The sequence below is a fragment of the Syngnathus scovelli genome, chromosome 1, assembly GCF_024217435.2.
Source record: "Syngnathus scovelli strain Florida chromosome 1, RoL_Ssco_1.2, whole genome shotgun sequence".
NCBI classification, from domain to species: domain Eukaryota; kingdom Metazoa; phylum Chordata; class Actinopteri; order Syngnathiformes; family Syngnathidae; genus Syngnathus; species Syngnathus scovelli.
Genome location: NC_090847.1, coordinates 24,017,601 through 24,234,442, shown reverse-complemented (window position 1 = coordinate 24,234,442; position 216,842 = coordinate 24,017,601). Strand labels below are relative to the sequence as shown.

General features: G+C 46.3%; 27 protein-coding genes, 4 long non-coding RNA genes and 3 other non-coding genes across 66 annotated transcripts; 13 read left to right on the top strand and 21 right to left on the bottom strand.

Moving 5' to 3' along the window:
* The first annotated feature begins 998 nt into the window (after window positions 1–998).
* LOC137840831 (uncharacterized) lies at window positions 999–3,477 on the top strand. Its single transcript, XR_011087926.1, has 3 exons — window positions 999–1,173; window positions 1,489–2,331; window positions 2,426–3,477. It is a non-coding gene; the product is annotated as an uncharacterized lncRNA (long non-coding RNA).
* LOC125981522 (solute carrier family 12 member 6) lies at window positions 3,333–15,179 on the bottom strand. 2 transcript variants are annotated; one of them, XM_049741545.1, is made up of 27 exons: window positions 15,016–15,179; window positions 11,835–12,903; window positions 10,772–10,866; window positions 10,574–10,699; window positions 10,084–10,230; window positions 9,955–10,009; window positions 9,732–9,862; window positions 9,424–9,665; window positions 9,139–9,254; window positions 8,873–9,058; window positions 8,640–8,804; window positions 8,431–8,529; window positions 8,018–8,075; window positions 7,775–7,949; window positions 7,578–7,696; window positions 7,409–7,507; window positions 7,193–7,312; window positions 6,656–6,760; window positions 6,413–6,581; window positions 6,134–6,329; window positions 5,654–5,823; window positions 5,396–5,527; window positions 5,223–5,330; window positions 5,103–5,126; window positions 4,621–4,856; window positions 4,423–4,556; window positions 3,333–4,333 (listed from the first exon to the last, which is right to left on the bottom strand). In XM_049741545.1, the coding sequence occupies exons 2-27, from the start codon at window positions 12,055–12,057 to the stop codon at window positions 4,242–4,244; spliced, it is 3,522 nt and encodes a 1,173-aa protein (XP_049597502.1). In that variant the 5' UTR covers window positions 12,058–12,903; window positions 15,016–15,179; the 3' UTR covers window positions 3,333–4,241. The 2 variants fall into 2 exon arrangements, with proteins under 2 accessions (XP_049597502.1, XP_049597503.1); XM_049741546.2 differs by lacking the exon at window positions 5,103–5,126 and having other exon boundaries at window positions 15,016–15,178.
* A 64-nt stretch (window positions 15,180–15,243) lies between these two features.
* lpcat4 (lysophosphatidylcholine acyltransferase 4) lies at window positions 15,244–19,544 on the bottom strand. The gene is made up of 13 exons (XM_049741671.2): window positions 19,251–19,544; window positions 18,671–19,034; window positions 18,076–18,188; window positions 17,942–18,002; window positions 17,708–17,766; window positions 17,208–17,242; window positions 17,079–17,133; window positions 16,934–17,016; window positions 16,718–16,843; window positions 16,492–16,642; window positions 16,313–16,405; window positions 15,859–15,994; window positions 15,244–15,745 (listed from the first exon to the last, which is right to left on the bottom strand). The coding sequence occupies exons 1-13, from the start codon at window positions 19,332–19,334 to the stop codon at window positions 15,606–15,608; spliced, it is 1,500 nt and encodes a 499-aa protein (XP_049597628.1). The 5' UTR covers window positions 19,335–19,544; the 3' UTR covers window positions 15,244–15,605.
* Window positions 19,545–20,226: 682 nt separating this feature from the next.
* Window positions 20,227–22,466, bottom strand: emc4 (ER membrane protein complex subunit 4). Of its 3 annotated transcripts, none has more exons than XM_049741809.1 (6): window positions 22,308–22,466; window positions 21,768–21,898; window positions 21,260–21,374; window positions 21,026–21,179; window positions 20,792–20,952; window positions 20,227–20,646 (listed from the first exon to the last, which is right to left on the bottom strand). In XM_049741809.1, the coding sequence occupies exons 2-6, from the start codon at window positions 21,869–21,871 to the stop codon at window positions 20,611–20,613; spliced, it is 570 nt and encodes a 189-aa protein (XP_049597766.1). In that variant the 5' UTR covers window positions 21,872–21,898; window positions 22,308–22,466; the 3' UTR covers window positions 20,227–20,610. The 3 variants fall into 3 exon arrangements, with proteins under 3 accessions (XP_049597766.1, XP_049597785.1, XP_049597776.1); XM_049741828.1 differs by having other exon boundaries at window positions 21,768–21,876; window positions 22,308–22,440; XM_049741819.1 differs by lacking the exon at window positions 22,308–22,466 and adding an exon at window positions 21,988–22,211.
* Window positions 22,467–22,545: 79 nt separating this feature from the next.
* cyld3 (cylindromatosis (turban tumor syndrome) 3) lies at window positions 22,546–27,422 on the bottom strand. Its single transcript, XM_049741549.2, has 17 exons — window positions 27,302–27,422; window positions 26,888–27,079; window positions 26,667–26,781; window positions 26,441–26,598; window positions 25,932–26,360; window positions 25,750–25,855; window positions 25,163–25,608; window positions 24,919–25,084; window positions 24,704–24,845; window positions 24,509–24,634; window positions 24,294–24,385; window positions 24,148–24,211; window positions 23,800–23,986; window positions 23,628–23,736; window positions 23,233–23,351; window positions 22,949–23,156; window positions 22,546–22,871 (listed from the first exon to the last, which is right to left on the bottom strand). Exons 2-17 carry the CDS (start codon window positions 27,056–27,058, stop codon window positions 22,687–22,689), a joined length of 2,823 nt encoding a protein of 940 aa, XP_049597506.1. The 5' UTR covers window positions 27,059–27,079; window positions 27,302–27,422; the 3' UTR covers window positions 22,546–22,686.
* Window positions 27,423–27,508: 86 nt separating this feature from the next.
* LOC125981495 (adenylate cyclase type 2) lies at window positions 27,509–37,353 on the bottom strand. 2 transcript variants are annotated; one of them, XM_049741544.1, is made up of 28 exons: window positions 37,166–37,353; window positions 36,880–36,932; window positions 36,472–36,708; window positions 34,539–35,195; window positions 33,878–34,075; window positions 33,652–33,813; window positions 33,403–33,552; window positions 33,177–33,322; window positions 32,977–33,088; window positions 32,752–32,879; window positions 32,344–32,502; window positions 32,111–32,270; window positions 31,877–32,041; window positions 31,770–31,801; window positions 31,614–31,667; window positions 31,473–31,536; window positions 31,297–31,394; window positions 31,118–31,202; window positions 30,905–31,036; window positions 30,486–30,563; window positions 30,011–30,189; window positions 29,835–29,919; window positions 29,605–29,763; window positions 29,308–29,454; window positions 29,135–29,236; window positions 28,953–29,067; window positions 28,724–28,848; window positions 27,509–28,659 (listed from the first exon to the last, which is right to left on the bottom strand). In XM_049741544.1, the coding sequence occupies exons 4-28, from the start codon at window positions 35,136–35,138 to the stop codon at window positions 28,525–28,527; spliced, it is 3,570 nt and encodes a 1,189-aa protein (XP_049597501.1). In that variant the 5' UTR covers window positions 35,139–35,195; window positions 36,472–36,708; window positions 36,880–36,932; window positions 37,166–37,353; the 3' UTR covers window positions 27,509–28,524. The 2 variants fall into 2 exon arrangements, with proteins under 2 accessions (XP_049597501.1, XP_049597500.1); XM_049741543.1 differs by having other exon boundaries at window positions 36,579–36,708.
* LOC125981834 (uncharacterized) lies at window positions 31,456–32,640 on the top strand. Its single transcript, XR_007486176.2, has 2 exons — window positions 31,456–31,722; window positions 31,811–32,640. It is a non-coding gene; the product is annotated as an uncharacterized lncRNA (long non-coding RNA).
* A 147-nt stretch (window positions 37,354–37,500) lies between the features above and the next one.
* khnyn (KH and NYN domain containing) lies at window positions 37,501–42,681 on the bottom strand. Its single transcript, XM_049741552.2, has 9 exons — window positions 42,273–42,681; window positions 41,552–41,759; window positions 41,344–41,478; window positions 39,960–41,239; window positions 39,677–39,807; window positions 39,488–39,584; window positions 39,277–39,384; window positions 38,854–38,955; window positions 37,501–38,784 (listed from the first exon to the last, which is right to left on the bottom strand). Exons 2-9 carry the CDS (start codon window positions 41,747–41,749, stop codon window positions 38,448–38,450), a joined length of 2,388 nt encoding a protein of 795 aa, XP_049597509.1. The 5' UTR covers window positions 41,750–41,759; window positions 42,273–42,681; the 3' UTR covers window positions 37,501–38,447.
* A 1,010-nt stretch (window positions 42,682–43,691) lies between these two features.
* Window positions 43,692–49,308, bottom strand: si:dkeyp-74b6.2 (cerebellin-1). 2 transcript variants are annotated; one of them, XM_049741788.1, is made up of 5 exons: window positions 49,149–49,308; window positions 45,345–45,567; window positions 44,652–45,152; window positions 44,465–44,584; window positions 43,692–44,383 (listed from the first exon to the last, which is right to left on the bottom strand). In XM_049741788.1, the coding sequence occupies exons 3-5, from the start codon at window positions 44,937–44,939 to the stop codon at window positions 44,186–44,188; spliced, it is 606 nt and encodes a 201-aa protein (XP_049597745.1). In that variant the 5' UTR covers window positions 44,940–45,152; window positions 45,345–45,567; window positions 49,149–49,308; the 3' UTR covers window positions 43,692–44,185. The 2 variants fall into 2 exon arrangements, with proteins under 2 accessions (XP_049597745.1, XP_049597752.1); XM_049741795.1 differs by having other exon boundaries at window positions 44,652–45,114.
* LOC125981705 (E3 ubiquitin-protein ligase TRIM39) lies at window positions 46,200–48,949 on the top strand. 4 transcript variants are annotated; one of them, XM_049741607.2, is made up of 9 exons: window positions 46,224–46,375; window positions 46,542–46,599; window positions 46,676–47,259; window positions 47,449–47,544; window positions 47,621–47,860; window positions 47,933–48,080; window positions 48,141–48,167; window positions 48,239–48,414; window positions 48,496–48,949. In XM_049741607.2, exons 3-9 carry the CDS (start codon window positions 46,678–46,680, stop codon window positions 48,928–48,930), a joined length of 1,704 nt encoding a protein of 567 aa, XP_049597564.1. In that variant the 5' UTR covers window positions 46,224–46,375; window positions 46,542–46,599; window positions 46,676–46,677; the 3' UTR covers window positions 48,931–48,949. The 4 variants fall into 4 exon arrangements, with proteins under 4 accessions (XP_049597538.1, XP_049597547.1, XP_049597564.1 ...); XM_049741581.2 differs by lacking the exon at window positions 46,542–46,599 and having other exon boundaries at window positions 46,200–46,375; XM_049741590.2 differs by lacking the exon at window positions 46,542–46,599 and having other exon boundaries at window positions 46,205–46,375; window positions 47,621–47,854.
* A 133-nt stretch (window positions 49,309–49,441) lies between the features above and the next one.
* trnae-cuc (transfer RNA glutamic acid (anticodon CUC)) lies at window positions 49,442–49,513 on the bottom strand. The gene has a single exon. It is a non-coding gene; the product is annotated as a tRNA-Glu (tRNA).
* Window positions 49,514–49,865: 352 nt separating this feature from the next.
* Window positions 49,866–52,264, top strand: vbp1 (von Hippel-Lindau binding protein 1). Its single transcript, XM_049736952.1, has 6 exons — window positions 49,866–50,034; window positions 50,943–51,067; window positions 51,141–51,207; window positions 51,272–51,370; window positions 51,447–51,585; window positions 51,693–52,264. Exons 1-6 carry the CDS (start codon window positions 49,957–49,959, stop codon window positions 51,767–51,769), a joined length of 585 nt encoding a protein of 194 aa, XP_049592909.1. The 5' UTR covers window positions 49,866–49,956; the 3' UTR covers window positions 51,770–52,264.
* Window positions 52,265–52,312: 48 nt separating this feature from the next.
* LOC125978979 (ras-related protein Rab-39B) lies at window positions 52,313–62,732 on the bottom strand. 2 transcript variants are annotated; one of them, XM_049736921.2, is made up of 6 exons: window positions 61,722–62,732; window positions 61,535–61,629; window positions 57,165–57,261; window positions 55,279–55,548; window positions 54,558–54,738; window positions 52,313–53,845 (listed from the first exon to the last, which is right to left on the bottom strand). In XM_049736921.2, the coding sequence occupies exons 4-6, from the start codon at window positions 55,491–55,493 to the stop codon at window positions 53,600–53,602; spliced, it is 642 nt and encodes a 213-aa protein (XP_049592878.1). In that variant the 5' UTR covers window positions 55,494–55,548; window positions 57,165–57,261; window positions 61,535–61,629; window positions 61,722–62,732; the 3' UTR covers window positions 52,313–53,599. The 2 variants fall into 2 exon arrangements, with proteins under 2 accessions (XP_049592878.1, XP_049592887.1); XM_049736930.2 differs by lacking the exons at window positions 61,535–61,629; window positions 61,722–62,732 and adding an exon at window positions 57,534–57,551.
* Window positions 57,681–61,559, top strand: zgc:162171 (uncharacterized protein LOC565931 homolog). 2 transcript variants are annotated; one of them, XM_049736909.2, is made up of 5 exons: window positions 57,681–57,871; window positions 58,675–58,945; window positions 59,684–59,814; window positions 59,874–60,023; window positions 60,682–61,559. In XM_049736909.2, the coding sequence occupies exons 2-5, from the start codon at window positions 58,750–58,752 to the stop codon at window positions 60,877–60,879; spliced, it is 675 nt and encodes a 224-aa protein (XP_049592866.1). In that variant the 5' UTR covers window positions 57,681–57,871; window positions 58,675–58,749; the 3' UTR covers window positions 60,880–61,559. The 2 variants fall into 2 exon arrangements, with proteins under 2 accessions (XP_049592866.1, XP_049592856.1); XM_049736899.2 differs by having other exon boundaries at window positions 57,682–57,871; window positions 58,723–58,945.
* A 149-nt stretch (window positions 62,733–62,881) lies between the features above and the next one.
* On the bottom strand, window positions 62,882–66,106 carry rasl11a (RAS-like, family 11, member A). 2 transcript variants are annotated; one of them, XM_049736882.1, is made up of 8 exons: window positions 65,622–66,106; window positions 64,848–64,904; window positions 64,685–64,767; window positions 64,180–64,220; window positions 63,994–64,123; window positions 63,535–63,610; window positions 63,328–63,404; window positions 62,882–63,252 (listed from the first exon to the last, which is right to left on the bottom strand). In XM_049736882.1, the coding sequence occupies exons 1-8, from the start codon at window positions 65,743–65,745 to the stop codon at window positions 63,106–63,108; spliced, it is 735 nt and encodes a 244-aa protein (XP_049592839.1). In that variant the 5' UTR covers window positions 65,746–66,106; the 3' UTR covers window positions 62,882–63,105. The 2 variants fall into 2 exon arrangements, with proteins under 2 accessions (XP_049592839.1, XP_049592846.1); XM_049736889.1 differs by having other exon boundaries at window positions 64,180–64,272; window positions 65,622–65,771.
* A 915-nt stretch (window positions 66,107–67,021) lies between these two features.
* On the top strand, window positions 67,022–70,887 carry usp12b (ubiquitin specific peptidase 12b). The gene is made up of 10 exons (XM_049735818.1): window positions 67,022–67,190; window positions 67,948–68,028; window positions 68,102–68,185; window positions 68,253–68,382; window positions 68,453–68,727; window positions 68,808–68,884; window positions 69,326–69,409; window positions 69,480–69,677; window positions 69,756–69,834; window positions 69,986–70,887. The coding sequence occupies exons 1-10, from the start codon at window positions 67,143–67,145 to the stop codon at window positions 70,085–70,087; spliced, it is 1,158 nt and encodes a 385-aa protein (XP_049591775.1). The 5' UTR covers window positions 67,022–67,142; the 3' UTR covers window positions 70,088–70,887.
* A 488-nt stretch (window positions 70,888–71,375) lies between these two features.
* Window positions 71,376–80,797, bottom strand: arhgap36 (Rho GTPase activating protein 36). 2 transcript variants are annotated; one of them, XM_049735800.2, is made up of 14 exons: window positions 80,413–80,797; window positions 79,269–79,338; window positions 78,333–78,427; window positions 77,202–77,358; window positions 75,284–75,352; window positions 73,744–73,982; window positions 73,351–73,567; window positions 73,221–73,276; window positions 72,998–73,148; window positions 72,734–72,882; window positions 72,469–72,639; window positions 72,113–72,201; window positions 71,851–72,047; window positions 71,376–71,775 (listed from the first exon to the last, which is right to left on the bottom strand). In XM_049735800.2, exons 1-14 carry the CDS (start codon window positions 80,530–80,532, stop codon window positions 71,543–71,545), a joined length of 2,013 nt encoding a protein of 670 aa, XP_049591757.1. In that variant the 5' UTR covers window positions 80,533–80,797; the 3' UTR covers window positions 71,376–71,542. The 2 variants fall into 2 exon arrangements, with proteins under 2 accessions (XP_049591757.1, XP_049591766.1); XM_049735809.2 differs by lacking the exons at window positions 78,333–78,427; window positions 79,269–79,338.
* Window positions 80,798–81,287: 490 nt separating this feature from the next.
* Window positions 81,288–101,082, bottom strand: nhsl2 (NHS-like 2). 2 transcript variants are annotated; one of them, XM_049735781.2, is made up of 10 exons: window positions 100,192–101,082; window positions 91,270–91,518; window positions 88,130–88,269; window positions 87,220–87,418; window positions 86,512–86,697; window positions 85,472–86,447; window positions 84,259–85,396; window positions 83,911–84,193; window positions 83,720–83,822; window positions 81,288–83,312 (listed from the first exon to the last, which is right to left on the bottom strand). In XM_049735781.2, the coding sequence occupies exons 1-10, from the start codon at window positions 100,463–100,465 to the stop codon at window positions 83,036–83,038; spliced, it is 3,825 nt and encodes a 1,274-aa protein (XP_049591738.1). In that variant the 5' UTR covers window positions 100,466–101,082; the 3' UTR covers window positions 81,288–83,035. The 2 variants fall into 2 exon arrangements, with proteins under 2 accessions (XP_049591738.1, XP_049591746.1); XM_049735789.2 differs by lacking the exon at window positions 100,192–101,082 and adding an exon at window positions 95,706–96,128.
* Window positions 97,499–100,173, top strand: LOC125978458 (uncharacterized). The gene is made up of 2 exons (XR_007485039.2): window positions 97,499–97,636; window positions 98,207–100,173. It is a non-coding gene; the product is annotated as an uncharacterized lncRNA (long non-coding RNA).
* An 846-nt stretch (window positions 101,083–101,928) lies between the features above and the next one.
* rps4x (ribosomal protein S4 X-linked) lies at window positions 101,929–104,537 on the bottom strand. The gene is made up of 7 exons (XM_049730284.1): window positions 104,459–104,537; window positions 103,639–103,716; window positions 103,386–103,566; window positions 103,154–103,251; window positions 102,911–103,082; window positions 102,675–102,832; window positions 101,929–102,082 (listed from the first exon to the last, which is right to left on the bottom strand). The coding sequence occupies exons 1-7, from the start codon at window positions 104,459–104,461 to the stop codon at window positions 101,981–101,983; spliced, it is 792 nt and encodes a 263-aa protein (XP_049586241.1). The 5' UTR covers window positions 104,462–104,537; the 3' UTR covers window positions 101,929–101,980.
* Window positions 102,556–102,625, bottom strand: LOC125994077 (small nucleolar RNA SNORD61). The gene has a single exon (XR_007490487.1). It is a non-coding gene; the product is annotated as a small nucleolar RNA SNORD61 (small nucleolar RNA).
* Window positions 104,538–105,233: 696 nt separating the features above from the next.
* Window positions 105,234–113,607, bottom strand: cited1 (Cbp/p300-interacting transactivator, with Glu/Asp-rich carboxy-terminal domain, 1). 5 transcript variants are annotated; one of them, XR_011085950.1, is made up of 6 exons: window positions 113,467–113,607; window positions 112,382–113,361; window positions 109,813–109,940; window positions 109,032–109,295; window positions 108,078–108,162; window positions 106,852–107,218 (listed from the first exon to the last, which is right to left on the bottom strand). XR_011085950.1 is itself a non-coding variant. In XM_049732042.2 (5 exons), the coding sequence occupies exon 5, from the start codon at window positions 106,849–106,851 to the stop codon at window positions 106,363–106,365; it is 489 nt and encodes a 162-aa protein (XP_049587999.1). In that variant the 5' UTR covers window positions 106,852–107,218; window positions 108,078–108,162; window positions 109,032–109,295; window positions 109,813–109,940; window positions 112,382–112,531; the 3' UTR covers window positions 105,234–106,362. The 5 variants fall into 5 exon arrangements, 4 of the variants coding, with proteins under 4 accessions (XP_049587999.1, XP_068505238.1, XP_049587909.1 ...); XM_049732042.2 differs by lacking the exon at window positions 113,467–113,607 and having other exon boundaries at window positions 105,234–107,218; window positions 112,382–112,531; XM_068649137.1 differs by lacking the exon at window positions 113,467–113,607 and having other exon boundaries at window positions 105,234–106,877; window positions 112,382–112,531.
* On the top strand, window positions 111,972–114,380 carry znf16l (zinc finger protein 16 like). Of its 2 annotated transcripts, none has more exons than XM_049724643.2 (3): window positions 111,972–113,060; window positions 113,221–113,366; window positions 113,445–114,380. In XM_049724643.2, the coding sequence occupies exons 1-3, from the start codon at window positions 112,343–112,345 to the stop codon at window positions 114,186–114,188; spliced, it is 1,608 nt and encodes a 535-aa protein (XP_049580600.1). In that variant the 5' UTR covers window positions 111,972–112,342; the 3' UTR covers window positions 114,189–114,380. The 2 variants fall into 2 exon arrangements, with proteins under 2 accessions (XP_049580600.1, XP_049581184.1); XM_049725227.2 differs by having other exon boundaries at window positions 112,049–113,060; window positions 113,221–113,370.
* A 3,062-nt stretch (window positions 114,381–117,442) lies between these two features.
* LOC125972349 (uncharacterized) lies at window positions 117,443–120,452 on the top strand. The gene is made up of 7 exons (XM_068650163.1): window positions 117,443–117,488; window positions 117,893–118,140; window positions 118,255–118,552; window positions 118,858–119,103; window positions 119,188–119,499; window positions 119,568–119,705; window positions 119,773–120,452. The coding sequence occupies exons 1-6, from the start codon at window positions 117,443–117,445 to the stop codon at window positions 119,687–119,689; spliced, it is 1,272 nt and encodes a 423-aa protein (XP_068506264.1). The 3' UTR covers window positions 119,690–119,705; window positions 119,773–120,452.
* A 2,076-nt stretch (window positions 120,453–122,528) lies between these two features.
* Window positions 122,529–125,811, top strand: sstr1b (somatostatin receptor 1b). The gene is made up of 2 exons (XM_049727422.2): window positions 122,529–122,949; window positions 123,858–125,811. Exon 2 carries the CDS (start codon window positions 123,904–123,906, stop codon window positions 125,002–125,004), a length of 1,101 nt encoding a protein of 366 aa, XP_049583379.1. The 5' UTR covers window positions 122,529–122,949; window positions 123,858–123,903; the 3' UTR covers window positions 125,005–125,811.
* A 1,351-nt stretch (window positions 125,812–127,162) lies between these two features.
* cd248a (CD248 molecule, endosialin a) lies at window positions 127,163–134,784 on the bottom strand. The gene has a single exon (XM_049723452.1). The coding sequence runs from the start codon at window positions 130,093–130,095 to the stop codon at window positions 127,867–127,869; it is 2,229 nt and encodes a 742-aa protein (XP_049579409.1). The 5' UTR covers window positions 130,096–134,784; the 3' UTR covers window positions 127,163–127,866.
* A 154-nt stretch (window positions 134,785–134,938) lies between these two features.
* Window positions 134,939–138,155, bottom strand: rce1a (Ras converting CAAX endopeptidase 1a). The gene is made up of 8 exons (XM_049728642.2): window positions 137,735–138,155; window positions 137,338–137,440; window positions 137,185–137,268; window positions 136,967–137,045; window positions 136,737–136,904; window positions 136,594–136,665; window positions 136,458–136,520; window positions 134,939–136,113 (listed from the first exon to the last, which is right to left on the bottom strand). Exons 1-8 carry the CDS (start codon window positions 137,824–137,826, stop codon window positions 135,878–135,880), a joined length of 897 nt encoding a protein of 298 aa, XP_049584599.1. The 5' UTR covers window positions 137,827–138,155; the 3' UTR covers window positions 134,939–135,877.
* A 658-nt stretch (window positions 138,156–138,813) lies between these two features.
* Window positions 138,814–144,150, top strand: peli3 (pellino E3 ubiquitin protein ligase family member 3). Of its 4 annotated transcripts, none has more exons than XM_049762334.2 (7): window positions 138,814–139,084; window positions 141,078–141,275; window positions 141,602–141,731; window positions 141,836–141,937; window positions 142,016–142,228; window positions 142,863–143,051; window positions 143,251–144,150. In XM_049762334.2, the coding sequence occupies exons 2-7, from the start codon at window positions 141,103–141,105 to the stop codon at window positions 143,926–143,928; spliced, it is 1,485 nt and encodes a 494-aa protein (XP_049618291.1). In that variant the 5' UTR covers window positions 138,814–139,084; window positions 141,078–141,102; the 3' UTR covers window positions 143,929–144,150. The 4 variants fall into 4 exon arrangements, with proteins under 4 accessions (XP_049618291.1, XP_049618288.1, XP_049618309.1 ...); XM_049762331.2 differs by having other exon boundaries at window positions 138,817–139,080; XM_049762352.2 differs by having other exon boundaries at window positions 138,823–139,080; window positions 142,016–142,106; window positions 143,329–144,150.
* A 637-nt stretch (window positions 144,151–144,787) lies between these two features.
* Window positions 144,788–148,647, bottom strand: rab1ba (zRAB1B, member RAS oncogene family a). Its single transcript, XM_049762361.1, has 6 exons — window positions 148,311–148,647; window positions 147,324–147,396; window positions 147,157–147,252; window positions 146,978–147,073; window positions 146,767–146,898; window positions 144,788–146,455 (listed from the first exon to the last, which is right to left on the bottom strand). The coding sequence occupies exons 1-6, from the start codon at window positions 148,322–148,324 to the stop codon at window positions 146,261–146,263; spliced, it is 606 nt and encodes a 201-aa protein (XP_049618318.1). The 5' UTR covers window positions 148,325–148,647; the 3' UTR covers window positions 144,788–146,260.
* Window positions 148,648–149,858: 1,211 nt separating this feature from the next.
* On the bottom strand, window positions 149,859–164,846 carry ehbp1l1a (EH domain binding protein 1-like 1a). 11 transcript variants are annotated; one of them, XM_049762261.2, is made up of 31 exons: window positions 164,543–164,833; window positions 163,108–163,165; window positions 162,926–163,021; window positions 162,792–162,845; window positions 162,547–162,725; window positions 162,306–162,451; window positions 161,828–162,025; window positions 161,518–161,670; window positions 161,299–161,427; window positions 161,073–161,216; window positions 160,537–160,707; window positions 160,362–160,421; window positions 160,210–160,294; window positions 159,522–159,860; window positions 157,249–159,450; window positions 157,137–157,181; window positions 155,596–156,837; window positions 155,327–155,497; window positions 154,809–155,237; window positions 153,329–154,702; window positions 153,102–153,198; window positions 152,859–153,025; window positions 152,647–152,695; window positions 152,061–152,555; window positions 151,959–151,998; window positions 151,853–151,896; window positions 151,674–151,785; window positions 151,497–151,596; window positions 151,351–151,424; window positions 151,126–151,240; window positions 149,859–151,058 (listed from the first exon to the last, which is right to left on the bottom strand). In XM_049762261.2, the coding sequence occupies exons 1-31, from the start codon at window positions 164,644–164,646 to the stop codon at window positions 150,965–150,967; spliced, it is 8,766 nt and encodes a 2,921-aa protein (XP_049618218.1). In that variant the 5' UTR covers window positions 164,647–164,833; the 3' UTR covers window positions 149,859–150,964. The 11 variants fall into 11 exon arrangements, 10 of the variants coding, with proteins under 10 accessions (XP_049618218.1, XP_049618222.1, XP_049618228.1 ...); XM_049762265.2 differs by having other exon boundaries at window positions 159,522–159,827; XM_049762271.2 differs by lacking the exons at window positions 157,137–157,181; window positions 157,249–159,450; window positions 159,522–159,860 and having other exon boundaries at window positions 160,210–160,312; window positions 164,543–164,839.
* Window positions 164,847–173,297: 8,451 nt separating this feature from the next.
* Window positions 173,298–176,448, top strand: LOC125988824 (uncharacterized). The gene is made up of 2 exons (XR_007488502.1): window positions 173,298–174,557; window positions 175,238–176,448. It is a non-coding gene; the product is annotated as an uncharacterized lncRNA (long non-coding RNA).
* A 2,528-nt stretch (window positions 176,449–178,976) lies between these two features.
* slc25a48 (solute carrier family 25 member 48) lies at window positions 178,977–184,029 on the top strand. Of its 2 annotated transcripts, none has more exons than XM_049742096.2 (7): window positions 178,977–179,146; window positions 179,788–179,831; window positions 179,926–179,997; window positions 180,267–180,522; window positions 181,767–182,084; window positions 183,088–183,221; window positions 183,394–184,029. In XM_049742096.2, exons 1-7 carry the CDS (start codon window positions 179,095–179,097, stop codon window positions 183,496–183,498), a joined length of 981 nt encoding a protein of 326 aa, XP_049598053.1. In that variant the 5' UTR covers window positions 178,977–179,094; the 3' UTR covers window positions 183,499–184,029. The 2 variants fall into 2 exon arrangements, with proteins under 2 accessions (XP_049598053.1, XP_049598061.1); XM_049742104.1 differs by having other exon boundaries at window positions 178,979–179,146; window positions 179,926–180,008.
* Window positions 182,783–182,855, bottom strand: trnac-gca (transfer RNA cysteine (anticodon GCA)). Its single transcript has one exon. It is a non-coding gene; the product is annotated as a tRNA-Cys (tRNA).
* Window positions 184,030–186,851: 2,822 nt separating the features above from the next.
* Window positions 186,852–193,297, bottom strand: cplx2b (complexin 2b). Its single transcript, XM_049742115.2, has 4 exons — window positions 193,088–193,297; window positions 191,472–191,601; window positions 187,812–187,987; window positions 186,852–187,433 (listed from the first exon to the last, which is right to left on the bottom strand). The coding sequence occupies exons 2-4, from the start codon at window positions 191,500–191,502 to the stop codon at window positions 187,236–187,238; spliced, it is 405 nt and encodes a 134-aa protein (XP_049598072.1). The 5' UTR covers window positions 191,503–191,601; window positions 193,088–193,297; the 3' UTR covers window positions 186,852–187,235.
* Between the last annotated feature and the right edge of the window lie 23,545 nt (window positions 193,298–216,842).

The following is a 216,842-nucleotide window of genomic DNA, read 5'->3' as shown; positions in this document are numbered from 1 at the left end:
GATTTTGAAATTGCCCCCAGACATCTTTTTAGCGTTCAAAAGTAGGACATGTGCGGGAAAAAGAGGACGAAAATATACAATTTTGAAGCCTGGCACCTGGACCCATAACACAAATGAACAAATCGGGAAACCAGTTAAAATTCCTTGCACATTTGTTTTGAAAAGAGCCAAGGGCTGTGATTATTTTCTGTACAGGAAGTCAACCATATTGTTATCAAGCCATGTTGTGCCCACAAGTTATCTGCTGAGCACTGACACTTTTCAATGGGAAAACAATACCAGCCATCTGTTTTTGTGGGCTTTCGATTCGAGCCAAATTTAATCAAGTCGATATTGTCCCGATTGTGAAAGATAAGGCTGGCAAAATAAATAGCAAAGACAAATCATCTTTGCTCGCAAGTTAAACAAATCATCCTATGGATTTGTGTGTTTATTGATGTCTCTTTGATGAGGTTTTTGATCATATAATTCATGAGACATTTTTGTTCATGAAGAAACACTTATTGTAAAAAGGGCTGTAAGAAGTTATTATGTTAAATTATAATGAGTATTTATCATTTATAATTTCATTACAATGTACATCATTTTCAATGATTAATTATATTTAGATTAAAAAAACGAGAAATATCTTTATAATAGAGGCGCTAAGAACTATCAGTTGTATAAAGGGCTGTAAGAAATAATTATTCATAATATGTCTCAATAATATCAATAATGATAAGAAATAGTTTAGTTAGGAAGAGTGCAGTTTCGTAAAGTAGTGCTTTACAAGTTCATGTGAAGTTCAGCAAGTTCGGCAGGATTCACGGCCAACAAAGAAGTTACTTTGTACACGGTGGTTGTTGTTGCATGATACGTTGTTTTCGTGTTACTTTGTATCGTTATGTGGCGTGGAGAAATGGCGGACGTTTGAAACGTGTGGCTGGCTGCCTGCCGTCCGTCGCCCGTCATTCCTATTTCTCACATCCACCACTAGAGGTCTCCCCAGAGCACCGAGATGCGCTCGTCCGTTTGAGTGAGCGTGCCCTTTGAAGGAGCATAGTAGAGCGGCACAGTTTGTCAATTTCGACTCCCGCTATAGGCCCTATGTAATTACTTCAAAGTCAAGTTGCTCGTATATTCTGACAGAGCAGCAGCCAACATAAACAAATGGAAAGACCAAGACTGGCAAAGGTACGAAGAAAGCCATGGCGCTCACTCGAGCAAGAGTGACGTCATCAAAGTTGTACACAGCGACAGCATCCGAATAATTCAAAAGTTCACAAGAGCTAGTCTTTGTGCTCAGAATTGGATACATTGCAATAAAGTGTTTTGATCTCAGGCACCGTAACGTTTTGACAAGAGTAGAAGCAGATGCAGTCATGCGAACTCACAGTACAGTACATTTCATCACGTTGTCGACAGCGGTATTGTTTTAGCACTGAACTCCGTTGAACTGACTGTTTTGAATGGACTCAATTGCTTACCTGACACGCATGTCCAATATAGGACAAGTATGAGAATAGACCACTCGAGTGCCTCCCACATCTTGGAGAGAGAGGGCGAAAAAAATCGCCTCACTGAGGGTCGCAGCGATTGCAGTCAGGAGAAGAGAAACGATAAGTCGCCTTATTGACAAAGGCTTGTGGATTCCAGTCAGAAGAAACAAATGGATGGACGTTTGGCGTGCCTGCTCCAAGCCAGAGGCAAGCCAAGCCCACACGCCAACCACGTCACATAGCACAAAATGTGGGAGTGGCGAGCGCGTGTGACGGACGCACTGTAGCCTTTGATTGCTTTATTTTTTTTGTTACTTTGTAAATGTTCTGGTGTATGCGTGAACAACAGCAAGAAGCAGTCAATTCATTTAACAGTAAATCAAAATCATGAAATCCAAGCACGAGAGTGGGAATGAAATGAGGTGTAATTCAATGTATTCATTTAACAGTAAATCGAAATCATGAAATCCAAGCATGAAAGTGGGAATGAAATGAGGTGTCACTGCATTTGTGTTCAAAGTCAAAGTCTGCTTTATTGTCAATTTCTTCACATGCCAAGACACACAAAGAGAACGAAATTACGTTCCCACTATCCCACGGTGACAAGACATAGTACACAATATACATACAAGTAAACAACACAAAAAATATATAAAAACAAGAAGGCACAAACAATGAATAAATAGGAGTGATGAATAAATCATAAATAAACAAAACACAATAAATAAGAGGAGCAAAAATGGAGCAAGTGTGCAAACAGCAGACAGTCAGAATATGGCTCAAAAGCACAGGACGCTACGCAGAAGGGGGGAGAGAGTTCAGCATCGTAACAGCCTGGAGTACGAAGCTGTTGGTGAGTCTGGTGGTGCAGGAGCGCAGAGGGCAGAAGATCAAACTAAGAGTGAGCGGGGTGACTCACATCACTCACAATCGTTGTTGCCTTGCAGGTGAGATGGGAGGTGAAGCACCATCAAATCCTACCGGCTGTGTTCACTATGCGCTGCAGGGCCTTCAAGTTGTAGCCACCCCACACAGCGATACAACTGGAGAGGACGCTCTCAATGGTGCCACGGTAGAACGTAGTCATGACGGCTGGAGGAGCACTTGCTCGCCTGAGTTTCCGCAGGAAGTCTAGGCGTCGCTGAGCTTCCTTCGCCAGTGATGCAGTGTTGGTGGTCCAGGAGAGGTCTTCACTGGTGTGCACCCCCAGGAATCTGGTGCTGCTCACTCTCTCCACCACAGCACCGTCGATGGTCAGTGGCAGGTGTTGGGTGTAACCCTTCCGGAAGTCAACAACAATCTCCTTGGTCTTGCTGACGTTCAGCAGGAGGTTGTTGTCCCTGCACCATGTGGCCAGAAGGACAACCTCCGACCTGTATTGAGTCTTGTCGCCCTTGGTGATGAGACCCACCAGCAGCAGCAGCAGTAGTAGCCGTAGTAGTAGTAGTCGTAGTAGTAGTAATAGTAAGAGTAGCAGTAGCAGAAGTAGTAGTAGTAGAAGCAGTAGTAGAAGAAGAAGCAGTAGTAGTACTAATACGTATTATTATTTTGTGATTGAGTAAATATTGTTTGGGAGCAAATGGAGTAACATTAAAGTTCTCATCAATAAATGTTATGAAAACAATCAGAGACAAAGGGCAGCCTGGGCACAAAGAGAACAAAATCTGAGACAAAGGGCGCAAAAAAAACCCATTTAGATCTGAATTTCTACATAAATCTAGGAAATAGATTCTTTGAAGAATTACAATTAATTTTGACAGTTTCAGCCTTCACAGCTGTTACAGGCAGGTGGGGTGGAGACAGGCAAAATCATTGAAATTGTTACTGTAGGAGAACTTCACTGAAGGGGCAACATTTGTTTCTTCTGGATCACTTTATTCCCAAAATGTTCAACCAAACAAGTTTTATGCCAATTGTGTAATTAAAAAAAGATACATCTTGGAATCTCTGTCATTATGTACAGGAAATACAATAACGTTTGAAAAACAAAAGTAAATCCCTGCACCGTAACACAAAAATTTGGAGAACAAAAAACAGGTTACAGCTCACCCTTAGAAACAAGCGCTCATTCACACACATACAGACAGTAGGACATGAATCATTTATAAAATTCCACACATGCATACTGGTCATTTCTGCCTGGATGGTCCATGCCTCATTTTGTTTCATTCTCCCAGACATGACGTCCACGAGGGTCAACCTCTGAGACTTTTGCTCATGATATTGGAAGTATTGCAGTTACACAGGAATGTGTCATGGCGAGAAGAAACTGCATGTCAATGAGTGAGGAAAATGTCCATTTCATTAAAGCAGAACTACAAGGGATTTGTTCTGTCACCTGAGACAAACAAACAAACAAAAAAACAAAAAATGGGCCATCCATATATAGTAGTTTAAAATAAAAGAACATACGAAACTATTTAAGTTACTATGCTGGAAACAAAAGTGCAAAGCATGAACAAATTCCAACATTTAGAACAAACATACCGAGAAAAAGAGAAAAATTCAACCCTGAGTCTTATCAGAGCAACTGGAGCCTCTGACACTTGACATCGCACTACGACCGTCAGCGGGAAAACGCAATCCATAAAAACACGGGGCTTGTTTCTTTTTCTTGCAGCGTGACACCAGTGGCATGACAGAAGAGTGACGACAAGCAAGTGACAAGCAGCGGTTGGTTTGAGTGGTCCCAGGCGGCAGTTGCCCCCCCCCCCCCCTCTCACTTGCAGTAGATTGGCAACTGCCTTCAAAGTGGGCATCTCATCATGAGTAGATGGTGATGACTTCGCTTCCTCCACCTCGGACCAGCAGAACACGCTCCAAACCCTCGGTGAGAACCTCCAGGAACTCCATGTCTGCTCAGTGAGTCACGGACGCCCAAACATTCACGCAGACACTCAACCTCTCTGAGCACAAAACAAACCACCAAAAGGATTAAGGATACAGTTCTCATCTCCGTCCGGGTTCTTGGGTGGTCCCGGCATGTTGAGGAGGACTACTCTGGCATCGTGGGATTTGTTGACAATGACTTCGTTGAGCTTGACGGCCGTGTGCATCCTCCTCACGTTGGAATGGTCACTGAAGAAAAAGACATCCTGGATGATGCATGTGCGGAGGGGAGGAGCGACGTATGAACACTGACGGTCGGATGCTGAGCATGTCTCTGAAGCCCTCGGGCGTGGAGCATCCAGAGTGCGCTGCCCGGTACTGCGACGCCTTCTCTTTGGTCCAGGTCATTTGAACGCGACGGTGGCGCTCGGACAAGGAACCGTCGCCGGCCGCCGCTCGCTCCCGCTCGCCGCCGTCCGTTTCGTCGTCCTCGTCTGAGCCGATGCTGGTCAGTCGCAACATGGAGTTGCGGTCCTTGACCAGCTGAGCCTGGCCCGCGGGTCACAAGATAAAGTGGCAACGTCAGGTCATAGGTTTCTCTTGGACTTGTCTGCCTCAGCCCTGGCTCTCCCGCAAATTGGCGCGCGACACATACTGTCTCGCTAGCTCAACTACATCACATCTACAGTACTAATGCGTGGGCCTTCGAGTGGATATTAAAGCTAACTCCTCAAATCGCTCGCCATAATTCCGTAGAGGCAATCTACTTGGACTAGCTGATGGCTGGCTACTCACATCATCAAAACTCCAGCGCACCCGCTGAGGAAATCCAGCGGCGAGAAGGAAGCCAACATTTGAAAAATGTAAGGGTCAGGCGGGTGGAAATATTGCCCGCACTTAGCCGCGCGGCCTTACCTCTCGCTCACGGTCCGATTTGGAAAGCCGCATCTGGCGGAGCATCTGCGACCTCTGCTCCATCATCAGGGTCCTCTCGTAAGTGTAGGCGCTGATGTCGCTGTCGTGCTGGGACAGCAAAAAGATGCGTTTAGTTGATGCCCTCCAAATTAAGAAGAGCAGCGGTGGCTCACCATCTCAACGACTTCCACCTCGGCCTCGATTCGTAAGTGATAGAGGAACGTCGCTAGGTCCTTCTTCATTTGGATGGAATTGTCCTCCATCTGGGCCACGGTAAAGATGCGCATCCCGCACTTTCGCCATACCTACTCCAGGCCAGGGAGAGAAGAACACAGCAAGGTGAATAGAGTTTGCTGGACAACTGTTTTTTTTTTTTTTTTTTTTTTAATGGCAAATGTTAATCGGCGACTAATGTATTGTGCGGCCGGCACCTTGTGCTGGCGTAGCAGGAAGGGCAGCAGCATCAGCATCCCACCGTCGTGCACGATCCACCACACGTCCATGTAGCCGTCGGCGCACGGCTCGTTGTTGTTGGGAAAGAGGGAGATGTTTTTCGGCACCAGCAAGGCCAGGTGAGCGGCCGTGGTGACGCGCACTGTGTCTGGAGGGAGGACAGGGGGCGCCGTCAGACTCTCAATTGCAAGACAGTGGTGGGATGTACAAATCTTTTAGTAGCAAATCTTTTAGTAGCAGGCAGCTGTTCTTTCGGCGCATATTATTGAAGCCGCGCAACTTAGTCAGCAACAGTTCAGAATTGTAAATGCCATAAATGGGAGAAGAGATAGTATTTGTGTTGTAGGTAAGCAACAGTGAGAAAAGGACACACAAACACACAGACACACAGACACACACACACATACAGACTCGAGTAAGAGTATGTTCGAGTGAGAGGAGCGAGAAGCAGCACTCACGGATGAAGGTCTTCCAGGACTGCGGATCTTCGCTCTGCCTCCAGGCATGAGGCCATCCCATCACCACGGTGTTGGGCTTCATCCCCCCCAGACCGCTGGACTGGATCATATGACTGATGCCTTCACGTGCCTTCTGTGCGACGATGCACTGGCAGAAGCCTTTGACCCGCTCCTTGTCCATCAGAAGCTTTAGGGTCTGACAAGATGAATTTTATTTGTGTTAATCAAGAAGCAGGACCTTGTAGTCCAGAAATCAAACCCTGGCCGACGAGATCTCACCTGTTCCGCCGCCAATGCCTCTCCGTAGCTGTGAAGGAAGTTGCCGGAAACCACCGTGCCCACGATGGTCAGGCCTTTTCCTGCCTTCAGTTGGCTGGCAAAGGTCAGCAGGCGCGGAGACTTGACGTGCGCGTCTTCATCCAGTTTGAGTAAAACCAACAGCTGCGGCCTGCAGGAGACAGGTCTTGAATTGGAGCCCGAATCAATTCTTGCCGTCTTCACCTCACGGGGAGAATTGTGTACCTCCAGTTTTTAGTGTGAGGTGGGCCTTCTTCCAACCGCAAGAGGGCGTAGCGGGCGGCGCTGAGCGAGAGTCCGCGGATTCCATCTCCCCACTCCTTCTCTGCTCTAGATTGCAATACAGGACAGACAGTCATGTTACCCATTGCTCATAATTCAGTGAATTATGTGTTTAAATGTGTTTCTAATCGCTGTGTCACAAGACTTTAAATATGAAGTGGCATAAATGCTACAAAAACATGCGTAGGGAGAATTTCTCAAGGGTGCTGTATTTCTTTATTGCAAATTTCACTTACTCCGAGGGTGGCTAGAAACGTTAACCCCAGCGATGGAGGGGGGATTACTGTAGTGTAAAAGTGTCAAATTGAAAATATAAGCAATGTTTTGGTGTAACGTTGAGGAGGCTTGGCTAAATGTTGCCCATGACCACATTTTGTTCAACGTGAGCAACTGTTGTCAGCTCTCTTAGCCTTGAGTCTAGGTACCACTATAAAGTGAAGGTAACCCTGAACGGCACATGCCATCGCCATGGAAACATACCCGTGGTACTCGATGTACTTGTAGATCATGCCTGCAATCACTATGGCAACGATTGCATAGTACCAGGAGGAGATGAACATGAGCGCCAGGCAGATGGTCATCCCCAAAAATGACAAGGTCCTTGACACACACACACACACACACACACACACACAAGCACAGACACGGTGAGTGTGTGTGGATCCACAGCCAACGCAGCGGCTGCGGCGCACACACCAGTGGTAGTAGGAAAAGCGTGGTCGCCAGTTGGGCGTCCTCAGGAGGGTCTGCAGGGCGCAGGCCAGGTTGACAAACAGGTAGCACATCAAGAAGAACCTGGACAGAGAAGAAGATTGACAGCTCTGACGACCAATGACGTGACACGAGAGGGGTTGGGACGTCTCACATGGTCAGGATTGGCGCCACCAGGTCCAGAGAGGCAATGAGGATGCCCAGCTCAGCGATGAGGGCCGTCAGCAGCAGCGCCCAGGTGGGTTCGCCGTTGGCTTTACCGTGACCGAACATCTGACGCACACCAGCAAAAGCGGGTCAGCACATTGCCTAACACGCATGCTGAGAATGTCCGACAGTGTAAGTTCCAACCCGAAGAAAGGGAATAATGTTGTCTTTGGCGATAGCCTGCAGAAGCCTTGGAGCACCCGTCAACGACTGGAGACCCGCGCCACACGTGGAGAAGAAGGATCCCACCACAATGACCCAAGGAGTGGGCCAGGCTAACGTGGCCACTACCAAATTCCCTCGGACAGAGTCTCCAAACCTGCGGGAAATGACAAAGTTCAAAAACATCTCTCTTACACAGGGAGACACGTAACGAAAGGAACCAACTTGTCTCTGAGGACCACACCGTCAATGCAGGCGCCAAATAAAACAACGCTGCTGAGGTCTGGGTAAAGGAAACTCAGGAAAACGTCAAACCTTTAAAGGTCAGCTCAAACATAATTCTTTAGCGTAGCATCTACTAGCGACATGCTAATGCTAATTTAACACAAACGGAGCGGCAATACATGTAGAAAGACAATATTACAACAGTCAGTCACATATTCCTTATCCTCCGTGAGGAATGAGTCATATTAGTGCCGTACTGATAAGCGGAGTGGAGTTGTGATGTTGCCACGAACAGTACAGTATATCTGTCTGTTCCGAGGTGGACGCATCATGCACATCAAGAAGGGTAGCACAATAACAGCGCGTCGGAGTGAATGAAATTCACACTGCACTGTGCTCTAATGGAAGGATACAAATAAAGGAGGTGGTGAGGATAGCAAGGATGGTCCCGATGGGGATGGACCGCTGGGCGTCTTTTAGGTCCCCTGACCGATTCGAACCGGCCATGATTCCTGTGGAAGACAAGTAAACGCCTCAAAATGAGCAAGCTTCAGGAAAACCCTCCTCTACCTCTTAATGGGGATGGGTGAGTGCCAAGAGTGAAAATAAAGAAAATATTTACCTGTGACGGAGGGGAAGAAGATTCCCACCAGGAGGGTGAAGGAGGTGGTGATGTCAGCAAAGACGTAAGGCTGCTGTGTGGACGGCGAACGCGCTCCCTGGGAGGAGCTCAAAGAGCCTTTCTCCACCACGTCTCCTTTGCCAAGGTATGAGCTCCACAGGTTCTCTGCGCCGCAAAGGAGGAACGTCACGCGCCATCACGGCCAAAACGGCTACCAATGCGTGTGGCGTTACCGGAGATGATCCCGCTGGCCAAACCAGGGATACCGTCGATGCGGGAGAAGTTATTGGCTGCAAAGTAGTCGTCACAGGAGGAGTTGAGTTCGACACTCTGGCAGAAGCGGCTCCACAAGTATGTGGTATTCTCGCCGGGACTGGGGACCAGCTCCGTTGTCGCCAGAGTCGTGGTGTTTCCGTCCGCTGGAAAAAATGGTGAAATGTTTGTCACCTTTGCAGGCCTCCTTAGCGTGCAAACGACGGTGCACAACATCAAAACGCACCGCCGCCAAGCGTCTCATTGGTCACCTCCCTCTCGGCGGACAGCGGGACGGTTTTAGCGCACTGGTGGTCGACGAGGTCGTGGCCGTTGATGGTTCGGTTTCCGAGCGTACATACCCTGCAAAGATCAAGTTCGGGTAAATTTCAGTGGGAATTTTAAGAGTAGTTCAAATTGGAAACCTTCCATTTATGAATGAAATCATCGCGGTAATCTTACGTCGCGCTTAGCCACAAATGTCAAGCATTTTGATGAGACAACGCACCGGCGACGGGACGGCAGTACGTACGGGAAATTGGGCGGCCTGAAAGCGGAGACCAGCGCGCCCACGTAAATGGAGACGATGGAGACGATGACGCAGGCCAGGAAGACAGAGGCCAGTTTGTTGACGTACTTTACGCCCACAAAGACCAGCAGGGACATGAGGAGGAGGCAGACGGAGCCGTAGACACGCATGTTGTTCAACATGGCCGCACCCTCGCCCTCCAGCCCCTTGGCGGTGAAGATGGCCGCCTCAGGGGCGATGTACATCTGGAGGAGGAGACGAGGGAGTGTTGTGGTCTGTGAGCGAGGACTTGGCAAAAACGAGCAACCCACCAGCAGGATCTCGACGGCTCCGAGGATATACATGGCCCCTGCAAAGGTGGTACCCAGGTAGAAGCACAGACCCACCGCCCCCCCAAACTCCGGACCCAGAGAGCGGCTGATCATGAAGTAGGAACCGCCGGCTGCAGGGGAAAAAAGTAAGGTCAGTTATTAACATACAGTTGCAGTATCTAGACTAGACCTACGTAGTGAACAAAGAATGATCTGGGGTTACCTGGAACCACTCCATTGGTGGCAATGGCACTCATGGATATGGCGGTCAGCATTGTCTGGAGGCACAAAAAGAGGTCAAAGAGGGTGAGACTGCTCTTCACCCCCTTTGGCGAAAGTCTGCGGCACTCACGCAGCAGCAGCAGATGAAGACGATGCAGAGGCCCTGCAACACGCCGGCGGTCCCCACCACCCAGGTCAAACGTAGGAACAAGATGACGCCAAAGATGTTCTGCAGGCACGGCAGGTACACGCCCATGAAGGTTCCCATGCGTGGTGACTGTGGAGAGCCGCCAGAGCATACCAAATAAGCTCCCGGTGTCCAATTCTGCTCATTCTGATAATATTTACTTCCACAAAAGATTGAAAAATGCCAACCTGCTTTATGGGGCACATTTTAAGAAGTAGTAATGACGAGAAAATGAAGCTTCAGTTTCAAAATCGCTTCATGAACCAGTTTTTTTTTTTTTTTTTTTTAGACCACTCTCGATGGCACTCTTAGTTTAATCCAAGGAGCTTTAGAAAACGGCAGGTCAGCTCAATGCTGAACAGAGTGCCATCTAAGAGTTCCACAGGGTGAGGAAAGTTTCGCTATAATCCATTGGAGCGACACTTTGAAGTACCTTGGCCTTCTTCTTCTCATTGTTGCTCTCGGCCTCCTCGTGCTCCTTGGCGCCCTGCATCAGGTTGGTATAATTGGCCAGACGACTGAGCAGGGACGAAACTTTGGGCCGCGTGTCCATTTCCTCCTGCGAGCAGCGGGAAGACGATGACGTCCGAGACTCGAGGAATGAGACGAGCTACCGGAATGGGACCCAAACCTCAAACAAGGCCAAGTTCCTGTCATAGAAGTCGTCATCATCCGCGCCGTGGCTGTTGTTGATGTACACGCTAGACAGTTTGGAATTTCCATCCCCTGCAAGACAGAGCACAACAAACGTAAACACAACAAGCCTCCTTCCCCTTGGTGCCTCCCGTCAGCCAACTACCAAGGTGTGAATGTAAACACAACGCTAGTTAATTAATATTAGGCCGCCGCACGGCTCAACGCTTACACAAGAAGCAACACTCGTTCTTGGAAATCTGTTCCTCAACGCTATTTGGTTGTTTTTTTTCGAACAATATAGCGATTTTGTCAAGAATTTGACAGATTCACCTGTCTAAAAGAATCTTCTAAATGAGAGAGGATGGGAAGGCAAAAAAACCCCAGAACAGATCAAATGACAGGCTGAGGTCAGCCGACCTGCATGGGATTCATGTGGCATCACTGCGAGGGGGGGCGCCGCGCTGCCTCGCTACTCCAAAATTTTTGTTCCCGACTGAGCGCCGCACGTGGGGAAACTTGAAGCTCAGTGGGATTAAGCGGCTCAATTCCTACTTATGGAAGCTTATTATGTAGCGACGGTGTGGGGCGGCCTTGTTACTATAGACACGCACGAGTTGTTCTTTCAAGCGCGGAAGTGAAAGTGTCAGCTGACTGTCTCACGAGTAGACGACGGCGGATTTTGCAGACTCTTGTCTTAAACGCTGAGTCAGGGAAGCAAAAGGAGAGTTTCTTGGGCAAAACAAAAGGCCAGTTTCTCCATTCGATAGCTAATGCGGTTGAATTCTGTTCTTTTTCCGCGGGTAGTTGCAGCCGAGTGGTTACGAACGGCGCCTGCCACCGCCTCTGAGCGAGGTGGCGAAACTTCAAGAAAGTCATTTCTGGAAAAGGCACAATGGGCAAAACTCAGAACAGGGAGGAAGTTCAGTGCTTTGGGTTACACTCGTGTGACAACTAACAAATCCTGACCGAGCAACCGGCACATCTCCTAAAATCCAGATTACATTCCAGATTAGTAGGCCAGTTCACACTTGGGGATTATTCTATGTGCACGTCCTCACCTTGCTCCATGTTACTGCGGTCCGGCGTTTCCGTGCCGCCTCCTCCTGTCGGTGCCACCACTCCCATCGATGAGTCGCTGGGCGGCTCGCTTCGGCTGACGCTTTCCCGGGAGCCGAAGCGCACGTGGTTGCCGGAGCGGGAGCTGATTTCGGGCGACGTGTCCGACAGCCCGGGGTGGTCCTCCGCCTTGGTGGGCGTCACGGTGAACCTCACTGACGTCATGGCGAAGCCCGAGTGGGGTGTGGGGTCGGGAAGTTCGGTGCGAGCGAAGGGAGGGCGGCTGGTGGGCGCGCAGGCTAGCGAGCGTGGTTGAATCTAACTGAGTTTAGCTGATGCTTGTGGAAGAGGGAACGATTGCCGGTATAATTATTTCTTTGACAGTCGCCATTCTCCATCGAGGCGACGTAATTGGCCAGCACCAAGCTTAAGTGCCCAAGAGCGCTTTCCTTAAGGGCTGTCACTATCAAATATTTTAACAATCTATATTTTTGTTGATCAATAGAATAATCGGATTAAAAAGTAAAATTGTACATTTACATTTGTTTTTTCAAATTTTACAAACCGATTACTGTTTTTTGCAATTGTTTAATAATTAAACTTAGTCTAATAAACAAAAAGGAAAGAGCTACTAATTGATGCGAGTGAAGGCCTCTTCATTTGAAACACACTTCTGAGGCTGCTTCAGGTTCAGCGACACGTCATTCATACGACGGCTTCAAATTTCCATTACTTCCATCACATGAAACTGGAAAATTGATTACTGGTTTTGTCAAGTGAGAAAGTAGACTAAAACCTTATATTTTAAAATATATTATTTATATTTACATATGTTAACATATTATTAGAATATTGGGCTAATATGGCTGCTTTCATTAACGGACTACACAAATCAGAGAATATTTGTTGAACGAGCTAAAATTCGGAGGATTTGGAACGTTAAAATAAATCTGGCTCTAAATGATTAATTGATAAATAAAATAGTGATTGAGTAATTTCACAATTGTTTTTTGAGTAATTGACTAAAAGTGGCGCTTTGCTTTAAGCCAATTTGCTAAGCGTGTGCCTTTTCTACCGGGGCAGGGGCAAGGGTCAAGGATTGAAGGGGATGGAGCAGGAGAACAAGAGCAGAGGGAAAGACAGAAAGCAAGAAAGGAAAAGAATAACAGCATTATTGTCACAATATATACCATATCAAACATAATTTTGCCATGCTTTCATAGAGGACAACATCTAATGGAAATATTTACAGATGTGAGTCTGAAATTGACACACGATTAATCAATTATTAATATATCTACCGACTATCGAGCCCCCCCCCCCCCAAAAAAAAAAAAATCAAACACTGAAATATTTAAAGACTTTTCTCCAAGAGAGTACAATACCACATACTTCTTGTTTTGTACAGGTTGCCAATAATTTGCATTGGAACCAAAACTCAAAATTCACTTTAAAGGCTCTTTAATGGAGTGACTTTATTCATGACATCCTAACAGGTTCACACACATAGGCAAATGACTCACCAAGGTATCTACACAAAGCATCTCAAAAAATAACCAGGGTCAACCTGGCTCCAACCGGTCGGACCAGTTGCTGCTTGCTGCTTTGTTTCATAACTCGATGTTTCCGAAGAGGAAACAGCGGCTGGATGCCTTTTACCCTTTTTTTGGTCTTGTTTTGGGAATGAAAACAGTTGTGGAATGGGGGGGGGGGGGGGGGGGTGTTAGGGTTGGGGGGGGGGGTCTACTGACCAACACCTTGCTTGGCATTTTAACCCCAAGGAACATCAACCTCTGGCAGATGCATTCATTTGGATGGCTCCTAATGTAAACGGTGCTTAAAGTAAATAAAAATGGAGCATGGAACAACATGTGTGCACATTGTCAAATTAGATGGTCCACATTTATGATGTCGCCTTCATTCACTTGTCAGGTATAAGTGCATTAAATGATCAAGATGAACAATCATCAAATTTAATGTAAATACTAGAGCTGCTAAATATAATATTATATTCAATATATATATAATAAAAAATATCAATATTGCAAAATTGGCCCATGCCAAAGTCAAAGTCAAAGTCAGCTTTATTGTCAATTTCTCCACATGCCAAAGACACACAAAGAAACCGAAATTTCGTTCCCCCCTATCCCACGGTGACAAGACATGGCTCACAACAGACAAACAAGTAAACAAGTATAACAAAAGCGTGCTGAATAAATAATGAATAAATAACACTACACAACAAATAAATAAATAAATATGAGGAGCAAAAAAAAAAAATATTGAAAGATATGTAATAAGATTCTTATGAAATTGTATGCTTTTGCCTAAAATTGACCAGTCAGACACAAATAAATAAATTGCATTTCAATAGTTAAATATTAGCTGAGGCAATTACTAATAATTAGCTAAGAAAATATTGAGTTGTCTTATCATCCCACGTAAAAAAAAAAATTCATTCTTTAATAAATAATTTGGGAAAAAAAGGTATGTGTTAAATATTGCGATATCGATATAGCTCGATTCATAAACCATATCGCAGCCGTAGTACTGTACTGTACCGTATATATCATCAGTGCGGCAGCATTGGTGGTTATGTGAACGTTACATTTTGTACACCAAAACGTAAGATTCCAGTACTCATGTAATAAATGACACATTAACAAACCTATGAATGAATGAATGAATGAATGAATATGTCCGTAATGGCTTAATTAATGAGTAACACGAACGAACCCTAAGCAAGCTGCTTGCCATGCTCGGCATAATAATACTTTTTTGAAATATTTTGGAAAACATTTTCAAAATATGACAATAGAGCCCAGTGTTCAAAGGATGAGAAATCAAGAATGTCGCAACAGCTGCTCGCTTGTACGTCTTTGTGGCGACAGAATGGATTGCGGTGGGAGATGCGGACATTTAAGACCAGCTGCAACCAGTTTACAGCTTTGCGTCTTTCGTTGCCAAGCTTGTTTTTTCTTTTCTTTTCTTTTAATCGACAATGAGCGTCAAAAAATGAAGAGAGGAACACAGAAACGCCGGTCGCCTGGCTGGGTTGGCAGGTTCCAGCCCGGTGCCAACCAGCACTATGCTAACGTTAGCCACCGATTTACCCATGCCGCGCGAGACTGTCAACTGTCAACCGCCGTGACACACAACGCAAGCGGTGCGTAAGACTCATACCTGGATTTGGTGATGTGGACGCTCGACCGAGTTGTTCCACGCTCGGACGGCTGTGGAAGCGGGGGGCTCCTCTCGGCAGTTTATCGACTCCTTATTGTCCAGTCGAGAAGCAAAACTGTCTATTTTGTCCCTTGCAAATCACCGTCCCTTACTCCCCGACCGCAACCTCGCGCATGCGCAGTAGCAAAAAGGAAACTACATGACATTTTGCTAGACAGACACAAAAGCTGTTGTAAAAATGTTTATTTAAATTCAAAGTCCCTTTTATTCCTCCCAAAACTAGAAAAAAACAGATTGATTAAAAAAAAAAAAAACTAAAGAGAACGAACAGGTGAACATGTGGGCAAAGAAAATAAATGACATTTCTCTATAAATGAAGCTTTCCTTATAAAAATACATTTACAATAACATTTTTTGCACAAGTTGCCTGTATAAAAATATTCTCAGATAAAACATTAACATTTATGGTAAAGGCGAGTACACAAAAATGCAACAATGTTTAGTTAGAATGATTGTGTCTTAAAGTGTCTCTTTGCACTAGCATAAAACAAAGTCTGCAATTGAGTGATTTAAAAACCGAACATGAAGCTTTACATCACTTTTTTGTACCCATTGAGCATGTTTCCATTGTTATTGACCGGCAAATGGCATGCAGCCTGGTTCGGCTGTAGGTGCTCACTCATCACTTTCTGGTAGATCGGGTGGCTTGTCAACATTCGCACAAGGTCATCTGAGGAGCGAGTGGTAAAATACCAAAGTCAATAACAATCTTTGACCACAGAGAACAACGACAAAAATCACATTAGAAAAAAAATACTCTATTAAAAGTCATTAAGTTAGTACCTTGACTTAACCGGCCACCAGTGGTGAACTCCAAGTACAGCTCTGCAGTGTGATTCTGACGTAAGCCAAGCAGCGCCCCCATCAGGCCAGAAAGCTCCTCAGCACTCAGACTTCCCGTCCCCTCCTCATCAAATAACTGCAAGGTCAAAGGCCACTTATTTATCACACTCCCTTTCTATGGCATTTAATCTATGTCCATCAGTCACTATTAAGACGATGCACTTCTTATATCTTATATGTAATGTTTTTCCACTACTCTACGACATTTCTAAACACTAGTAGGACAACTTTGGCAAACTAGAACAACTAAATGTTACCAGTGCAGCAGAACTACACGTTGGTGGTGGGAAAAAAAAGTCTTGGTAATAAGGCACAGTCAGCCTACTAGTGCATTGAATTGTCTTACTAGTGTGAACCAAGAGCGTACTAGTACTAGTGTCGTGAAGATAATTACGTTGAAGGACGTGCACAGGAGAGACTTAATGTCAACGAGTCCAGATAGAGCGGCCATATTCAGATAGATCTGTCTCAGGTCCACTACTTTTTCCTGAAAGCCACAACATAAAGCAGAAGACGCTAAGCTAACACACATCGCGTCACAGAGACGACACGGCAACATCGACCCTTGAGAACCTCGGGGTAGAGGCCGCAGATGCTCGCCGCTGTCTGTCGGTCAGCAAGTCCCAGAAGGCCAGCGAGATCTTCGGTTCCGACCAGCGAGGATCCCGACCGACACCTGTCGATCATTCTCTCCAAAGCGGCTTCTATTTCACTTGTTCGAAGGCTGACACACACGAATTACGGTTGGTTGTTTACGAACATGACGAAATGCGCTAAAAAGAGATACGACTCCCCTTACCCGGCTTTGTGCAGCAGAGTCAGCGCTTCCCTGCCAGGTGATGGCACCGGGAGAGAGAGATGGCCCACTCTTTGGACCGGCACGCCACCTTCCATTATGTAGTCTGTAGCTGGGACACCCAGGGCTCTGAAAGCCGGCGCCAGAACACGTTAGAATTTTCTTTGTGCACATTTTAAACAATTGGTCTACAAATGCTACTTTCCGATAAATAATTACTTAGCCATGTGCTTCTGCACGTTGTCGGCATACAGATTAGGGTTGCTCCGCTCCTCCGGTGAGGGATTGTAGACAGGCAGGAACTGAAGCACAGCAATCTGTTACTCCAAACAGCAAAAAGTCCCCCCACCCCCAACACACACACCTCTATAGTTATGTTGGTATAGAGTTGAGAAGCAGTGTGCCAGAGCGCCTCGATCCTGCAAAACAGACAACAAACATTAGCATTTGCACAAAAAACCCAAGTAGCATCACGAACCCGGCAATAACCTACCATGTTGTGCCTTTGTACGTCCAGCGGACGGTATCCTGAAGCACAGACACGAATTTGAAGATGCCGTTCAAAACAACAACAAAAAACCCGTTCGCTCTGGCAGTATCTTTTTCGTCCAATCAGATTTGAACCTCTGCGTGTTGCTACGTCAATCTGATCCACCTTCACATTCAGTTGTGCTGGCCTATGGAACTTTAACTCTATGATGAAGAGGACTGTTTCTTCAACCAACTGAACTTCTAATTCGCCGGGCTCTTGATGACATCAGCATTTTTCCGTTGTCTGGTTGGTTGGTCAGAGCTAAATCGTTCACACAATCCACTACCCTCCAAATATTTGCGTGGTTAAACAAGCTCTGCAAAATAAACCGCATGCTGACGTCACTCCCCTACTAAAAAAATCCTGATAAAAACACTTTTCATTCCATCCAATTAAAAGCCAGAAATCGTTCAAATTTGCAGGCAGAATTCTGGGTGCGAGATACAGAGGAGCCGACTCACCAACTTGTTAGGGTAGCGCAACAGAACCGGTTGGACCGGGACTCCGCATAGAAAAGCACCTGCCGGTAAAAGAGGGCAAGGAAGGAGAAGCTTGTCAAAGGAGAAAAATGAAATGACTGAATGTAACATTAGGCAAACACTGCGCCCTTTTCCATCCTCATGCCAATCATTCCAGAGGAAGGCCTCAGGCGCTGCATCAGGACTGGATTAAATGACTCCATCAATTCTCCTCACCCGGCTTGAACTTGATCAGAGCGCTGCCGTTCGTAGTGGTCCCTTCGGGAAACATCAGCATCTGACCAGGGATGACACATGCCCAAGAGTCTTAATAGAGGTGGACATGGGTTTGAATGTTTGTGTCGACTCACCTGAGGCCAGAAGCCGTTGGAAGTGATTCTCTCTGTGAGTTGGGCAACAGCCTTTTTCCTGGAATCCGGATCGTTCCTGCTCACCAGCACCGACTGGTTGAACTCCAGGAGAGCTAAGGCAGGAGTAGTTCAACATGCAGGAACACCAGGATTTGTAAAAATAGAAAATTAAGCTTAATAATTACTTAACTTTTGTCACACACGGGGGATGTAACGTTGTTCTAAAAGATCCAGTGACATTCAAACTGGAGTGGACTCAGCACACACACATATCATCTTGTAAAATATTTTACATTTGCATAAGTGAGGTTTAATTTTTGGTACAATGAAGCTAAGATTTAACTTTTTGACGCTATCACTGCGGTGATAGAAACATTCTTTGGGGCTCATTTTATTCAACTGAAACTGACCGGGGTGTGCACACTTGTGCAACCGTATTTAAATTTTTTCACTTGTTCTCAGGGGAAGAAGCCCCCCCTCCCCCTTCAATTGGGTTATAAAGTTTATAGGTGACATGAGTTCTTGAATTTTGGGGGGCAAAGGTAAACAGGGGTGTGTAGACTTTTGTACACATCCTCCATCCAATCCAGCTCACCTCCGATGACGGGCAGGCTGGTGTTCTCTGAGCGAGACACCACGGTGGGTAGGTAGGTGGAGCACAAAACCAGCATGTCCAGAAAGGTGCTGTGGGGCGCTACTACTAGCACGGGGGCCTCCTTCAGGTCAGCCCGGCGACCTTTAACCCGGACCCAGACAAAGCCCAGGGAGAAGAAGACGGCCCGGCTCAGGAACCAGACGCCAGGGTGGAAAAGCCAGCGGCGCCAGCCCACCACGGGTCGGGCGCGATCTTCCGCCGACAAGCCGGCCACTCGTAGGCGGGCCAGAGGCCACATGAGGAGGAAGAACAAGCTCACCAGGACCACCCGAACCGGGAACAAGAAGCTTCCTAAGATCAGACCCTTGGGAAAGAAAAGCCCATTGAGTTTTTAGACATCTAATCCACATTCTATAACATACTGACAAAGGGAGGACGTGTCAATATTTGCAAATGAAATATGGCAGTAATGAAACAGCATTATTCCAACATGGCAGCCATGTTGCACAGGTGAAGTTGTCAAGCAAACACAAACACTCCACCTTGGTCACAGTGGGGCAAGTTGGTTTAAAGTTCTTACCTGGATCCTCTGGAAGCTGCTCATCGTCACCTCGTGAAAGAACGGATTCTTGGACCCATGGACGCGACGCTCCGACTTCTCCATGGTGACGACAGCAAACTCCCTCCTAATAATGCTGTGGCCAGAATTTGAAGATGACGAATCACCAAAGTAAGTGCAACAAAACTCAAGTCACCACCAGCTGAAACCAAAAAGAACTTGTTAAACGAGCGAAGGAAACAAACTGACAGCTGCACGTGAGGAGGTAGGTGTGTGTGTGTATGTGTGTGTGTGCGTGCACACTGCGAGCAAGGTGACGAGAATAAGCGGACGCAGCCTGACACGTCACGACACGCCCCTTTCCTGCTACTTTTATGGTCGAACCGGTCTGAAATACTTTTTTTTTTTTTCTCAGATGCTATTAAACAAATCGCTCATACAACGTCGGGATAGAACACGTCACAGTAAATTCAGAACGAACATTATAAAAATAAATGGCCCTGACAGCATTGTTTTTGGCAAGAACGTCTGGCTATTGGAGGTTACACACACTCGGTGTGAAAACTTGAAATATTTGGCCTGATAAAAACATTTTGCTTTCATGTCGTCTCTCGAGAAACTTATTTTTCTTCACACCAAGACAAGTTTTGATAATTGCTAACGTTTACCTGAAGCACGTATGCATAAGTGCAGCAGGAAGACGGAATCGTTCATTGGATGAGCTGAGCAATTAGTCAGAAGAGCCTGGAGCCTATTAACAAAAATGTTAAATGTATGAATTAAGTTTGTGTTTATTTTTTAATTTTTATTTTAATATACCTCCATGATCTAATATTTTTTCTTTTTTTTTTGGCCTTGTTTCAGTCCGTTCAGTTACATTTTATAACTAGTTGCTTGACATTTGATTTTATGCTTATGTGTACGGTTCATTTAGTTTTTATAAAGTAAAACAGTTTTAGTAAAACCAAAAACGTCTCTACAAACTTTTCAGGACAAATTTCATTTGAAATCAAGGATTTATTTCACAAGGGCAAATCAGTGTGGATTAAACAGGTTAGTTATACGTTGCTGGCTAGTGTGCTAAAAGGAAGCAGATGAACAAAGAATGGTTTTCAGAACACGAGCATACTTTAAAACAAAAACAAAAAAAAACTCAAATGTCAGGTGCTGGTAGTCATTCTGTGAAACATGCAAAGGACACAAAGCATCATGACTATCCAAAATTGAAACAAAAACAAGGCAAAAATAAGTAACACTTTGCCAAAAATGTTGGCCGCCGATACCACGTCGAAGGTCTCCCTCTGTCCCGCTCCAGAGGCGTCTCGACTGCCACGACAAAAAACCGGAACTATTTGGATGACCAGTGTGTGCGCCAACCGCTTCACAACACCATCCCGCCGCCCATCATCTCCATCCTCTGAGAGAACACACAGTTGATGCGATTCAATTTCCCCCTCAATCTTGAAATAGTGACATGTGAGTGGCTTTTCTGTTACATTTTCAAGCAGTCCAATTCAGTTCAACATTTATATGGAGGTCATAAGTGACATCTGCTACACTACCTGAGCAGGCTCAATGAAAGCCAGCCAATCGGACGAATGCGTAGGCAGCAGCCCCATCGATTGACACTTGTAGACGGCCAACGCCGAGCCCAACAGGTTACCCACTAGGTAGACCAGTCCCTGAAGCCACTGCTGACTGGAGCTCTCCAACAGCTTGAAAGCTGTTCAAGACACGAGAGGAAGACAAGTAGAAGATGACAAGGTAAGCCCTCTACCGCCATCTTCGGCACTCACTGGCTGACATAGACATCAGAGCCTGTATGGGCCTCCAGGCCATCATGCACACCATCATGATGGGAAAGATGGAGATGGTGTTCCCCGACATGTACATGATGAACAGGTTCATGGGGATCTGTTTGAGAGGGCCCAGTGCCACATCCCAGCATCGCTGTCAAGATAGGAGGAGCTCGGTCAACAACCCACTGATAGAAAAAAATCAAACGCTTAGGCCTCCTTATCCAGACTCACCTTCTCCACCAGGTTCTTGTCCGTCTCCTGGATGCTGGTGTCGGGAACGGGCTTCTCCGAATAGCCGATGGGATAAACAACATCTCCCTGGCCAGCTTGGCGGTCGCTACGACACCTAGAGCAAAGCGGTGTCGCCGTCATCTTAACTAAAAAGTCCACCTAAATCGTGTTCATAATCAGTGTAGCAATTAACTTTTCGACATTTGTGTAACCAACAGCTGTAAAATATCTGAGTACCTGTCCGGGGTGCAACAAGGGTCTATTTTAGAAACACTCGTTTTTCTCAACTATTTCGGTACTGGTTTCAAAATCAGTTTTTTTTTTTTCATCTGTATGGGAGCAAGTCAGAGGAACAAAACAACTTCTAATAGGACACTTTGCAAAGCATTTTTCTGTTTGAAGTAACTGTCATCTGGATTGATAAAAACCTGTTTGTCAAAAAACCTTGATTGGATCGTCAATTACTTACGGATTTTTCTCTACGCGTAATCATAGTTTTTAAATTTACCTCGTGTTGCCTAAACTCAGCTCCAGAGCCCACTTCATCCTCCGGGAGCCGGCACCTCCTCTCGTAGACAAATGTCCCCCACCTTGTCCCCCGAGAGATGTCATGGCAACTGAATGGACCGCAAGATAGGCCTGATAAATATAAAACAGACACCTTCATTTGCAAAATGAATAAAAATACAGCGTATTTTAAGTTCCATGTTTTGTCGTCGAATGCATACGTTTCCACGGCTTTTACAGATCCGGAAGTACAGGTGACGTCATAGCGAAAGGTCGTGCTACTTTATTTCATTCCATGGCGACATTTACATATCAGATGCCACATCAGATGATTTTTGATCATTTTGCAGAAGTCGCCAGATCCGACGGAGTTTTATTCGGTTTGCTTGTCGCAATGGCATAGCCTCAATTAGCAACAGATGCTAGCATGCCACCAGGAGACAACCAAAACGAGCATGACCTCGCGAGAAAAGCCACGGTGAACGACAACTCAACTTTCGTGACTAAATGAGCCGTTCAATGCTACTAAACTTTCGTTCACCTTTAGAAAGAGTCCAAGGCGAGGCTGATGTTTCTTTTGGACGATGACAGGAGTCCACTCTTCTTCGCCGCTTACGGCGTAGCAATGAGGAGTCTGTCGCGCAATGACTCACAGTGTCCCTTGTGGGCTTTCTGGAGAACTACCGCTATCTCCACATCAAATGAGTTAATCACTTGACTTTTATCACACTTTTAATTTTTTGTTATTGCCGCGAGTGAATAAGTCAACCCATGAAGAATTCAAGTTTGGACATCATGGCTATATTAGTGCAAACATTTGAGACAGTGAAACATGACATCACACATGATAAAATGGCAGGTAGTAAACAAGTAAACATTATATCATCATCAGGCTTATGGGACATAACCAGGTGTACTTGTCACTTATACAGGCTGAGCTCAGGGCTGTGGTACAAACACATGTAAGCGTCGCACAGCAGCCGGCGAGCACGCTCTGGAAGGGAAACGGGGTCCACCCTGCTCAGCTCTTCCTCCGACAGGCTGAGGTAGCAGCCCACCTCGGGGCACGGCCTCACCAGGGGGACATTGAAGCCGTTCTCACCTCCTGAAAGAACATGCGGCCAGTTGATTTGGCTGACATGTTTTTTTTTGGACGGAATGAGCAGCTACTTTGCGTCTCACCTTGGCGGTCAGCCATGCTGTCAAAGAAGAGCCAATCGGAGGGCAGAGGCCCGTATTTGACGAAGCTGACGTAATGGCTGGTCTCGATACACGTCACGGCAAACAGAGACATCTGCTGGCGAGCGAAGTTAAGGGGCCCACTCCACGTTCCCTCGGGGACGCTCATCTCCAATGGGCAGTGAGACGTCCGCTTCTTGTGACTGTGAACCTGATGGGAAAGACACGGTGCTTACTTGCGAGACATCTCGCGGTCGGAGGCCGGCTTTGGCGCTGAGCCCACCTACCTGAGCGTTGCAGGTGTTGCAGTACTGTTTGAGGTGTCCCGGTGTAATTTCTTGGTCTTCATAACACTCGGCGCATTCCCACCGGGCTAAAGCCTGACAGATGCTGCACTGCCTCAAAGCTGTGCAGACGACATGTGCATTACATGCTAGTAAACCGGAGAATAAAAATATGACAATGAATCAATCATTAGGGTTGCACAAAGAAACATGATTTGTGGTGGTGTTGATCCGCACGAGAATATGAAAGCAAAACTGGTAGAATTTGAACTGAAATGTCACATTGGGGACTTGCGGTATAGTTTGAAATTTGTAATGTGTCAAAAATTCCCAAGTTGATGGAAATTGACTGTCAACCTTTTCCACCCAACTGAACATTGAGATCAATTTTGAGTTACTGTCATCCAGCAGGTCTGTGATGTCCAGGCTGAGGGTGGGCAAGATCACGTCAAACATCTTAAAGTCCTTCCCAAAGCGAGGCATGAGCAGAAGGAGGCAGGACGGAGCCTGTGGCGAGGGTCAAATACAGGAAAAGGATTTTACCAGATGTGACGCCGTGCCTCTGCTTACCTCAGCTAACTTCAGTCCGGCGTGGAGGAAGGAGGACTCTAGCAAGGTCTGGACGCTGGCGACCTTCAAGGGCATAAACAACGGTGAGGGCAGCAAAAGGGACGCGTCTGCAGGAGAGGGCGAACGAGGAACGTGGGGCGGGAAGAGCTGGTACAGGTGACACTCCTGCGGCTTTTGAGACAACGATCTAGGTCGGTACAAAGAAGTCACAGAGGTCATTCATCCCATGAAGAAAATTAAACTGTCACTGCGGCAATAGAAAAGAAAAAAAAAATGATGCTTGATGCTAATAAATAATGGGGAGAAGAAAAATCATGAGGAAGAAAGGAGCGAGGAAGCGTGGCATACCTGATCTTGAGGAGCGGCTCGACGCAGAGAAGCTGGAAGAGCTTGTTGAGGAACTCCTCCGGATCTGGACAGACATGAAAGGAGGAGCGGTGTGGTGGCATTCCTGGCGCGCAAATAGGAAGTGTGCGGCCTTGCGACTCACATACCTTTCTCCTGGTTGGTGAAGCCTGCGTCTTGATTGGCCGCCTCCAACAATCGCCTCAAGGCCATGGTCTTGCTGGCGCACACGTAGCCGTACCTGCAAAACAGACAGACGGGAATTGTAGCAGTGATTGCCTTATGGCAAAGGTTGGTCGAGGAATAAGCGACTGCGGTCTAGCGGAAGGTGCATGTGTCAAGCTGATCAGGGTGACAGGCGAACCTGCGCAGGGGGTTGACGATCTCGCAGCGCAGCAGGTCCTGAGCTTGACCGGAGCTCGGATCCGCTCGCGTGTCGTCCGAGGGCCAGAACAGCAACCAGTCTGCCGAGCTACAGCAGGAGAAGAGGCTGCCGAGCGAGACGGAGTGAGGCGCAATAGAAGCTACTATGAACGGCAGAGCTTAGTCCGCATGGCACCTGAACAGCGTGGCGTCCAGGTAGCAGGAGTTGAGGTGACCCTGGATGCCTTTCTTCCAGCCCTGATAGAGTTCCTTGGCCTCGTCCCCTTCGGTGGGAAGAGTGTCATCTTCCACGCGCTCGCTACCCCACTCGGCAAAAGCTGCCCGGCCGGAGCCAAAAGACAGAAAAGCCTTTCACTCACTTGCTACGCAGAAAGTGCACAACCTATTCACCTATGGAGTTGCAGCGCTCCACTTGGTTGACACGAGCTTCGGGAGCGGGGAATCTGGAATCCCGCCGACAGTTAAAGAGCTTGACGAAGAGCCCCTTGTTTGGCGGGCAGCGGAAGTAGCGCTCGCCGAGGTAGGTGCCGTCGGACCCTGCCGACACTTCCTGCTCCTGCGTGGGCAAAAGCAAATATAGTCAACCTGTGGAAACACCAAAGTGTTTTTCCAATTTGAAACGAGGTCAATTTACCAACTCGATGCCCGCCACCACCTCGTAGACCCCCTCGATGCGTCCAATCCAGCGAATCACACCGTAAAGCGGCGGATCATTCACTTCCACCATGGAGCCCACCTCCAGGACTTCCCTATCATCCACGGCCTCTTCTCGGTCCACATCTGGCGAAATGGGCGGCGAGGGCGGCGCGTGCATGCCGTTTGCGCGCGGTGCCACCGCCAGGTCGAAGGGTTTGGGAGGCGGCTGCGGCGGCGGGAGCGGGGGCGGAGGCAGGGAATCATAGGCCGGCTTTGGTGGTGGGAGAGGAGGAATGGATTTAAAGGGTTTTACGGCGGGTGGCAACAGGGCCACTTTGGAGGCGGAGGTGGGTGCCAACGCAGGGGGCAGTTTGGGGGCAGGTGGCGAAGTCTTTATGATGGATTTGAGGACTTGGGCGGGAGGGATGGCACCATGCGGCGACTCTGACGACAACAGTGAGCCGTTATTTGTAAACAATTCAACAAAAAGCAGGGCACGAAGCCTTTGTTAATTCATTATGGTTGTAGTGTCAAATTCAAGGCCCAGAGGGGAGATCTGGAAGAAGAAAAAAAAAAAAAAACTACCTGGGGACACTTTAGAGGACAGCACCAGTTTTCCATACAGGGCAGAAGGAATTTGGCAGAGCTTCTCTCCTCTGTAGAGGCCATCCCAGTTGCCGGTGGGAGTGTCCTGAAACATAAAACGGCAAATGATTAACACTTTGGCCATGGATTAAAACATGTCAGCAATGTCTGAAGCAACTAACCAGCAAGATGCCCACGTAAATTGAATACGAGGGCTGACGGGGTAGCGGCCCACAGAAGCGCACCTCTCCACTCACGGCCAAACTATCCACGGTGACCCGCTGACCTACATCGAATGGCAGGGGAGTCGGATGATGAGTTCTGGTAGGCGCCTGCTCGTCCGATCCGCTGGAATTCTGAGAGTGAGTGGGAATTGAGGCTAGAGGCAGGTGGACGCCGCCGGGCGGCTGGACGTGTGTGAGGCGACTGTCGTTGTGAAGGTTGCGGACGGTGCTGCGGCGGGGGGGCTTCTTTCTTTCTAGGCCGTCCGCCTCGTTGCCGCTGGACCAGTGTCTGACTTTGATGTGGCTGACTGGCAAGAAGGCAGCGGAGCCGTCGGGGCAGTTGAAGTGCCCGCCGCCAGTGCCCTTGCCTTTGCCCACCGCGGAGCCCTGCGCCCGCAAAGAGCCGATTGAACCACCTGACTAATAAAAGATTAAACAGAAGCGACATTGTACGCTCACGACTTTACCTTGAGTTGCACCCCAAAATACTGAGGTCTGCTCCCTTCCGTCAGCGGCCCGACATATTTGAGTTCGGCCTCGGAGAGCTCGTCCGCTTGGTCCATTTGGACCCACAGGGGCGTGCCAACGGGCAAGTTGGCCAATTCGTACAGCTTCTCACGATTGCCTGGTCGGGGGATGGAGGACATGACAAAAGCTCCTGTTGAACATTTCTGCGGTCCGTTCATAACTTACGTAGTAGTTCCAGGCGAGCCTCTTGGACCACAGGCTCCAACAGGCCGACACAGTCAGTTGGAACTTCAAGCAGGATCCTTTTGTCCAGTTGTACCATTATGTCAAGTTCCAGCACCTGAAGTAAACCAAGAGGGGACACAACTATTAGACATAATTACACCCTAAGTACCTGTAGCTACAGAGGAAGTGTGAAAATATTTCAAAATGATGCTCACTGTTACCTTGACATACAGAAAATCAACACTACTCCGACTCGATTGCCTGTCCAAGCACATGACCCCCCGCGGAAGCACAATGGTACCTTCCGAATGCCCCTGGACTCGTTGTTCGGTCGACAGTAAGAATACTTTTGGGGGGCGTCCTTTCCTTCTTGGGTCATGGGGTCCTGACATATTTCGTCTGGTTACTCGCAGCTGGTCAAAAACGAAAGGAAAGTTTTTACTTATGCTTTTCGATGAATCGGTGAGCCCGAACTCCACGATCCGACTAATCGCAATACAGGTTCACATTCATCGTGCCAGACATTTTTCACCTTTCGTTAAGATTGCCTGTGACAAGGAATATCAAAGTGACACATTCTTAGTACAAAGATAGAGGTTTTCGCAGGTTAAAAAACGTATTTTCGAAGAACTTACCAACTCAAGTGTCAATCACTCAAAAGTCAGGAACTCTCACAACAAACCCAACGATAAAGCCGGAAGAATGGAGACTGCCAGCAGTGCCAACCAATGAAAAGACAGAAAAGTTCCACAGCCAATAAAGTTAAAGATGGGCGGTTCTAAAAAAAAACAAAAAAAAAAAAAAAACGAAAAGGCTTCTTCAGTCAAATAATTCAATAAAACCACCAATATTTTGTTTATTAAACGCACATAATAGATTATTTTACCTTGAAATGAATGGGCATTTTAAATCTGTTTCCACTCATCTATGAAATCAATTTTAGATACACCAACCAAATGCTATGGAACAAAAGTACATTTGCTTATATATGCACAGAATACATCATATGCCTTTATTTATAGTTTAACTTAATTAGTTCATAAATAGTAGTTTCACATTGTGTACAACATCAATATCTAAAAACATAAAATATACATAATCTAATAGATATTTGCATTGCATTTATAATCTAACAGCAACTTCCAACGCTTCATTGGTGTGGTGCCAACAGTATTTTGTAAAGTGTGTACCTGAAAGCAATGGTTGAGTGAAAGTGCAAGTATCTTTACAGAAAAGAACATTGGTAAAAGTTGGTCATTTTGTAGAAAATCACTTGAGTACAATTTATTTATATAAAATGTACTTACGATATTGGATGTATTAAAAAAAAAAGTAGTCGTATTTTTCATGACGTTTTTATCTATTTCAATATAATTTATTATTATTTAATAATATTAAATATTAGAATCGTTTTCTTCAGTGGTCTGCATATTGGGCCCACGTGAGTAAAGTTACCCAGGTCATCGCACGGCACTGGTGTTGTGTGTGAATCACTGAATTAAATGTGGTCTTACATTTAAAATAAAATCAAAATATTTGTTGAGGTGGCACTAATGGTGTAAAGACTTTCAGAACCACTGATGCAGACAATTTCACATTCAACACAAATTATCCTTCATGTAAATCAGTAAACTGTCATTGATCTGATGTTTGGGGGGAAAAAAGTATTCATATGCAAATACAGCCAAAGTAACATGATCATTCAACTGATCAGGATCATATTTAGTGTCTCATGCCAAGACGGCAGGCAGTCGGCAGCAGGGCGAGACGGTGGCACCGTCGCCATAGCCAGCACGAGACGGCAACAGGCTCCTCGCGAAGGTCTGTTTCAAACCGCACCGACTACAGACTGCGGTGGTCAGAAGTCCGGAGATGACTGCTCTGCATTGACGAAGAACGTGGTCAGTTCACCTTTGCCCTTGACGTTGATGACTCCTCGGCGCGTGACGCCGTAGCCCACACTCTGGACCACCTGGGCTGTTTCCTCTGTGACCTAGACACAAAGACGGGAGCGGTCAAGCTGGGCAAGGAGACGAGTTAGTGGCGAGTGGACTGACCTGGATCTTGTCCAACACTCCCGTACTGTCCATCCTGCTGGCCACGTTGACCGAGTTTCCCCAGATATCGTACTGCGGTTTATGAGCCCCGATGACTCCGGCAATGACCGGGCCCTGGTTTATTCCTGACGATAGATATTGAGCAGTCAATTCTTTCATTGCAGATTAAAAAAATGGATGTTCAAAACCTGTCAATTTGGAGATCATGACAGCGGGGAAATGGTCTCACCGATCCGCAGTTTGAAGTTGTTGAAGCAATCGGTGTTGATGTGCTCCAGACTGCTCATTAAAGCAAAGGCAAACTCCACCATGGAGCGCACGTGACTGTAGGACAAGTCGCATTCCTGCAAAGGGAGCCGGAAAGAGGTGGTTTCAGGTATCAGAGGATGTGATCCTTTGTGACCAATATACCTTTCTGTCATCTGAAGATTGCGTCAGCCCCGTAGCCGCCATGTACGTGGTGCCGATGGTCTTGATCTTCTCCACCGAAGAAAATTTCGGTTTGGATAGAAGCTGGGCAACCGAGTGACACAAAAGAAGGTGAAGCCGGGCGTACGTTTTGGATAAAAACCTTCCGACTTTACCTCGTCAAAGGTGATGATGATCTCGTTGAGTAAACGTAAACACTCCAGACCGTCTCTGTTGGCGCTGCTCTCGCTGTAGAACTCTTTAAACTGAGGCACGGAGGCGAACATGATGCACACGCACTCGTACGACTGACTGTACAGGTCCTGAAATCAAAGACAGGCCATCAAATTTCAGCGGCAAGTCAAATTGATTTTTATAGCGCCAATTCGGAATAGAAATAATAAGCACAGCGTTTGTCAAAAACAACCGTTACATTCTCAGGATAGTTTCAAAAAGAAAAATGAATGAATCACCTGATTACGGACAGTTTTTTCCATGAAGAAGGACGCCACATGAAACGGCATGACGTTATGGAGGAGAAGCTTGTTGACATTCTCCACGGTCTCCATTTCCTCTTGTTCCAACTTGAAACAGTGTTCCAACAGGAAATCCACGCGGCAGCCCAGCTCATCCTGATTAAATGATTGACTGAATGTTTTACTTTGAAAAAGGAAGTGACGCACGCACGGACGCATCCACGCACCTGTCTGGCCAGTATGAGGCAGACAATATAAAAAATGACCAACCAAACCCCAGACATGATCTGAGGGTCCTTCAGCACACCGGGCCTGGGAAGGGAGGCACAGATGGAAATGAATCAGAGAGCATCATTCCAAGGCGCACCTCGTGGGTGGCTGTCAGAGAAGACCGCTCGCTCACTTGATGGTGTTGTTGTACAGCAGGTCGACGAGGCAGAACGAGCGGTCGGCGTACACGTGGAGGAAGAGGGCCAAGTAAACCACCACGGCCAGCGTGAGGAGCAGAGCCTTCACCGACAGACATATCCTGACAAAGACGACGACTCCGAGCATGGCCAGCAAGCAGCAGTACAGGTAGTACTGGATGGATGGATGGATGGATGGATGGATGGATGGATGGATGGATGGATGGATGGATGGATGGATGGATGGATGGATGGATGGATGGATGGATGGATGGATGGATGGATGGACGGACGGACGGATAGAAAGACAGTTTAAGCATGTATTCTACATTTTGATTTATCCGTGTACTCTTAATTCTTTTACGAGTCAAGATTAAAAAGTGCCGAAGACTTATCGCGTTAGTCAGATCTACAACAAATGCTCAAATGTTTGCACACCATAAGGAGCCTACATGCTCATTGGTAACTCACAGGTGTAATGTGGAGTTTGAGACCCTCCAGCGCGCTCCTGTCGCTAATTTCCGTGCAGTTGCTTCCTGGGATGAAGACCTGAGGAAGTGCAATAAAAAAATTAAAAAAAAAAAGGAATAACTAAACGTGGGAATGCTGCCGCCAACGTTGCTAATGTGGCAAAATAATTTCCACAAGACGAAGATGATACTCAATGATTTGCTATCAAACAGAGTGTCATGATAAAATGCCCTCTCACTTATTTCTTTTTTTAACAAGAAGATAAGTAATAACTTTGCTCGGAGGCCGGTATGCATCAATTCTATTTCTCTTCATTTCAAAATCGATCCTTGCGCTGCTTCACAAACAGGCTGGAAATGAATCAAGTTTATGAAGAGAGGTTCCACTGTATAATTTGGAATGAAAGCAAAAAGGCTCACAAAGTTGAGGATGGCCATCAGCAGCGTGATGAGCAAACTCAAGCACACGATAAACAACCGCAGCGCCGCCCTGGTGGAGACCCCAGGAGAAAATCCTGATATACAATTATTGCACGTCTTGGAATGCCATTTCTGAAGACAAAACAGAAAGGAAAATAAATATTAAATACCCATTGTCATATTTCTTGTTTTGGTGAGTTTGACCAAGCATACCTGCATGTAGCCACAGAACGTGATGGACAAAAGAAGCACCATCACAGCAAATGTGGCGCTGTAGGACACGGCCAATTCAAAGTTCCTGGCAAGTACGCAAACACATATTTGTAAGACAAAAAAAAACCCCAAAACACACAAATCCACTCTTGCGAATAATATGGCGGGGCGTCACTCACCTGTCAGAAACAAGTATCTGGACAGCAAAAAGGGTGACAAAGACGAAAGCGAGGCAACTCATGGACTGGTGTAAGCCTTTCACTTCCGACAGGCGAAACTGTAACAAATACGAGACGTGAGATCAAGACGCCACAGAGGCCGGCTTCCTCACTTCCTGTTGGACGAGTGGCACGACCTGCTTCTCCAGGCGCACGTCATTGAACAACAGCGTCAGACAGTTGAGTCGCTTGGCCCTCCTCCTGCGGAACACACGCACATACAGATCAGAGAGAGACAGCGAGAGGCAACGAGAGATTTGGAAAAACCTCAAAACTACCCTGCGGTGTCCATCGTGTCCAGCGACCCCCTCACGCAGTGATCTACAAACAAACTGAGACAAAAAAAAAACGGCTACATTACAGAGGAAACATTCTGGGCATGTTTTGGTGAGTAGTTATTTTGCTTCTGCATTAAAAACCTCAAGCAAGCATACCTGGATGGGCTGTTCTGACAAAGTGGTCTTTCCTGAGGCAGACAGAAATTTTCCAATCACGACACATGATGGCAAAAAGTGGCGCTTGTAGCGTGTGCTCAACATACAGCGGACGACTGCTGCTGGTTCACGGTGACCTCGTTGATCTTCTTGGACAACTCAGCTTGATGGTTGTTGAGTTCTGCAAAGGGTCGGACGTTCTGCCACGACTGAAGGTACATGCGCATGGACGCCCGTTGCCTGTTCTCGACTGTGCCAAGAAGGTTGCCGGCCTAGGAAATAAAAAGCCACGCCGTCACACTCTCGCGTGTCCCGCCGCAGAATGCTGCACCGACGCCAACCGTTTGCGCTCTTTGGAGCGAGCGCTCCGAGTTGTTGGGGTCCAGCACCAGGTAGGTTTGTCTCCCTTGAAGAAGAGGATCCCGACTCCCCCCGTCGCCATCCTCCACTTGGAACGCTCCGTTCAAGTGTTGCAGAGTCTCTTGAGTGATGTGAACCCGCCTAGTAGATGGGAAAATCACACGTTTGTTGCCTTTCATTACAGAAAAGCCAAAAGGCGACTATCCCCACTCACCCGGGAACACCTCCAGACTCCATGTGATTGGCTAGCGTAACGTCATGTGACCAGACGTCGTACTGCCATTTTTGCAAGCCGATCACGCCCGAGAGCACGTTGCCCGTGTGCACGCCAACACGCATGCTGAGTTCTACTCCGGTGGCCTCTCGAAGTTTACTGAAATCCAAGAAAAGGTGAATAGTTGAAGCTTGACACTGAACGATGGACACCTTGCTGTCCGTGAATAATTGACGCCCAGTACAACAACAAAAAATGACAATGTGAAGTTCTTTTTTTTTTCTTTCTCTAAACAAATCAAAAATTTGCAAAAGAATTCAAATGGAGCAAACAACAAAGTGAGAAAGGTTGGAGCAAGTATAGGATGTAAAGAGGAAGTTGATGGTCTCGCCATGCAAATGAGCCAACCTGATAGCGGTGCACATATCCAAACCCATTTGAACACAGTTGCTGGCGTGCGTGGAGATCGGGTCGGGCAGACCCGACACGCAGTAGTAGCAGTCGCCCAAGATTTTAATGCGAAGGCAGCTGTTTTTCTGTACAGAGTAACAGCATATGTGGCAAATGTAATGGCGTGCCTTCAAACAAACACACACACACACACACACACTCTTGGACTGGACATGGCGATACCTGGGCGATGTCGTCAAACCTGCCGAAGAGCTTGTTGAGGACAGCGACAAGCTCCTCTGGTGAGCAGCTGCTGGCGAGCCTGGTGAAGCCCACAATATCTGCGTACAGAATGCTGGACACACACACACACACACACACACACACACACACATTACACAAGATGGAAAGCAGAACAGCTTTTGGACGGTTTCCCTCCTCACCTGACGTCTTTGTGCTGCCGTATGTAGAGGCTGTGGAAGTTGCGTTTATTTTCTTTCTCTTCGATGGGCTTGGTCAGCCTCTTGATCGCCTCCGTTTTCAGCTCTATGGCGATGTAACGCGGCAACACCGACAGCAGAAGACGCTCCTAGAAAGAACGAACAACCGTCTTTTTTTCAGCGTCTCGCTCACGAGTCGTTCAATCTGGCAAACCGGCTGCCATCAAACCTGTTGATATTTCCTGATTTCCTTCTGGGAGCGGACAGCGCTGAATTGCTCTCTCTTCCGATTGGATTTCCTCAGATCGTTTTCGGTGGTCCACAAATGGAAGACCCCGATGCAGTTCACGCACAAGAACAGTATGCCGTTTGCCACCAGCTGAGGTCCAAACGATGGATTAACACGAGTGCAAATGGTAAAAGTGGGTCAAGTTGATTGAAAATATCGTCCCGGTAACCCTTCTCAACTTGGACGCACCTGCACAGCCAAGTCCGGCGTCTCCGGCCTCGTGACCGAGACATAAACACTGATGATGATGATGTGTGAAACGCTGGTCCAAATCCCAACTATGAGAGCCCAGGCCAGTGAAAGCGGCAAAACAGTGTACACGCTCAGGGACAGGAAGAGGAAGAAGGCCACCTGAGGAGGACGGAGGGATGTGAGTTTCTTTCAAAATGGGCTGGGTCACTTAACTTCTCCCCACCTGCTCCCACGTTGTGACGGGTCCTCCGGTGAAGATGAAAACAATGGCTGTCATGTACAGCGTTCCCCAGACAAAGAGGGCCAGGGCACCAGCGCAGCGCCTCACGGTGGCCAGCCAAGGCAGGCACACCAGCAGGACGGCGCTCAGACACAGGACCACCCCTAACACCGACAGAGCCCCCACGTGGACTTCCACGTTCTGTGCACCAAAGTGAACAATTTTAATTTAATCGAGCGGCAAAACAGTTTGCAAGGTTGACATCTATTTTGTTTTCTGCACATGTTAAAGTAGCATTTGTTGGAAGGGTTAGAATAACAATAGCACCTATGCTAATTCACATTAGCTTGACTATGGATTTTTGTGTTATATGTTAGCATGAAGCTAGCGGATATTTGTTACCATATGTTTGGTTGAACACTTTGGTGTTTAAACCATTTTTAATTCTCTTTTGCATTATTTGCAAGTTGTACAGTAAAGGTCAAGTCAAACTAGACGGGACGGGGGATGACTGTATTGACACCCCCCTTGATGCCAGACAAACAGATGGACAGACGGATGGACGGACACACACACACACACACACACACACACGCACACACACACACACACACACACACACACACACACACACACACACACACACAAAACTGCAGTTTCTCACCCTTCCCATGGCTGGAATGAGGACGATGATGGCTATACAAAATGCCAAAGACAGCACCAGTCCAGACAACATGGCCGGTGTCTCCTCCCCACACTGCAAACAGCCCCTGTGAACGGACCTATAGCAGCAGCAGACTGCTTCCGCCACAGTGGGCCGCGACGGTGGGCTTCCATTCTCGTCTTCATGCTCCGCCGAGTCCTTAGGTGAGCTGCCGTTGTCCTTTTTCGTCCTCGATTTGATTTTTCTCCTTTTATTGAACTGATTCCCTTGTGGAGTATGTTCCGAGAGGATGTCAGAAAAGCCAGAGTTTCTACTGAGGTCGTCACTGAAAGCAGTGGTGGCGTAGCTGGGGCTGGAGCCGGCGCCGCCATAGCCCGAGTCGACGGCCCCGCTCTCGGCCGTCCTGCTCGACAAAGAATCCCCCAGCAGATGTTCGGGTAGCTGGACGGACGCTTGACTTTGTGAGAGTTCTGACTGGCTGCCCGACAGTCCTTCAACATCAGCGGTGTCTGCAATGTGGCCAAGTTCCAGCGTATTGATTCCAGTTTGGGCCACGCCATTAACCTGCAATGCTGCTGCCGCTTGTTGCTCAGGCCGCATCTTCTACTGGACTCTTCAGCGCTCGTCTGCCCTTGAGGAAGTCCGGCCGATGTGCTCCTGTGGAAACACAATCCAGTGACTTCCCCATGTCATCTTTTCACACTGCAGTGAGGGGTGGCTAAACTTTTTCTTTCAAGGGCCACAGACAGGAAAATCAAAGGACTGGAAGGTGGAATCTAACCCTATAAACTGTGAGGCGGACGTGATAACCAGTGGCCCATCGTGCCACCTTATAAAATATCAATTTATTAAAAAGAAAACTACTCCGTGATAAAGCAATAAAAGGCTTTCTAAAGATATTTAGGTGGCCGGTTGCCCTGTGTCAGACTACGATAGATCCGTCCCTGTAGTGAGCAGCAGCAGAATATGGGATTCTACTTTACATTCAGAACCAAAACGAGCAATCTGAACTAAAATGACTTTGACATAGAGCAGAAAGTAGAGAAAACGATCGCAATTCCGGGGTGCGTCTTCATGATGAATGAAAACAAGGAAGTAAGAGGAGGCTGAATTTCTCCTTCTGTTTCTTGCAAATGTCTTTGTTGTCCATCCAATGGTGCATGTGTGCGTGTGCGTGTGAGAGAGAGAGAGAGAGAGAAGAGAGAGAGAGAGAGAGAGAGAGAGAGAGAGAGAGAGAGAGAGAGAGAGAGAGAGAGAGAGAGAGAGAGAGAGAGAGAGAGAGAGAGAGAGACAGAGAGAGAGACCGAGAGAGAGAGAGAGCAGTGCTTAGTACAGCGTTCCTCGTTGGTGCTGTTGATCCCCCCACACTGAATACTCAACCATCGATGGACGACGTTGAAGTCTTGTCGCAAAAGAAGGTCAACAAAAGCGAGATCATAACAAACTCAAACCCTTAATTCTATGATAATGACGTCCTCCGCTTGCTTCTCTATTATGCTAAACTCGTTTGTCTGGCTTTTTTCTGTCACACACTCCATTCAGGTGTGTTCTGGAATGGCATGACAGTGACTCACCTTGACAATTTAGTCACAACCTAGCACGAATATCAGATACTTTCATCTTCCTTTGCTAGATTTCTAATCATAACGATGGCTATCATAAAATATTACCGTCAGCAACGACCATTTGAAACCGAGAACAGGCACAACAAAATAAAAAAAAAAGTTATTTCATATTGTTTGCGGTGTATGAGGTGTGTCAGAAAAGTTACAGGACTGGGGTCGTAAATTTGAAAATGTGGCAGTCAATCAACCGGCGTGACTACAAAGAGCGCCTGTGACATTTGGAAAGTTATGAATTTTGTCACCATGACAATGCACCTTTTTTTTTTTTTTTTTTTAATTAAGTAATGTGGGAATCAAAGTCACTGTACCTGCACACAACACAGCCATCCCCAAGGCATGAAGGTTGTCACCTTGACATTTCGCCGAGGATCAAACACTTCTTGGCTGTGCTGAAGCAACCTCATAACTAACTGACCTGGTTCTGTGTCATCAATGGGTACCGGATTAGAAGAGGCGGACGACATCAAGGTTGGCCCCAAAGACGGAGCTGGAGGGGGTTCCTGGAAGAATCCTTTCTGGAGTTTACGAAGGCATGGCAGGGAAGGCTGGAAAAAAAATTGGACTCAGAAGTTGTTCACAGTTAAGACTTTAAATGTGTCTCTGTTTTTGAAAGAGTCACATTCAAAATGACTACCACAGCACCTGTCATGCAGCGATACGTTTCAAGGATTAAACAGAAGCTTAATTGTACTGGATGTCTAATTATTGTCCATTACCTGTGGCGTCAAGCAGGTTTAGCCCACAAATGGAAAATGCACATCAGTAACATCTTCAGCCATGTTGGAAAGGAAAATATGACAAGGGATTACATCACCGATGAAAAGGGAACAAGTGCATCTTCGAAAAAAAATAATGTTGTGTACATAAAAGTACAACAACAACAACTTTCAAGCTAATAGCGTGACGGACCTGAATAAAACTTCACTTCCGTTGTACTTTTTTTTTCCAAAGACAATCAAGACATTCTTGACATTGAACGTGAGTGTTGTCCAGTTACCTTACCTCGTGACACACGTTCAATTTAGTCATATTCCTCTTGCAACAGCTTGATTTCTGGCCAAAAATCGACCAAACAAACCCATTGCTCTAATAATAAACTCGCTTTTAAAACGCCATGAGAACAACCGAGAGCGATCCGGCAGGTGAGCGAGAATTCCGACACGAATGTACACACACGCACACACAAGCTCTTTATTCCGTTGTTGAGCTGGGCGGGTGAGTGCGCGTGCACGACGCCAAATTTGCGAGCGCTTTCAGCTAGCAATCGATATACTGTGGTAGAGGCAATTTTTAGTGAAAAATTCAAGTGGGAGGTAAGAAGAAAAGCGACAATCACAGCGCGTTTTTGGACGTTTATTGAACGGGAAGAACACATCGATTCAAAATTAATCAAATCTCAAGGAGCATGGAAAAGGTATAAACACTGTTGTGACAAGATGTTGTTTCTTCTGTTGCATCGGGTGTGGTGTCTTTGAGCAAGGCATTGATACCACAAACGGCTCCTCAAATGCAGAGGATCGCGGTGGTCCGCGGCCCTCTAGTGGGCCGTGGCGGAATTGCGGTGGTCCGTTAAATTGGAAATAATTGTAACATTTTTTAAAAAGATAAAAAGGATTCATCATTTATACTTGATTTGTTTTCCAGCTAATTTTGTGAATCGTTTACCCATCCAAATTATGTCAAATGTAGCTGAAATTCCCAACATTGCCATGCAGGTGCTAATCAATCGCATGTATAGGTCTATCCTCCTTCAGTGCAAAATAAAATAATACAGTAATTCCTCGTTTATAGCGGATAATTGGTTCCAAAAACCACCCGCGATAAGTGAAATCCGCGAAGTGCGGTCACCAACAAGAAGTACTGGGCAGGCTAACGAGTTAGCGGCAAGATGCTAATTCGCGATGGTGCTAACACGCAAAAACGGACTTCTAAAGGAATGTAAACGACCATTTGGAGCAATACTACATTGTACTAAAGGTTAGACACATGTTTACTCAATTTAGAAGTTTTACTTTGACTTTAAAATGTTTTTTTTAATTTGGAAAAAAAAAATCCGCAATGTAGTGAAGCCGCGATAAACGAAACGCGAAGTAGCGAGGGATCACTGTTTCTGCCAAAGCAGAAGTTCCCGAGTTGCTTCTTGGTTACAATGGTGGTCCCTTGGACAAAAGCAGTCTAAAACCTCTGATATAGTACCTGACAGATAATTTTGCGGGCACCATGGGGAGCGGCAGATTAAAAAAAGACATTTCAGTTGTGTGAACTTGACTAAACTGCAAAAGTTCTATTGCTCCAAAAGAAGGGCTGAGAGCACATTGAGGTCATTCTCTGTCGGGTTACTCTGCAGAACCAGCATCACCATGTTGTCCTGACCAGGAAACACCTGACAAAGACGCTCTCTCAATTCCGCTGTGGCCTCCACCGTTCTGCTTACTAAAATGGCCTCGGGGCCATGCTGTTCTCCGGACTTGGGGTGATGACTTTCCTCTCCCTGCCTCCCTTCACCTGCTCCAGTCAGAGCGCCATCTGGTGTTTGCTCAGGAAAGTTGTGGACTGGAATTTGTGAGCGGGGAGGATTAAAAAAAGGGGAGTTCTTGGCTAGACCAGCAGGGTCGGGTGTCCTGGTAGGGAAATTGCTGTGAGAAAAACAGTGTCTAACTTATTTCAGAATGATTTCACTCGCGTCACACCTGCGGTCCGAACGGAGGAAGTCATCCAGATGAGGGCCCCCCCTTCCCAGTGGGTCATCTGGAACCATGAAATGATCACCAACAAACGTGTACTGAAGCAGTCTGCAGGGGAGATATGAACTGAATTTCATTTGCAATGCTTATTAAGGATCAGACATGAAGTAAAATCAAAGCAGGTACAAAAACAGATACAACAAATAGTACCGTGTAAAATAATAAATATTGTTGAGTCGAGAAAAGTGATAGTAGCAGGTAAACTGCCTTTAGGCATCACCACTAGAAGGAGCCCACGTCATGTATTGCGTTGCAAGGATACACCAGCGAGAAGAAACACAACTGTCGTGTCCTCATTGGTTTCCGTGGCCAGTAGTTCCACTACCATCTCATTTAATCCAAATTCTAATTTTGTTTGGAGTGTTTTACCTCTTTTTGATGATGTCTCTCCATGCGTCCGACTCCTCCAAAAGGTCCCTCAGATTGTCGTTGGTCACAATCACGCCGCCTGTCTTCTGCGCCAGCTTCAGCATTAGTCTGCAACAATCATCTGATATTATTGGAAAGCAATAACCGGTGCAAGTTTTCGCTACGGTTTGACCAAAAATCTCTAAAGACGACATCTTGCTGCTCGTCCAACCTGTCGTCGTACGAGCTAATCCTCGTGCCCAGGACCTCCCTTGAGGGTGTGTAGGACAGGAGGCCCAGCTTCTGCAGCTCTCCTAGATAGTGCTGCTCTGTGGACGGCAAAAACCAAAACCGTGTTTAGACGAGGCTGGAAGGAAAAAACGTGACGATGTGAGCCACTGGAAGGAACAGGCGTAGCCACCTCTGGCGCGGGGGTCGCTCTTCTGACGCCACTGAGGCAGCAGGGCGCTGATGTGCCGATGACCTCGCTCCCAAAAATGCTGAACGGCCAAAGCGATGCCTCGGCACGAGAAGAAGTGGCCGAGCCCGTGACTGCGGAAGGGGAGAAGCTTCAAATGAGAATGAAGGGAAAATAAACCCTGGATTGACGAAATGAACGCTTGTCATGAAAGGTCACAATTCGGGTTACTCGTATCCCAAGAGGCCACCCTGGTTGTAAAATTCCCTCCGCAACCTACACCTACCTCATGGCAACATTGCTCCCGTCAATGATAATGGTCCTCAGCTGGGGGTTCCCCGGTTGATCTGTTAGCTGGAGTTCAAAGGGCGTCTGCAGACCCTCCATGAAGCGCTGCTTGCCCGTCACCACCACAGAGGGAACGCTGGGCGCATCGCGGCATTCCCAACATCTGGTGGGAGAACGCTGAGCGGGGAGGGTTCCTTTCAAGCAGCTCGGTTTTTGAGACTTTGGTCGAGGGCTGCGAGTGGAAGATGAGGGAAACGTTGGTCCAGGTGGTTCTTTGGCCTGATTGGAACGTTGAAGGACTTGAAGGACTTGATTCTTGGGCGACAGGTCCAGGTTGGGCGACAGGTCCAGGTTTGCGACAGGTTCTGCTCGACTTGGTGTTTCTGGATCACTTTTCTCAGCAGCTTTGGTCATTCCAGTTTTCTGACTCTGCTTCTCCAAGCCTTCCATGCCAGCGCTTTTCTCCTTCTGCAGCTCCAGGAGCAGCAGGTGAGTGGAGCCATCTGGCAACATGCTGCAAGCCTTGGCCACCTTGTGCTCCATGTAGCCGCAGCTCACGGCAGCTTTCTTCAGCACTCCCAACACAAAGTCGTCATCTTCTTTAGTTTGTGCGCTCCCAATGCCGCCAGCCTGACGTCCACGGACTTCGCCTGGCACATCTGCTCCTCCCGCTGTTTCGTCATCCATCTCACAAGGCGGTTTCCTCTTGCTCTGTTCCCTGCAACTGTAGTCCTGCTCTTGCTGAACCAAATCCAGTATCCGAGAGGCTTCTTTGGGTCCCGTTCGGCCGAGGACCCGTTTAACCACCTCTTCTGTGTACCCCATGGTTGTGAAGAATTTCAACAAAAGCCCAAACTCTTTGTTCGGCGCCGACAGCTCCCGCACTTGGTCCTCATCCTGGCCGGCCGATGCCGCCACATGCTCTGGCTGCTTTTTTTCTCCCGCATCTTGTAGAACCTCTTTTTGCTCTTCCCCCAAAGTCATCCCAGGTAGGCTACGCTCATGGAAGCCTACTTCTCCTTGTCCTGACTCTTTCACCAAATCCAGCAGGGCTTCCTTCACAGATCTCGGAAGTACGAGGAGATCCAGGATGTGGCGGTCCTCCCGTTTTTCCACCAGCGCTTTGAAGGCCCGCAACTCACCCGAACCTCGTTCTTCAGCGTCCGAGGAGCCAGCCTGCCCCCCCTTATATCGATCCAAAAGGTCAGTAATGAGGGAATAGGCTCGCACCACTGGCTCAATGAGCCCAGAGATGAGCAGCGAGCCCGGAGAGCTCACCTGGTTTGATGTGATGCAAGAAAAATAAGAATCATTACTTTAAGAGCCTCCATTTTTCTGAAGATATGAAAAGCATTAATGAGTCAATGTTACTGAGGACTCACCACGATGTCTGCTGAAGTGCTCTTGATAATGCAGTCCATGAAGAATCCTTTGGCACCGCAGAAGATGCAGTTGAGAGCAGCGGGATAGGATATCTCCTGCCGCCCCTCCTGGTTCACAAGACCTTTCACAAACATCTAAAAGACACGCTTGCTGATCATCTGCACTGCCAAGCGCTCGCGAAGAGGCACGGGGGGGGGGGGGTCAAACCTTTGCCGCTTTCACGTCACAGTCTGACCCCCGCAGTCGCAGCCACATCTGCCCGTTAGTGCCAAGCGGGACGTCACCAGTTCCGATGGTGAACGACACCTGGAATATTCTCTCCACTGTGTCCTGCTGGGAGCGCAGAGGTCCCCGCAGTCCCTCAGGGCACACAAAGTCATCCCCCACCTTGCCTTGGTCGTCCATCCTTCGTTTCCTTTACAACAATGGTGCCAAAAGAAAGGTTAAAACAATTTTCAGGTGGTCAAATGTTCTGTTTTAGTTATGAGTAATATTTTTCAGGCAATTTCTGAATGAGCACATTTCTATTTTATGTCAATTTGAGTGACTTGAGTGGACATTTCCTACAATTCCCTGCTAGAAAAAAAATGCAAAAATGGATACTGTATTCAAAGATCAGTTTGTTTTAACAAATATTCGATATATAAATGACCAAGTATATAAGTACAGGTTGCGGATGGAAAAACAGTGGCATTCTTTTCAGGTAACGTTGAAGCGTGTGACTTGCCAAAAACACACGCGCGCACGCGTACACACACACACACACGCGCACACACACACACACACACACACACACACACACACACACACACACACACACACACACACACACACACACACACAAACAAACACACACACACACACACACAAACAGCACAAGGCAATGACAAAAACAACATCAATAAAAGTATTAGCGTAGTTTTCCTACCCTGAGTTGCTGCTCTTCGGTCTCGGTTTCCGAGTGGCTCCGACACGCAAGCTTCCGTGATCACATCACTAACTTCCTAACCTCTAACTCGAAAACACAACAACAACACAACACGACACGACACGACACAACACAACACGCGATCCGTTAAGACAGGACAAGTGGACCACTAAACCCAGAAACACCGAGGCAGCGAGAAAGCGAAACTAACCGCGAAGAGCAAGAAAACAAAAGAAGCAAACTGAGCATGACGCAGCTAAGATACACGTTAATAAATGAGCCAAAAATGTCTATTCTAATACCACCTACACGTCGCACACATATACAAAACAGAAATTTAAGCATTTAAGCAGGTTTAACAGTTTCTCAAGGCGTTGGGGAAGAGGGGGGGGGGGGGGGAATTCCGGTGACGTCACGACGTTGTTTTGTTTTTTTATTAAATTTTCAATTGTATGCAAAAGTTTTGAAACAGCCCTCATTTAATAACTTCACTGGTTGGTAAGAGAATGGCTATCGTTCATCTTTTCCAGTAAAGTCCATAAAGGAATGTTTTGAAATTGGAAGACCCCCTCCTTATCAGTTTCAATGAGAATATTTGCGATAATAGACAATACCTCAAGTCTGTTCAGAGGAGTTTTTTTTTTTTTAGTTTCTTTCCTTTTTCCTTCAAAACAGCAATCTTTCCAATTCCTAATTTGGATATCAAATAAATCTTTATGAGATGAAAATTAACTAAAAACAATTGTTCAAAAAACAAGGGAGGCTCTCTGTCGCATCTGAAATCATCTGAAAAGTTTTGGGAAACTTTCAATGTTCCTTTATCTTCAATACGTGCTACACTAACAGTAACTACCGGACAACTGTATATTTTTAACTGAAGTATTGAATGGATGCCAGAAAGATCCACACATGCTGAAAAAGCACAGATGCTTTTTCCATTATAGGTAAAGCCTAATAATAAAAACATCCAAAATATTTTAATGTATGGAATATGTATTTATATAAATTGTATTTATAACCTGTGAAGAGTTCTTGGACTTGATTTAGTGTTAGCCTGCATTTGGCAATGAAATTTCACATTGCTTAGCGGCACGTGCTAACGCTGGCCTCCACTGAGACTTACAGCTTATGGCGGTCCGGAGTGAACCCAGCAGGCTTCTGGCGATGGCGCCTTTGCTTTGCCGCTGATTCTCCATCTGCCACCGGATGCGAAGAGCCACGGCGTGGATAACAAACAAAGTCACACGCTTGCTTGCATGCTTCCGTGGTTGCGCATCAATGCTGTTTACGACAGTTACACATTATTAAAAGTTTTAATGAGAGGCTACCTTTGTTAGGGACGACTGGGTTAGAATGCATCTGTCTGGCTTGGTGGTGGCAATCACGTGTGTACGTAACTAAGCACAAAGGGAGGCAAGGTCATTTTGACCAGACAAACTTTATCTGCCAGGTGCATTCATGTTCACCAGCTAGTATGAGAACAAATAGTACAGTCACTGTGAGACAGAGTATATATTGAAAATTAATGAGATAGCAAGACATATATAATACAGCATAGCTAGCTATTTTGAATGCTCCAGCAAGCTAGCGCTATTGAAATTTTTGCTAGTAGCTTGTAGCTCGTAGCGCAAGATAGACTGATCAGAAAGCTAGCAAACAAAATCACAATACAAATTGATTCATGCTTTTGCGAAAATTCCGAGCAGCCTCACGGTGCGAACAAGCACGGACATTGGGTTACAAGCACGAGTTATTGACAAAAGTTTGAGGGAGATGAAAAATATGGTCAGGATGATTTTGGTGCATGTAAATAATAGCTAACTAGCTTAAAAGTCTTTCGCTGGTTAACATGATTGTTAGGAACGGTTAAAAGGCTTTGTCGTCTCTCCACAAGCATTCACCTGGCCGCTGTCCTACAAAGGGAAGACCAGAAATCCGGAGAAAGTGGAGTACTTCCACCCACCCATCAGGTTGCCCCTCTCCAGTTTGAGATATGCCTTGTCTCCCCTTTCCATCATCACCAGGCCAGCGTTAGTGGCAGCTTCCCTGGTCACATCCTGGTCCCCCGCAAAGGCTGAGATCACTGGCCATCCGTTGAGGACCAAACTCACCTTGAAGAAACAAAGTGAGGAGGTAAAAAAAAAAAAAAAAAGTCAAATTCGCAGAGGAAGTACCAAGGAGGGAGAACGCACCTGTATTGTCTGCCTGTTGTAAACTTTGACCACATGAAAGCTAAAACTGTAGACTCCCTTTCTTGGAGCCACAAAGAGACTCCTGGCGGGATCAAAATGGCTTCCGACGTTCACCAAGATCTGTGAATAAAGAAGAGGACCCTAATGCACTGTCCCCTGCTTTCCACCCCACCAAAGTCCAAACTACCTGGTCAAAGTAGATGGTCATGGTGTGGTTGCTCATCTCCGAGGGTTCGTGGTTGGTGTTGCGGATGGCCGAGAAGGCCACCCTGCCCGTTCCCGACCTCACCGACATCCCCAGGGCGTTTGTCGATGGCTCTGCGGAGGGGGTGGAGTCGCACACCACCAGACATTTGCCCTCCAACACGATTGGCTCCGTATCATTCTGGCAGCGGACCCCCGGGGGCACCCAGGGGGTGACCAGAAGCACTCCAGCAAAAAAGGCGAGGTGGGGCCAAGGAGGCTGAAACTGCATCTTTCTAAGGACGTGTTACTTGGTGGGATCTTCACAGGTGTGGATGGTGCTCTGCTTCAAGGCCACGAGACATGATGCAGATCCTCAAGGAAGAGCTTTGCCGAGACTGGGTGGAGCTCTCATAGCAGAGGGCACGACGCCCTTTTTTGGGCACACAAGTGAAGAGCGATCTTGCCTTGGGTGGGATCGTAGAATTTGAATTAAGCAGACTACCTACAAGTCCCGATCAGAAACATCAATCGGTAAACTTCAGAGGTATGGATAGACTATTACAACCCGGTCGGTTGGTAAAAGTCAACTTTCTGTTTTAAATTTTGTAGTGAAAAGAACACTTGTGGACACATCTTTGTCGTAACCAAAAACCACCGACCGTCACACGCGAGAAGAATAAAGAGGACAACTTACCGTTTGCATGTGCACGCAGACAACTTGTCCACTCCAGCTTTGCCTCTGCTATTTCTTGCCGCTCATTCCCGGCCAAATTTTCTCTTCTCCGCTGTCTCCCCCCACCGACTCCCACCTGCTTCCCTTCCTGCCTCCTCAGCTTTTATTGGCTAAGAGGACAACAGCGCTCTCCAAGCAAAATGATCCATTCTGGCGTATGATAGCGGATATTTTCTCCTCCAAGCTGTGCATGAAGTCATCAAAACAAACATATACTATTTTAGACCACCGCGCAATATGGCATCTTTTGTTGTCACCCGCACAGTGTGCAAGGTTTGCTTCGTTAAAGTTGCTTTCTTCATCCATGTTAATTAATCTGTCATTTTCTTTTTTTTTTTTTTTTACCTGATGAAATCATATTGAAATGCAGCTTCAAAACAAAACCAAACTGCTATAAATAAAAACTCTTTCAATGGCTCACAGTAAGGAAAATGGCAGCCTATCATATTTGTGCCACCACATTCCCTTAAAGAGATGCCAGGCTGGACTCTGAGTGCGCCTGGTCCAATCTCAGTCCATCTACATCCCAATCACAGGCTCTCTCGAGGTCTGTCCCATTTTAGACTAACTATCTATCTATCTATCTATCTATCTATCTATCTATCTATCTATCTATCTATCTATCTATCTATCTATCTATCTATCTATCTATCTATCTATCTATCTATCTATCTATCTATCTATCTATCTATCTATCATAGTCAAAAGAGATGATCATTTGGGTTTTGTAATAGCAAGATACAGAGAGTGTTGAGGGGGAAAAAAAAAAAGTCTGACTGTCAAGTTCCTGAATATGTCACATGATTGTAAAGTGGAACCATGTGACAAGCGGGAAACAATGCCGCTTTTGCAGAGCAACAGCATTCCTGTCTGATTTAGTGCTCAGGTGAGTCATAGGTCGAACATATGAACCATTGGACCCTGATCGGGCATGAGTCTTCCGAGCGTTACAACGCAGAGGAGAGAAGAGACGCGTGCACAAGATCATCGCGGTAAGTTTTGCGCTTTGATTACGATCCAATTTTTGTATCTTATGATGTTATCAGCGCTCCTATTCAATATCAGAATGGATTTTGTAAGAGTAGAAAAACACGTTTTGAATCACTGCAATAGACGTTTATTTAAATCACTCTTTTGTTTCCCATGTGAATCAAAAAGTTGTGCGGGCGTGTCAAGAGTTTACAGAACAAAAGAAGAGCACACCTAACCGTGCAAGGTGGAGTCTACATTTAGAGACGTGTACAAGCGACTTTGAAATACAAACGACGGGACTTGCTTTGCTTGCGTGGCAGAAATGGCCTCCCTGTGCGGCAGTCAGGCTCAGAGGCAGTTGGAGTGTCCCTTGTGCGAGCAGGTCCTGGACGACCCCGTCACCACTCCGTGCGGACACAACTTCTGCCAGGCTTGCCTCCAGCGCCGCTGGGGTGCCAGCGAGACTTGTAGTTGTCCCACCTGCGACAAGACCTTTGCCAGCCGGCCCGAAATAAGCGTCAATGCCGCATTTAAGGAGCTGGCCGACACCTTCAAGAGGATGTCGCTAAGTTCATCCTCCTCGCCCCCGCCCGGAGACGGCGAGGTGGCGTGCGACGTGTGCGCCGCCGCCTCCCTGCGGGTACGAGCCATCAATTCCTGCTTGGTGTGCCTCACCTCATACTGCCACACCCATCTGGAGGCCCACCGCAGCGTGGCCACCTTGAAGATGCACAGGTTGATGGCACCGGTCGCCGACCTGCGGGAGCGTCTCTGCGGGCAGCACAACCAGCTCCTGGAGATGTTCTGCCGGGACGAGCGGCGGTGTGTGTGCCGCTTCTGCACCGAGAGTCAGCACAAAGGCCACCGCGTTGTTCCAATCGACCAGGAGAGCGAGGAGATGAAGGTAACGCCGTGGCAATATTTCCAAACCAACATGTACAAGGGCATCCAACACCACTATCCCGCTCTGTTTTAAATCTCCAACACAGCTGATCCAAAAGATCAGGATTGTTATTTGGCTTCTGCCCAACAGTAGACCAAGGAGTCTTGCTAAAATTTCAGTTTCAATACATTTGTATCTTGTATGCTCCAGGTCCAAATGGCGACGACACAGGCCGACTTTGAGCAAAAGATCCAAGACAGACAGAAAAAGATGGAGGAAATCCAAAACGTCCTAAAACTCGCCAAGGTTCGTCGTACTCCTTGTTGAACATTTCCTAGACTTGGCGGTCATGAGGCGGCCTCACCCTCTTGTCCTTCACCAGATAAGTGCAGGAAATGAAAGGACGACCAACGAGACCCTCTTTGACCGCCTGATAGCTTTGGTCGAGGAGAGACGAGGGGCGGCCGACGCCGAGGTTGAGCAGCGTGAGAGGGCGTCTGAGCAGAGGGCTACCGGACTGGTGGACGAGCTGCGGCGGGAAATTGCTGAGCTCCGTTCGAGGAACATCGAGTTGGCGATGCTGATGGACACGGACGACCATCTGCACCTTCTACAGGTGGACGTGAGACGCAACGAGTTTGTTGCCAGTCACATGCGGTGTGACCTCTGACCTCTCTGTGTTCACGTGGGACAGAGGTTTCCCTCGTTGACATCGCCTCCCCCGACAAGAGAGTGGGCGGAGATTACCGTGCACCCTGAGCCCAGCGTGGGGACGCTGAGAAGGGCGCTGTCCCAAATGATTGGCTCCTTCCAGACTGAGCTGGAAGGCCTGAAGACGGACGGTGAGTTGCACATTCCGTGTATTCAAAACATCTCGAGACCTGATTTCTTCTCGCCCTCAGAAATGAAGAGCATGCAGAGTTACGCAGGTAACGCCGTTATCACTGTTCTCATCTTGGTCCATGACTATTCAAGATAACAAAGATTCTGGTTCCAACAGTGGACGTGGAGCTGGACCCGGCTACCGCCCATCCCAACATTTGCCTGTCGGAGAACGGCAAGCGGGCGGACCGCGCCGAGCTGCTGCAAGTTGTGGCCGACAACCCTCAGCGCTTCGATCCGGTCATCTGTGTTTTGGCCAAACGAGGCTTCTTATCCGGCAGGTTCTATTTCCAGGTGACTATCTCCACTGTTTTACATCAACACCAGCACGGCCATACTTTCCCATCGCTTGATAAGATCTTTCTCTCCCATCAGGTAGAAGTGGGGAAAAAGACTTTTTGGGATGTGGGTGTGGTCAAAGAGTCAGTAAATAGGAAGGGCCTGATCACCTCAAAGCCTGAGAACGGTTTCTGGACCATGCGACTGAGAGGCGGGGACGAGTACCGCGCTCTGGACTCACCGTCGGTGCTTCTGACCTTGGGCGGGAAGCCGCAAACGGTCGGCGTGTTCACCGATTACGAGGAGGGAATAGTGTCATTCTTCGATGTGGATGCCAGGTCTCATATCTACACTTTCACTGGCTGTGTGTTTACCGAAAGAGTTTTCCCTTTTTTCAGCCCTGGAGTTAGTGATAATGGGAGGAATTCTGCGCCACTGATCATCATGAATGTAAACCAGCAAACGCTGACGCCTTCACTCCGCAATAATGTGGCACTTGTTAACAATTCATTAGACTTGTCACAACAGTAAAAAAAAACCAAAAACTAAACATGTCAGAGCCATTGAGCGTCTTTTTTCCCCAACTTATTCTCTGTCTAAATTTAAATAATTCAACACTGCCAATGACGTCGATAAGCAACCACAGAGATCCCACCGCACATATACAGCACAATTCTTCACTTTTCAATGAAAGTGACTGAGATAGCTTGAAATTATTTTTACGCAAGCAATAAAAAAATGTTAGTTACCTGAATGTTGTCAGTCACTTGAATGTTGTACATAGGCTGAGATCAACCGGAGTCAAATTCCCTGTTTGGCATGCACAAACTTGGTCAATAAAGCTGATTCTGATTCAAGGAAAATAGTGAAGTCCAAAAAAGATTACGTAAAAGAGTATTTGTTCCTGTCGCTCGACAGGATGTTAGAAGGCGAGCCAATTTCCGGGGCAGCCATTTTGTTCTACATAATTTTTATGTCGTCATCGCTAAGCCGCGCCCCGAATGCAGCCAACCGACGATGTTGGACGCGCAAGAAAACAAAGTTCCCTGACCGGGAATCGAACCCGGGCCGCGGCGGTGAGAGCGCCGAATCCTAACCACTAGACCACCAGGGAGCTGTCCTGTAAAGCTAATATGTATTGCTTCATAAAACAAAGTAATAATTTAACTTGCGGAGTATTTAATTAAAAAACAAACATGCTACAAGACTCAAATCCCTCCCAGATCGTACTTTGGAAAACCCTCATATCCTTTCGTGTAGTGAAGTACATATTTTAATTGGGCGATAAAAAAAGTTCATTTCAATTAATTTGTTTACCTTTTAAGTCATTACAACTATATTTAACCTTTAATAACTGTTTGTTTCTTTCAAGTACAAATTCAATACGATGGTGTCGCTAAGTATTTTTGGGGTGGTAAACTAAAGTTCGAGAAGGCGAGTGCAGTTGCGGCTAGTCGCCTTCTAGAGGGAGCCATCGAATCTCTTGTAACATATCGAAGGAACGAAAGCAAGGAGGGAGGGAGGAAGGAAGGGAGAAAGCTAAAGCCTCACCCCACGATGGCGGCCACCATAGACAGCAATGCCGTCCAGGCACCCAAGAAAAAGCATCTCGGTATCCCCGAAGCAGTGTTCGTGGTACGTGAGCCCGGGGCCGTCTCGCGTGTTTCATGTGCGGAGCCTGAGCAGTTGGGCTGAGGATGGCCTTCTCGGTGCTCGTCGGAAACGTTTTGGAAGCGTCATGCTAACACAAAGCTAACTCGCTAACATACATCTCAAAAGTGTGCGCAAGACCACCACTTCCATTTACGGGCTTGAAACTTTAGTGTTGTTCAAGCGATGCTGTGCGAGCGGGCGTCCGCTTCTCTCATTGTCCTTTATGCAAATTAACATATTGCAGGCTACGTATGAATTCTGAATCGTGCAGGAGCACCGTCAAGAATCCATTAACAGTCATTATTATAAAAATTGGAATACCTCAAGGAGAAATGAAGCGGTATATTTGTGTTGCACGGCAGACAAGAGAAGCGGAGGTGGTAGCGAAAGGTGCCTTGCTTAAGGAAGTGCACACCCTCGCAAGCGGGCTCGTGTTAATTGTTGGGAAAAATTGAAGACCTGGCCCCTTGTCATGGGGCCAGAAAAAAAACATAGAGAGAGATTGCCAAAGAGATATGAATTGAATTATTGAGATATTTGTTAGCGATCAGGTATGGCAGATTGCTTAGTTTGTTAGCGATGTGATTAAGTCAAAGTCAAAGTCTCCTTTACTGTCAATTCCTCCGCATGTCAAGACACACAAAGAGATCGAAATTACGTTTCTCACTATCCCAGGGTGACAAGACAGAGTTCACAACGCACATACAAGTAAACAACACAGGAAAAATAACACAAATGACATAAAGAAAACCCTCTTTGAAAATCTTTTCAATAAAAAAAAAAATGGATGCTACAAAAATATTGCTTAATTGCTTGTTTTAACATGAAATATCCAAACTAAGAAAAAGAGTTACCCGCGAATAGGAATACGAACTTAATGTATTTGGCAGGAGGACGTCGACTCCTTCATGAAGCTGCCCGGCAACGAGAAGGCGGACTCGGCTCTGAGAAGACTGGATGAGCAGTACCAAAAGTACAAATACATGGAAGTCAACCTATCACAGAAGAAGCTCAGGTAGGCGGTGAACCAGGCGCCGAGGTCTTCCCTTCCTCCTCCCTGATGTAATCAGTCCTTCACTGGGTTTCAGGTTGAGAAACCAGATCCCACAGATCAGACAGACGCTAGAAATCCTCCGACACATGCAAAAGAAGAAGGTACGTTTGATTTTTTCCGCCCGCCGTGATGGCTTTGTAACTCACTTTTTGTTTTCATCACCAGGACACCACAGAGCCTTTGGAAACACACTTCATGTTAGCCGACAACGTTTACTGCAAGGCTTCGATACCACCCACTGACAAAGTGTGCTTATGGCTCGGCGTAAGTCAACTTGGAGGGAGGGTGGGGAATATGGGTCGTCCCCACCTCAGCTGATTGTGTGGACTACACCTCACAGGCAAACGTCATGTTGGAGTACGACATTGACGACGCTCAGGCCCTGCTGGAGAAGAACCTGTGCACTGCCTCCCGGAATTTGGAGACACTGGAGGAGGACCTAGATTTCCTGCGAGACCAGTTCACCACCACCGAAGTCAGTATCCTTCCATATGTATGTGTTGGCAACACTTCTGTGTGTACGTGCGCCCCTGTTGTTGGTTGTGTATGGTACCTTTTGGCCCTTGACCCCTCGCGCTAACCTCAGACATGGCACGAGTCTACAACTGGGATGTGAAGAGGAGGAGCAGAGAGAGCCTCATCAAATCATCAGAGAAATCTTAATCCAGATTAGATGAAACACGGCCGCCTCTCACCCCACCGCCAATGATTTTTCTCTTCAATCAGAATGTGAGATGGATCGAGGGCTACGTTTGTTTTCAGATCCAAATGAACAAATGACACTTTTTCAGTTGATTACGGGGGGGGGGAGGTCATCTTACGCTTGTGCTCCTTCTCCACCTATTTTTATGTTTTTTTTCTTTGGACTCTATTTATTTGTCTATCGTTAAAACACCAAGAGCAGCAGTGGGCCGTTAGTCAAAACCGAAGTTTGTCATTTGGCAATCTTTCAGTACATGACACATTAGTATCCAAAGTAAAAAAAAAAATTAAAAAAAATTGGGCTTGGCGGAGAAACCGGACACTGTCCTACTCGGCACATTTCTGCTATCCTAAGTCGAGGCAAGCAAACGTGTGTATGCGTTGAAGCGAGGCTGTGTCCTTTGATTGGGAAGAGTTGAAATCAATGTCAACAGGTCAAATAAAAGATTAGGAAAATGCCTGTGCTGCTCCTTGTGTCCTAATATAAAATCAGACTTCCATGCATCATGTCCAGTGATTTATTTCAGAGACTATCTGAGCTTTTCAGGACAGATGACTCATTTCAGCAGCGATGGCTACCTGCACCTTTCTGGTTAACTTCCAGGTGATCATGTCAGAGCCAGGTGGCTAATAGTTAAGCTAACCACATGACACGATTAGTTGGGATGCATCAAAAATGGCCCCAAAGTGCATTCTCAGTTTTCAGATAGTGCAAGTATATGGCTGAAACAGGATGTTATGATGATGTAGGCAAAAAGGTTGAAAGAAAACACTCTAAATGATGGGGAAATTAGACTTGGAATGGCAAACAACGAGGAGGGGTGATTCGATGTGGCTGCCAATGGGGCACCTTGGTCAGCCGCACGTAGATTGATTGACTGCTGAAGTGAGCGAAGGGAAAGTCAACCTGAAAATCTTCATTCTTGTAATGTTCTGTTTAGCCCGACTAGTCAAAACAGTGTTCTGATTAATGTTTTGTTTGCGGAATATAGATTAAAGAAGCAAAATCCACTTGTTTTCATCCATCTCAGGGAGTGGCCATTTTGCCACTTGCTGTCGACTGAAAATGACAATCACAACTCACCAGTTTTCTAAAGCTGAGCCGTGTTTGGTTGTTACCTGAAGCAAGTGTGATATCATTTTCAGTTGACAGTGGCAAAATGAGATGAATTAAAAAAAAAAAAAAAAAAACTGTTGACTTTTGCTGCTTAACTCATATTCTACAAATGTAATATTAACAACACATACAACATATAGGAAGAGAAACCTTTGGGGTTGACTTTCTCTTTAAGCTATTGTCTCTTTTGGTTTTCAGCCTTGGCTTTCTCTTTCGCTATTGGCCAGAAATGTTCATTTAGAATGAATGATCAGTGAAAGTACATGGTGATGGACACACAAAAATTGGGGATGGGGGATGAATAGTGACTGCATGCCAGCTGGACCAAGATTGCATTGTCGTACTCTTGAGTCCATCTTGATGTGTGGAAGTGTTTTAGTTGCTTCCAAGTCCCATGTAAGTTTCCACCGACTCTTGACGAGCTTTCCGGCTTGCAATAGGGCTTCGCTCAAGGAGTCCTTCCAAGTGGCTCCAATTTGTGTGTCATGATGGAATTGCATACTGAAGGAGGAGACCCACTTGAATTGTGAGAGCCCGTTCAAGGGTCTGCACTTCATTAATATCTGGGGTGTGTCTTTCTCCACTCGCGTCAAAAACGAGCACCGCCGCTCAGCTGTGCTTCCGCCGACTTGCCCCGGAAGAGCAAAAGCTGTCCTCCGCCTCGCAGCCGCACATCAGCAGAGGCAGCGGCGGTCGCTCTTGGTCACCTCCTCGGAGGAGTGAACTACGTTTGGGACGAAGCCGCTCTTGACGCCCTCCCAGCCTTCCTGGATGCTGATGTCTCCAGAGCGCACCAGGGCAAAGATGTCTTTGGTCAACTCGGTGAAGGCACGCTCCACGTTGATGGCGTCGCGCGCCGACGTTTCGATGTAGCGCATGCCGTACACCCCCGCCAGCCTCTCGGCCTCCTGCCGGCTCACCTGCAACGTTGGCCGAGGAGAAAAGTTGGCCTCTTTCACGCAAACTTTACATGCTTTTCATTTTGACTATAGACATGGGAGGAGAAGGGTGTCCATATTAACTTTTACTTCCTGTATTTCAAGACAGTCAAGTTTGCAGCTAAAATGTGCCCAATCCTTTTTTTTTTTTACTTCACAAGACATTCACTATGACTAAACATTGCTCCATTCCGCTAAATGATCAAAATATAAGTATTACCGTAAATTTCTGACTAAGCCGTGACTTTTTTTTCGCAAATTTCATCATCACAAGTTTTAGCTGGTGTGGCTTATAGTCCGAAAATTACGGTATATAGTATTATAAACAGATTATTTTGTTTCAGTTTGTCTTTTTTAGTGTAATCAGTACCTGCCACCGTTTCAAGTGTCTCTGATAAACCCCAAACACAATTCAGATGTTACAGTCGGCTGACATGGACAAATGTTCTCAATTCTAGCGTAAATCTGAAGGGACTTTGACAACTCTGATTTGTCTTTGGAACGGCTCGTAATTCCCTCAAACGACGTATGCTGTTCTTTCTGTGATGAGCAATTTCGTGTTTTCATATAAACTTTTAGAATTGCGGGTGTGTGGACTTTCGCACTGTAAGTAGAGGGTGCGAGTTGTTTTGACAATTATGTGCACTACTTCCCCATTTTTGCAACGGGCGAGTCGGTGTGAGCCGGCACGCACCTGTCGCTGAGCGTCCAGATCGCATTTGTGGCCCACCAGTAGGAAGACGATGCGGTGCGGCTGCACGTGACTGCGAGCCTCCTCCAGCCACTCGTGCACGTTCTGGAAGGAGCGGCGGTTGGTGATGTCAAACAGGAGCAGCCCTCCCACCGAGTTGCGGTAGTACGCTCGAGTGATGGACCTGCGGGCGACACATTTCGTAGGCCATTGGAACACGACTTGTGTTTTCTACATTCATGTTTGGCCACATGTGTTGCACAACCATTTGTGTTCAAAAATCCATATTTATACAGTGGCGTGTTTCTGGATTTAAAAAGTGTTTCTTGGCTCTATCGAATATTTTGGATTATACCATCATGTTACGCATTGTTTACATGTTGGAAATTGTTTTTGTCCTGAAAGGTGCCTCCAAAAAAGGAGATTAGCTCAAGCATTTATGTATATTTATTTATGTACAGTAGGTAACTCCGACTTCCATTTGTTGATTTTGTCCTTTTAAAAAGAGCTTGTTTGCTTGTAGGAAGGAGCAAACACTTAAGGTGGTAATTCTAGTTTTCACACCTCCAGGGTGTCTTTGCCTTCCTTGTGTTATGTACACCTTTCCTCACGTCATTGAACCCTGACTTATTTTCTTGCGTGGTTTAGTTAGCAGGCGTCGGCAACGTTTCTTTTTAGCGTCAGGCCGAGTAAACTCAATGATGACTATACAGATGTGGCCCACCTGAAACGTTCCTGGCCGGCGGTGTCCCAAATCTGCAACTTAATCCGCTTGCCCGGCTCGATCTCCACCAGCCGAGAGAAGAAGTCCACGCCCACCGTGGGATCCGACACCTGAGCGAAACGTCCCTCGGTGAAGCGGCGGATCAGACACGACTTGCCCACTGTTGAGTCGCCGATCACGATGAGCCTGAACTGATACAGCCAGATGGCCTCCATGACTCTGCTCGACTCGGCTGTTGCTCTGTCGCTCGACCGGTTTTGTCTTTTCCGTCTGCAGAGGCGGGAGCATTCCGCGAAGCGAGAGAGAGAGAGAGAGAGAGGGAGAGAGAGAGAGAGAGAGAACAAATGTAATCACCAGCTCATGTTGAAATATTCATTTGTCATTATTCATTGGTGCCTTGAGGTACAAGTCAATCGACCACACTCACTTCACTCTTATCTCAAATTATATTTTCCTTTTGAAATCAATTTAAATGCCATTCATCTAAAAAAAATTGTCCTGCGTAGTTTATTTTATATAAAAAAAATCGACAATGGCAAATAGAATACTAGGGTCAACCATTTTTTTGCTTTGGTTTAATGGCCATTATGCTGTTCCTTCTGATATGCATACCTTGGCCACTTGGGGGCAGTATATGACACACTCTTCTTTATGACATACTAATATGAGTCATTCTTTGCAGAGGATAAATATATCTGTGTATTGCTCTACTATCTGTCTGTGTTGCACCACCATTTGTGTTCAAATATTTCTTGTTTAAGAAATAACACTGCAACACTGAAGCAATTTGTTGGCCCTTGTATCTGCTTTTGCATTGTTTGCTAGCATTACGCCAAACAGACCTTCTACAGGAAGTGAAATGTATTCTGGTCCACACTGGAGAGTGTTTGTTCATTGAATTCCACAAGGGACTTCCCCAAAATGTTCCCACATGGTTGAGAAGCATCACACACTATCCAGAATGCCTTGCAAAAATGAAGAATTTAATTTACCAAACGTGTGCAATATTTCAATATGCTCGTAGTAGCAGTTGGTGGCGCATCGCAAACGGGTTATGCAATAAGTCTCAGTACTCGCATGCTATTGAGGCCCATAACATAAATCATTCACCTGACAAAACTACACTCTTGTGCTTTTCATTTCAAGGAGTTTTTGGACATTTCAATACTTTTTGGATGACCGGTGCCCCCACTGGCTCTGAATGTGTGACCTTCCTAAACATGGGATTCCACTCTCAAAAATTTGACTTGCGTTTGCGTGTTTAGTGTAGTATGGATGCTTTCAACTAAATTGAAGAATACCAAATAAATTGGCATATATGGCATGGCATTGTTAGTCATTCTACTCATGCACAGAAATATCAGTAGTTGAAGGCATAATAAAAAAAAAATAAGGTGTTTTCCTCATGAGTGAGACAATTACGACAGCCTATTACTGCCCCCCCACCACACACACACACACACACACACACACACACACACACACACACACACACACACACACACACACACACACACACACACACACACACACACACACACACACACACACACACACACACACACACACACACACACGCTACTGTCTTCTACTAATGCATAGAATTTCTGCATACTATGTCTTCCACAACTCTTTTCTGGGCACAAATAGAATAAATGGGATGCACTAGTGAAACAACTGCATCCAACTAGGTAAAAGTAAATGAGAACTTTTGTTAGTTCAATTTATTTTGCCCACGACTGACTTCCACATCTGTAAAACATCTGTGCAGTGTGCACACTAGTACACGTGCACATGGTTGATCTACTAGAGTGAAGTCAGCAATGACGAGAAAAAAAAAAAGACTTTCACCTCCTGACAGAACAGGTGCACGAAACGCAACGGACCTACTACAGCCAACTGCTGGAGGCGATGACAGGGGCGGCCGTGTAGGCCCCGAAGTTCCACGCTGGACTGGTGCCCTCGTTGCTGGTCCTGCCGCTGCTGCAAAAGATACAACAAGGGCACTTAAACGTTGAGGCTCACTTGGCACGGCAAACTCGCACAGTCATCCGCATGTCATGCGTCCACGGGCCGGGGAAATGGCAGCGATAGCAGCATCATAACGCCTGACTCATCCCGCATCAGTACCACTACCGTAAAGAACCGTCGTGAAGCGCAACGCGGAAGTCAAACTCGACAAAAATAATCGTAATATTTGAATAAATATAACAAAACAAGATAAAAATCGATTTTGCAGAATACGCCATAAATACCTTTGTCCTAATGGCATCACAACGTTAGTATGTGGATAAAAACGGGCAGATTTCAAATGCGAAACAAATAAAAAATAGCGCACGATTTCCGTGCGCACCCGGAAGTATACACACTGCTGGAATATGTAGTTCCCACCGCACTTGAACGTTTGGCTGACAGACAGTGGGCGTGGCCTTGACATAGGACTTGCACACAAACCGCAGGCTAAATAGATAATAAAATTACATCTCCATTTTGTCTCTTTCACTTGGTGCGAGGAGCAACTTCAGCTTCTTCTTTTCCTTCTACTGCATCTTTTTGGAACTCGCAGCGTTTTGCAAGTAAAATCATCATTAAAGTAAGTTTGCACTCGACAAGACTGTAACGACAGCGCTACTTTTGACTTGCGAGTTGAATTTACCAGCACGTAACTCAATTTATTTGTCCATAAATTTAAAGTTCGTCATCGAAATTAATCGAATTGCTATGAATTGTTCTATGCGATATGGGGGGCTCGGTTATTTTATAAAGAAAATAGCTTTTGTGGGGAAAAAAAGAAGAAGAGATTTTATAGGACAAGATGAAAATCACATCAACACCAAAAGAATGAATTCAAGTGGCCAAATATTTTCTGGCCTATATGGACACGTACTGGGTACTGCCACTGAATAGTTTCCACTGTACAGTGGCGTGCAAAAAGGGGCGAGGGGGGCGGGCAGTGGGGCGGCGGCCCTCTGCATCAACTGTAACAGTGCTATACATTTGTTCAGTGACTTAAGACATTGCTACCACTGTCACCAACAAGACTTGGGCATTAAACTGAAGCTCCAACTCAACTTTATTTTCTCATGTCGAAGCTTACTTGTATTGTAAAAATTTGGTTCACAAAAATACAAATAAATAAATCAACCAAGTGAAATAAATATTCATAACCTGCTACCAATTAGCTAGCGTGGTTGACGTTGGTTGCTTTCGGCACTAACGTTACTTCACGAAGCAAAAGTAGCGCGTTCAATGGAAAGATTTACCGAGATATTTCAAAGTCAAAACTTTGAGCTATAATTACAGTAGCGTAAAGTGCTAGTTTTGCTACAGTCTATCAGACCATCACAATGAGATACGATTGTATTTGCTCTTCAACTGGGATTCCCTTGTCATGAGGGGAATTATCGGAGGTGTTGTCGTTGCGAGTAACCCGTCACCTCGCAGAGGCGTCGCAACAACTGAGCCCCGGCCATGCAGCCGCAGCAGCGTCTCCTCAAAGTGCTGGTGATCGGCGACCTAGGGGTGGGCAAGACCTCCATCATCAAGCGCTACGTGCACCAGGTGTTCTCCCAGCATTACCGGGCCACCATTGGCGTGGACTTTGCTCTCAAAGTGCTTCAGTGGGACCATGGCACAGTGGTGCGTCTGCAGCTGTGGGATATTGCCGGTACGTTGCGCCACCATTTACAACTCTATAATGTGGTGCTGGTGAATAAAGATTAAGAACGTAATGAAAATAAAATGTGAAGAATTGCACCTGCGTTATAATTCATTCACTTCAACTCCTTTTGGTGTCATTGACTTGGCCACTGGAGGGCAGTATAAAATAGTCATCAAACAAACAAAGAAGACTTTCGCAACTACTTTAAGTGATTCGGTAAACTGCAGCAATTTAGTTGCTTTGAGTAGAGGATGAAGAAAACGTCTGTGAGTATTTTATTAAGTACTATTACTAATACCCTAAAGTGACAACAGCGTTATTTATTAGCCTGTTAGCATTAAGATGGTGGAGGGCAAAGATTTTGAAATATACAATGAATCAATTTTTGGTCAAAGCAAAAGAAGCTACTGATGTCCCACTCCCACGCTACTATTTATATTGTCTGGAGTTGTGGTAGGCCAGAAAACAGAAGTTTCCTGGCGCACGTCCGGCCATGACGGTGCATGTTGCACAGGGCACAGGCTTTTTTTTTTTTTTTTAAACAGGCTTGCTGCTCGCATCATGCGGAGCACGTTAACATCCACCATAGAGCCTCGTCTATACATTGGCCAACACTCAACAAAAGATGCATTTTTCCTAAATGAATAAATGTGGAAATCACATGTGACTGTTTCCATTATCTTTTGGGGTGCAGATCTACTTTGTATACAATGCAAACCTCATCCTCCCTTCTCCCACACAAAGGACAAGAGAGATACGGCAACATGACCCGTGTTTACTACAAAGAGGCCGTCGGCGCTCTAGTGGTCTTCGACATGACCCGCATCTCCACTTTTCAGGCTGTCCTCAAGTGGAAAGGAGACTTGGACTCCAAGGTGAAACAAATGAGGAGAAAAATTGGCAGGAACTTTGCTCATGTTCTTATTGTTATTAGGTTGCCTTGAGCAACGGGAGGCCGGTTCCGGCTGTCCTGTTGGCTAACAAGTGTGACCAGCGGCGTCTCGGTTTGTGTCCCAAACTCCCCAAACTGGAAAAGTTCTCCAGGGATTATGGCTTTGTGGATTGGTTTGAAACCTCCGCCAAGGTAAATTTAGAAGATCACTACTGCTAAAATAGTTTTTCATTTGACTAAAAAATTATTTGAGTTGATCATATAGAGTGGATATAAAAAGAAAAAAACATGTCGGGGAAAGCCTGCTAGAATATCTGAACTTTATCCCGTGATCATCAGAGGTATTTTAAAAAGTGGCAGATGTGTCATCACAGCTCACAATAATGGTGGCAAAAGTTTTGAAATATAGTCTCATTTCTTTCCATCCCTCAAACATGGCATTTGACTTTTTATATACAGTGATCCCTCGCTACTTCTCGTTTCGTTTATCGCGGCTTCACAACATCGCAGATGGGGACCCTAACAAATTGAAAAAAACATTTAAAAGTCAAAATAAAACTTCTAAATTGAGGAAACATGTGTCTAACCTTTAGGACAATGTAGTATTGCTCCGAATGTTCGTTGATATTCCTTTAGAATTCCGTTTTCGCGTGTTAGCACGATTGCAAATCAGCATCTTTCCGCCAACTCGTTAGCCTGCCCAGTACTTCTTGTTGGTAACCGTACTTTGCGGAATTCACTTATCACGGGTGGTTTTTGGAACCAATTATCCGCGATAAACGAGGGATTACTGCATACTGTTCACGCAGCCGTACGTCACGAGGGTTTGGAATATGTGCTCCGTTCCCAGGACGACACCAACATCGACGCGGCTATCTTGTGCTTGATAAAGAACATCATGGCGGCCGAGGAGGAGCGGGCGTCCAGGAGTGAGACCGACGGCGGTATCTTGGTGCTGCCGCGCATGGACTACGGCGCTGGCGATAAGCCGCTGTCTGGATGCTCCAAATGCTCCGGACTCAAGACTCGTGACAAACATGGCGACTAAGTCTCAAACTAGAGACTGACGGGACTTTTGAATGACTATTTGTCTCGTCGCTATGGACGCTTCTCATCCGGAGTGGCGCAAAGATTTCAACGCAGCGGTGCCTTGATAAACCAGCGCACTTCTGATCCGCGCCTCTAGATGGCGCAAGTAAATTTCACAACAGCAATTCACGTTTCCTTGCGGTGGAAGGAAAGACTACATCAGTAGGTAACGCTATTGCACCATTAAGTTGCTTTGTATTACAAAAGAAGAACGTTGTTTTTTGGGCTTACATTTTCTTCAGTTTATATGGACAGCAAATATTATTACTATGTGTAAAAATATCGTAGAAAACCTCCTGGATGTTTTTTGTTTTCTTTATGAGGGGGGCAATAACAGGTCAATTGCTTTTCCATTCATTTCAAATAACCCCGAACGAGTTATTGTGTTTCTTGTTAAGCACAGCATGCGCTGTTGAATATTAGTTTCGGAAGATCCACCAGCTGACGCAACGTCTTGCATCCGTGCAAAAACAATGACCGTTTTTCATTTCTGATGCCGATCGAGATCAGAGAGTAAGGAATGAATGAATGAATGATTGCTGACACTAATTTCCTACTTTGTGATTTTTAGTGGGAATGTAGCTGCTGAAAAAGAAATTTCAAATGCAACTTACCTTTCCAATAAAAAATAAAACTGCTCGCTGGCTGACTTCATTTCGGCTTTATGTCCCAGGCTGCATGGTGGGAAGGGGAAGAAATGCGTTGCCTCCTGGGAATAGCAAAAATAGACACGACATAAGCACGGGCCAAAGTCGAAATCTTTGAAAGTCACTGCTGATATATTTATTTACAGACTGATACCTTTGAACTCCATTTTCTTCTTATCATTTGGTTTTGTTTTTTCTCTCTCGAATTTTTTCAGTTGGAATCTCACACCTTGCAATCAGGCTCAGGAGGCTGCGCCTCTTCACTTCCTGGTTCCTCCAAAACAAACACGCGCGCGCACACAGCTGGCTTGTGTCAGCCACGCCGCTTCTCGATGAAGTGTTCCCACAACTCGGAAAGCAGATGCCTGCTTTTGCTTTTGACTTGAGCTCTCCTTGGTCTTCCTGGTAACAGTGAAAGAGATGCTGAGTGGAGAAGTGGCAGTAAAACAGGCCAAAATCCAGATGGCAGGGCGGGAGACAATTTGCGTACTAGGTGTTATTCAATAAAATGTGAGACTGCTGCCGCTAAACCTCTTTTCCCAAAAGTTCTGATAAACACACGTTTCTTCTTTTCATTGCTGGCGCTTAATGTCTTGGCCCAAAAAGGCAACATTTTAGGAGCGCTCCATTCCAAATGTGACCTCATAAAAGTCACATTAGCTGCCCTCTAATAAATGCAAACCGCACGTCCAGTTTTGCTTTTCCGTGTTCACCAGTCCGCCACTCCAGCCTTGAATGACTTTTATCTGAGCATTTTCTCTGCATTCTTTTAGTGGAACTCGGCTGCCCTTTTGGAGTCAAAGGGAGAAAGGTCACGATTTGGGGTCACGTGTATGAGCGTGTGCAGTGAAGGGTTAACGGAGGAAGCTCAGCAGGCCAGACACATTCCAGTTGAAAAAAAATAGCAATTTGGGGGGCCATTAAGGAGGTCATGAGAACAGCAGCTTGGGCGCACATGCATAGACACAGACACACACACACACACATGCCATTGAAAATGTTTGCCTGCGATCGGGGAGCGCCAGCAGCATGAGATGAACTGACAGCGAGTGACGTTGACTGTTTTCATTGGATGGGCCGGTCCAAACCAAAAAGTGGAAGACCAGTTTGATTTCAGACTTGTCACTCTAGAGTGTTTTGTTATGCTCAATTTTCCACTCTAGCCTCAGAGCACACGATATGATCAAGGTCACATCTATTTTTCATCAGATGCCATCATCTTTGGAGCTTTTTCCATTTGAGATAAAAAGAAAAAAAAAAATACAGCAGGTTTTTGATCGAAAGAAAAATGGAATTAAAACACACCCCAAGCTATTTTGATTGAGCTCCTTTTGTTTTAGAGAAGACAAAAAGTGAACAGTTGTCATCCTCGCAGGCCGGGAATGTGCCGGCTCACAGCTTCGTCCAGAACCTCAGCGAACGGAAAGTTCACGTGATTATTGATCCCGCTGGCTGATGCCGAAAGATTGTGCTTTTGAGAAAATACTGAGAGTAATGTCTCGGGACGCCTCTGTGACGACGTGGTTTCTTGCGACTCATCAGAGAGCGGATGCTGATTTGACTTTGGAGGAGAGGACCTGCCTGAATCTCCTCTTCAGCTCCTGCATGTTGGGAGATTTGGGCCGGGCTAGGTGGAGGCCTCCTCGACGTTTCTCGCCGTTGCCTCCCCCCAACGCCCGGGACACCTGTGCCACGGAGATCACGTGACCCACCAAAAATCAAAACAAACATCGGCGTAGCGTCGGGAGATGAGATCCCACCTCGTGGCACAGCTGCAGGAAGGCTGTGTGGACACCCTCGTGGTTTTCCCTGGCTGAGGCTTCGAAGTAAGCGCCCCCTGCGGGAAGGAGCAGGATTCAAGTCAATGTTTACACCCGCAAATTTTGATCACCGCATTTTCAATACATACTTTACTCATCCAGTGATAGGACAACATCTAGCAAAAATGAGCAGTAGGCGGGTCCCACCTAGAGAGGACGCTAATGTCTCGCCTTCATCCGCCGGCACTTGTCGGGCTCGAAGCAGGTCGCTTTTGTTGCCGATCTGCAGCAGATTACACAGATTAACAGGATTATCAACAGTTCACCTGCAGCAAGTGAAACAATTCCCCATCGGTCAGGGAGGCCAATGACCGCAATTGCCACAAAAATATTTTATTTTAAAGTCGGCTTTTGTAGCGCCTGGTGGCATGACGGCTTGCTAGATTTAGAGATTTCAGTTTATACAGATTTTTTTTTTTTTTATTAACTTAATGATCTGCTGTTACCCACCGCCTAATTTACCTGGCAACAGTGAAATAAGGAGACTTGCTTTTTTTTTTTTTTTTTTTGGTTTGAACTTATTTTTTGGTGTTTTACACATTAGGGTGTAAAAACAAAATGGATTTAAAACAACAGCACCGGGTGACATCCAAACTCGTCACTGACCAGGATGACAGGAATGTTTCCCGAGGGGTGGATGCGTCTGACGTGCTGGTACAGAGGTTGGATGGTGCGATAGCTGCTGTGGTCCGTGATGGAGAAGACCAGCACATAGCCGTCTGCCCAGTAGATGGACCTGCTGGTTGAAAGCTTGTAAGCAGAGTGCTCGCAAAGACAACACGCGTGCCTGACCTGTTGATCTGCTCCTGGCAGTAGAGGCCCTCGGCGTCGTCCTGCGCACAAACAATCATCAAGTGTTTGGGAGTGACAGCGCGGAGGACACGTCTGTGGAGGGTAGGGTAGCAAAATTACAGGAACTTTTCATGGGAATGAATTTATGGAAGGTGACAGAAAGGTAGCGAGTTGGATAAAATGAGCCTGAAGGTGACAGAAAAGCCCTTGTGGTGGCAACAAAGTTACGGACAGTTGTTCATGCCACCAGGAGGGGCTTCCTCAGACCCTCGTTATCTTGGCACCATAGGAAGCAAGCGTCTCCGAGGACCCGCTTTTCATAAACACGCTGCTCTTCTTAAAGTGACGGAGTGCCACAGCCTGCCTGCCCTAGCATCGCATCCTGTCGCTTCACACACACATTCCTGACCTCACTTGGAGATAAGGGAGCAAAAACGGAAACTGGCAAGAAGCTTATCTGCCAAGCGTTGCCAACAATGACCGACGAGAAGCAGGCAGTGTATACCTGCAGGGCCACGCAAGGCGTGTCCTGGATCTGAAGTGACACCTCCTCACCGTCCAGGGTGACCTTTCTGGAGTAGAGCGCTCCTGCAAGGCCAACAAGCAGAGGAGTGAGACAATACTCTCAGTGCAAGGATAAGAAGGAAGAGAAACATGGTGGAATTTACCTGTGTTGGCTTCATAGTCTCCAATAAAGCGTTTTGTCAGAAACCTGACAATGAGAGCTGAAAGAAAAAAAAAAAAAAAAGTGGGAGAGCCAGCTTTTAGAAAACAAGCTGCGTTGACCTACGTGCCACCATTTGTTGTTATCTAGGCCGGAATTTCCCTTTTTAGGACGAGTCTAAAATAAACAGGTTCAAAGTCCCAAGTGGAGGAATGAGGCAAAATGCAAAAAGAAAATACCAATGAAATGCTCATTAGTGGTTAGAATAAGACAGGGGTGTCCAAACCATAGCCAGGTAGTCTTTTGAAGGCTGCCAAATTGCATCAATTATGCTCAGGTCATGTAACTTATGTTTCAAAATAACTAATATGCAGTACTGTGTGGAAAAAACATTTTGACTTCTGCGGTGTGTTTTTATACAGTACAATGCATTTTTTTCTTGTGAATGAAACATGTTTAAAAAATGGATGGCTGGTCAGGATGATTTGCAAAAACAAGTCATTCAAGATAACTTGGGAGCAGAATGACAAACTCGTATGTCAATGCACAACTACATAACGGCTATGGTTTGGTTTAAGCATGCTTCATCAAATAAATTTGAAGACTGTCAATGTCTCGAGAACGAAAGGATGAATGGCACTTGCATCTTTTGCCTTTTCTAGAGGGGGGCTTTGGACACCCCTGTAATAAGATAACTGTAATCCTTGAGGAAGGAATTAATATTATCCTTCCTTTGCCGCACTCGAGCCCGGCTGGGAATTCAAACATGCTCGCTCACCAGTTTTGCCGACGTTGCTGGCCCCCAGCACCACGATCTTCACCGTCTTGTTGGGCACGCAGTCCGGTAGCGGGTACTCGGGGATGGGCACCAGCAGAAAGTTGGCGGAGCCGCTGTTGCTCATGGCTCCGGGTGCAGGGAAGGGGTCGCTCCAGCCAGCAGCATTGACCTCGGCTCCGTGTGGGAAAGAGACCACCCTCCTCCTCCTCCTCCTCCTCCTCTCTTTCCTCTTTTTCCTTCTCCTCCTCCTCCTCCTCACGGCGTCAGCCCAGTATTCCCAGCTGGCCCCTGCGCTCTTATCCCTGGATCTGCTTCTGCTCCAGAGCGACACTTGAGAGCTGCGCCAAACTCATGCGGTAATGCCCCAAAAGCTGGAGAAAAGCGTCAACAGATCTCCAGGCCACTGCGCCTGGAGGCGGGTTTGTTCGCACTGGGCACCGCACTGGGCAGGGAGAAAGACGAAGAAGAAGAGGAGGAGGCAAACTTCATTCACTGGACCGCCCTCCCTGAAAAGTTTTTTTCAAAGCCCATTTGAAGTTGATTCCAGAGGCGGTGCTAAGTGGTGGCCAGGGGTTGTCATACATATTGAAACAAATAAGAAAGACTTGTCACTTGACTACCGCAATAAAACTCTCGTATTTTTTTAATATGTTAAATGCTGCTTGAGCTGACATAGGAAAGAAACCCTGAGAAGTAATTACGATGTGAATAGTCAAGCACGTTTGATTATGAATGGAATGGCTATGACGTGAGTGACGGGAATTGAGGCGTGCCCTGTCCAACGTGACAGTAGTAGTAAAGAAGACAATTGAAATAATAAACATAGACGTAGAATTTTTACATAGACTAGCAGCAGCGGGTTTGCCGTATTGGATGTGGCAGCTCTGCCAAGTAAACCGATCCAATTAAATGGACTGAACTTCAGAATCTAAAAATAAGGTCTGTCAAAGTGTTGAAACATGGTGGTTGCATTCTGTTTTGGCTCAGTTTTTTTTTTATCACTCGAACTGGCTCCTTAGACAATGTGAAAAGAAATATAAACGGTCATTGTTCGCACAAAAGCTTCAAATGTCTACAAGAAAACAAACCCTTAGAAGTCAGAGAAAGCCCACGAGAGCATCTGAACTTGCGTTGGGGTTACTGGGAGGCACAGCAAAAGATGGCACCTATGCCCTGACTTGCAATTAATTTGAAGATTAGTGGTTAATTCTGAACCCGTAGTCATAACCCAGTTTTAGAGGGTGTGAAGAGTTGTGCAACCAGCTTATCCGAGTTTTTGCTCTTTAACTTTCCCTCTCAAATATATTATAAACACAGACACGGACACATTCAATATGGCGGCGACGGGGCCGTACAATGAAGCGCTGAGGGCGAAATCTTGTCTATGTGCATGGTGTGTACGGGGCAAAGTAGCTTTTAAAGCATTGAAGCCTCAAAGCTGTGCAGCCTCTCCCGGAACTGGGCAGCCGCATCGGCTGAACGTTTCACCGTCAGGGTTTGGTCCAACATGGCGGCGCACGGATGGAAATACTGATGACAGTCCGAAAGATCGCCTCGATTTGTACGATGGTGAGGTTTTGGCATTTTGGACTCCGTTATTAGCTGTCGGCGATAGGCAAGTCTCCGCGCTAGCCTACTTGCTAGTCATGCACTACATAATAAAGACACACTTTGAAGGCTTTTAGTTACAACTTTCGCTTTGTATCCATGCCAGAAGCGGCGAGGTCAGTGAATCCCGCAACGCGTTAGGTCCCTTATTTATTTCAGTGAGACGTCATTCTTGCGCTAAAGTTGATTCTTGCCCTTTCCTGACTGATCATATTTGACTGGACATTAGGACGATCATCATTTCCACCTCCTGTCATGTGAGGGAACTTGTAATATTTCCACGCGTTGAGAAGGTGTACGAATTGAGCTTTGGCAACTGCTGATCAACATGTGCTTCACGAGGAGGTCAAAGTTGAAAGTAGAAGAGGAACCAGGAGTGCTTGTGTACAATTAGTTTACATCTGCAGTGAGAAATCGCCCACACCTAATTTAATTTCATTAGTGGAAAAATGATGGCTTGTTTCGAAGAGTGTAGCTCATCTATCTATGCCAATGACGTGCAGTGAGATTCAGAAGAATGAAATTCTCAATGGCAGACTGTACGAACAACCTGTGTTGCGCTTCTTACAAGACAATGATAGCTAAACTCGGAGGGTGTTCTGGAGGAATTGAGCTTTGACTTTAAATAAAGAAGTGATATCGCCCATGGAAAATCCTCACACCGGAGTAAAACTTGATCCTTTATTATATCTTCTCCTGCAATTTTTCCCCTCCACAGGGCGCCAATGCCTCTGCCTTGGAGAAGGAGATTGGACCAGAACAGTTTCCTGTGAATGAGCACTACTTTGGCTTGGTCAACGTCAGTATCGACGGCTTTTGTCTCCATTTTCCAGTGCAATTTGCAGCAACAATCTTCTCTGTCTGTTCCCTAGTTTGGCAACACTTGCTACTGTAACTCGGTGCTGCAGGCTCTCTACTTCTGTCGCCCATTCAGGGAGAAAGTTTTGGCCTACAAGGTAAATCGGGGTACGGTGAGGCTAGCGGAGTTCCGCTCGGGCTCACTTCTCAGACACCTGTTTGCAGGTGCAGCCCCGTCGCAAGGAGTCTCTCCTCACTTGCCTGGCTGACTTGTTCAACAGCATTGCCACACAGAAGAAGAAAGTGGGAGTCATCCCTCCTAAGAAATTCATCTCGCGCCTGAGGAAGGAAAATGGTTGACACCTTTTTATCTCGTGGACTTTGGACTAAAACAGTCTTGACCGTGTGCCATCTTCTCCACGCAGAATTGTTTGACAACTACATGCAGCAAGATGCCCACGAGTTCCTCAACTACCTCCTCAACACCATCGCAGACCTGCTCCAGGAGGAGACGAGCCAGGAGGGGCAGCAGAACGGAAAGTTGGTCCAGAATGGAGGAGCAGGGGGTGGTGAGGTAGTAGTAGTAGGGGGAGGGGGAAGTGGAGAGGGTGAAGGTGAGAAGGAGACGCAGCAGACGTGGGTCCACGAGATCTTCCAAGGAACGCTAACCAACGAGACACGTTGCCTTAATTGCGAAGCGGTGAGCGACACGAAATCACCTTGACTGCACCACCGAGCGCACGTGTGGAAGATGTTGATGATGTCACACTGGTGTTGCAGGTAAGCAGCAAGGATGAAGACTTCCTGGATTTGTCGGTGGACGTGGAGCAGAACACATCCATCACTCACTGCCTCAGGTGACTGACGGGAACCTCTGGGCATTTAGTCCTCCTGCGGGATAAACAGTTGCACTCTCTATTGCACCCGTAGAACAACCCTGACGGAGGAGGGCTGTCAATCGAATATTTTCCAGAATCGATTATTCCAGCAATTAATAAAATAATGTAATAAAATGTCAGTTAATTTTAAGAGGGTGGCAGTAGGAGGATTTGGACAATTTTAAGTTCAAAATGGCTATGCACGATTAACCGATTATCAAAATAGTTATTAATTTTGACATCTTTAACGAGTGGTGGAAAAATAAGAAAAAATAAAAGAAGTAGTCTTAATATTATGCCCGGGTGGTTCTACTGGTACAATGAATTGGCTAATTTACGGACAAAGAGCAGACGAGTACTGAGATCTTAAGCTGGATCTAGAGCCCATGTGACCTTGGCTATGTGGCCGTCTCCTCGCAGGGGCTTCAGCAACACGGAGACTCTGTGCAGCGAGTACAAGTACTACTGCGAGCAGTGCCGCAGCAAACAGGAAGCCCAGAAAAGGTCGGTCGGCTTTTCTTCCTCGGTTGTGGCTTGTGGCGGATTGTTGCGTTAACAGATTTCGTCTACTCAGGATGAGGGTGAAGAAGTTGCCCATGATCCTGGCGCTGCACCTGAAGCGCTTCAAGTACATGGACCAGCTTCACCGCTACACCAAACTGTCCTACCGCGTGGTCTTCCCGTTGGAGCTGCGCCTCTTCAACACGTCGGGAGACGCTACTAACCCGGACCGCATGTACGACCTGGTGGCCGTGGTGGTGCACTGCGGCAGGTGGGGCCCCGATCTCGCCCCCCCCCCCCCCTCCCCCACCCTGCTCTGTTCCTCACTTGTGCCGTGTGTCCCTTGTAGCGGTCCCAATCGAGGACACTACATCACCATCGTCAAGAGCCACGGCTTCTGGCTCCTCTTTGACGACGACATCGTTGAGGTGCGTTGCGTTTAGCCATGATAACTACTTGTGGGAGCGGAAGTTGGTATCTGTGAGGACTCAAGATTGTATACTCCTTCTAGGAAAAAAAACCCTGCCTGTCTTCCAAACATTGGAAAACCATGGTTCTGCTTTTCTGTTGTTCCTGTAGAAAATTGACGCACACGCCATCGAGGAGTTTTACGGCCTGACGTCGGATATTTCCAAAAACTCAGAGTCAGGATACATCCTCTTCTACCAGTCCAGAGACTGAAGCGGTCCGTCGTTGGCATTAACGTAACGGATGATACGAGGGCTGAGCTGTCTTGCCTTTTTTTTTTTTTCTTTTTCTAAGCGGCAGGATTGGTCAAGACCTCCCGGCGGCCTTGAAGAAGACAAACTCGAGCTGCGCCCGAGCTCAACAACTGACATGACTTTTTTGCCGTGTGCATATTCAAATGTGTGAAATGAGCTGGGCGGGTTCGGTTTGGTGAACACGGGCCCCGCGGCCCCTCCCTCCCAGGCGACTCAAAAGAGCTGTGGAGAGAACTTCTAAAGTTTATGTGCGTAATGTCGTCAAAGGGCTTCTGGCACACCGGCAACACGCAGCCGCCAGGAACGTTGCCAAGCGGCAAACTCGGGTCCAAGGCGGCAGTCGCACTTCCTTGCACGACTGCTGCGCTGAACTCCATGGTAAACCCTCGTACATTTTGCTTGACTCTGCTGTTTGCAGCCAGGTCGAGATTGCCAATGAGATTCTCATTTTCCTCACCTGGATAAATAAAGGCTAAATCAATAAACACTCGGCGTATAAACAAACGCTACTCGCACGCTTTTGCGTCATTTGGGGGAAGACTGAAAAGCGCACTGTTTCAATCAAGTCAAACGAAATGATCATTATTTAAATATTAGTGTTGATTTTATTTTGACATCACTCTTCACTAATGACTCCGCGTTTGTTTGTTGTACATGTGAGATTTTATTTTACTTTCTTTTGGGGTCGAGAGTGTGCATGTGTACATACATACAGATATTATCAGAAGCAAAAAATAAATGCTCGCTTGAAATAATAAAGCTAAAGAGCTTAAATTTCCACCTTATGGATAATTATAATCCCGCATCGACTGTACTTTGCCGACTACACTCATGGCGCTTGATTTCTACAAGTGTCAAATGCTGCCCTCTAGTGGCTAAATGGTACTCAATTTGATGAGTGACAAAAAAAAGAAAGACATTTTTGGCTCCAAATGCACAAAGGAGAGAAGAGTTACAGCACTCATTAATCACTACTTATCAGAAAGCAATCTGTACAAACACTGCAGCTCTGCTTACCTTCTGGCTCTCACATGCAATCACGCTGTCGTTTGTAGCCCAAGTCACACAGATGGAGAAACCGGGGGTGGTATTATGTAAATTAGCACCACAGTGACGTCACAATCCACAAACCTGAAAAGTGCTCAGACATTTAGTGACACAACGTTGAATATTACACCTGATGAGACTTTTTGCATGAGACAATTATATTGCCTTGCAACAAAAACAAGCAGAAAAACGCATTGCGGTCATATTTACAGCGGGCATTTTATTGTATTTCACAGATGATAAATTCAACAAAATGGTTTTAGTTCATACAGCTTCTTTTAAAATTCTTTGTGTCACACCCACGCAGCACACAGAGCTGTTTATGAAAAGAACAAAGCCCCCAACCAGCACCAGCACCACCACCATATCACACCAAGGTCTCAGAGCTCGAACCTTTCCCTGTGAAGAAATCCCAGAAGCTGCTCTTGCCTTCCTCGGGGGGCGCCTGCTTCACCCAAACGTTGCCGGCGTCCGCCGGCGGGTGCTGTCGACTGGAGGGGGAGGACACGCGGCACAAGGTGGGCTGGGCCAGACTGAGCAGGTTGTGGTGGGAGTGGAACTGTCGCATGTGGCGGATGGATTTGCCGGGCCGGATTTCTCCTGTTGGTACGCATTAAAGATCTTGACCGCAATTAAAATAGCAATGTCGTCAGCAGAGGCGGAAGGGATGCATACCGTATCGGTTGTCGTGCTGCTTCCTGCTCTGGTTCATCTTGAGCACACTGAGGAAGACCTCGCTACTCAGGCCGCCCTCCAGAGACGAGCGGGGTTCCATCGGGGACAGACTCCCGCTTGAGGCGCCGACGGAGTCCAGAGAGGTTCCCGTGTCCCGGCGGCCGCCCGAGCCGACGTCGCTTTCCTCCGTCACGTTACTACGGGTCAGTCGGGGTTATGGGTGCGTTTACAAGGCGGGCATCAAAAGGATGACTGTCGTCACCTGAGTTTGCGACGGAGCAGATAGTCGATGATGTCGGGGTCAGTCTGGATCAGGCTCACCAGGACTTCTTGTTGGAGTTCGGCCGACACCTATGCACACACGCTGGAATATTTAGAAGGAACACAACCAAGTAGGGTTCGCAATGCTTCATTGAGACGCCTCGTTATCAGTGCGGCACTAATATTATTCCTTCTTTACAGAGGATAAAGATCATAAGCTTCAACAGTAGCATTGTAATTGTAAGCCTCTTTTATGATAAATAATTCACTATTTGATAGAGCTGTGAAAACATCCCAAGTTGAGTCACTTGTATCTCAAGGCAACCCTGATGTATATTCCGGCTAAAAGTGAATCACCATGAAAAGTTTCCTGTAGTTCTGCATAAGCACCAGCGTGACGTTGATGATGGCCGTGCTGTCCTCGATGCCAACGGCCTGCGGACCGGCGTCTCCTCCTCGTTCCCTTTGAAGCAGGTTCGGCCCAAAGATGACCGCCAAATTGGCGGCCGTCATCTTGTTACCGGGGATCTGGGCAGGGCAGAGAGGCACTCAGAAGGTCAAAGGTTGACTTGATATGGGTCCAATAACAAAGTCTGTGTACTCTGTAAGAACCCACACCGACCTCCTCATCGTTGGTGCCGACGCTGTCCTGGGCGAAGCTGTGCACAGTGTGCAGGAAAGTGAGGAGGCGCAGCAGCGTGTCACAGTTGCAGGGAGGCAGCAGGTAGAGCAGATGCTGCAGGTAGTGGAGTTGCTCCGCTCCTCTGAGGACTGGCCCGCAGCCACCGAAACAAAAATCAGGTGGAAACGATTGATGGACTTCCAAAAAAAATCTATCCTGGCAACAGCGGCAGACTTCCACTGCGCAGTTGTCATGCGTGCGTACGGTTAGCGTGCAGGAAGGCGGGGTACAGCTCTCTGGTGAGAAGAGGGTCCGGCATGTCCCTCAGAAACTCTTTGAGCAAGGCAGCCACGTCGTGCACGCTGTGCTCCTCGTCCAGCTGAATGTCCACGCCTGCGTCAAAGTCTTCTCTCAGCTGCGGGGCGGCAACGACGGAATGTAAACGTTGTATGCATTTATCACCGCGCTCATCACGAAGTGCGCTCACCTGGCGCACCCTCTTCTTGGAGCTCCCGACTCGGAAAATGCCCACGGTCTGAAGACCTAAAGGGACGGAAAAAGGAGAATCAGGCGTGCCCGTGGGACGCGGCACAAAGACGGGAGGACGGCTGCCTCACCGTGGGACTCGATGTGGCCGCAACAGCGCTCCAGTACTCGAGGCACTTGGGGGTAGACCGGGTTGAGGCTCAGCTTGCTTTGGCTCCTGCACTCGGATGAGCCGCCGCTGCCACTCTTCTTTGGCTCCAGCTCCGCCGGATGGGATAGCTGCAGCGCCTCCAGCAAGCGGGACTGACTCTCCACCAGGTCGGAGATGGAGTCCACGGAGAGGCCGCCCTGCGACGGGACCGTTTGGGTTATGTTCCATAAAATTGATCTGACGACGACCTAAAGTTAGTTCAGTTTTTTTTTTTTTTTTTGTCAATTATTTGATCACCAAGTTTGGATTCTTCCAATTTGCTTGCTTGCTGCCTCAATTCAGTTTTTGTAGATTACAATGACTGAAGTGTTACCCGTCTCTGTCCTCGCCCAACGGAGTCCAAAATGCAGTGCGGCGGCGCCGGCGCAACCGATTTTGCGGGCACGTTCCCCGAGAGCAGTTGGCGCTTCTCGGCCCTGAAGCGCAAGACGCTGGCCTCCAGCTCCAAGCAGTCACGTCGACTCTCCTTCATGGCATCCTGACGCCGCTTGAAGGCCCGGTCGTTGGCGATGACCTGCGACAGCGGGATGCCGAATGCCTTGGGGGCAGATTCTGAGAAATAACAAGTGCTGTTCTGTTAGGACAGACCAAACTGAACAATTGAGGATGGTGCACCCCGATGTGCCTAAAATGTGCCTAAAAACCAAATCCAATCTCATAGTCAGCCAGAAGAGGGCGCTAGCAGGCGTTCATGTGCTTTTCTAAGCCAGGTAACCCATGGAGGCCTGCTTTGGCAGAGCTTGGCTCTAAGCTCCTCGCTGACCCCGACGCACGCTGCCCGACTTTAGGCCACGTTTGCTGGCATCCGACAACAATGGCCGCTGATCCGCTTGTTTGGTAACATCCTTGACATCTTGTGGCCACTGACAGTTCTTTACTGGGTTTGGTGCAGATGGATGCAAATTTGGATCTAGGTTTGACTCAAGTTGTTCAATATTTTGGTGGCGGGGTATCTGTTTTTTAATTTCTTTTGTTTTCCACTAAAACTTAAAATAGCCTGATGCGATCAAGAATAGAAAAAGCTTCATAACGTCGAAGACACCAAATGCTCATTCCCAAATCCAAATGATAAGAACCAATTTTACTTTTTGTGATTTGGCCAAAATTTGAGAAAAAAAAAAAGAAAATCATTCCTTTTTTTTTGTTGTTTTTCCGCAAGATAATAAAAGGAGACAAATGTTGAGTCAGCCTTACAACTGATAGCTTGCCTATTTAAAATGGAAAAAAACAAAGGATACTTTGTATTATCATTGTACATCTTCATTCTATTTTGGCCACTTTAAAGCTGCGTCAAGGATTTGAAGGCAGGAAAACACCAGCTTCCGTGGTTATTAATTGCGCCACGGAGGATGCTTGACGGCTGCGAGAAGACGGGCGGAGCCAGCAGGAGCGGGGCCAGCTCCCGATGTTCCGGGTTCTCATTAACAGGGTTAGCCTTCAGCTAAGTCTAAGTGGGAGCAGGTGCTGCGTCTTTAAAGATCTGCACCACCGTTCGTTGACCTTCTTTAGAATTTATATATACTTTTTGGGTAAATAATGCAAAACACTATTTCATGGTATTTAAAATTGTATACTGGAGCAGGGGTGCTCACACTTTTGCAGCTTGGCAGCTAATTTTAAAATGACCAAGTCACAAAGATCTAACCAGTACATATTGAACATTTACACCATTATTATTATTATTTATAGTCTTATGTATATTATTATTATTATTACTTCAACAAGGTGAAAAAGCAAATATCCTCCTGTCCAAAATGAGTTCATTCATTTTTTGCTCACGAGCTACACATCCAACATTTTCAACCATTCATCCCCATCTTTTTTTTGTCATTGCGTATGTGCATTCAACTCACCACGCTCTTTTTTTTCCTTGGAAAACGAGTCAAACTTCCTGCGCAGTGATTTTCGGCGTTTGCGTATTTCTGCGAAGGAACAAATACGATTTATTCTCACATGTTCTCGACACACAGGTGCATGTTTGCTATTAAAACAACTTTGGATATAAATGATGTGTTAGCAGGTCATTAAATGTTGTGCAAATCGAATGACGCTGTTGTGTGGCCTCACAAATTGGGCCTGGGTGTTCTTTTCCTGAAGTGTGGAACAGGAAGCCCACAAAAAGGACACAGGAGCATGAGAACGAGCAAATACGAGAAAATGTCTCTCAAAGCGATGACAGAGAATTCCACGGAGCTCGCCAGCGACTAAATACGTCTGGCGACATTCAACAGAGCAACCCTCAAAATGTTAGCGAAGGACAACAGGAAGGGGTGGGGGTGGGGGGTGGGCGACAGATGTGACCCAACGTGCTCACCTCAGGGGAGAAACAGAGCGGGAAGATTCCCACACTTGCTTGAGGGGGTGGAGGAAAAAAAAAAAACAAAAAAAAAAACACCAACCCGTGTCCAAGAATAAAAAAAATAAATAAAAAATCAAAATACACTTCATGCCATTCTCAAAACAATTACGCAGAATGAAAAGTTAGTTTATGGTCCTGTACTGTATATAGATTTGATTGATGAATTGATTGACATGTGACAACCATGCAAATGTTGCTAGCCAGCCAGCAGCCCGTTTGAAAGCTGAACACTGCTCAGAAGTTAATTGCCCTGAGAAAGCTTGCGAGACGAGGCTAAGAAAAGCAGCTTACAGTCTCGCCGGACACATAAACACACGAGTGCAATGCCTGTGGTTTCCGCGTCTTACGTTTGAACGATCCAAAGTTGAAAGCACACGATGGTCCTCGCGCTTTTGACAACACCGGCGGATAGAAGAGAAAGCGTTTACGATGACTTAAGAACTTGCCGTGCCTCATTTGAAGCTGCCGGTGACATTTTGAACATCTGGAAGCAAGTTTGGATGAGGAACTGGGCCGCGGCCCAAAATCATGGCATGTTTGCAACTCAGAGAGCTCCAAATCACTGACGCTGAGAACCTTGATTAGCTCGACTCGACTTGATTTATAGAGGCCTTGATCAACATGCTTAACAAATTGCTGGCTTGTTTCCTTCAGTGATGTCATGGAGGATAAAGTCAACAAAGTCACTGATTGAGAAAATAAATTTGAAGATCTCAACTTTATTATTCTTGCAAATGACAGTTGAATGCTTCATGTGCATTAAGTTTTATAAATAGCAATGCTAATTTTGTTTTAGCCTGTCTATGGGGTTTTGAATCACATGTTAGCATTAAGCTAGCACCATTTTTTTATACAAGACTATTCTCTTTTGTGTTAGGGTTAGTTTTACAGTGTACCTTAACTGGGGTGATGAATCAGGTATTCTCTGTTCATTTTATAATTTCAACTAGTTATTCTGGAACACATTTACAATGTGTTCAAAACTTACGGGAGGGCTAAAACTTGTTTTTCGAGTCTTTACACTGGATATTTCAAGCTCTGGTCCTCGACGGCCGCTATCCGGCACATTTAGATTTTCCCATCCTCCAAGGAACCTGATTCAAATGTTCAGGACAAAACTTGGTAACCCTTGCCCTGGAATGCATCCCACGCCAAAGTTTGGTCTTCACGTCATTGACATAAGAAATGACAAGATTGTTCATTTTTACTCTCGAGATAAAGCGACAAAGGTCCCTTGCTTTCCCTGTCCAAAGTTTTCCCTTTTTGTTCCATCGTCTCCCTCCAAGTTCTCGCAAGCGTCTCCCCATCAATCAGCCCGCTTTGCCTTGTAGTTCTCGCGCTCTGCTCGTCATAAATCCGAGCGCCTTCCAAAGCCACACTTGGCCAATGACAACAAGAATGCCTCCATGTACCTCTGGGAATGCTGATCTTGAAGTGGAGCTCCCTCTGGTCCAGGTGGAACAGGGCCACTTGCTGCAGTCTGGCTCGCTCCACTTCCGACAGGTTCTGGATGGCCGCGGGCTGGAGACGCACGCTCTGACCCAACATGTTGGCCCACGTGAGGCCCCCCTGGCCAGACGCAAAAACACACGTGACATGTGGAGTGGAAACATGAAGCTCCCTCATCTGGCAAGATTTAGCGCAAAAAAGGTTGTCTGCCGCCGCCAAGTTCGGGCACACGGATGGGCCCGCTGGCTATTATATTGTCAGGAACAGGACATGGGATCAAAACAATGTGGAATTTTCCGCCACGTGATTGATGAACGGGCGTACGATAGAAATGTGGATCTTGCTTTTCTAATCACTTTGTAGTGAGAATACGGTTGTGTGCCAAGAGGCTAAACTGAAACGTTACCAGTCTTGGAAGGAGGTCAAAGTGTCAAATAATCCCTAATAAGGCAATTGTATTGTGGAAAAAACATGTCCTGAACATTTTCAAGTCTGAATGCGGAAGGAGGTAAAATTCTAACAATTTGTGCAAACTATTCATCAACGCAAATGTTCAAGTTGAAATGAATCCAAAATGATGGGGAAAAGGGATGTCAACATGTTAAATAGCTTATCATTTGCTAACTTGACTGTAAAATTTGAGGAATTTGAGGAGTGTGATGGTTAGGAATGTCAAATAGCATGAATGCTTTAAACATTTTTATCTTGAGGATGATTCAGTGCAAATTGCGATGAGGCGGCCAAAGGCTGATAGCGTCTGTCATGTCAGAAAAACAACAACAACGTGAGGCCCACTTGCTTATTCCTTGGATAAACAACTAGTGGAGAGCAAAAAAAGTCTACGATGCCCTGGAGGTTTTGCTGCTCCATTTGGGAATCACAATGTGACCAGCCGACGGAGCAACGACAGGCGCACGACGAGTTCATCCGCACATTGTGATGTCCCTTGCACACTTTTTTTTTTTTTTAAAGTAACAATGTGATTCTACCACCAGTTTCAGCGTCAATATATTCAAAGGTGAATTTAACTTTCACTCGGAGTAAAAAGACAATTTTGAAGACAATAAACAAGCAAACTGTCAAGGTACAAATACCTGGTTTGTCCGTCTGGTTGGAAAATTCTCAAAATGTGTCCCGAGGCCCCCCTTCGCGTTCGCTATCTGGACCCCATTGAGGCGAGTGGCACCGTCTGACTCCAAGCACAGCGTGAGTAAAGCGAGGGGGTTGGGGAGGGAGGTCCAGAGAAAGGAGTTAGATTACAACAAGAAGAGGAGGAGGAGGACAAGTTGCGACTTCCACGAGCTGCACAACATAAACATGGGGAGGGGTGTGGTGGCTCATGTTGGAGCTCTGAAGATCAATGTTGAGAGAGAGAGGAGGAAATTGGACGCAGTGTGTGGTGCATGTGTGTGTGTCTGTGTGTGTGTGGGAGGGGGGGTGTTCAGGTGAGTGCCAAGAGGAGGAGGATTAAAACGTTGGATTAAAAAGGACGCAGGCACAGACGCTGAAGATGAGTGCAGACGTGACAGAGCAAAGCATCATGGGTGGCTGCGCGTGCGTGCGTGCGTGCGTGCTAGCAAGCGTGCACACGCGCGCACGTGTGCTGACTCAGTCTTAAAAAAAAAAAAAAAGAAAAAACAGGATGGATGAGACCGACACGCGCGCGCGTGCGAGACACTTTCTTGGACAACACTGCCCTCTATTGGCCGAAGAGCGCTCATGAGATAGCGCGTGTGTTGAACATGCACAAGGGTGTGATGTCATTCAAAATAATAGAAACCGCTGCCTATCCGTCCCAGTGCGCTTTCAGAAGGATAATAAAAAGGAAACTGCAAAAACATTGAGAGGGTAATATTAGCATTGACCACTGGGGGGAGCTAAAGGGGGAAGGGCAGGGGCAGAGCAACACCAGCGGAACTAATTGTTTTCCTGACTTATTGACATGATTTCCCTACTTTTCAAATGAGCTTGGGCAGGAAATGCCGACGGTGAAAAGGAGATGGGGAACTAGGATACGGACGGTCACTCACTTCTCAACTGCCTCCGTTCTCTAAACAGGACGTTCACGCCCACGGCCAGGGCTGCACTGGCCGTCAGAACCTGGTGGGTCAACATATTTTGGGACTGTTTGAACTTTATTTAATCGTTTTCCTGAATCTATTTGTCTGCAAGAAATAATTCAGAGGGAGCAACCCGTTACAATATAGACACAAAACACAGCCAACATCAGTGCAGGGGCGGAGCTATGTGGTGGCCAGGGATGGTCAGGGTGTTTGATTTTTTAATTATTATTTTTTTAATTGAATATGCTACTGCTCGTTGGAGTAGAAGTTGTCTGAAGGTATTTACTAATGACCTGAATAATACGTGATTTTCATGAGGTGTTAGCACTAAACTAATCTAATATGCAATTCTACATTTGGTTAAATAATGTTTTTTTTTTTTGTTATGTGTGTCAGTTTGACAGTAAACTCCAAGGAGTGACAAATCAAGCACACTTGGCTTCTTTTTTGGAGGTGGAGAACTATGTCAATCCCAATTAGAACACAAACGTTTCTCTCGTCCACCCGAAACCTCAGTGAACCCGATACAAAGCGGCACCGGAGAACAGGCGGTGTTGACGTCTTATCTCTGACTGAATTGATCCATCGTTCCAAGACACGTCATTACTTTTAGGCTTACCGCAAACACGCCCAGCAAATCCACAAACACCACACAGTGAGAAATAAGTGGACCCTTGATTTGACTTTTTTTTCGAAGTCACAATTTCACTCGCAGAAAACACCAGGAATTAGCCAGCTCCATCTGGGCTTTGATTATGATAAGACTCATATACTTTTGGGGAAACATGCTAGAATCTTTCGTCCAATCAGAGTTCAGCTTTTGTATTGCCATGTCAATTCAATCTGCCTGTGGTCTTTCCAAATAGTATTCCTGACCTTCGAAACAAACGATATTAGCAACGGTGCAGTTTCCTTCGCCAATTACAGTTCCTATTTATCCTCACAGGGTCAGAGCACTGACCCACAACGACGTCTCCGATTGGTCGATCACAGCACAACTTGCTGCAACTTACTTTGATTACAAAACACATTTGTAGCAATCTGGATGCCCGTAATAAATCAGCATCCGCCGACCTGAGCATCTTGTGAGTGTGAAGTTGACGATGCTAACCTCATGGTAGAAGTGCATGTCGGATGGCGCTCGGCAGAATCCCGAAGGCCAGGATGCCAGCTGCTCGGGTCCATCCGGCGAGAGCGTCACTCGGGTGCCTCGTCCGATGCTTCCGCTCATCAATAGGAGAATGGAAGCTGCTTGTGCTGCTGCTGCCACATTTTCTTCTCATTCCATCTTTTTCTTCAGCTGCTTCCCCTCACATGACGAGCCCTTCCCCGGTCCAGCTACCAGGGTCACTTTCATCTGTGGCGAGATACGCCGCACGTCACTTCATGATTCTTCCCTTCTCCTCCTCTGGGGCTCTTTCCTGAAAGAAATCAAGCAGCACACACGCCAAGCCGCATGCCACCCAGCCTGTAGTTGTCAGTCCTTCCTGTGTGTGTGTGTGTGTTGTGTGTAGATAGCATGCCGTGCTTTGCGCTGTCAGAAACAGGAAGTGTGCAGCTTGCTTGTTTGGCCCTGATGAGCCATCTCCTGTGTGTATGCACACGGGTGAGAAAGGACACGTCAGTAACTCAAAGCTTGGGCAGGTTCTTTGAGCATTTTTTTTTCAATATTTCTATTTGATAGAATCGTTGAAACTACTAGAACAACAAGAAGCTGTTACATGTTACTACTAGTGAGGCAAAACTGCAAACTTGGTGATAACTGCATGTTACTAGTGACCCTGACGCTTGGTAATGTAAATTTGAATTTCTCTTTTTGCCAAAGGTGACACATGGCATGAATCTTGTGACTGAAATGAACTGCAATATTTTAGCATGTTTGGCAGACACAACCCAGCTTGCACCCCATGAGTGGAATTAGCTTCCGCATCTTTGCATTGGGCCAGTTTGTGGACATTAGAATTTGAAGTAACCAAAGACTAAAGGTTTTTACGCAAGAAAAATAATTTATTTATGATAGAATCACTTCATGGCACTGGCATGTTGGAATGTGGCGCTTACACCAAACCACTGGATGGGCCACAAGGGGTTTTAATACATATATGTAATATTCCTTTAAATAAGTTTTTCTTCCCTTAAGGAATAACAAAAATAGAACTCCAATAGGTGGACTGACTCTATTGATGTATGTTTCTCTAAGCTGCCCTTAAGTGGCGGTCGGGCGCCTCGTCTAGGGTTGGGATTGTGACCTGGGCATTTTACAACAAGGCGTCATCAGCTGGGGTTGTGTGCAGCATGCTCACGTCAAACAGCCTACGACTCAAAGTACACGAATTGACGGACGACACAACCTTGCTGCAAGATTATCTGAGGCATCGCGCACACACACAAAGTAAAGAGAGGCTTTTTTTCTTTTTTTACACGGCCCACTTAGTGGATATCAAGCAAATGAATCAATGGCAATCTTTCCTGACGTTTGAAAGTTTGTCAACATTGCTGCAACCCCTGCACACCCCCAAAATAATCCAGATCTCAAATAGATGGCATGGTGCTGCAGTAAGGCAGCCAAACGTTGTGATGCAAGGCAAACAAACTTGTTAAGTACTCTTTTTCATAATTTTCAAAAAGAAAGCATCACTTGATGAGTGGTCAGAAACAGCGATGCGTTTTGACGTGACGGTGACCAAGAGTGCGCGTCGCAACCTCCCGCCACCAGAGGGCAAGCTGACACAGTGGGGAGAACGCCAAAAAAAAAAAAAAAAAAAAAGTCTACCCCGTGAGCCGACCTTCGCGTGTCCCCGTTCGTCATCCTGATCCTTCCTGAGGTCCAGCGTGGAAAGGCAGTTAAAAACGAATAAAAGTCTTTTTGTGGCCCCTCGCTTGTTGACATTCAGCTGGTGTAGACGAAGGGAAAGTCAATGGGAACGGCGGGGTCAGGACGTGACGTCATGCATCAGGGCGGCCAATGGCGGCGCGCTGACACACAAACACTCTCGCGGGCGCATACACACACGTTCGCTCCCGTCACCGGAAACCAAAACGAGAGGGAAACCTCCCGAGACCTGCTTCATGCTCTCCATGCAGAAATTCCGCAGGCATGATGAGGATAATGACGATGATGAGGGAGAAGATTTGTGCGCACACATACTCATGCCAACACACACAAGCTTGTGCAGACATTTCTGTTATTTGTGTCTCTTCTCCATCACACGGGCAGTGTCTTGTTTGTTGTTCTTTGGATACACAACACATACATAATAGTGAATGTGTACGTCCTACTGGCACAAAAGACACCAAACAAGTTGGGGTGGCGGCAATGGGGGGGGGGGAGGGCAATTGCCACTTGACGTTGAATCCATTTGTGGAGCATCTGAACCAGAATTTGACATGTGGACAGGTCAGATGGATTATTATTACACGAGTTCCTGAAATCACATGACTCTTCATCATCAAGATCTTCATCAGGGCTCGTTGCTGTCATCCAGGAGAAAAGAATAAATGTTTACCCTTCTGGTGTTTTTACATACTTTTTACGTCTAACATTCCCACCAACCAAGTCGCGGGATTCCCGTCTCTGCTCTTGCAAACCCTCCCAGAGCTTCAATGAGGAACACTCCGACTCCAACCAAGCCAGGGACCATTTGGTTCAAAATGACGCGATTGGACGACGCAAATGGTCAGCCAGTGGTTGGAGCAAAGCCGTTAGCCGCTAGCTTATCAAGACTGGAGTGTCCTCACTGATCACCGACTTTGCCTTGAATTTCGCCACCGTCGCTGGAAAGCTCCGTGACACGTCGCGCCAGAGGGTTTGTGCTTTTGAGAAGCTCAGCAGCGGACACCCTGGCCCCTGCGCTGGAAGACTTGCTGCCCTTCTTCTGAAGCAGGGCCATGAAGTTCTCGTTGCGGGAGCTGGACCGCTGGAGGTTCATCTGCTTGACGGGGGACGTCAGACTCTGGCGGCTTCCGAAGGAGTCGGAAGGCTCCTTACGACCCAGAACTTTTCGCTTGGATCTGGCAGAGAAGAGATGGATACTGTTGGGTGGTACCTTCACTCACGACTTTCATTTCTTGCGGGACCAGGCTGCCACAATACATCGTCACTGTGTTAGAAATATGATTTAAAAACTCAAGACAAGGCTGCTTGATGGACCTGCTCCTATTTTTCTATTTCATCCTCAACCTTCCTTCACGTTATTCCGAGCTATTTTCAGCATCACGCCGAAAAATGACGAGCTTCTGTTGCTAAGAGACCAGAGTTGCGTGCGCGCGCATGTGAATCGATATCTCCGCGAGGAAAGAAACGTGGACATGGCAAAGAAAAGTGAGAAACGGCCGCTGGAGCCGTTGCCAGGTAACCTCGTTCTCCGGCTGCCTCGTCGCAAAGTCCTACCGAGCCCGTCGCTGCCGGTCGAGCCCACCTGTGTATGATGGTGAACAGGTCTTCGGTGGTGTGTGTCGCAGGCGCGCCGGCCAAAAAGTCTTCGTCCGTTTCCTCCACAATGTGAAGCACCGTTTTGTCATCTGAACAGGATATCAATTTGTCATCAAAATGATACAAGCTTCAAAAATCAGAAGGGAACGGGTCCATTGCTACTTTCCACCAACATACCTGCCCCAGTCCCTGTAGCGGCACTATTCCCTTCCGGCTCCGCTTGGGAAGATTCCAGCAGGGAAGCATGAAGCGAAGACTCCGTCAAAGCGTCCGCTCCCAAGCGATTCTCATCCTGTGTTGACATTTCAGCACTTATGCTAATGTTGTCTGGCGGGAAAGCGTCCCCGAAAGACGGCGCGCCCAGTGGGCTGTCAGTCGGCGTGGACTGGCGGTCTGGACCGCTGTTAGCTGATGAAGGAAGGAGCAGGACGTTTGGCTTCTTGGGCACGGGGGGAGGAACCTGGCGAGGCAAAAGTCTTGAGGTCAAAATTGCCAAAGAAAGCTGTTAACAACATTTGTTCCCACCTTGAGTTTCTTTTTGTCCGAGAGCTCTGCCAGACAGGAGATTGTCATTCTTGAAGGAAGGGTCTTGCTCTTGTCTTGGAGTTCCAGGGCCTCCTGGTTACTGCCAGGAGAAGGGAGGGAGCCTCCGTCCTCTGGCCCAAGCTGAAGGTCAAATTCCGGCTCCAGCATGGGGTCTTCCAGAAGCGGCTGGGGCTCCGGGAGGGGAGGCAGGTCAAAGAGGCACTGGGTGTAGGCGGCGTGTGCGCCGGACATGGAATTACAATCGGGGATCGCAGTTGGATTTGTGAGACCTTGTGACTGAGCTTTTTTGGCTTTGGGTTTCCTCATGACTTTGTAAATGTTGCCCAGGGGCACGGGACGGTCGACGGGCGATGCCGGGGGTGAGTCCAAGGCGAGAGGAGGGGTAGAGGACTGGGACTTCAGAAGCAAGTTGAGGGGGCGTTTTGGCAGAGGGGGCTTGACGGCAACTGGTGGCTTGGGTTTGGGTAGGGTGGCGGGGGGGCTGGCGTCGTCGTCTTCAAAGTCTCTGCACTGCTGTTCTTCCTCGATGGTGTCCGAGGCGCCGTCCGGGCAGTCCTCCAGATCGCCTCGCGAGACCGAACGAAGCCGAATTGTTTTCAATTCGTTCTGGGTGACCACGGGGAGAACCTGCGAAGAACCGGGGCTCATTTTTCCAGGCTTTGTCGCCGTGGACGTGTCTGAATGCCGTCTGCTCGCCTTTTGCTTTGGCTTGATGGACGACAGCTCCAGATGGGCATTGCCCGGCATCTCAAAGGATAGTCTGTACCTGGCGGCAGGATCCTTCGGGGACGGTAGTGACGATTTTCGCTCGGGAATCTTTGGCCGCATCTTACATGCCGACCCGCCGGACGACCCCGCTGCCCCCCCACCCGCTGCCTGACTGAGTGGCACGGTAGGGGTGGGAGTTTCAGACTGGCTGGAATAGCCGCTCGACGGGGACATGAGTCCGGGGGGCTTGAAGGGGGAAACGGGCTTGACCTCCGTTTCGGTGAGGAGGTGCGATGGTGACGTCGCCCTGGAGGCGGCAGGCGAGTTGAGCAACGACTCGGAACTGCCTCTCACTTTCATACATTCAATCACGGTCGTGCCCGTCGCGGAGCTCGAGCCCGATAGAGACCTGGGAGATGAAATCAAGCAAAAACGTAAAGGGAAAAGAAAATATCCAGAGCAGCCAAGTCACAAACAATCCTACCTGTAGGGGTCACTGCTCTTCCACTCTCCCAATTGCCAGGGTGAGGGCAAAGTTGGTTCTGCCTCCCGCTCTGGCAGGTTTGGAGGTCCGTCACAGCCTCCCGGGCCGAGCTCCCCGGACCTGGAGCTGGGCAAAAGAAAATCTGGCTGGAAGTCGGGGAAGTGGTCCCTGGGAATGTGCAGGCTCTTTGGCCGTCCGTCGCGGTGCAGACCGCCCTCATGGTGGATCCTTCCCTCAGCCTGGCCGAGGTTTTTCATCAGAGAGACGCTCCTCACCGGAGGCGGCGGCTTGCGCTTGGACTTCTTGAGTGAGATGGACCGCGAGCGCAGGCACAAGCGTGCTTCGGCACCGTAGTCCGACGCGGAAACCGAGATTGTGTCGGCCGTACTGGCGCTATCTTCTGAGCTCCCCCTGGGATAGAGGAGAGCGTAGTTGTCACAGAGACCCAAAAAGTTCTGATGATGCCACTGCTCAGCAGACGTCACATTCCCATTTCCTGTGGCTGTGAGAGTCCCATCCGGCTGATCTGTGCCAATCTCAGTGAAGCAAAAGGAATCCGAGTCTGTGGGCGTGGAGAGAGAGCGTTCGCGGAACTTGAATGCGTTAGCCGCAGCTAACGAGCGCGCCGACATGCCCCTCCCCCTGCCCGCCTCAGCAGCCCCAACGGCGCCGCCTCTCGCGAAATCCGCCGTGGCCCCCTCGGTCTCTCTCCTCCTCTCCATCCTCTGCCTCCCGGAATTGTCTGACATAGTGGAGTTGCTCACGAGCATCAGGCCTTCCTGTGTCCCGACCCCCGTATGCCCGATGACACTGTGCTGTTTGGGCGGAACCGCCGGCCCTTTCTTGGCGATGTAGTTGTAAGGCTCGGTCCAAGCCCCGGGAGAAAAGGTGGAGCCTTTCGGTCCGTTCCAGTTGCTAGAGTTGGAGCATACCAGGCCAGAGTGGTCCATGGTTCCCGGTTGCTCCACAAAGCTATCTAAAGAAGGAGGGAACGTCAAACTTCATTCAGTTGAATTTCTCGCGCTTTCACACGCACACACCTGCGGATGAGGTGCTGTCAAGGTTGGCGTGAATCTTCCTCAGGGTCAGGTTCTGCTGAGGGGTGTCCGTGACGGGCTCCAGGGAGCGGGGCTGGTGGAAGTGCGCCACTGGAGAGGGGGATGGGGAGGCCGAGTGCTGAAGGAGGTCCACACCATGGAATTTATCTCCGGCTCCTCCTCCTTCACCTGCAGACCAGACATGACATTTTCTTTCCCTGAGCTGAGATGTGGTATGAAAACTGAGCTCGAGTGGGGGCGAGAGCGGACGAGCGACAAAATATTCTTTTATTAGCTTCCATTCACTCTTCTTTCATCCCTCTTTTGGCCTTCATGCCGACACGTCTCTTCTCATGTGCCGCTTGCTTGCATCCTTTTAATTTTTTCATTTTGTTTTGTTTTCTTTCCCTGACTTTCTTCCATTTTTTGCTGTTTTTACTGTGAAGAAAGGTAGAGTAGCACGTTACCATGGCAACAGCAAGGTGGCTGGCGGCTACCTGTTGGCTCGTGTACAGAAGAAGCGGAAAGGAGGAGATGGATGGTGTCCAACAGAGGCGCGCGACTACATGCAATGCAGCTGCCTCAGCAGACCTGACCTTTTAATCCAAAAACGCTGGCGCAATGGGACCATTTTGGACTTACAAGCTCGCTTTAAATATAGCAGTCACACACACACACACACACAAGACCCATGTCCGCTACTTTCCTCACCTGCTGTGTTTGGAGCAGGCGTGCGTCTGCCAAGGTGCCAGCGAGGTTTCTCTGCGACGGGCGGTCTGGCACTCCAGCCTAACGGGGGGCGATCCGACTCGCAGGACGATGGAGATGGCGATGGAGACGGGCTGGCCAGGGACCTCAGTCCGAAGACTGACGTGGCTGTCTCATCCTCGTAGAGCTGCTTGGATGCCGGCTGGAGGAGGGGTGGATCAGATGGATCACCAAAAACTCCAAACTACTTTTTTTTTTTTTTTTTTCCTAATGTGTTCCAGTTTTTAGCTGGGCTGAAGAAGTTGCAAGCCCACCACTGCCATATACTTTAGCGTCTTGGACATTTTCTAAGTTGTCTTCCTTGAAGACGGAACAATGTCAGCTGCTGTCAAAAGGAATTTCGATCTACTAAGTCATCTTTCGGGACCTCAAAAGTGTAATTGAAATCAGCCCCATCAGGCGTGAACTTCACAGAGCAATTTAAGAGGCTTGCCAGTGGAATCACCTCAGTACTCAGGTCTCAGGACTCAGTCGCCCAGCTGGCTGCCATGGCAACACAGCTTTTTTTTTTTTTTTTTTTTTTTTTGGGTCCCCATATAGTGTCCCGGAGAAGACGCTTTCCATCTGGCTGCAAAGATACGCATGCAAGGTTTGATAAATTCCTAATGGAGATGTCACATTTCCAATCCGGGAGACACTCAATTATTTCAATAAAAGCCTTTCGAGAGTGTGAATGTGATGTGGCTCCATGTGCACTGCTTCCGCTTGATTGGATTTCATACTGAATTTATCATCGCACTGTTCCATTAACATTAAAGGAGCAAGCGAGGACACTCCGAGCCGGGCCGTGTGGCCTTTTTCTTGCGGTGATACTATTCAAACACGCTGACGCAATCCAATCAGTTGCCTTTACCAGGAAGATGAAGTCGAGGCGCTTGTTGCCGGGGGAGACGGGCGAGCGGCGGCCGAGGGAGGTGTCGTCGGAACTCTGCGAGGGCGGATGTCGGAATGTCTGACCTGCCGGCTTGCCGTCGCACAGCTGCTCCTCAAAATCTGCACAGAGCAAAGAGACGCTTCGTGTTAGCGCGACATTCCTCCACACGAGAACCCAAACAAACATGGGCACGCACGCACGCACACACGTTTAGCATCAATTACAAGCCTCACTTGAACTCCTTCAATGCATTTTCAAATCCGGCAGCTTCGCAACTCTTTGTTGCTTTCTCCACTTTCCGTCTCTCTGTAGCAGTCTTGCTGCACTCCCCTCGGCTCCTGCGGTTTAGAGTTAGACGACTCCCCCCTGGCCTTTGTAAACAGATTCCAACCCCCCCAGCCCGCCTTGGTCCCCCTGTCCCCCCCTCACATTCTCTCTCTCACACACACACACACACACACATGGCCACTCCCCCTCACAAGCCACCAGCCAAAGCTTTCCCCCAAAACATACTCCTGACCCAGTCTCCACTCATCCCTTAAAGCCCCTCAGTGCACAACACACACGCACACACACACACACACGCACGCACGCACGCACGCACACACGCACGCACGCACGCACGCACGCACGCACGCACGCACGCACGCAGGCACACACGCACACACACACACACACACACACACGGAGGTATAGAGAACTGGGTTAAACTTGCTTCATACGGATTCCATACTGGAGGTGGTGTGGTTGCTAAGCAACACAGGAGGGGGTTGGGGGGGGGGCACTTGAGAGCGCTGAGTTGGCCAAAAGTTTTTCTGTCAGCGACTGTAGGTGCTGATGGCGTCTCAATCTGCTTCGAGCCTTGCGGGGAAGGAGCGTTTAATTAGTAAGTTGACGCATGCACACATGCACATATGAGCTAGTCGACATTTTGCGCTGTCAACAAGGTGGAATTGATGCTCAGGTGGGCTGGCCCTTTGACCTTAAGACTGTGATGGGAGCCAACTGGAAACTGCTCTACAATAGCTGCAGCCAAAACGGGGAACTTCCAGTGAATGATAGTGGTGGAGAAAAAGTTTTACAATGACAACAGAGTCTTGTTTTGTTTTTGTTTTTTTTAAGAATCACAAAAAAATTGATACAAGGGTGTGTTCAATTTTCTTACTGCCATCTTCTGGGAGGAATCATTAAATAAAATAAAAAAAACAATAACACCAGTGTGTGTGTGTGTGTGTGTGTGTACACGTGTCCAGCAAAAGCATTCAGCAAGGAAGCCAGACATCGGCGATAATAATAAGCGCCCGGGTGCAACGGGTCACCCTTTGAAAGGCGCAGAGGGGAAATGGACACAAACAAAGCCCCTCGTTCATCTTTGTCTGTGTACACTTTTTGTGTACACGCTTGGCTTCATTCCACGATGCGAATATATGGACGACAAACAGTACTTTTTTTTTTTTTTTTTTTTTTTTTGCATTCAAAGAGCATTGCATTCACAATCAGTGGAATGACAAGATGCGCCGCACTGCTATAAAGCACTAAGATTGTTCCGGTTGCACACATGCCAAGCAATCAAATGAAGCTAGCACCGAGAGTTAGCAGAGTTAGCGGCCAATGGACTCACAGCCCAAATGTTAGCTTGGAAAATATGGACGAGTGAAAGCCGGGTGACCAATTTAGTTGCAAGCTCTACCCATAATGACTTCTTGTATGGATGTTGCTGACGGCACATCACGCTCATCAGGCAAAATCACTCACATAGTTCCTCGTGGGCTGTAGCAAAGCACTACTTTTGCTTAACATATTTCTTGACACTAAAGTCACACAAGATGAAAACGTAGCTGTCATTATGTCAAAATGAAACTCTGCAGTTGACTTGAACACATGGGAAATATTTCAATCAATCAATCAATCAATCAATCAATCAATCAATCAATCAATCAATCAATCAATCAATCAATCAATCAATCAATCAATCAATCAATCAATCAATCAATCAATCAATCAATCAATCAATCAATCAATCAATCAATCAATCAATCAAATAGGTGTGCGAAGCAAGCTTTGACTGTCTATAGTGGGAAATATTTTTTTTAATAAATAAAAAGCTAAAAAAAAAAAAAAAAAAAATTGGCGTGCAACACAACCTTTGATTGTCTATAGCGGCGAAATTTGTATTTTTTTCCCCCCCAAAAAAAGCCATAAAACAAGACCAAAAGAACTGATTAAATTCCTTGGTTCACGTGCCAACAACACGGGCACCAGCAGGAGTGCAGTGGCCATTAGGAAATTCAAGACAACTCCCAAACGGCTAACGGCTGGTTCATTCCAGGCCAACACGACCCAGCAATTTGGTTTCAATGGGCCCCAATTTGTCCTATTTAATTTCCAACACACACGGGCATCTTTTATACAGTTCAAGAAAAACAGGACGATGGAAGTCTGCAAGCATGACAAGCGCACCGGCTTGACCACAAGTAGCAATGGGTAAGACAACAAAAAGCAAGTCTGCAAGTAGCAATATGCATTCACCCTTTATCTGATCATTGCTTATTCTGCGACCAACAAATCCTGAAAGTACAATGTAGACCGTTACAAATGTCATAACGCTGAGCCTCGCCACACGGGTGAAAACAAAACTCGCGGGCGCATGCAAATGCCGCCACAAGTCAATAGGTCACCCCATCGCCTCTTCCCATGTGGTCTCTACTCGATAGCCCGGGCTGCTTGGGTGGAGGCAGAGGGCGAGAGAGCATGGTGACGATGAAAAAGAGAGAGGAGCAGCAGCAAACAGATTTTCACGCTGAAAATCTCTGGAATAAGGAAGAGTGACAGCCACTGTCATTGGCCACTTTCCGAGCGCTATGTTGGCACACTGGCGTGCGTGCGCACGCACACCCGCACGTACACACCCTATCAGAAGCTTCAATAACAAGACTGCATCATCTGCAGTGCCCCCTGTATATGCTGAGAAGCGCACCCACAGCCGCACATATTCAATGTGCCGCATGTAAACAGAGCAACACGCATGCCCACGCACGCACGCACGCACGCGCGCACCTTCCATCCAACAAACCGCACTCGCTCTTTCTCCATCCGTCCGTCCGTCCGTCCGTCCGTACCTTGCAGTAGGCTCTGGAGGTTAAGCTGCGCCTGCTGGTGCAGCTCTTCCACACACTCGGGCCTGCTCCACGAGCCAAACACGTTCACGCTCTGTTGCCATGGAGACCTGAAGCGGGCCGCGCCATTGCCGTGGTCGCAGCTCCCTCGCCGTCCTCCTCCAGCGTGGTTGTGACGGTGGGTGCCGTTGCCGCCGTCGCTGCTGCTGCTGCCTCCGCGCCTGACACTCTCCACCTCGAGTCCGACGGTGGCTGCGGGAGGCGGGAGCAAGTGATGGATGCGGTAGAGAGACGGAGAGAGAGAAGAGAGGAGAGGGTGGGAAATAAGATTATTGCGAGTGAGGCTGGCGAGAGAGAGCGAGAGAGACACAGAGAGAGAGAGAGAGAGAGAGAGAGAGAGAGAGAACAAGAGAGGAGGAGGAGACACAGAGAGCAAAGTACATCAAACGCTCACAATTTCCATAACTAATAGCCAGAGATTACATAACACCGTCCGTGTGTTGTCAGGGAGAACGAGGGAAGGAAGGAGAGAAGATTAAGGAGGGAAGAGGGGTGTGGAACGGACGGAGATAGAAGAGGAAGGTCACCAGAGCACACAAACTAAACAGACCATGTGAGCTGCTGTCAACAGCAACATAGGAAGACAACCCCTTCACAAAATGAATGTTGCCATACCAACGTGGCGATCTGAGATGTAACTGACATTTAGTGAGGCTGCCTCACAATTAAAAGTACAGCGGATCATGTTGGTAGGAAAGCCTGTGGAGGCTGTTAATTAGCTCACACACACGCACATAGATGGAGCAAATGCATCCACCCCACGTCTGCTGGCTGAAAAAAAGGCCACTCAGGGATGGACGTGCGGTATGGCTGTCTCAGCACTGCCCCCTGCTGGAGAGGCAAGTGTACTGTCACTATGGAAACCGCTGCCTGCCCTGAGGACACTTTCGTTGAATAGTTAAAAAAAAACATCCCTGTCATTACATTTATCACGAGGCACTAAAATTGAGGCAGAATAGTTGACCATTGTCCCCAAGTTGATTACAATTATACTGAGACACTATTTCTTCATAACACACCAACGTCATGGACACGGCGACATCACATCAAGCCACAAATATTTCCGGAGGTTTACAAAGGGATTGATACAAACTCTAAATTGAGCATTTACTGTATTTTCTGGCCTATAAGTCGCTCCTGAGTATAAGTCGCACCAGCCATATAATGCATACATAATAAAGAAGAAGTCGCATCGGAGTGTAAGTCATTTGGGGGGGACTTACCGCGTCATTTGCAGTTCCAATTATTCCACAGGCCTAGAGCGCCCTCATGCGGTTTAGTGTGAAAATAGCATGCGAAGTGATATAACGTGTTAAAAATTTCACCTAAAAGTTACTGCTGTCTACAAATCTCACCCCGGCCAAACTATGAAAAAACTGTGACTTATAGTCTGGAAAATACGGTAAGAAAATAATAATGTGATGAAAAATTGGTGACAGCTGCATGGACACAGAAAAAAAAAATGTTACAAGAATAAAATAATATTCTTTTTCGATAAAGTCGTACTAATTTAAGTCAAAATTGAATGAGGGAAGAAAGGAATAATCTAACAAGTTGGATTATCATCCAACATCACTGTCATTATTTTACACCAAAGAGAGTTCTTGAAGAAAAATGCCTTTGAGGAAAAAAAAAAAAAAAAAAAACGGTACACCCATAAACATACATACGATATCGGTCTGTGTCAGTGACACAAGCGACACCTCATCGGGCATTCTGCAGAAGTCTCCACAGTCGTACTATACGGGAGACTTGACGGGAAATGTGGCCCTATGGACTTCCTGGAGATAAAGGCCAACCGCCGCGACATGGCAGAGGAAGCCCGTGTGGAAATTACAATGTCACCATGAACACAAATCACCAGGTGTTGTGTGGGACCTTGACAAAAGGGAGCTTTCTATTTTTTCAGTTGAATTCAAGCTAGAAGCATGTCGTTTTCAGCTCACACAACTATTAATCATGCCGTGTGAAATTCGGCAGATGCGCATGCAATTTAGAGGCGGCAAAGTTTCTCACATGTACTTGAATCACCGACATGATCAATTGAGAAACAAAACCATGCTAAATGACGACAACTGGAAGAGAAAAAAAATCCTCCTTACAATCATCCAATTTATCAATGGCAGAAGCTCCTCTTTTTCTTGATTCAGGTAGATAATCTTGGTTCCAGCTGAGTAACTACAGAATTTTAAAAAGAACTAATCAATAATCAATTGCCGACCTTGTTTTTGAAATTGCACAAATGACAAATTATCGTCGACATTTCAGCCTCTCATCAGTAAATATTTTCAGTTAACATTTTTTGTTGTTTTTCTTCCATATGTTACAAACCAAAACGAGGACAAAAAACATTTGAGTCATCCCAAATAAATAAATAAATAAATAAATAAATAAATAAATAAATAAATAAATAAATCACTTGAAAAATATCAATCGCTGCAGCTCCAGTTGCTTGCCAGGTGTAATGTTATGATTCATTTGTTCATTGCCTGCGTGAAAAGGTCTTGTGTGAGTTGGAAACGCAGAAATGCTGCGGGATTGAAAACTATTACAACCACATTGTGACAGACACACACACACACACACACGCACACACACGGCGAAACAAATTGCACGAGTTAGGTGATGCAGCACCAACAACAACCACTCAAGTCGTGTGCATGCGTGTGCAGCATTTGCGACATGCGTGCACAACACTACTTGCGTGTTCCACTTGGTGTCACATTCCATCGCAAACCATTTGTGCTGCAAATCGTCCTCCTCCTCACAAGATGTTCTAAACACAAGCAAAGTAATGAACACTAGCCCAATGAACACTAGTTTAGCTTAAATGCTAACAAACAAAGTGCCAGAAATGCGCGAACAAAACTATCATCACAAGACTTCTATTTGAACACAAGCGGAAGCAGCACATGCAGACAGATCATAAAATACACATATGCACATCTTCTTTATCCTCTGCCCAAAATGACTCGTATCAGCTTCAGCTTAATTACGACCATCTTCTCTGTGTCAATTCAACATGTGGCACGTATGAGCAAGTAGGCTGATAAAGCGCCACAGAAAACTCCCCAATTCAATTCAACATAGTTCATTAGCACTACGGTCATACTTGTTTAGCACAACCAAGTGAAGCCCACGAGATAGAGGCAGAACACATTTAAAACTCCTCAAGTCACACACACGCCAATCGGCCACATCGTGCAGCGATTGTTGTTGTCGCGCTAATGAGACAACACAAGCGCGTTTGTTATCAGCTGGTCCGGCTGCCGTTCCGTTGACCTGCGCGGTTGCCACGGAAACAGCAGCCGGAGGTGCACGCCTCTCTGCTGTCACACTACTTTGTGTGTTTTATTTCTTTTTATTTTTTGCCTTGCTCTTTGTTCTCTGTCGCCGCTGTGTCCGGGTTGACGTCATCTTCATCATCATCATGAATGAGCATGCGGCCATATTTCAAAGTCAGCTGTGGAGGGTTGCGCTTCCCATCGCGTCAAGGTCAAAAAGTGTGTGAGGATTCCTCGTACACGATACGCATGCGCACTCTGTGTGTACTAGTTAACATCTTGTGGTTCCCTCACGGCGACTGCAGCACACGCTTGTCAACTAATGCACAGTTTTGCCTCACTACTAGTTAGGTTCTAGCGCTTCACTAGTAATACGTCAACTGGTACACACTGACAAAGCATTTGAGCATTTAATTAATACCCTAATAGTGCACTGAACGGTCTATGTACTAGCGTGTACTTTGTAAGATGCACTAGTGGAATGACTAGGGTAGTAGTATCACAATTTGTTCACTAATCTGATATTTCTGCACACGAGATTAACAACGACACGTTACCAGTGAGGCCAACTAGTTGTCGACCGCGTGCAACTAATACAGTTATAATAAATTTCAACTAGTTAATGTGTGGTGCTTTTTACGTTGCACGAGTGGTATGTTCAAGTTTGCAGACATGTCATATAGTGGTGGTGTGTGTGTGTGTGTGTGTGTGTGTGCATGTGTCGGGGTGATTAGAAAGGCACAAGAGCTGGATTGTCTTACACATGAGGACAAAGGGTGGACTAGTACATGACTAGTATATCAAGTATATGGCTATGCGTCTCGCCTGTTTCTCAGCCACAGCGGGCTTACCGGCGAGCTCACGCGGGACGAACTCGTGCAGCCCATTAATCACACGCAAATGGGCACGCATGCACACAAGCCTGCTTCATTCTTGCCTCGGCGGCTGACTGATTGACCCATTTCGTCCCAAAACGACGGCAAGACGGGAGCAAACTCGGTGACCGTACACGCTGCAATTACTGCGACGACATGATAGAAGCTGCGAGTTTGAGTCGGACACGCCGGATCAGGTTCCATGTATGCAAAAAAGTACCTGTTGCCGATTTGGGTCTGTGTCTCCCTTTGGGCCGCCTTTGTGGATTGCCCGCACTGTTCTTCTTGTCCCAAAACATCACGGATGCATTCCACGACACGCACGGACCAAAAATCAAGACTGAATCTTGCGTGGCCCTCGTGCCAGAGGCGTCACATCTGTATCCCTTGAGAGGATATGTGTGTGAGAAGGGCGAGCGGCACAGACAGAAAGAGGCGCAGAGAGAGTGTGTGCGTGTATGTGTCAGTATACCTCGCTTACGTGAGTTGTTGGCTAATCATATGTTGGGTGTGTGAGAGCGAGAGAGAGCGAGAGAAAGAGGAAGAGAGCAAGCGTGAGAGAGAGCGAGAGAGCAGTGGTTGCATTGATTAGCATCCAGCCAGTCGCATCCCTGCATCCGCAGCTCAATTGATAAAAGAGGAAGGCTGGCGAGAGCCAATCAGGAGACGGCGAGCGTGAGTGTTGGAGCGAGGCAGAGCGACACATGAGGTGAGGTGGGGGGGGGTGGGGAACTGGGAAGGGGGGCACGACCCAGCTATTATGGGATGCTGAAGGAGAAGCGAGCTGGGGCCGTCTTAGGCTGCACTGGCACATTTTATTCCCAATTTTTTGTTTAATAAATTAACCAATCACTTGATATTCACTTATGTTAAATATATAACAACCATTTTATTTATTTTATCTACATTAAATGAACTTATAGAATTATTATTTAATAAATGAAGAAGAAAATTGATTCATGAATTCAATTTTTGAAGAAATAAACTATGGCTTCATCATAATGGATTGTCAAATTCTTAAATAAATGTATAAAAATGTAGTGAAATGAGCTGGATTATAAGCACCCTAAATGTGTTAAAAACAATTCTTGCTATTAATCTTTAATTTTAGAACTTTGATTTTAAAATAAATTTAGCAAAAACAAAATTCATATTCCATGAATGTTGTTGGGATGTTGGAAGGAAACAGAGTGCCCAGAGAAAACCCACGCAGGCACGGGGAGAACATGCAAACTCCACACAGGGAGGGCTGGGGGTGGAATCAAACCCACGCCCTCTGAACGGAGAGGCGGACGTGCTAACCAGTGCCCCACCGTGCCTCTCAACTATAACGCGAACATTTTGAATACATTATTATTCTAGCGGAAAAGGCAAAAATGAAAGCAAGACATATTACAATGTTATTTTGTTTGTCATTTCTAAAACTTCTGGTTGAAACCCAGACTATTTTTTCTTTTTAAATATTTGTTAGCTCATGAAGCTTTGGGAGCATGTGCATCCGTACCTAATAAAGTGACCATTTAAGACTTAGGATTTCCAGCATCTTTGCTTTCCTCTATGCCAGAACTGATTTCACCCGCTCACGCCAAACAATAAGTTAGCCTTAAAACCGAGGATACATAATGACAATATATATCTATATATCTATATATAGATATATCTTCAAATCCAATACGGGTTCAGCCTCAAATTTGAAAATATTCACACATTCCTCATGTGCAAAGCGAAAGGGTTAATCCTTGGCATCTGAGACGCCGGTGGACACGCAAGTAAACTCAAACGCAATCACAAATAAACTCCTTCTCCTGAAAGGCCACAGCAACAAACAGAGTTCGGTGTGCTCATTCGCTTTAAAAAAAAAAAAAAAGTGTGAAAGAACGCAGCACTCCATTCGTCCTACCTGACTAATGCTTGCCCTGGAAAACTGCAAAACACAAGAGGGCATTGAACGCACCCTTCCCCTCTCACGCTCTCCCTGCAGTGCGCAGGAAAAAGGAGAGGGGAGGTGGGCTGGTGCTTGTGCGCGTGCGTGTGTGTGTGAGGGGGGTGGGGGGTGGGGGGTCTGTTTTTGTTCTGTATGCTTGCTAATAGGAAGCAGACTTTAGTGGAGGTAGCCGGACAGGAGAAGAGGTTCGTGACCGCCCTCTAGTGGTAAGTGAAACAATGACTCAATGTTCAAACCGAACATGATCATGTAGCTTTGCCGTTTATTAAAATATCATTTAGATATAGACAGTTTGGTCGTATTTAACTTTGAAGTAGACATTTGACAATTTATTATTCAGAAAGGCAGAAAGTTATAGCTGAACTTTTTTTGTGCAATGTAAATCCACTACACGCTCAAGGACGCACACAAGCCACTAACTTGACTGGCCTCTACATTTACATCATGGGGAAAACATCTGCTTTTTGGACAATTGGCCTCCTCTAGACCCCCACCCAAACCCTCCCCTCCACGACCGACCCCCCCCCCCCCCCTCCCTTTTATTCGAGTGCCACGGGAATCTTCTCCCAATGAGATCATATAAACAGAAGTCTCATGAGTTGTCCGCGTGCGTGCATGTGTATGTTGAACATGAAAAAGCTCTGGCCAGAAAATAGGCGCGCACTAAACCTAAGTTTCTGCAGCCAAAGAAAGTTCTACACGCGCACACTTCCTGCTTTCTATCACTATTGTTACTCAATCGCTCCGACCCGTGCGGGGTCTGTTTTCATTCGCAGCATTCATCACCATCGTCTTTGACTGAGGCATTGACTGACAGTGGGAAAACGAAATGCCGGGCAAAAGGAGAGGGGCAAACAGGAGGGGTTATCCAACTGGGGAAGCTGACGTTGCCATGGGAACCTGACCCGAGATTTCATCGGCAATGGGGCCGTCACGGCTACAAGTTGCCACGAGGATCGGACCTGGCAAAGTGGACGCAACGGAGGCCCGATAAATCACTTTTAGGTCGAATTCCGTTGAGGCGCACAAACAACTCAGTTTGCTTCCTGTTCACATTCTTGGATTGCTCCCAGCAGGAATATGGCCACAAAAAGTGTGTGTGTGTGTTAGCGTACATCTTTTAGCTTTTGTTTTATTTTGACCCCCCCACCCCCCCCAAAAAAAAAAAAACATCACTTGGATTTCTTTTTTCACAATATAAAATAACTTTTTTTTTAAATCTATGGAAAAATAATGTTTTTATCTTTTGGAAATTTGTTTTCATCAAAGTTTTTGACTTCATTTAAACTTTTATGCTTTAATTAGACACATTTTCCGATCTTTTGGATTATTACACCTGACAAATAGACCAAACTACAAATACAAAAACATAACTAATAAAATCTAGTTTACGCGAAAACAAAATTCAACTGAAAAGGAGCCGAGGGAAAAATGAAAAATTGTATTTCCACCCAAAAAAACAGTTTTGTCTTTTTAAGGACTTGGCTGCAACAACGAGGCGCTCTATTGGGGCCACGCACAGCATGATAGCCTTGTCCACATGCTTCCTGTTAAGTTTGAGCTCCCCTAAAAAAAAAATCCCCCTTCTTACTTATACTGTCATTCTCCCCATGACATGCACACACTCACAGCAAACAACAAGGCGCTCCCCGAAAGGAATATAACATTTTGCAAGCTTTTTAACTGCGATAACTTTTGTGTGTGCGTTGCTGCTGCCAAGTTACGTCATTGCGCTGCATATTTGTTTCGACATGTGAAGGCGGCAGAAGGGAGGTGTTGGACGAGTGACGCTACAGATGATCCACTGATGATCCATTTTAACCCAGCGCATCTTGTGCCCACTCTTTGTGGGGCCCACACATTTTGCTCTGGATTTTGACAGCACGCGCAGGAGGAGAGGGAGGATATTTTCTGTTCCATTGCAGAAAGGCAAACCCGCACAAAATGTCAACATCCGCGCCTGCAAGTTCGAAAGGCAGCTAGCTATGTTTTCTTTTATCTCACTCTCCAGCTACATCTGGACTCAGTTTGGGGGACTTTCTATTACTCACACGCGCCCGTCAAGCTAGAACAGAAACATGCTTGCTGGTGGCTGAAGAAAGTTGAATTCTGGAACATTTGCCAGCAAACATTATAGGATGTGGTTGTAATGTTGGCCGATGCAAAAGTAATGCAGTGAACCCCAGCTTTTTTTTTTTTTTTTTTTTGCTAGTTGTACAAGACAGTACACGGGTCCAATTTTATGTTGCGCAACTTCACAGGAGTATCAGTGGGTTTATTGTAACTGATGCTCATTTCAATTCTGTAGGTAAGCGTTTCAGTTCTTGTAGGCAAAACAAGGTATGTTTGAATTTGGCTGTTTAATTTATATTTTGCTGTAATTTACATGTCTGAAGCAAGCACTCTTGGATTCTTTTTGGAGATGTGCAAATTAATGAGTGAGCAGGGAATTTAAGAAAAAAAAAGTTTAAATGTGTACCAAGTGTTTATTATGAGGGGGGTATATTCTTGAAAGTGTTTGTTTTTTCTCTACATGGTGAATTTTGACACATACGTATCCGGAAATGCAACCTTGATTGACAGACAGCTGAACAGGTGGATTAAATGGATCCAAGCGGAGTGTTAAGGAAATTCAACAAAACTTGTATGAGTATTCATTTGATAAGAATATTTATCCCATTTCCCATCTATCAAGTTTGCAATTGGACTTGTCAACACTGAGAATAAAGTCGCCAACAAAGTTCTTTTGTATTTGTCGTACCTGTGTGTGTGGAGGGACTCTTGCGGAGCATCTCGACCAGTCGGCCCAGTCTGCCCTCCAGCTCGCCGGACCTGAGGCAGACAGACGCCAGCTCGCCCTCCAACTCCTCCAGAACGCCCAGCGAGTGTCGGGACAGGTCCGAAAGTTGGCGGAGCACTGAAGCCAGGGTGAAGGCGCACACGTCGGCCAGGTCCGCAAACATTCCCGACGTCTTGACTTCAACGCCGGGCTTGCACAAATCCCTCGGCAGGACAGTGCGCTTGCAGAAAGGCATCGTGGAGCCGACCGGACCCGTGCAATGATCCAAAGCAACAAAACTCCGCAGGTGGTCAGGTTATATCACCGTGCTGCGTCTTCTGCGTCTCCCTGTGGCCTGCGCGCGGACTCATGCTCCAGGACGCTACGGCTGGAAAAGTCCGTTCGGGTTGAGTTCGGTTCGGGCTTGGCGTCGTGCGTCCTCATCGCCGAGCCTCCTCACTCCTTCCTCAGATCTACTCGTTTCTTTCCCCAAAGCCTTCTCTCTGTTGTCTGCTAGAGAACATCTTTGGAGTTCCGCTGTCCTTTCGAAATTAAAGCACAACCCAACCACTTCCGGCTTCAAAGTGGACAATGCTTAATTTTAAAATTTGAGCATTGCAATATGTCCTTAGACAATATTCGAGGTTACGTTCAAGCGTTCACCAAAAACAATGCTCAGTTGTTTTCGATATGCTTAAAGATAAGGAACAAGTCTCGTCAAGTAATTGATGCCCTTGCTCTGAGGTTCAGAATTATTTTCAAGCGTTATCTATTCCGTTTCTTAACACAACGATGAATTAAATACTGTGGAGGAACTGCTCCAATACTACGAGTCAAACATCCACGTGATGTGAGTTCAGTGTTAACACTCGCATATTTCTGCAGGCGACACCCCCCTTTTCTTCAAAATCCCCACATCTGGTCATCAGCACAACCCCTTGGGCCCCCTTCAGCAACCCCTCCCAGGCATGAAATGGCCCACCTCAATGTTTTTTGTTCCAGCGGCTCTGTTGTGCACAGAAGAGGCAAGAATTTCAAAATCAACATGCAATGGAAAGGCATGTTTTGAGTTGTAACCTACTGAGTTGTTGAATGAAGAACCCTCCGTTACTTTGATGGAGCTTCCAAAGCGGAGCCTCCCACGTTTGACAGGAACCTGGAAGCCTCGGCCAAAGGGGAAATCTACAACACTCCCCCTGATGCATTTATGAGTGCATTAAGCAAAAAAAAAAAAAAAACCAAAAAACTATTAAGCTTTTTTTTTTTTTTGGCGATCCGTTAAGCACAACCATGAGAACACTGCAAAATCATACACGCAGTTTGTTAGGCAATGCTTCAGCCATTTTTTAACGATTGACTTGAGTTATTCATCAGGGACAGACGTTCTCCTGCTTTGGCCACACATCCTGCTCGGTGTAGCAATAGCAAAACGATTTGGTTGACATAAGTTGACGTTTTAAAGGACTTGCTTGAGAAGCAATGAACCCCGTCTATTCAATATGCACACAATTGCAGGTGATGTAGAGGAGGCGAGGCTCCAAAAGGAAGCGCTTGCCACCCTCTGCAGTGGACATATGGCGCAGTGATGACTTGGAACGTAGCGTGGGGAGAGTGAAAGAGGTAGAATGAGCACACTTGGTAGAGGTGGCTGTGTTGACTGAAAAAAAGATGCATTGGGGAGAAAGGGGGTAACTTAAAAAAAAAAGCAGAACCCACAAATGTTTTGGATCTAACATTTTATTGTGAAAACCAGGTGTCGTGGTCAGCCATCTTAACTGCTGCTTTGCTTGGCAGCCAGCCTCTTGTCTCTCTCCTCGGCAATGGTCAGGCGGATTCCCTTCCCTCTGGGCAAGGACACCCACGGCTTGTTGCCCTGGAGACCAGCAATATTTTCAGTGTTGACATACGTACGGGCATCAAAACTCCATATCAGAGTTCGTTGGCAACCTTGCCTTGTTTTGGATTTTTAATCAATTGTTTTCAGTCTTTTGTGAAGGTTGCCCGACTAACGTCAAATAAGATGAAAAGGTTTGAGAATTAGTGTAATGGTCAGCTTGTGTTTTAAGTAGCAGGAAAATGAAGTTTTTCAATTTCCATAACAATGCTAATCTAAGTTAACCTATCTATAGTGTTTTACCTTGCATATTAGCATTAAGGTAGATGCCATTTATTTGAACATTAAAAAACTGACGAACACTCACTTTGCTTCATCGTAAGCCTATGGAGCAAGGAAGCTGCCACAGTGGAGTAAAAATACTTTGACAAACACAATCAGATACAAGCCCATTCAAATGCAACGTTCTAGAAAGTTTTGCCAATGATAAACGAGCCTTGAGGGTATTTGAGGAGCTCAGAACTTCTTAGAGGATTGAGGAATGATTTTTCATTACTGTCAAAACACAAAAGTCATCATCGCTCCACGTGACAAATGTAAATCGATGTTTGGGGGGCTGCCATAACCTTACCTTGCCAATGACAAAAATGTTGGACAGCCTGGTGGCAAAGCTGTTGCCAGTGCTGTCCTTGACATGCACCACGTCAAAGGAGCCAGGATGGCGCTCTCTGTTGGTGATGATGCCAATCCTGCCCAAGTTAGCACCTCCGGTCACCATGCACATGTTACCTGTGGAAGGAACAGGGCAAAACCTTGTGAGCTGACCATCCACCCAATTGTCTGAATGCCACAAGTGCCTGAACCTACCGGTTTCAAACTTGATGAATTCGGTGATCTTGCCAGATTCCAGATCAATGCGCACCGTGTCGTTAGCCTTGATGAGGGGATCGGGGTAACGGATGGTACGAGCGTCGTGGGTCACCAGGTGGGGGATGCCCTTGGTGCGGACCAGGATCTTCCTCACCTTGCACAGCTTGTACTGCGGCAGGGATCGCGCGGCGTCACAAAGAGGAGGAGGCAGCTGGTCAAACAGGGACGGCGTCTTCTTACCTTGGCCTCCTCGGCGGTGATGCGGTGCACGGTGAAACGGCCCTTCACGTCGTAAATCAGACGGAAGTGCTCGCCCGTTTTCTCGATACTGATCACATCTGACGTTGAGAAAAAGAGTGAAAGTTGGGATGAACTTCACAGACTCGGCACAGACAGGAAAACATTCTGAATTTAATAATGTGATGCGGGGCTGGCGGCTTCTGAAGGCTGATCAGCTGTCCACCGGACTCACCCATGAATCCAGTCGGGTAGGTGATATCAGTGCGGACCTTGCCGTCAATCTTAATGAACCTCTGCATGCAGATTTTCTTCACCTCATCCCCGGTTAGGGCGTACTTGAGGCGGTTCCTCAGGAAGATAATAAGAGGCAGGCACTCCCTCAGCTTGTGTGGACCGGTGGAGGGACGTGGAGCCTGAAAAGACAAATCACACTCAGAGAAACCACACTCAAGCATACGTTAGTGTCAGGGGAGGATACTACTTACAAACACTCCAGTGAGCTTGTCGAGCATCCAGTGCTTCGGCGCCGCAACGCGCTTCAGGTGCTTCTTCGGTCCTCTGGCCTGGACAATAGCAGTGACGGTAAGCAAAAACAGTCCTAACTATTACACACAATGGCTCCTTATTGCCACTCAACTCTGCCACTGTACACATTTAGCTACTTTGGTAATCCACAATGAGCTGTAACAATGTAAAAACGATTTGACATCGAAAGTCGATAATTTAGCTCAGCGATTACAGTGGGGTATTTAGTTATTAATGTACAAAATGTTGCCGTAGAATGATTGAGACAGTAGATTACCATGTCGTAAATTAACACGTATTTCAAACATCAGCAGCCTCAAGTTATTTAAATAGTTTTTAACATTGCGACGCGTGGTTACACGCGTCGGGTCCAAATCGTTTTTTGACACTAGCATAGCAGGTAGCGAGCCGAGCTGCGGCCTGGACCGGTTTACGAATACTTTCATGAGCACGAGAAAACAATGGTCAATAATCACATTACGCTTACTTAGTATACTGATAAATATACACGCAGGCATTATTAAAATCGCAGTGGAGTGAATCCGCGAACTGTCGCTTTTCTGACTAGCATTGCAACAGTGAGGCTAACGCTCCGAACAGACGTCTGCCCAAAGCTAAAAATCTACATCGATGGACTCGTATCTTATCTGCAATACAGACGCTAACAATATTGTAAGATGTCATATTTGGAACTCATCTAATAATATTTGTTGAAATACAAAGCATTAAAGTGATGTTTGACGATGATTTGGGAAAAGAACAACACAGATTTGAACCCACCATGTTGAGGTCTACGGGGGAAAGGACCAATTCACTTCCGCTATGACGTCATAAAGCCGCATACGGAACAGTCGGAGGGTCAAAATGCTTACAGTCGCATGATTGCTGTAGTCATTGCAATTGAGTTTAGAATAGAAAAAGAATTTAGAATAATCAAACATTTAATTAAATTATATGTAAAAAAAAATTAAGTATGTGTGTTTGTTAGATGGACAACAGTTCCCCGGTGTGTGCGACCCTCTTGAAGTTTTTTTTGTTATTATTGATTGGTGCGTCACTGAGGGATTATTTGTGAGTGTGCAATGCTTGTTAGATTTGCAATACAAAGTTGGAGGTGCAGAAACCCATGATATGGATATCGTATAAGGAAACTAAAAATAATGTAGAGACCAAGGATTACTTTCTTACACCCTCCCACTCGTTTCGACCACGTGAATTTTGCCGAACGGCGACTTCGTTTCTTTTTTTAAATTCATATTAAATGTTTTATTTTCGCTGTTAGAAGAAACAAATGAAGTCATCAATAAACACAAACCAATAAATATTATGAGTAGTAGTACAACCCATCAAAATGATAGAAAACAACACTAGATGGCGGCCTCTATTCACATTTTGAAGTCAGGTAAACGTCAAATTTACCCGTGAGCTGTTAAACACCCAAATTATAGACGATTCCAGATTTGGAGGATATTATGACAGTAATCTGACGTTATAGCATGTCTGAAAAAAAAACCTATGCCACATAAAAAATGTTTGATGAATTGAAAGGCAAACATACAGTCACAACCGTTTTTATTAAAAAAGATTAAAAAAAAAAAAAAAAAAGCAGCAGGCTGACTTCCGAGGATGACAATGAATTAGATTGAATAACAATGGCTCAATGGGATGAATGCAGTGACACAGAGCAACAGCAAAACAGAGGGATACCCAGACGGCCGCTGACCCACTTTGGTGACCCAATCGCGCGCATCTACCTTACTGACAATTAACGACGCGTCACGGCAAGGTAGTCACACACAGACTCCCGTTGTCTTTCCATTCCGGTTGGACATCGGCTGCTGTTCAAAGTTCTGCTCCAGCTCGATTCCAACATGAAAAAAAAAAAGGCGAGTGCATGGAGATAAGCACTTGTCAGACAATTACTCTCCTTGTGAGGCCGGAGAAAGAAAGCGAGCGAAAGAGGAGGCTTTTTTCCCCACCGTGAGAGCACAGTGCAATATTGTTCATTGGGAAAAGAGCAAGCATACTGTGGCTCATCATAAAGTCCGGCCGGCATCCCACTTTCATGTTGCTGCAAGGAGAACAGCAGAAACAGGTGCGTCTTTGTGTGTCCGTCCATCAGCTTCTTCTCATTAAGCCACCACTGTGGAGGAAATGGGAGACAGCAATGGCTCCTTGTCTCCTCTCCTTCAGGCTTCCTCATCCTACCAAATACCACAGCCGCTAACCCAATGGGAGCCTTGGTTTTACCAAAACTACAGGAGATTTCACCATAATATGACACATACGTACATTCTCATCATATAAGTGAGGTAAAGACATTCAGGAAATAGCTTAAGGTGATGATTGAAAGTGGTCTTGTTTTCAAGCGTGCTAGTTTTGATGTGCTGCGCGAGGTAAAGTGATCGGAGCTGAGACCAAGGTGTCTGTGAGGCAAATATTACATGATTATTGAGGGACTCGTTGATTGCCTAGTCTGTTACCCAAACTAAGAGCACAGGAGTGCTCTTAAATCGGCCGGAATAGCTGCTGGCCATCATTTACGTACAAACAATCAAACCTGTGAGAAATTGGATAGAAGTCTGTCCCTTTCCAAACGGCTTGTTTTCATAAACATAATTGTTTGATGAGACCATTTTTACAGAGCTCTAAATGGTGTCAAAATGAAGCTTGAAGATTGTTGCTCAGCAGCCTGCCACCACATCTGACACAAAGTCAAACTCGTTTTGGCCCAGCCAGAGTTCAGGCAAGTCATTGGCTCGGTCCAGTCCGAGCTCCACCACCAGCGACGTGAGGACCTCCTCGTCCACGAGGTCAAAGTCCATGACTCCGCTCGGACCGGCGTCCTGCGTCCCTGCACCCACCCCCGCTGCACCGAGGCCCCCGGAGGGCCCCAGAATCTGGTTTCCGGCTCGAAATCCCCTTTGGACGGCACCGGGTGTCGGGTGTCCCGCTGAGGAGCCCGCCAGGTTCTGGTAGTGCGAGTTGAGCTTCTGCAGCTGCATGCTGGCGATGAGGTGCGGCCCCGTCTGAAGGCAGAAAGGCTGCGGCTTGGGGGACGACGGCAGGGACGACGGGACGGCGCCCGGGGATGGAGAAAAAGGTCCCGCTGAAGTCTTGGAGGATGGGTAGAGGGAGTTGAGAGGACAGGAGGAAGAGGAAAGGTCCTTCATGGCACCACCAGTAAATAGGTCATCACCTGCGCCGAATGAAACATCACGTTTTTATTCTTTTAAGTGTATATTAGCATATAAGTCAAAGGAAGAATTCATTTGTTCTCATCTCTCCTGAGTCATTCAAGGCCTTTCTGTCTGCACGCTCTCCTGACCCCGGCCGACCAGTGAGGAAACTTAAGTCAGAGCCGCCTGGGAACGGGCTGGGTACGGTGCCCGGCGGGACCACATGACTCGCGTAAGACTCCAGCGTGCGTTTGTGTGCGGATTTGCGTGAAGTCTGCTTTTCCTCATGATCCATTGAGCGGCAAATGAACCTTGAAAAGCTGCCGGCGACGAGCGAGCTGACGGAACGCTCGTAGCGAGTCTGTGTGGGAGAACAACAGCCTGTTTGATTCGGTCGCATGGCTGGATAAATACCAGAGATGACAAAAAAGTACTCTCATATAAGTAGAAGCGCATATAAGTTCACATAAGATATACACATCTCAGAAGATGTACGGGAAAAAAAGATTCATGTTAATTCATCAAGAAGTCACTTTCTCAGTGCGGTTGTTGATTGATCATCTGCGGAGCCTGAAAAAAAAGACTATTTTGAAGGTCAAAATGTGCGTTGATAACTCAAATGATCCTAATTTGATTCACATCTCCATACATTGGAGTGTGTTAAAATTCAAAGAGTTTAAAATATATATTTTCATTCCATTTGGATGGAACTGAAACATATCAAAATGGACTCCAGTTGCCTCCGTCCAACCTTTGCAGCTCACCATGACAATCAACATGGACGCTCTTTGGACATATTATGGAAAAAGTAATGGCCCCCGCCTCCGTTGCTATTGTACGTGGGAAACCTAATTCAAAAAGGCAGGCACGCAGCTGCACTCGACTGATAGAGTTAACACACACAATGACACCAAACAGCTGTCGGTGGCAGCTCGCCGCATGTGCATCTGTGTGTGTGTGTGTGTGTGTGTGTGTGTGTGTGTGTGTGTGTGTGTGTGTGTGTGTGTGTGTATTTATCAATTGATTAGTGTCACAACCAGGCTGCACCAGACTGTACAGAGCACAAAAAAACTATGAACTCTAATTTTTGTTTATTTTTATTCAGTGTTTGTTGCACGTGAGCTGAAACTGGCCAAGTAACTTTTGGACAACTTGACCAAACCTACAGCCGCAGGTTCTACATGGCAAGAATTTGCAGTGTGAAGAAAATGATCACAAACCTCTGTGTGTGTGCTGGAGTGATTCCTCGATGGGCTTTCACTTTGTGTTGCTCGCCTTTTCTTGTTCCTCCCTCAAGTCTCAAAGCTGCACATACAAAAATGGAAAACAGTTTTAGTCCAAAAAGGGAATTTTAATCTATTTTTCTTGGTACTACAAAAAATGTCATAGCAGTCAGAAGAATTCAATTCAGCGACTTGAAGGCAGAAATGGATTACCCTGTTGCTATAATGACTGTGGATTATTTTTATATTTAAATGTTTTGGGTGATATGATTTTTTTGTTTGTTTGTTAGAAGTGAAAAAGTAGAAGCGTATTGGTGTTTTGGGAGTGATGCCACGATATCAGCTTCTCTTTAAAAACAGGACGACAAAGACGTTTTTGAGTCAGGAAGGATGCCGGGTGACGCCGCCGGAGACACAATATCTTGTTTTCCGGTGAACCTCCACCACTTTGCTTGGGCTTCCAAAGTGTCGATGAAGCGGCTACAGCACGAGGTCTCGGCCAATCGGGCCGTGACAATTCCTGGCAGTGATTGTTCGCTTTGCAAATAACTGATGGATGACTGATTATTGGACTCTGATGCACAGTTAGTGTTTGGAGCAATTCTAGGGGCCAGAATGTAAAAAGGCCTGCTCCTAAACGTGCCATACTTTTAATGGTTCTTTTGCAAACAACAAGCCATGTTGCCATCATTGCCATCTGTTGTTTGAACTTTGATGCAATTCTGGAGCGTGACATGATGTCTCATGTTCGCATGAACTCGTGCCTCTTTGTTCATGTGTGTTGTCATTGTTTCCAACGTGAAACAGAAGCCGGACCCAAGGTGTCGCTAGCAAATTATTGACCTCAATGCAAGAATGATGTCAATAGTCACTGACGGGAGCCATGCACAAACTTGGCACAACTCATACGTACTTTGCTTAAACAACAAGTGACTATTAGAGGTTACTCACCTCGCAGTGGACGGCCAGTCACGCTTCCAAGAAGATCACATTTGAAAGTGAGCAACTCGAGTGGAAGGGGAAATACACATTTTGTGTTACTCAATTGTAACGCGCACAAAGTCGCTGTCAGTTCCTCAATGCTGAACGCAATACAAGTGCAGTGAAGGCGCCGACCCGTTCCTCTCTTCGCACCAGCAGTGTGAGCAAAGTGAGTCAATGAGCGTGCGTGTTGAAGGAAAACAAGGGGCTGGATCGCCCTTTCGGGATCAGGATCTGGACGGAAGGGGAGTGACAGAGAGCGCGCGCGAGAGAAAGAAAGCGCATTATCTCCTTATGTTACAAGATGGAAATAAAGTGATAAAGGTGCCTGACATTTCTAAAGAAATACATTTAGCTCCGGGCAGAAAAAGAAAAAAAAAAGCAAGAACTTGATCATGAAGACAGTCAAAGTCTTAAAAAAAAGCTATAAACATGTCATTGTCAGTGTGTCTCTGTGGCGATTGCGTACATGTAAGATAGAGCCAAATATGTAATAAAACATGAGCCAAGAAACAAAATTATTATGGATTCTGAGGCATAACGCTTGTGAACGGAATGCTAAAGTGAGTTGAGGAGTTTCTTTTAAACAAAAGTAGTGCTTTGCCGCCAGCTTTTGCCATTTATAGGCAATTATACCCCTTTTTCTGGGGATGTTTTTTACGAGAGGGAGGGGGGGGGGACTATAGTTTCAATGACCCAATTTGTAAAACACATTCAAACATGAGAACGTTGGGTAGAAAGCACCAAAAACCTTTCAATTTCTTCTCCTGGAAGCCACGCGCCAATGTTTTCCCTCCAAACTTCTTTTGCATCAGAGCCGCAGCACTGAAAGCTGAAAGCCTGCCATCCATATTGTCTTCATTAGTGAGTCGACGTCTCCTAGAGAACGTTCTTCAGATCCCCTGAAAAAAGGAGCATGAGAGAGAGAGAGAGAGAGAGAGAGAGAGAGAGAGAGAGAGAGAGAGAGAGAGAGAGAGAGAGAGAGAGAGAGTCAAGTCAGTGAAGTGAGAGGTGCACACATGGACATAACGCAAAAGAGGATGGCGCAGACGTCACTAACATACTCATAGATGATTAATTGCTCTGCCGCAGTCAAAGAGGATGTCACTTTTTCTGGCCATTGTGAAGCTGTCAACGTTGTCCTGCATGTGTACTTTTTATGTTTTTTGTTTTTAAAATATGGCCTCAAACTAAGTTTAAAGCTTAACAGCGCCCCCTCGTATGAACCAATTCGCCGTGGCCACTGTATTTATATTAGAAAAATATATATATATATATATATAAAAAGAAGATCGGGCGAGACTGTCTGCGAGCCACCAGTTAGCCACCCCCCCCCCCCCCCCCCCTTTAAATGCTTTGTTGACAAAAACTCATTGGCAGATGTCTGACTTCACGAGTTCTGCCTTAGTTTGTTTTTGTGTCTTTGGCTGTTGAGATGCCACAAAGACAAAAACGAGGGTTTCACATCCAATTGGCAATGGCGGCGGCCGGCTGACTCTATTTTATCTTACAATCCCAACATTGTTACAGACACAACATGGCATTTTTGCTTGGCCGTCGTAATTGAGGACACATCTTCACTATTTTGGGGGTGCAACTCGCCACCCAGGGCGGGAGGGGACAGCAGACAGGAAAGGAGGAAGTGGGAAGGAAAGAGGTGGGATCCTTCCCTTTTTCCCATTGTCCCTCCCTTTCCCGTCTGACTGAGTGGGTTACTTCGTGTCATTTCCACTTAGCACATATATTTTCTTCCAAGGAACATTTTCAAAAATGACAAGATTTTAACTTTTCAAATGTCTTGTTATGCTTGTAAACACACTTGTTGTACATTCCAAAGCAAGATGGCATTACGTGAAGAAATCTATTTCCGATTGTTTATGAGAGATTTTTTTGCGAAATAGAATAGTGTACTCTCATGTCCCCACTGGTCACAAAGCGAGTTCGGTTCTCTGCGTTCAGCTTTGCTTGGTCATCGTGGGTAATTGGGAGTTCTTGTACGTAAATGTACAAAGATTTTATTGTTATTATTGCTCTAGTCTTGTGTGCAAATAAAGACTTGCTCTCGGAGCCGAGGGGAGTGAAGTGCACTGAAGAAAGCGAGGGCAACACGCACATGACACACAAAGAATGTGGAAAGCGCAAAAGAAAAAGAGGCTAGTTTGTGTTCAAGTAAAATGGCTTCATTGTGTCCAATAATTAGCTGTCAGCCTGCCATCATCTGGCTGGAGGAGTCTGGCACAGAGTGCTCACACCACACGATTGGATTGTTTTGGCCACTAGAGGGCAACATGCACGTAACAGCTGACTGTTTGCGAATGGGAGTGGTGCAGAGTAAAATATAAGCACCTGCTCCGGAGTTGTGTGGTCGGATATCAAGATACTTTCTCAATTAAAAAAAAAAAAAAAAAAAAGCAGATTTTTTACATTTGTACATGGTTTTAAAACCCATTATTGAACTATCTTTTTCCAAAACTATTTTTATCATCATGATTCATTTACCTTATCATTTATGTAAGTATTTTCCTTTGAAATGTATTTCATTGACTTAATTCTGCAGCCTTTAAGCCTTTTGTTCCTGTTGAATTAAATCAGACACACCCTGTTTCTGATCTTCTTATCCTGGAAGTAGCAGTTGTTTCAATCCACCGCCTTGCGCAAAAGGGCGTCGACGCCTCGATTGGCAGGACGTGCGGAACCAACCAACCAACCAACCAACCAACCAACCAACCAACCAACCAACCAACCAACCAACCAACCAACCAACCAACCAACCAATCAATCAATCAATCAATCAATCAATCAATCAATCAATCAATCAATCAATCACGCAAGCAACAAGTCAGAAATTCGGGCGTCCAAGTGTTCTCGCTCTTTTATTTTTTGTGATAACAAATAAGTTTTAATATTTAGGTGCGTTTAAGGATTGTTACAATTGTATCTATCCTTATGAATTGTTTCATCAAACTATACATACAAGCTATACAAAATACGACTATTTGGCATCCAAATGACCACTCCTAGAACCGTGAAAACTGTTTGTTGGGTCTCAAGTTACATTAGGGCGTTTTACCAGCCTCTTGCGCACAACAAGAAAATTGCTGCTTTCAAAATAATACACATTTGTCTCTGGCTTTTGTTTTGAAAGGAAGTGCCTCCGAGTCCGGTTTACCATCCACACTAGCTTCACGAGGCACTTCGGAAAATACACCCAGTGCAGCAGCAAAACATTAGCTTAGCTAACCGGCTAGCTTCAAGTGCGTTGGTCTTTTGATAAATCATCTATGAGTCGCAAGAGAAATCAGAATTATTCAGGCACTCACCTGTCCCCCGAATTACAAGGAGCATTCATGGAAACTCCTGGGTCGACGTGCCGTCCCGACGGCGATTTCCTGAATCTGGAGTCCGACGAAGAGCTTCTGTGCTCGGTGAGCTCGGTCAGCGAACACCTGGGCAGGAACATCAGCGCCGCTCTGGACGCCGCCATGGCCGAGATACGACACATTCTCGGCATCCGGATACGGGCGCTCAAGATGGAGCTGAGGGACAAAACCGACGAGATTGCGCTGTTGAAAGCGAAGCTAAGCAACGTTAATAGAGATGCCAAGGAGGCTGTGGAAGCTCCTCCTGATGCTACGGAGGCTCCAGACGCTGCAGAGGTTTCCGATGCCGCCGCCTTCAGAAGCTCCAAGATGATCAGCGTGGATCCAAAAAGAGAGAAAAAGTCCCTTCTGCCCGGGGTGAAGAAAGAAAACATTGACGCCATTTGCAACTACTTGATGAAAGACAAGAACTCGAGGGGGGCCACGGAGATGGACGGAGGCGACCAGAGTAGCCAGGATGAGGATCAGCATCCCCTCCAGCTGTGGCCGGATGGCGGGATGAGCGTCTCCGGGCCTCCTGGACACACAGATGACATCTTCAACATGCTGCCGTCCAGCAGCCGACGCGTGTATGACTACGAGTGGATTGCACCCATGGAGTACTCGTCAGACCTGAAGGGTAAAATGGATTCACCTCAAATGCTGCATATTTAGAGCACAAGTTTTTTTTCTTTTTTTTTTTTTTCTTCTTCAGTAGAACCTTGTAGCATGTCGGTCCCATGTGCTATGCTGCCATCTTGTGTCATCTTTAGACAAAGAGTCATGAGTTGTCGTTGCAGTCGGGAAGCAGCCGGAGTGTGACAATGAGGAGGAGGACGAAGGCTCTGCGGAACAGGCTTCGTCTCGTTTCCCGCACGTCCAGCCCGCCGGGTTCTCTGCAGTGCCCGGTTCCCCCGGTGAGGGTGGCACACATCCACTCCCTGAGGCAGGTGGGTTGCGTCACATTATAAGTAAATCATAGAGAAAAAAAAGTATCCCATCAAGTATTTGTTTGTGTTTCCAGGCCAGCAGTTCCCCAACCACACCTTCATCTGCTCTTTGTGCGGAACCTTCTGCCCCGATTCGGCATTCCTGGAGGAACATGTTAAACTCATCCACCCGGACACTGCTGGCGCTCAAGCTCTGCAAGGCCCGCAGACCACCGCGGGAGACCAAGGACAGGCAGTGGACGACGGGGAAGGAGGACCTGTCAAAAAGGAGGTCCCACTCAAGGGCAGGTACGAGTGCGACGACTGTGGTCGTCATTTTAACTACCTGGGCAACCTACGGCAGCACCAGCGCATCCACACCGGGGAAAAGCCCTTTGTGTGCCCGGACTGCGGGGAGCGCTTCCGCCACGCCGCCCGCCTCAAGAGCCACAGGCTGGTGCACACCGGTGACCAGAGCCCCTTCCCGTGCCTCCAGTGTGGCAAAGGCTTCTCCGTCCTTTCTGGCCTCAAGAGACACCAGCGGGTGCACACCGGAGAGAGCCCATACGCGTGCCCGCAGTGCGGCAGGCGCTTCAAGGAGCTGGGCAACCTGTACACACACCAGAGGATTCACAGCGGCGCCACGCCGTACTGCTGTCAACAGTGCGGACGCAGCTTCCGCCACCTGGGCACTTATAAGAGTCACCGGTGCGCACCACCACAGTGACCTGAGTCGGCAGACCGCATCAGAGTTGACTTTGCGCCAAGTCCGCCTGCAGACAACTGACAATTGGCGTTATCCCGGCGGTCTGCTCACGCAATACGGTCACGTTTTTTGATGGCATCGCGCGGCACGGCGGCCGATCCTCTGCTGATGCTTTGCGTGCAAATATCGAGTCGTGTATATAACCCGCGTTGTGTGCTGTCACACACTATCTTGTGCTCGTTTTATGTTTCAAAACAATTGAAGTCAAAGCTAACCACTGACAATCCTTTTTTTTTCAATGAATAAATACAACCTATTAACAATATCAATGGGTGTTTTTTTTGCGTTTTCATGATGTCAACTGACTGTGCTGCCTGTGCCTACCCACCCATCTGCAGAATAACGTTGTCATTTTCAGATGCATAGGAAAAAAGTTTTGCTTTGTGTGTGTGTGTGTCTCTCACGCAAAACAGACACCATCAGTGGCTCCCTCACAAAGAAATGTGAATTTCTTCCCCTGCCAAAGTTGGACTTCAAGATCCCACGCTCAAGATTATTGGGGAGAATGTGACTTCTCTTTAAATCTGTGATCAATTTATTCCTACAAGCTTCTTGACAAAATACAACTTTACTCTCCTAACTGCAAAAAAATATCATTGCAAATTTACAATAAAATAAAAACTTTGCGATAGTATTTTTTTCTTACAAATATGCTTAACTCCTGACATGATTTTTTTTTTTTAATACAACTTTTTTCTTTTATCAGGAATATGCTTTTCAATTCGAAAAATATGCCTTTTTTCCTGACATGAGTTTTTCTTTCTAATACGACTATTTTTTTTTCTGGAAAATGCTTTTCAATTCTGTTTAATAGTGATCATGATTATGATGACTAAATTCTTCCGCGGACCGCGACCGTCTGTGAGCTCCTCGAGTCCAAGCCCTGGACTGAGCTGTGGACTTAAGCAAGTTAACGTATTGACTTGAAAAGTGCCAACCCATCCTCCAAGAAGAAAAAAGGAGCTCAGGTCATGTTGGATCAGTCTGTCAGCTGATCTTCTTGTTTACCAAACTTTTTGGTACTCGGAGGCCGCTTGTCGTGCGAGCCGATCTGATGAGGCGAATGTGAGAGGCAAAAGTGGCAGCGTTATTTTAAAGCGAACGCAACGGGCAGAACATTTGAATTCCAAAAAGACTTTTAAGCTTTTAATTTGACATCAGAAAGAAACAAAATGGCAAAAATCAGCTGAATGTTTGAATCTCATGATTGTTTTCTTACGTTGTGAAGTGTTTGCATGTGTTTTTTTTTTTTTTTAAAGGCTAATCAATCAGTTGGAAAGGTCTCGTTAGTAATGTCTTGTTACTCGTGTGCTTTCGTAACGGGATGAAGCCGTACACCAGCGTCCATCTGTCCGTCCTGGTTGTGCTGATGAAGCACAGACCACTTGTAGTCAAACAGTTGTGGTTTTTGATAATGTACACAAATGCTTTCTGAAAGTCTTTGGTAAGGCAAGACATTAAGCCACAGATGCTTTCAGCCCTATTGAGATGGGACAGAAAAGTTGAGAGAAGGATCAAGACGTAAGAAGAATGAAAAGATTGAACTCGAGCGGTCTGTTCACGTTCAAAAATGTGGTAGAGCACAAATACGAAGCGATAGAGAGCGAGCGAGAGAGAGCGAGCGAGAGGCAGCTAGCTGTCACCCGAGTGCCAGGCGGCTGGGCGGGTGTTCTCCAAAGTTCTTTGGATTGCGTTATTTTCAGTGGTTGGGGCAGCCCTGATTGCTTTCGAGATGTTCCATTCGGAAAATGACCGGTTGTTGGGATCAGCGATTTCACTTCAGCCCATCGTCATATAGTAGTCGATCGACCAGAAGAGTGAAGTGGCTTGAGCGAAAGATGACCCAAGGAGGCCGCTGCCTCAAGTGGTGTGTGTGTGTGTGTGTTTGTGTCATGATCTCGGCGGACGCATGAGTCCCGTGGCGAGCAAGCATGAGAATGGAGATTTGCAATCCATCACTTTGCCAACAGCAGTCAGGAAGATGATGCAACCTTGCCACGGGTGGCTGGAGGGGGGTCGAGGGAAGTCGAGGGCTTCAGCTTTGCCTTTGTCCTCTGATGCAAAGGGACAGGGCCGTCCGTCAAAGGTGCGGACCGCGGGCCGGATCACAAAGCGAGCCGTTGGTTTGAAGGCTTTCAATTCTGACAATGTTGCTCACTCTGGAGCGAAAAGGACGTTCCGTCTTTATGAGTGCGATTCCAAACGTTGACGTCGCAATATTCTAATATGTATACATGACATAACATATAAAATACTCTCATATGTATACATAACATATATATCTAATACATACATATATACATTTTATACTATACATTAAATGTATATACATGTACACACATATATATATATATGTATCATACATATATAAATATACATATATACATATATCTCTTTCTTTTCATGTATTTATTTCTTTAGAATCCACTTCAAAGAATGCGTGTCAATACAAATTTTATGTTACGCAACCTCTGCACAAACTATAACAAAGTCAAGCATGATTTTTTTTCAGATCGATGAAAAATGGAAAAGAATTGACAAAATGAAATATATATACGCGTGTGTGTGTGTGTGAGTGTATTTCTTTTTTTTTTTTTTTAAAGCCACTTGAAAGTATGCGTGCCAAGACCGACTTTATCTTATGCAACCGATGGACGAACTATAAGAAACGAAACTCAAGCATGATTTCTTTTTCTTTCAGATCCATGAGAAGACAGGTACTTTATTGTGATGATTTTAAGCCGACTCCCAAACAAGCGTGGCGCGCCATTTCGCACATTTGGCTGACTCATTTGCCTGTTTGTCTTGAACTATCTGACTGATGGCGGACGGCAGTCATAAAGTTGGTCGCCTGGCAACAACTTGCAAGCCTTCACAGACGCTTTGACATCAAGCTAAGCGCGCGTGGGCTCCGCGTGTCAAAGCGGCGTGACGTCACGCACTTTGCAGCTCGTAGGAAGCGCTCCGCGTGTCAAAGCGGCGTGACGTCACGCACGTTGCGGCTAATAGGGAGGGCTCGCGTCCGATCGTCACTTGATTCGCTCGTCGAGTCGGAGCAGCAGCAGCAGCAGCAGCCAGCCAGCCATTAACTTGCCAACCAACCAACCAGCCAGCCAGCCAGCCATTAACTTGCCAACCAACCAGCCAGCCAGCCAGCCATTAACTTGCCAACCAACCAACCAACCAACCAACCAACCAACCAACCAACCAACCAACCAACCAACCAACCAACCAACCAACCAACCAACCAACCAACCAACCAACCAACCAACCAACCAACCAACCAGCCACCCACCAGTCTCTCTCTCTCTCTCTCTCCTCGTCAGAATGAAGCTCGTGACCATCATCTTGCTCCTCTGCGTCCACTCGGCAGGTAGGAAAAGCGTTCGCACACCTTGTGGTCCGCTGTCAGTGGAATCAAGTTGGTCAAAAGCGCCAAGCAATAAAGACAATCCAAAGGACTGCAGCCAATCAATGAATTGTCATCAAAGCGCAAAGCGATGTTGACTCGAAAAAGGGCCACTTTGTTGTTGTTGTGGCGCTTGCAATGTCTTCTTCACCCTTCATTTTGGGAATTTGGACGTCGTCCATTGGCAAAATGGCTCGCCGAAAGCAAAGTGCGCAAATGACAAAGCTCATTGCTAAAATGTGTTTGTAGGGTTATTATTTGGCGCCTTGATTTGAATTTGAAGTAGCTTTCTGGCTGTACAATCCTTGGTGTCCTTTTACACCGTGGGAGTAAGAGCATGCGCTGGCTGGCCACCTCTTCTTTTCCAGATTCGGCAAACCGCGAGGGCAAGAAGGGTGAGGTGGTGTTCTGCGATGCAAACGACGAACTCAAACTGGACACTTCAGCTGGAGAATTGGTCACATGGAAGTTCAATGGCAATGATCTCCCCTCTGGAGTGACACACCCTGACGCATCTACGAAAAAAGACCTGAAAATTGCCACCCTGGCAGCAGCGAACACTGGCTTGTACAAGGCCACCTACAACCCAAACACGGTCAAGAAGTTCACCATCATTGTTGATGCCGGTGAGTTGCACGACCATTTGATTTTGTGAGCAAATTGAGATGGAAAAGAGCCAGTCACATCCACCTGCGTGTGTACTTTGTGATTTGGCCGCCTGCGCTTGGAGGTGAATAACTCTATACAACTCTTTTGGGCTTTTTCAGAAACCTGCACCGCAGCCACCCCATGCAACGTCAAAGTGGGTGGCTCCATCAAGCTGGACGGAGACACAGGTGTCACCTGGCACTTTAAGGCACCTAATAGCGATGAAATCGAAATCAAGGACGATAAACCTAATGATCCACCCAAGTTCACCACCAATAAGAAAGAGTTGGGCCTCTTCGACCTGCAAAAACCTCAAAGCGGGAAGTACACGGCCAAGAAAACGGGCAGCAACGACAAAGAGTTTCCAGTCGCAGTCCGAGGTAAGTTTGGCGTGGCGTCTCTGGCGCTCCTTTCGCTTGGCTACCACCACGCGGCCGTTTGAAGTTTCGATCAAAGTAGCCGCTCAAACAATCCCGACGACGGGCTCGTCGCGGCAGGCGGCGCACGTTGAAAAAAAGCGCTGCTGCTATTTTGTTGTCCGTGAACTGTCTTACTTGATCCATGCACTTTTTCAAACCCTTGTTAAAAACGTCAAACCTTTGAGATGAGGGGAGGGGGCCCTTGGACAATGCAACCGGGATCGATTTGCTCTTGAAATTGACTCTCATTTCCTCTTTCCCAACAGAGCCCGTCACCTCGGCCACAGTCAAAGAGAAAAAACGCTCCTGCACTGATGTGACCTTAGTGTGCGAGGTCACCGGTGATGCCAAATCCTTCACATGGAACAAGGACAACACTAAGATAAATGGTGCAACTGAAAAGGAGCATACCATCACAAACGCGGCTGGTAGCAACGGTGAATATGTTTGCAAGGCCAAAGACTACTTCGATGCGGAGAAGGGGAGTGCTGACTTCACCTACACCTACGCAGGTGAGTGTAGAAAGCTGCCTTGGAAAGCAGCATTCCACTGAATTTGCCCGCCCCTTGCAAAGCGTGACTTCCTGTTTTTGACAGCTCCGCAAACCGTCTCCGACGTCAGCATCACCAAGGAGGGGCGCCGCCTCACGTGTGTGGCCACCGGTACCGTCAAGAGGTTCGAGTGGCAGATGGAGGATGGGACGACAGTCTCTGCACAGCACGGCACAGTGGACGACGATGTTAAGTCACAGTTGAAATTGACCTTGACGGCCAAAGGCAACTTTGTTTGCAAGGCCATCGGCTGCGATGATAAGGCCGTCATGTCCAAGGTCTTTGTCGTCGCCGCCACCACCGAGGACCAGACTAACCATGGAGGCGTCGACGAGGACGACAAGCGTGACAATACAGGTGAGTTCTGGCATGTCTGTCAGTGGAGCAAGCCCCGCCACCGCCAATGTTTGCCATCTTTGCTCTAGGTTTGGCCCCACCCACCACCACATCAAAGGGCCTCCCAGGAAGGGGCCCCCAGGGCGCGTCCACCTCCGTCGCTCTGCTGCTGATAAGCGTCCTCGTTGAGCTCTACGTGATGATGCTGTAGACCCGGCGGCCGCCGGGTGAGTTGCCATTTTTTGCTTTGTTCTTGCTCCAACCCAAACCGGCTGTTTGTCTGCTTTTCCTCAGACGAGAGATCCTGGAGGCGACGACGTCGACGTGCGAGTGGCGCGCCCTTCCATTTTTCTTTTTTCATTTATTTGTTCAGCAATCCAAATATTCATTCGTTCATTCAGCAATTGTCAAATAAAGCACGGAAAGCCGATGGGGAGAAGCGGGAAGGCGACGGCGGCGTTGACGGCGGCACGAGACCCTGGGCCAATGGAAAGCCTCCATCATCTGGCGTTCATCTGGCGCGAGGGAGGGCAACAACTCGTGACGCCTGAGCGGTTGGCCTTTGACTTGTTTGCAGCGGGAAAGCGCTTTTTTTTGCCTCTTATTCAATGTTCCACTCCATTTATGAGGTTCTTTACAATTGATTGCATAGGTTGGCAAACGTTTTGCTGGGATGCTCTGGAAGGAAGGTGGTGAATTTGATGGTGCAACCTTTTTGTTTTGTCTTCTACTTATTGCAATTTTTTTCGACTTGAACTTTAGCAAGTTCAAACGTTTTGTGGAAGGAAGGTGGTGAATTTGATGGTGCAACTTTGCTTTCAACCAACGCTTTGGAAGGGCTTGCTTGAATTTGATGGCGTTTGCTTTGCTTGCAGCGCATTGGAAGGGATTGCTCGAATTTGATGGTGCAACTTTGCATTGGTGTCATGTATTATTATTGAGTCGGAACCACAATAAAGTCTTCATCCCACTTGGTGGTGGTGTCTGTCAGTCAATCGATCTGGCGCCATCTTGTGGGCCAATTGCGGGACATCAAAGATGGCAGAGATGGAATGGCCCGCCGCGATGGATGTAACGTTCTTGCGTGCAGTTTTTCATTTTTTTTTTAAAGACAGGTGGGATTTTTGTATCACACGTCCCTGCATGCACTTCTCCCCAAAATTGACTTTTTGAAGACAGGTGGGATTGGCGCCGTCTTGTGGGCCAACGGGGCGATGCAGTGCGGGAAACGAAGAGCAGAGATTGATGGATGAAACCGCCTTGGATGCACTTTTCAATCACATTGAAGGGACTTTTTTTTTCTTTTTGTTTTTTTTCAGGCGGAAACTTTCTTGCATGCGCTTTTCAATCCAGCTGAAGAGACCTGTTTTTCTTTTTTGCCATAAGAAAGGTGGGACTTCTGTATGAAACCTTTTGCGCATGCACTTTGCAATCAAACGAAGGCTCTGTCTCTCTCTCTCTCTCTCTCTCTCTCTTTTGCCAAAAGACAGATGAGGATTTCTGGATCCAACTTTCCTGCATGCACTTCTCAATTCATTTGAAGGGACTTTTTTTATTGCCAAAACACAGCTGAGACTGCTCTATCAAACGTTCCGGCCTGCATTCGTCGATCAAACCGACGCTGACTTTGTTCTTAAATTGGCAAAGCCACCATTCCCCCGGCCGTCTGCGTGTGCTACATTGTGTTTTCTTTGAAATGTTTCTCGACAAGTATCTGAAACGATTGCTTTTGTACATTGAACGTTTCAGCTCTCATGACCCAAACCTGAAAATCGGCGCCCCTTTTTGACAACAGAGCGCAAGCTCCTCGGTTTCGGCAAACGGACCCAAGAGTCTTAGCGACGCAAAACAGGCTTTATGGCCGCATGGGCTGTAATGTAACTACGTCACTTGTGGTTTGCCAGATGGTATCAAGAGGTCTCGAGTGATACGAAATGGGAGTACAAAGAAAGAAAAATCTGTGTTTCTCCATAGCCATTTGCGCAGGTCAACATTTTCAGATCTGTCGTCTTATGAGTGCATTTTGCGATGTAGCCTGTGGTTAATCCACGTCATGGTGCAGGAAAACGCTCGCAAGACTCGCGCGTAGCTTTGCATGTGAAAATGCTCACCGAAAAGGAGCTTCGCTTTGCACCCTCGGAGTCTGAATCAGGGTGCAAAGAACGTGATCGACGTCAAAATAGTCAACGGACGCACGCTGTTCAGTCTCGAAGATGTAACGTTCAGCTGCCAAAGGTCACCTGGGGGCCAAAGAAGTCCCGGCGCCCCAAAGTTGGCATTTTTAAGCTGCAAGGTGTGCACGGAATAGTTTGGTGCACGCTCGTAAAAGCGTTTGGCTTTGTAATCTGAATCCATCTCCTCTACTCCTTGTTCCCACGCGGATAGCGGGCGTGCTGGAGCCTATCGCAGCGGTCGTTGGGCAGGAGGCGGGGCACACCCGGAAACGGTCGCCAGCCGATCGCAGGGCACCCAGAGACTAACAACCGGCCACACTCGCACTCACACCGTGGAGAACGTGGAGCAGCGGCCATTGACACTTTCAGCACCTCAAGTGCAAAGCCCTCCAGCGTGACGTTGAAATGCGAGCCAGAGAAACCATGTTCTCGACAACAAATGCCGGTGAAAAGGGAAACGTCATCATCCTCAAAAGAAGAAGAAGAAGAAGAAGAAGAAGCACAGCAGCCGCGTGAGGGTCATCCATTCAAGTCAATCAAAGCACAACACAACCAAAGAGATGCCGAGAATCCAGAGCATTTCGGATCTGGCGAGCTCAACATTTGTAAACGCTGGAGTGGCGCTTCGGACTTGAGATCACCAAGTTAATAATAATGATGCTATAAATAATAAAATCTGGCAAACGTCACCTGACCAAACCCAGGATAAAACTGAGCCCAATCGGTCGTTACCGGAGCCCTGCGATGTCAGCCGACAGCAAATGGCTCATAACGGGTGGATTTGTTTTTTCTTACGATTCCGCAAATGCAGTATTAATCCAAATAGTCAGTTGTGGAGTAGTGGGCCGCACAGAACAAATTATGCCCTATAAACATTTTTGACTTGACCTCAACTACAATATAAATATGATTGAATACAAATGAAGCACTCGGGCCTCTCAACCTTCTTTGTGACGAAGCGTGTCCATTGGCCAAAGATGCATCATTTCATGCAACAGGCATAGGTGGAGTCATGAGACGCTGAAATATATGGAGCTTGGCCAAAAGACGCCAAGGAGGATGGGAGACTGAGATGGCATGCTAAATCAACCAGGGGCGGCGCGGGGGAGAGACACAGAGACAGAGAGACACAGACAGAGACACAGACAGACACACAGACAGACACACAGACAGACAGACAGGAGAGGCGGCATGAAGCGATCCGATGCTACTGACACACTCAGAGGACGAAGCAGTGTGTCAAAGGATGCGACTCGTGGACCGGGGGAAGCATTGCAGTGACCAGAGAAGCCGGGAGGTGAGAAAATACCGCGCAGGAAAGACCTACGCTTGCTCGCAAAGCTACAAGCCGATACCGAAAGTCGTGAGCGAGATTGTTCCGTGCATTCGGAAGATTGCTGTGCGCTTTGCTCGGTGGGGTTGCGCAGGTGACAAATGCTCGGACGGGTGGGCACGATGCTAGGAATTGCGGCACCAGCAGCTGTGACAAACCAGCTCTCCAAATAGACACTACTATGATTGTGTTACCTGAAAAATGTGCATGATTGTTGGACAGAGGTACTAGGGGTGGGGGGCACTGCGGACGGCTATGTGAATTTTAGGTCATTCCAGATTTTGTTTTCAAGGGTTTTTTTTTTGGAGACTTGTAAAAAACATCTTTTACATTGTTATGTGAAGACCCTGATATTTCCATAGCCCCCCCCCCCCCCCCCCAAGAAAAAAAAATCCTAGCTCCGTCAGTGGTCAGAGGAACAGACATTCACTGCATCTTCCAATTAGTTCCATGACAGGGACTGGCGTGAAGGCATTAATCCCACATCAATGCACTCAATTGCATTCTCCGGAAGATAACTCAAACCATCCTGAATGTTCCCCCATTACCACAACAATGAGCTATCTGTGCTTTCATCCATCCCCGTAATGGATGAGCTGTCCTGGCTACTAATTCTGTAGAAAAGGATCATGGAGACCCGCGTTAAAGCATCTCTTTCTTTCTCACCACCTCAAACGTAGCTCTGCATAATTTTTCCACTAATGCAACTTCAAAAGCAAGTTTGCGTACATTAAAGCAGGTTAAGGCAACTCGAAAGTCCCCTTGGCGCTGATAACAGACATTTTACATTTTCAGTACACACACACACACACACACAGAAATCCAATTGGCTACAAAGTGATTGCTAATCTGCCTTTCTTTTATCTGTTCAGGAGGACTAGCGACGATAGCATTTGAGCCACCCCAAGGCTAGCGATCATGGATTTTAACGTGAGCGTTGCAATTGTGCCGACGCGCCCGGCGCCTAACGCGAGTGCCGACTATGAGGACTACTACCCGGATCCAGACGCCAGTAAAATCATCATCCCGTCCATCTACGTCCTGGTGTGCTGCGTGGGCCTAACAGGCAACGCCATGGTCATATACGTCATTCTCAAGTACGCCAAAATGAAGACAGCTACCAACATTTACATCCTCAACTTAGCCATCGCTGACGAGCTGTTCATGCTGAGCGTGCCCTTCTTTGCCACGTCGGCCGCCGTGCGTCACTGGCCCTTCGGCTCGCTCATGTGCAGGCTTGTGCTGAGCGTGGACGGCATTAACATGTTCACGTCGATCTTCTGTCTCACTGTGTTGAGTGTGGATCGCTACGCGGCCGTGGTGCACCCCATTAGGGCGGCGCGTTACCGCCGCCCAACCGTGGCCAAACTGGTCAACGTTTGCATCTGGGGGTTGTCGCTGGTGGTCATCCTGCCCATCATCATCTTTGCCGACACCGTCCCGGCTGAGGACGGCGCCATGGACTGCAACTTTCTGTGGCCGGAGGAGTCCTGGTCCGAAGCTTTTGTGGTCTATACTTTTCTTTTGGGATTCCTGCTACCCGTGGGGGCCATATGTTTGTGCTACTGCCTGATGGTGGCCAGGATGCGAGCAGTGGGGCTAAAAGCCGGGTGGCTTCAACGGCGGAGCTCAGAGAAGAGGATCACCCGCATGGTGCTGCTGGTGGTGGCGGTCTTTGTCATGTGTTGGATGCCCTTTTACGTCGTCCAACTGGTCAGCGTCTTCCACCGGCCGCCGGACCCCATGGTCACCCAACTTTTCGTCATACTCAGCTATGCAAACAGCAGCGCCAACCCAATCCTCTACGGCTTTGTGTCAGATCACTTCCGCCGCTCTTTCCAGCGCATCGTGTGCTTCCGCTGGCTGGAGTCCGGCGTGGATGCCGAGCAGGTGGACTACTGCGCTGTAGTGGTCAAGGGACAGGCCACCTGTGCCCAGCCTGATTTCCCCAAAGACTTAACAGCCTCCGATATGGTATTTCGTAACGGAACGTATACCTCGCGCAATACCGCTGTGTGAAGAAATTTCCCAAAAGAAAGCCTGGTGTGTATGGACACAAAATAAACAAATCAAACTTAGCAGGAGAGCATCCGAGAACTGTTCGTCCATGTTCTTGACAGGGGTTTCGCATCACAGTTCCCGGGTCAAACTCGTTGAGCAGCAAAAAGTGAAAATAAAACAACCGCCAAAGCAAAATAGAAGAAAAAAAACAAACACTCAGACGGTTGCTTAAAACCTGTCACCTTGTCGGGGGACGCTCTGTGCTATCTACGCCGAACTAGCTAGCTAGCAGCATCTTCGGCTGACCACTAGTGCTCCTAAACACATTGCAGAGTCGCTTCTAAGTCATTAATTATCGCTTGCGTGGCTGTGAATAAGCCCTATCGCTAACAAGCTTCACAATTACAAAGGAATGGCAAGAAAAGCTGGAGGAGTCGTGCTAAATGCTAACCTAAGTTTGACACAGCTAATGTGTTTAACACCTCAATTAAGGGGTAAAAACACATTTTCGTTTGAGACGGTGCTATCTTCCTTTATCGGAAACAACTTTCCCAAAAATGTTTTGTTTTTTGGAGAGGCTGGAATGGATCAATGGCATTTAAATTCATTTGAATGTGGATTGTACTGACTGATAGCTTGTATACGTTTCAGTTAGCCTGTATGTTTGTATATCGAATACAGGTATATTTTGTTTATCTGTGCGTAGGTGCTTACTTGCGCTTACTTGTACGTTTTATAGACTTTGTGTTTACTTTTGTATGGATGTACAGTCGACATATATATATATATGTTTCTGTGATGGCTGTGGCAGCTTTATTGCAAATAAAATAAGCTTGTCCAAAAAATTTTCATTGGCACACACACGCACGCACGCACACGCAGACGAGAATAAATGAACAAGCTTCTAGGTCTAAACAGAAGTTGTAGTGCCTAAAGCACAGGTGTCAAACTCAAGGCCCGGGGGCCAGATACGGCCCACCACATCATTTTATGTGAAAAGAGCTATTCAACAGACTTGATGAAGCAATGACCTTTTTTTTCCCCCTTACAGCCAACCATCTTCCTGATGCACACACAGCCACACTCGCACACGTCGGTTTTATCAGCACCGCTGGGAACACAGCGACGGGTCACGACAGGGTTGGAGGATGGCTGCGGACATAAACATCTCACATGTGTTTTCTATCAGCGGCTGCGGAATCACACATCATTCAGATAGCAAACAACAATGCCCTCCTTCTAAATGCCTGCTTTTGGCTTGCCTGTACCAAGAGTCCCTTCCAATATGACTGTCAAACAATACTACAAGTCATGAGCCTTGCAAAAGTCATCAATGTGTAGCCAAATTCATCCTCACAGTGCTGCAGACTGCGGTCCTGGGAAATGAAGTTATACATACCCCCCCCCGAAAAAGTTCAATTTAGGCTTCCAGTGAAAAGACCACCCACACAAGCATTGCTGGGCTTCATTACTTTGTCAACAATTCGTCAAGTAGGCAAATAAAAATGAAAGATGACACATGACTGGCTGTCTAATTCTGAATGTACCAAATGTAATAACATAGCTTAGCTTTGTTTAGGAAATTCATTTTGAAGCTCAGTTAAAGCAGTAAATCCAAATATGACACATAAAATAAATCTCGGCGTTTATCTGGCCCGTCTTCTACACCGTCCACGCAACACTCAGTAATAAATCAACCAAATTAGGTCTTTCAGCTTTCTCAATAACGCTGAGTGCATTTAAGTCAAGTTGGGTCCTAATTATTTAGAATGTTTGAGATACAGACAAAACCAGCTAAAGCACTTGATGTTAAACTGTAAACAATGAGCACAATCATATTGTCTCATTCTTCGATTCGGAGCCTTTGTTTTCTTTCTGCTCTGCTCGAGGCCTGGTGAATGAATGGAGAAGCAAAAACTTCAGCAAGACGCAAGCGATTCAGGATGTCCTTCATTAAAATGAGCGAAGATCAGATGAGAAAGCAGGACAGAAGATAAGCCAGACACTGGTTTTCATTAGCACAATGCTCAGTTGACAGCAACGGGTTCAAGGCATTTGTGGAATTTGCAGCAGTCGTGTCGTCACCAAAGATGCCACGCATTCATCAATGTTGTCAAAATACACTTTAAAAGTCAAACGTTCACACAGGGACTTACGATTTTAATGACTGTAAAAATAAAATTAAAAAGATTTTTTTATTACCTTTTTTCCCCTTCCCATTCACATTAAAGGAATACAACAGATGTTATTGGTTCATGTGGAAAAAAGTGAAGCCATTCGGGGGAGAGAGAAAAAAAAACCATGCAAATTTCAATACATTTGTTTGTAATGTACGCATTTGTGATTGTCTTTTGCTTTCAAACAGCTGGATGTGATTCAACAATCCGGACTCCAAGAAATGAGCTGGAGCCAAGGGGCGGGTTCTGATGAATTTATACCAAGTCAAGGTTAAAACAAAGAAACACCCATCCAACATTCAAACATCTGCACCACAAACGTTTCTTTCTTTTTTTTTTTTTCCTACACGTGGATGAAAAAATGGCCGTAAACATTCTGTACATTCCTCTGCATTTCAAAGCCCATGGTGTCGAGGCTAAAATGATCCATGACAAGATTGAAGAATTTACAATGGAGGTTTTTGCCACTAAACTAAAGGACTTGAGCCGTGAAATGTGTGTGTGTGTGTGTGTGTGTGTGTGTGTGTGTGTGTGTGTGTTAGAATCAAGTGATCAGTGACGGCAACTTACAGGCAAAGCAACAACACAGACAAAAACGTTTTCAGTGTCTCTCACCTGCACAATATTCAACAATGCCAATCGGCTTTAACCACGATTTCTTCCTCTGTTTTTTTTATGCAAAGCCATTTTCGGTGCTCTCGACCTAGACTTGGCTCTTGACTCCTGCCAACGGTCCAGCAGCGCCCTGCTTATCGTGAGCGCCGGAGATCCAGTGGTAACAGTCTGTGTCTGTCTTGCTCCGGGACCGCACAGCGCAGCGGGTACAATAGACGACAGCCAGAACCGCCATTAACACAACGAAGATGCAGATGGGCACCAAGAGGCCCACCAACAGCCAGGTGCTGCTCCGAGTCGACCCCTGGCCCTCCTGGACTGAATTGGAATGTTTGATTGTGGGCTGCTGAGAGGGGATGACCCAGGTGGGCGCATCTTTGGAGGTGGTTGCGACGTCGTGCTCGACCTGCTTTTCTTCCTCCGGGGTCTGTTTTTCTTTCTCCGATGGATTGCGGTGGCTGGAATCAGTCAGCATGTCAGACGCTGTGACTTTATCCTCTGGATTTCCTCGGTTCTGGAGCACAGTTGAGAACCCCGGCCACCAATTCCAAGCGCCTTCTGAGATTGTAGAGGTAGAAGACAAGGGGGAAGGAGTGGTCTCCTCTTCTTCTTCCGGCTCCTCATCTTCATAAGAGTAAAGAGAGGTGCTGGAAATAGTGGTGGGTGCAGGTGTGGTTATGACGGTGGTTGGCAAAAGGTCAGTGTGGTCACCAACATCTTCCTCGTGTGTCTCTGGTGCGGGATGAAACATGTCCTCCTGTGGTGCGCTGGTCACCCAAATTACATCCGAACCCCAAACTTTGGGAGGGTCAGTCAGCCAGTCAAGTGTCCGATCCCCCTCTGGGTCCCAATCGGTCTGACCGGGCTGTGGTGGCCAGTCGTAGTCCAAGGGATCCCACACGGGTGCAGGCTGGGGCGTAAGCCAAGGAAAGGACGGCGTGACGGCCGATCGGTCGGCTATCTTCTGACACGAAGACGAGTCGGACGGGACAAGTTGGTAGCCTTCCTCACAATAGCACTCGAAGCCGCCCTCGTAGTTGACACACATTTGCTCGCAGGTTCCCGGGATCTGGCACTCGTCGGTGTCTTGACACCGACTGCGGTCCTCGGGTTGCGGTGAGAACCCAAAGTGGCAGAGGCAAAGGAAAGAGCCGTCAGTGTTCTCACAGGTCTGTTCGCACGGATCGCTTAGGCATTCGTCCAGATCCTGGCAGGCGCCCTCGTCGTTGAGGCGGTAACCCCGCTGACAGTGACATTCAAAGCTCCCGGGGGAGTTGGCGCAAGCGTGCTCGCAGGGACTCTGGAGACACTCATCCACGTCCAAACAGCCGTGCTCATCCGGAGCCAGCATGTAGCCATCGGGACAGGCGCAGCGGTAGCCCTCGGAAAGAGGCAGGCACTCAAACTGGCAGTTGGCCTCTTGGCAAGCATCGGACAGCACGCAGCTTTGACCGTCGTCTTCCAGTTGATAGCCCTCGGCGCACTCGCAGTACGAGTGCGCGCCAGCTTGCTTGCAGAAATGCTCGCAACCGCCGTTATTCTGCCGGCACCAGTCGTGAGACGCCGGAGGACCGGAACAGAGAGGGGGACCTCTGGACCACCCCACTGAACCGTCTTCCCTTGAGAGACACATTACCGATTGCTGCTCCTTCTCGCAGGGCACGGTTGCCACCGAGCCCAAGGGCACGTGGGTCAGAAGGGTGCTCAGAAGGCCAAACGGTGTGGCGTAGAAGGCGTTGCCCGAGCCCTCGCTCCACAAGGCGGGGCACATTCCTTTGTAGCCATAGTGACACAGATAACCATCCACGGGCACCGAACAGGACCCGTCCAGCCACTTCAAGTTCTCGCTGAGGTCCTGAGTGTTGTACCCCATGACGACGCAGCGTGGCACTGAGCACATGGCGTGCGAGTACTCTCTCTGCCAGTTTGTGTATTCTGTTTCTTGGTCACCAGTAGTCCAGGAGAAACCCCGAAGAGGTCGGGTGGCCGTGCACTGGCGAGGTTGCCGCTGCAGGCCGATCCAAACTTGGACCTTGGTGCGCGACCGTCGCAAGTCCACAGTGGTGAAGAGAGCATGGACAGCGGCGGCATCCACCTCGCGTTTTAAGGTGGCCAAGTTGCCACCCTTCTCCTTGCAGGCCCTCCACGAGTCCAAGAAGGTCTTTCGTTGGAAGTAGACCACCAGGCAGCCGTCCGCATTGCACAGCGCGTCTCGCTCCATCAAGTCCTCGGTCCAGACGCAGGAAAAGCCCCAGAAAAGGAAGGCCAGCAGGGAGGTCAAGAGGGGGGACACAGAACCGCTCACCAGAGAGCCCATCCTTTTTCAGCACACGGTATTCCTTTCCTAGCTGCCGATCGTAGCCTAGTTCAAGTTTTCTTCCGTCATTTGAACTTTTTCTTATGGGAAACGCTCCTCACGCTGCCCGACAGGAACACATCTGAACTCCCCGCAGTCAAACACACGCAGTGCGCAGGAAGGGGAGGGAGGGAGAAGAGAAGAGAGGAGAAGGAGAGGAGGAAACAAAAGTGTTTTTGGAAGATGTGGGAGGAGGGGGAGGGGCTCTGGCGGTGATGTATGTCAGAATGGGGGGGCTAAAGTGAAGACTGTGTCATATGGTTTTCATAAATCTTGATCATGGATGTAGTTTGATACGCTGCCATTTACACCCCCAAAACACACACACAAAGGAGCTAAAGGAGGACACCTGGCTTTATCAACTTCAAGATTGTCCCTTTCCTGCTTGCTGCAAGATTTCATCAATAGACTTTTGTTTTCCTAATTCAATCATTAATCTTCCATTATCGAATCACTGGCCAATGCATCTCGAAACGGAAAGGATCAGAGGACGGGAGGGAGACTATCTTCCTGATCGCACACATCTGCTTTCCTGGTCTAGAAGCACATTTGCACTCAGCCAGAAAGAAGATACAGTTTCTCGCAGAAAAAAAAAACAAAAAAAAAGATCAAGAACAACAATTCCAGCTAATAAATCTCCCTGTTGGTGATGGGGAAGTAGGAAAAGTTGTCAAGGTCAGTGGCGTGGAGGAAGAAGGGCCTCTGGTATTGCTATGAAAACAACCACTCAGTGCTGAAATGGAGACCGAGGTGGATGGGGGTGGGGGAGGTGAGGTGAGGTACGTACTTTTGTGTGAAAGGAATGAGGTAGCAGGGGACAAAAACGTTTCGTCCTGTGAGTCTGCAGAATAAGAAATGATTGGCTGTTTAGAACGCGAGTTGGAGTCCAGTTCCAATGCATGTGTAGAGCGAGACGAGGCAACAACTGAGCTGAGTGTTGAATAAAAATAGCCAAATAACATTCAGCTGATCAGATTTTATTTTATTTTTTTGTTCCCCGGAAAAGCAATCATCTGCATTCAGTGATTTGGCTATTTTCGAAGGAAAAGCAGCTGGCAACCACGGGACAAGCACCAAGTAGGTTGGAATGACTGCAAGACAAGAGCTGCTATTCACGCGCAGACAACACAACGAGAATATTTGGCAGGGAAAAAGCAGCTCAGTGATTAACACTTCCCGCCGACACAATCCCAAGGCGCTTTAAGGATAAAAATTAGCAGCCATTGAACAAACTTTTTTTGCGGTTGAGTAAAACTCAATTCATCAATTTATGTTCCTTGCCACCAATCTGTCGGATATAGTAAATATTGGAAGACCAACACTGATCAGTATAGCTGAAGCTAGCCAGGCTAAGTGCTACAATCATCCAACTCCATCTTATTTTTATACTCTCAGGCTGGCTTAAAGAATAAAATGAATTTAGAATCGACTATTCAGTCTACAATCAAACAGAGTCCGACAAGACCGTTGGTCACGTTTGATTCAGATTGCCAGATTCACCTAATTCTGCGTGCATCCGTTCAAGAATCGGCAACAAAGCTTGAAATTCTTCAACCATCACACTTGGAAGGTGGCTGATCCCTGTGAGGACGTCTGGAACGTTTCCCACGAGTCCAGCACTCCCCGAGTGAGTCACAAGTGGCTGAATGTCCTCAAATTCCGACTCTCTGCCCATGTGATGTTTCTATTCTGCGATTGAAACGCTCGGAGTGCCCCCCCCACCCCCTTCGACTTCAACAGTCTTCCGCTCCTTGTTAATTCCTCCCGCAGTCTCCTCATTTTGGCTCAGCAGGAAATTCCTTTTTACATGCTTAAGGCTAATCAGCCCACCATATGTTTCAAATACACACAAAAAGATCATCTCGGCATTTTCTCGATTGTCTTGGGAGTGTATAGCGTAGATTCATAAAGGAAATCAGCAGTGCAAGATAAGCTGAAGTCGTCGTCGCTGTGCTATGATTGTAACTGAAGTCCAAGTATGTGAGAATGCGAGGTGTCAACAGCACCGCGAGGAGACGTTTAGGTGCTACTCGACACTGTCCATGGTCACAAGCCGCCTGCTGCTACCATAGGAGCGGAGAAGGTGATGAAGTCGGGTGAACCCCAGAAATAACAAACATTTCAAAAGTCCAAGTGAGGCAGAGCAGATGCGAGATGCAGACGTCGCAACAAAAAGTGAACCCTTTTCCCTCGCCAAGTTTCCTGAGACACGTGGGGAGGAAAAAGCAGCCGGTGTTGAATTTCACTTCTAATGGTCACTCCAGATGGACAACAACACCTGGATTTGTATCTAAATGCAAAAACACTTGAGCCTTCATTAGAGGCAAACGCAATCGAAAAGGTCAAAACTGACACCTGATAAAACGTGAGCTGGGGAAAATAGAGAGTCACATCTTGAGTCGATGGCCAGCGGCGACCATAAGCATCAGCAAGCAAAATAGTCCAACAGCTCCAATGGACGTAGAAGAGGTCACCAGTTACACTAACTGACTGCAAATACCTTTGAGCCCAATATACAAGCTTAAGGTGAGACTTGATGGGGGGGGGGGGGGAACTCACATAAGCAGAGGTGTGCTGTCGCCATGGCAACAGACTATGACTAATGTTGTCATTCACATCATAGTCAGGCGTTGTGGAAGATTACAGGGTCCGTTAGCCGCTTGTAGCACTTAACGTGCCTTATTAAGCGTACCGGAGCGATAAGCATCCATGCAAGGTAATGGAGGGGTGGAAGAAAATGTGGCGGGGGAGCGGCAGGCATCGTGGGAGGACGGACTGGACGCCAGCCAGCTCGGCTGTGGGAGAACTCTGGGAAATGTTTATTGTGCTAAAGCTAACGCCCGGGGGGGGGGGAATTGTTCTTGTCGGCCAACATCAAACTGTCCGGCGGAGCTGAGCCGGGATCCCTGAAAATTTCCCTCCAGACGCTTTCCGGGAAATGTTATTTGTTTGAAAGGCGTGATGGTAGAAGATGAGCTGGAATGACGATGGAGTGACCAGCGTGAGAGCATCAAGGCAAGCTAGCTAGAATTTCATTTCGTGGCAGAGGATACACAAATTGGGATGCAACTCCAACACGTCAATCAGCAAGAAACAGCGCTTGGGAATCAACAACATCAGTGCCCTTGATGGCGCAAACCTCCTTATTCTTATACGTACACAAGCATTCCCAGTACTTCAAATACCACTGGGCTAAGGCTGATTGACCCCAAAACATTCTCACGCTCTAAATGGGCCTTTCCCCGAAACACAACAGGAAGTGGAGGTCAAAAGGAGGGAGGGAGGGAGGTAAGGAAGGAGGGTGTCTGCAGGGCTAGTGCCATATATGTCTGTATTTGTATGTCTATGTCAGTGAGGGACTTGCTGCCTTTTCTCAGCATCATTGTATTTATAGCAGCAAGGAGAGCCCCCTCCCCCAATCCCTTCCAGTTCCAGTCAACTTAAGCTCTAAAAATACCCGCAACAAGGGCACCCAAATGTAAATTTGCAGCCATTTACCCGAGAACCTTTATGCCCTAACGTAATAAAATCAACAACCAGCTCAAGTACCTCAAGAATTGCGTTGTTGCCCCCCCAGAGGGAAGATCAACACTGCTGACTTTGTGGCCAGCATTCCTTGCAGTTGTATTCCAAAGTGACCTGCAGCTGCTTTCTCCACTGGTAACTTGTGAAGCTGGAAAGCTCTCAAGTGCGGTCGTTTCAATCGTCCACATTCTCATCACGTCTCCAGCAAAGCTCGAGTGTTTCAAAATATGCGGGATCGTTCATGATAACGGTGCGAGAGCACAAACAAGTGGGAAAGAAGCTGGCTGACATTGATGATTTTCATACGAGGGGACAAAATGGACAACAAAGAGGAGCTGAGTACTCTTCTCCTAACATTGACAGATGCTCCAGTTTTGTGGGAACAAGCTGCACTTGAGGTTGACAAAATTCCATGACGACAGATGACGCTTTCACGCGCAATAAAAACCTGCTTTTTTTTTCTTTTAGGGATGTCGCGTCACCGATAGGTCAAAGGGCAAGGACCCTTCGTCGTCAACTATTCATTGCAGTCCAGGCTGCTATAAAAGCATATTGCCAAAATAAAGCAGTGACTGGCTGTCTGGAAAGTTTTTTTTCTTCTTTGTTTAGACACTTTTGAAAGTACACCCCCGCATCCCCAGGGTCGACTCCTCAAGTCAGCCCCACGTGAGGCCAAAATGCCTTTGTAGGCCTTTTAGCTAATGCTAACCCAGCAAGCAGCGCTATGGTTTTTTTAGGAAGCAACAACAATCAGGAGGAAATTAACTCAATCTTCCAACTCAACGCGAAAAAGCCCGAGGAGATGTAAAACAGACTTTTTTTTTTTTTTTTTTTCTGCCCAGTTTCAGCTTTTTACATCTAATATCGGCCGAGAAACACGCAAGACAATTATGAGGTCCCCACATTCCGCGTTTGATTGATTGCTTTGGAGTGGTCCATCTGGAGCATGACAAGAGCGAACGGCTACGCAAAGCAATAACACAAAGTGAGGAAAAACATTGGCACAATTATATTTATGTTGTCACATGTTTTTTCCACTCAGTCGCAACAATGACGCAACACAATGGAGCTCAGGCTAGATAGATTTGCAAATGCACTAGCTCGGCCTCGCATGTCAAGCGAGCCAACTGAGGGGACCGAGATTAAGTAAACAATGCGGAAAATGTGACCCCCTCATGTAACAAAGGTAGAAAATAGCAAGCGCTTCAAATTGACATGAATTAAGACCAGCCGTGAAGCTATCTTTTCAGATAAGAGATGTAATCGGTGGGGAAAAAAATCATGACGACATGTATAAAATTTATTTACAAACTTTTTTTTACAGATAAGGATTATTTATGTCAAAGAGATCCATTCACATTCCCTGCACTCATCACAAGGGAAAAAAAGACAACCTGGACTCATTGTTGATGAGCACATTTGAAATGTCTCTATTGCCTCTAGAAAAATACGAGAGCTGCTCAAGCTTTGCAAAAATAGATTCCTCTGCTGTCACGCTTTACATCACACCCGAAGCAAGCAAAAATCACATTTCAGTGTTTGTCTTTCCTACCTGATCATTTATACAAAAGTGGTCGGTGACAGTGAAGTACAAGTCAAAAGGAAGCCAAGGACAGAGGGGAAATCGAGTGACGGCGTTTTAGGAGGTGGCATAATGATGTGCGACAGGTGCCACTTAGGGGGAAAGGTTGGACTATCTAATTTTATTTCCAGCAAATGTTTATCTTGGCACAGAAAAGCCTCTTCAAACTGTACCATAAATCAGCCAGCAGCTGCAACACAGCTCTTGATGAATAGTGTTTCTCTGTAATGGACCGGAAAAAAACAACAACAAAAAATGGAACGCTCTCTGATGCCTTCTAGTGTTAGCCTCACACAAAGACCACAACAGCAAACACTCACCACCACCTTTACTCAGGAAATAAAATGCTCATGATTTTCTATTGCTCAATCAGTCAATGTTGTCTTCACAGTACAAGTTTAGCTTATAGAGTGTTTTGCGCTTTTTCTTTCTTTCTTAAAGTTCTTGCTGCCAAAAGCACCGCTGATGTTCCCTATTGGGGATGATTGTGAATGTAAACAAAGTAGTGGTCGCCATTGCAGTATTGCAGACCTGAGCTCTGTATTGTCTTCATCTTGGAGTAAGGTAGAGGACAGACAGACAGACGGACGGACGGACGGACAGACGGACAGAGGGAGGGAGAGAAACAGGCCAGGATCAAGACGAGGCGAGGCAGAGGCTGCTGGAGGAAGAGGCCAAGGTGCACAGCGGTGTGGGGGGGACATAGTAGGACGGGTCGGTGAAGGGGAAGAGGAAAAGGAAGAAGAGGAGGACCCCCAACAGGTAAGACGAAAGGACAGTGTGACGATGGGGGTGCTCCAGAGCCGCACTGATGGCGGGGAAACCCATGTAGTTACAGAAGGAGTGGCAGAGTACCGGACCCACCAGGTGACCTGGAAACAAGGGAGACGCACGAGTGGATGGAAACTCACAACCGTCGCGCACACACAACATCCTTGCGAAGATGAAAAAACAGAGACGCCGCCTCGTTTATTTAATCCACTTCATTTTGTCGTCTTCTGCTACTAATTCTTATTCATAAAATAATAATCGACCTTCAATTATTACTTATTGTTCTTGTTATTCATTTCTCACTTTTCTACTTTTATTGCTCCCTTCTTTGTTACTCACGTGCAATGTTCTCTTTTGTGAGCTACTGAGTTATTGATCTTATTAGTTTTCGGGGGTTTTCACCGCTGTGTATCTGCGCGGGGTGACAGTACTGAACATTTCTTACCTGTTCTCATCAAGACGAAGGCTGTGTAGGCCCCAAACACGGCTGTGTAGGAAAACTGGAACACTGCGGTTGGACGAGACAATGGTTATAAGATTAGCATTGTCGTGTGTCAGAGGATGGGCAGAATATGACTCGCCTGCTGAAAGGAAGATTCCTGACAGCGTCCCCTGCCGAAAACGCAGCAGCTCAATCACGTGATGGAAGTGAGCTGCAAGACAACAACAACGCGTCATCGTAAAGTAAAGAGGACTTTTTTGCTCTCTTCTCGGCTCAACTCACCCACTCCAAAGAAGAGCGGGCACGTAAGGATGGCGAGAGCCGGGCCAAAGCAGGGCACCAACATGGGCAGCATGCAGGCCCTGAACACCAGCTCTTCTGTTAACGGAGCCACCACCTGGTTCCTCAACCAGCGCATGTCACTGAAGCACACCACCCAGAAGTACGGGTCTGCGAGACGGAATTGTCAACATGTCAACGTTCCCAGCAAAAAGTCACACGCGCCAACTCACCGAGGGCCACCCGGATGCCGTCCACGAGGCTCCAGGGACAGTCCATAGCCAACTGCGTCAGGGGGCCCAGAAAGAGGACCTACAGTACATTTGAGTTATTTTTAGGTATACTTTTATTTCATTTTAACTTCTATAACACCTGGCTTTCACCTTAGTGGAGTCCCAAAATGGAAATCCCATCTTAACACGCTTTGACGTTTGGACTTGTGCCATCTTACCATGGTCAGCAGTAGAGGAAAGATGACAGCAGGGACAAAGCCTTCAAAGCGGATCCCCATGATCGCCAGAAGTGATGGCCCCATCTGAGATACACACGCAAAGTGATAGAACTGGACCAAGCCACAATAACTCTCCATCTTCAACCCACTTACCCTGATGCCTGTGAATTCCCTCCATGCCCACACAAAAAGAGGCGACGCGCCTGAGACGATTAACACGCTGGTGAACCGCCGCTTGATGACAGTCGGGTGGTCCCTGACAATAAATAAAAAAATAAATAAACAAACAAGCAAAAACACACACACTTTTGATCCCTAGCGGAAGGAAGAAAGTGCTACAGCAGTTTGGACAAAACAACATTCATTTAAAAAATCGCAGTACGTGCGATTCTAATTGAGTTAAGGCTAAAGTGACGCGAAATATCGGCATAATTAAACATTACAAAAAGGCATCGTGGTTTGGAGAAGTACTTTCTACTACTGGCTATTTTAGTGTACTGTTCGGACATCATTTGGGAAGTCAACACACTCACACCATCTAACGACTTACCTGGGCAGCTCACTCCTCCACACGTACAAACTTCCAACGTAAGAGCAGGCGAGCAGCAGACAGGACAACACCGACACTACGGCTATGTTCATACTGCAAGTCAATTACGATCTCCCCCCCGATGTGTCCTGTATCTGATGTTTTTCCATTTCAATCTGAACAGGACATGTTTTCCTCCAACTACGATCGGGCGGCTTTCGTGTCTGAATAAAAATCGGATATGTATCAACGCAAAAAATAGCTGTGAGACCAAATAGAAGATTCAACTCGATCAACTAAACAACGAAGAGGATACGAAAATAGTGCGTACGACCTTTTCGGCACATTAGTTGACGTTATTAGCTAAACGGCTACTTTCTCGGACGCTGGTCGATACCGTCATCGGTCTGCTTCCTCTTTGCTTTTGGGCAGTTGACAGCACTGCCACCTGCTGGCCATAACTGCGCAGCACAATCTTCCGGAAATGGACGGCTGAGTGAGAAATTCTGATCAAATGAAATTATGTAGAGCTGTGAGGAATTTAAAAAACACCCCAAACAATTTTGGTATCATGCTACTTCCCCAAAAAAAATACTTTGACGTAAGTTATACTGTATAATAATAATAATAATAATAATAATAATAATAATAATAATAATAATAATAATAATAATAATAATAATAATAATAATAATCGTAATAGTAATAATGATAATAATAATAATAAATAATAACGCCCGCGCCCTGAGTTCAGAAAATTGACAAATATATTGATTTTCGTTTTATTGGTTTTATTCAACATGACTTAACTAGAGGTGGATCAGTGGAGCACTGATTAGCTCGTCCGCATCACAGTTAGGAGGGTGCCGGTTCGATTCCACCTCTAGCCCTCCCCGTGTGGAGTTTGCAGGTTCTCCCCGTGCCTGCGTGAGTTTTCTTCTGCAGGCACTTGGGTTTCCTCTCACTTCCCAAAAACATGCATGGTCGGCTGATTGAGCACTGTGAATGCGAGTACGGATGGTTGTTCGTCTGTGTGCCCTGTGATTGGTTGGAAATCGGTTTAGGGTGTCCCCCGCCTACTGCCCGATGACCGCTGGGTTAGGCTCAAGCACGCGAAGATAAACAAGCTTTCGGCCGCGTATTTATAGATAGGAATTTACCGACTTCTTTGAACGCAACACCAATTTCCCCATCTCTCCAGGAGAGGAGAGAGTGAGTGGGCGAACGAGCGAGCGAGCGAGCGAGGGGCTCTTGATCCTCACGTCCCTTCTTCCCTCTAGGCGGGACTGACGTGGACTGTCAGGAGCCCCAATTCACAAGGAGGAATTCCAAAGCGTTTTGCGATTCCCGTTGGAAAAGCTCAGCGCGTACGTGAGTCGTTTGACGCGTTTGTTTTTGTGCCACTGTGGCAGAGGGCGTCCGCGAAAGCAAATGGCAGCTCAGCGGCGGCCTGGCTGTCATCGGCTCCATTTGTGCCCGACATTAACGTCGCATTCATGTCTTGTCGCATCCGGAATTGCAGCTGCTCTTTTGGGTGGGGGTGTATGGATGCGCGCGCGCGCGCGTGCTGATGTTTTTTGGAAACGGAATCCCCAGCGTGCGCGTGCGTGCGTGGCAGGCCGCGTGTACAAAAACAAAGGAAGCGTCTGCACATGTTAAGCCAGTCAGTCGTAGAAGACTTGTGAAGACAAAAAGCTCACTGGACGCCCTTGTCGTCGTCACAGGCGTTTAATGGCCTATTGATCAAGTGACTCCATCCCTCTCCTCCTCCCCCTTATCATCATCTTTTGAGAATGACGAGGAGGACGTTTTGTGGGCTTGGTCTTGAGGATCAAATGTGCTCAAAACGGCTGATGCTGCTCCTGTCAATGCTCAGGACCACACTGCTGACACGAAGGGCGGAAAATGTGGTTCTTGGCACCTTGAGATACGAGTTGTATGTATTCCTTGGCTTCACCAGAAACCCAAATTTGTATCTCAAACGATCCGTCCCCAGTGAAAAGAAGGGAAATGCTGTCTTTGCTTTTTGCATTTAAGCCAGTGAGGGCTGTTCTTAAGTCAACATAGTTTGCGTGCAAGTCTCTTTGGTTGCGCTTTTCTGTGCAAACTTCAGCAAGGAGTGGCACGACAAAGCCTGAAAATAAAGGAGAAGACTGTCTTTAGTCACAAAGGAGGATCCTGATCACCACGGCAACACCAGGGATGCTTCTCGTGTGATGAAAACTTTGTGACGACAAACGTTTGGATGTTCTTCTCGTCAGCTCGGCCCTGAAAGTTCAACAAGAGAAATAAACAGCAGCTAGCTTTGACCGAGGTTCCAGCCAATGCGGACATTTCCAAGTCCTCTTACGTACTTGATGACCTTTGACCTTTTACTTGTCTGGCATCCATTTTTTATTACCCAAAGTTTGTTTCTTCAGGCCTGGCGGCTTTTCATCCTGCTAGTCAGCGGTGCGAGAAATGCTGAATTTCGGAGCTTTCCAGAGAAACGAGAATTGTGTGGGAGGCACGTAGCAGTCTTCATCTTACATAATGTGCAACAGACACACATGCACGCTTGATGCTATGAAATGCAAACGCGTTTTCTATTTCCATTCAAGGTCAGGAGAAGTACTATGTCACGTCGTTTGTCACCTGGTTGCAGAGTAAATTTCCACGGCTTGCTTTGTATTTGGGATGGCTTTAACAAAAGAGGACTTTCTGAGTGGCTCTCCTCTTCCTTTGTCTTGTCTATTTCATCCTCCCTTTCCCACCCCCGAGACACGACAGTGGCTTGATTAGAAAAAAGCGTGGCCATCCATCACCCTGGCTGTTGCCGTCGTACGCACACGAGGAAAGCCTTGCAAGGCCGAGCTCGCGCCTCGTCTCCCTCACGCTTCTCCCTTTCCTTTGGTGTTTTTGTGGGGAAACGCGCAATCACCTTTTGCCGCCTTCCATCCCTCCTCTCCCCCCACGAGCAGATGGCATTTGTGCAACCATCGTGGGAATAGCAGCATGTCAGCGTCACGAAGGAAGGCTTGGATGCGTTCTTGTCCGGGCTCCTCCTTTGCCCCCCCACCCCTCCAATTTCCAGGCAGGCTAATAAAATGGCCTCCGACTGGCCGTCCTCTGACGGTGAAGATCTTCTCAGCTCTTCTTCATCCAATCGAACATAATAAGAGGTCACCCGTAGTTGCGTTCATGGTCACATTTCGACGTGGTCGCCTTACTGTTGAACAGGAAATCGCGATGACTGTCTGATCGGCTTACAAGGAGGATAAAGTGTCGACCGTCTGTTTGTGGCTCGTCATGCTTCTGAGTGGAGGTGCTGTGCACGGCAGAAGAGACGCTGAGGTGCTAACTGTGTGCCCCTCCTCCCCAGCAGCAGTCCCCGGTGGTGGCCAGTGGGCATGGTTTTGGAGGGTAGCTCCGAGGCACTGTGTCCCCCCCCGTCGCTGGAGCTGCGCCCATCCTGCAACAAGAGCCAGCCCTCGCCCCCTTTGGGCTCCAGCTCTCAGCTTCCGGACGAAGTCTTTCCCGATGACAGGGAGACCGTCACGTACGGCGAGCTCATCGTCTTGGGGTGAGACGCCCAAATTTGTGATTACGGTTTGTCGCTGATGAGGTTCGCTTGTTTAGAGCGCATCCAAATGAGACAATGATTCCAGCTTTTTCGGAGTTTAGCCAGATAAAATTGTTTTCAACTTGCATTGTACAAATTCAACAATAGGGGCCCCCGAGATTGACCTCTGGAGAACTCCTCGGGTCAGAGCTATTTGTTTAACCAAAACTCCAGAGGTCCATTACGCATCATAGCCCTTTTTGCAGTGATGTCATGGTGGACACAGGATGGAAATTTGGAACTTGAAAAAAGGTTTGGGACTTGATAGTTTGTGCGATCTTTTGCAGGCACAATGGCTCGCTGGCCAGCGGAGACAAAGGTCGCAGGAGGAGTCGCCTGGCCCTTTATAAGAGACCAAAAGCCAATGGGGTCAAACCTGATGTCATCCACAACATCTCAACACCTCTTGTGTCCAAGGTAACTAACACAACACCCGGAGCGTTTTGCTTTGACCAAAGCGGGGAGATTGAAGTTGCCTTGGCTTGAGCACGATGCTGGACGCTTGTTATTTTCTCTGGCAGGCACTCAGCAACAAAAGCCAGCACAGCATCTCATACACGCTCTCTCGTAGCCACTCGGTCATTGTGGAGTACACGCATGACACAAACACCGACATGTTCCAGGTGAGTGTGACAAGCACGCAACGCGTGACGGGAGCGTCCGACAAATCTGAGTGACTCGTCGCATTTGTTTCCCGCCAGATCGGCCGCTCCACGGAGAGCATGATCGACTTTGTGGTGACGGACACATCCGGCGGGGGCGGCGGCTGCGCCGGCGGGGAGGGGGGCGCAGGTCAGTCGGCGCAGAGCACCATCTCCCGTTACGCCTGCCGCATCATGTGCGAGCGCAACGCCCCCTACACGGCCCGCATATACGCCGCCGGCTTTGACTCCTCCAAAAACATCTTCTTGGGGGTGAGTGAGGCATTCTCATGGTCGTGTGATTGCAACTCATTGATGAAGATTGATGGCGAGCCAACTGTGCCTGTACAAACGGCTGCTATCTCATGTCGAAATCAGCACGCGCTCGACTCACTTGGAAATTTCTCCAGTTACGAGCCGTCGCTTAATGGATTTTTTGGGGGGTTTGACTCGCGATCCGAAGTTTGGCAGTCAACCTTACGCCAAGGAACAGTTTGGTAGCTAGAACTAGTCAACAAAAAGAGGCTTCATCCATTTGTTGAAAGGGTGACACGTGACAGCGGCACTGATCTAATAATAGCTTTCTCAAGTCAGCATGACATCAATCTATGCAAAATTCATCAGAGGCCCCTCGCACGAACACACGCACCCAGACGAGCCGCGCCTTTCAATTCTGCGCCAACCATGACATGGCTCTGGTCCCTGCAATTTGTGCACAAAATGTTTTGCTTTGATTGAGAGCTCATTTGAATGAGTTTATTCTCAGGCGTGGGTGAACCTTTCGGCATGAGTCACTACAGCACAGGACTAAATACAAGGGCACCCACCTGTCATCCACCTCCACCATCTTCCCTTCCCATGTTTCCTCCTCACCTTGACGTACATGTTTTCCTCCACCTCTCGGCAGGAACGCGCCGCCAAGTGGAGGACGTCGGACGGCTTGATGGATGGACTGACCACCAACGGCGTGCTGGTCATGCACCCGGCCGGCGACTTTGTATCCGAGCCGGCTCCGGGCGTCTGGAGGGAAATTTCCGTCTGCGGCAATGTCTTTGCGCTGAGGGAGACCCGATCGGCACAGCAGAGGGGAAAATTGGTACGGGTTGATGGCAATGTGTGGCGTTAGGAGAGTGTCATAAGCAGGGGCGGAGCTACAAGCTGGTCAGGGCTTGTTTGATATACTTGACAATATAGGAACTATCGAATCCTTCAGATTTGGCAAGGTGGTTAACAACAATGTGTCGGATTTATAAGACGTTTTTATTTTCCACTGTGTTGCTTTTATCATCACGTAGCAGTTTGTCTTACGAGCGCGGACCAGCAGGATTTGGACAACCGACGGCTTTCAACTCGCTGATCTTTCCCCGACGCAGGTGGACAACGAGTCCAACACCCTCCAGGACGGCTCCCTGATCGACCTGTGCGGGGCTACGCTGCTGTGGCGGACTCCCAGCGGCCTGCGCCGCACACCCACCCTCAAGCAGCTGGAGTCCCTGCGCCAGGGGCTGAACGCCGCTCGGCCGCAGTGCCCCGTGGGCTTCAACACCCTGGCCTTCCCCAGCCTGGCCCAGCGCGAAATCGTGGACAAGAAACAGCCCTGGGTGTACGTCAACTGCGGCCACGTGCACGGCTACCACAACTGGGGCTACCGCAAGGAGAAAAGCCCCGCTGGGCCAGGGGGCACGGCCCCGGCCCCCACGGGCGAGAGGGAGTGCCCCATGTGCAGGCGGGTGGGACCCTACGTGCCGCTGTGGCTGGGCTGCGAGGGGGGCTTGTATCTGGACGCCGGAGCGCCCACCCATGCTTTCTGCCCCTGCGGCCACGTTTGCTCCCAAAAGACAGCGGCGGGATGGAGTCAGATCCCGCTGCCGCACGGCACGCACGCCTTCCACGCCGCCTGCCCCTTCTGCGGGACCTGGTTGACGGGAGAGCGGGGACACATTAAACTCATCTTCCAAGGCCCCGTCGACTGAAGCCATCATGACGCCGCATCTGGACACATCACTTTGGTTTGCTCCGTCACCACGCTCATATCCCCGAATCACCTTTGAAATCAAAAACAATTCATTCGTTCCAACAATAAAAACAAACAAATGCAATTCCTTTTTAACACGTGAAAGCCAGACTGAGGGACCACGTGGTACATTGTGTGTGTGTGTGTTTGCAAAATTTGTAAATAAATTATGTGGACATGAGTGTGACACTGATTTGTGTGTCACAAACATCACCAGATGATGTCAAGTTTTGTAAGGTAGGTGCTGATTATGCCGCACAACTTCAAGCTGTATCCCACACGCCCCACCATGCTAAAAATAACTCAAGGTCAGCAGAAGAACAAGAGAGGAAATAAGAGAAAATAACTACCAGGCTCATTTGAATGTATCAATAGTTGTCCAGTGATACATCAAGTAAACAAAAGCTAGTAAGTAAATCTCCTCAGTAGCAGTTGGCATTAAATTATTGCAGTTTGAATCATTTGCTTTAGAAATAAAAGCCTTAATTTACATTTTTTAGTCAGGAAATTTTACACATAGGAGGTTAAAGGTCGTTTGAACATCCCTACTTAGTACATCCAAGGCCAACTGGGTGGGAGTTAGTGTCAATTGCAAACTTGCGTAATGGTCAAATGACCTTTAAGTGAAAACAAGATGACTTGTGGGATCACAAATCAAACTAAAGATTCAACAGATTAAAAAAAAGCAAGTAACTATGATTCAATGGGTCCAACTATAAAAATGGATAGAAATAAAGAAAACAGGGTTGCTGTGGCAATAGCAGATCTGGTGTTAAAAAACAAAACAAAAAAACAGGACCATTTCTACAAAAAGACAATTTCTATTGTTGAGCTTTTTCATCATTTTATTATATAGTTATTTATAATATGTACAGACAAACATTGTCAAAAATCAGCAGTAGACAGCACCAAGTGAACAAGCAAAACAAAAAAGTGACTGACAGGTGCCAGATTTGTGTGCGCATGTACTTGTTTTTTTTTCTTGTTTTCTGTTTTTAAACAAGTCCATGAAGATGTGTACAAAAGCCGTGGACGTTACCTGCTTTGAGACACGTGTACAACTACGGAATCAAAGTTTGCGTAAATAATCAATGAAAACGTTAAAATCAGTAGAAGAGCAAGTCGAAACAAGTTAAGCAGTCATCAAAGCACAACATCCACTAAATGTCCGGCATCTGCTGGAATGACACCCGTGTGACAATTGTCCAAATAGGTCAGGAATGTTTTGACTCAGTCCTGCTCCATTACAACATTAACCCACCCAAAAAAGAATTCACATTTATGCTCTTCCTCGCCAATGTCCTCAAACAGAAGCCGCTGCTCTACTCATTTGCAGACGAGTCGAGAGATCATACCTAGTCCGGAAAACCAAGACCAGTCCGTCCCAGAAACGTCCTTACGCTTCAAAAGCATCAGCGAGCCTACAAGTCGAGCTTCTGTTCGGCACTGCACGTCAACGCCAGAGGAAAGACAAATGAGACTTTTTTTGCTATGTAGTCACAACTTTTCAAGGTCCTTGGTCATAAGCCAACATTATCAATACTAGAGCGCACTCAAATAAACAACTAACAGACAAGAGTAAAGAGCAGTTTCAGTTGGACAACATGTCTCAACTTCAGCGACATCATCCTGAGCCTGGCACGGCGGCTCACGCGAGAAACCAAAGTGGAATCGAAGGACCCCAAAGACACACGGAAGATTATCGCAAATGGGAAGACCCCACCGACAGCAATTTGTTTTGCCCTCGTAGTGCAAAGAGCCGAGCCACCACCTGGTTCTGGATGGAAACAAATTCACGCGGCCTTGGATTGGGTTGATACATGCCCAAGCAAATCTTTCCTCTCCAGCAGGAGCGCAAATGTTTGCATGCGCTCGTTGCGGAGAGGACAGGACAAAAGAGGCCAGATGCTTGCACCTGTGCACTAAGCAGATTTGGGCTGATAAGATGGCGAAGGGGCAGAAAAAAAGAAAAAGGGTGTGGGAGTGTCGTCAAATTGCATTGAAAAAAAACAAAAAAAAGGCGTGCTAAATGTGGGATAACCGTAGAAGCAACAGACAAGGACCAAGTGGACTTTGCAAAGTGAACAAACCAGCCCCCCCCCCCCAACCAACCTTGTGTGAGGATGCCGGGGGCAATCCAAAATAATCATCTAGCAAAACAATGTGGCCGGTCCAGGTCAGATGGAGATGACGGATGGAGGCACACAGAGGAAAGCACAGGGGGGTGGGAATCAATTGACACCAGAGAGAGTGGTGAAGGTGGGGAATTAGGCGGGAGTTTGGGCCCCCCTTTAACAGCAGCCTCCCCCCGACTGCCTGACGGGGGTGCTCTCGATTTTCAGATTGGGCCTGTCACCGCCCGCCGTGGCCCCGGGGCCCATGCGCTTCTTGATCTCCGCCGCCATGGTCATGAAAGCCTGTTCCACGTTGGTGGCGTTCTTGGCGCTCGTCTCCAGGAAGGGGATGGACAAAGAGTCGGCAAACTCCTGCCGGAGGGAGAGTAGCAAACGTTGGCGACAACATTCCCAGCGGGTCTCGACTCTGTTTCCATCACTTATTTGAACTGGACTGTGGTACTCTGCTTTCAAACACGTCGTTTTGTTTTTAGTTTTAAATAAGTAACAGTTTTCAACAAAAATGCAGCAATGGCACACAGAAATACTTTCTTTAAAATCAGCTGTCATTGTTTTCGGGGGAAATTTTACATATCAAGGAAAGTGAAGGAAAAGTCAAAACACCCTTTGTCGTGCGTGTGAGCCAATAAAGAGAAGAGTGCAACGTGTGGCTGCGGACCCACCTTGGCAGTTGTGTAGTCCACCACTTTCTTTGTGGTCAGGTCACACTTGTTGCCCACCAGAAGCTTGTTGACATTTTCGCTGGCATATCGGTCGATTTCCTGGAGCCACTGCTTGACGTTACTGTAAGACTCCTGTGACGGTCGTCACGCCTCAAGTTTGTACTTCATAGACCACCAGAGGGCACCAGACAAAGTCTCACTGATCACCTACCTGGTCTGTCACGTCGTACACTACGATGATGCCATGCGCGCCGCGGTAGTAGCTGGAGGTGATGGTGCGAAACCTCTCCTGGCCCGCCGTGTCCCACTGATAAGAGGTACGGGACACGTTAACACGCTAATTAGGCCGCTTGTCGATGTTGGCGGGTGCGTGCATGCTTGCGTACTCACAATCTGCAGTTTGATGGTCTTGCCATCCAACTCGATGGTTCGGATCTTAAAGTCCACCCCAATGGTGCTGATGTAACTCTCCGTGTAGGTGTCATCCTGCAAGGAACGCAAAGATAAGATTAGAAGAACGCTGTTTGCCCGGCTGGTGACACAGGTGCGGCACTCACGGCAAAGCGGAGCAAAAGGCAGGATTTGCCAACTCCGGAGTCCCCAATAAGCAGAAGCTTGAACAGATAGTCGCTGGAAGGAGCAAAACACACCAGTCATCTCCATGCGTTCATTAGCAACGCGGCTACCAACATCGACATTTTATGATCATTCATGGCCAACGATAAAATTAAACAGCGAAACAAATGACAATGTTAGCGATGAGCAATGTTCGTTGTGAAGAAACCAGAGAACAAGTGTGGCATTTACATGCACGCGGAGGAATTCGGTGACAAGAGCGGGTGTGTGTCTCTGTTTCATTTCAGGCTGGTTGCTCAGGCATCAAACATCTGCCACTTGCAGTATCATCTATCCGACCGCTACAGTCGGCTCACCTTCCTCCACCGGGCTTATTATGGACAAGTCAAGTTTTGTTGAAGTCACCTGTTCATTCATTTTGCAGACAAGTATGACTGATGAGGCAATAAACTAACCAACTTAATTTCTCATTGCCTATCGGTGACAGCGACGTATAGTGACAGGCAAACAATGCCATACTCTGCCACTAGGTGGCAGACGGGCCAACGAACTTGTGTGTACCTGTACAGCGGTTGTATTTTATAAAGCACAATAATCGAAACGGAAGCTAATGGGTCAAATTTTCACATCAGTGTACATCAGTTGAAACTGGACCTTCATTAAGTCAAGATTTATAGTTTTTTTTTTTTTTTTCCAGACATTTTTCCTCGATGTAAATTATTGGCTTAGATTCAATGCGGTTTAGAAAACACTTGGGTTGTACGTGTGTTGCGTTTCGTTCTAGTTGTGGCGTCAAATCCTCGCGAGGTAGTCATCTGACACTTCCGGATGAAACGCCCAGTCGGCCAGCGCCGACGTCAAACGAACATGGAATTAACGAGACATTAACGTCAACGACGTAGGACAGTCGCATAGCAGCGAGCGTGTCCGCTTACGAGGTGAAAGCGAATCGACAGGTCCAAACTTACTATTCGGGATTCATGGTCTCACTGCTGTCGCCGCCTAGACTCGACACTTCCTTTTTTCTTCCGTCCTTGCTTTCCTTCTTTCTTCCTTCCGACTCGGGCAAAATGGCTCGTAGGTTCAGTCGTCGAGGGACTCGAATGAACGTTTTTCGTGCTCCCGTCACCGTTACTCGGTCACCATTTGATCATATAATGCTCATTCCTCGTCGTTGGATTGCGGCCCGGTGATATTTGACGAGTTCTCGCTAGTGTGACGGTGTTAGACTCGCTTTTCCTTCTTTCTGCGACCGTTGGTCAGTCGAAGCCCCAAGTGCCTGATCGCGCATGAGCGGAAGTGACGTAGGTTGACGTGTCGTTACAGACCAAGCGGCCCACGATTTGTAGACATTTATTGAGGAACATATACGGTTTGGTTGTTAATCACAATATAAAATCAAGTCCCTTCCGAAATTCCATACACACGATTCCAAAAAGAGTCACTCAAAATATTTTTGTTTTAAATGGAAACCAGCCAGTAAATTCGTACCAAAATAAATAATTTAAAAAATGTCACAACTATTGCTTTCGTCACTTTAATGTAAAAAACAAACAAACTTGTACTTCACGTACAATATGTAACCACATTATTTGCACAATCAAATGACGATAGCTGATGACACAGGTTCGCAAGTTGGTGCATTTGTCTCACAGTTCAGAGGTTATAAATTCGATTCCTCTCTGTGTGGAGTTTGCATGTTCTCCCCTGGGCCTGCATGGATTCTCTCCGGGAACTTCGGTTTCCTTCCATGTCCAAAAAACATGCTTGGCAGGCCGATCGAGTCCTCTAAATTGCCCATAGGTGTGAGTGCGAGTGTGGATGGATGTTTATCTCAGTGTGCCCTGCCATTGGCTGGCAACCGGTTCAGGGAGTCCCCCTACCTACTGCCTGATGAAGACCGGGATAGGCGCCAACAAGCCTGCCACCCCCGTGGAGACAAGATGGATGGAAGTTATAAAAGTTTTTAATTTAAATAAATGACTTATAAAACTATTTCACCAAGCATTTGTAATTGATTTTCTTCATGTGGCCATACTGAATGTATATTTTGAATAAAAATTTAAAGCTGGTTTGTCCTTCATTTGTTTTTAGAGATGCAGCACATTTACTTTTAATTCTTTTCTTGGACTCGACTGTTTGACATTTTCACAGTGTTCGTGTTAATCCATTGAGGCAGCAGCTGCAGCCTCCAAGCTTAATGGAGTTGGCCTCCTGGCTGGCCTCCAGGACAGGCAGCAAGGACAAAAGAGCCTTCAGTTTCTCGCCCAGTTCCTTAAAATCGGGCCAATTTGTCTCCCCCTAATCTCAGCATCTCTAGAAATATGCAAAATTCCATCAGTAGCAGTATATACTCGAATACTTTATTGGGGTTTTTTTTTCCAGCAGTTTAGATAATTCATTCATTTCTTCAGTTCTTTTTCCATTATGATTCCATCAGAATTTTTTTTTTCAAAGATGGAAAATGTCTGCCAAACAAATCCACTAGTCTGGTCAAAGAAAACTCAAAAACCTCCTCACGTCACAATAATATTTAATGCAGCAAGACATTCAGTGCATTGCAAACTTGACAAATGTTTAAATGTAACAAGAAAACAAGTGTCACTCAAATTTCCTAAAAGTCACACAGTTGGGATTCTGAACAAAAGCGCAGTATGGCCACAACCCCTCAGTGGTCCAGTCCGACTTACAAGTTGGTGATGCGGTTGGTTACCGCCAATCCATAAATTTATTCCATCAAATCTCTCTTTTAAGCTTCGACCAGTTGCAATTGGGTTAAAGTCGAAAATGTGCATAATAGTGCTTTGTTGTAAATACACAACTCTTGTGTAATTCTTATGTTGCCACATGGCCCAATTTAATGCCGCAATCAGTGGAAAAAGAATAAACAAACAAACAGGGGAGTGGGGGGAACCCCCAATAAATTAAATTGAACTTGGAACCAAATTGTTTGCAGCAGTAAACTGATTTAAGAGGCTGGCATTTTAAATACATATATACGTATATACTGAAAGTATATACGTATACGATATTATTAAGTTTTGTTCAGAAAAAAGGCACATTAAAATGGGATGGGACCTTTTCTTTTTCAGTAACAAACATCCCATGGTAACAAGGCACAGTCAAAAAAAAAATCAAACAGGTTGCACACATACTACAGCAACATGGCTTTGGGACTATATTTTTTCCTGTAAGCGTTTCAAATGTCGCTATCAAGACTCAGTGCATAGCGTATTGAATACAAATGTTCAAAGTAGCAGATATGGCTAAACTGAACAGATGATATGAAAAGCGCTCTTCTGAATATGCACATTCAGAAGAGTACTGCACTGATGGCAGATGTGGTTTACAGCGCTACCTACAGATCACTAATATAACCGAGGAGTAGCCCTCCAATTAAAACCTGATTTAAAATAAAAATGAAAAAAAAGTCAGAAAAAGTGACACATGGTAACAAAGTTCCCATTAAGAACTTGTAAACTCGTATTGCCTTAACGTGACTAAAAGTCCCATGTCATTAAAACTTTGAAATCACTGTCAGTTATTCTGACTTGAAATTAAACACATCAATCTTTGGTAAGGACGTGGAGTGACACACCTCCTCTCCAGACTTGGTGAAAGTTCACTGCATGAGACACTTCTCTTTGTTCTGGTTGGCGTACTTCCTCCGACGTTGCTCCAGACCACGTTCGAGACGTGCGTCCTCCTCCAGAGCGCTGGAGACAGAAGCGTGGCTTTAATTATCCACTCGTCGTGACACTATCAGTGACCTCCTCCTCTTACCGTCTTTCCTTGGCGTCCATATTGTGGACCAGTTCGTCCCTCTGGTCGACCAACGAAACCAGCTCTTTGAGCAGCAACTGCTCCCTCTGTTGGTGGGCCAACGTCTTCTGCCACTCTGAACGCCGCAGCACCAAAGCATTCCGGTGAAGTTGTGGAGAACGAAAAAGAAGAACAAAACTAAGCAACGAGACCATTTTTTATTTTATTTGTTTGTGGTGGGCAAACCTTCAAGGGCCATTATGTCTCGCAGCTCTTTGGTTAACAGCTCAAACCTTCTTTCCAAATCGTGCTCCTCCAGCCTATCAAATACAAAGGGGGCGCTCATTTCTGAACATATTCTTCCGACCATGTCACATCTTGAGATATCTTACAAGAGCTGCAAGTGATCCTGTCTTCTAATCAAGGCATTCTTCTTATTGACCAGCACGAACCATTCCTGAATCAACCTTTCCTCCTCCACCTTGTCACTGCCTGTCAGTCGAACGCACACAGCAAATCAAGCATCGCGTGGAAAACAATCGTTGCCAAAATGTTTCGAGATGAATTACTCGTTTCCATGAGTTGTCGGAGTGTCTTCTCCACAACTGCGGCTCTGGTGTCGATGTGGTTTTGTTCTGCTTCCAGGGCTTCCATTTGACTGAGCACGTACTGGCTGGGGTCCTGATTGTGCACACGCATATTTATTATAGTTTGTACGGTTGTGTGGACCATTTAAGCACTAACTGACCTGTCCTTCTCGTCTTCCCACTTCAGCCAGATTTGCTCTTGCCTCTGTAAAGCGAAACACCAATAGTCGGCAATGCATTTGATACTTGTTGTGTAAACAGACTGACCGGTTCTGATACTTCCACTTTCTTCGAGTTCCGCAACAGCCTGTAAACACAGAAAGTGTGGCTTAAAAAAAGTTTAATTCAAGAGTCAAGTCTGAATCCTACCACGGAAGTGTCTCCATCCTCCTCAGACGCACTCCTCCGCTGAGACCTACGCTTCTTGACCAGATCGGCGTCTTTAACCTGCGAGAAACCACACTTGGCAGGCAGATGAGTCCTGGGCGGGGGGGCGACCGGTGACTGAGCACCACTGGCCTCGGACGCCTGCACCCGTTTGCTTCTGGGGAGCGGAGCTACATCTGCGGCCGCGCTAACCGAGCCGTTGGTCTCCAGACTGATGCCCTCCTCCTGAAGCCTTTGGGTACAGTAGCGAACGGCGGCCTCGGGGTCCTCTTTGCTTTCACGGTCTCCCGTGACCGCATAGCTGGACTCGCTAGCGTCTTTCTCGATATGAAGCACACTTAGCTCCTGGCCCATAAAATGAGCGCGAATCTGGCTGAGGTATGTCATGACAATGAGGCGATCAGGCACAGTCAGCATAACCATGTCTGAAGGCTCCATCAGCCTGGAAATGCCCAGCTCAGCGAAACCATCAAATGCCTGCCAAATCCGGAAAAAAAAAAAAAAAAAAATACACAGTCAGCATTAAATATTGAAATTAAAAGTCAAATGATAATCAAATGTTCTTCACCCGTTTATTGTTGTGCTTGATATCATAGGGGTCCAAAAATGCATAATTACTAAAGAAAGAAAGAAAGAAAGACAGAAAGAAAGAAAAAAAGAAAGAAAGAAAGAAAGACAGAAAGAAAGACAGAAAGAAAATTATGATTCTGCAAAATGCTAATTTGGACTTGATTATAGGGCTGATTGCCGTGAAGCCACCTGCCATTTGTGGCAGCTTACATTTTTTCTGGGTGAAAGCGATGCAAGATGGCACAAAACGCCATGCCGTTTCTCCAGGAAGTGTTGAAGTTGCTGATCTTCAGTCCCTTGTGATCTTGAGTGACCTCCTTGCACCACTCCAGTAGAGACTGGCTGGATGTCACCAGGTTTTGACTTCCTGAAAGATTCTACCGCAGGGGAATTTGGATCACACATATCTCACAGGGTAACAATTTGCTCATACACATTTTAGGATAAACTTACTTCTGGAGATGCCAAAGCATCTTCAGGTTTTGGTGGGGTCAATGTTTGGTGGACACTAACAGCTTGGGCTTGACTTTTCTCTACATGCGTACTGCTCCTATAAACCAAAACAATGTGAAAAGTATCAACAACAAAAATTGCACGGGTTTGAAATTGAATAACCTGCCCAAAACAACACACTTTTAAACAAATGTGTATTTTCTTGGTAGTATTAGTCGTATTCTTACCCGTCTTCTTCTACAAAACCAGCAGCAAAATCTACAGACCCAAATCCGCAGTTTGAGCCGTCGATTTTTAGATCAGCCTGTTCGCTGCTTCCGACATGTAAGCGGTTGTCCAGAGTTGTCATCTTCGAGGAGGTAAAGGACTCAAGCGTTTTTGTTGAAGGCTCAGGTGAATATGTCGTGGCTCCACCTGTGACCGTTGCATCCGGCGGCTTATCTGCACCTCCTTTTTCTGCTGAGCTGACACCTGATGGCAAGCCATCGTCTGCTACCCCGCAGGAGGCACCCGCAGCCTCGGATGGATCTGTCTCTGTCGGGCAAAAGATGTTTGCGGGCGGAGTGCTTTTAGAAACAGCCGTGTCGAGGTGCTTCCTGACTCGGGGCAGCGGAACGGGCGAGCTGCTCTGCTCAATGTGGTGATTCGATTGCTGGTCAGAGGTGCCTGGTACCGTGTGCGACGAGGAAGTACATGGAGCGCGAGAATTTGCAGCTTCATCCGGGAATGAGCTGCTGAGACGCTTCTTAACTCTTGGTTTTGCTACAGGCAAGGTTGAGTGTGGCGTTACGGTATCGTCAGCTCGGGGCCTGCTTTTCCTCAAACGTACTTTCAATATCTTGTCGAAGTCATCCACAAGATGGCCGACTTGATCTCCTGCATGGGGTCCTTCCTCACCAGCGCATTTCCTCACTCGGGCTTTTGGGACGCGTTGCGGATCGATCCGTTGGATAGTCGACAAGGCCTCATGTTGCTCAACAACGCTCCAGCGTTGCTCTGTTTTTAACGCCATGCTTTTGTGTTGATTTTTTTCCGAAAAAGAGGTCCCTTGACCAGAAGATGCGTCCTGAGGGAATTTCGTGTCTGAACCCGTATGAAGCTCCCGAGAACATTGTTTGATGGGTTGGACCGTTTGCGGCAGTGTTTGTTTTTTTGCGCTGACGCTGTTTTTTGCATCTCTCGTTTCCACATCGTTATCCATTTGTTCTTGTTTGACAGTCTCGTGTGGCGAGCCAATACTTCCATCTCCATCTCGAGGACTGCGACCACAAGAAAAGAAGGGAAGGTCCTCCACTGGTTGCGGGAAAATGATCTCACCAGACCCGATTGTTGATAACTCAAGAAGGACGGACAAGCCAGGCTTGTTGTGGTTATGGTCTGGCTGTCGTAAAATGGAAGCTGGCTCCGGCTCCCGCCGTGTTTGTTTAACTGCCGGAACTGTTGTCTCTTGCTGAGAGACTTGGATTGGCGCATGTGCTTGAATCACGCCAAGATGCAGATCATCAAAGTCCGTTCGTACCTCTGGGTTTGGTTTGGCATCTGCCAATGGTTCAGCTAATGTAGGACGCAGAGGGGTTGACTCAGCAGTTGCGAGTTGAGGGCTTAAGGACAAGGAGAAAAAGGTATCAGAATTTGGAAGCCGACCTTTTTGCACTCCATGCAGGCACAAGGACACGCCGACCATCGGTTCATCTCCGAAACACTCACCCAGGTTCCAATTTGGAAGATGTTTCCGCCTCATTTAGTTTGGCGTCTTGATTCCCTTCTGACAAACTGTCGATGGGCACTGCAGAGTCCCATTCACTTGCACGACCCTGGCTGAGCAAAGCTTCCTCACGTTGAACATCCGTCGTCATCCCCGTAATGTCTGCGGCGGTCAGCGGCGGCCATTTCTTCATATTTGCAAAACCCATGAACCCCTCATGGCCGTCTGCAGGCGGCACCACTCTATCCTCTCGCATGTGATTGTCCTCAGACAAAACGATGACCTGGTCTACTACGGTGGAATCAAGATCCACACAGTCGGGCATATCTTCTTGTGAAGAGATTACAGTCTGGTCTGGTGTCTTTGGTTGAAGATCGTTTTCAGACACAGATGAACCAGATGGGCCCAAAATGGATGCTACTGTTTCATAACTGTGAAAAATGGGATATCCCAGTCAGGGAGATCCCAAGGGCAAAGCTACGATACACACGCAGCAGAGGAATGAAAGGTCCATTCTTACCCTTTATGGAGAACGCCCACGATAGTTTGTACTATTCCAGGAGTCTCTTCCGCCTCTGCATACGGCAACGATTCCGTCTCATTTCCTTCGAGCTCCAGTATTTCCCAGCCCGCGACCCCCTCGGTCTCCGATGGCCCGTCTTTCTTGTCTGCTGTGACTGCTTTGGTTACACTGAAGATCCAATGTGAATGATGTTAGCCACACATTGCATTTTGCGTTCCATGTTAAGCTCACATGCATCACACAAGCAGTGGTGTTCCTTCACTTACTCATTATCGGATGAAGACTCCGTGCTGTGACTTGAAGTGCTCTGTAACCAATTGACCAGGTTGTATTTGCTTTGAGGTGCTGAAGCCAGGCCATGGATCTTGGATGCTTCTGGACAAGAAGGTACAATGGCAAACATATTGTTTGCTTTGTCCGGGAGGACTGGCCCACGGTTAATCTTTAATTTGATGTTCTTTTGAGGTTTGTGGATCATCCACTGCAGTTCAATAATCCATCCTTGCTTGCATCCTTCAAGAGAGGACAATCCAAGGACAGTAGAAACGGCAGGGCACAAATTAAGGAGGCTTATCATGTTTAAGGCTTTGGGTTGTGGATTAGATGGGATGCCCGTTACATGTGAGACTTTAGGAGAAGAAGCAGCCAGAGAAGGCGTGTTTTTCCATTTTTTGGCCACGTCCAGTATGAAGCCTTTCTTGGCCACCTCGGTCTTTGACAATGACTGATTTCCCATCATCCATCCAAGGCTTTCACGTCCATCAACTGCTGCAAAACCAGGCACGTTTGAAACCCGGGGGCAACCTGCATAAAGGCTTGTAATATTTGGTGCGCAATATGCAGTTGTAGGACTCGGATGAGTGGGGAAGCCCGGTGTCAGTGTCTCTTTTGGACATGATGGTACAAGAGAGCCCATTGTCTTCATTGTCCTCTCATCTCGTTGAAACCCTCCGATCACCAGTGGCTTCTTCTCAGATGTTCTTGGCTCAATGGCTTGCTTTTTGTTGACGTTCCATTGGCTGGGATTACCAAGTGATGCAAACCCCGGTATTCTTGACGCTTTGGAGCAAGAGCTCAAAAGCCTAACCATACTGAGTTCACCATGAGTCGGTCTCAGCTGTTGTATGGAGGGACAACCGCCAATGTTTGAGTCTTTTGGGCGACGCCGAAGAAAAGAAACGGCTCCTTCCAGATCTTTCTGCATTTGGCTGCTCTCTTGCATCAATTCGGACCCAATTGTATTCCGTAAGCAGTGGGTCGTTCCAAAAACATGCCAGGCTTTGCTGTCGGCTTGGAGCAAAGATGGAAAACCGGCCCCGCTGGAGGAGGCCGGAAGGGATGGGAGGACGTGCATCGTGTCTGACGACTTCAAAATGTCTGATGAGAGTGGACTGCCAATTTCAAGAAACGCTGTGGATGCCTTTGGTGGATCCTCACGTGGACTGACCTGCTGGCCGGATTCGCTTTCCGTTTCGAGTGAAGGCTGCAGTGAAACCACGTTTCCATTTCTAGGGAGCAGGAAAATACAAGTTGAACTCCAGAAGGAGCAAGTATACGCGGTTTTGGACCATTCTTGTTTGTATGTTAGGAAGCAAAAACCACCAGCTCGGCCATTGGTCATCCGCGTCAATCAAAGTTGAAGCACACAAAGCTTGCCATGCCACTTTTGTCGACAAAACGCATTCCCTGCCCACAAATCAGTCCTCCTCATTTCAAGTAACACCGACTATACTCAATCCATTCTGGCAAATGGGAATTCAGTCCATCAGTGTTCAACGCATGCCATTCCTCCGTTAGTATAACCCACCTCTTGTCGTCACTGATTAAATGTGGTAATCCGCCATCAGTTTTTCTGAAATATCGTTTGAAAGGGATATTTAAGGAAATAAAATTGGACACACCAAGATTGAGAAACTCACCCTGGTTTTGAAGCAGTTGCTTCTTCTTCAGTTGCCGCCATTAAACCACATTTTCTCTCCAAAAGTGATTCCACGACATTATTTCCTTTCTTGATGCCCGACTCATATGAAATAGGCAATGGCGTTGCCGACAATGATCTTTCGAGTGAACTACTTGATGGCGTCCCCAGGAGGGAAGCGGCCATTGGACAAGATGGCAGAATGTTTACCGTATTTTGGAGTTGTTCTTTCGTCGGCCCGTCAATTCTATGTTGAAGGGGAACGAGAGCCTTTGGTCTCTCTTGATGAGAGCGGCGTGTTGACGTTGTCAACATTGCCCATAATATGTTGTCATCAGAGCTTGGGAGATCTTTTGAGGGCACACCCACAACGCTTGTTTGCCTTGGGCAACATGGCAGCAGCTGTACCATGCTCCCATTTTTTCCTTGTTCTGCGTCGACAGCTGAGAGCTGCGTCGCAGAAGGAAATCCAAAACCCAGCGCTTCCCTGGGACATTTGCTTGAAGTACCGTTTGCTGGTGAACCTGGAATTTGACTATGCTTTGGGAAAGTGAGATTGGAATTTAACACGATGGAGGCTTCTACTGTCGGACATTTACCAGCCTTGGAGGGAATCCCGTAAACGTTTGAGTTTTTGGGACATGGAGGCAACATTGATGCCATAACTGCAATTGTCTCCTCCTTCAAAGAAATCTTGCACTTGTGCACAAGTGTTTTTCTTTCTGGCTTGTCCAAGGTTCTTCTCCAAAGTGGCCTTGGGTCAACCTTCCATTCTGCTCTATCAGACTCAGTCACAAATGTGGAGGAGATTCCACTAATTCTGGAATGTCGCCGACGTGTCGGGAGCACATTAGCCATAGCTGCGCCGGGTTCTGACTTGTGACATTTTATCGATGGGAAGCCGGGTGAACTGGCTTGCAGCGGACACGAGTACACGATGCGTACCATGTTAGGAACCGGATGGCTGTCGACCGCAAAGATATTATTCATCTGATGAGTTGCAACTGGATACATTTGCGACGGCTGCAGCAGAAAGCGGTCCTTTACCCATGGCCATTTGTGACTGTTTCTAGTTGGCAAGTGCTTCCCCAAACTCCAAAGATCACTCGCAGAACAAACTGGATCCAGAGACGGTAAACCGATGACGTTGCCTCTTCTTGGGCACGTGTACCAAAAGTTAGTCATGTTGACATTTTCACTTGGAGCAGATGGTAAACCATAAGTGTAAGATCTTTGCGGACAAGAAGATCGCATCGTTACCATGGCTTGGTCTTCATTCTCACCCAAAGTGTCCTGAACCAGAACACAATAGGGTCTCTTTTGTTTGCAAAATAAGGATTTGCTCAATTTTAGCCAGTGGTCTCCTAGTCTAGTCCCTCCAACACCTTTCTTAAACGGCATGCCTGCAATCCCTGCGGATTGTGGCAATGCAGGGTGAAGACTGACCTCGTTTGAATGACTTGGAGCTTCCTGACACGGCGTAGAGGGAAACCCAAGAACACTTTTGTTCCTTGGACACGTTTGCCATATCTCTTTGGTCAAACTATGTGATTCACTCGCAGCTTTTGGCTGGACATAACGCAAATGCGCATATGCTGGTGAGGGCAGTTTTTCAATGTATAATGACTGGAACAATGCACTCATGTGATCAGAAAGAGCTCCTGACTGATGACAAGATGGAATGCCAGGAACATTTGAAAGTTGAGGACAAGCTGACTTGAGCTGTATCATACTTGGCTCTTTCATTGTCATCCCAGGCTGTACTTTGACTTTTAAATCCTGGATAGTTTGGGGACATCTATCTTTTGAACACAGTGGACCAGACAGTGGAAATTCCACTGTCGGCGTATATCGGTGTGCTTTATCTGTACTTTGCGGAAGAGTCTCTGGAACTTGATTTTTTTCATACAGGACTTTGTCTGGAGACACGTCGTCAGCTTGTCGTAGCATGTTGGTTGCTGGCTGCTGTCCTGGGACAAACCCAAAGCGGGAATCAAGTCTTGAAGAAATGGGTTCCATTTTCTTATCGGTGATGGCCATTAAACTAGGAGGGCTGAGGTTTTGCTTCCACTCTGACGTTTTTGCCTCAGAAATGTCTTCCAAACGGTCACCTGATATCTTTTTCATTACCTTTGACGTGAAAGTATTGTTGTTTGACTTGTCCGTCAAACCAGTTGTCACTGAGGGAGTCTCGTGCTCATTTCTGAAGGAGTAGGGATTTGCAAAAGATCAGAAAAACTACCGATTGAGGTCCAAAGTTCACAAGTCACTTACCTTAAAGCTTCTTTTCTATGCCCACTCTCTATCTCCCCTTTACTTGTTGTGTCCGTGGTCATTTGAGGCAAGGGCAATGTACGAGTCTGAGAATTTAAGGGGGTATGATGGGGACCACCCAAAAACTTGGCCACAGGATCACCAGGCTTTGTTTTGGTAACTTGACTTCCTAATCGAATGGACATTTTTGACAAGTGGCTTTGCGGTTTGACAAGAGAGGTCCTTGCAAGCCTTGAGTCTGAATGATCCATCTGTGCTTTGGGGATCTCAAAATACTCGAGATCTTGTGCTGAAGGCGTTCTGGGGCTAAAGGGCAGAAGAGAGGCCATACTCTCAGGTCTAGAGGACAAACAAATACAAGTCCACCAATGAGGACGGTATATGCCGAGAGACAACCTGAGGCTGACGTTTATTGTAGTCGTAATGGCGAGGCTGCCATCTTTGCAAGTACGCTATTTAAATGGACCACAATTAATCCATTCGTGCAATGAAGGCATTCCCTTGGCGTATATACATTAGTTTCTTTACGGATGTTCCTTAAATTTAAAAAATGACTAAATAAATAAATACATTTGCTGGGCTTGAAGTCAAAGGCCCATGTTTTTCTTTGTTGTTGTTTTTTTATAAGCTAGTTTGCCAGCGAGTGACTTAACAATGCGTAACAGGACCGAGGCAACCTTTTACTCACCCAGCTGGTGCCTTGACAACTTTGACTCCGAATAATGCCTCTCCAGCATCCGATGCCAAACCCTGGGAGACTTTGCAATCAGGATCTGAACGAAACAGTATTACTTTGGGAATGGCATGACGCAATGTGACCTTTTTTGCACAAATGCTTACTTGTAGGTGTTGTACACTGCTGCTCCTCTTCACTCAGTGTGCTCAACTGCCTTTGTACTTCTACAAGGAAGGGAACAGATCAACATAAGAAATTCAAAGTCCATATTAAACTGTTGTGACACTATCAGCACACGGTCAATGACATTTTTCTTGCTGTGAAAATTCAACAAGATACCTGCTCTTTGGACACTGAGAGAGTCAATGTGGGGTAAAGGAGTCTGAGGAACAGAAGAGAAAGGACCTACGAAGGGACACGGGTGGGTGTCGGTGACAGTGCCTGGTGCAAGCCCGTAAGCGCGTTTGTGTTTTTGCTGGGAATGAGGGCCCATGGGCGTGCAGGAGGAAGCTGACAACAAGGATTGTGTGGAGGAAAGACAGGAAGAAAGAAGGGAAATAAAAGGAAGGAATTTCAGGGCTCTGAACCCAAAGCATATTTGCACAACCTGCATGCTTATTAGACATTGCCGAGGTAAACAGGCTAGCTCCGCTAGCTCCCTGGAGCTAGCTTGTTTACCCGCTGGCTGAGTTGATTAGAGGCACCTGTGGCTAAAGCCAAATCCTGGCAGGGGTTCGACTCTCTGACCCTGGATTTGACCCCTCTAACAACAATGGAATTTTGACTAGGAACTACTTAACAGATTTAGATTAGAACTGTAAAAAAAATAAACAAAAAAATAAACACAAAGGACAACAACTCTCAAGCAGCATTACATGGCAGGTCTACTCTTTGTCTCTTGTGCGCCACAGAAGGCCGGCCGGGATCGTCTACAGGCGGATGTAGGAAGTTTGGAGAGAGGGCGGTCTGTGCGAGAGGGGCTTGAAATTTAGGAGGCCTCCATTCGCTCTGCCAGGAAGCTGGGCAAAGAGAAGAATAGACCAAAACGAACAGAAATGCTGGGGGCTGAAAACATTCCTGTGGCCTACACTGTCCTTGTACCTGTCTCAGGGGCAGAGGGCAGACTGGTGGGTTGGGTCAGCGTTGAGCCGGCCTCCGCCGCTTGAGGCTTCTTGGGAGCGGTTGCGTGCGGGGGTAAAGGAAGAACTGAGGAGGGGCAGCCGACAGAAACTAATAAAGGAAGGCACCGAGACAAACTTTGGGAGTCAGCGGTTTGGGGAACAAAAAGACGAGGAGAGAACATTTGTCTGTGGTTTGTACCTGTGGGCGAGCAAATCGTTAAGGCGGAAGGGACAGAAGAGGGATCAGGGGGTGAATGACAAAGGGCTTTCGAAGAACTGAAGGTGGGGAGAGGTGGAACCGCTCCTTCAGTGAGAGAGTTGCCGTGGATGCTGTGAGGCCTTGGAGCTGCAGCTGAGCAGAATTTTAGTGGGACAGAACCTAGGCCTTTGCATTATTCAACCTCACAACCCAAGACAAAGGGCTGCAGTCATGCTCTAAATGCTTCGACGCCTAAAACCCCTTTCATTCAAGGAATCTATACAAAACGTTCTGGTCTCTCGAGCGATACCTGATCCAGAACCTGGCTGGAAAATTTTAGGAAGTGCCGGAGGGTGAGCTTGTATGAAGGCTGGCGGTGAGTAGGCATAGAGGGAACGCTGGGTCTGAGGGGCGGGCGGGTGATGGGGTTCGGGAAGAACAGGCAAAGATGCAGCAGAGATGGAAGCGCAAATGCCCGAGGACCTTTTGCACTCCATCTCTGTGGTTGCTGGGTGAAAGGGAGAGAAAAGAAGAGTGGAGCATAATTGAAGTGAAACGTGCACATGAGCTGAGGTCCGATTATGGAAATGGATTTTTTTTTTAAGTTAGGGAGCAGATGCAGGCCTCTGAGCCAGGCCGTGCATGTTTGCCGTAGAGTGCTCCAGGGCTGCGAAACACCAAAAGGAAAGGTCGAAGTGAAAGATGACCGAGAAGAGAAGTCTGGGCTCTGAAGCTCTCTTCACGTTCGCTAACTTCCTAGTTGTGGAAGATGCCTGCGCGCGTTTTACCGGTGGCAAGTGTAGCTTGTCCAGATCCGAAGCTCGACCTCTTTTCTTCCCAGACTTCGTCGTCGCTGTCGTTAAAATCGTCCAGATTGCCAATGTCGCTCTGCTTGAAACTCATGAGACTGGCCAAACTCTGCATGTCCTCATCACTGTAAAATGTCGAGATAAAAAAAAATGAACAACAAAAAAGACAATGCGGCATTCGGTATAACACGAGTGGTGTTGCTGAAGAGGCGCTACTGACGTGGCTTTTCCCTCCTTGAGGAAAACGCAGGACAAGTTGAGCTTGAGCGTGGCCTCTTTCACTTTCACCGACAGAGGTTTCAACTTGAGCGTCAGGTCGTACTGCGCCGGCGTGGCGCTGGCATATTTCTTCATATTGATGTCAGCTGAGGCCAACACCTTCCTCCGCCCCTTTGTCTCCTGACATGTCCACAGACCGAGAAGCTCAAGTCAAGCGGAGAGGATTAACTCTGAATGAAGACTTACACTTTCAATGACAAAAGTCCAATCTTTGTCCTCAAACTCCTCTGCAGTCGTCTCCTGTTGACAGAGAAAATTATGTGGATGGCTCTGTGGTACAATCCGGCCAAAGCACGGGAGGCTCATCTTCCTAGTCGCACCTTGTAGAGTGTCACGGTAACGGCCAAACTCTCGGGGACTTGCCAGAGTACCAGACCTCTGTAGGGATTCTGAATCCCTGGCTGCCAACTGTGGAGCTGCAAATTGATATCAAACACGTTTTTTTCCCCCACCTTGAATTCACAGCCAGATGTCCCTTTCTACCACACAGTTCCGTTGTCACCTTTGTGCTGTGACGTCTGCTTCTTCTGATCCACACTACTCTTAGTTTATCTGGTTGCCTGGATAAACACATTGCCAGACATTACGCACATTAAATACATAAACGTGTGCACGTGGGTCCGCTCTCCGACCACAGGGTGGCGCAAGAGGGAGTCGTAAACATTAGTCTCCATTAAAGAAAAATATTGTAAAGCCATCATAAGCCCTTCAGTTTGTTTTTAATCCTAGATGGGTTATTCTGTGACCGAGATGACCGAGGAAGCATTTCTCAGCAGGCCAGGGGCAAAACCTGTGACTGTTGCAAGGGAAGAAGGCAGAGCAACAATGTTTGCGTGCTTATGCGCATGCGTCACTGCATAACTATACTCGAAATAGACTCTGAACCTTGCAGGGATTTAACAGTAAAAGACATTCAACACCTGCTGCACAGCATTTGGTAGTGGTGGGTGCATGACGGTGCAACATTTGCCATCCATTGGATTACAAGTAAATAAAGATCCCATACTGCTGATACTAATAATAATACTGTACTGCCAAATATATGTCTAAATTCAAATTGTCTACTTACAACGCAGAGCAGAATTTGGGTAAGTTGGTTTGGTAAACAGAAAATTCTTAATCATCAGAATAAAATCTTGAACAAACAGCAGACGAACAAAGCCTTACTCCCTTACATTATATCATATCTAGAGTTTTAAAACAATGCTTTAACAGTCACTGACGAACTAAAAAAAATAAAATAAAAATTAAAAAGAAGTTCTTCCCGGGAGGATTCAATCAAATGTATTCCGTGAGCACATATATAAACATTGTTTCAATAAATCGTTTGGTTAATGTCCTACTGTTCCAGAATAAAAATATTGACCTACTTAAAGGACATTAGGTCAGGGCAGGATACATATTGCACCTCTCAATAATTGTTTTCTAATGTCAGGCTTTTATTTTATGAAGTACTTCATGTCTGCACTCTGACAACAATTGAAATAAAAACTGCTACACGGTGCAAACGTTTTTCCAAGTTTACAAGCAGTCCGTTCCCTTAGTTAGAATCGCCATCAGACTGCGACAAATTGTCACGTCATCATATGCTAATGAGTCACAGTTTTTAGCATTATTTCATTACAAACACGTTACCATACCGGGAAACCTAGCTATTATACAATGCTGCAACTAACTATAAAAACGTATCGGTTCTGAAATAGTCTTGATTACTGATAACGTGTCGATGTGCCTCAGGAACGCACTGCGCCCCGATTAGCATCAACATGTCCCGGAAGTGAAGGGGCGTGTAGTCGTCTCCAAAACAAGTCAAAACAAATGGCAGCGGACGTAAAATAGGCTCAATTTCAAACCTCTAATGTAGGTGTCAGTGACAACGGTATTAAATACCTCACGTGCGTGAATCCGTCAAAGATGTTTCAAGTGTGAACACTCACCATTTACTTGAGCTTTCCAGCACCAGTTGGGAGAAGGAAGCGGCGAATTGAAACTTAGACGCCCTCTTTCCGACACGCTGAAGTCGCTTCCAAACCGAAGTCATCTTTTACTAATTGTGCCAAATAGGCCACAGGTAGGGTGGCGAGCTTGGTCTCTGCGACCCTTTCTCTTGCCCGGGGGATGACGGAGCACCTGTCTTGACGACCACCTGCGCGGACCGCGAGACGACCACTCGCACTTGTCTCCGCGTCCGACCGCACTATCTACCCGCGGCCTCACGTCAGGTTGCAAAAACTAGGACAAACAGGAAGTGGCCAAGAAGCCGCGCGTAGTTTTTACAAAATAAAACGCATTTGAGTTATCTTCCGGAGAATGCAATTGAGTGCATTGATGTGGGATTAATGCCTTCACGCCAGTCCCTGTCATGGAACTAATTGGAAGATGCAGTGAATGTCTGTTCCTCTGACCACTGACGGAGCTAGGATTTTTTTTTTTCTTGGGGGGGGGGGGGGGGGCTATGGAAATATCAGGGTCTTCACATAACAATTTAACAGATGTTTTTTACAAGTCTCCAACCCCCCCCCCCCCCAAAAAAAAAAAACCCTTGAAAACAAAATCTGGAATGACCTAAAATTCACATAGCCGTCCGCAGTGCCCCCCACCCCAAGTACTGTCTGTGTCTGTCTGTCTCTGTGTCTGTCCCCCACCCCGCCCCTGGTTGATTTAGCATGCCATCTCAGTCTCCCATCCTCCTTGGCGTCTTTTGGCCAAGCTCCATATATTTCAGCGTCTCATGACTCCACCTATGCCTGTTGCATGAAATGATGCATCTTTGGCCAATGGACACGCTTCGTCACAAAGAAGGTTGAGAGGCCCGAGTGCTTCATTTGTATTCAATCATATTTATATTGTAGTTGAGGTAAAGTCAAAAATGTTTATAGAGCATAATTTGTTGTGTGCGGCCCACTACTCCACAACTGACTATTTGGATTAATACTGCATTTGCGGAATCGTGAGAAAAAACAAATCCACCCGTTATGAGCCATTTGCGGGCGGTCCCTTTGTCACTTGCTGTCGGCTGACATCGCAGGGCTCCGGTAACGACCGATTGGGCTCAGCTCTATCCTGGGTTTGGTCAGGTGACGTTTGCCGGATTTTATATCCAGAACTTGGTGATCTTGAGTCCGAAGCGCCACTCCAGCGTTTACAAATGTTGAGCTCACCAGATCCGAAATGCTCCGGATTCTCGGCATCTCTTTGGTTGTGTTGTGCTTTGATTGACTTGAATGGATGACACTCACGCGGCTGCTGTGCTTTTTTTTCTTCTTCTTCTTCTTCTTCTTCTTCTTCTTTTGAGGATGATGACGTTTCCCTTTTCACCGGCATTTGTTGTCAAGAACATGGTTTCTTTGGCTTGCATTCTTTTTTTTTCTTCTTCTTCTTTTGAGGATGATGAAGTTTCCCTTTTCACCGGCATTTGTTGTCAAGAACACGGTTTCTCCGGCTTGCATTCTTTTTTCCTTCTTCTTTTTCGGACGATGACGTTTCCCTTTTCACCGGCATTTGTTGTCGAGAACATGGTTTCTCTGGCTCGCATTTCAACGTCACGCTGGAGGGCTTTGCACTTGAGGTGCTGAAAGTGTCAATGGCCGCTGCTCCACGTTCTCCACGGTGTGAGTGCGAGTGTGGCCGGTTGTTAGTCTCTGCGTGCCCTGCGATCGGCTGGCGACCGTTTCCGGGTGTGCCCCGCCTCCTGCCCAACGACCGCTGCGATAGGCTCCAGCACGCCCGCTATCCGCGTGGGAACAAGGAGTAGAGGAGATGGATTCAGATTACAAAGCCAAACGCTTTTACGAGCATGCACCAAACTATTCCGTGCACACCTTGCAGCTTAAAAATGCCAACTTTGGGGCGCCGGGACTTCTTTGGCCCCCAGGTGACCTTTGGCAGCTGAACTTTACATCTTCGAGACTGAACAGCGTGCGTCCGTTGACTATTTTGACGTCGATCACGTTCTTTGCAACCTGATTCAGACTCCGAGGGTGCAAAGCGAAGCTCCTTTTCGGTGAGCATTTTCACATGCAAAGCTACGCACGAGTCTTGCGAGCGTTTTCCTGCACCATGACGTGGATTAACCACAGGCTACATCGCAAAATGCACTCATAAGACGACAGATCTGAAAATGTTGACCTGCGCAAATGGCTATGGAGAAACACAGATTTTTCTTTCTTTGTACTCCCATTTCGTATCACTCGAGACCTCTTGATACCATCTGGCAAACCACAAGTGACGTAGTTACATTACAGCCCATGCGGCCATAAAGCCTGTTTTGCGTCGCTAAGACTCTTGGGTCCGTTTGCCGAAACCGAGGAGCTTGCACTCTGTTGTCAAAAAGGGGCGCCGATTTTCAGGTTTGGGTCATGAGAACTGAAACGTTCAACGTACAAAAGCAATCGTTTCAGATACTTGTCGAGCAACATTTCAAAGAAAACACAATGTAGCACACGCAGACGGCCGGGGGAATGGTGGCTTTGCCAATTTAAGAACAAAGTCAGCGTCGGTTTGATCGACGAATGCACGCCGGAACGTTTGATAGAGCAGTCTCAGCTGTGTTTTGGCAATAAAAAAAGTCCCTTCAAATGAATTGAGAAGTGCATGCAGGAAAGTTGGATCCAGAAATCCTCATCTGTCTTTTGGCAAAAGAGAGAGAGAGAGAGAGAGAGAGAGAGAGAGAGAGAGAGAGAGAGAGAGAGAGAGAGAGACAGAGCCTTCGTTTGATTGCAAAGTGCATGCGCAAAAGGTTTCATACAGAAGTCCCACCTTTCTTATGGCAAAAAAGAAAAACAGGTCTCTTCAGTTGGATTGAAAAGCGCATGCAAGAACGCCTGAAAAAAAACAAAAAGAAAAAAAAAGTCCCTTCAATGTGATTGAAAAGTGCATCCAAGGCGGTTTCATCCATCAATCTCTGCTCTTCGTTTCCCGCACTGCATCGCCCCGTTGGCCCACAAGACGGCGCCAATCCCACCTGTCTTCACAAAGTCAATTTTGGGGAGAAGTGCATGCAGGGACGTGTGATACAAAAATCCCACCTGTCTTTAAAAAAAAATGAAAAACTGCACGCAAGAACGTTACATCCATCGCGGCGGGCCATTCCATCTCTGCCATCTTTGATGTCCCGCAATTGGCCCACAAGATGGCGCCAGATCGATTGACTGACAGACACCAAGTGGGATGAAGACTTTATTGTGGTTCCGACTCAATAATAATACATGACACCAATGCAAAGTTGCACCATCAAATTCGAGCAATCCCTTCCAATGCGCTGCAAGCAAAGCAAACGCCATCAAATTCAAGCAAGGCCTTCCAAAGCGTTGGTTGAAAGCAAAGTTGCACCATCAAATTCACCACCTTCCTTCCACAAAACGTTTGAACTTGCTAAAGTTCAAGTCGAAAAAAATTGCAATAAGTAGAAGACAAAACAAAAAGGTTGCACCATCAAATTCACCACCTTCCTTCCAGAGCATCCCAGCAAAACGTTTGCCAACCTATGCAATCAATTGTAAAGAACCTCATAAATGGAGTGGAACATTGAATAAGAGCCAAAAAAAAGCGCTTTCCCGCTGCAAACAAGTCAAAGGCCAACCGCTCAGGCGTCACGAGTTGTTGCCCTCCCTCGCGCCAGATGAACGCCAGATGATGGAGGCTTTCCATTGGCCCAGGGTCTCGTGCCGCCGTCAACGCCGCCGTCGCCTTCCCGCTTCTCCCCATCGGCTTTCCGTGCTTTTATTTGACAATTGCTGAATGAACGAATGAATATTTGGATTGCTGAACAAATAAATGAAAAAAGAAAAATGGAAGGGCGCGCCACTCGCACGTCGACGTCGTCGCCTCCAGGATCTCTCGTCTGAGGAAAAGCAGACAAACAGCCGGTTGTTTTGGAGCAAGAACAAAGCAAAAAAATGGCAACTCACCCGGCGGCCGCCGGGTCTACAGCATCATCACGTAGAGCTCAACGAGGACGCTTATCAGCAGCAGAGCGACGGAGGTGGACGCGCCCTGGGGGCCCCTTCCTGGGGTGGGGGGTGGGGCCGAACCTAGAGCAAAGATGGCAAACATTGGCGGTGGCGGGGCTTGCTCCACTGACAGACATGCCAGAACTCACCTGTGTCACGCTTGTTGTCGCTGTCCTCCTTGCTGACGGCACAGGGTTGGGCTGCAAGGGGTGAGCAAATTCAATGGGATGGTGCTTTCCAAGCCCCCCCCTAACACGTCAACCCAAGAAATGGCGGCGTACTCACCTTGGACGATGAGAGTTACGCCGGGGCTAGTAGCAGTTTCCCCAAGGAAGCCCGTGACCTTGCAAACATAGGGACCGGAGTCCTCAGAAGTCGCATTCTGGATGGTCAACTTGCTGGTGGTCTCAGAAGCTTTTGGCTTGGCGTCCTTGGTCCAAGAGTAGGATTTTGCATCACCGGTGACCGTGCACTCAAAGACCACCTGGACGTTTGGACACACGCGAGCTTTGCCCGTCGTGATTTTGACTTGGGCTTTGGAGACAGGAGCTGTTGGGAAACAAATGTTTGACGTTTTTAACAAGGGTTTGAAAAAGTGCATGGATCAAGTAAGACAGTTCACGGACAACAAAATAGCAGCAGCGCTTTTTTTCAACGTGCGCCGCCTGCCGCGACGAGCCCGTCGTCGGGATTGTTTGAGCGGCTACTTTGATCGAAACTTCAAACGGCCGCGTGGTGGTAGCCAAGCGAAAGGAGCGCCAGAGACGCCACGCCAAACTTACCTCGGACTGCGACTGGAAACTCTTTGTCGGCGTTGCCCGTTTTCTTGGCCGTGTACTTCCCGCTTTGAGGTTTTTGCAGGTCGAAGAGGCCCAACTCTTTCTTATTGGTGGTGAACTTGGGTGGATCATTAGGTTTATCGTCCTCGATTTCGATTTCATCGCTATTAGGTGCCTTAAAGTGCCAGGTGACACCTGTGTCTCCGTCCAGCTTGATGGAGCCACCCACTTTGACGTTGCATGGGGTGGCTGCGGTGCAGGTTTCTGAAAAAGCCCAAAAGAGTTGTATAGAGTTATTCACCTCCAAGCGCAGGCGGCCAAATCACAAAGTACACACGCAGATGGATGTGACTGGCTCTTTTCCATCTCAATTTGCTCACAAAATCAAATGGTCGTGCAACTCACTGGCATCAACAATGATGGTGAACTTCTTGACCGTGTTTGGGTTGTAGGTGGCCTTGTAAAACCCAGTGTTCGCTGCTGCCAGGGTGGCAATTTCCAGGTCTTTATTATTAGTCGAGTCAGGGTGTGTCACTCCAGTCTCTGGGAGATCATTGCCATTGAACTTCCATGTGACCTTGCTGTTAGCTGAAGTGTCCAGTTTGAGTTCGTCGTTTGCATCGCAGAACACCACCTCACCCGCCTTGCCCTTGAGGTTTGCCAAATCTGGAAAAGCAGAGGTGGCCAGCCAGCGCATGCTCTTACTCCCACGGTGTAAAAGGACACCAAGGATTGTACAGCCAGAAAGCTACTTCAAATTCAAATCAAGGCGCCAAATAATAACCCTACAAACACATTTTAGCAATGAGCTTTGTCATTTGCGCACTTTGCTTTCGGCGAGCCATTTTGCCAATGGACGACGTCCAAATTCCCAAAATGAAGGGTGAAGAAGACATTGCAAGCGCCACAACAACAACAAAGTGGCCCTTTTTCGAGTCAACATCGCTTTGCGCTTTGATGACAATTCATTGATTGGCTGCAGTCCTTTGGATTGTCTTTATTGCTTGGCGCTTTTGACCAACTTGATTCCACTGACAGCGGACCACAAGGTGTGCAAACGCTTTTCCTACCTGCCGAGTGGACGCAGAGGAGCAAGATGATGGTCACGAGCTTCATTCTGACGAGGAGAGAGAGAGAGAGAGAGAGAGAGAGAGAGAGAGAGAGAGAGAGAGAGAGACTGGTGGGTGGCTGGCTTGGTTGGTTGGTTGGTTGGTTGGTTGGTTGGTTGGTTGGTTGGTTGGTTGGTTGGTTGGTTGGTTGGTTGGTTGGTTGGTTGGTTGGTTGGCAAGTTAATGGCTGGCTGGCTGGCTGGTTGGTTGGTTGGCAAGTTAATGGCTGGCTGGCTCCTGCTGCTGCTCCGACTCGACGAGCGAATCAAGTGACGATCGGACGCGAGCCCTCCCTATTAGCCGCAACGTGCGTGACGTCACGCCGCTTTGACACGCGGAGCGCTTCCTACGAGCTGCAAAGTGCGTGACGTCACGCCGCTTTGACACGCGGAGCCCACGCGCGCTTAGCTTGATGTCAAAGCGTCTGTGAAGGCTTGCAAGTTGTTGCCAGGCGACCAACTTTATGACTGCCGTCCGCCATCAGTCAGATAGTTCAAGACAAACAGGCAAATGAGTCAGCCAAATGTGCGAAATGGCGCGCCACGCTTGTTTGGGAGTCGGCTTAAAATCATCACAATAAAGTACCTGTCTTCTCATGGATCTGAAAGAAAAAGAAATCATGCTTGAGTTTCGTTTCTTATAGTTCGTCCATCGGTTGCATAAGATAAAGTCGGTCTTGGCACGCATACTTTCAAGTGGCTTTAAAAAAAAAAAAAAAAGAAATACACTCACACACACACACACGTATATATATTTCATTTTGTCAATTCTTTTCCATTTTTCATCGATCTGAAAAAAAATCATGCTTGACTTTGTTATAGTTTGTGCAGAGGTTGCGTAACATAAAATTTGTATTGACACGCATTCTTTGAAGTGGATTCTAAAGAAATAAATACATGAAAAGAAAGAGATATATGTATATATGTATATATATATTTATATATGTGTATGTATGATACATATATAAATAAATACATGAAAAGAAAGAGATATATGTATATATGTATATTTATATATGTATGATACATATATATGTGTGTGTGTACATGTATATACATTTAATGTATAGTATAAAATGTATATATGTATATATTAGATATATATGTTATGTATACATATGAGAGTATTTTATATGTTATGTCATGTATACATATTAGAATATTGCGACGTCAACGTTTGGAATCGCACTCATAAAGACGGAACGTCCTTTTCGCTCCAGAGTGAGCAACATTGTCAGAATTGAAAGCCTTCAAACCAACGGCTCGCTTTGTGATCCGGCCCGCGGTCCGCACCTTTGACGGACGGCCCTGTCCCTTTGCATCAGAGGACAAAGGCAAAGCTGAAGCCCTCGACTTCCCTCGACCCCCCTCCAGCCACCCGTGGCAAGGTTGCATCATCTTCCTGACTGCTGTTGGCAAAGTGATGGATTGCAAATCTCCATTCTCATGCTTGCTCGCCACGGGACTCATGCGTCCGCCGAGATCATGACACAAACACACACACACACACACACACACACACACACACACACACACACACCACTTGAGGCAGCGGCCTCCTTGGGTCATCTTTCGCTCAAGCCACTTCACTCTTCTGGTCGATCGACTACTATATGACGATGGGCTGAAGTGAAATCGCTGATCCCAACAACCGGTCATTTTCCGAATGGAACATCTCGAAAGCAATCAGGGCTGCCCCAACCACTGAAAATAACGCAATCCAAAGAACTTTGGAGAACACCCGCCCAGCCGCCTTGCACTCACTCGGGTGACACCTAGCTGCCTCTCGCTCGCTCTCTCTCGCTCGCTCTCTATCGCTTCGTATTTGTGCTCTACCACATTTTTGAACGTGAACAGACCGCTCGAGTTCAATCTTTTCATTCTTCTTACGTCTTGATCCTTCTCTCAACTTTTCTGTCCCATCTCAATAGGGCTGAAAGCATCTGTGGCTTAATGTCTTGCCTTACCAAAGACTTTCAGAAAGCATTTGTGTTGTTGTTACGTTATCAAAGTAGCCTCCGACCTTCAAGTCATCATTTCAAAGCCAAAGTCTGGGACCAGAGATGCTGGCGTGGCTCCACGACACCAAGTTGGAGCTCTGACGTTACGCGAGAGAGAGAGAGAGACAAAGTCACAAAGTCACAAAGTCACTGTGCCCTCTCGCATTGCAGCGTCACAGACTTGCTCACTGTATGGAAGGAAACCAAAACATGACCACCTCTCTTGCTGAAGAAATGAAGAGACGCACATGTTTTGTTGTTGTCGAAACATTCCATACGCTTATTCGTGTGCTGCCTACAATTTATTTGCAGGCTTCGGTATGACCGTGAAAGGAAAGTGACGCAAACAGTCCCTCGACTGTGAGCAAACAAGCAAAAGAAAGAACAAGTCCATCTGAAATGAAATGATGTGAAAATGTGAAAAAAGGATTTTGTGTTTGGTCGATCTTATGTTCAAAAAGAAATTTCACTTTCATTCATTCATTCATTCATTCATTCATTCATTCATTCATTCATTCATTCATTCATTCATTCATTCGTGTAAAAGAAAAGTGATGCAAACAGTCCCTCAACAGTGAGCAAACAAGCAAAAGAAAAAAACGTTGTCGACAAAGACTCGTTTTGAACATTCAATTTGGTTTTGTGGACGTATTTGAGGAGAGAAAGGCCAATATTGCGGCAGTGCTCTCTTCCATTATATCCCCCCCGCCTATTCCGCTTCGGGGGGGAAAAACGGCTGGGGACTCGGCCTGGGGCCACAGGGCCACAGGGCGGTCGGGTTCCATCCATTCCTGCAGGGACACGTGGCGCCGTCGTGCGGACATAGCTGGTATTGCGCTCTCGTCTGACTTCACTTGAAATGCATCGCTAAGAATCGAAGAGACGACTTTGTCCACCTAAGCTAAAGTGTTTGTGGTAAAGACTTTTTTTTTAGGATTTCGTTTTGAAAATACTACCTGTGAAATACAACCCAACTGTGCTTGGACGGCGCAACTCTTGAAGCCACTTTTCTTCACATTTCTTTCATTCACTCATTGCTTTTGCCCACAAACCAGTAGAGGGGAGCCACACGCTTTGACGAAATTCAGAGCACTCAAGTCCAAACCAAAGACAAATCAACAAAGGCCGAGACAAGTTTGCACTATTTTCTTACTAGCATCTACTTATTACATTTTTACAATTTAGGGGCAGAACTTGAGAGTCATTACGGCACAATTGCATGATAAATGCACAAAGGACATGATGTTGGTTTGTTTCAGGTAGGCAACAAACATCCCATAAATGTTTGTAAAAAATAATGGTCGCTTTTTAAACTTGTTTTTGTATAACTTACATTTTTAATGACTTTTTTTTAGTCATTGTTCACTCACGATCCACAATTTGTATATGGAAACCACAATATTGAGCCTAGCTTTGGTTGCCTGTCTTTGGCATTCTGCATTTATAAATGCAACACGATAGTATTAGCAATAGGCTAACATGACATTTATTATTTTAGTTTTGTAATGAACCTATTCCTTATGTGCCAAACTGCTGCTTGTCGTGACTTTGGATGCAAGCAAACCTCACAGGTCGAGGCACTTAAAACCTGATCTCCGGCCCTGTCAGCCATAGATGTCTATTAGACGTCTGGTCTATGTATAGACCGAATTTAGACGTCCGTATTAGTGTATAAGTAGACCTAATTTAGACGTCAAAATTAAAGCCATCAAATGTGACCGTATATTAAATTTTTTAACTCTCAACCAGTTGTTGTCACGCCCGTGCCAGAGGACGCTCAACCGGCAACTTCCCTCAGCCACACCCCTTCATTACCGCGATGACTGCCACCTGTTCCCACATGTATTTAAACCCTGTCCGCGTGTATCCTCTCCGTCGGTGTCTCCTGTTACTTCCCATTTGTGTTTGAGCCTGTTGTGGTCTTGTGTCGAGGCTCACGGTCAGAACCTCTTCCTGGTCTGCACTTGGTACGAGGGCAATCCCGTTTCCCGCTCGCTGTTCGTGATCCTCTTTCCACGGGTTGCTTTGTTCACCTTCCCCCTTCCCCCTTCCCTTCTATAAATCGTGGTTCAAGCTGCATTTGGTCGCCCTGGCTCAACTTAATCCTGACAGTTGTAAGTTGTATAAATAATGTACAAAAGTTGTTTGCCTTTGTTTTTAACATCCATTGACCCGTACACGTGAAGTGTGCAACCTGATATAGACGTCACTTTTAGGTTATTCCATAGACCTAAAAGAGCCGTCTATTTTGGGTCTATAATTATCAGTGCGCCACTGAGCTGCCTACAATAATAAATTGTGGTTAGCACGTCCACCTCACAGTTCAGAGGGTCTGGGTTCGATTCCACACCTCAGGCCATCCCTGTGTGGAGTGTGCATGTTCTCCCCTTGCCTGCGTGTGTTTTCTCCGGGCACTCGGGTTTCTTCCCACATGCCCAAAACATGGATGGTAGTCCGATCGAGGACTCCAAATCACCTCTCGGTGTGTGTGCGGATGGTTGTTTGTCTCTGTGTGCCCTATGATTTGCTAGCAACCGGTTCGGTGTGTGTCACGCCAACTGCCCGATGACCGCTGGGATGGGCTCCAGCACACCTGCAACCCCCGTGGAGAAAAGTGCTACAGAAAATGGATGGATGGATGGATATATTTTTGGGAGAATTAATTGAATTAAGAAAATTTCAATTTCATCCAATTGGCACCAAAATTCAATGTGGTTTGTTTGGATCTGTTTTGTTCTGTTCATTGTCTAAAAGCCTGGCGAGCTAATATGGTTGTCATTACTTTTGTTTTCAGTTGAGCTCCAAACATTTCTTGGCCTTCATGATGATCACTTGCCGATGTTTCCCTGTGTTTCCACTCTACACTCACACGCAAACACAACAGCCTTCAAAACACAAAGTCCACCGCATAACCCATCAAGAATAAAATGTTATTTGCATTGCAGCAGTTTGTATGATAACCAACCCGCTATCAGCCTGAGGTCACATGCTGCTATCACATGTTCACAAAGTCCAGCACACGTTTTGGGTGTTTTTTGGGTGATGTTCCAGCGACACGTGCGCGCCTTGCATGTCAATTGCACCTGGGCCCAGCGACCAATCGCATGTCAGGGCCACGCGGGGGCTCAAGAAGGCCTTGACATATGTGCTGAACATGTCGGGAAGCCGGAGGTGAAAAAAGACCTTGCTATTAAGTAGAAGGTAAAAACCATGGTGCTCAAAGTAGAAGAACTTATGCCCCTAAGATATTTCATTGTGTACAGCCTCCACTTAAAAAAGCATGTCAGATGTTTTTTTTTTTTTTTTTTTAAATATTAGAGATCTTACTTAAACATGTTTTCAAACAAGTATTATACAAACGAGAGCAAGAAAAGGAAAGGGTGTTGTGCAAAAATAAATAAATAAATAGATGAATAAATAACGCAAGCCATTGCCAATGAGATTGTTTTAATCATTTTGCCTGACCCACATTTACAAATTCACACATGGCAGACAAATGTATTCGGTCAGCTTCAGGAAGTGAATGAGTTGTGGTCGATTTTTGGAGTAAAATGAAAAGAGGTGCAGGAAGTGAAAAGTAAACATGCACAAATGTTTAGTGATGTCTACAGGAGGTGAAAAGTGAAAACATTGTTGACATACTTACAGAAAAGGAAAATGGTGAAAAATATTGGCACACCAATACAGGAGATTAATGAGAATGAAAATGAACGGATAATGAAAAGTCACCAAACATTTGAACAAAGGGATTGGAGCGCAGCAAGTGAAACATGAAGCTAAGGTATACAAATGTATGTCCTGCTGGAAATAAAAAAAAAAGAAGAAGAAAATACCGACAGATGTTGGGAAAAGGAAGATTTTTTTTCCTGAACATTGTGGTTTTTTTTTTTATAACCACATTCATACAATTTGTCCATATTCCCTTCCTCATACAGTATTTATGAACTATTTTTGAAATTGTGATCTTTTGGTAAACTGTGAGATAGAAATAAACTACCAAATTGAGTTACAGTTTCAACGGTACCGGTGTTTGTGCATGCATGAGTGTGTCAGTGTGTATGTGTCTGTCTATAAATAGCACATATCGCATATCGCAACTCTATGATTTATGATAATAGGTGGACTGGACAGCAAGTGTCAGCACGCTGCAAGAAATGAGAGCTGTGTTATGATTGCCATCTGCAAAACGAGTTTACTAGTTGAAATCACACACACACACACACACACACACACACACACTTTATGGTTTTGTTTTTTCTTCAAGATATTGGGGTGCCCGGGTCCCGTTAGAATAAAGACGCTCTACCAAAGTATCATCGGTGCATTGACACAGCAGTGTAACCCAACGGAAACATGTTTTTCTTTAGTTGAAAATAGCTTACTTCGACCGCCATTATCGCACAGCAACCAAATGCAACCCAATTCAGTAGTTTATTTCAAACTCACAGTTCACCAAAAGATCATTGCAAAAATAGTTCATATATACTGTATGAAAAAGTAAATATGGACAAATTGTATGAATGAGGTTATACGTATAAAAAAACAACACAATGTTAAGGAAAAAAATATCTTCCTTTTCCCAATGTCCATATTTTCTTTATTTTTTTTTTAAATTTATTTTCAGCAGGAGTCTCAATACATACCTTGATTTCATGTTTCACTTGCTGCGTTCCAATATCTTTGTCCAAATGTTTGGTGACTTTGAATGATCTGTTCTTTTTCAATTCCCATTCATTCCCTGTAATGGTGTCCCACTATTTTTCAACGTTTTCCTTTTCTGTAAATATCCCAATACGTTTGTCAACAACAAGATGTTTTTCTTGATTTGGTCTAATAAATCGTCTTGCATTGTGTCATAACAGCTAGCTAGCATTAAGCTAATTCTCTTATTTGTGGGCCAGTCTCCAACATTCGGAGTGATTTTTTTCTAAAATATCGGTTTCAAATGAAACTGGCCTAATTTCAATATCATTGTGGGCATGGGTCTTTCAGAATTTTAATTGTGATTTGTAAAACTATAGTCCGGGGCTCCATTCTTGTCTAACCTCATAAGGGACTCTACTGAGTGTGTTTTGGGGTGGTCTTCACCTAAGGATGCACGCATTTGTCAAATTGTGTACTTTTTTCCAGGAAGGCAGGAAGGGAAACCTAAGCCAACAATACAGTTTTGACTAATAAGTGATTGGTTTGTTTTCATGGAACGTTCCGTCCAAGTGTGATGTTTGCGTACTTTCAAGCGCCTACCTCTGTGCAATTGAGCAGTTAACCTAACTGAGCTGAAACATTAACTTCAGAAGTGCCAAGTACAAGTACAAATACCCGTGTAAATGTAGATGCCGCTAGAAGTGAAGTAAAAAGTAATGATTTAACTTCTAAACATACCGAAGTTAAAGTCAGGAAGAACTCTGAAATAGACATACGGTAGAAACATTTTCTTTTTTTTCTAGTTCAATAAAATGGACATAATGTCAATGTAATCACATTGCCCTACTGAACATGTTTTCTTTTCAAAAATTTTAAATTAAGACATCTTTCACAGAGTCACCTCATGTATATTTTTTGACCGCTTTAAACCATATTGACTAAGTGTCACATTTGACCAATTTGATTCATAACACCACATTTCAGCGCAGTTGTTCTGCTTTCACACGTGATTTTTGCACACATTTTGCAAGTTCTTGGATTTTAAGTCCGCAAGTAACCACTACAAACCTGAAGGTCGGCAAGTTAATGTTTATGTTGTGTTTATGCTGATAAGTGATGTAATATTCAACACAATGAAGGTCACACACAGCATAAAGTGAAAAGTGAGCAAAATAAACCAACACGTTGAGAAATGTCCATTCGACTTGTGCAAGAGGACAGCACATGCTAGAGAGCGCTAATGTGCACAATTATTGATTCCAATTTTGGAAATGAACTTTGAACTGTCATACAGCAAAACATCGCATTGGATTATTGGATGTTTCACCACAACAAGGATTGTTTTGACAAAGAAAATACTTTGAACGGCGTTCGTATTCTATTATTTCTTGACTTGCTGACAACTGGTTAATATTTCAACTTTAAGAATTCAGGGCTTCATTTGACGCAGAAGAGAAGAAAAACAAACAAGAACAACTAGCAAATATTTGTTCTCTGCTTGTCTTTGCCTCGCTCTCTCTTTCTGTTTTGGTTGTATTTGACCACATAAAACAGTCTATTGGGGTCAGATTGACGAAAACAATCAATAACTCACGTCAGCTAAATATGATAGCTTTTAAATCCAAAGGTTTTTTAAAATGAAGTACTTTCATTATAGTTTATATTGGACCTTACTATTGGGTCTGGTAGTTTATTAATATTAATACAAAAAAATCTTCAACTATCATATTTTCGCTGGCTTGGCCAACTCCCTCATGGCTCATTTGTGCATCGCGCGTTAATTGGCTGGCAACTTGGACAAGATGGCGCACGATTGGCCGGGAGAGCCTTGTTCGCGCTCTCATTGGTCGTCGGCCCGGCGGAGGGCTGCGCGCTTTGCAATCAAAGCGTCGTGTTGCTTCTCGGTGCATTCACAACACAAACATACACACGCGACGACCTGCGAACTGTGCTATACAAACTTGTGATTGTGCTCACAGATGAAGTTTGAAGACTGAACATATAAAAATGACTTCCAAGAGCTTCCGCATGGATGATTTTCTTGCAGGATGGGTTGGAGGTCAGTGAGTATATTTCCTTGTGCGCGTACGTGTGCGCGTGCGCGCGTTGGCCTAGTGTGTGCGATTAGGTCAAAATATTAGGGACAAATAGCTCCTCAATGTGATACATTCATGAGTTTGTGTGTGTGCTTATTTTTTATTCTCTTGATAAAAAAATACATAAACTGGGCTAGTTAGTGAAAAACTGACCGTCTTCGTTTTACCGTCTCTGTAATGTGGTATTGTGTGTGTGTGTGTCTTAGAATGTTAAAACGTTAAAATATGGGGTACACTTAAACAATTTGTGTATCTGGAGACTATTTGTTTATTTTATGTACTAGTGTGTATTTGTCACAATCTGCATTATAGTTAACTATTTCGCATCGTTTAAGTTGGCCTTATAAAGTGCCCATAATATATGAATGCACAAATGATTGTGCATGTCTGGCCCATAGGGGCGCACTTGCCATGTTGTTATTCAAAGCTTGAGGTCAATCAGGGCCATGTTGGGGTCCCGAAATAACATTATTGTCAACTATGAACTTTGCCTATTTCTCAAAATTGCTCAATAAAGGTGATGGATGTGATTGTTGATATTTCATTCATAGAATTAGCCTTATTTAATCTCTTTCTGAGTAGCTGTGTTCATGTGTTTATGCAGGGGCGTCCAGTGTGGTGGTGGGACATCCTTTGGACACTGTCAAGGTAAAAAAAAAAAGAAAAAAAGGCTGTTTTATTTGTCTTAAAAAAAAAACATAACAATTTGGACATGCTGACTGAGTGCCATTGGATTTGGCAGACGCGATTGCAGGCGGGAAAAGGCTACAAGAACATGATGGACTGCATTATCACCATCTACAGAAAGGAGACGGTATAAAAATGGCACGACACGGCTTCCTTCAAAATTAAAAAGTTGGGATGTTTGAGGATGAGTTCATTGCCAAAGTCTTATGGTGTAAAGGAGAGTTGTTAATTGTTTTGCGTTTGAACTTTTCATTTGTCTCAATAATGGCATAGTTTGCTTCCTTCAAGTTGGTTAAATACAATGGAAACATTCATTTATTTATATATTTTTTATACATTGGTGAATGTATTATGAGCGTTGCCATGAACGCCATGTTTATGTTGTAATTGGGTCAGGCGCGGGGCTTCTTCAAAGGCATGTCCTTCCCCCTGGCCACCATCACGGCGTACAACTCGCTGGTCTTTGGTTTCTACAGCAACTCGCAGAGAGTCATCTGCAAGCGTCGCTACGGCGACGAGCGCCACCCCGCCAGCCTGAGCGACGTGGCGGTGGCCAGCATGCTGACCGGCCTGGTGTCGGTCGGGTTGGGCGCCCCCATCGACTTGGTCAAGATCCGCCTGCAAATGCAGACGCACGCAGCCGTGCTGACGGGTAAGCATAAGCACAAGTGATAATAGTCAGCAGAGATGTTGATCACAAACACACCTGTACCTATATGAAAAATGTATCCAAATCAAGGAAAGAAATGAAGTAACCGTAAATCATTAAACAATTTCTGGAACATCAACGCAATGCGCTAAATCAAATCATGCGTACATTGGTTGTGATTCGAGACCTGGCAACCGTAATGTCATTTTCGGTCAACAGCAAGTCAATATTGCTGCTTAACTCATAATCTGCAAACGCATGATTAATCACAATGCTGTGTGTGGAGTGGTGCACACACGACACACAACATATTATTGTAAAGAAACGTTTTGGCTTGACTTCCCCTTTAAGAGTTTATACAACCATTTGAGAATTGGACAACATTGCATGTGCTTTTAATTAGGAAAAAGTATTCGATTCATAATATTTTCGAAAAACAGAGTGCTGACATCATTCGCTTAAGAATAGGGGAGATTTTTTCGCACTGCATTAACTCTTTGCACTCACATTCGTTCGGATGAAAATCATCAATCAAATAGCCGAACGACGGCTGCGTGTTTATTTGGATGTAAAGCGGCCAAAATAGTCATCGGAAATCTGAGTTTACGTCTTGCGCAAAAGTTCTGATTGCAACAGGCAGCCAGAAGAAAGATTTGTTTAGATTTCCACATGTGAAATGTTTTTGTGCTGAGGAAAGACACATGGAAGCAATAAAAGCAGGCCCATTTGCCATGCCTGTTTTCTTTCGTTTGGTTTGGGATGTTTTGGAATGGGACATTTTTAATAGCTGCAACTGCCTGCTGCGATCGCATGTCAAGCAACAGTATTAAGTTTTGCAGACGTGGCTATGACCTTAACGCACACAGACTAATCGCTCTTAATGTTTCATGCATATTCACACATGTGTAAGCTCATCTGTCACGTTTTTACATGAAACAAACTTTTCATTTCATACTGAAGACGTTTGTTAATTAGTAAAAAAACATTTCCAGGTGCCATTGACAGTTTGGCTTTTCTTTATGGCAAGGGCAGTGTGCAAAATATGTGCAAGGGACTCACATAATATTTTAAATTTTCTTGAAGTATTTTCCATTTTTTTCCAAATTGTTCAAAAATCCGTATAATATGTTGATTGCTTGTCTTTATGACGGCTTCATTCCCGGAATGCCTCATTTGGTGTTATTTATTTTTTTGTGGTTAACAGCAATTTGCAAGAGAAGATGTTTTGTTCTCTATTTTGTGGTCAGAGAGTTTTCAGCTCGCCGGGGGCGTTTCACACAACATGGCAGCGGCAGCACCGGTGGGGGCGCGTTCCTTGCATGTGTCCAATGGCGGCGACGGCAGGAGCAGCAGCGTTTACCGTGGCCCGCTCCACTGCATTAGCAGTGTCATGCAGCGCGAGGGCCTCCAGGGCTTGTACCGCGGGGGTGGAGCCATGCTCCTCAGAGACATCCCCGGCTACGCCCTCTACTTTGTGCCCTACGCCATCTTCTGCAAACTCCTCAAACCAGATGCTGTCACGGCACCACACCCCTGTGCTATCTGGCTGGCTGGCGGACTCGCAGGTCAGAAATGTTAATTGTACACTACCAAGACACTTCAAAACTGTCACTGTTTTGGGTTTATTTCAGCTTTAAACAAAATTATTACAAATGCTCTTACACTACGATATAGGCCCTGCCTCTCTACTTTTCATTACCTTACAAATACATTTTAATAACTAAGAACCAGAGCCGGTTCAAATAAGTTCCCGTGTAAAATGGGCTCGATGAGGAGAAGGTATGTACTGAGTGAAGGGGTGCCGAGATGACCTAGGGACCTCTTGATCTGCTGTCAAATGCTCTACCACTGAGCTGCACCCCCTGGCCAAATGCAACTGATTTCTTCAAAACAAAAAAGTGACTCATAACCAACGACTTTTGGCTGAGCTGTAAAATAGCCCTGGATATACAGAGAACTAGCAAGGGGGCACCCAAATTTGACCTGGGGACCTCTTGATCTGCAGTCAAAATACCTGTGTCCAGAATGAGCCAGTAAGTGGGCACATAGAATTGAACCGGGCAATCACTGAGCTATACTCCCTGCCTTGATTTGCTGAAAAATAAACAAGTGACTTAGAACCAGAGACAGGGTACCTCTGTCTCAAATGTAAAAGGCATCCCGCTAAGGGCAAAGCACCTCAGCCTACACAGAGTGTCTCAACTGTAAAAGACATCCCACAAAGGGCAAAGGGCAAAGCACCTCAGCCTACACAGAGTCTGCAAGGGGGTAACCAGATTTGAACTGGTGACCTCTTGATCTGCAGTCAAGTGCTCTACCCACTGAGCTATACCCCCCTTGACTAAGTCTCACTATTGTACCATCAGTTCCCCAGCCATCTTCTGGAATCCGCTGGACAAATCACGTGCCGCATCGCCTTGTTTACTCAAAAGACCAAAACGTGGCCTACTTTCAGGCACGTTTGTACTTTGCACCACATTAAAGCTGAAATGCACTTTGTCACACTTATAAGTGTCACGTGAGCTCAGGTTCAGCCAGGTGAACGACTTCAAACATTCTTTTTCGTAGGTTCCATTTCCTGGGTGACAGCCACGCCTGCTGACGTGGTGAAGAGTCGCCTGCAGGCGGACGCTCACCTGCACCGGAAGTATAACGGCGTCCTTCACTGCATCCTGCACAGCTACAAGACGGAAGGAGTCCAGGTTAGCACGTGCTTTTACAGCGAGGGTACAGTAGTTTCAACCCAATTTTTGAACAGTTTAAAATACTAGTCTGAACACATTTGAACACCATTTTTGACATGTTTTGTGTCCGAACGAGTTTAAACAGCATTTTGCAGTCTGTCTGAATGTGTTTGTGTGTGTCCGTGCGTAGGTGTTCTTCCGCGGCGTGTCTGTCAACGCCATCCGAGGCTTCCCTATGAGCGCCACCATGTTTCTGGGATATGAGCTCTCACTGCAGTTCTTCCAGAGCTTGTAGAAGCAAAGGTGTTGCCGTGGCGACGCTACGCGTCAGAGATGAGAGTTCAAAACTTGCTCAGCTTTGTTAGTTTGACTGCGCACTAAAGCGGAGAGGCTAGGCTAGGCTAGCTTTAGTACAAATGCTTAATAAGGTTACAATTGTCAAATTGGTTCCACCCTTTTCCATTTGATGTCTTTGAACGACAAGCGCTGTCGCTGCAGAAAAAAATGGATCATTCGCTAGTCAATGTAGAAGGGTCTGAAGAACAATGTAAGATAATGTAAATAGTTTTTGTTTCTTATATTAAGAAAAACTTATTTTCATATTCACATATGTTTCCAGCACAACTGTACAATCTCAATGTATCAAACAATATACAATGTATATAAAACAAAGCAGCTTCATTGAACTAGGTGCATTCCCACATAAATCACAAGCACGCATATTTGTTTTGTATGATAAATATTTTTGTAGTCGTCATGCTGTGTTAACGTGCAAACTGCCGTCCAGTATGTCTTTGTACTGAAATAAAATCTATCTTTTAGAAGATGCATGTGTTTTTCTCCAAAATGTATTGTTTTTGCAGAAATCTGTTTAGAAAGTAGTGTGGACATATGCCCACTTGTTTATTGGCAGTGCAACCAGAAAAAAAAAATCTCTCTCTCTCTCTCTCTCTCTCTCTCTCTCTCTCTCTCTCTCTCTCTCTCTCTCTCTCTATATATATATATATATATATATATATATATATATATATATATATATATATATATATATATATATATATATATATATATATATTTAGGTACACCATTTAATTTGAAAGATGTACCCCGTTGCGTGTACACAACCGAGCGCCACATGCCAAGACCATATTTTTCAAATTTTATTTTTCAAACTTAATTGTTGACATTCACCTTAAATCATTTTTACCCTGAATGAATGAAAGAAATTTCCAAATAAAGAAACCAACATTGATAGGTTTGATTCCTTCTTGGTGATCACACAAAAGTGTTCGTGACAAGTAAAAAACCTTGATATATAAAAAAAAGGCAGTTCAGAGCAATAATGGCAGTTGATGCTGATAACTATGCCAATGAGCAAACTGCTAGCACGTAATAATTTGAAACATCTTGTGCTAACAAAAGCTAAATGAGCTCACCTAGGCTAAAGCATGTTAACAGCAGCTGGAGCCATCTAACAAGAGGTGATGCCAGTTAATGGGCGCAAATGTAACTTTGTAATCTTGTCATGCAAACCAAAATTTCACACAAATGTAAACACATTGGCGCCTCAAAATAAAAACCGTATATTTTATCCTTCACAAAAAATCTTAGTGTCGCACTGACAAGCTGACAGGAGTTGTCAATGGTCTACATATCAGGCAACAGTTTATTTGTCTTATACTGCCTCCAGGTGGCTGTGGTGCACACACACACACACACACAAACACACACACACACACACACACACACACACACACACACACACACAATGAAATCTGCATCAAATTGAATGACATGTATCATTTGGCAGACAACGCAACGGGACAGTCAGCGTTAAAAGAACGACAATGACAACGATGGGCTCCCGTGGTCATCTCGCACATTCACCCCGACGCCAGCGCCCGATGAAGATAAGGAACAAGCGTAGGCAAAATGTAGCGGAATAGCCCTTTTGAAAGGCGCGTGGTTTAGCCAAGAAGCCATACTAGCAAACGCGACAGGTGGAAGAGGAACCACACACCAACACATAAATGCAACAGCTAAACATTTGAATGAATTTGATCAAGTGTCAGAGAAAGTCAGAGCACAAGCGACGGACGCTATGATTCATTTTCGAAACAGGAGCTAACATCACAATTAGCATTTTAGCATAAAGGTAGACAGAAATTTGAGGTAAAGTCGATAATGTGTTGGTGTCGTGGGGGAGTGTGAAAGGGGCTTGAGTTTCTTCACATGCAGTTCATCAAATTTGTAACGGGTGAGTCCAAAATGATGCACCTGTACCTTTCATGCAGAAACCGGTAAAAGATGCTGACTGTCTCTCCATGCGTGTCATGACACAATCCGGCAAAATGACCCCAATTCTCTGTAGCGGATTTAAGGCAGATAATGTGACTTTGAAAGAGGCTTTCGAATGCCATCCAAAGTGTTGTATGAAGTCAACGGATGTAGCCACGGTGAGCTAATTTATGTCGACAAATATGCAAAACGTTAGCTTCTAGCATCTTTAGCCTGTGCACTCCCACCCCGCAATTCACAAACGTCCTGTGTGTGTCCCTTTGTGTAAACTGCCAGGGCACTTGATGCTCCCAACCAATTGGTTGCTGTACAAACTGACAAACTGAAACCACAAATACACCAAAATGTATCAACCCATGATTTTGGTCTTTGTTCTGCATGCATCAACATGTGTTCAGTATTAAGAAGACACAAATAGACACGTACACAACGAAGGTTTCTTCCTACATGCATGTTGTGTAAATGGCCACAAAGGCACATGCACACACGCAATAAAAACATTCAAGAAATTATTGCAAAAAGTCAAAAGCGTATGGCTTTGTAGTGTAGTCCCGAATCGTCGTCTTCCTCTACTCCTTTAGTCAAAACTACAATAAAGTCTTCTCCTGCAGTCCTGACAACTTTAAGCTTCTAAGCATCTTAGCTCTTTAGCTTCTTTGTCTTTTACCACATGTTTGCTCTTCCAAACGTCACTTCGTATTCAAGTACTCACCATATTTCCTGCTCGCCACTATAGCTAGCACCAGCGATGTACCTCTGAAGCACCATCACCGATGCACCGGCGCTTATGTAGTCCGAACACACCACCGGTACACCGTTGATGCACCTCCCAGACATCGCTGATGCAGCAACCATGGGTCGATACATCGCTGATTTACTAATAAAGCATGGTAACGTACCCATAATGCACCACTAACGCACTGCTGAAGCACAGATTGATGTCATTATTCAGTGTTGGCTTCGGGTGGCTCAAAGAAGAATGACGTGTATAACACGTGAGATCTTTGGTCTCTATTGGGCCAAGTGATTTTGAACGTTCCCCCTATACTCTCCAGCCACGCAAAATTCCCCTAAGTTTCTGTTGATTGTCTAAGGGGACCCACACTACATTTTCAACTTCTAATGTTAAAAAGTCGCAATTAATTGTCATACAGATTCAGATAAATTTGGCACTCTCGTACAGAAGAAAGAAAGTCCTGCAGTCAAATAATTACAGAAGCCCCCAAAAGGTCCATGTTTTCTGTCCTTTCTTTCAAACTGGACATAAAAAGACCGGAGCACTGACCCAGGTAGGTGGCTCAAGTTGACCCAACGCTGGGTAGTTTAGCAAACAAATGAATAAAACGCCAATTTGTTTGTGAAGGATCATACCGTCTTCTTTTTTTCCGTTGACTCTTTCAAATGGCTCGTTTTTGACTCGGGATCTAATATAACACATGTTGACCTGCGTTCTCCGCAACCATCAGCGGTGAAGACAAAAAAAAAAAATGCTTTCAACTTGGTATACCGTGTGCCGAGTGACAAGGTGACTGCCAACCAACCGGTCAAGTGGCCTGGTAGTATCGAATGAAATAACAAAAAAATGTTGCAGGAAGTAGAAAAATAATAATAAAAACACAAAGTTCAAGAAAAGGCAGCGTAAAGCCTCCAACAGCTTGGCAAGACCATGCCTCCCTGAAGATGCATCGTCCTTTTCCCCCAATCCACTTCCCCTCCCCTGTTTTCCTTCCCGATCTACTTCTTGAACATGTCTTGTAGCGGGCCAGGCAGAAACTTGAGGACAGTATCCAGGATACTCTCGTCATCATCATCGTCATCGTCTCCACAACCTCTGGGGATGGCCTTCTTGGGACGCGTCAGAGAGCCCTCACAGGCCTGCTCCAGCGCCGCCTTCTCCTCTGCCTCCTTTTCCTCCTTCTTCTTCAGGCCGTACTAAAAACAAAAACAGATCTCCTCAGCCACTAAAATGTCCACTACAATCCCTAACCACACATGCATTAGCAATAACAGTAGCATTAGCATTCCGATTGAACATACAAGTTTATGTGAAACTAGCATAGAGCTTAGCATTAGCAATGACATCATCAAAGGAAAGTTAACATTGTCCATTGTGACCATGAGGTTAGCATTAGCAGTGACAACAGCAAAGGAAAGTTATCATTATCCATAGTGACCATGTTTATGAGACTAACTCGGGAGGTGCTAGTACCTTGTGGCCAGTGCCGGACATTAGCATAAGCATATGCTACGACAGTTACCACTGCACACTGTGGACTTGCCCAGCCAGTTCACACTAGGAAAATGCCCTACCTTGTCCCGAATGCTCTGTCGGACCTTCTCCCTCTCAGCCTCCAAGCGGGCATGTTTTGCCTTCCGTTCCTCCTCCTGCTGCCTCAGGGCCTCTTGACGCTCTTCCTCTTTCTTGGCCGCGTCAGGGTCCTTCTCCTCCTCGCCGCCCAACATCTTGCCCATGTCCTTGGTGGCACCTGAGCGCAGCACCAAGACAGAGGGAACGACAGTGAAAGGTGGTGGAGGAACGGCAGTTTGTGCCAGGTTTGGTGGTGCATTAATGGCGCCTTGTTTTTAGCCGAGTGGGGTCGATAGTAAATACAGGACCGCCTGAGTGTATGAATTATGGATCAAGCAGCAGAGAAACAAAACAACTGCATCATACTATCAATCTTGGCCTGCGCAAACGCACCATAGCATCCAACATCTCAAACCTTCTGGAAATGACTTTATGAGCTGCAGTGCAACAGACGCATAATATGATGTATCATATCATATTCAACATGATTGTTGTTTTTATGATATGAACGTATCCATCCATGCATTTTCCGTACCGCCAGTTACCAACTAATCGCGAGTGACGAACAACCATCCGCGCTCACACCAAGGGGCAATTTGGAGTGCTCAATCAGCCTATCATGTATGTTTTTGGGATGTGGGAGGAAAGCGGAGTGCCCGGAGAAAACACATGCACAGGAACAGGGAGAACATGCAAAGTCCACACAGGGAGGGCCGGAGGTGGAATCGAACCAACACCCTGTGAACTAAGAGGCGGACGTGCTAACCAGTTTACCGTATTGCATGTTTAATGATACTTGTATACAAATGCTTTTTTTTTCATATCAAACGTGTGTTACTACATACATTTACAGCAATTTGTGTCATGCGGTCACGTTTATTTTCCGGATTTCTGTCTTGTCTGTGTCGTAACTTCACTTCCTGTTTTATTTTGTCATCTCTTCCGTTTCAGTTCGTGGTTCCTTCCTCTGTTTTCGGTTGTCTTGTATTCCCTGATCCCGATTGTGTGCACCTGTGTGGTTGACGCTAATTGTCAGCACCTGTGTCCCAGCCCTTTTGTGTGTATTTAGTCCGTGTCTTCCCCTTGTCTTGTGTCAGTGTGTCTTGCCTCGTCCCGACCACCAGCGATTCCTTGACGTCCGAACTCCCAGTAAGATTCCTCCTTTTTGTCTCGCCACAGAGCGACGCTTTTTGTTAGTGCCTTGTTCTACCTAGCTCTTTTTGTCTCGCCCGAGTGCGACGCCTTTTGTTTGGATTTTTGCCGAGTGTTTCCCTCACAAGAGGCGCTTTGAGTTGTCTTTTTGGTCATCTTATTTTGGAATAAATCAGTGCAAAGAAAGACTCTGCATCCGAGTCCTCCGCCTTGTTCCATGCCTGACAATTTGCATGCTGTGCCCAATGAATGGAACAGTTAAATGTATATGTATATACGTAATTATAATTAAATGGAGAATAGATGTTGTTTGTGTAACATATTTTCGTAAGTAATGTGTGCATGCATGAAATGCAGGAGTAATTATAGGTCATATCATTTATACACGATTTTAATATATCTTAAATGTGTATTGTAATGCATCCATGGCGCATGTAACAGTATTTTATATAAGGCACTGGTTAATTCATATATAAAATGGAATGCATGCGTATGCTATATAATACATGAAATGTATTCATTGTGATGCTGTAGAAGCACTCATCATCATCGTCATGACTATCGTCAGGCTTTTTCTCGCCTGTGGCGACACGCAACTGCAACAGAAGCGATTGTAACAAATTAGCACTCAGCTGGTGAGAAAGCGGGGTTAGGCGGGTAGGGTTCAGCGCTCAGCATGAGTTGGGGCTAAGGTCAGCCTGTCCGCTGCGGGTGTTTGGCAGCTGAGAAAACAAACACCACATCACATGTGGACTGCATACAAGCATCAGCAACTCATTCACGGCCAATGACGGCTATAGATGTCAAAGACACGTTTTGACTGGGCTAGCGGTGAATTGTCAATCCTTCCATTAAAGCTCTGATCCCACCTCAGAGGTTGCATGAATTCACAAGTCGCCTTCAATTCTGCTTTTGTCTCGGTACCTTAGACAAACAAAAAGCCTGCTTTGATGGGGAGTCTAAATGGAGCAACTTGTTGCTTTTCGCCTTGAAAATTGCCTTTGTGCCTCCTCTCCACAGTGGCGTATTCAGTAGGGGTTTTGCCTTACAGGCTATTTGCATCCGCTTGTCTATTTTAGGAATCTCGGCTACATTTAGATGGGTAAATGATTCGCAAAATTGGATGGAGAATAACTCAAGTCTAAATAATGAATCAATTTTATTTTTAAAAGTGTTGCAATTATTTTCCATTTCCAAATGGGCGGAGCACCTGCTGTACCGCCACGGACCACTAGAGAGCCGCGGATCACCGGTTGACAATCGCTGCCTTCAAGAAAAGACTGCAACCTGGGAAAAGGGTGTAGAAAATAGTTATGGAGGGTTTCGTGAAAGGGCAGTAGGTTGTGGGAAACAGTCACATCAGAGATGTCTCAGAAAAGCAGGCACTGCCTGTGTCTTTGCACACAGAACTGAGTTAAAGCTCTGATACAACCTCAGTAGGTAGGAAATGTACTGCTTGGCGTTCCTCCACTCTGTGCTTACTTACAGCAGTGCTTCTCAATTATTATCTGTTATCATCTGGGACCCCTCTTCCTCCACTCCTTCCACCTCGTTAGCATTAGCAGATATTTGAAGTGCTCCCTGTTACTCCATTGAAGGTGTTGTGCTAAGAAGCTCTCGTGCAACTGAAGAGCACTTGCATTGTGTCGAATTAAAACAAAAAAGAGAACAAAAAAGGATCTGGTGATCCTGAAAGGGGGATCCTTCCATCTGTGGTCCCTTCTCAAGGTTTCTCATTTTCCCCTGGTAGGGTTTTTTTTGAGTTTTTCCTTGCCCTTTTGGGAGCTTAAGATCAGGGGATGCTTTGAGAATAATTGTCAATTTTTGGCTATGTGAATCCCTTTGAGACTGTTTGTATACAAATAAACTTGACTTGATTGGGCAAAAGAATATATCGTTTTATCTGTCAAATTATCAGCCGTTTTTCGATCCAGTCCGACGTCTGCGCTGTGTGGTAGCAGGAAGCTGCCAGACAGGCATGCTAGCAGGCCCTGGGTTGCTGGTGTGGGTGGGGTAAAATGAGAAAAGAAAAGCAGACAGGAAATGAGGAGGAATGATTGGCCCTGCAGACAAATGATTACAGACCATCTTGCGTAACACCTGAAGTTCTTGCCTAACGTACATTCTGTGTACGTAAAGATATTTCTGCAAGGACGCTTAGCGTAACAGGCTATTGATTGATGGATTGATTGGTGGATTGATGGGTGGATTGATTTCTTGATTTCTTGATTGATATGTGGATTGATAGGTGGATTGATAGGTGGATTGATTGGTTGGTTGGTTGGTTGGATGGATGGATGGATGGATGGATGGATGGATGGATGGATGGATGGATCGAACAGTCCTCGAACCAAGTGCTCTTTAAAGAATATTTAATATAAAAATAGATTCGGCAACAACAGGCTGAAGGCACGGTGCACAAAGAGCTGGGAAGCACCACCTTTTAAAGCCCAAATATTAACAAGTAGCTTTTTAGTATGATAAGCTAACACGATTGGGTGATTACTCACCACCTAAAGCTTGTTTCATCACAAAGTCCATCTTGAGGTTTTGAGTGTGTTGAATTTCTTCTTGGATGTCAAAGACGAGCTAGCATGAAGCCTCCCCCGCAATTTCTTGCGCTAGAATCTCTAGATAGACCTGCCGCAAAAAAAAGATGCATAGAATTGGATCAGATTTGATCGTGACAATGATGACATTTGACATCACTCTGATGAGCTCACACCACTCATAATGTCTCAGAGACATCACCGGGCAATAATATCCTGTTCCCGCCACTTCAATGTTGTTAGTCACCTGAATGTTGTTCGTCACGTAAATGTTGTGCAGAGGCTGAGATCAACCGGATTCAAATTCCTTGTTTGGCGTGCACGTACCCACTTACGCAACACACAAATGCCGCATGACATGACGTTACATTCGATATTATGAAGGGTACTTACGTTCAATGGGAACAATTATTCAATACGCTATACGAGTGGATTCACAAATTGACTCAGCATGTTGTCAACTCAACTGCTCTTGTTGCTGTTGTTTTTCTTCTTTACACAAGACGGAGCTGCCACTCAGACCTCATTGCAAAACGATGAGCGTGTGAATTTTTCATGCGGTCGTGTGGCGCAGCCGGCAGTGATGGGAGGAATGAGTACAGACAACAATAACACTAAAACAGATCATAGTATTATTATTATTATACTATTGGAGAATTACACAATGAGCAAAAATTTCGCTCTGGTAATGGATGTATGGATATCCATCAGTCATTTATTTCTCATCCAACTTAGCTGCTCCATTCACAACTGGAACAGGAAATACCGTGACTCCTGAACATCAGTGTGCTAGTAGGGAGTCAAAATGTGATTGCAAGTGGGCAAAAACACAGAGGCAGAATTTGCTTGGAATGAGACATCTGCCCCAAATCTCCGCATGAACCCACGGTCTCAAGACATTTTTGGGGCTCCACTCAAAATAGTCGTACCTGCCAAATTTCGTGTCGCAAAGCCGCACTTGAGACTTTTTTGTGGGTCTCACCATGACCGTCTTTTCTACCAAATATTCTTCTGCTAAGTGAAACTGGCTTCAGGGGCTGAATTAAATTTAAAAAAAAAACGGAATGGTTAGGACTTCCTCGAAATGGCAATTTACTCGGCATACACGCAAAATGAAGAATATCCACCTGCACGCAAAATAAACAAAACGTAATTTGCCCAAACATACACACACACACACGCGCACACGCACACACACACACACACATTAGTGCCAATATTGAAAGGAAACATGATATCATCGTGCATTTCATTGTCCGGTGCGTGAGCAAACATTGAAAGACACACGCACACAACAGGCAACACGATTATGGATGAACGGCACGCACACGCGCGTAATCAAAACTGCTTCCTGCCATCCAACCTTCATCACATTCACGTCCCCCTCCTCCTCTCTTCCCCTCCTATCGCCACTTGTTTGCATCAAATGAAGATGATAATGAGGCTGGAAATTATACAGCCTCGCCTTCCCCTGCATGCACGCGGTAGTGAACGTCTCAAAAAAATCAGACGCTACACGAAACGAGGAGAAAAAAACGCAATGGAGGCAGGCGTCCGTTATACGTGTGACTACTGACCTGCTGCAGTCGGGTGCGCGAAGCTCTAGAGAAGGATACCGCCAGTTGCTTGTCGAACCCCCGCCTGACAACTCTCATATAGACCCTATCGTACACGTAAATTCACGCGCAAGCACACAGTGGGCAGAACGCCTTTGTCCGTTTCTCAACCGGCCCGCCCCATTCGGAGTTTGTTCATCACCTCACGGCGGCGCAGTGTATGGACGCACGGACGCACGCACGCACGCAAACTCGCTCACTCATTAACACTGCTTGTGCGTGTGTGCGTGCGTGCGTGCGTGCGTGTGCGTGTGTGTGTGTGTGAGAGCGTTAGTATTTATAAATGCAGAATGCCAAAGACAGGCAACCAAAGCTAGGCTCAATATTGTGGTTTCCATACACAAATTGTGGATCGTGAGTGAAGAATGACTAAAAGAAAGTCATTAAAAATGTAAGTTATACAAAAACAAGTTTAAAAAGCGACCATTATTTTTTACAAACATTTATGGGATGTTTGTTGCCTACCTGAAACAAACCAACATCATGTCCTTTGTGCATTTATCATGCAATTGTGCTGTAATGACTCTCAAGTTCTGCCCCTAAATTGTAAAAATGTAATAAGTAGATGCTAGTAAGAAAATAGTGCAAACTTGTCTCGGCCTTTGTTGATTTGTCTTTGGTTTGGACTTGAGTGCTCTGAATTTCGTCAAAGCGTGTGGCCCCCCTCTACTGGTTTGTGGGCAAAAGCAATAAGTGAATGAAAGAAATGTGAAGAAAAGTGGCTTCAAGATTTGCGCCGTCCAAGCACAGTTGGGTTGCATTTCACAGGTAGTATTTTCAAAACGAAATCCTAAAAAAAAAGTCTTTACCACAAACACTTTAGCTTAGGTGGACAAAGTCGTCTCTTCGATTCTTAGCGATGCATTTCAAGTGAAGTCAGACGAGAGCGCAATACCAGCTATGTCCGCACGACGGCGCCACGTGTCCCTGCAGGAATGGATGGAACCCGACCGCCCTGTGGCCCTGTGGCCCCAGGCCGAGTCCCCAGCCGTTTTCCCCCCCCGAAGCGGAATAGGCGGGGGGGATATAATGGAAGAGAGCACTGCCGCAATATTGGCCTTTCTCTCCTCAAATACGTCCACAAAACCAAATTGAATGTTCAAAACGAGTCTTTGTCGACAACGTTTTTTTCTTTTGCTTGTTTGCTCACTGTTGAGGGACTGTTTGCATCACTTTTCTTTCACACGAATGAATGAATGAATGAATGAATGAGTGAATGAATGAATGAATGAATGAATGAATGAATGAATGAATGAATGAATGAATGAATGAATGAATGAATGAATGAAAGTGAAATTTATTTTTGAACATAAGATCGACCAAACACAAAATCCTTTTTTCACATTTTCACATTTTTCACATCATTTCATTTCAGATGGACTTGTTCTTTCTTTTGCTTGTTTGCTCACAGTCGAGGGACTGTTTGCGTCACTTTCTTTTCACGGTCATACCGAAGCCTGCAAATAAATTGTAGGCAGCACACGAATAAGCGTATGGAATGTTTCGACAACAACAAAACATGTGCGTCTCTTCATTTCTTCAGCAAGAGAGGTGGTCATGTTTTGGTTTCCTTCCATACAGTGAGCAAGTCTGTGACGCTGCAATGCGAGAGGGCACAGTGACTTTGTGACTTTGTGACTTTGTCTCTCTCTCTCTCGCGTAACGTCAGAGCTCCAACTTGGTGTCGTGGAGCCACGCCAGCATCTCTGGTCCCAGACTTTGGCTTTGAAATGATGACTTGAAGGTCGGAGGCTACTTTGATAACGTAACAACAACACAAATGCTTTCTGAAAGTCTTTGGTAAGGCAAGACATTAAGCTGATGTGACCTTAGAGTGCGAGGTCACCGGTGACGGCGGCACGAGACCCTGGGCCAATGGAAAGCCTCCATCATCTGGCGTTCATCTGGCGCGAGGGAGGGCAACAACTCGTGACGCCTGAGCGGTTGGCCTTTGACTTGTTTGCAGCGGGAAAGCGCTTTTTTTTGGCTCTTATTCAATGTTCCACTCCATTTATGAGGTTCTTTACAATTGATTGCATAGGTTGGCAAACGTTTTGCTGGGATGCTCTGGAAGGAAGGTGGTGAATTTGATGGTGCAACCTTTTTGTTTTGTCTTCTACTTATTGCAATTTTTTTCGACTTGAACTTTAGCAAGTTCAAACGTTTTGTGGAAGGAAGGTGGTGAATTTGATGGTGCAACTTTGCTTTCAACCAACGCTTTGGAAGGCCTTGCTTGAATTTGATGGCGTTTGCTTTGCTTGCAGCGCATTGGAAGGGATTGCTCGAATTTGATGGTGCAACTTTGCATTGGTGTCATGTATTATTATTGAGTCGGAACCACAATAAAGTCTTCATCCCACTTGGTGGTGGTGTCTGTCAGTCAATCGATCTGGCGCCATCTTGTGGGCCAATTGCGGGACATCAAAGATGGCAGAGATGGAATGGCCCGCCGCGATGGATGTAACGTTCTTGCGTGCAGTTTTTTACTTTTTTTTCCAAATGACAGGTGGGATTTTTGTATCACACGTTCCTGCATGCACTTCTCCCCAAAATTGACTTTTTGACTTTCTTGCATGCTCTTTTAAGTCGGGCCTTTTTTTTTGTTGTTGTTGCCAAAAGACAGGTGGAAATTTTTGTATCAAACTTTCTTGCATGCATTTTTCAGGCAAATTGAGACTTATTTTCTTTTTGATTAAAGATAGGTGGGATTTCTGTATCAAACTTTCTTGTATGCACTTTTCAATCAAATTGAAGGGACTTTTTTTTCAAAAAGACAGGTGGGAATTTGTATTAATCTTTCCTGCGCGCACTTTTCAATCAACTTGAAGAGACTTTAATTTTTCTTTATTGCCAAAAGACAGGTGGGATTTCTGTATCAAACTTTCTTGCATGCATTTTTCAATCAAATTGAGACTATTTGTTTTCCGCCTGCTCCACATATCATATTTATATATATTTGTTTCAGCCACTGACTGACTGACTGACTGACTGACTGACTGACTGACTGACTGACTGACTGACTGACTCACTCACTCACTCACTCACTCACTCACTCACTCACTCACTCACTCACTCACTCACTCACTCACTCACTCACTCACTCACTCACTCACTCACTCACTCACTCACTCACTCACTCACTCACTCGTGATGACAAAATTCTGCGAGAATTTCAGGTATTCTCATGTGCTTCTTGAATTGTTTCAATTTTTCCTCACACGATAGCTCATAATTTCAAGCACTCAAACTGTTATTGCAGTAAATTTTAACGAATGGTCTCGTACTTTTGTCTTAGTACTTTGCATCTGTGCCGTACAAAAAAAATTGCCATATTCATTCAAATAATATGAATTAAATAAAGGGCAGGTCGGGAAACAGCTTTGAAATTCGGTGGTCAGCATTTGTCCACCAGATGGCGGCTCTCCCAATCAAAATGCTGCTATACAATTTCGAAGAAGCAAATTCCAACATGGTGACGCCGGAGGAGTTTATCTTCTCCATTTGTTTTACGCAGGAGAAGGTATTCATTATGTTTTTACGTAAGCTCAATTCTGCGGCCAACTCGTGTTTTGAATAGTTGCTAACGTGCATTCTGCCTTCCATTGGGATTTAAAAACAATCAGATTATTACTTCGAAACCTAAAGTTAGCAAAAGAAAGAGACCTAAATTAATCCTGAATTTTGCCACTTCTTATCAATATCTCTTGGAACGCTTAAAAAAGACAAGCTCGATGCAGAATGGATCTAAAAAAAAAAAGGTTCCATAGTATAACCACTAGGGAGCACTATGACTTCATTTTGAAGTTGAAATCTCATTATTAGTATTATTTCTTTTATTTTTAAACGATTTCTTAAAGCCCTCGTTTTTCTGTCTTTTTCTTGGCTTGTCAATGTCACCTTTCCCACTAAGAAGCCTGGAAGCTCCGCAGAATTCATAAACAAGAACAAGACCAGGAAATCTAAGATGGACACAAAAAGGTACAATACACTCTTCTGCACAAGCGAGTGTGTGTGTGTGTGTGTGTGCCTGATATGAGTAATGCGCAACCACAAAGTGTGTGTGTGCAACATGCAAGCATAAATAAACAAACACACAACTGATATCAATACAAACACGCACAAAATGGACACATGAATATGCGCGCCTACAACACACAGAACACAATCACAAATTGCACGTTCACACAAAGACACACTCAAATAAACATAACGATTGTTAACAGGTGACACAAACACATTTGCCACATTCATACAAATTACACAATAGCAAACAACATCTGTTTTATTTATTTTATTTTTAGAGTGTGCTAAAATGTATCCTTGGTGTTAAGGCGCGGTTGGCTGTTGAAGCATCCATTGAGGTTTACGCATAAGGGAATGTTCTTGTAGCCGTTGTGCAACACGCCGCCCACTTTGCGTCGTAGGCCCCGGTGGGCACATCAGCGAGCAGAAGCTATCTGACGTGACGTCGCGGCCGCCATTCAGCCCGCCGCTCACAATTCATGATGTTACCTCGGATGGCACACGGCATACACAAAGGGTTATTCTCAACCCTAACTGCTGGGGGACCACTGGAAGCCAGCCGCTTCTCTGAATCCATCATCCAATTTCCAGAATTATTGGTGCATTTTACTCAGGTTGAATTGGCCAGATGCTAATAATGGTGACATTGGCTATCGAGTTCCCATCAATTTGAATGTGTCATATGATGATGACAAAGGGGTTATTTCTAAATGTACAGTTTTTTTATTTGCTCCAATTTTAAATCCATTGATTAACACTAATTAGTTAGCACTAAGCTAACCTGATCTCTTGTTCGGCATCCAAGTCGACAAACATTTTTTTGTGCTAGGACAGCGCGTGAGGCCAACAGTGAAATAACGACGAAAGCGTCGAAACAATGCTTGGCTACAGGCTTTATTGGCTGATTGTTTTAATTCGGTGCGCATTATCCAGGGCAAAATAGTACCTTAACAGAGCACACTCTCACAACACCACACATTCGGAGAAGTGTCACCATCCAAACGTTCCTCCTTTGTGAAAGTACACAGACAAGTATTCTGTGACCCAATGCGACAGGAATTTGAAAATTCCGATTGGGCCAATATGCGAATCAGTGCCGATTTTGTGTACAGCACAAGTTAAAGCGGTGTCGTACTCGCAAAGGAATCTTGTTGTCGTTAGTCGTATATGTTTGCGGTGGTTGGTTCAAGGTAAGCTTTTGTGTTTGTGTCCGCTGTAAAACCCACCCGCGCTTATGTAAAGCAGGCTCGGGCCTCCGGCGGCGTTGAGGGTGAGTACGCTTAATGCGGAGTGACAGTCGCTAAAACCAATAGGCCGCCTTTCCTGTGGCGCCGGCGTGCACACGGCTGCGCATGCCAGCCGGGTACTAAATATGTTGACGCCGTGTCGCTCGCCGCTAGCTTGTCTCTCAAAAAAAAAAAAAAAATAGAAAATGTTGCCTTTTGTCTGGGGGCTGCCCATAGGCTATGCGACAACACAGACCAACATATTTAGCATTTTAAGTGTAGTGGTTATTCTTTTGTTTCGATCATGTATTTTGTTAGCTAAATGCTTCCTCCAGATCGACATTTTAGACAGAATCTTATTTTGATAGTTAACTAATCACACATTTGTGTTGTTTACTTGTATGTAGATTGTGGACTATGTCTTGTCACCGCGGGATAGTGGGGAACGTAATTTCGATTTCTTTGTGTGTCTTGGCATGTGAAGATATTGACAATAAAGCAGACTTTGACTTTTTGACTTTGACATTTAATAAATATCTTACCAGCAATTGTGTGTCCACTTTGCAGTTTGTTAGTTGTAATTGTGTCTTTTCCATTTGTGATTTTCCTTCAGCTCGTGATTGGCTGAGCTTACTGGACTAGTGACTACTAGTTTACATTTGCTTGTGGCCTTTGTTTCCAGTAGGAGGCGCTGTAAGTTGTCAGTGGTGACCTCATGAACATCAAATGAGAGCCAACCGGCGAGATTGGCGGGCGTGACGTTTGACATTTGCACTCACTCAAACATGACCAATTTTTTTTTTCTTTTTTGGGGAGGTTTGTTTGCGCTCGAGGTTGTCTTGGCGCCACGCTTGAAAAGCGTCGACCTTCTCCACAGTGACACGTTGAGTCGTCAGTCGGTGGTGAACTTTGCCCGCAGGGTCGCTGGCGTCACACTCTCCTCCATTTTGTTCGCACCATTGACATCGTTGCTTGCTTTTCTTATTTACATGCCATGCATGGTGTGGATGAGGAATGAGGTTATTATGGGATGTGTGTGATGTTATTCAATCGGTATTTTTTGTGTTTTGTTTTGGTGCTGTTTTTTTGTTGAGTTCGTCTTTTAGTGTTTTGCGCTGTTTTGGGATATTTGTGTTGTGTGCAACAGTGCCGCACGCTACACAGAAGGGGGTAGCGAGTTCAGGGTCCTAACAGCCTGGAGAAAGAAGCGAGTCTGATGGTGCGGGAGCGCAGGCTCCTGTACCTCTTCCCAGAGGGCAGAAGGTCAAACAAAGAGTGAGCCGGGTGACTCACATCACTCGCAATCGAGGTTGCCAGTCTTTGTTGTATTTGTGTACTTTGTTGAGTAAAAATTGGAAATGGGCACACACTTGTAGGTAAATTTGCGGTCCTTGCCGGCATGCCAGCGGGTATGGGACACCGCAAGGCATCGTGGGAAATGCTGAAGCTCCCAGAGCATCTGTCGAAGGTGCAATTGCCTATTGTCGGCAACTTGTTGCCAATGCTAAACAAAGGCTTTCTTTGTTTGGAGACATCAACAAACAAAACTTGCATTTTATTTGTTTGTGCATATACGGTAGTGCTTTGAAATATGACTTTTGTCTGACTTCTAAAATCTATTCTGGGAGCATTGCAAGTGGAAACGTCATTAATGTGTCCCAGCAACTGCCAAAAAATGGTAATTTTTGTAATACTAAATTGTATAATAGTATCGCGTAATGGCATAATGAAATACCAAGTCAAGATATAGACAATTTGTGTGTCAAGATTTAATGCAACAATTTGTTTTCCATTATGCGGTTCTTTTTAATGTGTGTTGGTTTTGGCCTTGAGGGGGCTATACTGTAATACATTAATACGTCATCTTTTATAAAAGTAAATGCTGTAACATTTATAATAGAAAATCAGGAATCTAATTCTGTGATTATTGTAGTATTGTGTGTGTATCGCCACCATTTGTACCTAACCCTAACCTCAACTTTCAATGCTAACCATTAGCCTGTGCGTAGGGATTAATAGTATTATTTGTATTAAGTTCATTTGAATTTCCTGTGTCAAGCCAAAAATTGGTCGAATGTCAGTTCGTATGTCAAAACCTCGTCAGTTGAGTGTACGAGCCAGTGGGATACTTTTGGTGCGTAGCATTGCGAGTATTGCGTTGCGGTTGTTAGCGATATGAGTGAACGCGAGTATTCATTAGCTCATCATTAGCATTAGCTCATCATCAAACACTGGATGAGATGCAAATCGGTAGGTTTTGTGTGAGTGAGTGAGTGAGTGAGTGAGTGAGTGAGTGAGCGAGTGAGCGAGCGAGCGAGCGAGCAAGCGAGCGAGCGAGTGGACTGGACGTGCGTCTGTCACACTGGAAGTGAGTTCTCTTGTCTTCACAGCAAAACCTTAAAGGTCACAGACTTCACTGATGACATCGACCTGACATGCATGCACATTCACACTCATCGTGATGTCACTTCCTCAGGCCTTCAGAGGGAGGACTATGGTCCAAAAGAAGTAGGGTGAGGAAGCAAAGGGCGACATCATTGAGAGGGTTTGCCGGAAGGGTGAGGGAAGAAGTTTGGGCTTGAGTGTGTCAAAAACTGAAACGGGTGAGGAGCAGTCCCAATTGTCTTGTCATCTCTGTCCATCTGTCTGCTTGTCTCTCCATATCTGTCTTTCCATCCATGCATCTGTATTCCTTATGTTGAATAATTCCAAGCTGAGTAATAGACACCGCATTGCATCTTGTGGTGGCTTCAGATATTCACATCAGAATAAAAGCGCCAAAGCGCACATTCACCACTGGCCAACGGTTTCCCACGTGTTTCCATCACGATTATTCTCATTTTAAGGTCATCATTATCAACATAATTATTCGCCACTTCATAAGATGCCCAATGAAAAAAAAAAGAGATTGCTGAAATATTTATGTCGGATCAACACAGCAACCTACGTGTGTGTCTGTGTGTGTGTCGTGTGTCTGTGCTCGCGTGCTCTCGTGCAAGCGTGTGTGTACATGCTCGTATATGGAATTCATGTTGAGGTTTCTGTGCATTGATATGTGAGTGTGAGAGACTTGGTGATGGAGAGAAAGAGATGAGGTGATGTCAGATGCTTGAGTTGTAAGTGCTGTCACTTCAAAATGGCGACCATGCGTGCCTCTTCTTGCTCGTTTCCGAGGGCATCTTAGGAGCTTATAATAACACTTATTTTATTTTACGTCTTGCCCAAATGTAGCGAATAAAAAAAAGTGTTCCCCTTACAAGTCCAGGTTTAGCAGTGCAATTCCAGAAAAGTCCTTCTCGCTTTCCTCCCGCAAGCACTCGCTGCCTCGGGCCAGGCGGCCTCCACTCGTCTAATTGCCGCGCGCATGTTGGCGTGCGCGGCTGCTGCAGTTCTATCGATAAAAAGTGCTCAACGGCCCTGGCGATGGGTAGAGGCCTTCCTTCGTCTATTTTCTCTGTCGCTCACTTAGTCTTTCTCGTTCTCGCCCTACCACATCTATTTTCATCTTTTTTTTCTCACTTCATCTCTCTCTCATTCTCTTTCCCCTTTGCCCCCCTTTCATTTTTTCTTTCTTTAGCATTCCCCTTCTCTCAACTGACTGTCATTCTCTCTGTTTCCCCAATTCCTCCTTCCCTTCTTTTCTCCCGAGCTTTCATTTTTCCTCCTCTCACCATTCCCTCTCTGTGTCTCCTCACTTCATTTTTTTCCTCACTCGTCTCTCTTTTTTTTCCCTCTGTCCTCCCTTATTTTTCCTCACCAAACTCGCTCCCTTGCTCCCCCCCTCTCCATCTCACCTTTTCTCTCTTTCTCTCATCACCTCTCTGCTGCTCTCGCCCCCGTCCCTCACCTTTCTTTTCTCTCTCTCTCTCTCTCTCTCTCTCTCTCTCTCTCTCTCTCTCTCTCTCTCTCTCTCACTGTCTCTTTCTCCCCCCTTAACTTACACTCTGCCACACATCACCTTCTCCTCGCTCTCCTTCTGCCCTCTCTTTCTGCTGCCCCCCTCACACTCTCACTTCATCTGTCTGCCTCTCCTTCCGTCTCCCTCCATCTCTGTCCAGCATCCTCTCTCTCCCATGGTTTTGTTCTCCTTTTTGGCTCCTGTCTCTCTCTTCACCTGACCCTTGCTCTCCCCCCTTCTCAGGCTTTCTGTCTTCCCCTCTTTCTCTCCCTCTTTCTCTCTCATCTGACCCCCCCAGCCCCATCAGTGAGATGGATGCTGAAGATGCTGATGGATATTCGGCGTATGATTGATGGAGCAGTCGTCCCCTCAGAGATGTTCATCTGCTCCGCGGCTCCATCATCACTCAGCCTGACTGCTCCCCCCCCCCCTCTTTCCTCCTAAATTCTTCTTCCCCCCACCGATAGGAAGCTTTGCCTGCAAAAGTGCAAACCTTGCCATTGTCTTCTTCTACGAGTGCCACCTCACCATGGCCGGTTGCCGCGGTAACCGTCCCACTCCTCCAGCCTCTTTCGTCTGTCTTTGAGTGACAAACCCGAAAAAAAAAAAACTTGGTAAAAGGACAGACGGACAGACAGCGACCGCGGGCTGGAAAAAGGCCCGTCAGTCAAAATCATGTGAGCTTGACAATCTGCCCTCTGTCACTTTGATTGACGGCTTGAAAAGGTCATCGCTTGCGGAGTGCGTCGGCGCGACTCCGCTGATGAGTGCATGACACCCGTGGTGCACGCATGTAGCGTGTTTGCGTGACAGGGAGGAAATGAAGAGCAGTGTGACAAAATGAAAAGGTGAAAGAGAAACTGGTAGTTGTAAGTCTGTTGAAGGGAGATTGTTGTTCACGCAGGTTTTTCAGTCATGGCTGTCGCGGGTAGATTGTCAGTCGTAGAAACCAGGGCTGTGGACTCGGGGACTCGGATTCGGTCGGACTCGGTCAGAATCAGCACCAAGTCCCTTTTGCCTCATGCCAATGGCACTCAGGGCTAAGGGTGGGCTTCAATGACTATTTTTGTAAAGCTACGCATTTAATACCATGTCAAATAATATATTCGAGTGTAGGTTATGTTCCAATGTATCCACTTCTATCGGTTAAATTGTCAACCGACATGACGACGCCATGAGTGATCTACGTTATGAACTAGCACAACTCCGGTAGGGCAGGGAAAATGTTATCCATCCGACGTCCGATTGGAACGTCGCCTCACTTTTACGTCCGCGCTCTCAGGAAGGGATCCTGTATAAGCCGAACCAGCCAGTGTGAAAGCAGTTGCGTTCGTTCAGGTAGATTTGGATCTAAATTAGCCTTGAATAAAGACTAAGCAGTCACATGAATCAACAGAAAAAATGGACAGCCGGACTCGGACTCGGTGGTCAAGAGGCCGGACTCGGACTCGGTGCAAAAATCCGACCCAGTCCACAGCCCTGGTAGAAACTAGATTTTGCGTTGATTGTTGTCCATTAGTAATTATAAAGACTGCTGTGATTGTCGTGCAGTTGTGGTAGACCTTGCGTTGAGTGCTTACATGGTTAAAACAACAACAATTCACAAGTGAGATTTTCAGTTAGTGCCCCGCCGTCTGTGCTGCCAGAAGGTGAAGCACATGCGGTTGCAGCGAGGTTAGCGAGGGACGAGCCAAGACACGAGGGAGCGCGTCGCGTGTCCAAGGCCCAAAACGGATGCATTGCCCAAGTGGAGCTGACAACACTCATCAGGTCGCTTTAGCAGTTGATGGGGGGGGGGGCTGCGTACCTCAACGCATGTCGGCTTCACCGCCTCCGCGTTTGCTCACTATTTGTCTCCTGCAGGCGGGAAATGCCTCCGCCGTGTCCTCATCAAACATTCAAGCGTCAATGCTGCTGCGTGCTGGTGTGAAATTCCAACCCCCTCTTACGCCGCCGCCTTCGCGAGGCACCGAGTTGCGACTTGCACTCATCAGATCAGTCGGAATTTCTTTCCCTCACAATGGACGGGACAAGTGGAGAGTCACCGTCTTAACCTTGAGTTAACTGTCGTAACTCGGTCGTGTAACACGGTTAAAGAAATCGTTAACAGTTCGCCACGGTAACAAGACTTGCGAGAGAGTTGAGCCTGGTAATACTTGCTGATCAGAAAACAATTAACAAGATGCATTGCCGATCAATTTCCATCTGCTGAGCTGCAGACTGTCCCTGTGCGCACGGACACACACGCATACACTCAATCGAAGTTTGGAAGCAGCTCAGACGAGTAAATTGGAAAAATAAATTTGCCAGCCGGCTGAGCAATGAATTAGCGTTGGCCGTGAATCCAGCACGAGATGAAGAACAGAAGACCGCCGCGAGGATGACGACGGAGAAAAAGACAAGCGCGCCTTATCGATTGCAGGGGAAGCTGGCCGACGCATGGCCACTTTTCGATCTCAACATAGTACGTGACACGCTAATGGATTTAGCTCACATGGTCACTGACACACTGATGTCACGATATGAAGCCTTAACGCGGCCTTATGTCATGATGGATATCAGACTGCAGGGATGGACAACTTAAATAATGGAGGGGGCTTCATTTTTTTTATCTCATGAGTGCTACTGGGGAGCCCGAAAGGACCACACACACACTTGCTAACCAGATGTATGACACAAATGCATCTATGCAGAATGTCGCTATTTTATTTAACCAATCCACAGTACACTCTTTTAATATAGTTCACATATTCAATATCCAGTCAGTGCAAAGTGCAAAATTTCGGTACAAGAGCAGCAAAACCATGTCTGCCATCTCCTGGTGAATAGTGATATTACAACGTAAAATTAAATTCGATGAAGCATGTTTAGAATTGAGAGCAAGATTTTGGGCTGTAATGTCACGCGGCGATGTCACTGCAACGTTGTGTCAGTTCAAGATCAAATGATGATGTCCTATCCTGCTATGGGTTAGGGTTTAGGGTTAGGGTTAGGGTTACACCGACCGCTATGTCAACACACTGTGTTTCACGATAATGTGGCGCTCTTACGCTATGCCCTGCTGTAGTTGGACAATGAGCTTTATTTCAATGATGTCACAATATCAAGTCATTTGGATAAAGAAAAACAAGCATTTGCCGGGGTCACTGGGATTGATTGCCCTGCTGGCGGAGCCTGCAATATGTTGGAGGGATGTTTGGACAAAAGCGGCGACCGAGGCGGCGAGCTGCCAGTGTCACGCCGCAGCTGCACCCACGCCACGCCACGCCACGCGCCGCCGCATCCACCCCGGCTTTGTTTCCATTCGGCTAAAGCGGTTGTGACAGGTTAAATGGCGAGAGGCTTGGTGCGTGCTGCTCAACGCCCTTTTTCGACTGCAAAACGACTTCTCGCTCGCTCGCACTGAAGCGGCGTGTACGTGAGTGCGTGAATGACCTGCGCTGGTAGTTGAAGGTCGGCGCCAGCTCATGACAAATGTTGACAAATGACAAGCAAGAAAGGGGACATTTAGAACACAAAAGCGTCTTTTGAGCTCCACGTGCTTGTCTGTCCATTGCCCAACCATAAGAAGATGCTGCTGAAAGCTCACAGGCGCGTGTACGCACACATTTAGGGTACACACGCCGAGCCAAAATGTGGCTCCACTTAAATGAGCCGTTAAAAAGAGTTTCTGGTCTTTGACTTTTTTCTTTTTTAACCTCGGCATTCATTTTTTCGTTTTGTTGTGGTTATTACATTTATTTATTGTGTGAAGAAGACTGGTGGCCTTCACGGATTCTTCTGCTGTCCCTGTTTTATTCCTCACACTTTTTGGGCGTTCTTTAACATCAACATTCTTCAATCGAATCTCACTGTTCCAACGTATTCCAGAAATTCACTCTAGTGGGGCTTGCATTTTATTTCATCCCGAAAATTTGCGGTTTCCTCAATGGCACATTCAACATTTCTCATTTACATGGTTTCCATTTGAAATTCTCAGCATTCCACTCATTCAAATCACCTTGAGAATCATTTTCAACATGCCAAACATGACCACGCACTCACAATGTTACATTTTCCCCTTTAAAAGACCCGCACAATTTTAATGATTTGTTATTTATTTTATATAAGGCAGTTCTTTTGTTCAGACAACTCAAAATTTTCAATGTTACCTGCTTGACGGTTTCGACTGGCTCCAGTCTTATTATTTATTTTGTTGAACTCCTTATTTCTATACTTTTTTTTTCACAGTTTCAAACCATTCCAACTTGAAACTGTACAGCCTACAAATTCCAAAAACGGACCAAAAGATTTTCCTCATGGAGAGACCTACAAAATATTTATGTTATTCATCATTTATCTTATGTAATTTCTACATTTTTGACAGATTCAAACCGTTTCAACTTTAATTAGTTCAGCTCATTCCCAGTCATTCCATGTCATTCAAAACATTTCACAAGTTTCCATTCAGCCTCTTAGCCTCCACATGCAATTTGTTCAGAAATTGCATTCCTAGTAATGTTAATGCTATTCATTTGATTATAAAAGATGATTTGATTTAGTTTCATTTTATCTAGTCATCTTCATGAAAGCGACATTCGATCTTTTTTTGTATTGACTTGATCATTTGTCTTGGATTTGTATTTATTCTCTATTTGGCCCACTAGACACAATTCCACAATACAAATGAAAACATTTTACAAACAACAAACATAGGCACACACTTTTCAACTTTTTAACACTTTTGAAACATCACAACAACATACGATTGTTGCATTTGTACACCCAAGAAAGCTGCACAGGCACATACCCGAGACGCACGATTCCCTTGGTCAATTTGCAAACGTCAAACTACGCTTAACTACCTTGGTAACCGACACGGGCACAACTAACTAGCCGATTACGACTGTTCTTGTGTTTTTGGCCAGGCTCAAGATGGCCGCCAGAATTCAAAAGGCTCAAGTTGACGTGTTGAAAGAGAAAGTGAGCGAAGCGCCGCCGCCGCTGCTGTGGTTTGTGCACGCGTCGCATTGCGGAGACTCTTACATTGATTTGTGGACGACCACACGCCGCTGATACGTCAGTCGAAGTGGGAGGGGCGAACGAGTTGCGGTGGGGGGACGAGGAGGTTCACCTTGACGACGTCCCATCCGAAATGCGTCTCGTCGTCGTCGTTTGAGACAAAAGTGATGGACGGCAGGAGAGTGGGAAGGAGGCGGTCACGTGGTCGTCGTAAACACGGCAGGCGAGGCTGGGAAGGGAGGGGGGGGGCTGCAATCAGCAGTAAAAGCTTGACGGCGGCCAAGGGGAGGGGGGCGGTGGAGGTGCTCTGTGATTCCATATTCCAAATGCATCCCGTCCGCATTTCGCCTTGAAATTCCTCCCCCAGCATCTGCAACGTCCTCACGTCGATGCTGCTGCCGCAATCACGCAGGAAGTGGAGGCATGGCAAACAGGAAGTACTTCCTCCATGTTCATGTATGGCAGAAGTGAAAGTAACAGCTTGAGTTAGGTGCTCAATCATCAAATGTAATCAAAGGGATATGTGATTCATCTGCCGTGCCCCGCAGATCAATAACGTTGATCCGAGATCAATACAGTTGAAAAAATAGCTCTTATTAGACATTCTTATGTGCATGCGGTGGTTCGACACTCATTTGTGAATAAGAATGCAAATACGATTGTTTATGGGTGAGGAGTGGATGCAGGTGCGGGAGGGATCGAACTTGCGGCCCATAGTGATGCCGAACGTCTGCCTGGCTGCCGTGTCAATCATTCATGAGTCTCATCAATCTGGACGACACGCTTAACCTATTCATGAGCGCCGCATCTCCTGATCGAGTGGCTTCGTGATGTCATCGAATGATTCCATTAAATCATGTCACAGTGCTACTTTGACTCAGAAATGTAATGAGTTCGGAGATTCTTTTTGTTACTTGACTTGAAACAAAAAACGAAAACAGTCCTCTGCTGCGCAGTCTCTGGGATTGTATGTTGGAGACATAAATCTTCCAAGTCCTGGCTGGCGTACGTAAACAAGAGTAGAAATGTTGTGTCGCCAAGCATCGCTAAAGGCTTCAACTCCTATCTTAAACTAGGCGAGCTTTGTTGTCGTCTGTAGCAGTATTGATGCTATCTTTGCTAACGGCTAAGCGGTGTTAGAGAGAGCGTTCGTGTTTTATCGACTAGAGCGCATAAACACGTTTGTCCTTGAATCTCATGAATAAACAAACACTGTTTTTGTATTCAAGTGGACTCACACTCAGGCAACTACACGTTAAACACCGCAGGACTAAGCTGTCAAAGGCTATTGGATGCAATCGCACACACGCACGCACGCACACAAGCTAGCAGACAATCACGTGTCCTCAAGTTAAAAACCGACTGGCTGGCAAGGATGTGGCAAAACCACAGTGCATTGAAAATGGTGATGTCGTCATATCACTTTCATACAATTGGTTGAATTAAAGTAATGACATTTTTCCTGGTCAAATTGATCCCTTTCTAATCTTGTTTCTTCAAATTTTAATCCAGCAATTTCTCTTAGCATGCTAACTTGGGGGTTTCCATCAACGATGTGATGATTATAGCCATTTGGGATGTACGTATTAGCACGCTAACTTAGCTTGCTAGAAGCATCATCTCAGCAAAGCACATGTATTACTCAAGTGTGTGTGTTTGTGTGTGTGGGTGACACTCGTGTGAGCCGACAGTCAGGGTTGCGGGGTCAGCGTGGTGAGCCAAGTGTGGACGTGATGGATGGATCCGGGTCGTGACAAGAAATTGAAAAAAGATCAAGTTCAGCGTCTACCTCACCTCAGCTCTCTCCGTACTTTGTCACCCGAATGTGTGTGTGTGTGTGTTGATTTTAAGATGATCCCCTGATCGACTGTGTTGGAATCTTCTGCAATTAAGTGTGTGTGTGTTGTTTGCGTGCGTGCTCTACGACTACTCCTGCCATTACAGGACATCAACCTACCCAGAATTCAATTGCTAGTACCACCACTGGACATCAATCTGCCTTCAACACTAAACAGTATTGCCATTACGTGCCAGCAGTCTACCCACAACATAATCACTATAAATCAATAGGATCATCAATTCCAATAATATTGGAATAGGTACGGCCTTAGAATAATGTCATGATTGTTGATTTTTTTTGTTTTTGTTTTTGTGATAATCAAAGAGGGGAAAAAATCCATTCAAATCGGAAATCAGCTGTTCGGGGGAAAGGCCATAATGCCTCATCCTATCTAACAACAAAGTTTAATTTTGAGTCAAACTTAAAAGTGGCTTCTAGCTAACAACACACAAACAGACACACAAACACACAAACAGACAACACATCCCCTGGAACTCTGCTGACGTGTTTCCTGGTGTCACTACAGTTTTATTTAGGTGATAAGTACTTAGTGGGAGTGTGTGTGTGTGTGTTTATGTGTGTACCTGTAATTTGCTGCGACAGAGCGGCCTGGAAGCATGTTGAGCGCCACGTAAACGAGGGCGAAGGAGGGAAGAGGCGCCCACTTGGCGTTAAGGCGCATCACGTGCACGCTCCTCGCTGCCTCCATTGTCACGTCACTTTGCCGACCAACGCGTCAGCGCCAAGGACAAGCACAGCACACATGCACATAAGCAAACATTTGCACCTAAACAGCTACGTCGCGAGAAAAGTCACAAAAGTCAAGAGTCCTCTACGGCCGTAACGCCGAGATGACCTGCGACCTGCACGGCGGAGATTCACACCATCGTATTCACATATTCCACGTGATGCTATCCAAATTAAGATCAATGAGAAGGACATCAACCTGTTCTGAATCGATGACTACATTTCTTACTTTGGGGAAACATTTCATCCTGTTTGAGCAAAAAAAAAAAAAAAAAAAAAAAACAGTCCCTCTTTACGCTCGCGTGTGTTATGATGCGTATGTGACGTGATTTATCTTAATGCGGCGGCGGTGAGCATGCGGCGCACGTCTCAGCCCGTTGCGCTCGTCATTTCTTCTCCATATTTCGAAGATAAGCAAGGAGAGAAAGAGAGATGGCGCTCTATCGCTCAGCAGCGGCTGCTAACAAAACAAAGCAATTCCTCGCCACTGAGGCGGGGGCAGAACAATCTATCAGCCATCCCCTTCACGAGAGCAAGGTGAGACAATGAGCAGGAAGCTTCTGTTTACTGATGAAGCTGCAGACAGGCGGAAAACAGCAGAAACAATTTAACTACTAGCTCAAATATCTCTTGGACATTCTGGTGGACTGCTATCGTGAATCATTGCAAAAACGAAACGTGATTGGCCTGCCGCTTAGTCAGTGTTATCACGCATGTTATCGAAAGACGATGCCCTCGATGACTTAAATGATGACCAAGCGTGACTCAGCACTTTTTCTTCATTTTCTTCATCCACAATTGGAAACGCGTGACCCCCGTTAGCATGTTTAGTAGTCGGCTTGTGGCTTCATTGTGATCTTGAACTCCAAACCATGAAATGGAGTACCTCATGGTAGCGTAGTGGACACTCTCTTGTAGAACATTTGCACCACAAGTGTCTAAACTTTAACCATTAGCAGCAAGCTGTTCATGTTTTTGCGACCTGCAGGTTTATCCTATATTGGATTGTAAAAAAAGCCGTCTCAGACAAACAAACAATCACAGTCACACCTAAGGAGATATACACAATCAAAATAAAACGTGTGGATATTTCACATTATTATATTTCAGCTGTTATTTAGGCACAAGTGGACTTTCAACACATTTAACAACAAAACAGGTATTTTGGGAGCTCAGTTGACAAACAATATTTTAGCAGGATCACAGAACAAAAGATTGCACCTTTTTGGTTTTAGTGAGTTTGGAGTTGTGTGACGTTCAACCCTAAATCAGTCACAACAGATTGCATCGCCCAGCGCACGTCGACATCAAAATGGCGGCCATGCCGACGCGGCTGTCTGGATGGTGCCGCAGTCTAACGGCATTGAGATTTAAAAGCGGCTGCTGCCTGTGCAGGATTTTCTAATTAGAGCCGGCGACTTGGCTTCAGCTTCGCCTCGCAATAAATCATTGAGCCTCTCAGGTGCAAACCCCCTCGACCCCCCCCCCCCCCTCCCCCCTTACCCAATCCTCAGTCTTTGTCCCCTCCCCTTTCCACTATCAGCACGCCACCGGTGTTCCCCTGATGTTTCACTCCAGCAGGAAGCCAGTGAGAGCACGACATACATTTACCGTCATTACTTCTAAAGAACAGACTTTGGAAGCGTTTAAATTTTTATTCCATCCGATCCGAGCGCTACCATGTCCCCCTTACATCAGTTTGGGCCCTCGCAGGGTGAATCGCCGATGAGTCAATCAATCCACCGTGCAGAGGATCACAGTGGATTACGATGGATCATGTGGGATTACATAGCATTGTTTTGGATCACAACGACCCGAGTCATAAAGACGATAGAATCACAGTAGCCGCAAGTGGATTACTCTCTATTATTTCGAATCAGGTTTAGTAGAGCAGAGCAGACCTAAGCACTCTTAACTAGATCTTAATCGATCTACAGTATGTATTCATCAGCATTCAGTGGATGGATCAAAGCAAGAAAACGCCTGACTTGACAAAATAAACGAAAACATCTCACAGATTGATCCCACAGTGTTTGTCCTTCAGTCTGTCTGTTTTTCTGTCTCTTTGTGTCCTGATAGTTACTGCTTGTCTGGATATACCGCGGCATAGACTGCCGACCAGTCCATTACTTGACTTTGGACTTTGGGATCTTCACGATGCCATGTTGATGTGCGTACATTTGATTGCTTTGGGAAGTTGTTTAGCAGTTAGCATGATTAGCCTTGTGATGCAAAAGGAAAAGTCTGAGGGCGTCTGCGTGTTCTCCTTGATGCGGGGGAGAGGTTGCCATCAGCGGGATCAAGTATTGATTTCTTTGACCAGGTCAACGCCAAAGTGAAGAGATCGATTGGCCACAAAAATCTGCATTCCGCTGACTGGTTGCCAGCTTTGTGGGATGGACCACGCACCGCCGGACTCAATAGAAGTGAATATCTTTGTCTTCTAAATTATCTTGGACCGCATCCTTTATCAAAATATCTGTCACTTACGAGGACAAAAACATATTTCTTTCCATCCACAGTTCAAAAATTTGAAACTGCAAGAAAAATTATTTGTTTATGGCTCGGGAGCTAGTATCTAAGAGAAGTCATTCATCGTATTGGTTTGGAAACTTTTACTTCCAGGAAGTACCAAGACCTGAAAGGGGAGCTCAGGGGCTATCTTTGGGACGCGCTATTAATAGAACTGGCCTGAGCCAGAGGATCTGTTTGATGGCAGCCCAGTGGAAACATCACATTTGGAACATAGACATCAAATTTGCAGAGACCCGGCTTGAGCGCTAAATCATACATCAAGTTTGCTGCCGTAGTTGAGTGCCAAAGTGGAAATGTGAAGATGGAGAGATGTCTCGTGCATTTGCTACCTGGAGATCAGAATCAGACTTGTATTTATTGGTTATGTTTAAACATACACAAAAAAGCTTGTAGATCAGCTTCCTCATCTTTACTTGAGAAAAACTTGAGTGGCTCAGGCCTTTTCTGCTGTGTCGTTCTGTAAAGTTCAGTCCATTGACTTGCATTGGCCGATATGACACACCCATTATGGCGGACGCAACAACGTGGAGGCGGAGTCTATTCACATTTGAAGTCTATGGTTTGGAATCCCTAAAAGCAGATACCTCTTTCTCCTCCTCTTTCTCCTCCTCGCCAAGATGCCGCCGACCCGTTGAGCGTTTACCATCTGGTCCCCGCACACCCGGACACATCGCCAGCGAACAGCACGGTGGCCCCGCCCATCACACGTCCACGTGACACACATTTGTGGTTCCTGCAGGCATTAGCTTTTTCCACGCCGCCGCTTCATTTGCATTTCAAAGCCAGCGGCGGGGGGACTCCCTCGGGCAGCTGCGTCGACCAAAACGGGACAAACGAGGACGCTGTCAAGCTAATTGGCTAACGTATCGTTTATCAGCGTCACATTTGTCTCCTTGTATGTTTCGCCCTTGCCTTCGCAGCTGTCGTCCTCAGACTTGACTCAGCATCCCGGCTATCTGCCGAGGTCGCTGGAAGTTGACACTCGGCTGTGATTGGCTGGCACCTTTGATTGACATTACCCAAGTTTTCCAAATGTCCCCTTCTTTCAACTCTTTCTTCTCATTTTGTCTTTTTTTTTCCGCAATTCCGCTATTGTGAGCAGACAGCCTCAAGCCCAGTACCTCGGCCTCTGACCATGACTAGGATCAGGACTAAGACCTTAAGACGAAAACAAGGATCGGATCTACAAGTAGATTCCACTACAGGATCAGGCTGAGGTCACAAATGGAACTGGGAAGAAGATGAGGACTAATATCAAGACCAGAATTAAGACAAGAACAAAAACCGAGGTCAGGGTTGAAACTACGATCTGACTATGAATCAGAAATAGGGCTAGGTCTGTAGTCGCTTAAGATCCAGGACTCGGACCAGTAACAAGATGAGAATCAAACTAGGTCGAAGTCGGTAATTTAGCTGATTTGTTTTGTTAGACTATTACAATTCTGATGTCTGTTTATTGATGGAAGCTCCATAGGTTGAATCTTGTTTGTTGTTTTCTGCTGCACCACAAGAACCTTGGTGGATAGATGGGATCATTTATCAAGTGGATGAGAAAGAATTCTCAGCAAGAAAAAAAAGACTCTTGCAATTATGCAAAAAGACTTTGAATAATTCACACATTTTAATGTTGTAAAAAGACGCCTTGTGGCTCTTTAACACCAGGAAGCTAATGAACGTGTTAACCGCATAGCTTGGCCCTAAGAGACAAAAAGACATAAAAAGTTAACACATCAGTCAACAACTTTTTTTAAAATCTTTTTTATTGATTAAAGCATTATTGTTTATTAACATCTGCGAAAATGGTGCAGAAAGACAATCTAGCATGAGGGAGGGGCTAAAAGGAAGTCGGAATTGGAACTTACATTAAAAGGAGCTAACTGGATCAGAAAGGAGTTAATGCCCCGTTCCAGGAAAGTGGTCCGGGTTAGGGTTTCTGATGTCTGATTAGGAAAAGTGCACTGAGAGATCCATGTTGCTACGTTGGAGAAAAAAAAAATCTTCAACCGGACTTCATCGAGTTGACTCAATGAGACGTCTACAGAATATCAGGAATATGGAAGTGGAGCTAACAAGAAGCTTATGAAGCTACTAACAAGAACCAAAACACAGATCACGAAATGGAACAAACAGAGAGCAGGAAGTTGAATTGACCTAAAACAGGAAGTAAAACGATGAAGGAAGCTGGCATCTTTTCAGATGCTTAATGGGGACTTCCTTGACTTCCTACACAGAAGGCACACCAGTCAATCACACGTAATGTGCATGCGTGAATGCACACACACGTCAATCATTGGATGTTTTGTGGTAATAGAAGGAAAAGTTGACATCGTATGACGGGAAGTCCTCATTTGCCTGCTAGCGTGTGAGTGGAGGTGTGTGTGTGTGTGTGTGTGCGTGTGTGGCACAGGCACACTGAAACGTCAGCTATTTACAAGTCCAATATTTTCCAGCACAGTCAACAGTTGCCTGGAGGCACATAGGAAGATCCCATTTGGCTCTCCCGCCTCCATAAGCACACACACTCACACAAACACACATGCACGCACTTGGGGATAATGAACTATTTCAAGAAAGATTAAAATGGAGAAAGCGTCTATTGGCTTATAGCAGAGGCTGACGAGTCTCTGGAGCGCCATGTGAATTTAATTCATCGAACACACACACACATGCACACATACAATAGTTACCGACACACATATAACTACACACGCATACTTTAGATTTAGTGCTTAAAGTGCTGCTAAAGTTGATTGAAGTCATCGTTTAATTGAAGACTGAAGATATTCTTCACTTTCATTGTGCCCAATGACCGACCGACCGTCTTATGGCAAATGTAGCTGCTGATAAATAAACGGTAGCGTTAATCTAGTGACTGAATATTGCGAGATTTTTATAGAACAATTTTCCATCTTTCAGCAGACATAATATAAAATGCAATGTTTATCATTCATACTTTATGTAAAATAATTCTAGTCTTGTCCTGGTACTTGCCCTTGCACTAATACCAGCGCTTGCGCCAAATATATTTTCTTTTATAAAGGCAAAAATATTGTATAGTTACAAATGGGATGAGAATGAATTTGAATTACATTTGGACGGCTTGTGTATAGATTGTGTGAGAAAGTCGTCGTTTTTCTCTTGTGTTGCCGCATGAGGGAGAAGCAGGATGATTTATTTCTTGTTCTGGTTGCTCCATATCCTGCTTTGTTTCCCGCTCACGCTGTTCTCGTGAGACCATTGGCGCCTCCTGGAAAACGACAGACTCAAAGATGAATGTGACGAAGAAACGTCTCTTTTGGGATTTTCAATGAACCAAAGTTCTTTGCGGAGAGTTTTTGTCGTGGTTCTGAGGCGTAACGTTCTGTGTTAGGGTTGGTTGTGCATAGTAGTTTTGTTTATATAGTGTTTCTATGTCGTGATGGTTCTGTTTAGTCGAGCTGTATAGTTTTTGGCATTGACGTTTGTAGGTGTTTGTGTTGTTTCGTTCCGACCGGGTCCGTTCAGCACTGCAGGCTTCATTTATCACCGTAGCGCCGCCCAAAGTGGGGGGAGAAGGGCATTGCGGTGAGGGGGCGGGGGGCATTTCATTGGTTACGGGCGCGCTGGTCCGTCGAGCCAATCAGTGCTCTCGGTTCAGCAGCTTCCCGCGGCCCGTGATGAAGCCATTAAAGATGGCTGACTGAGGCCAGATGGTCGTCAGCAAGCGGGGAAGATGGAGGGCGAGGGGAGGGAGTGCGAGGACGCAGTAGAGACAAGGTCAACGCAGGGAATTGGATCATGCACACTTCACGTACTATACATACGTTACATTTACTCAACGTAACACATGCTAAAGTACATCACACACCAGATTTTTGCGTTGGTATGTCGGGTTACGAGTGCCGCCAATTTAACGAGTTTCCCATTTTTCCGCCACCCAGAGATTCTCCTAGTCTGGATATCCGGATCCAGATTTTGTTGGTGGTAGATTGCATGTTCCAGACTCCCGCCAGATCTCCTGATCATTTGGGTTAAATCTGCCAGCGCATACAATTCCTGGTCTCGATCTTTGTATCCCTTGGTCGAGATCTTCTGGTTCGGATCCCGCGATTTGGCATTTTAGGTATTCATTCCCCATTCCGTATATTTTAATTTACTACATGGCTTGTTTGATTTTTTTTTTCTTCGTTCTGATCTCTTCTGCCAGATGTCTGGTCTGCGTCTTTTGGTCTCTCTCTAGAACAAATCCTACGTCTTTAGCTCAAATGTCAAGTCAGTCTTATTCTACAGAACACAAACTCATGGGAGCGCAAAACAACGTAATTTTTAGAGCTTTTTAACAGATGCTTGCATAATATCTTGGGAATTCACAGACTGCAAACGGGCTATAAAGAGCTGTAGAAAACAAATCCGAATGTAGATCAGTTGGAAAAAAACAACCAGACAGTCTTTATCCTGGAACCTCGC

What these genes read in the sequence shown, in the direction of transcription:
- LOC125981522 (XM_049741545.1), bottom strand. Translation starts at nt 12,057, where the DNA reads ATGACGTCAGTGAGGTTCACCGTGACGCCCACCAAGGCGGAGGACCAC. An exon ending in CACCAATGGAGTGGTTCCAG is followed by an intron (nt 9,863 to 9,954) that starts GTAACCCCAGAT and finishes TTTCCCCTGCAG; the next exon opens with CCGGCGGTTCCTACTTCATG. An exon ending in GGCCAGCGGGATCATCTCCG is followed by an intron (nt 8,805 to 8,872) that starts GTAACGCCACAC and finishes TTTGCGGCGCAG; the next exon opens with AGAACCTGTGGAGCTCATAC.
- lpcat4 (XM_049741671.2), bottom strand. Translation starts at nt 19,334, where the DNA reads ATGGAGAAGTCGGAGCGTCGCGTCCATGGGTCCAAGAATCCGTTCTTT. An exon ending in ACGTACAAAGGCACAACATG is followed by an intron (nt 17,134 to 17,207) that starts GTAGGTTATTGC and finishes TCTGTTTTGCAG; the next exon opens with GATCGAGGCGCTCTGGCACA. An exon ending in TGGTGGCCGGTTAAGTCAAG is followed by an intron (nt 15,746 to 15,858) that starts GTACTAACTTAA and finishes CTCGCTCCTCAG; the next exon opens with ATGACCTTGTGCGAATGTTG.
- emc4 (XM_049741809.1), bottom strand. Translation starts at nt 21,871, where the DNA reads ATGACATCTCTCGGGGGACAAGGTGGGGGACATTTGTCTACGAGAGGA. An exon ending in ACAAGAACCTGGTGGAGAAG is followed by an intron (nt 21,180 to 21,259) that starts GTGAGTCTGGAT and finishes CTATCTTGACAG; the next exon opens with CGATGCTGGGATGTGGCACT. An exon ending in TCTGATGTCTATGTCAGCCA is followed by an intron (nt 20,953 to 21,025) that starts GTGAGTGCCGAA and finishes TGTCTTGAACAG; the next exon opens with CTTTCAAGCTGTTGGAGAGC.
- cyld3 (XM_049741549.2), bottom strand. Translation starts at nt 27,058, where the DNA reads ATGTCAGGACCCCATGACCCAAGAAGGAAAGGACGCCCCCCAAAAGTA. An exon ending in ATTTTGGGGTGCAACTCAAG is followed by an intron (nt 26,361 to 26,440) that starts GTAAAGTCGTGA and finishes TTGCGGGCGCAG; the next exon opens with GGCTCCGCGGTGGGCAAAGG. An exon ending in GAGCCGCTCCTCAAGATCAG is followed by an intron (nt 23,987 to 24,147) that starts GTATGCCACGCT and finishes GTACCGACCTAG; the next exon opens with ATCGTTGTCTCAAAAGCCGC.
- LOC125981495 (XM_049741544.1), bottom strand. Translation starts at nt 35,138, where the DNA reads ATGCGGCCTGAGCAACAAGCGGCAGCAGCATTGCAGGTTAATGGCGTG. An exon ending in CGGCAGCACAAAGACGTCAG is followed by an intron (nt 33,089 to 33,176) that starts GTGAGGAGGGAA and finishes GTGTGTGTCCAG; the next exon opens with CATTCTGTACGCAGATATTG. An exon ending in CAACTTCAAACTGCGGATCG is followed by an intron (nt 28,849 to 28,952) that starts GTGAGACCATTT and finishes ATCTATCGTCAG; the next exon opens with GAATAAACCAGGGCCCGGTC.
- khnyn (XM_049741552.2), bottom strand. Translation starts at nt 41,749, where the DNA reads ATGGACGACCAAGGCAAGGTGGGGGATGACTTTGTGTGCCCTGAGGGA. An exon ending in GGGAGCAATGTTGCCATGAG is followed by an intron (nt 39,808 to 39,959) that starts GTAGGTGTAGGT and finishes CCCCTTCCGCAG; the next exon opens with TCACGGGCTCGGCCACTTCT. An exon ending in AGAGACATCATCAAAAAGAG is followed by an intron (nt 38,956 to 39,276) that starts GTAAAACACTCC and finishes TCTCCCCTGCAG; the next exon opens with ACTGCTTCAGTACACGTTTG.
- si:dkeyp-74b6.2 (XM_049741788.1), bottom strand. Translation starts at nt 44,939, where the DNA reads ATGCAGTTTCAGCCTCCTTGGCCCCACCTCGCCTTTTTTGCTGGAGTG. An exon ending in TGACCATCTACTTTGACCAG is followed by an intron (nt 44,585 to 44,651) that starts GTAGTTTGGACT and finishes CTTTATTCACAG; the next exon opens with ATCTTGGTGAACGTCGGAAG. An exon ending in ACAACAGGCAGACAATACAG is followed by an intron (nt 44,384 to 44,464) that starts GTGCGTTCTCCC and finishes TGTTTCTTCAAG; the next exon opens with GTGAGTTTGGTCCTCAACGG.
- LOC125981705 (XM_049741581.2), top strand. Translation starts at nt 46,315, where the DNA reads ATGAGTCTTCCGAGCGTTACAACGCAGAGGAGAGAAGAGACGCGTGCA. An exon ending in TGCACCTTCTACAGGTGGAC is followed by an intron (nt 47,861 to 47,932) that starts GTGAGACGCAAC and finishes CACGTGGGACAG; the next exon opens with AGGTTTCCCTCGTTGACATC. An exon ending in CCGGCAGGTTCTATTTCCAG is followed by an intron (nt 48,415 to 48,495) that starts GTGACTATCTCC and finishes CTCTCCCATCAG; the next exon opens with GTAGAAGTGGGGAAAAAGAC.
- vbp1 (XM_049736952.1), top strand. Translation starts at nt 49,957, where the DNA reads ATGGCGGCCACCATAGACAGCAATGCCGTCCAGGCACCCAAGAAAAAG. An exon ending in TCCCCGAAGCAGTGTTCGTG is followed by an intron (nt 50,035 to 50,942) that starts GTACGTGAGCCC and finishes TGTATTTGGCAG; the next exon opens with GAGGACGTCGACTCCTTCAT. An exon ending in CTATCACAGAAGAAGCTCAG is followed by an intron (nt 51,068 to 51,140) that starts GTAGGCGGTGAA and finishes ACTGGGTTTCAG; the next exon opens with GTTGAGAAACCAGATCCCAC.
- LOC125978979 (XM_049736921.2), bottom strand. Translation starts at nt 55,493, where the DNA reads ATGGAGGCCATCTGGCTGTATCAGTTCAGGCTCATCGTGATCGGCGAC. An exon ending in GCCGGCCAGGAACGTTTCAG is followed by an intron (nt 54,739 to 55,278) that starts GTGGGCCACATC and finishes TGTCGCCCGCAG; the next exon opens with GTCCATCACTCGAGCGTACT. An exon ending in ATCTGGACGCTCAGCGACAG is followed by an intron (nt 53,846 to 54,557) that starts GTGCGTGCCGGC and finishes CCAACGTTGCAG; the next exon opens with GTGAGCCGGCAGGAGGCCGA.
- zgc:162171 (XM_049736909.2), top strand. Translation starts at nt 58,750, where the DNA reads ATGCAGCCGCAGCAGCGTCTCCTCAAAGTGCTGGTGATCGGCGACCTA. An exon ending in AAGGAGACTTGGACTCCAAG is followed by an intron (nt 59,815 to 59,873) that starts GTGAAACAAATG and finishes TATTGTTATTAG; the next exon opens with GTTGCCTTGAGCAACGGGAG. An exon ending in GGTTTGAAACCTCCGCCAAG is followed by an intron (nt 60,024 to 60,681) that starts GTAAATTTAGAA and finishes CTCCGTTCCCAG; the next exon opens with GACGACACCAACATCGACGC.
- rasl11a (XM_049736882.1), bottom strand. Translation starts at nt 65,745, where the DNA reads ATGAGCAACAGCGGCTCCGCCAACTTTCTGCTGGTGCCCATCCCCGAG. An exon ending in AGACTATGAAGCCAACACAG is followed by an intron (nt 64,768 to 64,847) that starts GTAAATTCCACC and finishes TTGGCCTTGCAG; the next exon opens with GAGCGCTCTACTCCAGAAAG. An exon ending in CGCCTTGCGTGGCCCTGCAG is followed by an intron (nt 64,221 to 64,684) that starts GTATACACTGCC and finishes GTTTGTGCGCAG; the next exon opens with GACGACGCCGAGGGCCTCTA.
- usp12b (XM_049735818.1), top strand. Translation starts at nt 67,143, where the DNA reads ATGGAAATACTGATGACAGTCCGAAAGATCGCCTCGATTTGTACGATG. An exon ending in GTTGCCTTAATTGCGAAGCG is followed by an intron (nt 68,728 to 68,807) that starts GTGAGCGACACG and finishes CTGGTGTTGCAG; the next exon opens with GTAAGCAGCAAGGATGAAGA. An exon ending in AAACAGGAAGCCCAGAAAAG is followed by an intron (nt 69,410 to 69,479) that starts GTCGGTCGGCTT and finishes TCGTCTACTCAG; the next exon opens with GATGAGGGTGAAGAAGTTGC.
- arhgap36 (XM_049735800.2), bottom strand. Translation starts at nt 80,532, where the DNA reads ATGAGCGGAAGCATCGGACGAGGCACCCGAGTGACGCTCTCGCCGGAT. An exon ending in CAAGATCAGCATTCCCAGAG is followed by an intron (nt 75,353 to 77,201) that starts GTACATGGAGGC and finishes GTTCCTTCGCAG; the next exon opens with AAATACGCAAACGCCGAAAA. An exon ending in TTGGGCGAGGACAGAGACGG is followed by an intron (nt 73,568 to 73,743) that starts GTAACACTTCAG and finishes GTCCCGTCGCAG; the next exon opens with GGCGGCCTCTCCGTGGACTC.
- nhsl2 (XM_049735781.2), bottom strand. Translation starts at nt 100,465, where the DNA reads ATGCCTTTCTGCAAGCGCACTGTCCTGCCGAGGGATTTGTGCAAGCCC. An exon ending in CCTCCAGAGCCTACTGCAAG is followed by an intron (nt 88,270 to 91,269) that starts GTACGGACGGAC and finishes TGCTCTGTGCAG; the next exon opens with ATTTTGAGGAGCAGCTGTGC. An exon ending in TGACAGCACCTCATCCGCAG is followed by an intron (nt 86,448 to 86,511) that starts GTGTGTGCGTGT and finishes CTCCTTCTTTAG; the next exon opens with ATAGCTTTGTGGAGCAACCG.
- rps4x (XM_049730284.1), bottom strand. An exon ending in ATTCATCAAGTTTGAAACCG is followed by an intron (nt 102,833 to 102,910) that starts GTAGGTTCAGGC and finishes TTCCTTCCACAG; the next exon opens with GTAACATGTGCATGGTGACC. An exon ending in ACATTTTTGTCATTGGCAAG is followed by an intron (nt 102,083 to 102,674) that starts GTAAGGTTATGG and finishes GCTGGTCTCCAG; the next exon opens with GGCAACAAGCCGTGGGTGTC.
- cited1 (XM_049732042.2), bottom strand. Translation starts at nt 106,851, where the DNA reads ATGAAGGACCTTTCCTCTTCCTCCTGTCCTCTCAACTCCCTCTACCCA.
- znf16l (XM_049724643.2), top strand. Translation starts at nt 112,343, where the DNA reads ATGAGTCGCAAGAGAAATCAGAATTATTCAGGCACTCACCTGTCCCCC. An exon ending in GTACTCGTCAGACCTGAAGG is followed by an intron (nt 113,061 to 113,220) that starts GTAAAATGGATT and finishes TTGTCGTTGCAG; the next exon opens with TCGGGAAGCAGCCGGAGTGT. An exon ending in GCACACATCCACTCCCTGAG is followed by an intron (nt 113,367 to 113,444) that starts GCAGGTGGGTTG and finishes TTGTGTTTCCAG; the next exon opens with GCCAGCAGTTCCCCAACCAC.
- LOC125972349 (XM_068650163.1), top strand. Translation starts at nt 117,443, where the DNA reads ATGAAGCTCGTGACCATCATCTTGCTCCTCTGCGTCCACTCGGCAG. An exon ending in CCTCTGCGTCCACTCGGCAG is followed by an intron (nt 117,489 to 117,892) that starts GTAGGAAAAGCG and finishes CTTCTTTTCCAG; the next exon opens with ATTCGGCAAACCGCGAGGGC. An exon ending in GTTTCCAGTCGCAGTCCGAG is followed by an intron (nt 118,553 to 118,857) that starts GTAAGTTTGGCG and finishes CTTTCCCAACAG; the next exon opens with AGCCCGTCACCTCGGCCACA.
- sstr1b (XM_049727422.2), top strand. Translation starts at nt 123,904, where the DNA reads ATGGATTTTAACGTGAGCGTTGCAATTGTGCCGACGCGCCCGGCGCCT.
- cd248a (XM_049723452.1), bottom strand. Translation starts at nt 130,095, where the DNA reads ATGGGCTCTCTGGTGAGCGGTTCTGTGTCCCCCCTCTTGACCTCCCTG.
- rce1a (XM_049728642.2), bottom strand. Translation starts at nt 137,826, where the DNA reads ATGAACATAGCCGTAGTGTCGGTGTTGTCCTGTCTGCTGCTCGCCTGC. An exon ending in TTCCTCTACTGCTGACCATG is followed by an intron (nt 137,046 to 137,184) that starts GTAAGATGGCAC and finishes AATGTACTGTAG; the next exon opens with GTCCTCTTTCTGGGCCCCCT. An exon ending in CTTCGTCTTGATGAGAACAG is followed by an intron (nt 136,114 to 136,457) that starts GTAAGAAATGTT and finishes CCTTGTTTCCAG; the next exon opens with GTCACCTGGTGGGTCCGGTA.
- peli3 (XM_049762334.2), top strand. Translation starts at nt 141,103, where the DNA reads ATGGTTTTGGAGGGTAGCTCCGAGGCACTGTGTCCCCCCCCGTCGCTG. An exon ending in CAAACACCGACATGTTCCAG is followed by an intron (nt 141,938 to 142,015) that starts GTGAGTGTGACA and finishes GTTTCCCGCCAG; the next exon opens with ATCGGCCGCTCCACGGAGAG. An exon ending in CACAGCAGAGGGGAAAATTG is followed by an intron (nt 143,052 to 143,250) that starts GTACGGGTTGAT and finishes ATCATCACGTAG; the next exon opens with CAGTTTGTCTTACGAGCGCG.
- rab1ba (XM_049762361.1), bottom strand. An exon ending in GCCTTTTGCTCCGCTTTGCC is followed by an intron (nt 147,253 to 147,323) that starts GTGAGTGCCGCA and finishes CGTTCCTTGCAG; the next exon opens with GATGACACCTACACGGAGAG. An exon ending in TGGACTACACAACTGCCAAG is followed by an intron (nt 146,456 to 146,766) that starts GTGGGTCCGCAG and finishes TCCCTCCGGCAG; the next exon opens with GAGTTTGCCGACTCTTTGTC.
- ehbp1l1a (XM_049762261.2), bottom strand. Translation starts at nt 164,646, where the DNA reads ATGACTTCGGTTTGGAAGCGACTTCAGCGTGTCGGAAAGAGGGCGTCT. An exon ending in ACAAGCTACACTTGCCACCG is followed by an intron (nt 162,026 to 162,305) that starts GTAAAACGCGCG and finishes CCTTTCACCCAG; the next exon opens with CAACCACAGAGATGGAGTGC. An exon ending in CAGGATCACTTGCAGCTCTT is followed by an intron (nt 151,425 to 151,496) that starts GTAAGATATCTC and finishes TGTATTTGATAG; the next exon opens with GCTGGAGGAGCACGATTTGG.
- slc25a48 (XM_049742096.2), top strand. Translation starts at nt 179,095, where the DNA reads ATGACTTCCAAGAGCTTCCGCATGGATGATTTTCTTGCAGGATGGGTT. An exon ending in ATCCTTTGGACACTGTCAAG is followed by an intron (nt 179,832 to 179,925) that starts GTAAAAAAAAAA and finishes TGGATTTGGCAG; the next exon opens with ACGCGATTGCAGGCGGGAAA. An exon ending in ACAAGACGGAAGGAGTCCAG is followed by an intron (nt 183,222 to 183,393) that starts GTTAGCACGTGC and finishes GTCCGTGCGTAG; the next exon opens with GTGTTCTTCCGCGGCGTGTC.
- cplx2b (XM_049742115.2), bottom strand. Translation starts at nt 191,502, where the DNA reads ATGGACTTTGTGATGAAACAAGCTTTAGGTG. An exon ending in GATGAAACAAGCTTTAGGTG is followed by an intron (nt 187,988 to 191,471) that starts GTGAGTAATCAC and finishes TGCTGCGCTCAG; the next exon opens with GTGCCACCAAGGACATGGGC. An exon ending in GACAGAGCATTCGGGACAAG is followed by an intron (nt 187,434 to 187,811) that starts GTAGGGCATTTT and finishes TTTTGTTTTTAG; the next exon opens with TACGGCCTGAAGAAGAAGGA.